Consider the following 272,426-nt stretch of genomic DNA (forward strand, 5'->3'; position numbering starts at 1 on the left):
AGAGGCATTCTAGTCTCCAGATTAAGTCGCAGTGTTCAGTGGGCCTGTGACCTTTCCCAGTGGTATAGCTTTCACCTGTGCTCCTTCCTCCCTTCCCTGGCTGCAGCATTCCCAATGTTTCCTTGAAGTCTTGACCCCTGTTAACTATGTTTTTTTTTTCCCTTAGGTGATATAGGAAGGCTAGAGGGGCCAGTACAGAAAAATGCCCCTCCCACAATGGGGATAAGGCTCTGGCAGTCTTATCCTGGAGCACAGTCCTTTGTAATAAAGAAGGTTCTGGTATTTCACACTGATTGTAATTATCTCCTCTCCCTGCCATAGAGGATCTTTCTTGATCTTCACTGTGGGAATCTGGAGGAGTCTCCGGAGGTAAAGCCCAGGAACATGTGGGGACCTCTCTAAGACTGTGGTCTCCAGGAGTTTCTCACTGTCATGCTAGGCCACACTCAACCTCCAGCAATTCATTATCAATATTACCATATATGTGTTCCTACCAGTTTACAGCTCCAGCAATTTTTGCTCTGGGTAAACAGATTTTGACAGTGGCTGTCTAGATGAGTTTGTCTCTACAGACTTTGGGGGTGGTGATTTGCTCTGCAACCTCAATTCGCTGATAGTGGGTCCAAGAAGAGTCAATTGATTTTCAGTTTGTCCAGCTTTTCTATGCTGTGAGGACATGGGTGCCAACTTTCAAGCTCTTTATATGTTGGAGCTGAAACTGAAGTCCTTTTTATTTTGAATGGCTATTCCCTTCCCTCCATTTGAACTCGTGTCCCTTCTTGTCCTCACATTTGTCACGTATCCTGTTTGGCTGTACTATCAGTGAGCCTTTTCATGATGGAATCCTAACAAGACAGTTTCTTGAAAGAAGGGTCTTTGTTAACCTCTTGTCTATATTAACACTTTGCTCATATAAAATGCTTAGTGTTGCTGTTTAATTTTACTGAGTCTACTTTCATTTATAGCATTCATTTTAACAGTAAAAAGCATCTGTGGTGAGGTGTTTCCCAGCATCCTCTAAAATTCTTTTTGTGCTTTTAAATGAGTTTTCCTGGTCTCCAAATCAAGGTCTTATTTTCTTAGCAAGGTTGGAATAAGGCAAACTTCACTTACTGTAAATTAAGATTTACAAAAGTAAGTTCTCAAGATCTGGTTAAGTCCTGACTTTTTCTCAATTTTTCTGATTTCTTTTTGTAATGAGTTAAGTAGTCAAATTCTAGGAAATCAAAGGGCCCCCTATCTAAGTGCCCCAAACCTGGCTGTTTCAGAATTATAGGTAAAGGTTTAAAAAAACACAAAAAACAGAAAACCCTGAACTCAGTCTTAGAGAGTATTTGTGGTGGTGCCCAGCTAAGTTTAGGAGATTAAGATACTTCTTATCAGCTAGCTCTTTTTATACCACACTTAAAATCAAACTGAAAAACAAAACAAACTCAATCCATTAATTCACTCATGTTCAGGCTAGAGGACAATGGAAACATTACTGGAAATTTACCCGTTCATTCAATCAATAAATTCATTTAGCATTAAGTAAAGATTGGGCAGGTATCAAGTCACAGGCCTGGTACACAAGAAGGAAGTGCACCAAGGCATGACTTTTAGAGTCAGACATCCTTATATTCTAAATCCAGAGCTATCACATCCTGGGTAATCTTGGGCATGTTACTTAAGCTTGCACAGTCAATCTTCTCATCTGTAAAGAGTATTACTTCATAGGGAAGTTCTGTGACAGAGATCACAGAGGAACTATCAAGACGACATACTCCATCCACCTAACAGTTTCTAACTTGCTTCCCAGTCCAAACACTTGCACATTGTAAAAATCATAGCTAGCACTCACGGAGCAGTTAGCCTGTAAACCAGGCAGTATGCTATACTCTGAATCTGTCCATCAGTACCTCATATTTTATCTGTAAAGGCTTAGGGGCCAGCAGCCGCCTCCTCTCATTGGCTATTTTCACCGAAAACGGGCAAAGCAAGCTGAAGAGGAGTGGCCCTTAACAAGAAGGCTGAGTTGAAAAGACCCAGGATGTAATAAAAAGGACATGCTCCCCTGTACTGAGCCCAGAGGTCATCATCACTGAGGGTCATGATGGCAGAACTGCCCAGCAGGAAACCAAATACCAGTTAAACCTATCTAGGAACTGCCATGGACTTCGTGGTACCATTTGCTGCTGCTCCTACCATATCTGTGATTCCCACTGCCATTGGATAACAATCATTAAGTCTTCACATGTCTCAGGCACTGCTGTTTGGTGGATTTTACATTTAGTCAACAAACTTTAATTTACTAAAGGCTCCACTGTGGTTGATTCTTTACAGCTGGCAGGAGTTGAGACAAGGCGATTACTTACTGAGATGACATGGAGCCTGTGACTCTTGCTGCATAACTCACTTCCAATTTAACTCCTGTCCTTTTAAGAAGACTCTTAAGGGCTTTGTGAACCTCCTCCTATATTGCTAGAGTTAATAGCACCTCTATTTTTACTTCACAGGGTTAAAGGTTTCATTTTAGTACAGACCGTTTTAGGTCTCAAAGTGACAACACTGAGAAGTACCATCCTACGTTAAGTAAAAACATGTTACCCGGAATAAACAACCTTTTGTCTAACTTAAAATCATCAACTTTTTAAGAGCATGCCTGCCTTTAGGAAATTGTAGAGGTTAAAGATAAGCAGGCCAGTATAACCTATCCTAAGCCACATTATCCCCTTGTCTACAAATGATCAAAATCAAAAGAAATCCACAGTTGAGTGGAAATCTTAGCATTGTTCACACTTGTCTGTTGTAGGAGGGTGTCCTGTGTAGCAGTAGGAGGTTTAGCAGCATCTTTAACCTTCTGCCCATTAGATTCCAGTAGCATTCCCCAGTTGTGACAACTGAAAATGTCTTGCAATATTGTCAAATGTACCCTCCCGGGGGAGGCAAAATCATCCCTGCGTTAGAGGAATTACTGAGTTGAAGCACAGTTACCATTACTCCGCTATGTGTATCAAGAACTGACAGCCTTTGATTTTACCTCTCTAGCTCACTGAAACACAATTCACAAGTTGTTTAGCTCTGTACCTTCTTAATTTACAGTAATCGAGATGTGCAGTATTACAGAACTGTGACATATTTAAGCAACAAAAGAGCAGCTCTGACTTCTTCCTATGATTTCCATCTGTTTGGTGGACATCCTAGTTTGGCCAAAGCCTAAATCGGTTTCCTTTCAAGTGGACTGACCTGTCTCTAGAGGTGATGTGTCTGGAGTGGGAGGGCAAGCTTTTCTTACCTTGGAATTTAACTCTAGGTCACAACGGGGCCACAAACCACCAGAAGTTGTACAGAATCAAATTAGAGACTACATTCTGGCTGCAAAAGTCTGGCTACAACACAAGTTAGGCAGCAAGGAGTCATGCATTTGCTCGTTGCTTATCAACTATACAAGTCAGACTAGAACACTGTGCCCTTCTCCCTTAGTTAAAGAGGAGAAAGTGTGCCACTAACCCAAACCAAATTAAAGAGAAAGCATGAATCTGCTGACTAAGAAAAGGGTTATTACACCCTTGCTAAGTTTGTTTAAACAAGTCACTCAGATGGGCTAGAAAAAAAATCTTCTGATAAATAGGAGGCATGCTATTGACTTATCTTAAAAGGCTTTTTGAAAAGAATGACTTGAGATTATAAAGCATTTTCCAGATACACAAAGTGCTTCATAACAACTCAGTAAGCTTTAAGGAATGCTTTTTTTTTTAGTACATCACTTTTTTGTTGTGTAAAAGAAAATACCCCCTCTTTCAAAGGGTAATAGCACATTTGATATCACCACTGTTGAAAGTGGAATGGAGTTACAGGAATGAGAAGTATATAATTAGTAAATAATCCCTCTCAACAAATGAGTTAAGTAGGAAAGCCTTCTGAAGGGAGAAAAGAAAAGCCAGAGGTAACACAATCAGTGCATATCAGAAATGCATTTTTATTTTTATTTGAAAACAACTTAAATTTTTAGACAAATGATTTTAGTATATAAATTTGATTTTGTTTTTATACAGAATATAAAGATTTCCCTCATTGATCTTCCATGTGAAGGGTATTACAAGCTTGAAGGGAGATACTTTCTGCACACAAGTGTGTATCTTATATGTAAGGTACTGGAAACCAATGTGTAGTGCTTCCACACATAAATTAGGTCAAGTGACACCACATACTAAAAAGGGGATAAGAGAAATATTCTAGTTAATCAGATTCAAGAAGCAAACATGACACAAAAACTGTAGGTAAGACCAAGTCAGGAATTTTACTTAGGACAGTGCAGATTATACTGGAGTAACAGGTTTGTGAAGCTAGAGTGTATATCACATTAAAACAGCAAGGAAGAGCTCTATATAGAAAGGCTGGAATGAGGGGATTCATCACTAAAGCAAATTAACTTCTTGTCAACTGCCAAAACAAAACAAAACTGAGCATATGAGGGTTAGTATACTGAAGGCATGTTATACCAGTTTTTGTGCAGCATGCTAAAGTTAGTTAGAACTTCTTCACTGGTGCATATGAATCATTAATAGTCACGGAAAGTTTTTTTTGCCCCCTTCTTGCCAGATTTCAGGCATGTCTTATTTTAGATGGAGTATAGCTTTTATCTATAATTTCATCCTGTAAAAACATGTGAAGACAACGTTCATTCTGTGCCAGAGGATGACCAGCGACCCTAGGAATCAAAAATACAAATTTAGTCTAGTAGTTTATAAAAATGAGGAAGGGGGCCAAACACACATTTTAAGGTTAAGAAGCATAACAATTTAGTAATAGTAAGTGTTATTCTCGACTGCCCATAAAGCTATGGTCTATCAACTGACAGTACATTTTCTTTCCTTTGATTCATAAGGATAATTTAGAAAACATTTAACCACCAGCCTTGCACTGCTTCTGGTGTATGTAGCCAATTAGCTTCTTTACATATTATTATATTCATAGGAAACTTACATAAATTTTAAATGTTACAAGTGAAACAATGCCATTGATTCTAAGAATCCACTTTAAAGAAGGAAAAGATATAATCTTCTTGGATTAGAAATATAATGAAGTTCAATAAAAGCCCAAATACTAAGAAAAAGGAACAAATAAATATCCAGGGTTTTTTTTTTTTAATTTTGGTTTGGGTTTTTTTGGCTTGCTTTTTTTTAAAGGTTTCCATCAGACTAAACACTAGATCAGACTGGGCAACAAGATTTCTACTTCAGAATTAAAAAACATCCAAGCTAGCCTTCTCCAAAAGGAAAGTTATATTCATAAGAAGAATGAAGGTTGTGTGCTATAGCAGAAAATTAAAAGTTAAGGGCTTTATATAACTTTCCCTGTTTTTCACTCATACATCTTCAAATTACTATATAAAAATTAAAGTGTTGCTAATAAGTAAGTTCACACAACCGTATTCTCTAGGATTTGATTTTATTTGGTCATATTTAAGACCAATACACAATTATAGTGAGCCCTTTCTTGGCAAAATTCTTCCTATCACTTTGGCCTTTAAAAAATGGCTATGTTTCAAATAGGAATAAAATTAAAAGCTAGAGTTTGAGTGTATTAAAAGTTTCTAAAGTAAAAGATAAACACCACCAAGTCTTCTAACATTTTCAAAAGAATACATTTTGCCATGAAAATTTTAAATGTACACCTCTAAGCAAGACATGTGGCAAAAAAAAAGATGTGACAATGAATATATGTATGTTCATGTATGAAAAATTGTGCTCTACACTGGAATTTGACACAACATTGTAAAATGACTATAACTCAATAGAAAATGTTAAAAAAAAAAGACATGCTGATAATACCTCCATCTGCAATCAAACAAAATGACTGCAGGGGTATTGTACATTTTATTGTTCATGCTAGACATACTATAAATCAGAAAAAAATCATAAGTAAAACTGTATTTTTTAAAATGCAGTAATATGAAATGTAATTTGCATAAATTAGCCAAGAAAAACAAATACAAAACTTAGGTCAACACAAAGATATCAATCACTCTAGTGTGTTAACATTTATCATATGATATTTAACTTGTTATATATTTTTACTTTGTTTAATGATACAAAAAGTAAGTTAGGAAATGACCAAAAGGAAAGGCTGTATTATAGTTCAGTCTTCTATCTAAATTACTAGCAGTCATGTAAAGTCATCTCAGAACACTATTCACTGTTACACCTCAAGTAACAAAACACTTACTTATTTATAAACTGCTCCAGCCCTTGCTTCCTTTCTTCGATAAAATTGTCATCAAATATTCCATCATCTCCTCTAAAAGGAAGCTGACGCAGAAATGCTTTCCCCGGGAGTGGGGGAACTACAACCTAAAACAAGATAAGAAAATTGTTGAACATGTTGGCTGAATTGGGAACATTAATAGAGCATAACATGAAGACAAAATATATCTTCACTATGAAAGCCATTCCACTGTTAAACTAGTTTAAGCATAAAAGGGAATCAATAAAAAATACATTGAAAAAAGATTTGACATTTTGGAAAGATAAACAAAACGCAGAAAAGCCCATCAGACCAAAGCTCCTCACAGCAGGACCCATAGCTTAATTTTCATTTTCCCTGGACTTATCAAAGCACAAGTATACAAAGAGAATAAGCAATACTGAAATAAAGGCTACCATGCCCCTCAGACAGTTCTGATACCACCTGGGGAAGACAATGCTTTATTACAATAGTAACTGCAGAGATCAAAATCAATTAAATGAAGAAGTAAAATATTAACAATGCTCTCTCTAGCACGGGCAGGTAAGAATTCTGTGGTCAATTTTTTCCACCTCATACCATCTGCATACAGTCATTCCTACTTGTGTTTGACGTGGTAACAAAAACTAATCAACAACTCTACTTGTCGCCTCTCTTCCATTTCCAGAGCTAAGAAATATGTCAATTTTGTCCCAAGCCCACTATCCTATCTTTCCACCAAAACCTGTCATTTCTTCTTTTCCACACTAAAGGAACATCTCAAATTTTCCCTGTAAAAGCCTAACTATCTTCTAGAGACAACTTATAACTGATCTCCTTCTTCTGATAATTATCTGGAGCTCAAATTTTTGTTTGAATTAAATAGCACCTAGCTATTTATTTCGGAAGTTAGTTGGGTTATCTATCCCAGGGTTTCTCAGCCCTATTATAGCACTATTAACATTTTGATCTAGGTAGTTCTGTATGTTGTGGGGAGGGGTTTCTTATATACAGTAGGAGACGTATTTAACAGCATCCCAGGCCTCTACCCACTATATGCTGTCAGTAGGCACCCCACAGTTGTGACAGTAACAACCATCTCTAGACATTGTGAAATGTTTCCTGGGGGACAAAACAGCCTGTGGTAGAGACCAAGCAATCCATCCTATTAATGCCTTCAACTCAAGGACCCCTGTCTCAGGCTTCTTATAGTTATTTTAAGAAAAGCTGGGCATTCAACAGAAGCTCAAAAATCTGTTAAATGACTAACCACTTAGTTGAATCCTTGTCTTACATCAAAACGGAAAAGGTATGGGCAAACAATTCAAATAAGGAGAAATATCAATAATAAACATCAGTAATAAAATTCTATATATTTTAAGAGGTAAAACCTAAAACCCTTGATGCAGAGTTTCTATTCTAAAATAATTCAACAAGTTAAAAAAAAAGAAAGAACAACACAACTTCATACAACTCAGCAAAAAAAAAAAAAAAAAGCAAAAAAGAAACACAAAACCAAATGCCCAACATAAACTTTATAATTCCTTCCCAGATCTATCCTTCTCAGATGACCAATGATTAAGACATCTAAAGACTTTTTCTTCATTAATTTGCTTTGTCATTCTTGAATCTTTCCCCTATATTAGCATTTGTCAAATTGAGAGTTAAAACCTGCAGGGAACTTGCTACTGAAAAGTAGGGATCATGACCACTAACTGAGCTCCAGTAGAATGGCTATATGATGGGTAGGGAAAAACATCTGTATCTATAAAGCTATTATGAAAAAAGGAATCTAGAATCAGTACATTAAATAAATGACCACCATTAATTAAGGCTTTAGCATGAAATTTAAGATTAAAGATTACTATTATCATCTGTAGAGATACATTCCTATTAATATTCAAAATAGTCATTGAAATGGATGGTGAGGTTGTAGGCAACAGGATTAATCACCTACAAAAATCATGAGTGGTTTGTCCAGCTAAGATCCCAAAGATCTTCAACAAATTATTTTTGCTTAAGCAGTCTGAAAAGATCTAGTCAGAATTCTTATACCAATTTAAATGTCATGAGTCTGATGATATGTGTGTATGTGTGGCAAGGAGACATGAGGATATCTGGCCAGCATAATAGTGAAAGCACCCTGTGCGGAAGGTAACAGCTGAATGAATGGTAAGGCGCGCAAGGTCCTGGGTTCAATCCTCAGTACCTCAATTTAAAAAAAAAAAAAACAGTGAAAGCATACTGAAATAAAAGCTAAAAGATTTAACCATAATGACCAGCAAACACAATAAATGTCCCCTAGTTCTAGTATAATAGATTTTAATTAAAAGTCCTAATATATAAATAAAACAAATGATTAATTGTTCTTAGCAATACTCTACAACTTTTACATAGGTTAAATGTTCCAAATAATTAACTGGTCTAATGTTAAAAGTGAAGTATTGTGCTTCAAAGGACACCATCAAGTAAAAACAATCTACAGAATGGAAGATTTTTGCAAACTGTAAATCTGATAAGGATTTGTAAGAGTTTTTAAAAGTATTCTAGATACAACTCAATAATAAAAAGAAACTCAATTAAATAGGCAAAGGATCTGAAAAAATATTTTTCCACAGAAGATATATAAATGGCTGATATATACATAAAAAGATGGTCATCATCTTTAGGAATCAGGAAAATGAAAACCACAATGAGATACCACTTCATACACACTAAGCTGTAATAAAGCAATCAGGTAACAGTAAGTGTTGGTGAAGATCTGGAGAAAAGTGGGACTCTCATACATTGTTGGTGGGAATGTAAAAATAGTACAGCTGCTTTGGAAAACACTCTGAGAGTTTCCTCAAAAGGTTAAACAGAGATATCATATGATCCAGTAAATCCTAGGTATATAACCAAGAGATGCAAACACGTTATGTCCAGAGAAAAACCTATACATGAATGTTCACAGCGGCATTATTCACAAGTCAAAAAGCAAGAACAACCCAAATGTCTGCCAATGATAAATGGATAAATAAAATGTAGTGTAGCAACACAAGAGTATTTTCTGGCAATAAAAAGAAAAGAGGCAGTGATTTAATCATACAACAGGATAAACCTTGAAAACATGATCAGTGAAAGAAGCCAGATGCGAAAGACTACATATTCTATGCTTCTATTTATATGAAATGTTCAGAATAGGCAAGTCCATAAAGTAGATTAGTAGTTGTTTAAGACTAGGTAAGGAGGGGTTGGAAGATAAATTGGTAGTGATTACTAATGAGTGTGGGATTTCTCATATGGAGTGATTACAATATTCTAAAATTGTAGTGATGGTTGCACAACTTTGTGAATATGTGAAGAACCACTGAACTGTGCACTTTAAATGAGTGAACTATATGGCATGTGAATTATATGCCAATAAAGCAGTCATAAAAAAGTGATGTATACATTCACAAAATGCTTATTAAACACTCCAGTGTGCCAAATGTTATCTCAAGCAAAGCCAAAAGCCTATCATGACACTTCTTCTCCTAAGTCAGACAGAAAAAGACAAATACTATATGACCTCACTTACACGTGGAATCTAAAAAAGTCAAACTCAGAGAAAAGAGAGTAGTAGAATAGTGGTTTCCAGGTTGAGGGGTAGGGGAAATGGGGAGATACTGGTCAAAGATGAGTTGTAAGATGAGTAAGATCTGGGGATCCAATGTACAGCATAGTGACTACAGTTAACAAGATTGTATTGTACTCTTAAAAGATGCTAAGAGAACAGATCTTAAATGTTACCACTCCCACCACCACCACCACCAAAAAAAAAAAAAAACAACTATGTGAAGTTATACATGTATTGACTAACCTTGTTATGGTAACCATTTATACACACACACACACACACACACATAAAATCATTGTGTAACATAACTTAAACTTACACAAGGAGCTCTCAAATGTTGATACAGTAGATGAATCTTCAAAAGTAAATATTCCAAACAAGGAATACAGTATTTCTGTTTATTAAGGTCTTCTTTTTGTCTTTTTATGAAGTTTTAAAGTTTTCTTTGTCTTATATTTCCAATTTTACTCCTAAGTATTTTATACTTGGATATTCTTTTGAGTAAAATTGTTTTTCCATTTTTGATGGAATGCTATGATTTGTGTATGTTGCTCTTGTATCCAGCCACATTTATCTGGTTAAGGAACTCTTCTTTTCATTTCTAGCTTACTATGCTTCAGAAGTGAGCCCAACCTAGCCTTAACCTACTTCAGGGCTCCTACCACACCCACTTCTTATTCGACTACACTCTAGTCACAAAATAACTTTTCATAATTCTGTGTGTACTATGCCCTTCCATGATGCCACTGATGTCATTCTGATGGAGGGCTGGATTGAGGGACATTAGAATGAGACCTTGTTCTATTTTGCACCCACAGCCACCAAATTTTCTTCTAAGAGAAGACAGTTCTTACCCAGATACATTAAAATTGCAGGTAGCAATCCATTAGCCATGATATAAAAAGCTAGTCTGAAGAATATTGACACCCCACAGAGTAAAGTAAGGACTGGTTTATGTTATATGTAAATGTGTGATGATAAAAAATGTATTATGAGTCAGTAAAAAAAGTGGAAATACACTGACATGGGAGAAGTACTGAGGAAGAGGTACTTGGCAAGGAGGGAAAGGGGAAGGTGGAATAATAAGATGAGGGAAAGGAAGGAAGCAACAGCGAGAAAGTTCTAAGAAGTGTTACCCACATGTGAGTCAGCAAAGGCCTCAACTGGGCCACTGAAGTAGACATAAGAAGAGAGAGTACGAAGGAAAAATTATACACTTCCCCCACCTCCTATGAACTAAAATGAAATTAAGTATTTGAAAAAAAAATACTTGCTTTTACCCACTTTATTCAAGATAATTTTCCTGAGAGATCTTAAACATTAAAATTTGGAATGTTTTACTGCAAAGTCATATTACAAATAATTCTTACCTTGCTTTCTCTTTCTAATTCACTTCGCAGCCATTCAAAGTCACTGTATCTTCTTCTAACGGTAGATTCTTTCAGCTTGAAAATAGGCAGATTTGTCTGAAACGAGAAATCACTCCTAAGTTGAAACATGTTACAGGGACTTCAAAAAAGCTGGGGGTTGGGGGTGGATCGTTTGTCAAATTGTTAATATGGCAAGCCCAGTTACCTCAAAACAAGAAAATCATAAAGTTATTAAGATGAGGTTTTACTTCTAATAAAATCAAACTTGGCCATTAAAAGTATATTGTTTATACAAGAATACAATTTCTAGTTTGCATGTTTGTGCATATGCTCTTGGATATCATCCTGCATGAAGTTAGTTACATAAATATGGGTCGTTTTTTTCTATTTCAGTGAGCTGTAAAAATTTAACTGAACAGGAGTGAGATGAAACTAGCTCTTTTTGTTATCCAATTTAGATACAGTTTAGCATACAATGCTCAACCTCAGGAAAAAGAGGCCTTAACTACTTTGGAATGAAATATAAAATATTTTGTTATTATGATTGGATCAGATGTTTCATAATGAAAGAAATGAATAAAAGATTCTTCTTAATGGTCTTCTTAAAAAATGCCAGAACATAGCAGGGTAAGAGTACAATGTATGCACTCTTTCACCAGTAGGAAATTAGCAATCATATACATTAGATCACGTCACTGATCCAGAGCTTTACAGGCTGAGGGCAAGTTTAGGAACTGAAAACATAATGCCCAGTACCTTGAGGTAAGACTATTCCTTATAAGACTGCAAAGACCACTTCTGTCAAATTCTAAACTTAAAAGTATCAGAAAAGATTTCTATTATCTTTTACTGGTCCCTAGAAAGAGAAAATATACTACCAAATACAATTTTAAATGGCTTATGATTAAGGACTATTAGCAGAACCTGTATACCACCACAATTTTATAATTAAGAATAGAGCTTAAAATGCACATAATATAACAAAGTTGGTAGGGGACAGAAATGACCTAACACAATTAATGCCTTACCATACTGAAAATGCTATTTAATACTATATACACTCAGATTATATTTTGTCCTTAATTCAATCTTTGTACTTACAGAACTGCAAACCATTTTAAAGCTGAAAAGAAAAAACTTAAGTGCCACTGGAAGGAAAGACTGTCCCTACAGGGACATCATCATGTAAAATTCACCCCTAAGAAAATTCCAATCATTTGTTAAACTTAATGCCACTAGTAAGTGTCATTTAGCAAAAGAAAAGCTTTTTATTCAGGATCTTAAATCTATTCTGTAGTGGTTTCAACTTTTTCTAACGTGTATTAACTTCTCCATGTTGTACACCTTATAGCTTGGAATCTTTACAGATGCTATTGGGCATAACACTGTATAGGTTTCAGGCATGAAACCAAATCTCACAAGAGGTTTAAAAGCACTTGAATTTTCTTTCCCAGGTAACCACAACATTTGTTCATTGTATTAATGACTAAGAGCAAAACTGCACCTAACAAGACTCTTATTATACTAAAAGTCAAGCTTATATTTAGAGACGCTGGCTTGCTGTACAGAGGGGTATTCTCATTCCCCACAGGGAATAAAATTAGGTCCCCTGGAGAGCAGGATGGTAATTCCCAGAAAGAAAGCACTGGATTATTTCTCTCTAATTTCACCCATTGGCTTTTTAACCAGGTTCACCCTTCCGCATTAAAATATTAAGTCTTTGTAAGTGTCTAAAGATAGATAGGCCTTTACAGAATTAAGTGTTTTCTGCAGGTGAGATTTTACATTTTAAATTCCCTCCTCTCAAATTACTTTACAAAAGGGATTAGCTGCTCTCTTTATTCAATATGTTAAGATCAAGCTTGTGAAAAAGAGTTCCCTAAGAATTTTCATACTTCTGGGTACGGAAGTCTATAAAGTTAATCTCTGAAACAACATATCAAGCTTACAGGTACAATGTTGAGGGAAGAGTGCCAATTCAGCTCATTTTACCTCCATTTTCCCTTTTGAACTTTTGACACAATCACGATTATATCTGATTCATTTTAACAGAAGGGTAGTGGGAGAAAGAAAAAGTCCATTCCGTTCTATGATTAGCTAATAGTGTGATAGATTATATATATTTTAAAAAGGATCTTGGTTATTAGCTTAAGAAAATTTAATAGTTTTCTCAGCTGGCTATGATTTCTCTTTATATGAGGACGCTTTAGAGTTTTGACAGTCACATCGAGTAATTCTTATTTGCCCATTACATTTACAGTGGTTTAAGTGTGCCTGTTAATGTCTCCCTGATTATCAAAAGGACTTTCAATTCAACTTGATTAAAATACAAATGAAAGATGCTGAGGTTTTTTGTTTATGCCACTGAACTATCACCGTTAATTACAAACTCTTATGATTGGTCACTTTCAACTTATTTAACCCTTGTAAAATATTCTAATTTGGTTTTCTAAAGAGGAAAGAGTAAGGTTAATTTTTTTTCTTACAGCCTTGGGAGAATTCAACTAATATTACAATTTGGGAGCCTCTATAAAAGGGCATAATGCTACATAAGATGTGGAATATAATGATGAGTAAGATACAGTCCTAGTCCTTATGAAGCTTATAGTATGTTAGAAGCTAAGCATATAAAAACTTAAATTTACATGGTTAACAATACCATACACCATAAATAAAAACAAAGTTGAAAGACCACAAACTGTAGACAAATACCTGTAGTATAAAACAAAGGAATAATTTCATTAAAATGTAAAGAACGTAAAAACTAATGAAAGATAAAACTGAGTAACCTGAAAAACAGAAAAGGCAGCACACAGAAAAATGACATCAGTAATGTTCAACTTCACTCACAAAAGAAATGCCAGTCAAAACATTAAGATCCCATTTTCAATTATCAGGCAAGCAGGTATTAAATTTTAATACCCATGATCATGATGGTGAAAGTAGAGAAAGAGGCATCTAAAAAACTTGCCAATGACAGTGAAAATTGGTACAACCTTTAAGGAGGGAGTTTTGGTGACTCACTCTTTTAAACGCATTTATCTTTTGAGCCAACAATTCCACCACATATTAATCCTACAAATATTTCCACATATACAAAAAGATGCTGGTGCACAGATGTTTATTAGTATTGTTTATATAGTAGCAAAAAAATTTCAAAAGCCCAGAGAACTAAAAATTTATAAATCTGTTACAAATATAAAATGAAGTATTATACAGCTTCTACAAAATATAACCAGCCACAGACTGATCAGGAAGCCTGCCTAAGATGTGTTAAGTATAAGAAGTTTCAGATTATAAATCAATTAAAGATGTTAAAAAAAAGTGTAAGAAGTTTCTGAACAGTATCTATAGTAGGATACCATTTGTATAATAAAGAAAAGAACACAAGAATTAACAATTGATTTAGTCAGTATTATTTTAACACATAGAGGTATCTCCCTGTGAGCACCAGGAGTTAATAAGCATCTCTAAACAGGAAAGAATCTTTGAAACAAAAAAACAGAACAGAGAGGTAACCATGAATTCAACAGATTAGCTACATGTACTAGAAAGAGGAAACATGAAAACAGTTGGTTCTATCTTTATCACAAGAAAAAAAAATTCTTTTGGTAACTATGTACTATGATAGATGTTAACTAGATATATTGTGGTGATCATTTCACAATGAATACAAATATCAAATCATTATGTTATACACCTGAAACTAATATAATGTTATATGTCAATTATACCTGAAAAAATAAAAGGTGGTTCTAGCTGGTTTTCAGTTTTATCTACTTGAAGAATATGGAAAAGCGACTCCTGAGGCAAATTATGGCAAAAAGATGTTTAAATGCTTTACTTCAGATACCATTTAAAATGCTTTAAATCCCACCCCTGGGCATATATCTGGGGAAAACTATAATTCAAGAAGACACATGCACCCCAATGTTCACAGAAACACTTATTTAAAATAGCCAAGACATGGAAACAACCTAAATGCCCACTAACAGATGACTGGATAAAGATGATCTGGTGTATATGTGTACACACACACACACACACACACACACACACACACACACACACACAGGAATATTACTCAGCCATAAAAATGAAGTAATGCCATTTGCAGCAACATGGAGAGATCTAGAGATTATCAACCTAGAGATTATCATATTAAATGAAATCAGACAGAGAAAGACAAATGTCCTATCACTTACATGTGGAATGTAAAAAAAAGATACAAATTTTGTTTACAAACCCAAAACAGACTCACGGACAAAGAAAACAAACTATGGTTATCAAAGGGGAAAGGGCAGGGGAGGAATTAGGGGTGGGATTAACAGATACACATTTCTATATATAAAATAGATAAACAACAAGGACCTACTGTATAGCACAGGGAACTATATTCAAGTTCCTGTAATAAGAATGGGATATATTATAATATAATGGAAAAAATCTGAAAAAAAAGTATGTACATGTATAACTGAATCACTTTGCTGTAGACCTGAAACTAACACTGTAAATCAACTACACTTCAATAAAAAACAAAGGTAAAGAAAAAGCTTATTCAGAGAGAACTAAAGTGCTGAATTCTGAAATTAAATGTAAATCAGAATTAATTATGATTCATTTACTTTAAGATGACTAAACTTTTGAAACTTAAAAGGCAGGATTTAGTATTTTCTCATCCTTACATTCATATTTTCCCTCTAATTTTTTTTAAGGTCAAAACAAAATATTTTAATTCTTCATGAATATTAGTATGGCTTTTAAGATCTCCTTTAAAGAAAAACCAGCAGTCAAGCCAAAAAATTATACAAGATTAATACTGAATTTCCTTATTTAATGGGGGAGAAATTAACATCCTTCTGATTTTAAGGAAAGTCGCTCTAGTTGTTCAAGCTGAGCATAAACGAGAAACCACTATTTTCCTCTAGTTTCAGTTCATTTTACCTAATAGGAGAAAGTGTCCAACTCAATTATTTGTATGAAATAACATTATTTGTAGGAACAGTGACCAGAGGCAGGCAAGATCAAAGACAAGGCAAATGAACAAGTCCATCATTAGGCAAAAACCATAAACCAAGCCACAGCATTTAGCTATCTGTATAGGTGTGTGTTACCAGTAAATGCTGAAGATGAGTTTGAATAACCTTAGTCTATTTTAGACTTTTCAATTTTGTTCATGGAGTTATGGAAGTTCTTCAAAGTAAAGACAGAGGCTACTTATAAACATTTACATCAACAACTCTCACAGGACCTATAAGAAACCACAAATTATTAAAAATTTAAAGCTATGCCAGGGCTATGGCCCAAACTAACATTTTAAAGGCAGAAGATTATAATTATCTGCTGAAAAAGTTAAGTTGTTGTCTGTATTCCATAAAGTCTATAAAAACTATTTTATTCCACATTCAAAATATGCTTTTATTAATCATTTTAAGCCAAATAAGTTAAATGTCACCACTACTTAACATTTCTTTGGAAAACTATAAAACAGATTACCTACATTAAAAAGGGAGACAGAAAAAACAAAAATATTCAGATCTGGCACAGAAAACTTCTAAAATCCTATCTAAATATGGAACAAAATACTAAAAAGAACAAAAAAAATCAAAATCTCTACTCCATGGGAGGTGAGTATAGCTCAATGGTAGAGTGCACACTTAGCATGCACAAGGTCCTGGGTTCAATCCCCAGTACTTTAATTAAAAATAATAATTTAAAAAATGTAACCTTAAAAAAAAGGAATCAAAATCTCTACATCATATCCTATTCCTACTACTGAAATCAAAGATGTTTTCTTTAACCTGGTTATGCTTCAGAATTACCAGGGTAGCTTTAAACAATTTCTTAAATGTAGTATAACAAAAATATAGAGAAGTGCACAAATACATTGAGGGTACAACTCAATGAGTTTTCCAGTGGTAGCAATCTAGGTAGTCTCTTAAAAAAAAATCAAACCAAAAACAAAACAAAACAAAACACAACACAGAAACAAATCCAGTCCTGAAGCTTACCTCAGATCAACTAAATCAGATCCTAAGGGAATGAGCCTTTTAAAATAGTTCCCTAGACGATTAATACACAAAAGTTTAAAAACCATTACTATACCACACCTGATTGGCTCAAAGGATCATACAACAGGCAGCTAAAGCAGTGCTAAGAGGGAAATTTATAGCTATAAATGTCCACATTAAAAAAGAAGAAGTATCTCAAATGAATAACCCTAACTTCCACTTTAGGAAACTAAAAAAAGAACTAAATACGCAAGTAGAAGGAAAGAAATAATAAAGATCACAGTGGAAATAAATTAAACAGAGAAAGGAACAACAATAGAAAGGATAAATGCAAGACAGTCAATGCAATGAAAGAAATGGGAGATTTTAATCTAATTTGAGATTATTTGTAATATCTTGCTTTATAAAACTTTGATACGTAGTCATACTACTCCTTCCATGGGAGAAGAAAATCATAGTAACCCTTTTTCACTCTTAAACTTTAAAATCTAAGAGGTCCATTCAGTATAAAAATACACACTTTCTAACATTTTATATTATGATAGTGATTAAGAGCTCAGTCTGTGTCTAGGTTCCAATTACAGTAAGGCTACTTAGCTATGGACATGGGCAAATTAATCTGTTTCTCAATTTGCTCATTTATAAACTGGGGATAATAGTGTGAAAGTATATTTAAATAGATGCTTTAGAAGTTGAACTAAACCTAGATAATTTCTTTTCTACTACTTAGGAAATCATATAAAATAAATTATTTTGAAATTAATTTGTAACACTGGAAGACCATGTTCTTGTAACCCTATCTCAGTTTTTGTAGTAATTAAATGAAGTAGTACATATAAATATGCTTAGAACCGTACCTAGCACACAATAATTGCACAGTAAGTTTATTTTTTTCTTGTTACTCCCTTTGTGTCTTTTTAAAACTTAACAAAAAGTTCTAATATTATAATTCTCCCCTATGTCTTTAATCAGTGTTATTGTTACAATTGCTTTGTAAATATTCTACACATGGTTCTTTTTGCTGAACCACTTAGAGTAAATTGCAGACATAACCCTTTACCACTTAGAGTGTATTTCCTAAGACATTCTCATATATAACCAAAGAACAAGGACCGAATACAGGACATTTCACAGTGACATAAAGTCCATATCAAACTTTACCACTTGTCCTAATAGCATCTTTTATAACTTAAAGAAAACCAAAATCCAGTTAAGAATCAAGCATCGCCTCATTATTTTTTTTTAACATTTAACATTTTTACTGATTTGACACAAAATGAAGATACTATAAAATTCTTTACAAGATTCACATTGGTGACAGATTGGTTAAGGAGTATCATTAGTTCAGAGTATTTAAGTTGAGCCCTGCACAAAGAAAACACAAAATGCCCATAAATATGACAATTAAGCTTGATAGAGACATCCCTAAATTTGACGAGCCTCAGAATGTACATGGCATTACAAATAATAATATACAACACTAACTTTTTTTTCTAGATTATCATTAGTAAAGAACAAATATTTTTCCTCCACATTGGAGGAAGGCAACATCTTTTTACTTTTTCTATAAAAAATGATATTATAAAATTGCTGTCATATGTAGAAGTTATCAATGAGTATGCAGCAAAAAACCCTCAAAAATATAGAATAGTCTAATATATATAGAATATATAGAATAGTTTAATAAAATTATGTTAATTTTTGGATTTTGTGATGTCAGTGATATTCTGCAGTTTTCTTTTTTCTTGAAGTACAGCTGATTTACAATATTACATTAGTTGCAAGTATACAACATAGTAATTCAAAATTTTTAAAGATTATACTCCATTTAAAGTTATTATAAAATACTGGCTATATTCCGTGTGCTGTACAATATATCCTTGTAGCTTATTTATTTTATATGTGCCTCAATATCATTTTAGTCTTCAACCTAGAGCAGTTCCTGCCTTTCTGCCATTCAAGACATTGACAATTTCAAAGAATGCAGGCCAGATAATTTGAGATACATTATACATTTGAGTTTGTCCTTTTCCTCATGACCAGTTTCGTGTCGTTCATTTTTGGCAGGAATGTTCCTAACGGCAGGGATGTTGAATCATTCTCAGTACATCACATCAGAAAGCACGTGATGTCAGCTTGTCCTATTATTTGATCACTTGGTTAAGGTGAGGGCAGTCAGATTTCTCCCATGTAAAATGATCTTTTTCCTCTTTAAGTTTTTTTTTTTATTCTTACTCTTACCCTTCATAATAGAATTTAGTGCCATTTGGCATTTAGCCAGCTAACTTTAAAACTTACAGAACTGCCAGAGCAAAGAATGAATTTTGCTTCTTGGAGAATTCACATTTTTAGGTAAAGTTATCAGGAGAGAGACTGGCTTACTGCAGAAAAGTTCTACTCTCTGCCAAATAGAGTGTGATCATGCAGATGTGTAAGTACATGATGTTCAGAATTTGTTGATTTAGAAAAATTAAGAAGACAACTTACAGTCTTCTGGGTTAGAATGACGGCATGGTTATTTGTTCCTGCACTATGCAAAATTCAGGGCAATTCTCAAGCAATTCTCAAGCTCATGAAAAGGTGATGGACTATCACTGTATAAGAAACCTAGGCTATTCAAAAAACTAGGAAAGAACAGGACTAGCCACCTGAAGAGAGCTGTTCAATATTATTTTATTGCTCTTTATTTTTCCTAATAATATATCAGAAGCAAAACTCCAAAGGGATGAAATATTCTAAGAGATGCCTGCATACCTGATACTCTTAAAATGCTATTTATATAAAAGAGAAACCAGCCATTTCCCACAAGGTATTACTAATCACATAGGGTAAAACCATCAGGAATCCAAATGGACACTATATACTAAAGAACAGATTTTAAAACCATGGTATACGGCTCTAAAACAAGTGCTCCCTTCAAATCCAAGCAGAGGAAACTGACACATTACTGGTCTCCAAAAAGCTAGGTCTTACACACTTACACAGGCTGACCTATTAAAGTCAGCAGCTCACAGATACCCTATATGTAACCTGATTATCACAGATAGCGGAGGAGAAAACTAAGCCTCAAAATGTAATCACCTGAATATAGCTTAACAATAGATATTAGAAAAATGTTTATTAGGTGTTTCTAGTATTTCTTCAGATAGTGTCATGTGTACATTTGAAAAGAGACTGGCAACGACATCAAAAGTATACTCAATAGACCATACTCTATTCAACCAATCCTAAGAGATGTAAATGGATGCCTCACTACAGTTCTCATTAAACGGTTGCATTTCTCCAGATATCTACATCTAGAGATAAAGGATAAGCTGAGAAATGCTTAAGCTATTACCTCGCCCTTCAGTACTTTTGATACTTGTTTTACCTAACCTGGAACAGCATGAATAACTGGAGATATGGTTTATAACCTAGATGAACTCTAAATATGGCTGGGGAGAAGTCATTTAAGTGAAGAATAAGCTTTCAGTCTGGTGAACCTTTGAAATGTAGATTGTCACTAAGCCAAGGTATTTAGTTTAGTTTCTCTCTTTCTGTTTTAAAAAAAAATAAGGACATGGCCTTCTAGTGATACAACTTCCCATTACTTAAAAAGAAGTATCCTTTATGGTATAATTTCCAAAACAGTAGAGAAGAAATTATCTAGCCTGGTTTAATGCATAAACCAAGTAATTCCATATACTTTTCCTACTTTGTCCGTATTTTTCATTTGTGAATGACAACAAGATTCATTTGAATTCATACGAGGTTTTTAATGAGGAACCTTTAATGAGGAAGGAATTGTGCAGTAATAACTCTATTGTAAAGGAAAATTCATTGTTTTTTTAAGAAGTTTTTTTTAAGAGAGATTCATTCTTAATAGTTAATGAACACTTACATAATCCTACAGGCTTCTGCTGAAGCAAAACTGCCTATTAATAGTATAAGATGTTTTCTGAACAATTTTTAAAGTGTGAAAGTCTTTTCTCTTTCCAACTTGCCTAATTCTAAGAACTGCCTCTAGAGTTTTTAAACACACTCCCATTCGCACAAACTCCAAGTACCCCCATCTAGAGAATCTCATTCAAATTAGTATGGGTTGAAATCCAAACATCAGTATTTTAGGTGATTCTAAGATGCATCCAGGGTTGAGAACCACTGTCCTAGACTTATTAAATGTGAAACACAGTATGGGAGACTCAGGAATCTGTATGATCTAGTGATTCTAGTTCAGCCAGGACAGATATGGACAATAATATTTTACCTCTTCAAGGAAAGTGATTTGGAACTAACACTATGAGAATACCGAACTGGAAATGGGATGCAAAGTCATTATAAGTAAAACTATGATATAGAAACCAATGAAAGACTATTAGTTAAGAAGCTTTACTCAGTAAATGTATTCTAAACTTCTATACGTGCATTAGCAGGCATATATGGACTACAGGGATCTAAAAAAGACATCTACCTTAAGAAATATTTACAGCACAATATGAGGGGGTGGAGGAGGGGAGCAAAGAAGTTTCTAAGATTTATTACCTTCATAGACTTTTGCTGTTTAGACAAAATGGTGGAAACCTATACTAGAGTACAAGGTAGAAATGAAATTGACACAAAACATATATACACATGCATACATTAGATTAACATTGTATGGTAGGCTCATAAAAAGTATCCTGACAATAAAAAAAAAAGGACAATGTGGTACATGCTCATTTGCAGATATTACATTCTGACATATAGTTGATCCTTGAACAATGCCAGGGTTAGGGGCGCTGACCCTCTCCAGAGTCCAAAATCCAAGTAAAATTTACAGTTGGCCCTCTGAATACACACAGTTCCTCCATATTCGTGGTTCCACATCCACAGATTTAATCAACCAAAGAGTATGATATACTGTAGTATTTAATACAGAAAAGAATCTATGTATAAGTGGGCTTGTGCAGTTCAAATCTATGTTGTTTAAGGATCAACTGTATATTCTTTCAGACTTCTATATATACACATTTTATTTTTATTAAATATATTATTAGCTTCTCATTTGATATCGTTAACATGACTGTATATAGACATCGCCTATGTGAGAGGTAATACAGTACAATGGTTAAAGCACACAGCTCTGAAACCAGACAATCTGGTTTTGATCCCAACTCTGGCATTAACCAACTATCTGATCCTGGGCAAAATGCTATGGATGAGAGCTAGATGAAGCTTTAGATCCAGGGAATTTATATCCTTTCCTTAGATCAAACCCCGAAAGGCAAAATTACTGGGTCCAAAGCTATAAAGGTTAAGACTTCAAATGTCCTCCAGAGAGGCTACCTTGCTGTAGATTAAGGAGGTACACAACTGTAGTAGGCTATTACTTCAGTGGCTTACAATAAACCATGCCTCTTGGTATCTTTTTTTCTGTATTCTCTCCCATTATTTGCTTGGCCATGTGACTACTGCCTTTCATCAATGGTATATTAGCAAATATTTGTGAATTACAATAGGGCTTGTTCTCTTGGAACATTTGTTCATGAAGAAATTCTCTCTTGGAGCCCAGCCACCATTACTCTGTTAGAAGTCTAACCATCCAAATGAAGGCAAACTCAGGACCTCATCAACAGCTCCAGCTTATCTCCCAGATGGTAGCTAGTACCAAACTGCCAGCCAGCCATATGACTGGGGTCATCTTAGAAATAAACCCTCCAGCCCCAGTCAAGCTGCTCCAGCAGATATCAAGGAGAACAGAGATAAACTGTCCCTTCTAAGATTTGATCAAACTGTAGAACTATGATAGTGAATGTTAATTGTTGTTTTAAGCCACCAACTTTTGAGGATCTTTGTTACACAGCGATAGATAACTGAATCAGTGACCTGACTTTGGTAGAGTAATGCTAAATAAGAAGAAACTGAGAGGATAGTATTTCAAATATAAAAACTTGACCTAAAAAGCGTATATACTTTCAACATTTTTAAACTCTTTGCTATTTACTTTTACTTCCTGATTAGCTCTTGACTATTTTCTGAGTAACTGAAGTTTCCAGAAAATCCAAAAGAGTTAATTGATTCTGGATTATTTAGAGGAAGTATTCCTCCGTAACTTAAGAAGCTGATCAAATGAGCTCAACCTGAAGATTTTCTACTCTAAACAAAGGCAAAGTTCTAAAATAAAAGTTATAATTTAAGACTGAGGTGCTTTCTCTAGAATAACTTGACAAACCTCTAGTTTATCTGTCTAGAACAGATAGTATGAAATAGTTTGCCACCTATATTATAAAAGAATGAAGCTGAGGTATTTCTTTGAAGAATTACCTGGAAAACTATAAAAAACGTAAAAAATGGTATTTATTTAGTCTTAATTCTCTAAAACATAAGTGATCCCTGTATTAACACATTCCTTTCTCTTCTAGTCAGAGTGATTAGCTATAATAAGAGCAACTAGACAACGATATTAAACACTATATGCATGCATGCTTTAAATTTACAAATTGACAGCAGTACCATTATGATACTTCACTCCTTTCATAAAGCCCCAGAATGATTATTGTTCTAATAATCTGAAAGTACTCAAATCACTAATACAAAATCTTTTTATTAGAAATAGTAAGTAACTCTCTAAGAATCTTCATAATAAACCATGGTTAACAGCACAGGTCACAAGAGGAGTCATAACTTGTCATCCACGTTTCAGTACGTTAATAATTAGGTCAGTATAATTTTAAAAAATTATGGCCAGCAGACCCTCTTTAATTGTTAAGTGTAATCAGTGTTTGAGGTAGGGCTGGAGAGCAGAGCATTCTGGTCTTTTCTCAAAATTTAAGTTCATTTCAGAGTACTCTGTCTCACCTCTTTTCATATGTCTCCTTCCTTGCCCTCTCTTCCAAGTTGTGTTGTGAAGTCTGTAAGAAAAGGAAATCATCCCAGATCCTTTCACCTCTAGCCCCTAAGCCCTACCTGGAAGTATGGTGAATAAGTTATTTTAAATCATGACATTTATAAGTATTAATTATGAAGTCTCATAAGCCATTAAACTGATGTTACTTAGAATGCTAATAAGTATACAGAAAAGGCATTTATTGAGAATCTACCATGAATGCTGGACTAAGTATATAGACATTGTCTCTGACGTAGAAGATCTTATAATGACAAGGATAGGTTAGGGTAAGGAGGTACACATTAAGGAGAGTGGAATATCGTGCAGAAGTGTCTGTAAGATAGTATACAATGTGGGGAGTATACTATTATGATAAGGACATGTATGCACATCCTGTTAGGCTTAGAGACCTTAAAGCCAACAGAAAATTTTTCTAAGTATACTTTCATAGCTGCTTACATCATCATGTATCAAAAGTTTTCAAGTTTAGTTATGGATGAAAAGTTCAGAGTCTGTTTTTTCCATTTACTTAAGATATTCAAGGTTATAGTCATTAAGGTTGTATCTCAGAGAGACACTTAAGGTTCAAATAATTGTTACATCCCTTTTAGTGGTTGAAGTTCCTGACATGATATACATTGTTGGGGGGAAAAATGCAAGCAAATATACATGAATATACATACATTCATTATTTCCTTTGTATGATTGTAGACTTAGCATAACAGAAGCTAATCACAAGTTTGTGACACAATTTCTGATTCCTGGAAGCAGGAAAAAAAAAAACCAGACAAGTTAATCAAGCAGACCTGGGTTCAAGCCCTCCTCTGGAACTCATTAATAGTATGACCATATCAAGTTCTATCCTCTAAATCTGAGCGGCAGCATCTTTAAAATTAAGATACTGCCACTTAGCTCAATTAAATAGGAACTACTATTACTTCATACATATTAACACTTATTGGATACTTAGCATAGTGCAAATACTATGCCACATGTCACATTTAATCCTCTGAAGTATCATTTTATGGCTGAAGAAGCTCAGAAAGAGGAGTTATATGAAACTTGTTCAGGGTCACATGTCTACTAATAGGCAAGAGATAGAGAGGATTCTTACCTATGTTCAAAGTTCATGCTCTTAAGGAACACTATGGTCAGAGTACCTGACCCAAAAGAGATATTAAATAAAAAAGGTTAAAACCTCTACTAAATATTAAATATTGCAACAACTACTATGTGCAAAGAGCTAAGTAGCACTTGGTTAAGAGGCTTTTAAAGATATTTGAACACTGCATAAAAAGTGCTTCTGAGTTCTCATAAATTAACATTAAAAGCATAATAATATGAGTAAGACCTCTTCTGTGCAAAATATGGAGCCTAAAAGAAAGGTGTAACTTGTGGACTAAAAATGTCTCTTCCCACATCAGTAAACAAAGGATGTTGTGGCCTCAAGCCATTAGCCACTATAGGAGTGCCCAACTGTGCACCCTGAGGGGATTCAGGGTGGAAAAAAACAGGATATTGGCCCTAGATAGTTAAGATGCATCTCCAAGGAATGATTTCAGTAAGCCCAGATTCTTGCATCTTCCTATACACAGAAAAGTGCTAAATTCATTAACCTGATGTGTATTTTTCTTTAATTAACAGTAATTTTTTGATGTTCTGACTACCTGGCTTTTGTTGCAAAAACTCCTATATATCCTGGCTCTTCCTGAGCCTTACATGAGAGCACAACCCTGGATTGTAGGCCTCTTGAGACCTGAGCAAAGGGCCCAGCTAAGCCATGCAGACCTCTGACTTATAGAAAGTGGTAAGGTAATATTTTAAGGAGCTACATTTATGATAATTTTTAACACAGCATTAGAAAACTAGTGCATCCAGCAAAACTGTCATTCAAAAATAAAGATTAAATGACATTCTCAGATGAACAAAGACTGTAAGAATTCATAGCAAGCACATCTACCTTACAAGAAATACTAAAGAAAGCCCTTCAGGCTGAAAAGAAATGGCATCAGACGTTAACTGGGATCCACATGAAGACATAAAGAGCAGCAATAAAGGTAATTACTTATGTAAATATATAAGATAGTATAAATTTTTCTCTCTTAGCTGATTAAAAAGATAACTGCATAAAACAGAAAACTATACTATTGCCCTTATAGCATATAAAGCTGTAATAAACATGACAATAATAGCAAAAAGGAAGAGGGACTATACTGGAGCAAAGTTTCTATTTCACTAGAATTAGTTAGTATTAATCTGAAGTACACTGAAAAGCTGAGGTATATTGTGACTCCTAGATCAAACATTAATAATAATTTTTAGAAGAAGTTAAAAGGGGAGGAGGGTGTAGCTCAGTGACAGAGTGCGTGCTTGGCATGCACAAGGTCCTGGGTTCAATCCCAGTACCTCCATTAAAAACAAACAAATAAATAAATAAACCTAATTACCTCCTCCACACACACACACACAAAGGTAAAAAGGTCTCAAGAATTTAAATGGTACAACAGAAAATATCTATTTAACACAAAAGGAATAAAGGAAACAGAGAGAAAAATAAGAGACATACAGAAAACAAGTACTAAAATGGCAGAAATAAACCCATCATACCAATAATTTCATTAAACATAAATGATTAAGGGAGAAAATATTTGCAAATGAAATGACCAGTAAGGGGTTAATATCCAAAATATATAAACAGCTTACAACTCAACAACAAAAAACAAACCCAATTAAAAAATGGGCAGAAAGTGGAATAGACATTTTTCCAAAGACATGCAGATGGCCAATAGGCACAGGAAAAGATGCTCAATGTCGTTAATCATCAGAGTAATGCAAATTAAAACCAGAGTGAGGTATCACTTCTATACCTGTCAGAATGGCTATCCTGAAAGAGACCATAAATAACTAATGTAGGTGAGGATGTGGAGAAAAGGGAACCCTTGTACATTGTTGGTGGGAATGTTAAACTGGTGCAGCCACTATGGAAACAGTATGGAGGTTTCTCAAAAAACTAAAAATATAAGTACCATAAGACCTAGCAATTTCACTGCTAGGTATATATCTGAAAAAAAAACCAAAACATTAATTTACAAAAGATATGTGCACCTCAAAGTTCACAGCAGCATTATTTACAATTGCCAAGATATGGAAAGCAACCTAAGTGTCCATCAACAGATGAATGGATAAACATAAACATAAACACACACACACACACACACACACACACACACAATGGACTACTACTCAGCCATAAAAAAGAGCAAAATTTTGCCATTTGCAGTAACATGGATGGACTTGGAGGCTATTATGCTAAGTGAAATAAGTCAGACAGAGAAAGATGAAGACTGTGTGATACCTCTTATATATGGAATACAAAAAATTAAAAGAAACTAATGAACAAAAAAGAAACAGACTCATAGATATGGAGAACAAAGTACTGGTTAGCAGTGGGGAAAGGGAAGGGGGAGGGGCAAAATGGGTGGGGATTAAGAGTTGGAAACTACTATGTATAAACTAAGCTACAAGGATATATTACATAATACAGGGAACACAGCCAATATTTTATAACTATAAATGGAATATAACCTTTAAACATTGTGAATCACTATGTGGTACACCTGACACTTATATAATAATACTGTACATTAACTATACCTCAATTTTTAAAAATTGTAAAAAAAAAACAATAGAACAAAACAAAACATAAATGAATTAAATACTCCAATCAAAAGGCAGAAAATGTCAGACTGAATAAAAAACTTATATCCTATCAGAGACATACTTAAGATTCAAAAACAAAAAATAGATTAAGAGTAGAAAGATGGGAAATGATACAGCTTAAAATAACCCTAAGAAAGCTGCAGTGGCTATATTAGTATCAGATAAAATAGATTTTAAGACAGAGTAAGGACTGAGATTCTTAGCAAAAGGTCTTGAAGAAATGCTTTGGTAACTTGGAGGCCTCCTTCTGCCATTATTTGTTTCCATGTTTTTTATTATGGTAATAATACATTTATTATTTGTTCTGCTGTAACCTCCTTTTCCCCCACAACACACATAATACTCAAATCTGTCTCCAGTTCTTTTCTACCATCCTTGGGTAAGGAAAGACTATCTCAGATGTTTAGATCAACTGGAAAAGAAGTCTAGTTTTCTTGACAGGAAAACTTAAGCAATATGATAGAAGTATCAGTGAAACCCCAAAAAGAAAATGAGATACAGGTCAGGTCTTCTGTTAGTTGGGTAGGAGTAGGGAGCCCTATACAGGGACTGATGGTGAATGGGAGAAAATGTAATGTCAGGGCAAGTGTAGGAATCAACAATAGTAAATAACAGCTACTATGAATTAAAAGAACAAAATTCCTCTGTAGATTCTGGCATAGAATATAGAATTTCTAGCAATGCAGACATCAAAAAACTGCCAAGATATCTGTGAACCCACATGATGCTCAATTTCCTTATGTAATAAGATGATCCTATCAAGAAAATAAGGCTCTAACCTTTGGTTGGTTAGATTAAGAAATTTTCTCAGGGGGAGGGTATAGCTCAAGTGGTAGAGCGCATGCTTATTAGCATATACAAGATCATGGGTTCAATCCCCAGTACCTTCTCTAAAAATAAATAAATAAGTTAACTACCTACCTCCTGCCCCCAAAAAATTTAAAAAATAATAAAATAAATTTAAAAAAAAGAAAATTTCCCTATCTTAGTAAAGAATGGAATGTGTGTGAAATAAGTGTATACCTGGAGTTTGCCACAGTGGGTAACAGTAAGCAGTGAGTGGCCACTGATCAAAAACAGTGAGATAGGGCAAAAAGGATTAAAAAAACAAAAAGAAGAAAGAAAGAAAAGAAAAGAAAGGAAAAACCAAAAACTCTCAGGAGAAAAAGTCCTGTGTGCAATGGTTTCTTCATATATGAGGCACCCTGAATATTCCAGGCCAATATCACTTAAAATCAACTTTAAAAAAAGTCACACAAAGTCAACCTCAAATCCAAGGAAACTGCACAGATGTCTGGTAGTTGAGTCTAAAACTTTACTTTAAATAGCCCCATATGGCTAATGGATACTATATTAGAGCAGTTTTAGACAAAGGCAGATCAAAAGTCCTAGAGAAAAGCAGACCAAAGAACACATTCCTTCTAAATAATCCATGGAACTATATTCATAAGTGACAGTCTACTTCAACCTATCAAGCTTTTCTTAACTTTATGAAAGTTTGATCAGATTCTATATAATTACAACCCTACACTGCTCCTTTAGTTCTGATGTTCTTGAGCTTTCTTCATAAAGAAGCTCTGGGTGCCATACATATTTTTTAAATGCTTCACAACCTTTTCTCAAGTTGGATTTTTAAAATCTATTCTGTCACAAATGGATGTGGCGTTTTAAAAAGAAGACTGTTTTTGCTTGTTTTAAATGATTGCCTGAAGTTAGGGTGCAGGTTTCTTCTCAAAACAGAAACAAAAAAATCATGTGACATCAGATGAAATTGTGTAGTTATACACTGACTGCCTAAAATACTTAAATATATTTTAGACTTGGAGACCTAGAATCACAAGTTGCAAAAGTCAAAGTACTTTTTTCCTAATGTGTGCAGTGAATGGAAGATACTATTGCTTTAAGAATTTGCTCAGACTTATGGAGGGTCAAAGGCCTGACAATAAATGGTATCTTTCCTAAGTTAAATTTTAATCAAGAGCCAATAATCTAAAGTATCCATCAACTAGAACTCATAATTTTGCACTTATCTAGTCTCAGAAGTTAGCCCTCTCTCATACAAAGGTACTAAAAAATACACTGGTCATTTAGCATTGTTAATCTTGACCTATACTTGGATAGCCAAAGTGAAAGTCTTTTAGTAATTTTCTCCGTAGCTTGGAAAATAAACCTCTAAGGCTTAAGTAGCACACTCAACTTTTTCCATGAAAAAAAAAATTTTCTATGCCTTTGGTAAAACATCTTGGCTTACTAGAAAGCAAGGAATAATGAGAGCTGATGGTGCTAGATTTTAATGGGGAGGAAGAAAGATAAGGCTGTGTGGCCTAAGACCAAGGCTCAAAGTCAGGCTAAGCCCCAGTCCTTACCAACTGTTTCTCTTGTAGTTAAGTCTAGAGTCTCTCCTGTTGGAAATAATCTTTAGGACAAAGGCAAGTCATTCTTACTAGTTTCCTATTGCTGCTATAACAAATTACCACAAACTTAGTAGCTTAAAGCAACACAAATTTATTATCTTATAGAAGTCCGAAATGAGTCTTGCTGAGCTAAATCAAGATGTCACCAGGGCTGTATTCCTTCTGCAGGATCTAGGGGAGAATTCATTTCCTTATCTTACCTAGCTTCCAGAGGATGCCTGCATTCTCTGGCTCATGGTCCTTTTTTCCATCTTCAAAGTCAGCAATCAGATCACTACAACCTCTGCTTCCATTGTCACATCTATGACTGACTCTTCTGCCTGTTCCACTTATAAGGACCCTTGTGATGATACTGGACTTACCCAGATAATCCAGGACAACCTCTCCATCTCAACAGCCTTAATTTAATCACATCTGCAAAGGTATTATATGTAAGGTAACATATTCACAGGCTCTAGGTATTAGGAAGTAGAAATCTTTGGGGAGTTACTATTCTGCCTACCACAGTCACCCAAGCCACAGGTGCCACCACCAAATACGGCATTTGGCGATTCCTAACAAGTAATGTGTGATATAGATAAATGTTGCCACAAATTGTCTGAAGGTCCTTTCATCTAAGAGGCGGAGTCTGTTTCCCTACCCGTTCAATCTAGACTGGTCTTATGACTTGCTTTCACCAACATAATGTGGTAGAAGTGAAAAACAAGTTTCAGAGCCGAAAACTCAAGAGGTCTTACAACTTCCATCTTCATTCTTTTTGAGTGCTATTCTAAAATTGTCACATAAGGAAGCCAGACAAGCCTACTGGAGAATGAGAGGCCATGTGGATGAGAATGAGACACCCCAGGGGATAGCCAGATAGGCCAGCTCTCAAGCTGAAAGCAGCTACATAAATGAGCACAGGCAAAAGCCAGCAGAGAAACCATCCAGCCAGCCCACAGGACGGTAGGAACAAATCACTGCTTTACATCATTGTATTCTGTGGTGGTTTGTTACGCATAGCTAACTGTGACACAATATTGGTTAGTGAGAAAAATAGCCTATACAATATATACAATTTGGATGAGCTTTTGGCAGGTCATTAGGAAGGTCACTAGGATTAAATTTGGGAGAACAGCAGGTAGACTTGGCTATATCACAAAGCACGATCACGCTGAAACAGGAAATGACTGTTGTTAAGTAAGAATGATCTTGGTGTATTTCTATGATCTGTTCTAACTGGAAATAGGAGCCATTACAGTTTGTAAGAGGCAGTCAGATAACTAAAACTATATCAAACAAAACACAAAAGAAGGTACCCATGATACCACCCAAGACACAGCGACTGCCCAAGAGACGGCTAAAACAAACCAAACTATAAATAAAGAGGTAGAGAAAGATGTCTGAGCCAGATAGTAAAAAGGGGTCCCGGCATAAAGTGGTCAGAATCCAGTATTAGTACTGTGTGACTTCGGCAGGTCAGTGACAACATTACCTGTTGGCAGTGAAGGACAGAAAAAGACAGCTACTCTCTCTGCTTAGAACACTACTGACCCATTCTGCCCTTACACTCCTAGTCCCTCATGCAGGCTTGGGGTCCCACTGCACACTATGACTATTTTCACCAAGTACTACTATCAAATTGAACTCAATTCAATTAAATTGAATTAAATTGAATTGGCCTATCTCCCTACTTCCAGCCTGTAAGCTTCATGCCTTTAAGGGCAAGGCATATGTTACTCTCATCTCCTAGCCAAGCATCTAGCACAGTGTCTGGCATATAGTAGCAGTTCATAAATGTTCATTTATAGGACAGTTTTAGGAGAAATTGATCAGAGAAAACATCTAATCCTGTTTCAGGTTAGGGTGTACTTGCTGTATTATCATATTAAACTTAGCATTCCAAGTAGTCAAAACAATTGGCCCACAGGAGCTACTCAAATGTTAAGTTAAATCTAAAAGAAATTTAGTTAGAGAAGAATTGATTATACTCTTGAGAGAACAAAACTGGGCAAATACACAGATTATAGGTAAGTATCACATCCTAATATCTAAGTGAAAAGCTCTACAGTTTATTTCAACTGAAGTATATCAACATCATCTACCCTTTTAAACTAAGAATTCTATCAACTTACTATATTGTGCCACTTTGAGAGCTAACATCATAGTTTCTCAATATTCAACTTAACTCCCTCCCTACAACCCAGACATTAAATTTACCCAAGCCAATAGCTCAACCAATACCAATTTAATCATTTAATAACGGTATACTGACATATAATGTAGAGGGTTACCATGTAAGAACACAAAACATTAAATGATGATATGATAAAAAAAAATCCTGAGCTGGAAAATACCTAAACCCTGATCTTGGCGAGAAATGACTACAGTTTTGTCAGGCATCATCTTCAGTTTTGCCACCGGTTTATTGACTGGACCTAAACCACCACGAACAGGCTATTTTATCAGCACCAACTTTCTCTCTTTAAATAGTTATTCAAAGGAGTTTATAAAAGGCTTAAAGTGAGAAAATTAGTTCTCTAAACTGAAAATTCTTGTGGTTGAACTTAATACGAATAACAGATATAATCTAATAACTCACAAGGTTAGATTTTTGTCTTTGTAAAAACTGGACCTTTAGAAAAAAAAGAATGATGTCTAATATTTCATTCAGCACCTAGGAACAGGGGCTATGCTTTTAAGAGTCTATTGGCATGTGATGAATGTCTAAGAAAAAAAACCTAACTGGCAATTTTATATTTAACTATCATTTCCTCCATCATTTACTATCAGCATCCTAAGCTGAATGTTTTTTCATAGTTCTGTATTTTGAAAATAAGATTCTCCAAGTGCTTCTGATTTCCATTACCTCAGTGCTATGTAAAATTTAGACAAAGGATTGGCAAACCTTTTTCTCAAAGGGCAAGACAGTAAATATTTCAGGCTGTTGCAAATAGTTAATTCTGCTCTTTCAGTGCATAAGTGGTCATAAATAATATGTAAACATTCATTGGCAAACTAGAGAAAAAAATATGTAAGCAAAACATAAACAGATGTGCTGAGTTCTAATAAAACCACAAAAACTGGGAAGCCCACAGCTTGCTAAGCCCTGCTCTCAAGCCATTATAGTATCTTAAGAATGTTCTCATTTATGTAGTACGGGGGCATCTTCGTGTGTAAATTTAAACAAAGATCTGGTGATACACAGACAAGTATGCCTAGCCAACAAGATTTTTACCTGCTTCTATTTCCACCTGATGACCCATAATGTCACGGCAAGAGAGGAGATACTGAGAACTAGACACGAGGGAAGCTTTGAGGGTCCTTTGTTCCTCTATATGGATTAGAATTTCCAAACTTACTATAGAACAGAGATGCTCATCCCACAAGGACAGAAATGGAAAAAACAGAAAGCAAACAAGCTACAGGTGGCAGGTGTGGGAATAATTTTAGGGCAAGCAAACAGAGATGCTACATCATTGATAAAATCAAAGTCTAGAGAGCAAAGAATTAGAAAATGACCATTCTAATACTATTAGATACAAAGTAACTTTGTAAAAACTATTTTAGGTCTTGTGATTCTCTAGTGAGAGACACTGAGCTCACTTATTTTGGTGGCTCAAACAATATACTCCATCTTTCAATGTCATCAACTAAAATGCTGGTCCTCTAGCATATATGCCATGTCTTCATGCTTGCCTCCTTTCTCTACTCACAAAAATTAATTCTCAGGAAGGGATCATAACTTATTTACATTTAAGAATGTCAAAACTAATGAGAACTCAGTTTTCTTTCTTACAAATGAAATGAACTTTCTCTAAACTTTGAAATTTCAGGCATCAGCAAAGGAAAGAATTAAGAGACATGATCAGAATGTTGCTAGGACCACACCCTAGAAGGGTTATCCCAATCACTTACTACTGTATCCGTTCCTCCTTTCTTCACATGGCTGTCCAGCTAGACTAAATCTCCCAGCTTCTTTTGTAGCCAAATGTGGCAATGGGGCCACACCCATGGCTAGAATGTGGATGTGATATTAGCAGCTCATAGTCAAGTCACAATACCAGTCCTGGACTGCCCAAGACCTTTTCATGTGAAAAAAATAAACTCCATTTTTGAGGTCTCTGTGAGAATAGTCCAAACGGTATCTTAATTGATACAAGCTTTTGGGTAAGGTACAGCGTATGTCACATTTTACTACCCTGTCCAATTTCCTAGTTTCTAAGTTAAATATTTCTTTAAAGAAGTATAACTTTGGCTGAAAGCTGTAAGTCATTTAACTAAAGAATCAGTAAACAGCAGTACCAAGATTATAGTATTGCTTTTCTTGGACTTTTCTTGGACATCTTATTTGATATTCAAAAAAATTACTGATTCTGCTACATGGAAGCAGCATAATATGGCACAAAGTATTTAAAATCAAAGAACCTAAAAACAACAATTCAATCCTTTTTTTTGGTAAGCATTAATTATGAAGGTGAGGAGATGGAAAATCTCTTATGGAATCACAAAAATAGCTAAAAATTAAAACACTTGAAGACTTCCTACTTAAAAGGTGTAGAGTGGCAATATTAATAAAACACAAAGGTTTCTTTCTTAAATGGATATATATTTTGTCTTTTATAATTTCTGGCTTACTTTCATTATTATTACACAGGGATATAGACATGGGTGGTGCAAGACAGGGGCAAAAAGAGCTGGCTTGGCTGAATATAGTCAATGCCTTCACTTCTTCCCGAAAAGCTAAGCTGTTGGCATGTTTTCAGCTAGTATCTAAATTGTCTCCCCTCTAAAAATAGTTTTCATCTTTGGCAAATTATCACTGGTTTTCCTCTCTCCTGTAAGGATCTGCTTTAAAAACATTTTTTTTTAATTTTGTTTTAGAATTTGCCTTTTTAAAATCCCATCAAGCTTACCAACCATTGCAGCTCCATTTATTTTTCTCATACTCCTCTGCTGCTGTCGTTTCTCAGAGACCTCTGAGAGCATGATGCCACCAGGGATAACCCTTGCTGTATATCTCAAGTGCCCTCGCTGGGGTGCTTTTTAAACTACTTCCCAAATCCCACTCCAACCTAATTAAAACAGAATCTCAAGGGTTTCAAAAGCTGATCTGAATGTTCAGTGAGAGTGAAAGAAAAAGTATGGGCTCTGAAGGTCACGAAATCTAGATTCAAATCTGTTTTGCCATTTAATAGCTGTGACTTTGGGCAAGTTACTTAACCTTCCTAAATTTCACTTATTCCACTACTTGCCAAGAACAATGCCAGATGTTGTGTAAGGGTGATCATGACAATCCTGTCCTCTAGGAGGTTACAGTAGAAGAAACAGGAACTAAAGGAAGCTGCAGACAGGCAAACAAACTTAATCCTAAAAGGGCTACAAGGACACACAGGAAGGAAATCCAGTCTACATTCCAGGGATCAGGAAAATCTCTCAAAAGGTAATATTAAGGCTGAGTCCTGCAGGACAAGTGATGATAGTTAGATGAGGCTGCTAAAGGAAGAAAGACTGTTTTTATCAAAGGAGGAAGTGTGTGCAAAGGCCTGGATACAAGCAGTCCAGCAGGACTGAAATAAGAATAAGAGGGAGGGACAAAAGCTGAAGATCAACAGTGACCTCAGCTTCTTTTTTTTTTTATTTATTAAACTTTTTATTTTGAAATCATTGTCGATTCCCTTAGTTATCAAACATAAAAGAGACAGATCCTGTGTAACTTTTACCCAAATTCCCATAAATTTAACAGCTTGCAAAACTGTATCATAATGAGGATGTTGACATTGATGTAACACACCAAGGAACTTGCATGGGGGGGAGGGTTGTTTATTTATCTCTGGACATTTTGTCACATCTGTAGGTTTATGTATTTACCAACACAGTTAAGCTACAGAGCTATTTCATCATTACTATGATTTTTATTTTGCTCTTTTATAACACATCCATTTCCCTCCTCCCCAAGCCCCCATCCTTAATCCCTGATAACTACTAATATGTTCTCTATTTCTAAAATTTTGCTATTTCAAAAATGCTGTGTAAATGGGGTCATACAACACATATCCCTTTGGTACTGACTTTTTTGGGTACCATAATTGCCTTGATTTTCACTCAAGTTGTTACATGTGTCAATGTGTTCCCTTACATTTCTTTTTTTTTTTTTTTAACATTTTTTATTGATTTATAATCATTTTACAATGTTGTGTCAAATTCCAGTGTTCAGCACAATTTTTCAGTCATACATGGACATATACACACTCATTGTCACATTTTTTTTCTAACAGTGACCTCAGCTTCTACATTTGCAAAACAAGAATATTATCTGCTCTACTTGGTTACTTCAAAGATCAGATTGTATATATAGCAAAGTACCTTGAACACACAGGTACTCATGTGATAAATGCCCTCATTTTTCAGCTTTAAGAAAAGCTGAAAAAAAGCTCACCTCTTATAAGCACCACTAGCCAATCAACAACACACTTTTTCTTCAAGTCGTATCATCACAGCACAGAATTTAACAGTAAGCTCTTTCCAAATGTTTATTTTTCCTGGGTGCATCTTACCTACTGTGGATTATTGAAGAGTCAACTCTTGGGTCTCAAGGGTGCTAACACTGACATTTCCTTCAAAAGGTTCAGACACTTGAGGGTGCCCCAATACGAGGCTGTAGATAACAAAGGTTTTAACGCACTATTTTAAATTAAATGAACTGCAGCTGTGAAGCAGTTCTGACTCAGGACCAGAATACTTCAAATCTAGCCCTGGCTTGGACACCAGTTAGATAATTTACTTTGGGTGAGGGACAACTTTCTGTGCCTTGGTTCCCATATCTGTCAAAATGAACAATATAGAACTGAGTCCCTAATAACAATATAACAGGGCTATTTTTTAATTGTGTCTCCCCTACCTCATCCTAAGGGATTGGTTAGGCAAGAACAGACTCTTCAAAGCTAACAACATGCCTTTCCTCGATAGAGATCCTGGAGGTCAGAGGTAGCTGGCAGCAAAGATGTTTATCAGACAACATATCATGGCCAACTGATATAGAGTCTGCAAATGTCCTTTGACTCCAAAATGTCTTGATTCTTTAAAATACTATTTTGACCCTTTAATAACACATTCTCATAAATCCTAAAAACAAGTCTAAAAATTAGTTTCTCAGTTTCCAATCAGGATACTAATGACTGTCAATTTAAAATTACAGGACTCATCCAGAGAAGTATCACCAATATAGATTTAGAATGGTCAAGATGCTACTTTCACTATCTTTCTTGTCACAACGTTTATTAACAGACTTTACTACTCACCCTTATGTTTTAATATACCTCAACTACAAAAACCTACTTTTGGAGCTATGTGAGGTGATAAATGTTAACTAAACTTATTGTGGTAATCATTTTTATATATGTATAAGGCAAATCATTACGTTGTATATCTTAAATACAATTTTATATGTCAATTATATCTCAAACTGGAAAAAAAGTACTAGTACAATTTTGGAAACATACTACCTTAAAATACGGGGTATTCTATATTTTTGGTCTTAAACACGAAATTTACCATGTTCTTAAATGGCATCACAACTTCAAATATGGAATCACAAAATGTAACAAAAATGTAAAACATTAAAAAAAAAACTACCTGGCAAATTGCCTTCCTTTTATACCACAGTTGCCTCAGTGAAAGTATACTTGCATGCCAAGCAGGTTTCTTGATAAGAAAATCTAACCATTTTAGTAACTCATTTGCACATTAACACAGAAAATGCAGTTAGCTGATCAATGACTTTTAATTTGAAAGATAGGTGAATTTAGAAAGAGGTAACTGTTGAGTGCTTGTTATGTACCAGTCACTGTGCTAAAAAGATTTATGTGCATTGTGTCCTATGAGGTAGGTACAGTCATCCCTCCATATCTGCGGGTGATTTAATTCTAGGACACACACGCCTCCATATCAAAATCTGCAGATGCTCAAGTCTCTTGTACTTTAAATGGTATAGTATTTGCATATAACCTACGCACATCCTCCCTTATACTTTAAATCTACCTAATATACAATGTAAATGTTATATGAATAGTTGCTGGTATGCAGCAAATTCAAGTTTTGCTTTTTGGAACTTTCTGGGGAAGTGGAGCTTAGATTCTGTACCTTATTCTGCTAATAAATGATGAATCTTTTCTTTGAACTCAGAGCTCAAGAAAGATCCTTAACTTATTCCTGTTCAAAACAGTTGTCTCCAGGTACAATAGACCTCCAGGTTAAATTATACTTTCCAGAAGACTGAAGTTACATTATAGCACAAACTTCATAAACAGTGATGGAATTTCCCCTTTAGCCTTCTCTTTAATATGTCAAAATAATTCTAGACCATAAGCTTTCTAAAACCTTTAATCATTTATGGTGCTCTCTGCTATACCTATCCATTAGAACAATTTTAAAAAACATCAACACTGTACCAATTATTTTCAAAAGCCCAGATACTAATCAACTGATCCTAATAGTCTTAAACACTAACCTCGAACGAAAAGATAAATGGAGATTGGAAGAATTGCATTCTAAAGTGCCACCATCTATATAAAATTACTCTGTGAATTAGGGTAATTTCAATCATATCCTACAAAATGGGACATTTTCCTCAAGACTAGAATTAGAGCTTAAGGGCCCAAACTCTGGAACATAATATGGTTTGCTACATGTCAAATTCAACAGCAAAATGCAGGCAGTAGGGGCCTAGGGAGAGCAGGAACAGTTTAGAAAAGTAGTAATAAATAAAATGACAAAATGATTTACCTGTTCATCTCACTGGCCTTAATACAAGACTGCAAAGACTCTGAAAAATCACATGCTGCTAAAATAAATCCAAGTATCTTACTGTATGGTGTCCTGAGTTTTAAGTTAACATGTTAAATTATTAAGAGAAACCCCAATAGCATTTCATAAGCATTAGAAAACTCAGTTACATTTTCTTAGAGGGCACATGCATTTACGACTTGCAGTCATGAACGCTTAACAAACTGGTTTATATAATTTAACAAACCAGCATAGGTTACACTTTGTTAATTCCATAACTCATTAATCACTCTTAAAAAGGATTATTTTCTTTAAAATACAAATAAACCATATACCATAAAACAAATTTAAGTCTCACATCAGCTACTTGGTAATAAAGAATCAGATGAATTTTTAAAAATAATTAAGTTATCATACTAGAGTCTATTTAATATAACACACTCAGCAAGATAAATACAAAGTTATTAAATGGAGGAAGTGTAGGCAGGAGATTCCACTTCAATTGTGTGACAGGAAGTGCTAGCTCTGGAAGTTTAGAAACAGGAATACCAAGTTTCGTTTTAGCACAAGAAATAAAGGAAAATGTGCTGGTGAATAAAAGAGGAAGTTTTTTTTACAGAACAGTCTGCCATATATTTAAGACAATCCAAAATCATTCCAAAAGTTAAAAAAAAATGCCTCATTTTTTTATCAGGCCTACGTGATAATGTACTTCCCTAGGTACACTGGAGTCCCAATTTTACAGTTTCACTGTAACAAGACTGCTTGTGGTTCACATTTTATACACGTTGGAAGACAAAGGTGGCTTGTAACATTAGCCTGTTAGTTTCATATGTTAGTTTGATGGTTAAGTTTTTAAGCAAAACTACACGGTAAGTAAATCATGTTTTAAAGTGTGTAAGTTTCACAGCAGTGTGAATAAACTGAACACTACTGAACTGTACGGTTAAAAATAGTTAAGACGGTAAATTCTGTTGTATTTTACCACACCAAAAAAATGTGGAAAAATGAGAAATTACTCCACTTAAATATTAACAGTAACTCGTTACGTAAAATTTGATTACTCTAAGGCCCAATTCTTATGCTTAATTTTTAAGAAAATAATTTGTTGTTGTTGTTGTCATTAACAGCTGGATTCGTTTTCTGTAATTTTTAAAGATACTTCCATACATGAGTAAATTCTTTAATCCTAGAAAGTGAAAGTGAAGCATTATTCTCAATTAGCATCTTTGAAATCATTTGAATTACTTACTGCCAACAAATACTAGTTATGAAATTATAAATGTGTTTCTACTTCAGCTGATTCCTTCACTCAGTGAAGTGCAAACCTCGAAATTAAGAGAGCAAGACCCCTAAATGAATAGGCTTTTCTTAAAACAGTTGTAGTTTTGGTTGTGAGGTAGGTAACACTCTCCACTCCTCAGCCTTAGCACGAAGGTGGCCAGAATGCTGAGGTCAATCATTTCCAATCAACGTTCTCGCCTGGCTCAGCCCTCTCAAATTCCTCAGGCTTTTGTAAACTCCCATGAGGTTCTGTTCAGAAAAGCGTGTAACCTAGGTGAGTTTGGTAGCTCGGGAAGAGCCTGGAGCAATCAGCTTGGCTTGGCCCCCTCGGGTAAAAGTCTCCAGGAAAAGAAAACTGGTACGCCTTCAACTTTGAGCAACCCCCCTTTCCCAGTCACATCTAGCTCCCCTCCGAAGAAGGGGTTGTGTTCTCGAAAGATCTACTCCTTCCCAACTCAAATGTCATTCCCAGATCAGCTGTTTGAGGGGCAAGCGGCGCTCAACCCACGCCCTCTTTTTTTCGAGCACCTTCTTCAAGTGCCAGCACTGGATTCAGCTCACTGTGCAGCCCCTAGCCAAGCCTACGACGAAGAGGGATCCTGGCCCACGACCCCGCCGGTGGACAAGACTGCCCCACCGGGTCAACCGGAGGCCGGGCCTGAGCGGCCGTGGCCGCTGGAGCGGATGCTCCAGGGTCGGCTGGGGGCACCAGGGACCACAGGAGGGATCTCTCTGTAGGGTGTAAGAACGGCCTCACCTTGACCCTGATTTCGTAGGTGGTGAAGCGGCCCCGGCCGACCCCCACCGTCTGCGGGTTGCTCACATCTATCTCGAGGAAGTTGCTGGGCGGCCCGTAGGCGTCATTCAGGTTCTGCGGCTTGGTGATCAGCCGCCGGGTGTCCGCCACGGTCTCCGCCATTTCGCTGCTGCAGCCGCCGCCGCCGCGGGCTCCCTCCGCCCACTCCGCGTTCTGCCGCTGCTGCCCGCCACCGGGACACCGGGCTCGCGCGCAGCGGTCGTAAGGCGAACGAGCACGTAGGGCGGGCGTTCACCCCGCGCGGGAAGCTCCTCCCCGCGCCCCTCTAGCTTCCGCTTTTTGTGCCCAGGAGGGGAAACAGATGACCCACCCGAACGCCGCGTCCGGAGCCAGGGAGACCCAGCGGAGGCCGCGGAGGGGAACTGCGGCCTAGGCGGCGACGAAGAAGCGCATTCACTGGACTTGTAGGCGCGAACAGGTTCCGGCCAGACTACAGTGCCCACAATGCACCGGGCGAGCGCGCGCCGCGGGGCTGCGGCCAAGGTGTTGTGGGGCCCGGGGTGCGGGGGCAGGCGCTTCCTGTCTTTCAGTGTCCTCCTCGGCCTGGAGCGGTGGGAACGAGGCCGGAAATGGTCTTCGCGGCCTTGGGCACTGCGGGGACAGAAGTTAAATGGTTAGAAAGGAGAGATTGCCCACAGTCCGAACAAAACTGTTTTCCTAACTTTATGCCATCCTGTCCACCGTATCACCGTGAACCACTGAAAATGCTTTCCTAAATAACCTGGAACAAATGCCTCAAATGATAATTTTGACACCAACTTGAGAGTTTCACTGTACACGTGTCTGGGTTGGTACATTGAAGGTGTAAACTGGGAGAGTGGAATAAAAACAGCCTCACGAGATCATAGCCTACCGCAAACTTTTTGGGGAGACTGGTGGGCCCTCTAAAACAAAAGAACATTAATATATGGGCTGAAACCTGCCTTGAATTTCTGATTCTTTAATGATCTGCAAAATTTCGCCTTCAGTTCCCATAAAGTTCCAGTAAGTTAAAATATATATATATATCTCGCTACAGTTTTTGAAGTGAAACTCAGACAAGCCTCTATCAGAACTTTTTTTAGAAAGACAAAACAATTAAGTAGATCATAGTTAAATCTCCAACAAATGCAGACCTTGAGCATTGAGGTAGAAAGATGAATGTCTATCCCTGTCTGGAGAGTTATCTCACTAGATAGTCCCATATTTTCTGAGTTTTTTTGTATGTTGAGTATCATAAACTCCATTCACTTTAAATCTGATCTGTCTAAGCTGAAAAATTATCTGGATCATTAGCAACCATTCCTAATAACACTAAGAATAGTTGGAATAAAAAGAAATTACTTTAACATGTAGATTATTTTCGAGAAAACTCGGCATTCATTCAACAAACATTTATTGAAGATCTAGGAGGTATTTTCAACTCTAGATACTAGAGATAAAAGGCTGAAGAAAACACTAAGAAAACACACGAAATTCCCGGGGTGCGGGGGCAGGCGTTTCCTGTCTTTCAGTGTCCTCCTCGACCGGGAGCGGTGGGAAATTCCCTGATCTCATCAGGTTAATTATCTAGTATATTCTATATCTTGAGGAGCCAGATAATAAACAAACCAATAATTAATGTATCTGTCAATATGATTGGTGCTATAAAGAAAATAAAACTGGATAATGTGAAAAATAAAAAAAATTTTTTAAAAAAGAACCTCAAAAAACCAAACCAAAACAAAAAAACTGGATAATGTGATAGTGACCCAGACAAGCTCGTTACGGTGGTCAGAGAAATCCTCTCGGAATATCTCTCTTTCAAAGAGTAAGAGGAATATTAGGATAAGTTCGCCCAGGCAGCACTCACTGCTGGGCTTGCGGCCTGTTGCTAGACACCAGATGGAAACTTGGCTGATATGATTACAGTAGTGAGCTCAAGAAATGTGTATAAATGACTCTAAATTGAAATATATGGCAGCTAAGAGACCAGGAACCACTGTATTATGTTGTCATCTGTGACATCTGAACAAGGCAATCATGGGATATTCTTATAGAAAGCATCTGTCTCATTCCTTGCAGGTCACTCAGAGCAGCCTTTGGCAGCAGCCACAATTGCCTGCAGTGGGGAAGCAGCTACAGAGGATAGCGGCACAGTCATGCAGCTGAAGAAGAATTTCCTGGGAGAAACATCAGAAAAAAAATTTACTTTTCAGGAGATATGATTGTATTCCTGGAAAAATCCATGAATAAGCTGCTAGAATTAATAAGAGAACTTTGCAGATGAATGAAAGTAAAGAAGTTAATTTATCATTTTCCTCTGTCTAGGCAATGTCTAGTTAGACTGGCGATGGAAAAAAGTAGCCTATTCGTAACAGCAACCAAAACTAAAATCAAAGAAACAAATAAAACAAAAAACAGGGAGGCAGGCACAGGATCCATAGGAACAAAATTATGAAATTTTGTTAAAGGACATAAACCAAAATCTTGGTAAAAAAAGACTCCATGTTCCTGGATAGGAGGACTTGATACAGAAAATTATCACTTCTTCTAAAATTAATAATGCAAATATAATCAGAATCCCACTGTGGTTGGTTTTACCCTCCTCTCTGCCTTGGATGTATGGGTAGTACTGGACAAGACTTTTTAAGAGTTCATTTGTTGGAAAATAACCAAGAAGATTATGAAAGTGAAAAAAATTAAAGTGAGATTTGCTTTACCAAATGTTAAAACTCACTATAAAGCTACTGTAAACAAGAATATGCTTTTGGCTCTCTATTAAGCAAAGGGCAAAAACAGAAACAGACCCCAATAAAGAGCATGATATATAACAAGAAGAGCATTTCGGTTCATTGGGGAAACGGTGCCAACACAGTTGAGTGTCCAGGGAATAGGGGAACTGTGTAGCTAGTCCCCTGCATTAATGCAGGGGAAAAAATTCTAGGCAGAATTTAAATGTAAAAAGTAAACATGTTTAGAGAAAGATTAGAATAAAAGTTGTATAACTTTGAGAAAAAAATGCTTCCTAAGCAATATGGGAAACAAGCTACAAAGAAAAAAATAGTCATTTAAGTACATACATTTTTAAATAAAAATTATATAACAAAAGGCATTTTAATTAAAAAAATAGGGAAAGTATACATGTAATACTTAAGATAGTAAAAGCCTAATATTCCTGATATAAAAAGAACTTCCACAAATTGATAAGAAAAAGACAATCCCATAGAAAAATGGGCAAAAAATATAGTTACTAGTCTACATGTTTTTCAGATAATGATCAAACTCTCATAACAGTCCTATGAGAGGGTACCATTATTGTCCTCATTTTACAAATGGGGAAACTGAGGCACAAAGGTGAAATAACTTGAGTATAAAATGGCAAAACCAGCTCTAGAATTTATAAACTTAACCACTATTTCATGCTGCCTCTAAGGAAAAGAAACTCAAATGAACAATAAGTGGAAAAATAGGCTCAACCTCCCTAATCAAATAAATGTACATTAAGGCAAATATGAAATACTGTTTTCATATTGGCAAAGAACAAAAAGAACAGAAACATACAGTGTTAGGGAGAATGTAAGGAAACAGGCAATTTGATCATGTTTAACAAAATTAAAAATATTTGTCACACTCTGTTCCCAAAATCCAACTTTTGCTGCAGGAGACCACGATACTTAAGGATATAACAGCAGGGATAGTTATTGCGGCTTTATTTAAAGTGGCAAAATCTAGAAACAGCCTGAATTGGGAATGCTTGAATTATAGTATATTCTAACTATGGGAAATTATGTAATATTTTATGCAATTTATATGTAATACATAAATTACATAATTATAGGGCAAATGAAATAGTTCTATTTTTATTTCTTAGGAATATTGGAATATATCTATTTTTAGTTATTAGAATTAGGAAAGGAATATCCATGATATATTGGTAAGTGAGGATCAAACAATAATCTGTGCCGTGGCAGCATGTTCCCATTTGGGTAAACAAAATCCTTTTGGTGTATTATATGTACTTCAGTATGAGCATATGTATGGAAGGATTTATACCAGACTGTTAACACTGGTAACTCAAGAAAGGGTGGCAGTTGAATTGGGGGTGGGGACGGGAGGACACAAACATATTATAACCATGAGCTAAGATGATAGAAAACTATAACCAATTTTATGTTTTCCTAATGGCCCAAATCTAGAAAATAATTTGTCAGTGTGCCTGTGTTACTGTGGGCACCTTGAGAGTTGTGTTCTTTGAGTACTGTATTAAATTATCAAAGTTTGATAGCTGTGGTCTTTAAGAGTATCCATTCCTCTTTATTTAGAGAGCACTGCACAGTCAGTTAATAGTATTTTATTTCCTATGAGGCCTTTCTTATAGGCAAAAAGACGTGCTGCCTTGTGGCAGCAGTTTAGATTTTCAGTTTAAATTTGTAAATTGAGGTTCTGTCTTATAAACTAGTCTCTTGTGAACTTGATTAATGAATCACTCCCCCTTTAAGACACCTCAGCAATCCCTTATTTTATCCTCTTTCATATTTCACACCCATTTTTTTTTTACTCTCAGCAGGTAGCCTCACTTCATGCAGCACAAAGAAAAGTAAAAGCCACAAAGTTCAGTATCCTTCCTCACCACCTAAGACTATTTACAATATGAGTCCTCCTCAGAACTCCTGAGAGCAGGAGGCACATCTGGGCCACTTCTAGCTTTTGAAGTTTTGGGCATCTTCAAATCTGGTAATGAGGAAATTATTTATAAACACTATGGTTTGTTTGTTAATTTTAAATAGAGCATTTACATGATTAAAAGTCACAATGCATTTAAGAGTATCCATTGAAAAATCTGCCTCCAATACCTATCTGCAGCCACCTAGTTCCCCTTTCTATTGACAGCTGCTGTGACCAGTGGCTGTGTATCTGTGTATCCTTCCTGAAATATTCCAGCATGTAAAGGTGTGTTTACTTATATATAAAACAGAAATGGCATCATAGGATACACATGCTTTTGCACCTTATTTTCCTTAAGATATCTTGAGGACAGACCCACATTTGTACAGCAGCAAAATATTTTATTACATGATGCACCATAATTTACTTCACTTGTCCCTGAAGGGGAGCAGAATTGTGTGTCCCCAAAATATGCTACTTTGGCATGTGGATTGTCTTGAGCTAAGGGCAATCAAGATGCCACAAAACTCAAGAAAAACTTGTAACTCTCCCTTCATTATCTAAAAAAATGTAGATGGGGGCCTGGCCCAGAGAGAGCTATTACCAGAGAAAACTTTTGTCTCAGCGACCTTTCTCTACGACAGGGGAAACATCTAATTACCAAACATCTGCTCCTCTTATTGGCCTATGAATTACTGTCCTTACCCTTTGAAGCCCTAAGCCTGCATCCCATTCCTTAAACTTAAGTTGAGACATACAAGCCTCAGCTATCCAAGCTTGCTCTTTGGTCTCATGCTTTTATGGGACTCATGTAGATACAAAATTAAATTTGCTTTTCTCCTGTTACTCTGTCTTATATCAATTTTATTTGACCAGCCAAAACAACCTAGAAGGGTAGAGGAGAAAATTTTCCTCCACTACATCCCCTTTTTGATCTGAACCTTTCACTGTCACAGTGTTGCAGTGAATAACCTCGAACATATCATCATTACACACACTTAATTCCAAATACGAAATTATACCTGTAGGATAAATTCCTGTACAGGCATACTTCAGAGAGGTTGTGGGTTCAGTTCCTGACCACCGCAGTAAAGCAAATAGCTCAATAAAGCCAGTTCCCAAATGTTTTGGTCTCCCAATGCATACAAAAGTTATGTTTACACTATATTGTTGTCTGTTAAGTGTGCAATAGCGTTAAGTGTAGAAAAACAACATACACATCTTAATCTAGAAAAATGCCATTGGAAAAATGGTGCTGATAGACTTGGTCCACAGAGTTGCCACAAACCTTCAATTTGTAAAAAAAAAAAAAAAAAAAAAAAAAGCAATTATCTGCAAAGTGCAGTAAAACAAAGTATAATAAAACTTCCAGCCCCGCCCCCTGGCTCCTGGGAGTGTGGCAGACTGGAGAGGGCAAGAAAGAGCCTTGCGCCCCTCCCCCATACTCTGCCCTGTGCATCTCTTTCGTTTGGCTATTCTTGAGTTGTAATCCTTTATAATAAACTGTGAAACGTATGTGTTTTTCTGAGCTCTGAGTCAAATTATCAAACCCGAGGGGGAAGGGTTCATGAGAATCCCCAAATTTGTAGCCTGCTGGTCAGGAGTAGGTAGCTTAAGCACCCCATTTAAGGCTGGTGTCTAAAGTCAGGGCAGCCTCGTGGGACTGAGTCTTTAACCTGTGGGGTCTATGCTAACTCCAGGTAATTAGTGTCAGAATTGAATTGAATCGTTGGACCCCCAGCTGGGGTTGTAGAATCAGAGGCTTTGGAGATGATGTTAAGCCATTCTAGTAGCACATTGGATAGTCCCTCTCCTTCTCTCAAAGGTAAAAAGTTCTATTTCCACCATCAGTGAGGGCTCCATGTATGATTGCTCCCCGGACCATCTAAGAGTTTGGAGTCTCAGGGAGATTAATACGTCAGCTGAACACATCTTCACACTGATTTTCTTTGTATATTTGTTCACAGTTTTATTTAAAGAGGAGATGAGACCTGGAGCAAGCCAGGTTCTGCTTGCACGCCTCAGTCAGCAAAACAAGCCTGCTGGCATCGTGGCTCACTCTCAGAAGGCAGGTTAGTGGGCATCTGTTGTGTTTTAGGCATGCCTATGAGGGGTCTTAAACCCGACCCGGAGATCCTTCACAAAGTATCTCTTCCAGCAAACACACAATTCTACTTTTTTTTTTTTTTTGTAATTTAGTGTCTCTTTTATTTTGGTAAATCAGACAGGGCTCAGCTGGTTGTAGCAACATCAGAACCCCCCTCTCTTGCTTTTTACAATTCTCCATCAATGTTGCCTTTCCCCTATATCTTCTTACCATTTGTGGTAGCCATGAGAATTTGCCTCTCAGATCTCCAGCCTCAGGAAACATAATTAACCTATGGCTTCAGCTGCTGTGTGCTGAAATTCATTACTGCATTTGCTCTGAGGCCACATTTCCCATGGTTTCTCCCAACCAAGTGCTGGGCACAACAGCCAGTGGCTGGGAACTGCTCAGATACCAGGAATATGAGGCCCATTCCTGGGTGAGGAGGAACTCTCCTCTGAAAGAAGACACTGGATCCGGTGTCTGGAGGAGTCAAAAGCAGCCATGACAATGAGTAATTGCTGTCCCTAGTCAAGTGGTTGACTTATGAAAGGGGGAAAAAAAAAGGGGGCCCAGGATTCCTTTGAGATTGAAGGGCCCCTGACATCACGCAGTGACTGATTTCAACCATGTAGGGCCAGGGAAGGAAGTGTAAATCTGAATCGGAGAGAAAACAAACAAGTCCTCATCTGCAGGAACAATGGGAACCAGGCATTTGTATTCTCCCAAGAAAATGGATTGAAACTTTCTGAGTAAATATCCACCAGTGTTATCTAGAGCGGTGTTTCTCAAACATATTTAATATGCATACAGATCACCTGGGGATTTTGCAAAACTACAGATTCTGATCCAGGAGTTCTAGGATGAGGCCTGAGATTTTGCATTTCTAGCAAGTTCCAGAAAATGCCAATGCTGCTGGTCTCCAGACCACACTAAATAGCAAATATTTAGAGAATCTCAAGAATGCCATATACATTGATTAACTGGTGGGGCTGGGAGAGGGTCATTCCAGAACCAAGGCCATCATGTGGTGTCCTTAGCTAAACAGATATGTCTCCCTTAGGACTCTTAGACCTTTCTGACCATGTGACAAATATGTACTGAGCAGCTACAATAAACCAGGTGCTATACTAGGTACTGGGGGATGAGGGAGCACAGAGAAGAGGAAAAGTGGTAAACGTGGTTTTTCCTTCCAGGATCTTTCAGTCTGGTCATAGGGGCATGACAGCAGAGTCTGATGAGAGCCACATAGCCCAGTCTTGAGGGCAATAGGTGAAGAATTCCAGAAGGAAGCAAAAACAAAACTGAGACATTAAGTTGGTGTTTGGCATGCACATTGCCTGTGATTTGGGTATGCCTGTGTGTGGGAGGCACATTCCGAAGATAGAGATAAACATATGCAGAGGCCCAGAGGAAAGCACAGCTGGGGAACTGCACATAGTTTAGTACTACTGGAATGAAAGGGGAAAATGACAAGGGCTAAGGCCAGAGGGACAAGGCCATAGGGTATTACAATCCATGTTTATGGTTCAGGACATTATCTAAAGACATTCTAAAGGAAACCACTGAATGGGAGTGACTTGATTTTTAGTTTAGAAAGATCACTCTGACAGAACTAAGATAGTAACAGTGGGAATGTGGAGAAGAGAATGGACTTGAGAAATATTTTCCCGTTTCTTTGGTTTGCCCCAAAGAAGGTACTGCATTAAGCAACTGAGGACTGCCCAGACTGGAAATCTGAGATGTCAGGTTGGAGGAGGATGTCCGGATGCAAACAGCACCACAACTCCTATTGGGAGGTGAAAGGCCTGGCAAATCTCTGGATTAGTGTCAGAATTCTAGTGAAAAGACTTAGCCACCAGGATATACACTCCCAGGCATACCAGGTTTGATTCCTAATAGCGTTTGCAAAGGAAGTAAACTCTCCTAACTACTCATTTGGGAACACATCCTCATAAGAGGTTCATTTGGCCAGAAACTGTGGGTTGGTTTTGGTAGAGAGATTGACTGGGCCTATTGGACCAATGCTTGATCCACTAAGCTGTTTAATGCTCTCAAATGTATAATTACTTCAACTTGGAGTATGGGCATATCACTACAATGTTGGCCACCCATCACACCACACACTCACACAGGCATCCCCATGTTATTTCTGTTTGTTGCTCTGTTGACTGATTCAAATTCAACATGTCTAAAAGTCAGTCTGATCCCATTTACTCTAAAGCACTACCCCCAATATTTACGTCCCTTTTGCTGTAAATGTTATTTTTTGAATCACTTGGGCTTATGACTGTGAGTCATCTTTTTTTCTCTTCTTTCTCATCTACCCTTCAGCCCACTGCCATAGCCTAGTCTTGGTTAATGTTAGACTGGAGATCTCTATACTGCCTTGCTTTCCCTAATCCCTTCTATCCATTATGCACAATACTAACATGATTTACATACTATCATTCTGATATGTTTTTATATTATAATATTTCTTGGCTAGAAATTTATATTTTACATAAATGTGCCTGACTTGGAGATGAAACTACTAGCAAACCAATTCTATTTAAACAGGGTTTGGTAGAAGAAATAGGTAAAATCCTTAGTAGCTGTGTAACCCTAGAAAAATTACTTTGCCTGACTATGCCTCCATTTCTTCATGTATAAAATGGGGACAGTAATAGTACCTCCCTCACAGGGTGGTTATGAGCATCAAAAGATTTAATATTTGTAATGCATTTAAAACAGTGCCAGGCACATGGTATGCCCTGAAATGCCTAGAATCTGTGAAGGCATCAATAAGGAAATGGCCTTATCCAGAAAGAAAGAAAGAATGTGGTTGGAAAAATCACAGGACGAGGACTTGAAGCTATGATTAGAAGTGACTAGTGGTATGTGGCTAGGTTTGTGAACAGAAGCTATTCAATCAATGCTGTAACTAAATGAATCTAGTAGTGGAAAGCTTGATGAACCTCTGAACCAGAGACCTGAGCTTAAATCTATTGACAGAATGTTTCAAAGCTTTGATTTATTTACTGTCATTTTAGATTCAAAACATTGGTTTTCACAGGCATTTCAGTCTAAGGTAATGGCAATTAATTAGGCCCCAAGTAAAAAGCTGCCACATGAAGTTTACATTACCATAGCTTGAATTTGAGGTCAAAAATTTCAAAATATGGTTGGTTCCAAAGTATATTTTTGATAAACCAGCTTGAATACTGCATTGTGGATAACAAGGTTAAATAAAGGTTCTAATAAGACAAACAGTGACAATTTAAATAAATCAGATGTTTTTGTCGAAGATTACTCTGTGATTTTCTCCAATTATTCATGACATTTCACCCATTCATATTGTGATCTGCTTTAATAGTGGAAGGAAAAAAACCTTGTCTCCTTGTTTATTCTTTGTTCTCAAGGAGATAAGCTGTTTATAAAGATACGTTATTTGTTATTTAAATCACTTTTTACTGAGGTTGTTTATTTCCTTGTTTCAGTTTCTAAAAATATTGCAACAATTGTAATGCTTCTTAGAGATGTCTATTCAATTCAGAGTGATTTGTACCGAAATTCTTTGCTAAATGGGCACAGGTGCTGATGTGTATAACATGCTAGAGTTGAGTCAAAACTAATAAATGCTAAAAAAAAAAAAAAGATAATGGGGATATACTTGTGTCAACTTTTGGAATCTGTGATTAAAAACATTTTAGACCTAAAGTCTCAGATATTTATAAATGTCTAACTCTATACTTGCCATTTCTTAACTATTTAATAATAGTAGTAGTAATAATAATAATAAATTAGATAACACCAAAACTATAAGCAGTAAAATTGCATAATTTAAATCCAGAAATCTATTTCTTAGAAATTGCCCTTTAATCACTTTGCAGACTTTCAAGATCATAATTATTATATAAAGTAATTACATTAAAAGATAATTTACCTTGTATTAAAGTATCAAATTAAAGCTGAAAACTGTACCTGTAAACAGAATTATATTTTTTTCAAAATTGTTGAACAGTAAACACAGGAAATTATCTCTTGCTTCTCTCTTTGCTATGCATAAAATCACCTCCAGAATAAATTTTAATAACTTAATACTATAAAGCTACATAGTATAGCATGCAGCTCTATAATATGCATTTTGCATTTCAATTTATAAACCTAAACTAGGTAGTGAACAGGATTAATATATGAAATAAAGCCAAGTGAGTTTGATATTTTAAAGGACAGTTGATTATCTTCAAGAACAAAAGCTTCAAAATCCAGCTGAGTTAATTTGGACTAAAGAAATGAAGCCTGGTACCATAAATTATAGTATGTATTCCTGCTGAGTAAGCTGTGGATACTGCAAACTCAGATCTGTGGATGCACATCTCTCCCTTTGAAGTTGATGAGAATTGCTTGGCCTAACTGAGATACATGCTGGGAAAATTGGGCCCTTACAATTGGTGTGTATAGACATTAGAGGTCTCATGACTCTTCCCTTATCTATTCCCTTAGTTTTCTCCAGGCTTGGTTTTGGCAGAAGACAATGTTCTTGAACTAGATATGTCCTATAACTAAAAGGTACTCAAGTTTTATCATCTAGAGAGTCTGGATTGAGAACTCCTCTCTTATCAGTAAAGTTGGATAATTACTTATCCAAGTAATCTCCCCAAGAATGTCCATTTGAAAACAAAACAAAACAAAACAAAACAAAACACCCAGCTGATTCCTCTGAAGTCTAGGCCAACTCATGGATGATTCTGAGTGTAGCCACCTGGAGCAAGTACTAATACTAGTAAACAAAAGAGTTTGTTTAGTTTTGTGATTGCCCCTTTGAGTTTTGGTGATTGGCTGCATTTTAGTTACTCTGAATAAGCAGTCTATAGAACTGAAAAACAGTGAGTCTGATTGCCTGGAAGCATTGCATCAAATCCAACTAACCAACTAACGAAACTAGATTGGTTATGACCATCACTGAGTGGCAATCAAAATTCTATGTAGCATGGTGTGCTTTTTGTCTATATATAGATCTGATTTAAGGGCCATTTGAAGAACTGTCTCATTGAAGAGATAAGTTTCAGTCCCTCTCGCTATTCAGTTAACTTCAAGAAGGAGTAGTGCCTGTGTTATCTTGGGTGAGTCACTTATTTATCTCTCAGGATCATTGATTCTCAATATGCAAAATGGCTGGGTTAAAATCAGAAGATCTGTAAGGTCACTTGGGGATTTAAAAATAATTTTTCTTATGTCTGGATATCCATACACATGAGGGTTTTTTTATTTTTGTTTTTTGTAATGATGAATACTGAATACATATGCAATATTAAACCTGGAACATTCTTGGAGTTGCTCTGGAAATATTAAAATCCAATTACTAGTTTTTGTAATTTTTTTCCTAATTAAAAAAAGTATCAGAATACACTTAAGAAATATAGGTAGGGATAGAGAGTGGGAGAATGAAATCAGTTTCCCAGTCTTTTGGAAAAAAAAATGGAGCTTCATGAAAACAAATCAGACGCTTGGTAAATCATTGGATTTAAGTCATCCAATATGAGGAGATAGATGGTAAGGTAAGTAGAAGCCAGATTTTGATTTTCTAAAGGTCCATAATAAATTGTATTTCATTCTGTAGATAGCAGGGAGGCATTCTAAGTTGAGACTCTGATGGGATGTGGTCAGATATGTCACATTTTTGGAAACAAATCTGATAGCTGGATGGATCAGAGGAGAAAGAGACAGAGCCAGTTAGGAGATGACTGCATTAGCCTCAGAAAGACAGGAGGAAGAACCAATGGTATTGGCTGGATTTATGACATATTATGATGATAGATTGAATCATATCTCGTATCTCGTGAAAGACTGCATTATGAGGGATGAAGAAAAGAAATTAATTGAAGGTAGCGCCAGATTACAAATTTGCACGTGGAGTTGGAGGACGTTAGAAATGATTGGGGGTTGTTTCTATTTTAAAAAGAAAGATGGCAGAGGGAGCACGTGCAGAAATTACATAAGAAAAGCCTCCTCCTGAACCTCAAGAAAATGGGCAGACCCTCCTAAATTCCTCCATAACACCACCAAGTTCTTATCAGATGAAAAGAATGTAATACCCTGTAAAATGCCCTGATTGTTATCACCTTTTCTGTTCCATCCGGTTTTTTCTATAAATCATCAAAACCCCAACTCCAGGATGAGCTCACAGTCTTTAAGGCATTAGCCTGCTTTGACTCCCTTTGCCTGGCAAAGCAATAAAGCTGTTCTTTTCTATCCTACCTAAACCCTGCCTCCAACTCTCAATTTGGCTATCGGGGTACAAAGGCCAGTTTTTTGGCAATAGTAATAAGATTACTTATTCAGTCATCTAACACACATTTATTGAGTGTCTACCAACTCAGGCACTATTCTAGGCCCTGGGATACACTAGGGAACAAAACAAACATTAATCCCTGTCCAGATGGAGCTTAAACTCTAGGAAGAGCAGGAAGCGCAGATGCTAAACAAATAAATTAGTAAAGTAAGTATGGTGATTTTTGTACGTGGTTGGAGAAAATAAAACTGGGGAGGAGGAAGTTAGGGAGTTAGGTACTCAAGCAAGGCCTTAACTGACAGAAGTCATAAGGAAGTAAGGACACAAGGAAGTGAACAGATAGGTATCTTGGAGGCGAGCATTCCAGGCAGAAGGCACAGGAAATGCAAAAGCTTTGTGGTGGGAAACAGACTTCTGAGTTCCAGGAACTCACTATATGTTTTCTATTGACCAGTTTCTTTCCCATTTTCTTCATTATTTTATTTATCCTTCTATGGATACTTTTGGTCTAGTTTTTTCCTTGAGATTAGATGTCAGAACTACTTGGCACTTCTCCAGGAAGATTTTTTAGTAAGGAAAAGATAATGCTTTTTTATTTTCTAATTTACTTCTATTAATTTTTCTGATAATGTTCAAAATTCCTTTTAGAGTTATTTCTGCTTTTCTATTTTAGCAACTGCAGGAACAGCAGGGGCACGGGATTGATGTTTTAATAAAATAGTTTACAGTGGCTACTTAATTAGTCTTCTGGTCATGAATAATTCTCTTGAATACAACAAATGTAATCTAAGTTATTTCCAAGTTACCTCATACTTGTACACAGCAAAATTTATTGCCACATTTCTGTAGACTAGCACAGTCATATGAAAATTTCCTGTAGAGCTCCCAGACAATTTGGCATTAAACTGTCCATGAGTGCTTATTTCACTCCCATAATTATTAAGCTGTTGGAATCTCTAATAAAAGGTGATTTAATTGACCAAAGCAAGCAGTTGTTTTCCCAGAGGAAACAAACTGATACCTAGACACTCTCTGAAAGTCTTGAGTGTGATAATCATGTAAGCCAAGGAAGAAATAGTCTGATTTTTTTCCAAAAGGTCTTACACAGTGTCATACCAAAAATTACAAACATTACATGAAACAGACAAAATTCACTATAACATGGAGGAATAGTTTGTCATGTCAGACAGTGGAATTAAAGATAGAAAAAAACATAAGTGTGAGTTGACATTTTTTGGAAGATACAATCAAAACAATTTTTCTATAAATGATTTGATAGAATTAGTAGAGAAGCCTCCAAATTATTATACCATGCTATGCTCTCTTTTTTCTGTTTCTTCTTCTATTGTGGCCCAAGGACCTAACTTCCTGGAACTCTTTCTAGTGTAGTTTTTAAAATTTAGTTTTCACACAACTGAAACTTGGCATTCTCCTTCTTGTATTCCAGACCTTCTTGTCTGCCTGTCTGAGCTCATTCTATTCCCTGTTCTTGGAAGGTCTTCATTTCCTGTTAACAGTAAAGCTTCTAGAAGGCCTTCCGGACTTCCCACACAACATGCTCTTCTTTCATTGATTCCACAACACTTAGTAGAATGTGTTATCGCTTTCTTCATCCCTCCAATTTGGTTGCCTACCTCTTTTGGACAGGTTTTTATACCCGATACCCTTATCATAGTGACTCAACATTTTTTGCTTAATCAAATTAGGGCAGATCACTTACAAATTCCTCTTTGGATACATTGTCCCTTGGCCATTCACTCCACCCATGGTCCATTTTAGGCTGTTGGCTTTCCCATGTCACATAAATTCTTTCAAAACATTTGAGTGTATGTCACGTTGAAAATAATTTATCCTATTCAAATACGGAAAGCAAAAGTGGTAGGAGCACCTGTGCTCTGCCAAAGATAAGTTGGATGCTGGAGGCAAATTGGGGCCACCATTTAGGGAGGTGACATCAACATTTCATTAAAATATGAGGGCCTATTGGATCACCTACATTTTATTTAGATTTCGGAATCTCGGTCAGGTTCGCTAACCAAAGCGGCTGAGGAGTGGTTACTTGACTACAAGTCGTAATCACCTTCCAATTCCTTGAAACTGTTTTGCGATCCTCTGCAGCAGCGGCAAGGACCACCCCTCCCCCACTCCTTGCCTAGAGCTGCCGGCCCAGTCCCTCCGCACTGCATGCTGGGAGTAGTAGTCCCGGCTGGTAGCGTCCGGAAGGACCGAAGGGCGTCGGAGTCCAGCCCGCCCTCTCGCTACTAGAACTCGCCTTCTTCCGCTGCTCCTTTCGTACTCTCGGGCAGAGTCCTCCGTGAGCACCGGGGGAATTTGTGTTACCGTCTGTCTTCTGGGTCTCAGTAAAGTTTTCCTCTTCCTCCACCTGTACGGGGCTCAAGATGGCGGCCTCCTGGTCGCCCTTGGTTACCCTGCGCTTAGCGCACAGCCGGCTGAGAGGGAGATGTGGTGGGTGCCGGGCTTGGGCCGCTGCTCTCGGCCCTTCGGCCCCCGCCCCCGGAAGCCCTCTTTGTAAAGGTCAGTGACTGTGCCTTGAGTAGGCCGAGCCGACTGCATTCGACCGGGGAAGACTCCGGTCAGTCACCCTCCCTCCTCGAGCTCCCCTAACTGCCTACTGGTTCACGGTTATCGTTTTCGAGATACTTTCTCCGGAGGAGTTTCACCCTCTCTTACTGCCTGCTCATGAAGGAGCTCTGAGCATTGAGGGAGGTGGCTCAGAGTGACTTAAATTTTGAGGTTCTGAGGTCGACTTAGCGTTTGTTCCCTCTAGGCTGTTAGAATTGAGATCTTGTAAGCCTAGGTCGGAGTACCTGCCTCGAAGGGATGCAAGTACGGGGTTGGGGTCTGGGGACTCTTCCAACCTGCGCTTTCCCAAGTTCTCCATGCAGGTGACCCGGCACTGTGTCTTTTTAAAAGCCCAGCCTCTGAAGCCTGCAGGCCCTGCGGGGCTCTAGGATTCTGGGAGTGCATGTGTACAAGCATTCTCAGATTAAGGGAGCGATTCTTTGTGTTCTTTTCAGGTCACTAGAGGCTTCAGTGAGGTGTATTTTGTCACCGATCTTGCTTCATGCATTCATTCATTCAAATTGTTACGTGTTCATGAAAGAACTAACCTATATTTTGAGTAACCAAGCCCACAGAAGTGCTAATTTTACTCTGTGTTTATACGCTCCCATTAAACTGCGGGCTGCTTTAAGGCAAGGACCAGGTGTCATTGTTTCCTCAGCACTTCATAAGAGTGGCGCCTTTCGGGCAGATAGGTTTTTTGAACGAATGAATGATGTTATTCTTATTGTCTCCCTCATTCACATATTTAATGCTTTCTTTCTTTTTTTGAAAAGAAAATCCAGGCACCCCCCCCTTTATACATTTTAATAAATCGATTTTCATTGGCTAATTTAGCTAAAACCCTATCAGTCTTTGATTATTATCATCAAAAGAGTTGAAATTAATACTAGAACTATGATTACATCACCTTAGGTTTTTTTTTCCCCAAAGTTAAACATAATCCACCTACTGTAGTAATGGAACATTTTGGCAGCATGAAATTTGGAACATAATATAAGCTATTTTTTAATGTTTAGATTAGGCAATACAAGCAAATGACACAAAATTCAAAAGGGACAATAAGGAATATGGTAAAATACTGACTTTCTTCCATGCCTATCTCATAACCTCTTTTCCTTCCCAGAGGCAACTTCTAATACTTGTTTCTTATGTATTCTTAAGAGACATTCTGTGTATGTACAAACATACATGTTTATAATGTCTGTATTAAGAACATAGAGGTGGTAACGTATACACACTGTTCTGGTCCTTTTTTTTCATTTAGTGCATCTTGGAGATCATTCCATATTAATTTGTGTAGACCTGGTTCATGATTTAAATGGTTAAAACAGAATTACATTCTAGGCATGTATCGTAATTTATGAAAATTAAGGCTTAAGGAACATCATCATGATAACATGAGATTTACTGAATGTTTATTCTGTGTCATGCAGTATGCTAAGTGCTTTCTACATACATTATCTTGTTTAATTCTCATTATCCTCATTTCAGGGATGATGACTCCAAGGTTGCAGAAGTTGTATGGCTAGTTAAGTGGCAGAACTTGTGGGTTTAAGTAAAGGCTACCCTAGGACTTACATCTGATCCTAAGGTTTATATTGTTCACCTGTACTCATACTGCCTCCTATACTCAAAATTTAGCCAGTTTTGGAAGTGGACATTTGATACCGTGCAATTAGGTCACAGGTCGATGTGATTGTAACTAAAGTTGCTCCCTCCCCTCCTTGAAATAAATGGAAAATTTAAGTTGAAGTGTTACTCAGTATTTAGAGTCTGATTTAAAAATTTGTTTTCTATCTATTTCTTGATTTTTTGGGTTTTTACATTTATATTTTATCTCCATTTTTTCACCTTTTCATGTCTTCTGTTTACTACAGTATAATGTGAGGAAAACATTGATTTAATGTAAAATGAAAGAAGGAAATAGATAAAGGAATGAGGGGTAAGGAAGAGCATGTTCTTTGTTTTTATGTTTCATCTAAGCTTTAATGCCAGCCCTGGCTCTAAAACATTTTGAAAACTGAAACTATGAAAACTTCAGGGGTCCTAAAATGCTGTTCATTCAAATCACCTACCCGATTGCCTAACTTTAAATTCCTTAGGAAATACAACTTAGAAATTCCATTTTGGGATGTCTGTATTTCTGTTAGGTTATTAAACAGTTGATAGTGAAATTTGGTATCTTATGTAATTTAAGTATATATGCTCAATTTTGATTTCATTGCTTGTTTTCCTTTAGGTCTAAGTGTATCTTCATTTAATGTAACAGTTATTCAACCTCCAGGTAGTTACGAGGAAGCATTTTATTAGAAATTAGAGTGGCTGTGATGTGGGTTGAAAATGCCTCAAAATCGCTGATTTAGTTAAAGCCTTGTATTAAGGGTGTGTTGAGGGGAAGTGAATGAGATTGGTTCCAGCCCTTGAAAAGCTGGCAGTCTTGGAAGGGAGATGAAGTAGCAATACGTAACGTTTTTGGAGCCCTTTCTATGTTCAGGCAGTCCGCTAGCAGTTTCTCTCATAATTTCATCTTCATAAAAACTCTATAAAGTTATTGTTACCTGTTTTGTAGATGAACAAATATGAAAGGCATGGCCACTCAAATGGAATTTGAACCCAGGCATTTTTGCTCCAGAAGCACATAGTTAACCACTATGTTCTACTAAGTCCTTACCGTGACAATGAGCATTAAAACATCATGATCTAGGCCTGTCTGAAGTGTTGTGGGACTACAGAGGAGAAGGCAGCTCTGCTTGGAGAGAGGAGGGCTTTTTAGCAGAAGTGTAGAAGTGAGCTGCACCTGGACCTTACTGGTGTATGGTCCTCCAGGGAGAGCAGCTAGCGATGAAGCTTGGAAGGTGGGCTGGTTTCTGGTTAAAAGAGTCCTGTATAGTATGTGAAGATGGCTTGGAGGGATGCTGTTGGAGGTTTCTTAAGAAGAGAAATGATCAGATCCATTTTAGCATGATCATCCTTGTGGCCGCCTGAAAATCAAATCTGGAATGCCTGCATGGGGGTATATTGGAAGCTTGGTGATTACTTAGGAGGAAGTTGCAGTCTGGGGAATGATTGGGCCTGAATTACTGCTGTGTTAAAGATGGAGAGCAGGGCAGCAAGAGAGGGAATTCAGAGACTCTGCTTTGGTAAAACTGACAGGCTCTGGGGGAGACAAGGAAAGAGAGGGGTTAAGGTCAATTTAGGTTTCCTACTTTGGGTAATTTAATGGGATCACATTCCCTCTATTAAAGGAATCAAAAACAAAAAGTGAAGTTAGAGGCATTTTATGGGGGGAGTCCATTTTGAATGTGTTAAATTTGAGGTGTTAATGACATATCTAGGTAAATAAGTCTAATTAGTTGTAGGAAATAAGGATCTGAGTCTAAGAGAGGAAACATGAGGTGTTGAGAGCCATGAGAATGGAAGAACTAGCCTCGGAATACTTGTAGAGTGAAAAGGAGAAAAGGCTGGGAATAAGTCCTTGAGGAAGACTGGTATTTTATGAGCAGGACATGACCTCATCAGAGAACAGAGAGGTCATAGGAGAACTAGGAGACAAGCTAAAAGAAGGTTTCTAAGTTTTCTAAAATTTAAAATGAGCACATATGAGTTTCTGTTTTATTTAAGCTAGACTTAGAAATTAAGTTTATTTCATAGAGGCAAGGTAATAAGAGAGTCACATCTTGTGATTTCTTATTATTATAATGTCCTTCTGTATCTCAATGTTACAGTTTTAGATCTCTCTGTTAACTGATGGTTTATATTTACCTTTAGCTCGTGTACATTGGAGATCTTGATTAGGTATTAATGTGACTATAACTACCCACTTCAGCCAAATGAATTGGTATTATTTATTGGTTGTATAGAGTAGTGGTTAAGAAAATGGGCTTTGGACTTTTATTACCCAATTTGATGAATACCCTGTGTGAAACTTCATGTTTCTTGGGTTTCCACTAACATTTATTATTATATTAGAAAAGAATGTTCCTGTCTGCTTCTGAGAGTGATTAACTTCATGATGATGGTTTCTGTCTTCCAATTAATTTTTTTTTTTAAGCACAGCACAGATTATTGCATAGGTGTAGCTAGTGCCCACATGTAGTTCTGGGGTGTAGGGTGGGCAGATGAAATAGGGTGGGTCTCAAGAGTAGAACCACAGAAAGGAACTTTAGAGGGTCAGAACTGGATTATTGATCACTTGTAGATTAGCACTGCTTTATTCCTCAAGAGCTTTGTTCTCTTCATTTAAGTAAATGAAGAATATTTAAATAGGTATAACTATTTTGGATTTGTCTTTTCACAGAAAGTATCACAGAAATACTAGATGTGAAGAGTTTAGAAACTGGTAGTTCAGCCTTGGGCCCAGTACAATAATATGCTCTATAAATTATGACAGAAGGTCATTAGCCTCAGCTTGAATATACCTAATACTGTTTTCCCAGGCCACTCACATTTTTCTCTGAACTTTGACTGAGATTTGTTCTAATTTCTCTCTTAAGAGCCTTTTGAATATGTCTGCTCTTCCTGCTATGCTTTTCTTCCTTGCCTAAGGTTCTCATTGAGGTCCCATTTCCATACATACCCTCCTGGAGGTACCTGAATACTTTAATCTCCAGAATCTTTTTTATGATGTTTCACTGTCCTGTTTGTCCCTTTTTATTTCTTCTCTCAATTCAGCTCATCCTAGAAGATACCTTTACAACACATTATCTATCCATATTCTTAACCAGATGTGCCAGTTTTCAAGTTTTTAAGGCCTGAACGTATACTTTTTAGACTAGTTCCTTCAAAGCTTCATAATGCAATTTATATCTTAAATGTAATTCTTATAGGTTCCATTAAATTCTCATTTATATATGTGTGTGAATATAAAATTTAAAATAAATGAACATAACAAATAGATGTTATTTTTCTTTATCATTTGATAGAAGATAGATCCAATAGATCTCATATTAAATAGTGTTTGAATGGACTGAATATTAAGGAGTTAACTCAGTATGCTAGGCCATGCTTATAATTACTTCAGAATAGCTTTATTCAGATTTTTAGGCAGTGTTTTACTGATTTGTTATGAGATTTAAAGTACTGTTTTTTTTTTTCTTTTTGTAAACTTATACATGTTGATACATTAGAGATTAACTAGTCTCTAAAGGAGAAGAATGGTAACCAGCAAGCACTTAGTTTTAATTTTCATAATTTTTCTACTTAAATGAACAGCACCCTTTTAAAACCGCAAAATCAGACTTTTATAAATAAAATAAATCATCTTGTGATGCCTTCCTCAATGATGGCTTATGTTGTTTTTCTAAAGAGTTTAATTAAGGTTTGATTTTCTTCTGTTCTGCACTTTGTTTATTCATCACTGAATCAAACATAGGTCTTTAATGTCCCTAGTAAATCTGACTTTTTGAGTCATTGATGACCATTGCAGTTTTTCAAAAAGCAGCTGAATGTTTATCTTTTGGATATGATTAGAACATAATAGAGTGTCAGTGGGTTGCCTGTGACCTTAGCATGGGCTTCTGTCATTGTAGGAGAACATTTCTGGTCAGTGGCCACTGTTTACAGTTTGTTAAAATCAACACAAATGTACAAAAACTCATGAATAGTTATGAACACAGTATTTGGATGTTTAATAAATATGCATTAAAAATCTAATTACAGTAATGAAGTTTACAGCTGAAATTTTAATCCAGCCCCTTTAGAAATATTAAACGTGCTTTTCCTGATTGTGCATTTTTCTCACGGCAGTTGGATAAACATTTTAAACTGGAAATCTAAATTCCTTATATAGTTTTGATTTCATTTAACTAAGCGTGTGTTCTTTTTGGCAACAGTCTTCTTTCTTTTTGTAAATAAGTGAAGCTCTTTTTATTCCATAACTGTTACTTAGAAGAATTTTGATCAGTTCTGTCTTAGGACTAATGAACATATGAAATACCAGATTAATAATAAAATGTGACCTGGAAAGACTAGGTTGTGATTTTGGTTTCATCTTATAGTACTGGATCATTTAATTTGGTATTTCCATTTTCTTATCTGTAGAATGCGATTAATCATCCTAACCCTTCCTTTCACGTCATTTATGAGGCTCAAATACATTATTATATAATATGAGAAAGTCCTCTGAAAAATGTAATACATGTTATATAAATGTGGGACTATGCTAGGAGTAATTGAAATAGTAATACTGAAATGCTAGAGGTGGTGGACTCCAGTCATTGAATAGAAATGGAATGAACTCAACTCTATGTACAATTACTAAAACCATTTTAATTTTAGGGGAAGATTCATTATATTAACAATGGTACGGGAGGAGAGTGTAGCTCAGTGACAGAGTGCATGCTTAGCATGCATGAGGTCCTGGGTTCAATCCCCAGGACCTCCATAAATAAACAAACAAACAAACAAACAAACCTAATTACTCCCCCTACCCCCCCCAAAAGGCAACAGATTCAGTCTGATTTCAGTGCTTTGAATTCTAGAAAATGTGGTTTTGATTTTTCTAAGATTGTGCAGAGTGCCTCTGCAGATAACCAGGGATGGTTTTTGTTATCCTGGACTTAACTACCTTTTCTCTGGATATTCTAAACATCTAGAACATCTTAGAAAATATGAGCTACTGCTTTCATCATGATGTTTAAAAGAAAGCTGTTGAAATTTGATTTATAGTATGCAGTAAGTCATTAAGGTAAAATATCTTCATTTATAAGATACTGCCTATGAATACTGTTTTCAAAGGAACTCAAGTTGTGAATTATTTGCTGTGCAATAAGTTATGAAGATAACATTTCATAGAATCATAGAATAATAGAGCTGAAGAAGATCTCTGAGTTATGTAGTCAAATGTCAGATGGGAATGTAGTTTCTGCCTTATCATTTCTTTTTGAGGAGTCCTATTCATTTTTGGATATCCCTAATTGCTGAAAAATTCTTTAAGCGGGCTGAAGTAAAAGCTTTTCTGTAACTTCTCCCCATTCATCTCGACTCTCTCCCCAGGCACAACATATATAACTCTAGTCCTTATTGCACTTATTGCAGTTCTTTAAACATATCGAGACTGATAATATCTTGTTCATTTGTTTAGTCCTTCTTCTTTTATCATATTATTGGTCGTCTTCTTGTCCCACCTATATATGACAGCCTTTAAAACACTAAAGGCATATATTTCTCCATTCATCCATTTGTTCATTCGTTCCCAAAATATTTCTTGGTGCTGAATAATGCAAGACACAGAGTGCTGGGATGTTGTCACTCTCTCATTAATGTCAGCTGTCTCTTGTCTTATCAATCAAATCTTATGACATGGTTTCTAGATCCTTGAACTACTTCCCTTCTTGAGATTACAATCTGCTTTCTGAATGTTACTCTGAAAATGTGGCCCCCATATCTCAATATATTCCTTCAGACATGTCTGGCCAGAGCAGTATTGTAGGTTACCTTTTCTGTGTCCTGTGGCCAGGTCATATCCATATGTCACCTTGACTTGTAGGGCTATTAGACAGGCTTCTCCAGTTTGTATTTGATTAGTTATTTTTTCTGTTAAAAATAAATTATTTTTAGTTATAAAAATACTACATGTGCATAATAGAAAATACAGAAAAGATCATTACTGTTAACTTCATTTTTCAGTATACTTATTGAAATGTAAGATTTCATTTAGAAAAGTGCACAAATGATGAGTGTAAAGCCTACTGAATTTTCATAAAGAGAATAAATTTGTGTAAATACAACCTAAATTGAGAAATGAAACATTTGTAGTACCCAGAGGCTTCCACTGTGCACCCTCCAAGTTACTAGGTTTTTACTCACAGTGGCAATCAACATCCTGATTTATGTTACTGTTGATTTATCCTTTTATCTGTTGATGGACACTTAGGTTGTTTTCATGTCTTGTCTATTTAAATAATGCTGCAGTGAACATGGGGGTGCAGATTTTTTTTGAGATAGGAATTTTGTTTCCTTCAGATAAATACCCAGAGGTGGAATTGCTGGATTCTGTTTCTTAATGAATTATGTCAGATACATAGATTGCAAATATTTTCTCCCATTCTGTGGATTGTACTTTCATTTTCTTGATAATATTCTTTAATACACAGTTTTAATTTTGATGAAGTCCAGTATATTTTTTCTTTGGTTGCTTTTTTTTTTGGGTGTTATATCTGTCATGAAGATTTACAAATTTGTTTTCTTTTAAGTATTTTATAGTTTAGCGCTTACATTTATGTTTTTGAGCCATTCCTGCAGGGATTTAATTGGGATTCATTAAGTCTGAGTTTCACAGGTGATTGTGATGTCCGGACAGGATTGGATTTAGAAAGTCCATACCTGTTAAGAAAGTAGACAGGTATTGACTGGCTTTTTCTGTAAAGGGTCAGATAATATTTTTTCTTTGCCTGCCCTCCATATTTGTGAGTTTGGCATCCATGGATAGAGAATACATGAATCCATGTATTCATTGTACTGTGCCATTTTATATAAGGGACTTGAGCATTTGTGCATTTTGGTATATGCACGACTCCTGGAACCAATACCACACAGATACAGAGGGACACTTGTACTCAACTCTGGTATTGTAGTGTGAAAACAGCCAGAGACAATAGACTAATGGGCATGACAAATTTGGCCTGCAGGCCATAGTTTGCCGACCTCTGGATTAGGTAAATATTAATATATACTTAATTTTTTTGAAATTTTAAATATATTTACATTTTAAAACCATCTGGAAAGTATTTTGGTATTTAGTATGAGGAGATAATCTAATTTTTTCTATTGTCTTCCAGTTGTCCAGATGTCACTTGTTGAATGATCTCTTAGCTCCCATTGTTTAATTCATTTGTTCAATAAATATTTACTGTGTGCCTATCATATGCCAGGCATTGTAAGTACTAGGTATACAGTGAATTAAACAGGTATGATACCTTCCCTCTTGTAGCTTGCAGTCAGGTTGAGAGGGAGAGGCATAAAATAAATAATGAATACATAATTATAAATTGAGTGATAAAAGAGAAGAACCGTGATAAGATTTGATATGCTTCTCTCTTTTATTATATATTAAGTTATTCCATAAAGATTTCTTTTTTGGAATATATGTTCTATTCATTGATCTTTTGATCTAGTGTTTTATATTTATTTTCCCATCTGGTAGGCAATATCTCCTTCATTACTTTCCTTTTTCATGATTTTCTAAGGATTTTGGATTATGATTTTGATGAAACTATATTTAATCTGTGAATTAATTTGTGAAGAATTGACAATGTTACAATGTTGTGCCTTTCTTTCCAATAATATTATGTCTAGTTTACCAAATTTTTTATGCCTTTGAGAAAGATTTTAGTTTTTTAAAATTAAAAAAATATTTTCCTGTACATAGTTGCAATATATAGACTTTTAAAAGAAATTTTATTTTCCTTCTTTGAGGGGGGAGGGTAATTAGTTTTATTTATTTATTTTTTTTAGTGGAGGTACTGGGGATTGAACTCAGGACCTCCTGCATGCTAGGCATGAATTCTACCACTGAGCTATACTCTCCCCCTCAGTTTTTTATATAGATCTTACAAATTGATTCTTAATATGATTCTTTATTCTAGATTTTTTATCATAATTGTAAGTGGGAATTAAAAAAAATTGTGTTTCCAGCAGGTCATTGCTAATATGTCAGAAAGATAAAGCTGTTAAATTGGTTTCCAGTATCCTTCTTTGCTTAAGAGGGGGCTTAATCAAACCACTGAGTTCTTTAAAACTCAAAAGTGACTCCCTGGTACCTTCAGGATTAAATTCAAACTGATTATCATTGTAAGGCCCTGTGTCATCTGGTTCCTTTTTATTTCTCTAGTAGCCCAACTCTTGCCCCCTCTGCCTTCCACTTTATATGTCAGCTATATTGAACTTGTTTAATTTTCTTTAGTGCACTATTCTCTCATATTTCAGAGCTTTCTCCCAGCCTAATGCACTTCCCTTTCTTCCATCTTCCCCTGCTTAACTCCTGTTTGTCCTTTTGCTCTCAATGGAAACATCATTTCCTAGGAGTACCTTTCATTACCTCCCTAACCTAGATTCCTAGCTTTGACTCTGTGATCTCATAACATCCTCCTCTTCCCTTTACTATGTATCACACTTTATTAAAGTTATTTATCCATTTGTTTGTGTCTCCTAGTGCCCTGTTGGTATTTTGAGTGCAGTTACAGTGTCTGTCTAACTGGTTGTGTTTGAAGTTTTTAGTACAGATTATTCATTGAATTAGTTGTTGCTTATTGAATTCTTCTGTTTAATAGGTTTTCAGTTGATTCTTTTCAGTATAAGTTTTTGAACCTAATTGCACCTGTTGATACTTTCATTCCCATTTTTGTAGCATGTCTACATCATCTTGAATCCTGAATGTGACCCAGCATGATTTGTCTCCTAACTTTGTGTCATCTTTGAATTTGAGGGCTAGGTCATTATATCTTCATTTGGTGTCAAATATATTAACATTTTGTTCTCAAAGCTTAAAAAGGTGTGCATAAATCTAATTAGTTAAAATTCTTAAAAGCCAGCTCTGTGAAATGTAAAGGGTTTTAGATTTATATAGAAAGGAATTTCTTTCCTCTGACACTTCAACTTTGGGCCTTTTGTAAGAAAGCTGCTGCTGCTGGTAGGTTTTGGAAGAGTGCTATTTATTAGCAGAGGCAGGTTGACCCCAGAGTGCAGGCAGGGCAGAGCTCTAGCTGGGCCTGAGGAGGTTGGAGACCCAGGAGGAGCAGGTTGTTGGTTGCTCCAGGAGGCTTGAGTACTTCAAATTAGAGAGAGATTTGTGTTTTGATTTTCTGTTGCCTGGCTGCGATAAATGGGAGCACAGCTTTCACTTGTCTATAGTGTTATGGTGGTTTTAATGAGGGTGACATCCTGGTGGTTTGGGGTCACTTAGCTTCAGATCCTGTCTTGTCCATTCACGTAAGTTTTCTAACATTTTAAAGTATTTTAGTTTCCTCATTTGTAAGAAATAACAGTATCTACCTTAGGTTTTTTTGAGAAGTAAGATAGTATATAGAATGTGCTGTCTGTACACTGGGCATATGCTAGGCATTTGTTAGTGTTTTCTTTTTCTTTACCTTTTAGAATTCTGTCATGCATAAATTTTCAAATGAATCCAAGTTTTGCAGAGAAAAACCTTAAGTTGTTAAAATGAACATAAAGCATATAGCTTTTCTGGATTGCATAAATACCTCTTGTGTTCTCTTGATTTTATATAACATCCTTAATTCTACTGAAGTAAACATACATAATGCCTTGAAGTTTTCAGAGTCATCACAAATTGTATTGAATATATTTGAATGTACAACTGTTTAGGAAGGTATAATGGGAAAAGGTGGCTTTCTTTACCTTGGAAACTCTGTAAGTTTTTATGGTCATGTGTTATCTTGCATGTCTTCAGTTCTTTCCTTTAATCATAGGATGTTTTTGAGCTGAGAAATCTTTACAGAATGTTTTTGAGCTGAACCCCATTTAACTGACAAGTTGTATGTGAAATTTCTGCACATTAAACCACATCTTTACTGATTTTAAGTATGAAGTTGGAGATGGGTTCTCAAAAAATATTTAACTTCAAGTATTAAAACAAAAAACCTTAAGGTTGAAGCAAACTTTTAAAATAACATTTTTGAAAGGGAAAATGCTTACTTTCTATTGAAACAGTCTGGTCCATCATTTTGCTTAACTCTCTAAAGTATGTCTTCAAGATATTTTTAACTACTTTTATGTAGAGTCAGAAATCCATTCCAATTTAATGCACCAAAGAACGCAAAGGCAACACATCCCCTTTGTTACTATCACTCCAGCTCTATGGAAATAGTATCAACACAGTTAAGCTTGATGAGATATGTATTAGGAATCTCCAGAGAAATGGAACTAATAGAATATATATACACTTAGAAAGAGATTTATTATAAGGAATTGGCTCATGCAGTTTTGGAGGTTGGCAGGTCCCAAGATCTGTACTCAGCAAGCTGGAGACCCAGAGACCTAGGATAGTTGGTGGTATTGTTCCAGTCTGAGTCCAAAGCCCTCAGAACCAGGAGAGCCAATGTTGTAGTTCTAGTCCAAATACTGGTAGACTTAAGACCCAGGAAGAACTGATGTTTCGGTTTGAGTACAAAGACAGGAGAAAATCAACATTCTGGCTTAAAGGCAGGAGGCGTTCCTTCTTACCCACAGGAAGGTCAGCCTTTTGTTCTATTGAGGCCTTCAACTGATTGAGCGAGGCCCACTCACATAAGAGAGAATAGTCTTCTTTACTCAGTTCACTGCCTCAGATGTTAATCTCATCCAGAAATAACCTCACAGACACATCCAGAATAATGTTTGACCAAGTGCAGAGGTACTCCATGGCTCAGTCAAGTTGATAACGTAAAATTAACCATTAGAGCATGTGTTAAGAGTATTGTTTTCCTCTGTTAAGTGATCCAGTACTAAGCTTCTTTTGTTTTACTATGAAGACAATACAATCTTGAGATTATGTTGACTTAAAAAAAAAAGGAGGGGAGATTGGCATAATGAGAGATACAGTCAAAGTCTGGGGAAACTCATTTTTCCTGGGGGAAAAAATAGAAGTAATTGTTAAAGGACTATCCAGAAGGTTATAAAAGATTATTCAGATGCTAGACATCATGATATTGACTAAATCTTAAAGCAAGTGGGCTGTGGAGTATAGTGGAATCATCCTAAAACTTAGTTTAGGAGAAAGTAGTGAAATAAGGTACAAAATGGAAATACTAGAACAGCGCAGACTTTGTGCTTCTAAAATCTTCCATTTATGTTTGTAGTTTAGTGTGTGAATCTTCAGAATGGCATTTTCCCACTGTCCATTTGGAGTACAATAAGACAAATTAATACAAATCAAAATAATATGGCAGCAGCATCACATAATTTGTATACACTGATGTGGTAACAGATTTAATTTAGTGCAGCTTTTGAGAAGTCTTTTGTGTTTCAATTTATACAGCTGCTCTCCAGGCCTAAGCTGGCCAATCTTTCAGCCTTGAGCATCTTGCCTGACTGATTCTTTTTCTCTTTTTTAAAAAGAGACTATTATTATTTTTTAGAGGAGTTTTGGGGTTACAGCAAAATTGGAAGGAAGGTATAGAGATTTCCCATATACCTTTTACCGTCATACATGCCCAGTTACCAATATCCCTTACCAGAGTGGTACAGTAATTACAGTTGGTGAGTATACAATTACAGTATGCTGCATTGACACAGCATAATCAGGATGTCTTGGTGGCTTCCAAGTTTTGGCCATTGTGAATAAAACTGCTATAAATATGTATGTGCAGGTTTTTGTGTGGCCATTAAGTTTTTAGCTCCTCTGGGTAGATACCAAGGAGCATGATTGTTGGATTGTATGATAAGAATGTGTTTAGTTTTGTAAGAAACTCCCAAATTGTCTTCCAAAGTGGCTGTGCCATTTTGCATTCCCACCAGGAATGAGAGGTCCTATTGCTCCACATACTGGCCAACATTTGTCAGTGTTCTGGATTTTGGCCATTCTGATAGGTGTGTGGTGGTATTTCACTGTTCTTTTAATTTGCATTTTCCCGATGACATATGATATGGAGATCTTTTCATATGCTTCTTCGCTATCTGTGTATCTCCATTGGTGAGGTATCTGTTAAAGTCTTTGGCCCAGTTTTTAATCAGATTGTTTTCTTGTTGTGAGTTTTGTGTATTTTGAAAGAGTTCTTTGTAAATTTTGGATAACAGTCCTTTATCAGATGGATCTTTTTCAAATATTTTCTCCCAATATGTAGCTTATCTTCTGATTAGACCATGGCATTGTCTTTTGCCGAACTAAAGTTTTAAATTTTAATGAAGTCTAGTTTATCAATGATTTCTTTCATAGATTGTGCCTTTGGTGTTATATCTAAAAAGTCATCATTACTTTGTGGTTGCCAGGTGGGGAGGGGGATGGGAAGGGACAGACTGGGAGATTGAAATTTGTAGATACTGACAGGTATATATAGAATAGATAAACAAGATTATACTGTATAGCACAGGGAAATATATACAAGACCTTGTGGTAGCTCACGGTGAGAAGATATGTGACGAATATATGTATGTCCATGTATAACTGAAAAATTTTGCTCTACACTGGAAATTGACACAACATTGTAAACTGACTATAACTCAATAAAATAAAATTAAAAATAAATAAATAAATAAATAAAAATGAGGAAAAAAAACTCATCATTATACCCAAGATTGTCTAGGTTTCTCCTATGTTATCTTCTAGGAGTTTTATAGTTTTGTGTTTTTATAATTAGGCCTATGATCCATTGAGTTAATTTTTGTGAAGGTTTTAAGGTCTGTGTCTAGATTGATTTTTTTGCATGTGAATGTCCAGTTGTTCCAGCACCATTTGTTGGAAAGACTATCTTTGCTCCATTGTATTGCCTTTACTCCTTTGTCCAAATTCAGTTGACTATATTTATGTAGGTCTGTTTCTGGATTCTCTATTATGTTCTGTTGATCTATCTATCTATTCTTTTGGCAATAGCACACTGTCTTGATCATTGTAACTTTACAGTAGATCTTGCAGTTGGGTAGTGTCAGTCCTCCAATTTTGTTCTCCTTCAGTATTGTGTTGGTTTTTTGGGGTCTTTTGCTTCTTCATTAAACTTTAGAATTATTTTGTCAATATCCACAAAAGAACTTGCTAAGATTTTGATTGGGATTCTGTTGAATCTATAGCTCAAGTTGGGAAGAACTTATATTTTGACAATATTGAGTCTTCCTATCCATGAACATGGAATATCTCTTCATTTTAAAGTTTTCCTTTGATTTTGTTATCAGAGTTTTGTAACTTCCTTCATATAGATCTTGTACATATTTTGTTAGATTTATACCTAAATGTTTCATTTTTGGAGAGATGCTAATATAAGTGGTATTATGCTTTTAACTTCACATTCCAGTTGTTCGTTGCAGGCAGATATAAAAGTGATTGACTTTCGTGTATTTACCTTGTATCCTGCAACCTTAATAATTGCTTATTAGTCCCAGGAGTTATTTTGTGGATTATTTTGGATTTTCTATATAGATGATCATTTGATTTGCTAACATAGACAGTTTTATTTCTTACTTACCAATCTGTGTACCTTTTATTTCCTTTTTGTGTCTTATGGCGTTAGCTAGTACTAATGTTGACAAGGAGTGAGGAGAGGGGACATCCTCACCGTGTTCTTGATCTTAGTGGAAAACTTCTAGTTTCTTACCATTAAGTATGATGTTAGCTGTAAGTTTTTTGTAGATATTCTTTATCAAGATGAGAATGTTTACTCTATCCCTAGTTTACTGAGAGTTTTTGTGATGAATGGGTGTTAGATTTTGTCAAATGTTTTTTCTACATTTATTGATATGATCATGTGATTTTTTTTTCTTTAGTCTGTTAATACGATGGATTACATTAACTGATTTTTAAATGTTGAACCAGCTTTGCATTCCTGGGATAAACCTCACTTGTTTATAGTGTATAATTATTTTTATAAATTATTAGATTTGATTTGCTGGAATTTTGTTGGTGATTTTTGCATCCATATTCATGAGAGATATTGATATAGTTTTCTTTTTTTGTAATGTCTCTTTATTTTGGTACTAGGGTTATGCTGGCCTCATAAAATGAGTTGGGAAGTATTCCTTCTGCTTCTAATCCTCTGAAAGAGATTGTAGAGAATTAGTATAATTTCTTTTTCAAATGTTTGGTAGAATTCACTAGTAAACCTATCTCTGCCTGATGCTTTCTGTTTTGGAGATTATTAATTATTGATTCACTTTCTTTAATAGACATAGGTCTATTCAGATTGTCTGTTTCTTCTTGCATGAATTTTAGCAAATTATGTCTTTCAGGGAATTTGTCCATTTTTTCTAGGTTATCAAATTTGTGGGTTGAGTCATTCATAATATTCCTTTATTATACTTATTATGTCCATGAGATCACTTTAGTGATATTCCTCTTTCATTTCTGATATTAGTTATTTGCATCCTCTATCTTTTTTTCCCTAGTTAGCTTGGCTAGAGGCTTATTGATTTCATTGATTTTTTTCAAAGAGCGAGTGTTTGGTTTCATTGATTTTCTCTGTTGATTTCCTGCTTTCAATTCCATTTATTTCTGCTCTAATTCTTATTTCTTTTCTTATGCTTACTTTTATTTATTTATTTTTAAATTTCTTTTTATATTTTGAAGTGACTTTATTTAGGTTTTTTTTTTTTTTGAGGGAGGAGGTAATTAGGTTTATTTGTTTCTTTATTTTTAGAGGAGATCCTGGGGGTTGAACCCAAAACCTCCTGCATGCTAAGCATGCGCTCTACCACTGCACTGTAACCTCCCCCCTCTTGTGCTTACTTTTAATATGCTCTTTTTTTTACTAAGGTTTCCTAAGGTGGAAACTTAGATGATTGATTTTAGATCTTTCTTCTTTTCTAATATATGCATTCATTGCTATAAATTTCCTTTTAAGCACTGCTCTTGCACTCCGCAAATTTTCATAAATTGTGTTTCCATTTTCATTTAGTTCAAAATATTTTTACACTTATCTTGAAGTTTCTTCTTTGACCCATATGTTATTTAGGGGTGTATTGTTTAATCTCTGCATATTTTAGAATGTTCTACTTATCTTTCTGTTATTGACTTTTAGTTTAATTCCATTGTGGTCTGATTGTATGATTTCGCTTTTAACTTTGTTAATATGTTTTAGGCACACAATGTGGTCTATCTTGGTGAATGTCTTATGTGAGCTTGAGAAGAATGTGTGATCTGCTGTTGTTGGTTGAAGTATTCCATAGGTGTCAATTATGGCTAGTTGACTGATGGTGTTATTGAGTTCAACTGAGTCCTTACTGCCTGCTGGATCTGTCCATTTCTGCTAGAGGAGCATTGAAATCTCCAACTATGATAGTGGATTCCTCTGTTTTTCCTTACAGTTCTATCAGTTTTTGCCCCATGTAGTTTAGTTTGATGGTCTGTTGTAGGTGCATATGCATTAAGGATTATTATGTCTTCTTAGAGAATTGACTCTTACCAGTATGTAATGCCTTTCTGTGTATCTGATAACTTTCCTTTCTTTGAAGTCTGGTCTGTCTGAAATGACTACAGCTACTCTTGCATTTTCTTGATTAATGTTAGCATGGTATATATTTCTCCATCCATTTACTTTTAATAAATATGTTTCTTTGTATTTAAAGTAGGTTTCTTTTAGTTGACATATTGTTGAGTCTTGTGTTTTGATCCATTCTGACAATCTGTCTTTTAATTGATTCATTTATACCATTGACTAAATGATTATTGATATATTTGGATTCATATCTACCATATTTGTAACTGTTTTCTGTTTCATATTTTTTGTGTGTGTTTGGTGGGGAGTGTAATTAGGTTTATTTATTTATGGGGCTTGAACCCAGGACCTTGTGCATGCTAGTAGCATGCACTCTTCCACTGAGCTGTACCTTCCCCCTCTTCTGTTTCATATTTTTGTCCTTCATTCTTTTTCTGTGTTCTGTGGTTTTAATTAAGTATTTTATTTTACTCCATTTTCTATCCTTTCTTAGCATAGGAGTTATACTTTTCTCCCCACTTTTTTCAGTTGTTGCCCTAGAGTTTGCGATATACATTTCAGCTGATCCAAGTTCACTTTCAAATAACACTACACTACTTCATGGATAGTGTAAGTACTTTATAATAACAAAATAACCATAACCCCTTCCTCCTGTCCCTTATATGATTGCTGTCAATCATTTCACATAAATATAAGCATGCATAAACATATATATTTACATATGTATATATATTTGAATACATTATTACTATTATCATTTTGAATAAACTGTCATTCATTAGATCAGTCAAGAATAAGAAAAAGAAAAGTTTTTCTTTTAACCTTCACTTATTCCTCTTCAAACTTTCTTCTTTTATGGAGATCTGAGTTTCTGATCTACATTATTTTCATTCTCTCTAAAGAACTTCTTTTAACATTTCTTGCAAGGCAGATCTACTGGCAAACATTCCTTCAGTTTTTGTTTGCCTGAGAAATCTTTATTTCTCTTTTACTTTTGAAGGATAGTTTTGCAGGGTTCAGATTTCTAGATTGGTAGGTTTTTTCTCTCTTAACATTTCAAATATTTTACTCTACTTTCTTATTGCTAGCATGGTTTCTGAGAAGTTGGATATATTTCTACCTTTTTTCTCTATAGCTAAGGCATTTTTCCTCTCTGGCTTCTTTCAGAATTTTTTCTTTATCTTTGATTTTGTGTTTTGAAAATGATATACCTTAGTTTAATTTTCTTCACATTTATCCTATTTGGTGTTCTCTGATCTTCCTGGATCTGTGGTTTGTTGTCTGTCATTAGTTCGGGGAAATCCTGTCATTATTATTTACAATATTTATTCTATTTCTTTCTGTCTTTATTCTCCTTCTGGTATGCCGATGATATGTATGCTATATCCTTTGTAGTTGTCCCACAGTCCTTGGATATTCTGTTCTTTTTTATTTTTCTTCAGTCTTTGTTTCTTTGCCTTATGGTTCTGGAGGTTTCTGTTGATACATCCTCAAGCTCAGAGATTTCTTCTTCAGTTTTGCCCAGTCTGCTAATGAGCCCATCAAAGGCATTCCTCATTTCTGTTACAGAATTTTGATCTCCAGCATTTCTTTGGTTCTTTCTTAGAATTTCCATTTCTCTGCTTACATTGCCCATATGTTCTTGCATGCTGTCCTCTTTGTATGTTAGAGCCCTTAACATATTAATCATAGTTGTTTTAAATTTCCAGTCTAATAATTGCAACATTCGTGCTATGTCTGGTTCTGATGCTTGTTCTATCTATTCAAATTGTGATTTTTGCCTTTTAGTTTACCTCATAATTTTTTTCTTGATGTCCAGACATGATGTACTGAGTAAGGAAACTGCTGTAAATAGGACTATTGTGATGTGGTTGTGAGGTATGTGGGAAGAGGGAGCATTCTATAGTCTTATGGTTAGGTTTTGGTCTTTTAGGGAGCTGATGTCTCTGGACTGTGAACTTCACAAATGTTTGTCAGTTTTTTTCTCCCCTCTGTGGTGGGGGAGGGTGGCTAGAGTGGGCTGGAGTTGCGTCTTTCCTTTTTCCCACATGCAAGGCTAGAGTTGAGTAGAGTTGGGTGTTTCCCTTTCCCCAGGTCAGTTAGGCACTGATAATACCCCAGCAGGTTATGTTCTGGTTCGCTAGTTTCCCTTGAGGGAAGGCCTTGTTAGGAAGAGCAGAGTACTCTGGCATATTTTAAAATGGTTCCTTTTTCCCACCCCATGCCAAAGGCACAAGCGTTTCCCTGTGTTTACAATGAGAACTTGGTCAAGCTCCTGGAGGTAAAACTCATAAGAAGTGTAGGGGCCCCTGTTATGGTTGGGTCCCTCTGGAATTTTTAACTCTCAGAGTTGTCCCCATTGAGTCTCCAACATTTCATCAATTACAGTTCAGGTTTTCCTACACTGGCACTGTGATGGTTTCCACTTTTGAGCCTCTGCCTCTGTAAGCTGTCACTCCCTATATTTGCCTGTCTTTCTCTTCAATCTTGGGGGCAGCAGTTTGCCCTGTGTCCTTCCTTCTTTAATGGGTCTGAGAAGAGACGTTAATTTTTCAGTCTGTTCAGTTTTTACTCGTTGTTAGGATAGCGTGACAACTTACAAGCTCCTTACATGTGGTACTGGATAAACCACAATTCTCTTTATATGTCTCCTGACTACCTGAAGTGATTCCTCATCTTCAGTGTGCCTTGGTTTTCTTTTTTGAGAAATGTGAATGAAGTGTATACTACTAAATAAAGATATAGGTTAATAAAAATAAAAGTGGAAGCAGAGGCTTTTAAGCCCCTCCAAAGGCAGATGCCAACAGAAACAACATAATCTGCCCACAGTTGTGATGTTTCCCATGAATAACTTTTAAAAATTAGGTATTTCACCATTGTAAACAGGAGTATGAAGACTGAGTAGTAGCTGCTGGATATGGCAACAACAGGCCTTGGGTGAACTTGGCAGAAGCCATCTCAGTGGACGCTTGATCACAGTGGTTGATAATTACTTTTTTTTACTGAGGTATAGTCAGTTTACAATGTTGTGTCAATTTCTGGTGCACAGCACAATGCTTCAGTCATACATAGATATACATATATTCATTTTCATATTCTTTTTCACCATAAGCTACTACAAGATACTGAATATGTTTCCCTGTGCTATACAGTATAAACTTGTTTATCTATTTGATATATACCAGTCAGTACCTGCAAATCTTGAACTCCCAGTCTATTCCTTCCCACCCCACTCCCTGCTGGCAACCACAAGTCTGTATTCTATGTTTGTGAGTCTTTCTGTTTTATATATAAGTTCATTTGTCTTTTTTTTTTTTAGATTCCACATATGAGTGATATCATATGGTATTTTTCTTTCTCTTTCTGGCTTACTTCACCTAGAATGACATTCTTCAGGGCCATCCATATTGCTGCAAATGGCATTATTTTATCATTTTTATGGCTGAGTAGTATTCCATTGTATAAATATACCACAACTTCTTTATCCAGTCATCTGTTGATGGACGTTTAGATTGTTTCTATGTCTTGACTATTGTAAATAGTACTGCTATGAACATTGGAGTGCAGGTGTCTTTTTGAATTAAGGTTCCCTCTGGATATATGCTCAGGAATGGGAATGCTGGGTCATATGGTAAGTCTTATTTTAGTTTTCTGAGGAATCTCCATACTGTTTTCCACAATGGCTGCACTGATGACAGTGGGTTGAGAAGTAAGCAGGATGTTACAGAGTGGCCAGAAAAAGTAAAGGCAAGTCTCAAGTGTTTTGGCTGTGAAGGGAAGGAGGAAGAGCAGGTGTCTTATGGCTGTAGGATCAAGGAGTTTTTGTTGTTATGTTTTTAAGATAGGAGAGTGTTGAGCTGATATGAAAAACTAGTAGAGAGGGGAAGGGAGATGATATAGTATGGAGGTGGTAAATGAAGGGAATGACACCTCTGAAAAGGTAGGGGTTGGTTCAAGAAATATTTGATAAGCACCAATGCCATCAGGCACTGCTCCTGGGGAATACAGCATTGAATAAAACGGACAAAAATCCCTATCCTCAAAGAGCATCTATTTTGATGGGGACAGACAGAAAACAAAAATGTTTAAAAGTGTGATATATGACATTTAGTATAACTAAAACTAGTTCTTTATATAGATAGGTAGATAGATAAACACATAGATATAGTGAAAAATATGTGTGTATAAAATACAAGAGAACATCATGCATGGAACAATCCTTTTTTTCTTACTATCTCATACTTTTGCTAAATCTCTTATTATTTTATGAAACTTGTTTTTCATTTATATATATTTGTGTGTATATTGGGTCATGATGTAAAAAGAGGGTCCAAAAACGAAAGTCACTGATTAGAGTACAAGTGAAGGCATTAATAGTCTTTGAAGGAATGAGAAATACCTTTTTAGCTGTAAATTAAGGAAAGAGAAAGAGATGGGGGGTAAATACAGGTGAGTCTGAAAATCTGGTGGTAGGGAGCTGAGGGACCTTAAACATTGGGTGAGATTTTTTGGAAGAGAAATTAGGCTGGCAGAGGGTTGGAGGATGAGACTGTCCAGTAGAGAACCTGTGTGAACAAAGGCATGACTATGAAAGAATGGAAAATGAGACAGGGTAAGTAATCCAACTTGACTAAGGGCAGCCCACATTATTGAGTCTACCGTTGCATTTTCCATTCTACCCAGCTTCCTAACATTTCTGTGTTTGCCATCCTAACTAGGGTCTTTATTATTCCCACTTAGAATAGTTTCATAACCAGTTTCTCTGTACCCAAATTAATTTTACTTGCTATTGCCAATTAATACTGATATGTTACTGCTGTGTTTTTTTCCCTTCACTCCCACTTAAATCAACTTTGATACTTCTTATTATCCATTACATGTGGTAGGTACTCAGTCATTTCTTATATCAAGAAATGCATTTTGGAGAGTAGAGGGAGGGTAGTCTGAAAATGCAGGCTGGGGTCCTATTATGGATTTCTTGAACCCCAGAGTGAGGACACTGTCTGTGTTGGTGATCCCTAAGAGTAAGTTTCATGATTTGCTCAGAAGACTCGGAGGACTCAGCATATAGTTGTACTCACCACTATGGTTTATTACAGCAAAAGAATACAAAGCACAATCACTAAAGAGAAAAGGTGGGTGGGACAAAATCCAAAGGAAATTAGGCACAAGCTTATAAGCATCTTCTCCCAGTGGAGTCACACAGAACATGCTTAATTCCTTCAGCAACTAACTGTGACAACAGGTGTGAAATGTTGTCTATTAGGAAAGCTTGTTAGAATCCCACTGCCTAAGGTTGAGGGGTGGTCACTTGGGCATCCCCTGCCTAGCATGTGCCAAAATTCCAGACTTGCAGAAGGAAACTAGGTTTCAGGATAAACCACGTTGCTTGTATGTGATACAAACATTTAGGCACAGTGAGTCATTCTTATAATTTCTGGGAACTATAGGAATCTTCTTGGAATACAAGTTCCCAGCCAAGGGCCCACTTTTGCAAGCAGGCATTTCTAAGGACAGTAGTCCCAGGCCTGCTATGTTAACTCTTTTTTGCACCCTATTCTTACTTAATGTAGTCCTGTAAGGCGGGGAAGCGGCATTAGGGACTGCTTTGGAAATGGGGTGGAATGGAGGTGGGAATGAGGGAGATATGAAGAGGACGGGACTTTGTTTCCCCCTCTTCCCACTTGTCTCTAAAATAAATTTAGGATCCCATGGATAGTCTTGTATGTGAAAAAGGTGCTGCTGTTAAAATTGTGTTTGAAAACCACTTGTTTAAACAGTGAGATGAATTTCAAGCAAAATATTGATAAAATCACATTTGGATTTTAGAAAGATCTTCCCTGTTGTTGATGGAAAATATTTTAGGGATTGTGGCAGTGGTAAGTTTGAGGTAGGAGGTGATCAGAGGCAGGAAGGCCAAGCCAGAGATAATGAGAGCCCCAGCTGGAGTGGTAGTATGAGGAAGGGGAGGAGAGAGTAGATTAGAGAGAATTTAGGATGTAAAATTGAGTAGCATTGATGATTGATTGGCTGCAGACTGGTTGAGGGCTGGGGAAAGTGTTTGTGGGATGGAGCGAAAAGAAATTAGTATTATCTTAGATTTCTTACTTGGTTGACTCCAAACAGGTAAAGGAGAGGCGGGAAAAGACTATTTTCCCAGACTGTGAGTCTCACATCCTCCAACACAATGGATAATTAATAATTCTATTTAATTCTGACACTGTCTTCCTGGTGGTAGCATCAGATCCCACAAGTTAAAGGGCTCAATCCCACAAAACTGGCCCCACTTCAGATTCCAGCTGCATATGAGCTGCCCAGCTACCCAGATTTCTGTATGACTGACTAGAAAATTCAAGGGCTCCCACAATCCCCACCCTCAGGTTTGATAATTTGCTAAGTTTGATAATTTACTAGAAATGTCTTGTAGAACTCAGGAAAATATTTATGTTTATCAGTTTATTTTAGAGAGTACAACTCAGAAACAGACATGGAAAAGACTCACCGGGCAAGGGATGGGAGCAGGGGTGTGGAGCTTCCATGCCCTCTCTGGGTATGTCACCTTGATTTGTTCACCATCCTGGAAGCTCTCCAAATCTCATTGTTCAGAAGTGTTTATAGAATTTAATCGCCAGCCTCCCCTGCCCTCCCAGGTTGTGGGGTGGAGCTGAAAGTCCCAACTCTCTCAACACCTGGTCTTTCTGTGGACCAGCTCTGTCCTGAGGGTATCTTGGGGCCCCACTCTAAGTTCATTAGCATTAATGTGTGGTGGAAAGAGGCTCATTATGACTAACAAAAGACACTGTCACTCAGGAAATTCCAGGAGTTTTATGAGCTCTGTGCCAGGGACTGTGGACAAAGGCCAAATATATTTCTTCTTGTACCACCCTGGTAAACATCTCAAATTGCTGGAAACCTTTACAGAACTCTGAACCTATGCCTCCAGCTTTAGCACTGAGCCCAAGCCTTGTCTTTGGTCTTATGAGGCCTAGGCTTCCAGGAGACCCTTAGTCCCGTTCTCTTTTGCAGGCTGTAAGCCCCCTGTATTAGTTAGGGTACAATTTAGGCTTCTGTAACAAAGAGACCCCAAAATACACTGCTTGAAAAACAAGATAGACGTTTATTTTACATAAAAATCAGGCAGGTGGTCCAGAGCTGGTTTGGCAGCTCAGCATTGTTGGGGAACTTTGCTCTGCTTTGCTCAGCATTCTGTGTGCTTCTCCTTGCCAGGTTGGCTCCTCCAGCTGCAGTCATGGCACTTTCTTCCCAGTCAGAGGGAGGGGAGGAAAAGGGAGGAGGGGGATTTGCCCTTTCCCTTTAAGAGCTCCGTAGCAGAGTTGTACACATTTCAGCTTGTATCCCATTGGTCATAGAGCCATCCTGGCTGCCAGAGAGGCCAGGATATGGAATATTTCCCTGGGCAGCCTTGTATGCAGCTAAAACCTCTATTCAGAAAGGGAGAGCAGCTGCTAGAGGACATCCCTGCCTTATCCTTAACAGTCATGGTATATTTAAGGATTTCTTCCTCTTAGAAAAAGATGGAAATAATGTCGTGACTGTTAATTATTTTTTTCTAAAGTAAGTGATTTTCATATTATTGAAACAAAGGAAACATGATATTCAATGAGACAAGAGAAACAATGGCAAAGTACCCTTGCAAAATCTGTGTCTAAAAATGTGCCAGTTTGCTGCTCATTGAACCCAGGTAAGGAATGGAGTTATGCTTGAACCTTATCATGGCCTGTTTTCTTCCTGGAGAGGCTAAAAAAAGAGTTAGAACATCTTCCTCCTTTGAAACAGACACTCTTTGTGTCCCAACTCTTTATGTTCAGTGTAAAGGTGATGGAAAACGAATCTCATAAGCAGAGGGTGAAGTCAATGTGGTAACATCTGAATGCTGTGTTGTTTTGGATAGCAAGTAAGGAAGTAATAGAAAACCCTTTGAGACTAGTCTGTAAGTCCCTGCCTTGGTACTGAAGAGCCAGAGTTAGGCCTAATGCAGAGACAGGCACCACCCCTGCTGTGGGGAAGGATCTGATGAACCAGGTGGCTCATTCAGTGGAGTTCAGTGGAGCAGAGACTCTGGAGGGGGTTAGGCTTCCTAGAAGAGTAGTTATAGTGATAGCTTATGAGTTTGTTGTAAGTATTTTTATTGTATAAAATGTGTTTTATATTTTTATTTTTCTCAAAATGACATTGACAGTAACTGCTCAAATATATACAATTGTAACTGATTGAAAGTTCCAATGTGACCATTAAGAAACAAATATAGAGCACTATGAAATATCTTCATTTCAGAAAATCTAATATTTTATATATTTTTTTGTTTATAGCCTATATAGTTCAGACCCCCGAGAATATGTCTCCAACTGCTGCTACAGAGGCTTATTCAAAAGCTTTGGCTGTTTGCCATGGACCATTGGACCACTATGACTTTCTGATCAGAGCTCATGAGCTAAATGATGATGAACATCAAAGAAGAGTCATACAGTGTTTGCAGAAATTACATGAGGACCTTAAAGGATACAGTATAGAGGCAGAAGGCCTTTTTTCAAAGGTGAGGTTTGCATGACATTAAAGATTGAACAGTTAAAAGTATTATTTTTTCTAAAGTAGGTATTATTGTTTTTATTTACTATTGTCTATACTTTTGTCTATACTTACTAAAGTAAGTATATTGTCTTTTTTGAAATGGACTAAATGCAGTACAGTCATGAAACAGTTTGAAAGTTTCCTGCCAGTTCCTTTAAACAAGCTCTGTTGGATCCCCATTCTTGACCTCTTGATGTTCCATAGCTTTCTTTTACCATCATGGGAATTCAAATAGCTTCATATTGAGGTATTTAAAAAATACCTAAATACCAGTCAAAGTAAAAACTTGTTCAGTTCAAACCACCCCCTCCCCAGCTCAGGCCTGGCCCAGGATCAGCAGTGGAAAAGGGGGAGTGACTTGTTCTTCTCTCCCCCTCCTTCTCCTTTCTCTGCTAGCCTGGCTTCTCTAGGGTCAGAATGAGAGGGATAGAAGATTAGAGTGAAACAACAGAGTCTTAAATGACAGGTGTTAAGGGCCTTTTGTGTGGTGGATGCTGACATGCTAGCTCTTTGTGAGGGGCATTTGATGGTTTCCTCAGGACTCCCACAAAGACCTCCACTCTGTGACTGACCTTCTATGGAGCACCTTGAACCATCGCATGCTGCTGGGATGCCCTTTCCCTTAGCCTTCTTCGGTGGGGTCCTTTCAGGACAGCTCTAGCCAGGTCACCTTTATGATGTCTGCTTAGGCCACAGGAAGTATGACATCTCCTTTCTCCAACGTCTGTTGCGTGGGCAGCTTCATTCAGCCTCCTGCCCTTGGGCTTCTGCAGATATAAGAAACAGGCATCAGTCTTTGTCCTGTACACCTCCATACTCCTGAGGACACACGTCAAGTTCTTCCATGAACTCTTCCACACCCTGCTATGGTAGCTAATAGTAGATTTTCTCACATAAACAAGCATCCCCCTTGGTGAGGGGGATGCCCATTTTGCCTTAATTCTAATCTCTTTGGATGCTTCTCTTGGGGAACCCCTGCACTTGGCATGAGGTTCATTTGAGGGAACTGCCACAGCATTCTTTACCCAGCTAACAACTTTCTACTTTAATTACTTTGGTTTTAGGGCTTTTTTTTTCCTCCTCTTTTTAAGTAATTCTTCCATGGATACAACTAGTGCCTCTCTTTAGTGTGTAGAGGAACCTGTCTCCCCTTGTCCTCAGCTTTGAGTTTTTGTTGAAATTATAGTACAACAGGAAAGCTCCCCTTCCTTATCCTGCTATAGAAGCCATTGTCATTAGAAACTAGTTTTCCTTTAATTGATTGGCCAAACCACTTCTCCCCTGCCCCCGCACACAAATATTCTTTTATTATAAGGTCTTTAGAAGAAAGGTACTGTGTAACATATGTTAGTATTACTTTACTTAAAAACTAATGAAAGTAATATTACTTTTTAAAAAGCATTTGAGAGTGTAATGAAATAGTTTTATTTTTATATAAGGAAAAAGGCTGTCATTGTATTAACATCTTTTCGTTAAAAGGAACAGAGAATCAGTTAGGTTTGAGAAGGAGATGGAGATACAGAATAAGATTACATAAGAAAATAGCAATGAAGGGCATCTCCATCACTCAGCCAGGCCTCACAGAGCCTGTGCCAGCTTTCAGCAACGTCAGTGACTCTGAAAGCTTTGATGACTTATAGTAGGAGGTACATGTTGATTCTCCAGTGCTCTGCCATTCACATAATCTGCTTACTGTTTGCTCCTTTTCCCTCATGTCTGTTTCCACTTCTGTTCGTTCTATAGTTTCTCAATTCTCTTCCTGTATCTGTGGTTTCAGTTCCTGGGTAAGAATCTGACAGGCCACCCAGTCACTTCATCCCTGTTTGGACAGAGCTTTCACACCAGTTTTCGAGAGGCTGCTAGTCAGCACAAAGATTGGATCTCTCTGTAAGGTGCCACCTAGGGCTCCTGTGGGCAGGGTGATTTCCCTCAGAAGTGGATTGTGAGTGTGGGAGCCACTGTGATTGGCCAGTTCAGCACAATGGCAATAAGAAATAATTATGAGTTATCCCTTTTGATAGCCAGTTTTTTCTCTTCTTCCCATATTTCCAAAAGTTTATAGGTGAGTCAAGAACTAAAAAGTTTGGAAAATATAGATTGCTTAGGTTACTGCATACCTAATTATAGTCTGCATCTCAGGTGGTCTTCCAAATAAAATAAGTTTGGTTATGTGTCAGAGCCAGGAAACAGGATTTTTTTACTTAACCAGATTGTTGTTGTTGTTGTTGTTGTTATCTGAAAGTTTAATTGCTCTCATGAATTTTGCATCTTGTTCCTGGTCTAGCCCTCTCCCTTTTGGAAATACAGTCCTTTTTTTTTTTCCCTCCTCTAAGCTCTGTATCATCCATAGGGCTCATCTTACCGGGGTGATGAACTTCCACCCAGTCAAAAGTATTCCATAATCATTAACTTATCTGATGACTAATTCAACAATGTGGTTTTTTCCTTTAAAATTATTAGTTTAATTCCCACACATCCACCTTTGATTTATGAATTGGCTATGCTGGGTCTGCCTAGTAAATAGGCAGCTATTTAGCAGTTAGTAAATGAGATACTTATTATGTAGAGGACCTGGTTTTATTGTGTAATTGTAATCTTATGTAAGGAGGAGATTTGAAAAGTCAGGTAGTTTCAAATGTGTCTAATGAAAGCTTATGTTTGTTAAGTCCTAATGTATATGGTACATACGTGAACGAATATAGAGTAGATAGATCAGCCTCTCTTTTGTAGTATTTGAGTTTCTTAGTTTCTTAAGTTTCTTAGTTTCCTGTAGCTTCTTAAGCCCACCAGATCTTTTGTGTGTGTGTGTGTGTGGATTTATTCATTTGCTATAGACTTCACTAATAAGTTGACAATAGAGTCTGAACTGCTAAAATAAGAATTTTAGAAGGTAGGAGAAAACTGATTAAATTTTTAGGCAACTTACTTAGGAAAAGAAAATTTAAAATATGTATATGCATACAAATTATGGGACTTTGAGAAAAGAATATTGACATTAGGCCAGCTATTCACCCTGCAGTGGCCTCTAGGTGTTCAAGTGAAAGGAAGAGTCATACGTATCTCACTTAAAATCAAAGGCCTTTAAAAATGATTAAGTTTCCTGAGAAGGCATTTTTTAAAAAAATTAACTGTACTTCAATTGAAAACCAAACAAATAAGCAACCCATTTAAAATATGGGCAGAAGAACTGAACAGACATTTTTCCAAAAAAAGGAAATGTAGATGGCCAACAGGAACATGAAAAGCTGCTCAACATCACCAATATCAGGGAAATGCAAATCAAAATCACAGTGAGACACCAGCTCACACCTGTCAGAATGACCATCATTAAAAAGAACACAAATAATAAATGCTGACAAAGACGTGGAGAAAAGGGAACCCTTGTGCACTATTGGTGGGAATGTAAATTGGCGCAGCCATGTGGAAAACAATATGGAGGTTTCTCAAAAACCCCAAAACAACCACCACATGGCCCAGCAGTTCCACTCCTGGGCACATACCTGAGAAAAACAAAAACATTAATTCAAAAAGGTACATACACTCTGCTGTTAACAGCAGCACTATTTACAATTGCCAAGATATAGAAGCATCCTAAATGCATATCAATAGATGAATGGATAAAGAAGATGTAGCACATATATGCAGTGGAATACAACTCACCCATAAAAGGAAGGATATTTTGCCATTTGTAGCCCTTCATTAACTTTTTTTTTTCTTTTTTGCCCTTCAAAACCCAGAATTTTATAACTGGCATAAACATTTGCATTGCATTAAAAACAACAAAATACCTAGAAATAAACTTAACCAAGGAGGTTAGCTATACTCTGAAACTGTAAAACATTGATGAAGGAAATTGAATATGATGCAAAGAAATGGAAAGATATCTTGTGCTCATGGATTGGAAGGATCAACATTATCAAAATAAGCCCACCAAATCTTTAACATTAAAAAAACCCCAAACATCTAGTGTAATTTGAATAAAACATATGTAAAAAGCTTTAATTTTGAAAAAGGAAAATTCGGACTGTTAGGTTTTCCAACAATAGAAGAACTTTATTAATATGTAGAGTTCTTGATTATAGCATATGTAAGTTTAAGGTATACAGTGTTATGATTTGATACTTGTATACATTGCAAAATGATTACCATAATAAAGTTAGCTAACATCTATATCCCCTCACATAATTACTATTTCTTTTTGTGGTGAAAACATTAAAGATCTACTTTTTCAACAACTTTCAAATATATAATATTGTATTGTTAATTATAGTCTTTATGCTGTACATTAGATCCCTAGAACTTATTCATCTTATAGCTGGGAGTTTGTATTCTTTGACCAATACTTTGCCATTTCCCCTACCCCTATAGCCCCTGGTAACCGCCATTCTATGAGTTAGGCTGTTTTAAAATTCTGCGTATAAGTGAGAATATACAGTATTTTCTTTCTCTGTCTGACTTATTTCAGTTAGCATATATGGGCATTTGATTTTGTTTTTGATGTAGATGTTTAAATACTCATTATAGTGGACTTCAGAAAAAAATTGTACTCCTAAGAAACTTTCTCTAAGGGTAAGCCATAATGTTAGAATAAAATACTAGCATTATTAATCAATGAGAAGAAATTGTAGAAGACTTTTAGGCTGTTTCACCTACGTATGTAACAATGTTTTCTCTAATAAAAATTTGAAAAAGTTATGAGCAGATGACCATCCTATATGAGCAACAAACTGTGAAGAATGAGCATCTACAACTACTTCACTTTTGTTATCAAATAAAACTTACAGCCAGGTTAATCTGAGACATTTAATGTATGCATAATTGTTACTGTACTATGAGGTAATTAGGCATAAATGGTAAGTGGTTCATGTAAATCACTATAATTAGAATTACTTTTACACAGCCAAATCAAGCATTTCTAGAGCCATGGAAGGAGAGAATTAAACAGAGTGTGGAGCTATTCTGAAAATCTCTGTTTCCATTAATCAGGGGGTTGACAGCAGCCAGGTTTTTTCATCTCTTGGGAGGAGACATCATAGCCAAAGAGACCTGGGAGTTAGGGAAGGGGAGAAGGGACAAAATTCCTTTTCTTTTTCTCCTGCTCTCCACAAAATAATTGTTTTCCCCTAATGAGAAATTATTATTTCCAACTTTCTCTTACAACCTACCATCTTTTATTTGGATACCTCTCCTCACCCTCCCAAGAACAATGTACATAGCAGGTAGAAGACCTACGCTGCCTTAAATCCAGGTGCTCCTAGCACCTGGAGGCCGTGAGCAGGCTACCTGGAGTGCTGGGCTGTGGACTTTTCTCTCAGGAGATGCAGGAGACCTAGTTGTCTGGATCCCTTCAGTTATTTACCCAAGACTAGGCAGTTTGCTGTTTTCTCTCAGTTCCTCCCTTCTCCTCCAGCTAAGGGAGTCAACACTTACTCTCTCTCTTCCTCTTAGAACTGGAATTTCCTATAGGTGAAGTAGGTTGAACCATGTGATTTAGGTAAAGCTTCCCTGATTCCTGGAACTTTATCCTTTAGAACATCATAAGCAACATTGAATACAAAATAGATGCAAAAAAGATGAGAAATATTTTTAAATGAATATTTTCTTCTACAAAATTTTTATGAAAACTGAAGCATTATGTCCTGGCTCAATGATGGCATTATCTGTAAGGAAGTGAGATTGGGAGTCAGACTACATTGTTTTTTTGAGAACTAACACATGCCAAAGACTCATTTAAAGTCTGAAATTTGAGAAGCAGAGTGTAATGGGCCTGTTTCAGTCTCCAGAATAATTAACCAATATATTCAATTACATTTTAAGTTTCATCATGGTTCTAAGAGGTAAAATTATGCCATCAACATAGACGATAATTTTTTTTTTTACTTTTTTCTTCCAGTTTTAATGAGATATATTTGATATAGAGCAGTCTTGAAGGGTCAGATTCCAAATGTGGGTATATACATCAAAATTAACAACATAAAACTCACAAAAAAATTAAAATATGTATCTATTAACTATTTGCTCCTGAAAAGGATCAATATCACTATGTTTAAAATCCTTTTTTCACATGTTAAAAAAATCGATTAAAAATATATTTAAGTGTGATCAGTATCACTTTGTTTAAAATCCTTTTTTCACATGTTAAAAAAAATCGATTAAAAATATATTTAAGTTACTTTCACATATGTCTTATAATTAAGATACTACTCTTGACATATAAAATGGCTTTGTTATTTCAAATGCGTCCAGTTTCCGAATTGGTCATATAACAGTTTCAGTATTACAGAAATTCAGTATTATTCATATAATAATGGACTGTTAATCAAATTAAATGCAATGTTTACTATCTAGAGAGAATAATAAAATATAAACAATGCACTCAAGATTAACATTTGAATAAACTTTGTGAAATACTTCTGAGAATTATTATCCTATAAAACTTCCATTAGTGGAAAAGTATATCACTTAAGTAACAGCAATTTTTGAAATTAAAGTTGAGAACTTAAAATTACATATGAAGAGAGACAAAAAAAAAATTCAAGTTTCTTCTCAGATTCAGAATGTTCAGTGGTAGATTTGTGTGAAGATTGAATCAACCCTAAAGGTAATTCTTTATACTTTTCAGGATGTGGGAATGATGGGGGAAATTCCAGCACATAGGAGAGGAAAATCAGATTAAATTAGATAGTAGGCTAGAAAAATCCCTTGGCAGAAAGTATTTATGGAGAAGGAAAACAGAAGTCTCCATTTTAAGACTTGTTCACTTGGATCCACTGGCAACAAGGACTTGGAGTAGAAGTAGGGAGGAAAGTGTGGTAGCAAGTGTGAGAATCTGAGTAGAGGGCAGTGGAAAGATCTCTTTTTAGATATGGCTGACCATTTGGTTGAAGGGCATTGCTCTGTTTGGAAAAACCACATGATATGGTAAATTTTGACATGTATTCTAGTAATTTCATTCTTCTTGTAAAGTTACCAGTCAACTTATCTAGTTATGAGTTGTTTAGATTATTTTTCAGTAAAATCTATTTTAGCCTGAAGTTCAGAGTTCTTCACCAGTTGCCTCCACATTTGCTATTCCTAAAGATTCTCTATGAAGGTGGCTTCTTTTAAGGGTAACTAAAAGAAATTATATTCTCTTTTAATAATGTTAAACTTTTCAAGAGTTAGATATTTGCCCTCAGTTAGTTTCTTAAGTTGAATAGTAATTCTGATTTTGCTTTATATAATTGATTTTTAACTGAGTGAAAACCTCTGTTTGGAAATGAGAGAACTATAAGAAAAACTGAGCAATTCCATGCCATCATCTCCTATGGAGATATGTAGATTTTAGGACCTGAACACACATTTCAGGCTACATTGCCACAGCCATGTGCTTCAGGACAAGCCTGAGGCACAGCTCCAAGGCTATCCATAGCTCCTTCACGGCAATGAAGACCACCACAGAGCTGCCTTCAGTTGCCTTTGCCCCAGTGAACCACAGAAAGCCCCCACAAGTATTTCTCCCTGTAGCATACTCCCACCTGGCAAGGGTGGCTTGTTAGCAGAGCAGATACAGGTGGTGCTGTCTTGCCTCCAGTTACCTCCCATTCAGTGCACTCTCTACAATATATCAAGAATGATATTTCTAACAGATAGGGCCATTGTTCTGCTTAACGCTTCTCGGTGCCCTCCAGAGAAAGTGCAAACTCTTTAGCGTATTCTACAAGGTCCTTGAGAGCCTGGTTCCTGCCTCTTGCCAGCCTCATCTGTCTTTGTTCTCTGCTGGCAATAAAAGCACCAGCTATGAAAAGCTACTTGAACATCCTTGGACACAACTGGAATCTACAGCCTCTGGGTGTTTGCCAAGGCTATCCCTCACCCCTCCGACCCTTTTACTATGACCCATCTCATTTTGCCTACCTGTTGACCACATGCTTCTTTAGTAAATACTGTGCCACTGTTTTCTGGCCCTCTAAGTTTGCAGAACCTATCTCACTGCCTGGTACAAAGTAAGTGCTCAATGCCCAATCCATGTTTCTGTAATAAATGAAAAAAATATGAAGATTTGAATGAATAACAAAGTCATCATTGAAGATTCATGAAATAATCTGCTGACTCTAAAGGCAGTTTGTCTTGGTGGCTATTAGCCTGTCCATGTGTCTGTGTGAGAGTAAGATGTCTCTGTGAGTTCCTAACTTCACTTGTTTCTCTGTGGATGTGTTGGTGTTCTCATTTCCTCCATAATGTCAATTCTTTGAAAATCCTGGAGAAGCCTGGAAGGCCACTTTAATCCCTTAAATTCAGAATCTCTGCTGGGTTCAGACTGAGGGATATTTTCCACATCCTTCTTTTGATTAACTCCAGGTCAGTCTGAGAATTATGCTTATGTCCTGGACATCCCTCTGGACAAGCAGTGAGCTGGAGTAGATCACACCTAGCATAGCTTCAATCAAGCTGGTTCAGAAATCAAATATCATTCAAGAGTGAGTGAATGTGGAAAGATTTGCTGAAGAACCTACTGCCTGTCGTTTGTTTCCCACTAACAGATACAGACACTCAGAAATGCTTGTTGCTTGAATGCATACAGCATTAAAAAGTCATTTACATCTTCAAACGCTTATAATCAGAAATTGAGCCATTTCTTATGCTAGTTGTTTTAGAGGCTTAAACTCCCCTCCCCCCACTTGCTAGTTATTTAGATACTTAAAAGGCTTAATTATACTAGTAAACTAAGCAAATTGGTGTACTTTAGGTTACACAGGTTCTTTTGCAAATCAGCTGAAGGCGTTTAAAAAAAGATTTTCATTTAAAGAGAATTTATGGGTGCCAACATATAGTTCAGTTCTTTAGTTTTTAAAGAACTTCTTAGAAACCTGAAGTGATCTACTTTTATCAAAAAGTGGTCTATGTTGAGAATGATATAATGCTAGTTTTTAAAAGATGTAATTATACTCAGCATTCCAGCTGGAATCATTGTCTCTGATTCTATCATTTTGGGAGACAATAATGGAATGGTGAGGCGAGTGGGGGGAAACAGGAAGTATTACTGCATTTTAAACACATTGAAAACAACATTTTTTATTTTAAAACTCCACCCTTATTATCTAATTGTCCTAATGGAAATTATGCTGGACTAGCAGGTGGATACACTAGAAAGATGAAGAACATGCTATTTTAACTATAACTTTGATGAGAATCACCTTGGATTATTGTTTAATGCTAGAATTTTAATACCATAAGGAATAAAGGATAAAGTTAGAGTGATTAAATCAAAATATTTGGAATGATGGATGACCAGTGTTTATTTTGCAGATGTTAAAGGAATAGTTTGGAAAGCAACTGTCTAAAATGCAAATATGCAGATACTTTTGGAATAATTTTAGACTTAGTTCAAAAGTAAAAGTAATACAGTAATTAGTTGTCTTACCAAATTTTGGTTTTTGTTTTTCCCAACTTTTTATTTTGAAAAATTTCAACCATATGCTTAAAACCACTAGTGGGTAACATTTGCCACATATGTTTTCTCTCTCACTCTCAATAGTTTTTGTTTTTTGGGGGTTGGAGGGAGTAATTAGGTTATTTATTTACTTTTCTATCTATCTATTTGTTTATTTATTTTTAATGGAGGTACTGGAGATTTAACCCAGGACCTCATGCATGCTAGGCATGCACTCTTATCACTGGGCTATACCCTCCTCTCCTCGATAGTTTTTCTTTAATCATCTGAAGGTAAGTTGTAACATCGTAACCCTTGACCTCTAAAAACATCATTATGTATCTCCTAATAAGGACCTTCTCCTACATAACAGTATTACCATTATTACATCCAAGAAATTTGACATTGATGTAATGATATCTAAAATAGGGTCACCCAGTTTAGCAAATACAAATACAGAATTTCCAATTAAGCTTGAATTTCAGGTAAATAATGAATAGGTTTTTTAGTATATGTATGTCCCATGCAATATTTGGGGAAAAAATTACTTAATGTCAATCTGAAATTCAAATTTAACTGGGCATCCTATATTTTACATGGCAATCCTAATAACTTCAGATTTCTTAATCCCACTTCAAATTTCTTCAGTTATCCCTCAACTGTTCTTTTAACTGAGTGTGTGTGTGTATACATTTGGTTCCAGGATTCATGCTTTACATTTGATTTTGTCTAATAAAATTTTGGTAGAATAATTATCAGGTATTTAAAAAATATAAACCACATGTTCAAAGATTCTTTGTGTAGAAATGGGCTTTTATGTATATAAAAGTTAAAACATAAATTTTTACTAAGCTTAGTGATTTGGAGTGCATCACCAAATGTATAACAACCAGGACCCCAAACACTTGTCACATAAGCACATTTCCTTATTGGACAATTGGTAATATAGTTACATTGTTTAAAAATTTTTAAATCATTTTTCTGACATCTGTTTTTCTCATTATCCTCCCTTTTGATTTAGGTTATTACAGTAAGTCTCATAAACTTGAGATGCTCTCTTGATTAGGTATATATGAGTTCAATTTTGTTAAGACTCCACATATAAGTCAGTTAATAAGATATTTGTCTTTCTCTGTCTGATTTCTCTTAGCATAATGCCCTCCATGTTGTCATAAATGGCAGGATTTCCTTTTTTTTTTAAATGGTTGAATAATATTTTTGTGTGTGTGTGTGTTTATACACATATATATACATATATTTACACACACAAATAAACATATAACATTTTCATCATACATTCATCGTTCATCCATCATTGGACACTTGGGTTGTTTCCATGTCTTGGCTATTTATGAGCATTGGGGTACAGATATCTTTAAAAATTTTTACTTATTTTTTATTTTAAGTTTTTGGGAGGAATTAGGTTTTTAAGTTTATTTTATTAAGATAATTAGATTTATTTATTTATTTATTTAATGGAGGTACTGGAGATTGAACCCAGGACCTTGTGCATGGTAAGCACACACTCTACCACTGAGCTATACCCTCCCTGCTCCTTTACTCTTCTTGTGTTGTGGCTAGTGAGTCCTCTGGTGGAAGCACATCTGCTCCTCTCTAAATCAAACTTCTTCTTCTTCTTCTTTTTTTTTTTTAACATTTTTTATTGATTTATAATCATTTTACAATGCTGTGTCAAATTCCAGTGTAGAGCACAATTTTTCAGTTATCAAACTTCTTAATAAAAAGGAAAAACCCCATATCTATTTGGTAACAAATTAAAACATTATAAGGGAGTGCACAATTAAGTCCCTCTTATCACCACTGTTCCCTTTCCATAGGCATTCAGTCTTGTGGAGCCCTCCAGAAATTTTCTAAGCCTATACAAACAATTGGGTATGTGAATGGATGCCCACACATTCTTTCTTCTTTTTTATATAGTGGGACCATAGCATACACACTGGTCTGTACTTTTTATTTTTTAACTTTAACACTATATCCAGGAGACAATCCCACATCAGACTTTCCTTCTTCTTATAAAAGCTACCTAATTCTTTAAAATTCCTTCATATAAATGTTCTACAATTCAATAGCTTTTATTAGTGTTACAGTTTTCTATCACATGAATATACTGATATCCTATCCTATTAATGGACTCATAACATATCTTGTTAATGAACTGTACATGCATCTTTGTGTATATGCAGGGGTACTCCTGTAGGATAAATTTATACAAATGGAATTGTTAAAGGGTATGTGTACTTTACATTCTGATAAATAATGCCAAGTTGCCTTAAAGAGATTATAGCAATTAATATTTTTACCAGTTTCTGAGCCTTCCTGTCTCCCTGTATCTTTGATAATACAGTATCCTCTCAGACTTTAGATTTTTGTCATGGTGATATTTCTTTATTATTTTAAGTCACACTTCTCTTATTTTGAATGAGATTAAGTATTATTTCAAATATTTAAGCCATTTGTATTTGTTTTTCTTATTGATTTAAAAATCTCTTTGTTTACTAAGGAAATAAATTCTCGTCTGTAATAAATATTGTCATTTTTTTTGCAATATATTATTTGCCTTTTTACTTTTCTTAGCTTTCTTCCCCCCAAACAGAAATATTTAATTTCACTGCTTTTAATGTGTCTCTCTTTCCCTTGTGGTTTTTGGTTTATGTCTTGCTTTTAAGACATTACACTTTAAAGCTGTAAAAATAAGTTCATAGGAAGACATTTACAAAGATGTTGATGAGAAGGATTGCAAGAAAAGTGAAAAATTTAATTTGATGGGCTGTGGTTCTTAAGAAGGTGGTAGAGGAGGTAGGAACTAAGATCCAGAAATAAATAGAAGGTTGCGTTGGAAGAGGAATCATCTTCCTTTGTCATAGGAAGGAGAGAGGGAAGGATGGGTACAGCTATGGGAGGTCGGGATTGCAATTTCATATGGAAAGTTGAAGGAGTTCCAACCCAAAGCGTTCGGTTTTCTCTTTATGAAGAAGTAGGCATCTACTGAAAGTAATGGGGGAAGTGTAGTTTAGTTTGAAGGGAGCTGAGAAGGTTCTAGAGAATCATTGCAGAGCCTGAGAGTGAACTAACCAGTGAAACAGACTTGTTGACTAAATGGAGGGACACTCCTCAGAGCTTTCAGACTATTCTTAGCAGTCTTCAAAAGTCCAGGTATACGTGAGGGAAGGTCAGTATCTTAGTATGAGATTTTTTACATTTTTAGCTATCCTTCCATCATTTGTTTCTAATTTTATTCCATTATGGTTGCAGTACTGTGATTCTTTGGAATTTACTGAGGCTTCCTTTATGGCTTAGAATAAGGACTATATTTGAAATTGTGTTCTACATTCTTGAATGTATTCTTGATTTGTTTGGTAGAGTTTTATAGATATAAAATAGTGTACATTAGTGTTGTTCAGATCTTTGAGAGGATTGTGTCAAAGGTGTGGTGTTTCTTTTTTCATGGTCCACAGGTTTGGATGGAAGCAGGTATCAGTATGTGAAGTTTGCAGTCTTCAGCGTGAGTGAGTGGGCCCTATGATTAGGCATGCAGAGGTAGGCAGTCAATGGGAACTCCCTTGTGCCCTGCCCTGTACCCAGCAGATAAGGAAACCGCAGGTTATACAGTTGATGTGGCTTACCCAGAGTCATACATCTAATAAGTAGCAGAACCGGAATTTGTACCCAGATCTTTTGGGATCAACTCTAATACTCTTCTGCTATATCTCTTATGCTTAGTGGTGGTAGGTGATAGTTTTCCTCTGTCTTCCAACATCATCCTTAAGGTTATTTACCATGTGCACAATCTATAATACAGTATCACTGGATCCTTAAAAAACCCATTAGAGAAAGTGTCATCATCCTACTTCACAAGTTCCCTCAGATATAAGTATCATGACAAATCTTACAGCTGGTCACTAGAGAAACTTATTCATGTTCAGATTTTTAAGTCTTTGTCTAGTGTTAAGTGTGTGTATTTTTGGGGTTGGGCGTGTATCAGAGTCCTGGCAGAAAACTGTTCAGAGTAGATGTTTCAAATAAAGACTGAATCAAGAGATGACTTAGAGAGTCATGGATGGGCAGGGCAGGCCTCAGGCAGCAAGTAAGGGATGGAGAAGTGGAGGAGGCTGACAAGAGCTAGAGCTGTGCTGTGAGGACCTAATTGTTCCTGAGGGATGCAGCTCTGCCAGTGACACAGCCCCAAAGTAGGGAGGAAACAGAGAATGACCCGGATTTCTCTCTACCCCCTCCCTCCTATCCCCTGAAAGTAGTGCCTCCCAGGGGCTGAGCCCCGCCAGGAACCAGCCAGCAAGGTTAGCCCCCTGAGGTAGAGAGCAGGTGGAGGAGGCATGTGGGAATGGAAGGACATTTGGGATGGAGAATCCCAGCACTGAGGAACTGTGCCAGGATGGAGTGCTCTGAGACATAAAAACACATTACAGGAAATTAAAACATTGAGAAAGGAAATTTAATGGACTTGAAAAATAGGGTAAACTGTGAGAAAGTGTAAACTAGGAGCATGTAAATGATGTGGGTTTCTGTGTGAGAGTTATTTTCAAGAAAACTGTGTGAACCTAACTTTCCTTGAATTCACTGCTATGAATAATTTTAAAACTTCTTTAGGACCCATTTTATAGCCTTCTAAATAGTCTTACTGTTCTCCGTTAAACCCCTGATTTTCTCCTTCAAATACAGATTTTTAAACCCCTGAAACAATTTCAGTAATTTTTGTGAGACTGAAATTTTATTAGGAGAAAATTAGCTTGCTCTCCAGGTGAAAATTCTTGGAGTATATGTAGTATAGTCTGTCATTAGAGGAGCGTCCATTTTGTTTATCAGTTTATTTAGAGTAAAATCTGCATCTTAAACAGTATGCCATACTAGATATTTGTAATCTGAGATGTTTGACGATCTTTTCCTTCGGTACTCTACAACCATATCTCAATATCATCTTCTAAATATTGCCATAAATATAATATAGTATAATATAAATTATATATGTAATATAATATTTGCCAAAGTGCTCTTTCAAAAATACATTGAATAAAACAGAAAATGGAACCAAGTGAGATATATATATTTTGCAGCATTGAGTTCTTCCCATGTCATATTTTCCCCCATCTTTGTTAAAATTTTGCCTTGAACTTCATTTATTCAGTATATTATTGATTATATCATGAGTAGGCCCAGGACTATTCCTGTGAAATGTGTTGTGAAGAATTCTCAATTGACACTTCCAGTTACTTAATATAGAAAGTTGCTTTCAAAAGATTTCTAATACATAGAATATACTTAGAGAGTATTAGTTTCTATGTTTTCCAGTTTGAAGCTGTTTAAAATTATTGAGGAGGATAATGCTTTTTTTTTTTTTGGCAAGTTGAAAATGGAATAACCAGTGTACAAGAATAGTTCATATGAGATATTAGAACAAGACAAATTAAGAGGTTTTAGCAGGAGTAGAATTTGTTTTCAATCGAGATTTAAGAATAGTTGGAGAATTAATGTACAGAGGAACACAGAGAAGGCATCCACCTGGTAGAATCAAAGCAAAGAAGATCCTTTTGCTGAAACCGTGGTAAGGTTCTTCTGGAAGGGGCATGCTGGAGTCAGAGGCTGAATTTATAGAGAAAGCTGAGGGACAGCAAAGTGAGAGAGGTTTCTGAGGCATGTTGGAGTGACTGGACAGATTATAAAACAAAAGCATTATGTAGTAGATCCTGAAATTCAGCTTTTGAGGCTGTTTTCTGTCAAGATATTGACTGCTCTAGTTGGTGCTAAGTGGTAACCTTTGTCTGTTCTTACTCTCTGTGAGTTCTCTTGGCTCTGGCTTGCCTTGGTTTTTGCACAGGTGTCAAGGAGTTGTCATAGAGTTTGAAGGTTACTCTTCCAAGTGGGGCAAAATTCAGCATGTAATTTGGGTTGAAAATAGTATCAGGCAAAGAGAAGTTCCATTTTGTTTCTTCCTTAGAGGCCTTCATTCTCCTGTTTTGGTCTGGACTTGATTGCTTTCTTGACCTGCCTGTGCCACTGTGGTTCTGGAGCAACCCTCCATCTTACCAGATCTTTCCTCCCAGGATCCTCTGTGTTTCCAGGAGCATAGGTGTTCCTATTTCTCTTGGGGAGATTTTTTGAGACTATGCATGGAATGTCAGTTTCCCATTTTTATGGGAAAAATGATTGAGTCAGTTAGATTGGAAATGTTGTCCCTCAAATTTTATTCAAGTTTTTATTGGTTCTTTATGACCTATTCCCCTACCCACCTCTCACCTTCCACTGCCACCTTGGACATTTGTAGGATTTTCTTAATATTTCTGGCAGCTGAAATTTCAGGATTGTGACTTGTTATGGGTCTTATTTCTCTCAGTGTGCTGGATGCTTACTCTTTCCTTCCAATCTTGAAATCTGGTCCTTCAGATCTGAGAAAAATCTTAGATAATTTCATCCCCTCTTTTTTCTCTCTTTTCTCTTTCTGGAATTCCTTTTGGTCAGATATTAGACCCCCTCAATTAATTCTGTAATTTATTTTCCATCTTTTATTGTTATTGTCTATTTATATTTAATTAATTTTTTTTTAGCATTTCCTCAAGCTTATCTTCTTATCTGTTTTATGGAATTTTATTTCTTTTTGGGGGTGGGTGGAGATAATTAGGTTTACTTGCTTATTTTTTAATGGAGATATTGAGGATTGAACCCAGGACCTCATGCATGTTAAGCACATACTCTACACTGAGCCATACCCTCCCTGCCTTGGAATTTTATTTGTGCTACCATATTTTAAAATCTGAAGTAGTACTCTGTTTTGTTCTTAATATTCCTTTAAAAAATTGCATGTTGTTCCTGCTTTGTAGTTTTAATAGCTTCTTTTATTTTCCCCAGCATATTAATTACTATTGATTACAGTTTTATTTTGAAGTTCCTTTTTGCCTTCTGTGTAGTCTGTTTCCTCTGATTTTTTTACTTCCTGTATATTTGCTCTGGTCTCCAATTGTCATAATGGAAGGGTTTTTTCCCCACAAATTTCTGTCGATTCTTGGCTGTCAGTTCATTTTAGAGTCTTTTCAGATACTAACAAGCTGATTGAAGGCTCCCCCTTAAGAGGTTTGTTGACTAGTGTGCTTTAGTATGTGGTGATCTGATAGGAACCCAGTTCTTTCTCTGGAAGAAACCCACACGTAAGTGCCTGTGAGCCTTTTTTTCTGGAGACAGTTCAGTTTCTCCAGAAAAACGTCTTCTGATCCCTTGCTTGCCAGGGATAAGCTCAGCTGTCATTGTTTGGGGAGCCCATTTTGGAAAGAGAAGGAAGATTACAGGGTTAGTAAATGGTGAAAGGGATGTAAACTGCAGTCATGTGGCTTCAGAGCCTTTATCTGAGCTACTTTGATTCTAACCTCCTATTTTAAAACCTAAGTGGGGCTTCATGTCCTTTTACATCAATTTTTTTGTACTTGCGTGCAATAACTCGTTTCAGTCCTGTGCATAGCATGGTTAGGAACACTATCTATATGATGATATTCAATGATTTCTGTATTAGAGATTTATAATTTGTTCTTAATTTGCAGCTTTTTTCAAGGAGAAAACCTCCAAGGGGCCTGTATGTTTATGGAGATGTTGGTAAGTGTGTTAAAATAAGTTTTAAGTGACGGGTCCAAATAGAAATTTTCCCAGCTTTCACTCAGGGATAATTTCCATTTCTATCCCTCAATCCACTACCAGTAAGGGAGTAGGATGAGGCAAGGTAAAATAGGAGAAGAGGAGAGAGGAGTGCAGTTCCCTTAGTTTTTACTTTTATTTCTCATAGGGTGTGATTACAGTGGAAGGCAGGATTAGCTAGCATGTTAGCATGCAAACATTATTTAATGTATAAAGTGAGTTGATCTCAGGGAAGGAAATCATTTCTAGATAGGTTATTAGATAAATCAGAATTTCATTGCTCAGTGCTGTTTGACTCAGCTTAATACTTAAAAATACTGTTCATTTTTACTTTCAATTTTCACTAATATTTCTACTCATAACCTAAGCACTTGTCCTCAATTTAGTTATCTTTAGTTTAATGATGAGTGGACATTCTTAATGCATGAGTGGTAATATTTCCTTGGTCTCCCACTTCCATGCATTGGGTACAAAGACTCACATTTTCTTGGAAACCTTATGAACTGTCACTTACTTTCTAGATTTTCCTAATCAGTTAATGTCTTGCTTCTTCCCCAACTTAATTCTTACTGGAGTTGTCTGTTTTCTGGTTTTTATTTCCTTCAAACAATTCCTTTTCTCTTAGTACTAAACCTCTCCCTGGTTACCACCTTCACTGATGTCATGAAAGTGGCTCTTCCTTCATCTGGACTTAAGGCTTTTCAGTCACTTCTTTATTGGCATACTCAAAATGCACATTTAACGTCACAAGATCTGTTTTGGTCCTCAGCTAATAAATAAGCTTCAAGCTCCCCTTTAGCCATAAGAGATTTGCATTGTGAGGAAGTGGTGGCAGAAGTAGATTATCTTAGTAAGATTTTTAGGATAAGAAAAATAATAGGAGCTGAATAAGTAATTATACTGTCTTAAATATTAAGCTATTCTTTTCTGGGCCCTCCCTCTTCTGATTTGTTTATTAATGCCTCTAAATGCCTGTTTTACATTTACAGGATTAGCAAATCTAGAAAAAAAAAAAGAATTGTTTAGTTCACAGAAGTGATTGCTAGAGATTCTTCAAGTTGTTGAAGCCTGTAGATTTAAAAAATGTGAAAGAAGCTTAAACTATTCTTCTTCTTGGGTCATTGGCTAATTAGTATTTTTGAGACCAATACTTCTTATTTAGAATGTAATTTATACCAGGTATTCAATCGGTTTTATGTGTCTGTACCTTTGGGTACCACTAACAGATCTCATTCTGTTGTCATCTCTCATTTTCTGCCTCTTTGGAGAACATTTACTTCCTATACCTTCACTTTCATGTTCAGTCATTGCTAAAATCAGAATCTTTGTTTTTCTTGCTACCTTAACCACTTAACCATAAATGGAGATGGTTAGTAAAGCACGACGGTTTCCACTTCTGCAAAAGGACTTTAAAAAAAAAAACAACTATGAAAGTTGTTAAATTTTGGTTTGAAAAATACAACCATATTCTAACAAATTGAAGGGAGTATAATAAATGTAATTCATCTGAATGTTTGAAAGAATTAGAAAAGATATGATAACATGGGATATTCACATAAATTGGGTGTGTGACAATTTTGGGCTAAGAACATCTTCACAATGTAGAGAGGAGATGAGAAAGGAATTCTGAAACAGGAAATAAGGTGAACAGTTTGGTGGCCATACTCAGTTTAGCTTAGAATACTTACAAAATAGGTGATAAAAAAATAGGTCAAATTCTTATTTTGGGAGGAGCTCTCTGGCTGGGAGAATGGCCTCAGAATGCCTTCGCTAACGCTTATTCTTTATTATTTTTCTTTTTTAGACTTGGGAAATAGTTATTAAGAGACTTGATGGAAAAGAAATGTCTGTTGCTTATCATCCCCTTCCCTCTCCTTATTCTTGCCCTTGGCTTGGGCTCTGTCATGCCCACTTCCTGCTACTCTTTCTTCATAGGTGTGCTGAGATGATTGACTCAGATAGATCCTCATTCCAGGGAACCCCAGGAGCATTGATATCATCATGGTTCAATCTTGAAATGAAATGTTTTCATTAATAAAAGCCTTAGCATACCTTATGCAAAAGCCAAAAGCTGCAGTAGTAGTGTTTGGCTTCATTCTTACCCTACAATTGGCTTTCTTATAACAAGATTTCAGCTGTTAACTAGCAGACTGAATGGTTAATGATTTCTCCCATATATCAGAAAAGAATAAAAGTACATTTTTGTTTATCAGCCCCTTTTCTGTGGCCTCCTGGTTTAACCTCACCTGTTTCACATTGATAATTTCACCAGTGGAAAGGTAGGCTGGTTTTAAGGTTAGGAGTTGGAAAGCAAAATTCTGGAGTGGGAGGCAGTGATGAAGAACACTGCTTCCAGCTCTTTCTGCAGGAGGTCAGCTGTGAAAAGGGCACGACTGGAGTAGTCCTTTTTGGCTTCCTAACTATAGGCTTAAATGTTAGAATTTAAGAGTTTTAGGTTTTACAAATTACTCTCCTGGTAAGAATCTTTTGTGGAGAAAATTGCAGGGTTTTATTTTGGACTTTTTGGGATCAAAGCAAAACTGTGGAGTAGGTGAAATTTAGTGTTGGTTTCTTCCCTTCTTTTTTTTTTTGCAGCATCTCCTGTCCTCATTCTTCTAGTCACTCAACAAATGTTTGTTGAGCACCTGCCTTGTGCCAGGCAGTGTATTGTTTCTGGAAATGTAATGGTGAATAAAAGCAGACACAGCCTTTGCTCACCCTAAGTTTACAAACTGTTGCAATGGCTTTGAAATATTTTTGAACATGACTCACAAAGTGAGAAGTATATTTTATATCCTGAATTAGTATATGCTTGGGTGTATACACACTGTATATGTGTGTGTGTATGTATATGTATGTGTATATATGTATGTGTATATATATGTGTGTATGTGTATATATGTGTGTGTGTATATATATATATACATATTTATATGTGTGTGTATATATATATATATATATATATATATATATATATATATATATATGTAAAAACTTATTTGTTTTGTAGGATTTCCTACAACCTGGATTTTGCTGATGCATCTCTGTGGTGTGATATGAGTCTTCCAACTTAGTCTTTTTCAGGGTTGTTTTGGCCATTCCATGGCCTTTGCATTTCCATGTGCCTTTTAGAACTCCTTGTCAATTTCTTTTTTTAAAAAAAATCCTGGGCTTTTGATTGAGATAATGTTGAATCTATAGATCAGTCTCTACAAAGCATTGGTAACTTAAAATATTGAGTCTTCCAATCTATGAGCATGGTATATTTCTTCATTTTTAAATATCTTCTTTAATTTCTTTCAGTGGCGTTTTATAGTTTGTAGTACAGAGATCTGATGTGGTTTTTGAGTAAGTTTATTCCTATATATTTTATGTTTTCTAATGCTGCTGCAAATAGTATTGTATTTTAAAATTTTAATTTCTAGTTGATCACTGCTAGTGTATAGAATCAATTGATTTTTTTGATGACCTTGCTAAATTCAATGATTAACTCTAGTGGTTATTTGGTAGCTTCTTCAGGATTTTTTGTGTACACAATCACATCTGTGAATAAAGACAGTTTTACTTTTTGCTTTACAATTTTTATGCCTTCTAATTCTTTTTCTTGACTCACTGCACTAGCTAGGAGCTCCAGTAGAGTGTTGAATAGAAGTAGTGAGAGTGGATGTCCTTGCCTTGTGTCAAATTTTAGAGGAGAATGTTTAGCCTTCACTAGTGAGTATGAACCATTGTTAAGTATACAGTTCAGTGGCATTAATTACATTGACGTTGTTATGCAAACATCACCACTATTCATCTTCTGAACATTTTCATCATCCCTAAGTGAAACTCTGTTCCTTATTAAATAATAGCTCCCCATTCTATAACCCACTCTCTGCTAGTCCCTGGCAACCACCATTCTACTTTCTGTCTCTATGAATTTGATTATTCTAAGTATCTCATGTAAGTGGAATCATGTAATATATATCCTTTTGTTTCTTGCTAATTTCACCTAGCATAGTGTCTTCAAGATTCAATCATGTTGCAGCATGTATCAGAATTCTATTCTTTTTTAAGGCTAAGTAACATTCCATTATTGTATATGCTAATTTTGTTTATCTGTTCATCTATTGATGAATGTTTGGGTTGTTTCCATCTTCCGACTATTTTGAATAATGCAGCTGTAAACATTGATGTACAAATATCTATTTGAATCCTAGCTTTCAGTTCTTTTGTGTGTATCCAGAAGTGGAATTGCTGAATCATATGGTCATTCTGTGTTTAATTTTTTGACGAATTGCTATTTTTCATAGCAATTTGCTATTCCATAGCAAAATACTATTTTCCATAGCAGCTGCCCCATTTTACATTCTCACTAGCAATGTAGAAGGGTCCCCACTTTTCCACATCTTTATCAACCTGTTATTTTTCTGTTTGTTTGTTGTTTTCATAATAGCTATCCTAATGGATGAGAAGTATCTCATTGTAGTTTTGATTTGCATTTTTCAAAGGATTAGTGATATTGAGTATCTTTTCATTGTAAGGTTTTTGCTTTTGCCCTTTGTGAGGTTGAGGAAGTCTTTACCTAGTTTATGGGAATTTTTATCATGAATGTGGGTTGAATTTTGTCAAACATTTTTTCAGTTGTTAGTATTGTGTGATTTATATATGTTGAATTTTATTTTGGCAAGGAGTTTAATAAGTTACTTGCATACCAGCTGATTCATTTGAAGTATTTTCTTAATTGAACATTTTATTGAGATAATTATAGATTCACATGCAATTGTAAGAAGTAATACAGAGAGATTTGTGGTCATTTTACTCATGTCTGCCATAAGGCATTTTGCGAAATTATGGTCAACCAGGATATTGTCATTGGTACAATTCACTGATCCTATTCGGATATCTCCAGTTTTACTTGTACAGTCATACCTCGGTATCCGTGGGGGATTAGTTCCCGGAGTCTCCCAGGATACCAAAATCTGGTGATACTCAAGTCTTTTATATAAAATGGCATAGTACAATGAATACAATCGGCCCTCTGTATCCATAAGTTTCACATTGGCTGTGCTGTACTCTTTTATGTGTATTTAGTTCTATGTAATTTATCACCTACGTAGGTCCATCTGTCCACCACCACAGTCAAGATAATGAACAATTCTGTCATCACAAGAATCCCTTGTGTTGCCTATAATTTTATAACCATACCTACTCACTCTTCATTTTTACATCCTGGCAACCACTAATGTGTTCTCCATTTCTAAAATCCTGTCATTTCAAAAATGTTATATAATTTGAAAAGTACATACCTTTTTAAGACTGGCTTTTTCTCTGCTCAGCATAATTCATTGGAGAGTCATTCAAGTTGTTGTATGTAGAGTATCTCTGGAAATTGTTCATCTTACAGCTTCCTGGTGCCTATTCTTTGCCTAACATCATGGAGTATCACCCTACACATGAGCAGCTAATATTCAGCAAAGACTCAAGAGTGCCCTTTCATCATGTGGCTTCCACCTCTCTGGCACTTTGCCTTGCAAATTTTACCTGCGTTTTGGACTCGTATAATTCTGATCTCTCTTAACCCAACTCAATCAGACCTGGGTGTTTTACTTGGTTTCACCTATTCTGTGCAGCAATCTGGAAGGTGCCTCCAAGCCAAAAGCTGGAGTGATATAGGGCTACTCTCGCCTTTTCCTTTATCTTGGGGATCAGAGCCTTGTTTTTTTTTTCCCCCCAGAGTCTAAAACATCAGTTTCATATATTTTATCCAGTTTTGTAGATGTTTATGTTGGGAAGGCAAGTCCAGACCTAGTTACTCTCCCATGGTCTCTCAAAAGTTTCCATTTTCCCATGTATTTCTAAACCTTTCTTCCTCCAAGGTTATACAAATGTTGACACATATTGTCTTCTAGATCTTTCATATTTTTTATCATCTTGGATTCATCTGGAATTAATGTTGGTGTGAAATGTGAGGTAGGGATATAGTTTTATTTCTTTTGCAAATGGTAATTTGTCTTTAGCAATTATTTTTCACATATACTGTTATTATATATACTTATGTCTACTCAATTGGTTTAGTTGATTTTTAAAAAATCAACTGAAATTTAATAATACATTTTTATAGGGATGTTATAAATTTTATTAGAATTTCAATTTTTTAAAATTGAAGTATAGTTGATTTACAATATTATGTTAGTTTCAGGTGTACAGCATAGCGATTCAGTATTTTTGCATGCTGTATTCTATTATAGGTTATTAAATGATAATCAGTATAATTCCCTGTGGTATACAGTAAATCCTTGTTCTTTATCTGTTTTATATATGGTAGTTTGTATCTGTTAATCCCATACCCCAAATTTGTGCCTCCCCTTTTCTCTGTCACCTTTGGTAACTACAAGTTTGTTTTCTTTATCTGTGAGTCTGTTTCTGTTTTGTATATGCATTCATTTGTGTTGTTTTTTAGGCTCCACATGTAAGTGGTATCACACATTATCTTTCCTCTGTGTGACTTATTTCACTAAGCATCCATGTTGCTGCAAATGGCAATATTTCATTCTTTTTTATGGCTGAGTAATATTCCATTGTATAGGTAGACCACATCTTCTTAATCCAGTCTTCTGCTGATGGGCACTTATGTTGTTTCCATGTCTTGGCTATTGTGAATAGTGCTGCTATGAACTTTGGGATGCGTGTATCTTTTCAAATTGGCATTTTCATTCTTTCTGGATGTATATCCAGGAGTGGAATTGCTGGATCATATGGTAGTTCTACTTTTAGTTTTTAAAGGAATTTCCATACTGTTTTCCATAGTGGCTGCACCAATTTACATTTCCACCAACAATGTACGAGGGTTCCCTTTTCTCCACATCCTCTCCACCATTTGTTATGTGTAGACTTTTTGGTAATGGCCATACTTTGACAGATGTGAAGTGATACCTCATTGTGGTTTTGATTTGCATTTCTCTAATAATTAGCGATATTGAACACCTTTTCATGTGCCTGTTAGCCATCTGTATGTCTCCTTTGGAAAAATGACTATTCAAGCCTTCTGCCCATTTTTTGATTGGGTGGTTTTTTTTTTTTTGATATTGAGTTGTATAAGCTGTTTGTAGATTTTGGATATTAACCCTTTGTTGGTCACATCATTTGCAAATATTTTCTTCCATTCCATAAGTTGTCTTTTCCTTTTGTTTATGGTTTCCTTTGCTGTGCAAAAGCTTTTAAGTTTAATTAGGTCCCATTTTTAAATTTTTGCTTTTATTTCTTTGCCATAGGAGACTGATCCAAGAAAATATTGCTATGCTTTATGTCAAAGAGTGTTCTATGTTTTCTTCTAAGAGTTTTATGGTTTCTGGTCTTACATTCAGACCTTTAAACCATTTTGAGTTTATATTTGTGTATGGTGTTAGGTAATATTCAATTTCATTCTTTTACATGTAGCTGTTCAGTTTTTGTAGCACCACTGGTTGAAGAGACTGTCTTTTCTCCATTGTTTATTTTTGCCTCCTTTGTTATAGATTGATGATAGGTGTGTGGGTTTACTTCTGGGCTCACTAAAAATAGGCACATTGATCTGTGTCTATTTTTTATGCCAATACCATGCTGTTTTGATTATTGTTGCTTTGTAGTATAGTTTGAAGTCTGGGAGGGTTATTCCTCAAGCTTCATTCTTTTTCTTCAGTAATGCATTGGCAATTTGAGGTCTTTTGTGGTTCCATATAAATTTTAAGATTTTTGTTCTAGTTCTGTGAAAAATGTCCTAGGTATTTTGATAGCAATTGTGTTAAATCTGTAGATTTCTTTGGGTAATATGACTATTTTAATAATATTAATTTCTTCAATCCAAGAGACAGGCTATCTTTCCATTTCTTTGAATCATCTTTAGTTTCCTTCATCAGTGTTTTATAGTTTTCAGTGTATATGTCTTTCTCCTCCTTAGTTAAGTTTATTCCTAGGTATTGTTTTTTTTTAATGTCACTTTAAGCAGGAATTTTTTTTTTTTTACTTTTTCTTTCTGGTATTTCATTATTAGTACATAGAAATGCAAAAATTTCTGTATTTTGTATCTTGTATACTGCAACCTTGTTGAATTCATGTTTTTACTTCTAATAGATTTGGGGTGGAGGTTTTAGGTTTTAAGTTTCTCTGTATAGAATATCATGTCATCTACAAATAGTGACAGTTTTACCTCTTCCCTTCCAATCTGGATATCTTTGTTTTTCTTGTCTGATTGCTGTGGCTGGGACTTCTAATACTATGTTAAATAGAAGAGGCAATAGTGAGTGTCCTCGTCTTGTTCCTGAATTTAGTGGGAAGACTTTCAGCTGTTCACCATTGAGTATTATGTTTGCTATGGGTTTGTTGTAAATAGCTTTTATTATGTTGAGATGATACATTTTTATTATGTAGTGTCTCTCCCTTTCCTCCTTGCTTCTCCCAATGTTTTTTACTTGCTACTTATTTTTTTGGGGTGGAGGGAATATTTTTGACATTTCTTTTGGTATTATCTACTCACATAATATTTTTTCAGGTTAATTTTTTAAAGAGTGGTTGTTTATTTTATTTTACTCAAATGTTAAGTACCTTTCCTTTTTCAGGTAATTGTAGGTCCTAGATATTATGCCATACAGTACATGTTAATCCATGTCATTCATGTTACTGATGTGACTTCTACAATTCACTTAACCAGTTACACATTGATAGTCATTTATTATTTCATTTTATTTTTTACCGGGAGCTAGACTTTCAAATTATGTTATCAACTTATTCCTAAATTAATTTTGATTGTGATTCCACTGAACTTTGAAATAATTTAGAAAGCATAAATATCCTTACAGTATTAATTTTGGTTCTGAGTATTTTTAAACCTTTTGATAGACAATGCCAAATTGGCTTCCAGAAGTACTTATCTTCCCACATCCTTGCCAGCATAAAATGATATATCATTGGTGTTTTAATTCGTAGTCCTTTTATTTCTGGTGGAGTTAAACTTTTAAAACATATGTTTAAGGATATTTATATTTTTTGTGTCATTTGAGGGCTTATGTTCTTTGCACATTGTTCATTCTTTCCCCCCTACCCCTGTTAATTCTATATTGTTCGGTAATCTTTCAGTTGCAGTGAAAAAAAAAAAGCCAGTTGAATTAGCTAAATTCCAGGGGTGGAATTTAATGGTTGTTTTAATGGTTAAGTCAAGTAATGATCTTATTTAGTTCTGGGTAGATCTGTGAGCTTAAATAACAATTTAGGATTCTTTCTCTCCTTCCTTCTTTTTCTCTTTTCCTTCATCTTTTGCTTCTGCTTTCCTTATTGTTGGCTTCATTCTTGGTCAGAATTTTTTGATGTTATAGGAAAAGTGGCCCCTAGGATCTTTTGGTTGCTCTCTTTAAAGGAGAAGGAGCCATTCTCATTATCAGAATGCATATTAACTCCCCCTCGGGAATCCTGACATAATTGGGTCACATGCCCACTGCAGGACCAACCACATTGTAGAGGGTAATGGGATATTTTCATTGGCCCACCCTGTAATTGATACCCTCATAGAATCATACTCAGTAGAGAAGTTTTCAAAAAGAAGAGATTTAAGACAGAAAAGCAAAAAAAGGCGCCCATTTTAGTTTCCAAGAGCTCTTTATATCTTAAAGATATGTAAGGTTAGACTCCCAAGTTCCATGAGGACAGGAAGTTTTGTCAGTTTTGTTCACTGGCATATCCTAAGCACCTAGAAAAGGGCCTTACACATGTTGGTCATTAAATAAAAATATGTTGATTAAATAAATAAGAATATTAATTTTGTTTGTGGTGATTTTGATATTCAGAAGGCTGAATTTCATGTAGTCTATCAGTTTTTCCTTTATGATTTCTTCATTTTGCTTTTATCTTCAGAAACTTTTAAAATAGTAGTTTTGTTATATTTTAAGCCCATTTTTCAAGATGAGTTAGCACAAATATTATGTTCAAATACATGTTCACATTTTTGGTTAGATAATTCATGACTTTTTCTGAACCTGTAAGTATACTATGCTTCATGCAGCAGAATTGGAAACTTTATTAATTTACTTCTTTGTGTAAATGTAATTATATAAAATTTGCTGCCACTCACTATATCAAGAGATTTGTACTGAATATTTTTGCAAAAAATTACTTTTCAATCTAAATGGTCTCCTCATTAAAAATCTGGCAAACTGTATTATTGTCGTATACAAAAACCTTTCTGACAATTCAAATGGCATGGGCCCAAAGTCATCTTATGGAATGGAGGGAAGCTCAACAGATTTAAGACTCAAACCTTGTTTCCTGAGCTGACTTTGATGTTAATAATTGCAGCTCCTCAAGAGCACTGTGGTGAGGTGCTGGTGGAAGAAGCAGCTGGAATAAGAGACAGGACCAGCATCCTCTGGCCTGTCTGCCTGGGAATGCTAAGTATGAACCGAACTTGACCACTGCCGGTGTCCCCAAAGCTCTGGGCTTTCTGTGAGGAAATAGGCCTCCTGTGTGTGCCTTGTTAAATGCCCAGGCTGTTGACTCTTCGATTACTTTTTTTTTTTGACTCTTTGATTACTAATGCAATCGTAGTGATTAAAATTTTCAGAGTGCTGAAAATTAGATAATTTAATTATAAGGGTTAACTGTGTCTGGATTTCTGCATGTAGGCCTCATTTTGAAAGCCTATTCTCAGCTCTTTAAAATGTGTGATGATTGACAGTTCTCCAGCTCTGATCTACATCCGTTATTTATTTTCAGTATTTATGTTAGATGCTATTCTGTATTTTTTTATTTATCATTTTTGAATTTTCCCATAGTGCCTACGACAGCTCCTCATGCTTCATAATGGCCCAATAAATATTTATTTAATTATTTTATTTATACTGGTGCCTTTTGTAAGAGAAATGGAAAAATGAATAATCTGTAATCTTGGCAGTTAATGAATATAGTTCTCTGCAGGAAATAGTCCCTGTAATGTTAAATAAATGCTGTATTTCCTCAAAACAGGATTTTAACAGAAAAGAGTATTTGTTAGTTAGCTTAACAAAAAATAAACACTCCTTTTTAAAAAAGTAACATGGCTTTAAGTTTTCCAGTAGAAAAGTGTGGTTTCATTATCCCAAAGTTAATGAACAATCATTAGAGCAATCAGTACATACTGTTTAATAATAATCCTTTTTTTTTTTTAGGTACAGGGAAAACAATGGTGATGGACATGTTTTATGCTTATGTGGAAATAAAGAGGAAAAAACGGGTTCATTTTCATGGTTTCATGCTAGATGTTCACGAAAGTAAGTTAATGATCTAAAAGAAGTGATTTATAAACACTACAAAATAATTTTCTTCATCTTATAAAGTTCTTAATCTTCCAATCTTTTTAAAAATTAGATTTTTGCTAAGAGTAAGATTTTATTTTGTTTCATTTTGTGCTGTATTAAAACAATTAGTATTGTGTCCAGAGTTGGTCCTAGAGACAAATTCAGTACTTCCAAATAAGAAAACAGAGGTAACTCTACGAAGGTCAGGCATTTTCTCTTTCTAGTAAGGGTCAGTGAGAAATGTTAAAGCCTCACTTTTTCACGAAGCTCTTCTTAATTATGTCCTTTCTTCTGTGCCACCTTGCATGGAGCCATTCAGTTTGTCTTTGTATGTATGCTTTATTGCTTTGTCAGTGCTCCTATGTTATTTTGTGTTTGCATTATTTGTTTACCACCTTTACTGTAAACTCTTCAAGGCAAGAAAATTGTGTTTTTCTTCAAATACTTTAAGCATTTAGTACACATATAATGAATGAAGTAGGACTGGCTAGAAAGAAGGGAATATTCTGATTAGACATGCTAGACACAGGGCAGAATCATCTCCTGTGCCCACATCCCTGAAATCCTCAGGCCTAAGATTGATTTGTCAAGCCATCTAGTCACCATCTAGTCAGCTGTCTATTACTTTGTCATCTCTGAAGTGACTGAAGAGTGGAAATGGAATGACCACAAAGTGTCCTTACACCGTGGGAGTATAATCATATGTGAACAACTTATTTTGAGGTAAAGAAAATGCAACCAACTTCAATAATCATATTTGATTGTATGTGGAATTTAAACTTCACTTTTATGTTACATTAATGTTTCATTTAGAGATTTTAAAATGTGTTATGGTTTTCTAAAATGTACTATTAATACAATATTTGATTTGTGTTTAATTTCATCCACTTAAGGAATACACCGCCTTAAACAGAGTTTGCCAAGAAGGAAACCAGGATTCATGGTTAAATCATACGATCCAGTAGCTCCCATAGCTGAAGAAATCAGTGAAGAAGCTTGTCTCTTATGTTTCGATGAATTTCAGGTAGAGATGTTATATAGATGTAAAATAGTATACTGAATGAAGTATGAAGATGTAAATTCTGTTCCTGATTTTATCATTGTTTTATAAATTGATTTGACACATTATCTCTTATGTCTTTAATTTTATTTTCCAGTCTAGGCAAACCTGCTTGCACAGGATAAATCTGGCCCATCTGCTTTTGTATGGCCAGTGAGAAAAGAAAGATTTTTGTATTTTTAAAGGTTAAAGAGAAAGAAAAGGCAACAAATACCATATGTGGCTTGCAAAGGCTAAAACATTAACCATTTAGCCTTTTATAGGAAAGGTTTTCTTATTCCTATATTCTAGTCAGTGGATTCACATTTCCTTTACACCATGATGGAGATAATATAATGATTATAAAATAATGTCTTTAAAGATGTTTGAGGGTTTTTTAAGTGTTACTAAAGAACCAGTGATTCACACATCTCTGATGCTTCACAACTTACCTGTGATAAAGGGAGAGAATTGCTCTAGTTGAACTTTTAAAGTTTCTTCTAGTTTTAGGATTCTCTGAAATTGTGCATTTATATTGGTACTCTGTCTGTCTGTCTGTCTTTCTTTTTTTTTTTAACATTTTTTAATTGAGTTATGGTCATTTTACAATGTGTCAAATTCCAGTGTAGAGCACAATTTTTCAGTTATACATGAACATACATATATTCATTGGTAGTATTTATTTCTTATGAGAGCAAATAGGGAATCAAGGTAAATACCATGTCTTATGCTTCTTCTGTATCCTATGTAATGCCCAGTGTTATAATAAAAATAATAGTAATAATAATGATGATGATAGAAGATACTCTAGGTTAAGAATTACTTCCTCTTTATTTGACTGCTTTTTTTGGTAGCTCTGAAATGTAATAGTTGGTTTTTCTTTAATGCTTATCATAAGTACAATTGATTATTAGAATGAAAATAGAAAAATCAACAAGTACTGAATGTAAGCTTAAAAATAGAACTTCACACCTAAAACTTTTGAAAAATATTTCTGGAGCTGAGTGCAGAAACTCCTGTGTCTGATTGCCTAGAATAAAAACCCAGAGCACTATTAAGAGGAGACTAAGGTAGGCCCTGGGTGAGTCGCATATCTCATTTAAGCCTCACAACATATTTGTTATGAAGTGAGGAAATTGCCCTAATTGAATTTTAAAGTTTCTTCCAGTTGTAAGATTCTCTGAAATTATACATTTAAATTGGTAGTGAGTTATTTCTTGTTCTTCTGTACCTAAAAACCTGGGTTAGTGAAAAGATGATGTGCCTTTGTTCTAAATGAGGCATGGTAGGTCTCCTCTAGCAACTCAATACATATAGCTGACAAGTCTCAGTTTATGATACAGGAGAAAGGAGACTTTTCACGAAGAATGGTGTTACAGTGAACCACCTGGGGAAGAGGAATTTTTACTTCCTGTTCAGATAGTGTGGCATTCACCATTTGTATTGTAGAACTACAAAGGTCTTCACAAGAAAGGCTTATGGAAAAGAGATGTTCCTCTGCTGCTCTAAAGAGGTATGCTAAGCACACCAATGTATTGCAGAAAGAGAAGGGCCTCATTTAGTTCTAAAAATAGTACTGAGTTAACAGTTATGTGGCTTTCAACGACAAGTCAGTGATGAATCAGTAAAGACTATCTCTCTCGGTTTCTCATTATGATTCTCTTAACCAAAATATCTCTAAATAAAATTGAGTTGACAGTTAAATTTTTGATTAAGATATTGAAATTAAAATTGTTAGAAATATATTAATACCTAACCTTTGTAAAATAATTTATGATTTAAAAAGTGTTTTTATATCCTTACTTCATTTAATTCTGTAAGATGGTTATTATATCTCCATAATATATATGAGGAATATAAAGGCATCAGAATTTCCTAGGTACCATGTAAAAATCATTACCTGTAACTTAAAAAATGTAAATTTTAAAACATTCAGCGAAATGATTGGCATGTTTTTATGACATAAGGATCATTGGCAAGATTGTTTAAGAAGGTTAGTAAAAGATAAAAATCTGGTTGTGCAAAGGAGGTCCTGAGAATATTTATGACAAATAGGGCCAAATTAGGCTTGACAGGCACAATACTGAGGGTCAATGATACTTTTTGGGTCCCATGAAAATAATTTACTTTCTTTTAAAATTTGAAGAAATAAATGAATATGTAAGTAATGAATCCAGCCTGTATCTGTCTGCCTCTGTACTATATTTGACTTATACCAACAGTTATAAAATGTAATTTTTATATATATGTATATTTATGTACATATATATTTAAATACACTTATTTTTAATTGAGGAAAGGGCTCATGAAAGTAAAAGGGCCCATGAAAGTCATAATGCCTCCCTGATAGGTCCTAACAGGAACCTGTCTGGTTGCTCTGGGCACTCTCCACTGAGTTCAGATTTCAGAAGATCAAATACATGGTTGGGAAGAAGGAAACAAAAGCAACCATCTATCAGGATACTCATGTTCCAGATGAGTGAAGTCTTGCAAAAGAAATGCAGGCAACAAAAAGGATTTTTCACAGTACATATTAAAGATGTATAAGGGAGATCAAAAGGGAGGCAGGCCACTTACTTATAAAACGTTGCTTGCTAATGAAGAGAAAGTGGATGTGATGGAGCTGTCATTGCCTGCCTTATCCAGAGTTGGTTTGATGTTCATTCATCCATTTACTCATTTATCCCAGTAGTCTTAAAGAGCCTTATTCCATACCCCAGGACCCTATCTGTCCCACAGTCAAATGGACCATGTCTAGACATCTGATCTGTGAGTAGCTTGTTTACAAGCTTGTCAACAACCTTAGCCTTGTGTGGTGTGGCCTGGGGATTGAGCCAATCATATACTCTTTATCATGTATTTGAACTTAAAGGTATGGAGAGAAGTTCCCACTTAGTAATGAGACAGGAACAGACAGACATAGGAAGTAGCTGATTCACATTAAGGGGAGGGGTACTAGGGTGCTCCCTAGGCAGCTACTGAGCTAACCCTGGAGCTACCTGTAATCCCAGGCCAATTTCCAGCTCCAGTTCCCAGGAGGTGCTCTCAGTGCCCTTCCCAAGCTAAAGTCTCAAGTATAAACCCCTTTTCTTTAGCTAAATCTTTTGTACCTGCTTCTTGCAAACAGTGTTGATGAGAATGGAACTATTCAATTCATGTTTTGCTTCTGTCTTCTGTGGCAAGAGGATTTCCCTATCATATAGAAAAGATAGCACCAACAGAAATAAATACTGTGAGGAAATGTTACCTTCCTTAATAAAAATCTGTTACCACCAATGGAAGGAGAATTATGTGATTGTTGAACCAAAGTCCAAGAAAAGCAAAGAGATGAGGTATTTACTAGAATGCTTTTGGCTGCAGATAACAGAAAACTCAACTTAAAAGGGCTTAAACTCTAAGGTAGGAAATATTATGCTATATAGATGGTGTCATTCCTCTTGCTCAAGCCCCCGCCACCCCCCTCCCCCATTTTCTCTCTGACCTTATCTCCTATACTTTCAGATTCACTCAATGCTCCCTACTGTTTCCAATCCTATTTTCTTCATAGATTAGGGAACCATAGTAAATAGTGAGTGTTATACAAAATGCTTCTCACCAGGGCTCTGAAGGAAATATGCACAGAGACAACAAAACAAAGACTGAAAACCAAATTGATTGCTCTTATTTGACTGCAAATTTCAGTACAGCATTCTAGTATGTTAAATTTGACAACACTGGAGACCCTTTTCCCTTGAGCAAAGTTGACCTGAATGTCCTAGAATGAAAAATGTTAATAGTCTTGCTCTTTGTTTCCTTGGCATTTCCAAACTTGAACCTTGGAGCTTACTACTGCATACAAGAAAAAGCCAATATTTGCATATACCCCTTGTTGAGAAGAGCCAGGGAGCTTAAGAATATGTCAACAGTGTGTCCCTTAACAGAGATGATCACTGAGCAGAGCTTGGATTTCCTAGTTTCACTATCCTAGACTATCTTCTACTGGTCTTGGAGAAGTTCCTCCAGCACACCAAAACTGGATTATTGAAAATCCAGATATCTGCTTGTCTCCCTTTTTCTAAAATTCAAGAGGGTAGAAAGATACCCCTGAATATTGCTGCACCAGCACTCTGACCCCTAACATCCATACAATTTAGAACAAACAAGCTGAGGCTCTGCACTGGGATGCTCTTTGTGCATGGATTAGCCTCCCCGACATACCAATCAGAATAACCCTCTCACTTCTTCAGATCTTTGCTCAGTTACCTCCCTAACAAGGCCTATCCCTATACCCTGTTTAAAATTGCAATTTGCCATGACCCCTACACTTCTAATGACCCTACCCTCCTTTTTTCATAACATATATTACCCTCATAAATATTTACTTATTATGCTTATTATTATATATATATATATATATATATATATATATATATATATATATGTATATTTATTCCTCTACAGAGATGTAAACTTGAAGGCAGGAATCTTTGTTTTGCTAATTGATGTATCTCAAATGTCTAGAACAGTGCTTGAGAATGAATGAATGAACAATAATAGTGAATGAAGGAGTGAATGAATAAATCCTTGTACCAAATAATAGCTATTGAAGTAGCCCCAAACTAAGTCCCATTTCCCTGTGTGTAATACAACCTATGTTTTTCCCATCAACATTCTGAGTTATCTTAACATTTTTGTCTAACTTAATAGATGAAAAATGGTATCTATTGTTTTAATATATATTCCTTTAAGTAGTAATATGGTTTAATTATTTCCATGTATGTTTACTTACTGTTAAAATCCATCTTTTATGAGCTGTTTGAGTCAATGCCCATTTATTTGTTGGAATGCTTGTATTCTGTCTATTAGTATATTCTGTAATAATATTACCTACTATTTACTGAGTGCTATTTATGTGCCTGTGTTCTTAACTACTGTACTGTGCTATGTATCATTCCATCTACAGCTAAAATTCTGTACAGCTATACATAAGTAATGGAATTATACTAACTACGTATATAGGTAACAGTCATAATTAACATTTCTAGAGGCTTTACTACATGTATCATAACAATTTTGTAAGGTAGATATTATTACTGCCTTCATTAGATTGATGAGGAAATTAAGGGTCCGAGAGGTTAAGTAACTTGTCCAAGGTCACCCAACTGGTAACAGTTTGAATCCATCATCAGTGCTCTTATTTGCTAGTAGGAACAGCTATGTTATATGTTATCCTTGATATATATCTTTTATTATGTGTTTAAATATACAGATCTCGTTGGGCTTTTAGTAGATGTTTTAATGATAGAACCTAAAAATTATCCTTAAGCCTTTTAAGCCTAGTACAATACATTGCTGATTTACTAGAAAAGAATTTTTTAGGCATTTTAATCTTAACAACAGTATAACTACAATCATTACACTTTTAAAATTGACTCCTATTAGTGGTCTTGATTTTTAAGTAATTATTGGCTTTTAGATGGTGTTAATATAATATTTATTTCACTAGGGAGATGAATGAGAATTATTGCTGCTTAAAAATGAGAATACATTCTTTTTTGTGCTCTTGAGTTTAGGACATTTTGAAGATTATGTTTTGGTAGCATTCAGAATACATTTGCAGAATATATTCCTCGTTAGCTTGGCCATCATTACTAAGTGTAGCATTCCAGTTTTACCTGCGGTATCAGATACACAATTCTTATCTCATTTGAGAAATTTGTCTAAATAGGATGTTTTTATGTGTTTTAATTGCTTAAGTAAAAGAGTAGGTTTTCCTTAAAATTTTCTTTAGAGTCTTCATTATATTCTCCTTGAATATTTGTATTATTATTAAACCGTTTATGATTCTGAAGATACCAGAATACTGAAGGAAACTGAATTTTTTTAAAGTGTTATTTCTTCCTGTCCTTTTTTAGGGACACTGGATAGATGTTTCACTAATACAGTTCAAAAAAAAAAAAATACGGTTCAAAAAACAAAAAGTCTGATGAGCAGGATATCATGCAAAATTCTTCTCTATAAGCTATCAATATCATTTAAAAAATAGTTTTGACCGTTTTTATAAAACAAGAAACCTATTAAAAACTGCTAATAAAAACTAGATGCTTATTTTTGTGCTAATACTAATTACTGATAATGCATGCTTATGTTTGTCACTCATTACATGGCACTGTACCAATCAGTGGATGACTGAGACTCAAGCACTTATAGATGTAAATTAACCATTAGATTTTTTTTTCTTTTCTTACTTAAGTGAGTCACAATGGAAAGCAACTCTAGGTCATAAAAAATCTTGTCTCTTTAATGCTAATGTAATGTCTCCGCTCTCTGTATTAGCAGACTACCCTTGGTAGTAATCTGTAGCCTTCTCCTTTGTTCCTAGTGGTAATGAAATGCTGGGTGCTGAAAAAGCTCGCTCTTCAAGAATGTGTGGCCAATTGTCTTCTGTTCACTTATACTGTAAAATTGCTGTTCCCCTGCAAAGCCGAACAAGTGCAGGGGCAAGATCAAAAGAGTATACATTGGCACCCAGCTACACCAAATGACTCCTGCTTTATTAATTAGCCATAGCTTCTCCAAGTTAATTTACTCCGCCAGGGCAAAAACATTCCGTAATACAAAAACAACAAATTATAATTCAATCACAAGTCTTTATTTTTTTGCTTTCTTCAACTTTCTGTTTAAACCTTTGCACTGTGTTACAGGCTAAATGTCCCTTCAGTTTTCTGAGTCTCAGGGCACAGAAGCTATTTTTATTTTTTTCAAGAACATCAGTGAGATAAGTTAGATGATTATTTTTATTCTCTAAAATTGGGTAATTTTAATTGATATCATTCTTTTTAAAGGCCAGTGTATGGGAATCCAATTTAAAAATGCTGTTGCTTACTAAATTTACAAGCTTGTTCTGTCCTCTCATCAGAAATGCCACTGGCGTTTAAGCATTTGAAAAGGGCCTTTTCTGTGAATGTTTTGGCGGAAGCAAAATTTGACAATGATCCTAAGCTCCAAATTAAATAATATCAGTACTACTTTCCTTTTCATTTTAATTGCCACTTTGTAAATTTGAAGCCTTTTTAATTTATGAAATCTTAAGTAGTTTTTTAGTTAATGTTTTGAAGATATAGCCTGAAACAGCAAAAAAAAGATCTGTACGTCCCCATATCCTGATTTGGTTTGGTTTGGTTCATATGGGAAGGAAATAAGTAAACTTTTGAGTAAGATATTAGCTGAACGAGAAAAGTGATTTAGACTTGTGTGTCACCGAGGTTATTGTTGTTAGTTGTGTTATAACACTTTAGTTGGTAACTTTTAATATTTTGATCTAATTTGAAAAAATTCCACTAGTTTCTATCTACTTTAACATGATTTAAAAATAACAATGTGATATATATTATGTGATACATTTTGTAAGTATAAAATAAGCTTTTTTGAAATGGTTGAAAATGTGCTATTAAACAAAAATCAAAACATTCTTACATTGGGAGCATCCCAAATCCATGTTGTTATATTCATAGGGGAAGGTGCAGTGATTTCTATCAGCCTTCACTATTTTTTTTGAAGTCAACTTCCTTCCCTCCTTAATTTTTGTATTTCTTTGTGTTTTTTAAAAGCTTTTTTTTTTTTTTTAAATAAGTTAACATTAAGCTTGCTTGTCAGTTGTGGATTTTTAAAAATAATTTTAAAAAAGATTAACAGTTATATGTATTTTTGTAAATTATATGGAATAATTTTATCTGTATTATGCATTTCTGGTTTTGTCAGAAGTGATTTTTTAAAAATCACTGTGTTAACCATTCTTGTAAGGTTTTTTCTCTTCTTTTTGGTAGAAGGAATATTTGTGTTTGCGAAGGTTAGCAGAGGCTGGCTGTGCTGGAAGTGACTGCAGTGCCTTTTGATTATTCATGGACAGTAATAGAAGGCACTTAAAAAGAACAATGAAATTGCTTATTTTTGTGATGGGCCATCTGTTGAATTGTTTTGTGCAACAATTGCACAATAGTATCTATGTCATATCATTCTATTTTCAACAGCAGCTGATTATGTCTCACTGGCTACTTGTCCTTATTTCTAAAGTCCCATTACAATTTAAAGTCACCTTTTCAGAGACCTTTGCCAAAAAGGTATTAAAAATCTCAAACAGCCTGTGTATGTGTTTTTTACTCTTTTTTTCTCTTGCTCCTCTTTTTGGGGGGGAGGGTGGCTGTGATAGAAGTAGGAGGGGGGAGTTGATCATGTTCTAATTAATTAGACATCCTAAATGTTTAGGACAATTATCTATGCTTTCCACCTGTAGTTCTATAAAAGAAGTTAACATAGAATCATTTGATAATTTGTGTAGAAATGATAGGCTTGAGAAAAAGAAGAGTCAAATTTAAAAGACTACTATACAGTCTTTCATGCATTTAATTATCTACTCTTTTCTTCATTATGATAATTAGAATTTTTCTCTTGGAATTCACTTCCATCTTTTTTTTTTTTAAAAAAATGAGCCATTAGCAAATTTGTTAGAGCAGAAGTGAAATTAAAATAAAACAAATGTGTTGCTGTCCATAGGTCACTGACATTGCTGATGCCATGATTCTGAAACAGCTTTTTGAAAATCTGTTCAAAAATGGGGTCGTCGTTGTGGCAACATCCAACAGGCCACCGGAAGGTAAAAACAAACATTGTGCTAGTCACATCCAATTAGGTGGAAACTAACAAGCTTTTAAAAGTCCACAATTTTGTACTCATTTTATTGTGCTAATAAATATGATGACTTTGCTTATCATTAGTTTTATAACTAACTTAATCTGAAAACTCAGTATTTGAAAAATGTTTGTATCCTTAGCAAGCTCAATCCAGGTGATCCTTCCGTGTTCGATGCACTTGCTGTTTTTGTCTGAGTATTTGATATGTCATATGTACATATCAAAAAATACAGGCCTTTCTAACAGCTTTTTATGAGCCTTAAAAAAAACTCAGTGAAAAGAAAGACAAAACTCCTAATTGAATCTTGGAAAAAGACTTAAAGCTTGCCTGCATAAGTAGTTGCTGATACTTCATTTAACTTATCATTTCTAAAAAAGCACTTGTGGCTTATGAGAGCATTATTTAAGAATTAAAATACAAGATTATATAATGGGGAGGATATAGCTCAATGGTAGAGTGCATGCGAACATGCATAAGGTCCTGGGTTCAATCCCCAGTACCTCCATCAAAGATAAATAAAACCTAATTACCTCCCCCCAAAAAAACCAAAAATTAAAAAAAACCCATAAGATTATATAGATAAAAAAAGTTTAAAATCTTGTACCTTTCAGCCCGTCATATGGTCAATTGAAGGTTGAAGGAACCAAAAATATTTTATGCATTCTTAATGTTAATGTCTTTGTGCCTGGAATGCTGTTCCACCAGATATCTACATGGCTAAGTCCTTACCTTTTTCAGGTCTTTGCTCAAGTGTTACTTTGCCAATGAAGCCTAGACTTACCTCCCTATTTGAATCTATAACCCAAATCTTTCTTTTTTTCTGGCACTGCTTCTCCTTACCTGGTCTATTTTTTTTCCCATAGCACTTATGGACCCACATTATAATTTACTTATTTACTGTATTTATAGTTTCTTGTCAGTCCTCTTTCAGAATGCAAAAGATTACTGTATTTATAGTTTCTTGTCAGTCCTCTTTCAGAATGCAAAAGCTTCACGGGGGCAGCAACTTTTGCCTCTTCTGTTCACAGATACATGTATTTTAAGCACCTAGAACAGTACCTTGCATATGGATGGATCTCAGTGAATAGCCTTGGAATGAATGTTGAATGAATGCATGTTTTTAAAGGATCTCTCTGGTTGCAGTACTGAGAATAGGTTGTGGGGATGAGGTTTCAAGATTGGAAGTAGAGATAACATTTAGGAGATGATTGTAACAATCCTCAGGGGAGATGCTGGAACACCGAGGGTAGTGAGAATAGTCAGATTTTGTAGGCAGAGTCAAAAGGATTTACTGATGGAATGAATATGGGGTATGAAAAAAAAAGAGGTATCAAAGACTCAAAGGTTTTGATCTTAGCAATTGAAAGGATAAAATTACTGTTTACTGAGATGGGGAAGATGACAGGAAAAGCTAATTTGGGTAGGAAGGTGGAAGTAGGGGTTTCTACAATTATGAGGCAGATGCATATAAGAGTTTGGATTTCATTTGAAAGGTTTGTACTAGAGATATAAATTTGAGAATCATCAGTCCTAAAGGAAGCTGAAAGAGCAGTCAGTGAGTAGGAGGAGAGCCAAGAGAGTATCAAGCAAGGAAAAGGAAAGTGATACAAAAAAGATGGATGATCACCTTTGTTAAGTGCTGCTAGGAGGTGAAAAATGAGGTAGAAAATTGATCATTGGAATTGGTAACATGGAGTTCATTATTGAACCTGAAAAGGGCAATGTAATATTGTGAGCTGCTTTGTCATCGAATTTGTACCCAGTTATTACTATGTGAGCTGCTGTCAAACTAGATCTCTCTTTTTCTATATTTGTGTAGTTGATTTTTTCTTCCTGTTACATTCAGCTTATTAGTTTGTCTATGTTATTCCATATTATTGATCTATGCTGATTTTTTTGAAGTATGATGCTAACAAATTATTTTTAGCTACTCCTACTATGACATTTATAAACTTAGTAATCGTGCTTCTATATCTTGAGCCATTCATTAATTAAATATGTAAACAAAATGGGGCCAAGTTTAGACCCCTATACTATACCATTGGAGGCATTATTTTAGGGAGACATCTATTAGTTAATTAATACTTTTAGATCCAGTTATTCAAACAATTATAGTTATTCCTAATCTGGTATACTATAAGAGAATTAGAAATAATTTTGTCAGATGCATTTATTAAAATCCTTATAATGTTACGTACAGCATTCTGGTGATTTACTAGTGTAACCACCCTATGAGACAAGGCAGTGAGTTTCTTCATATTAGATCATTGAGAGGGACATAAGGTTTGACTCTACTCCAGCTGACTTATTGACTTAGTGGCATCCTCACTGTTGCCTCTAGACATTCAGTGATAAGCTGTGTTCATAAAGAGCAAGATGCTAGAACAAGCTTAGAATGCCCTCCTAGGAAAGACTGCAGAAAAGAAAATTGCAGTTGGCTGCTCAAGCTACTGCAGTATGGTGAACTGGGGAAGGACAACTGCAAACAGAGGTTAAGGAACATTTTGGAGCTCATAGCTTTGTAGGAATGAGAAGAGTTATAGGTGCACTAAGGTAGCACATAGCAATTCGAGGTGGAACCACCCTTCTGGAGAGGACTGAACATCCAAGATACAGAATTCCAAGAATTTGGCATTGGCCTCAAATTTAAAGAAAGCTTTTTCTAAATGTGAACCTAGACAGGATGCTTATCATACACCAGGTTTCTTAGCAATAGCCAACAACTAATCATCATAAGTAGCTTAATATTTTAATATAAAGAAGATGGTATGTATATATGCCATCTCCTAATGTTGTGTATGTGTGTAACACACACATGTATATATAATTTTTTGTATATAATTTCATGGATGAAGAAATAAGACTTAGAGAGATTAAGTATGAAGAGGTAAACATATAGGACAAAGAATGGGTCAGTGGTTGCCGGGGCTGGAGTAGGGAGGTATTTGACTACAAAGGGCCAACATGAGAGAGTTTTAAGGGGAGGTTTGAAACTGTTTTGTATCCTGATTCCAGTGGTGGTTACATGTGTTAAAACCCATAGAACTGGACAACAAAAAAGTTAATTTTCCTGCGTATAAATTAAAAACAAGTCACATGGATAGTGAGTGGCAGAACAGGGGCTGTGACATAGGTTTTTGTGACTATTTTCACAGATTATCCTTTATCTTTTCTCCTTGTTGGTCATCACTGATCTTTGTCTACCCTGTCCCAGATATACTGTATCCTCTTTCCCTGTCATCAAGATGCATTCAGCTTTTTCTTCAGGTACAGCTTTAAATCTACAGCCCCCAGGTAGTTATTATCATTTTAAAAATAGCATATACTTATTCTCAGAGTATTACAAGAAGTGAGAGAAGAACCTTCCTGGCAGAAGTCCAGTGGTTGGAGAGAGTGGCCCATTTTAGGAATTGAAAGGTAGCCAGTGTGGCTGGAGTGCAGTGAATGAGGGGAAGTAGAATGCAGTGAGGTATAAGGTGAATCTGAAGAAGTGAGATCTGGGACCTTATAAAGCAGTATGATTTTATTCTGAGAGAGATGGGAAGCCATTGTAGTGCTTTAAGCAGAGACTAACAAGGTTGGATTCGGAATATCACTGTGGTTATAGTATAGAGAGTGGGTTATGGGATGGGGTGCAGTAATATGGCAGATTTAGGGAGACATATTAGGAGGCTATTGCAATATACTGGGCAAGGAATAACGATAGCTTGGTATAAGGCAGTGATTCTCAACTAGGTGGCTGTTATGCAAACCAGTGGATATTTGGCAATGTTCAAGACGTCTTTGGTTGTCACAACTAGGCAGGATGGGGTGTGGGTGCTGCTACTGGTATCTAGTAGGTAGAAGCCAGGAATTTTACCAAAACATCCTGTAGTGTACAGGGATATCCCCTACAGCAAAGAATTATATAGCCCAGAATATCTATGGTTTCAAGGTTGAGAAAACCTGGTATAGGGTGATGCCAATGGAAATGGAGAGGATAGATCTGAAAGATATTTAACAAGTAAGACAGAAAGTACCTAGTTATACGTTGGATATTGAGGGAAAAGGAAAGGACAATTTCTGAATTTCTGGCTTGTACAACTAACTAGGTGAGTGGTGGTGCCTTTATTCAATACAGTCAGAATAATCTGGAGGTTAGAGGTCTAGAAGATATTGCCCAGTGGAGAACAATGCATATTCCACCCCCACCCCCAACTCTTTAGCCTCTCTGTTTAATTTTCTTCCACATCATTCTTCTCATCCCCTCTATTTCTAGCTATAGTGCATTAATTTCCTGGGCAAGAATGAGTGTTGTTGTTGGAGATTACAGTCTCATACCCTCATCTTTTATTTGTCAATAGCTTAATTGTAAATTTATAGATAAATTATTAATTTTAATAGAAAATGATAAGAAACATTTAATAAATAATTAATCATTTTAATAGAAAGTAATTTATAGTCAAGTAAAAGCAACACCAGAATTTAGGAACTTAGGAGAGAAAATAGCAATGGAGGGGAGTGGTCTGGGAAAGTCCAGAAGAAAAGAAAGGGAAGCAATACTTCAGGGGGTAAAGGAAATAAGTTATTGAAGAGTGACTGCCTGTATGTCACTGTTTTTTCTCGTCCTCACTTTTAAGTCCTACCTTGCTTGGGTCCAGGCCTCATTCTATGTATACCATGTGGTTGTTAAAACTCAAAACCAGTGTCAGCTCATGATTACTACTTTAGCTTTTAGCTTCCTGTTTGTTTACTGGCCTGCAGGGATTTTCCTACTTTCTTGCAAGCTCAAAATATATTTGCTATATTTTAAACATGTGTAGCATAACATTTGTAGTACTATTATTTTATATTTTTTAGTGTAATCTGGTTAAGGTTCTTGAACTTGAAGCAGAGAAGATCCATAGGAATAAGAAATTACTGGGAAATTTTTAGATAAAAATATATCTAGTTGATATTCAATTTCTCATTTTTATAAAATCTCAAGTAAATGATTTATTTAGCATTTTTGTCATTTAGGTAAATAACTGTATATGGCCCATATGAAAATAGACATATTTTTACTTTTCAAGGACTATACTGTCAGGTCATTAGAAAAACCAGAAACAAAAATCAACAATTAAAATAGCATATATATGCTAGTCACTTTCTAGGTTCTGAAATAAAATTTTGTTAATTCCATGATATTCTGGTAGGGAAAATAATATTTTAGATTTAAATGCTTGGAGACCTAACAACAAATTAATAATAGACTGGTAGATTAAATTAATTAAAATAAAAATTAATAATTAAACTTAAGAACTTATCCAATCAAAAATAAGAGTATATTTTTATGGGGAAAAAGAATATGTAAGTTGAAATGACTGCTTCTTTGACAGTAAAACACAAAGTGCTAAAAAGAAAAAGGTCCTCTTGATTGGTGAATTCTGGACCTTCTAATTTTTAATTCACTATTTATTATAATCAGAATGCTACAGATAGCATTAGAATGTCTGAGAATAATCCTGTCTTACTTAGGTTATCAGCCTACAACACTGTGTGATTCTTACTCAAGCTAACATGTCTGTAGTAAAAAGACTGGGTATCACTAGAAAGTTGGCACATACACACATGCTCGTGTAATTTATCATATTAATACTTCTAGGGAGAAAAAAAATCCATTAATTTTCACTATAAAAGCTTGAAAAGCATTTGGCAAAATTCAACATCTTGATAGAATCACTTCATGAAATATAAATAGATGGAGAATTTCTTAATATGATACCAAATATATGTTTATCAGTTCAAAAGTCAGAATTATGCTAACTAGGGACACTGTGGTATTTCTACTACAAGTATGAACAAGGCAAGGATGCCAACTATCACTTTTTAACATTGAACTACATTACAGACAGAAAGAGTATAAGAACAACTAGGTGGATAGGGAGGCGAATCACCACATATCTTGACTACAAGTGTTCCCAAGATTAGTCATACAACTCTTTTTTCAAGATTATGTAAACAAAAAATACCTTAATATGGGACAATAAGTAGGAAGGAGAAATAAGTATTAGAAAATTTCTGTTTTGTATTCTCTAAAAATCAGGAAAGTATAGACCCTGTGATAAAGAAGATCTAAACTGAGAGACACATCAACAAGAGAAAGGACAAAAACCACATGATCATCTCAATAGATGCAGAAAAAGCATTTGATAAAATTCAACACCCATTTATGATAAAAACTCTCACCAAAGTGGGTATAGAGGGAACATATCTCAACATAATAAAAGCTATATATGACAAACCTACAGCCAGCATAGTACTCAATGGTGAAAAACTCAAAAGCTTCCCACTAAAATCTGGGACAAGACAAGGATGCCCACTATCACCACTCCTGTTCAACATAGTCTTGGAAGTCCTAACCACAGCAATCAGACAAGAGAGAGAAATAACAGGGATCCAAATTGGAAAAGAAGAGGTAAAAGTGTCACTATATGCTGATGACATGTTACTATATATAGAAAACCCTAAAAGGTCCACACAAAAACTGCTAGTGCTGATCGATGAATTCAGCAAGGTAGCAGGTTACAAGATTAACGTTCAAAAATCAGTTGCATTTCTTTACACTAACAATGAATCAACAGAAAAAAAAAGTAAAGAAACAATCCCCTTTAAAATAGCACCCAAAGTAATCAGATACCTAGGAATAAATCTAACCAAGGAGGTGAAAGACTTATACATGGAAAACTATAAAACACTGATTAAGGAAATTAAAGAAGACTTTAAAAAATGGAAAGATATCCCATGCTCTTGGATTGGAAGAATCAATATTGTTAAAATGGTCATACTGCCCAAGGCAATCTACAGATTTAATGCAATCCCTATCCAATTACCCAGGACATAGTTCACAGAACTAGAACAAATCATAATAAAATTTATATGGAACCATCAAAGACCTAGAATTGCTAAAGCATTACTGAAGAGATAGAAAGAGGCTGGAGGAATAACTCTCCCAGACTTCAGACAATACTATAGAGCTACAGTCATCAAGACAGCATGGTATTGGTACAAAAACAGACATATAGACCAACAGAACGGAATGGAGAACCCAGAAATGAACCCACAAACTTTTGGTCAACTAATCTTCGATAAAGAATGCAAGAATATACAGTGGAATAAAGACAGTCTCTTCAGCAAATTGTGTTGGGAAAACTGGACAGCAGCATGTAAAACAATGAAGCTAGAACACTCCCTTACACCATACACAAAGATCAATTCAAAATGGATCAAAGATTTAAACATAAGACAAGATACAATAAACCTCCTAGAGGAAAATATAGGCAAAACATTATCTGACATACATCTCAGAAATGTTCTCCTAGGACAGTCTACCCAAGCAATAGAAACAAAAGCAAGAATAAATAAATGGGACCTAATGAAACTTATAAGCTTCTGCACAGCAAAGGCAACCATAAGTAAAACAAAAAGACAACCTACAGAATGGGAAAAAATTTTGCAAATGAAACCAACAAAGGCTTGATCTCCAGAATACATAAGCAGCTCATACGACTTAATAAGAAAAAAAATAAACAACTCAATCCAAAAATGGGCAGAAGACCTAAACAAGCAATTCTCCAAGGAAGACATACAAATGATCAATAGGCACATGAAAAATGCTCAGTATCAGTAATTATCAGAGAAATGCAAATCAAACTACAATGAGGTATCACCTCACACTAGTCAGAATGGCCATCATTCAAAAACCCACAAATGACAAATGCTGGAGAGGCTGTGGAGAAAAGGGAACCCTCCTACACTGCTGGTGGGAATGCAGTTTGGTGCAGCCACTGTGGAAAACAGTATGGAGAGTCCTCAAAAGACCAGGAATAGACTTACCGTATGACCCAGGAATCCCACTCCTGGGCTTGTATCCAGAAGGAAATCTACTTCAAAATGACACCTGCACCCCAATGTTCATAGCAGCACAATTTACAATAGCCAAGATGTGGAAACAGCCTAAATGCCCATCAACAGATGACTGGATAAAGAAGTGGTATATTTATACAATGGAATACTACTCAGCCATAAAAGCCGGCAACATAACGCCATTTGCAGCAACATGGATGTTCCTGGAGAATGTCATTCTAAGTGAAGTAAGCCAGAAAGAGAAAGAAAAATACCATATGAGATAGCTCATATGTGGGATCTAAAAAAAAAAAAAAGCATAAATATAAAACAGAAATAGACTCATAGACATAGAATACAAACTTGTGGTTGCCAAGGGGGCAGGGGGGTGGGAAGAGATAGACTGGGATTTCAAAATTGTAGAATAGGTAAACAAGATTATACTGTATAGCACAGGGAAATATATACAAGATCTTATGGTAGCTCACAGAGAAAAAGATGTGACAATGAATGTATGTTATGTTCATGTGTAACTGAAAAATTCTGCTCTACACTGGAATTTGACACAACATTGTAAAATGATTATAAATCAATAAAAAATGTTAACAAAATTATTTAAGAAAATAAAAATAAACTGAGAGACAGATTGAGTTGAAAACCGTTTTACCAAGAAGTCACCCGAAATAAAAGAATGCTAGGTGAAATAAGAGAATTTAAGTAAGTCAGTTAAAATCAGCATTAGAAGCACTGAAATAAAAGAATGCTAGGTGAAATAAGAGAATTTAAGTAAGTCAGTTAAAATCATCATTAGAAGCACTGAAATAAAAGAATGCTAGGTGAAATAAAAGAATTTAAATATATCAGTTCAAATCAGCATTAGAAGCACTGAAGTGTTAGAACTGAAGCTATAGACAGTGAAATCAGTGATGTAGGGAAACAACCTAAGAAGCTCTGCCAGTGTGTAGAAACAATAAAAAGTAAAATGATTAAAAAAAGTAAATAAGAACCCTGAAGAAAAGAGGTCTTAATGTGAACTTATTAGAAAGAAGGGTTTGAAATAAGAAAATTGATCATAATAATGAACTAAGTATAAGTGAATATTTGCAGTTATTGATTGCTTATATATTTGTAAATTTTGTTCCCCGTGGAGAGAGAGTTTATAGATCCTGAGTGATTGTGTCATTTGTGGAACTGGTAACTAGGGAAATAGTCAAATATTTTAGGATTTAAGATACACCTTCTACTTTTTTAAATTACTAGAAAAAACAATAGATCAAAGTAGAAATATTTCTTAGAGCAAAAGCTAGAAAGAAGAAACAACAAGAAAAAGGAACAAAAACCATGAAACAAGATCACATATAATCGATGACAGGAAATATAAATGGGTTGTGTTTATTAATTAAAACCTCTTCTGATGTGGCTGATTAAGCTCCTAGCCAAATGACCTTCTTACAAAGACAATAATACATTTCACAGTAATACATTTTGAACAAAATTTATAACAAGACTCTCTGTAGGTCCTAGAGAGTGAAAAAAGTCATAAAGATTATAGAGGGGAGACAAAACTTGGAAGAGGGTCCAAAATGGAAAGAATTTCCCATTTTTTTCTTTTTTCTCTTTTTAAAAATGGCTATCACCTTTAGGGCCGTGTTGGGTGACTAAAATTCTGAGAGAAAACCCACAGTCTTTCTGGCCAGAAGAACCAGATGGCAGAGTTTGCGGCAAGCATTACTGCTGGAAGATGAAAAATGAATCCCAGAGAGAATTAGATTGATATAGCCCCAAGTTCTATGTATAAATCCTGTCCAAATCTCTTGACTGACCTCTGAACTGTACATTTGCAGGGTAAACCACAAGCTTTCTAAGGATAAGGTACTGAACTGAGATATAAGTTTATAGTTTGAGTCCAACCAGGTAATTTCCTGCTAAAACAAAAATGTCAACACTTTTCAGAAAACGAAACAGAATCTGTAAGGTCCAGGATCCCATCCCAAAGTGAAGAATAAGGAAAATATGACCTATCCTCAAGAGAAAAAAACATCAACAGAGACCAACCCCAATATGACCCAGATATTGGAATTAGCAGACAAGGGCTTTAAAGCAACAACTATAACTATAATTTGGGGGGAAATGAGGTAAAGAAAATATATTCATAATGAATGAAAAGATAGGAAATCTCAGCAGAGAAATAGAAACCATAAAAATGTTCCAAATTTAAATTCTAGAACTAGAAAAGACAGTATCTTAAATAGAAATTCACTTCATGAGCTTAATAGCAGAATGGAGGACAGATTAGAGAACTTGAAATTATCCAATGTGAAGAATAGAAAATGATAGAAGACAGTTTCTTCCTCAGTATAAATCTTTGACAGGAAGTCCCATCTAATTTTGTAGTTGACATTGCAGAAAATAAGTGTAATATCATTGCAAAAGGGAAGTTGTGGAGAGAGATGGCTAAGGTCTGCGCTGACTCATCTGTGCAATTTTTGTAGAGATCAGTGTATGAACCACAATGAACTAAAACCACTCTAAAGAAGTTAGTCAAAGAACTCCATTCTCTCTCACCAACACCCCATCTTGTAGTTAGGGCTTCAGACTCTGAAGACAACATTTCGAGTCATAGTGAAAGCTGTTGTTGGCTGAGCCTTAGCTTCTCACACTTGATAATGAAATAAATGGTTTTAAATGTTAACAGGAGAGTCAGAGATCCTGCCGCTAGTTTTTGCCTGGCTGGTTTTGGGTCTTCTTCACACACAAGGGATTCCCGGATATGCCCAAGGTCTGTTTCCTCATTGTTTCCTCATTGAAGATTCTAGTCATGATATTTACACTCATTGAATTCTGTTATAAAAGGGAGCTCTGGTGTGAAAAACATCTTCATTGGTACTTCACTGAAAATAAATATGTAAGTGTATGGATACGTAGTATTTTTGTAGTCAAGATTTTATGTAATGTTTTATTAAGTTTCTCTTTCATAGTTCCTTTTTAAAAAAGACCCCGTGGAGCCTATAATTTCCTTGGATTCCAGTTATCCCTGTTACAGGGGATTGCACCATTTAAGATGTTATAGGATATCTAAAGTGGAGGCTGGCTATTTTTTGAATAAAAAATGTATTCATTTGATAGGACTATTTGTTGGATTGATGGAAAGGATTTAACCTTCCTGTTATCTTTAAAGCAATTTTCATTCAAAACATTATTAATCAAGGATACATGTGGTAAATTAACATCAGCAACAATAAATGTGTATATCATCCTAACTTTCTTACTTTTAAATGTGTGTGTCATCACACATTATTGACACTCAGCAATAAAAAAGAAAGAGCACATAACAACATGGATGTATTTTAGAACCATTAGGCTGAGTTGAAGAAGCTTTATTCAAAAGCTTTCCTTTTTCTGAAGTTTTAGATAAGGCTTTACGGTTTCCTTTGGTAATTTCAGTTTATATTTTTCACCTATAGGAGTCTGTCTTCAAGTGATTGTATACTGTTTCAGGTATAGAATAAGAACTTATCACCGTATATATCTTTTTCTCCCAGACTTTGTGCTATTGTTATCATACATTTTACTTCCACATGTGTTATAAATGTGACAATACACTATTATTTTTGCTTTAAATAGTTATCTTTTAAAAGCATTTAGATAATTTAAAAAGGCTCATATTTACCCACAGTTACCATTTCTGGTACTCCTTACTCCTTTGTGTAATCCAAGGTTCCATCCAGTATTATTTTTCTGCCTAAAGACTTCTTTTAAAGATTTCTTGTGGTTCTGGTGATGAATTCTTTCAGCTTTTGTATATCACAAAAAGTCTGTATTTTAAAATATATTTTTGCTTAGGATAGAATTCTATATTGACAGTTTCGTTTTTTCTCTTTTGACCTTTAAAGATGTTGCTCTACCATGTTCTGGCTTGCATTGTTTCCAATAAGAAGTTGCTGTCATTCTTATCATGTTCCTCTGTATGTAGTGTATCTTTTTTTCCTCTGGCTGCTTTTAAGGTTTTCTATAATCACCAGTTTTAAGCATATAGATTATAATAGGTCTCGATTTAGTTTTCTTCATGTTTCTTGTGCTTGGACTTTAATGAGCAACTTAGATCTATGGGTTTATAGTTTTCATCAAGTTTGAAAATAATTTGGCCATTATTTCTTCAAATATTTTTCCTATCTCCTCTTCTCTCCTTTGAGTACTACAATTGCACATATATTAGGTTGCTTAAAGTTGCCCTAGAAGTCACTTATTTTCTGTGCATTTTTCTTAGTTTTTTAATTCTCTCTGAGCTTCATTTTGGCTAGTTTTTAACTGATATGATTTAAAGTTCACTAATACTTTCTTCTGCAATGTTTAACCTGCTATTATTCCCATCCAGCATATTTTTCATCTCACATATTGTAGTTTGCATCTTGAAAAGTTCATCTTGGGTCTTTTTAATATTTTCCCATATCTTTATTTGATATGCTCACTCTTCTAGCTACTTGAACACATGGAATACAGCAATAACTGTTTTAATGTTCTTGTCTTCTAAATTTATTATCTATGTCATTCCTAGCTCCGTTTCTGTTGATTGATTTTACTCCTTGTTCTGGGTCATTTTTTCCTGTTTCTTTGCATACTGGTAGTTTTTCATCAGATGCCAGACAATATGAATTTTACTTTTACTTTGTTGAGTGCTAGGTATTTTTATATCCTTATAAATATTCTTGGGCTTTATTCTCTTTTTTAGAGGCAGTTTGATTCTTTTGGGTATTGCTTTTAAGTTTTCTATGGCAGGACTAGAGTGCATTTAGTCTAGGACTAATTTTCATCACTACTGAGATAAATTCCTTCTCAGTATTCTGCCCAATACCCCATAAATTAAGAGGTTTTCCAATCTGACTGGTGGAGAAAGGTACTATTCCCAGCCTGTGTGAGCCCCAGTCATGGTTTCTTTGAGTACTTTCGGATGATTCTTTCCCTGGCTTCTGGTAGCTTCCTCATACACATATGCTGATCAGTACTGAGCTGGGGACTCAACTGGGACCCTCAGCATATCCTTAGAGCTCTCTTTTCTCCAGTACACTTTGATACACTGACCTTTAAATTCTAGCTGCTTTTTCCTCCCTGAACTCTCACCCTTTTCCTCAGTCAGGGAGACTGCCAGGCACTGCTTGGGTTCTCCATCCCTGTGCAGAATGCTATAAACTTTACCCAGGCACTAAGCTAGGGCAGTTGTAGAACTCAGTGTATTTGTTTCCTATTCTTGGGACAACTGTCCCTTGTTCCTGGTCTAGTGTTTATACAAAGCTGTGAACACCAGGTCTGGAGATTATGGAAGGCCACTGTAAAAGTCTGTCCACAATAGTGGATTCAAGGAAAGCTTGGTAGAGAATGTGGCAGTAGAATTTGAGCAGTAGATTGTATAGTATTAGAAAAGAAGGTAGAGGTAAAGTCATGAACTCATGCTGACTACTCGGCCTAGGATACCCTTCCTTCCTTTCTGCTTGGTGGCACACTGCTCATTTTTCCAAGGTAATCTGGTCCCATTGTTACCTGTAAAGCTGCCTTTGAACCCAGATAAAATGAGTAGCTTCTTACGTTGTGTCTTATGTTTATACCTTGTATCCCTTTTTACTTTGTATCATGGTTATGATCTGGCTGTGTCTGGCTGTGTCCGTTAGCTGTGGCTAGTCTAACTTGTCACAATGTGGTTCTGAAAAGGTCTACAAGTTTTAGACTTTGCCTCTAAAATTCTAGCTATACCAATTACTGGCTGGGAATTTAGAAAATTATTTTTAAAACTCTGAGTATTAGTTTATTTGTAAAATAGAGGTAGAAATATTTACTTTGTAGCATTATGATTTCTATACAGTGTCTAGCAAGCTTCCTGGTTCCTGGTAGGTGTTCTGTAAATCCTAGTTTCTCCCTTTATTGATCTTTTGTGCTCATTTCAGTGCACATAGTAGGAATTTATGAATGTATGTTGAATTGAATATAAAACTGTAATATACCATCAAATGGGAACATTTAATTAGCTGTATTATCTACACATTTAGTAAAATACTGTTTGGACTCCAATTTGTGTTTTAAAAAGAAGCTAAGTAGCTCTTCCTGCTTATCTGGTCTAAAGGTGCCATTGTCTTTTAATCTATGCTTAAATAAGAATCTCCTGGAAGGATAAATAGGATTGGTTCCATAAAGCCATAGAATTTTTTTGTGTTAATGTATAGGAAAACTAACTCCTTTTAATTACCTATCTTAAAAGTTTTCTTAGTCTAAACCCATGTGTGCTTATATAAATAAGCATTAATTATTCATCCTGTTGGTTTTGACATGTGGATTTTTAAGGAAAAGATCTGCATATCCATGTGCATCTCCAAAGTATTTATGTAGATCCTTGTAATTACTTTAAAAATCCTCTTTGCATGTATTTCATCTGTAAGTATTATTACAGTTATTCACAGTGGAGAATGTAGAGGTCCTTATACCATTCTCAAAAAAATGAATGTCCCATAATTCCAGTACTCTGTCTTATATGACCAAGTGCTCGTTTAGCTCTGTTCAGAGATCATTAAAAAGTCGTAGAAAGAACTTCTACTGAATTTTAAAATAGTATTTAGTAAATAATGACAAATGTTGATATAAATGTATTATAAAATCTTTATGTCTAAGAAAAATAATATTAAACAACTAGTATTAAAAATTTGGTAGCTAAATAACATTTTAGGAGATAGATCTGTTGTATTGATAATTAACATAATATCTGAATTGCAAAAAACTCTTCAATTTAATGAGCATAGTCCTTTTTCACTTAAGTATCCTATAAAAACCTAAAGGTTTTCAAGCCAAATGAATTCTGTTTAGAATTTTGTTTAGAAAATACTTCCCAGAACATGAAGTTTAAATTATATATCCTTGTAAAGGCTGATTTTTAAAAAACAACCCTTTAAAAATTAAATCTCAAAGACTTAAAGGCATTGTTATTTTGCTTTGACTTTGCTGAGTGGAAATCTTTTAATCAAGAATATCACAAGTGGGCCTTTACATCTCTCATTGCGATTAACCTACTGAACAGTAAATGCCTGTTAAATTATGTCTCAGGTCCTGTCTTATATGTCCATAAAAAAAGAGAACAGTAAGACCAAAAGTTTACCTTAACATAGGTACCTTATCATAGCTAAACTTGTGTGCTATGTTTTAGTTTTAATTCTGTAACTTTGTGTTCTTTGATATTCACTAATGTGTATGTTTTTTTCTCCAATAAATTTTGAAAGGGCATGTTGAGCATAATTGACATATAATAATAAATGTCATATATTTAAAGGATACAATATTTAAAATATTAATGTATGTATACGCATATGAAATCACCACCACAATCTCACACCCCACATTTTCCTCCTCCTCCTTTTCAGCTCTCCTAGCCATCTCTGCTCCAATACCTTCCTTCCCTAGGCAACCGCTGATTTGTGTTCTATTACTATAGATCAGTTGGTTTTTTCTAGAGTTTTATATAAAAGGAATCACACAATATGGTACTATTTTTTGAGGAAAGGTGGGGGGGGTCTTGCTTCTTTTACCCTGCATAATTATTTTGAGATTCATCTTTTTTTGTGTATGAATCATTTATATTTTTACTGCTGAGTAGTATTTCATTATACAGATATGCCATAGTTTATCCATTTACCTGATGATGAACATTTGGATTGCTTCCAGGTTTTGGCTGTTACAAATAAAGGCTCATTTTTAGCTGTAATGAATAAAGCTTCTATGAACATTGAGTGTGTTTTAAAAATTATTTCATTTTTGAATTTTACCACTTACTGGCAATCATGGCTGTCAACTCTTATACAGCAACGTTTTTATACACCTTCTGCAGCAGGCTTAGTAATTAGGAAAGACTATGAAAATTCCTAACTTTAAACCCATTTCCTACATTTTATTCATTTGAGGTATTGATTGTAGGAAACAAAAGATCTCATTTTGAATTTTGAAATCCTCACAGTCTGGCTAGCATTATCTGACCTTTTATAATATCCCTAAATAAAAATTTTAAATATAACTGAATTTAAAGCCTGTAGTCCTTAATTAACCAAAGAGCTTATGCAAATACTTTCTTCTCCATAATGATGTTATGATGAATATTTTTCTAAAGAGAATAAATGTTTCCTAATGACCATATTTTATTTCCATAAGTAAATGTGGCAGTTGAAATCTTAGTGATCAAATTTTCTCTAAACAAGTAAATATAGAAAGATTCCATAACACAATACTTAAAAAGAAAAATTGAGACAAAAGCTAACATGTATTTTTATAATTGAGAAAACTTTTTACTGTTCACATTTTTATACTTTTTCATTTTTTAAATCTCATTACTTTATTATAGAGTGGACTTTTAAAAAGAATGTTTTAAATGCAATAAAATTTTAACTTCTTGAGAAATATTCTGTCTCCATTTTTAAAGAAAAATGTGTAAAACTTAAAATTTATTTCCCCTTTCCCCTTGTTTGTTCTTAACTATATGTGTATTTATGTGTATATATGAACATATATACACCATGGCATGCATATATATATATATATATATGTAAAACCAGTCTAAGGCAATAAAAACTATCTGTTTATGATGTATAGTTGCATTAAATTTATAATCTATTGAGAATAGAGTTCTAAGTTTTAGGGTGTTTCTTTAAAATAAAGTGACCTTAATGCCACATATATAAATACATGCACAGTTTTGTGTATTGCTGTGTCTTCTTAAAAGGCTTAATTTTACTACAAAATTTTCTAAACTAAGAACTTTTATTATACATTGAGACAAGGGGCATATAATTTGTTTCCCAGTAGAATCTATACATTCTAATATTAAGTGCTTTTAAATATATCATCTTCTTATGTTGAGTTACTGGTTTAGGCCCATTTGTGATATCTTCCAAATTCTTTTCTTGCTTTTTGTTATGGTTTAAAGTTAGTTTGATTGAGTACCTTTTGATATTCTTTCTGTGATTATTAATTTTTTCTCTTATTAAGAATATAATAAGTTTTGTGTGGTACCAGAATAGATACCAGTTTTGACTGTTTTTCTTCTCTTCTGCTTCTTTATCTTTTTCATGAGTAGAAAGCATTATTTGCTGGGCTAAAATAGAAGCTAACATTATAATTTAGGTTAAATAAAAAGCTAATACTAATTTTTTCTTTCAGATCTCTATAAAAATGGACTCCAAAGAGCTAACTTTGTACCATTCATAGCTGTCCTGAAGGTAAGGAAAATTACTTGCTTATGTTCACTGAGTAATATCGTATTGATTGATAATCAAGGGCTTTTATAGGATTGCCATGGTCTTGAATTCGAGTAGAATTTATGTTGGTATTCGATAATAATAGTCAGAGACACTAAAGGAGAAAAGAATCTTTTTTATATAGTATTCATCAATGTGTACACAGAAAAAAATTACAAAACATAGTTTAAATTATTATCTGGCTGAAACATTTGATAGTTTGCATTTTATAAATTTTAATTTGAGGTTTGCTCATAAATATTATAGTGGAATGTTTAAACTTATACATTGATTTCTGAAAAAATGTTTAATGTTCCCTGTTTCCTTCAGGTTAATGGCCATTAACATGTTTTCCCAGCTATTAAAGTTGCTATTCTGGAGTAGCATTATTACAAAAATATTCTAATATATTTAAATGTGATTGCCATCAAGTTATCATGAAATTATGTCAAGTTGGGGCACATAAATAGTTTAAATATTTGTGTGTATCATCACTGCATAGAGTTTAAAATAGTCTTCATTACAATATGATTAAGAATAAAGTAGCCTCCTTTTTCACTGTTAATTTTAGTAATTTTTTTTTACATGATTATTCAATAATTCTACATTCTACTAGTATTTATTGGGAACCTACTATGTGCAAAGTGCTATATTAGGCATAATGGAAAATATAGTTATAAATATGCCATGTTTCTTGTAAGTCATTTATAATCTGGTTGGGCATATAGTATGTACACAAACACCTATAACACGAAGCAAAATGTAATAAAGTACCAAAAAGGAACATATGTGCCAAAATATAAAATTCCTGTTACTTTAAGGTACATAATTTTTCCCTGTTCATAGCAATGTATCTGAAGGATAAAGTTGTATTTTTTTAAAAAAGACCTTAAACCTCAAAAATTCTTCCCAGGAAGGAGAGTAAAAACAGTTTCTCTTCAGATAGTCTAAAGATATAGTCAGACAACCTTTTTGAAATATACTTCAGTTGGAATAATTGTTGGTGCCAAACTTTATTCCCTGTGCTATACTTAGGAGAATCCAAACATCTGTCTCCTTGACCAATTTTAGGTTCTTGGAGGATTTTAATTTCTCTGAGATATTTATAGATTTAGGAAAAAGTATTTTTTGAAGATTTATGCTGTTAGTAATTTTTTCCCCTTTGTATTCATGTTTTGCATTTGAGGAGAAGGTGGACTTGCAGTGTTTTCTCCATGCCTGGAATCCAAAGTGATGTGGTCTATGTAGATACCAAAATACAAACAGGGAAGCTAAGAAAAATAGGTGCTAAAAATAGTATCTTTATATAGCATAAAATACACAGAATGTAAAGAGAGAAGGCTCACAGAATGAAACAAGTTAAAAGGTTCTCAGGGAACTTTGTAGCTGTACTTTATTTTAATCCCAAACCTTCTTTTTTGGTCAGTACTTAGTCATACTTTAACATATAATAGCATTACTAATAGGCAACTAAATTGGCCAGATTGAATTTAATTTCTTTTCGCTTTCCCACCCTTAAGGTTTTTTTTTTTTTTTTTAAGGAAGGAAAACCAAAGAGATAAATAATCTGAATTTGAAAATTTAACAAGAACTGAGATAAATAACACACAATCTGAAATTAAACATGAACTGAAATTTGCAGGATACTAAATACCAGACTGGATGAGAAAAGGTCTGAAATGTCTCATTTATTCAAAAGACTTTTCACATATTACAAAACATCCTAGTGAAATGTTCACTAGAGCTGGTTTCCCTGGAGCTTTTTTGGTGAGCATATCAAGTTTCCCTTGTAAGGCAAAGTTATTTCATATTAATTTAAATGCCATTTTGCCTGTTCATACATGCTAGCATTGCTTTTTCATTTTGGCCCAGATGAGAGACATGTATAGTAGAAGTCAGTCTTAAAACAAATAGACGGGGGAGGTTATAGCTCAGTGGTAGAGCACATGTTTAGCATGCATGACGTTCTAGGTTCCATCTCTAGTACTTCCATTAAAAACAAACAAATACACTTAATCTCTGCCCCTCCCCCCAAAACCAATAAAACAAATAGAGACTCTTAGTTTAATAAAAAGTGATTATAAATAAGATAGAAACTTATTTTGGGGAAAAGTACAGTGTAAAATCTATTTTCTCCTTTATGTTTTCTTTTATAAACCATGTGATAACAAGTTTGTAATTCACCCCAAGAATTTGTGATTTGTTGCTTGAAGTCTTTCAAAAAAAGCTATTAGTAAATAGTATTTTCATAAGATAGTAGGAATGATGAGGAGGATTAATATGCTGTTAAATGTCAAAGGTCCATCAACAGATGAATAACCAAAATGTGACATATTTATATAATGAAATATTGTTCTGCCATAAAAAGAAATGAAATTCTGACATGATACATTATGAATGAACCTTGAAAGCATGTTAGGTGAGATGAGCCAGACACAAAAGGACAAATATTATATGATTCCACTTATATGTGGTACCTAGGAAAGGTAAATTCATAGAGATAGAAAGTAAATAGAGGTTACCAGGGCCTGGGAGGAGAGAGGAGTGGGGAGTTATAGTTTCATGGGTGTGGAGTCTCTGTTTAGGATGATGAAGAGTTCTGGAATGGTGATGGTTGCATAACTTTGTGAATGTACTTAATGCCATTGAGTTGTACGCTTACAAATGGTTAAAATGATAGATTTTTTGTTATGTATATTTTACCACAATTTATTTAAAAAGGAAGGGTTAAAAAAGCCACAGAACCAGAAAGGATATACAAAATGATCAGGTACATTTCCTCCAGGAACTCTTTGTAAAAAGCAAAGGAAAACAAAACAAAAAACCCAAACTCTTACATATAAATTTTTACTGCCATTATAAGTAGGGAGGTTCCTATTTTGCTCTCATATGTTATTTCTGAGTTTATTTTGCTATTCTTTTTAAATTTTTCTGAAATTAATTTTTATCTCATTTTAACCTTCTTTCCTAAATGCATTTAAGGCTATTTATTTCCCTCTAAATAACTGTATCCATTGAAGTTTTGATACTTAGTATTTTCACTCTTAAGTTCAAAGTATTTTCTAATTTCCATTGTGATTTCTTCTTTAACCCATGAATCATCTAGAAGTATGTTTCTTAATTTCCAAACACATGAGAATTTTCTAGTTATCCTTTTGTTACTGTTTTCTTAATAAATGTTTAATTGCATTGTGATGAGAGAAATGTGCTCTTTGTGACTTAAGTTTTTTCAGATTTGTTGAAACTTGCTTTATGGTCCAATATGTGGATAATTTTTGTAAATATTCACAGCATTCTTAAAAGTAATGAGTACTCTCCAGTTATTGTGTGATATGTATAACACTCATTAAGTTAGGTTAGTTAATTATGCTGTTCAAATCTTTATTCTTATGTATTTTTCCTATCAGTTATTGGAAAGCCTATGGAAAACATCTCCCATTATGATTGTCAATTTGTCCATTTCTCTTATAATTCTGTCATTGATCTTACATTTTTGGAGGCTATGTTATACATTGCATACAGATTTAAAATGACTAAATATTGCTTGTAAACGGAATTTTTTTAAGTATTTTTTTATCATGAGGTAGTGATACTCCTTTGTTTCAAGCATAGCTGTAATTTCCTGTTGAAGCATTTTTGTCACATCTGCTTTCAAATCTTTATCAGATAATTTTAACATCTCTGTCATTTATTGATTGTTGGCATGTATTGATTGTCTTTTTACATTCAGTTTGAGGTCTTTGTGGTTTTTGGTATGAGGGATTTTCAACTGAAACTTCAGTATTTTCATAATTCATCACAAGACTTTGGATCTTATTTTTTTAACCAGTAGTTTACTGTGGTAAAATATATGTAACATATAATTTATCATTTTAACTAGTTTAAATATACAGTTCAGTGGCCTTAAGTACATCCACTTTGTTGTGCAACCATCACCACCATCCATCTCCAGAGCTTTTTCATCTTCCCAAACTGAAATTCTGTACTCTTTAAATAATCACTTCCCTATTCTTCCCCTCTCCCAGATCCTGGTAACCGCCATTCTACTTTCTGTCCTTATGAATTTGTCATCTCTAGAAGCCTTAAGTAAATAGAATTATGTAATATTTGTCCTTTTCTGTCTGGCCTGTTTCATTTACCGTAGTGACTTCAAGGTTCACCCATGCTGTAGCAAATGTTTGAATTCCATTCCTCTTTAAGGCTAATATCCCATTATATGTATATACCAATTTTGTTTATCCATTCATCAGTTGATGGACATTTTGGTTGTTTCTACCTTTTGGCTATTGTAAGTAATGCTGCTGTGAACCTTTGTGTACAAATATCTGAGTCCCTGCTTTCAGTTCTTTGTGTATATACCCAGGAATGGAATTGCTGGATCACATGGTAATTATATGTTTAATTTTTTGAGGAACTGCCATACTGTTTTCCATAATAGCTTTACCACTTTGCATTCCCACTAGTAATGCACAAGGGTTCCAGTGTCTCTATAACCTCTCCAACACTTACTATTTTCTGCTTAAAAAAAAATCATAGTCATCCTAATGGGTGTGAGGTGGTATCTCATTGTGTTTTGATTTGCATTTCTCAAACGATTAGTGATATTGAGCATCTTTTCCTGTGCTTCTTGGCCACATGTATATCTTCTTTGTGGATCTTATTTAAACTTTCTGTTTTAACTGGACATTTTTGACACTGTTCTGGTAGGAGCAGAGACACTGCCTTATGGTAGTACTTGCGGTAGTAACCAGATGTAGTGACCAGATGTAGGTGAAAGTCTAGGTTCCCTGTTGAGCCTATTGACACCTGAGGCAAGGGTTCTCTAGGTTACTGCTGGTGGAGGGGTTCCCATTTCCACTGACATCATGGGGGTAGGGAGGATTGGCATTATTGGCTGCAAGGGAGGAAAGTTCCAGCTCCCTACTTGGCCATCTTTAACGTTAATCTGTCAGGAGTGTTGAGTTGCCTCATCACATTCTTCTGAGAGTGTAATTCTAGGCTCTCTTCGTTCTTTTCTAGAATGAGAGGAGGTGGTACCACAGTTTTGTGTAGTGTTTGCTGCAGTAGAACGGTTATTGTCTTAAAGTTTTCTCTCTTGTTATCCTGCCATTTTCCTAGTCCTTTGGCTGAAGAGAGCAGGCTTTTGTTGTCCATTGGGATTCCTGACTTGCTGGCTTCTTCAGCTCCCTGTTTGAAATATATGCATCAAAAAGAAAACCAGAGAACTCACTATTCTTTGCTCTTTAGGTCTTGAGGTTTCTTGCTGTTTTTCTTTCTCTCTCCCTCCCTCCCTCCCTCCTTTTCTTTCCTTTCCTTTCCTTTCCTTTCCTTTCCTTTCCTTTCCTTTCCTTTCCTTTCCTTTTCCTTTCCTTTCCTTTCCTTTCCTTTCCTTTCCTTTTCTTTCCCTTTCCTTTTCTTTTCTTTTCTTTTCTTTCCTTTTCTTTTCTTTTCTTTTCTTTTCTTTCTTTCTTTCTTTCTTTCTTTCTTTCTTTCTTTCTTTCTTTCTTTCTTTCTTTCTTTCCTTCTTTCTTTCCTTCTTTCCTTCTCTTTCCTTCTTTCTTTCGTTCCTTCCTTCCTTTCTTTCCTTCTTTCTTTTCTTTCTTTCTTTCTTTCTTTCTTTCTTTCTTTCTTTCTTTCTTTCTTTCTTTCTTTCTTTCTTTCTTTCTTCCTTCCTTCCTTCCTTCCTTCCTTCCTTCCTTCCTTCCTTCCTTCCTTCCTTCCTTTCCTTTCCTTTCCTTTCCTTTCTTTCTTTCTTCCTTTCTTTCTTCCTTTCCTTTCTTTTCTTTCTTTCCACTTTTTAGTGTTTTCTTATGTTTGTTTTATATCAGATGTCCAGGATTTTAAATTTTATATAGCAAGGGGAAAAAGGAAAAGTACATCTACTCTGTCTTCCTAGAAGCAGAAGTCAATTTATTAAAAGTTCTTATCTGCTTATTCCATCATCTCTGTCATTTCTGGTTTTGTTTCTGTGGTCTGATTTTCTTCCCCCTGGTTGTGGGTCCTATTTTCCTGCTTCTTTGCAAGTTTAGTAATTTGTGATGGGGTGCTGGAGGTTGTGATTATTATACTGTGTTTCTGTTACTTCCTTTAAGGCTACTGACTTATTTCTGCAAATGGTTAAGTTTCTTGCAGATCAGCTTGATCCTTCTGAGGCTTGTTTTTAAACTTTGTTAGTGTGTCTAGCATAACCTTTAGGATTATTTTGGCTCTTCTTCTACATGTGACTCTGCTAAGTTCTCTACTGAATCCTCCCTTAGTGCTCACTGAAGTCTCTCTACTCTGGCTGTTCAAAATGCTTATATCTCCCAGCTTTGTGTGGATTGTTCTTTGCCCAGTCTTGTCAAGTTTCACCATATGCACCTGCAATTTAATATTTAGCTAAAGGTTACAGACATTTCCTGTGTAGATTATCTGGAACTCTTTCTCTGCATACCGTTCTCCTGTATTGAAGTCCACATACAAATTCTAACTGCTTCACCTTCCCAAAACCCTGATCATTGTCTCCTCAACTCGTTTAGACTGCTGTGCTGAAGTCTAGAAATTGCCTTAGATAGAAATTCAGGGGAAATGTAATGCTTGCTTGCCTGATTGATTTCCTACAACTCAGAAATTGCTGTCCTTTGCTACCCATTTTGTTGTGTCTGCCATCAGATGCTTCACATGATTTGTCCAGTGTTTTAGTGACTTTCGGCAGGAGGGTAAAATTGATTTTCAACTGCTCTGCCTTGGTCAAAAACATTAGTCTCTTTCTTAGTTTTTAATTGTAAAAAAGAATAATGCAGGATTTTTTTTTATAGTTTAGGAACTCAGAGCCATATTTCACCATAGATACAAAAATACAAATTAGATAACTGTAGAAAAAAGCAGTGATGGGCACATCTTTCTCTCTCATGTTTAAAGGATTTGTTAAGTAAATGACAGTACAGTCACATGAAGGCGTATAGTATAGTTATTTAGAATGAGATTTTCAAAAAGCTTTTGATAATGTAGAATAATGCTCACAGATAATGGGAATTAAAAAAATATGATGCAAGAGTATATCTTATTATTTTCTCAACCATGGAAGTAATATTCATGCATGGAAAATACTGGAAATAAATGTCCCAGGATGTAAATAGAACTTATTTCTGAATAATAAGATTATAGATTATTTAAATTATCTCTTCTAGACCTTTCAAAGATTTCTGGAATGATCTTGTATTACTTTTATAATAAAAACCGTTTTTAGCAGGTAAATTTTTGCCCACCCTTCTTAGAAAACCAGCAGACCTGGATAAAACCACCCATATTCAAAACTGATATATCAGCAAAAAGCAAAATAGACTGAACATGGGTCCTACGTATAGAGACTATTACTGAAAAAAATGGAATGGCAGACACTAGACAGAAGCAGCAGGAGCAGACGGGAGAGATAGATATGAACTGACAAGTCAAAGCATGTGAAGAATATGTTTTGGAAGAAGAATTACCTCAGGACACGGGACACTTTTTCAGTTAAAACTTTGCTGTATTTTAAAAGAAAGAAGTTATTGTACCAATGAAATAAGAGAGCAGAGATTAAAAAACTTTAAGATTAGATGAAAAATGAGCTTGCAGAGCTAAAAAAAACAGCCTGAGGGCGGACCCATTAAAACAGTGAAAAGCATTGTAGAAAAAGTAAATGAAAAAATAAACACTGCTGAAAATAAAATCAGCGATGAAGATACCAGACTTAGAAAAAAAATCACAGAAACTGAAGCTAGAACAATCATAGATAAAAACTATTACAGAGAAGGTGCTGGGTATGGAAAGTAGACAACAGAGATGAAATGTTCACATAATTCATATTTGTAAAAACAGAACATAAAGGTAAAATAGAAGAATAATGTGTTGTTTTGGTGCATAACTAAACTTCAAGGGTAAAAAGAGAATCCTACAATTACATAGAAGAATCAATGGGGAAAAAAAAATCAAGCTGGAATGAGACTTGTCCAGCACAAGTAGATACTAGAATAGAATAGTTTTTATTATATTAAAAAAAGAAAGATATTCCCTCTTATCAGCAGGCTGTTACAAAAATCTAAACCCACATATACACATTTTTGCATATATATTAACTTAGGAATTATAGTCCTCATGAAGCTTCCTGAACAAACTACTTTAAGATTTGCATTACCAGTCAAAATTAATAATTTATTAATGGAGATACTATGTTAAGAAAACTTTGGTGGTAGTCATTGAATCTGATTAAATAGTGTCTTATTCTGGTCTGTAAATCAGAAAATAAATTTTTTTTTTGTATCACGTGTTGTACACTTCTGTGATTGAGATAACTACAGAATGCAAAAGTATAGAAAAGGGGCCCCAACCCACATTGGCAGTTTGAATAGAGGAGATGGCACATGTCTGGAGTATTTCCAAAGAGCAGATTATGCTTAAATTAAGACCTAAATGACAAATGAAAGTTACCAGGCAATGTGAAAAAGGGCATTCATCATGGAGAGAAAAGCATAGTGGAAAGACAGAAACATTGGAATTATAGACTAAAAATTTTGTGATTAGTACTTAGCCCATTGAGATTTTCATAAAATAATAACTATTACTAGTCTGTTTACTCGAGGCTTAGAGATTTATTTAAAACTCAGATCTCCCCCCCCCAAATAAAAGCAGAATATGTTTTGTATTGTATGTAAATAAACATTTTTTTGATAGTTAACATTCCCTTATTTATATAAAAAGATGATTAGTTATTATGGTTATTGTGCCTAATTTAAACTTGAAACTTCATATGACATAATGTCCTGATTTTGCTGATTTATTCTTGAAGAATCTTTATTGTGATTTTAGTAAAACTTAGGTAATTCTTGGAAAGCACATGAAAAGATAGAGTTGTGAAAGCATTTGTTGGTATCTACATAGCACCAATTTATAAAATTAACTACATTTGTTTCACTCTCTGCACTGCAGTGTTTTAAGGTAGACTGTGATCATGTATACCAGGGGTTAATAAACTACAGTCAGTGGCCAAATCTGGCCTGTCAGATCTGTTTTTGTAAATAAAATTTTATTGAAAAACTTCATGTTCATTTGTTTATGTATTGTCTGTGTCTATTTTCACACTACAGTTGCAGAATTGAGTAGCTGTGGCAGAGAATATGGTTTTTAGAGCCTGAAATATTTACTGACTCTTTACAGAAAAAGTTTTCTTATCCCTAATCTATACAACATACAGAGAGACAAACAACTGTTTAAAATAACATGTAAATATCACTTGTTTTCTGTAAACTATGACGTGTTTTATGTGATGGAAATCATGTGTCAGTATAGATTCATTAGTAGGTCTTGGAGAAAGTAACGTTTGAAGAGCTTGCTGGGTAAATGGTTGATTGTAGGGAGAGACATTGGTGAACTAAAGGCAAGAGGGTGGTCCTGTATCAATTTCAGATAATTTGGTAACTTGAAAAATATTAGCTTTATTAGGATCAACCTTCTTAGAATGTCTTCAGTTGTATACGTTTAAAAAGAATAACTTCTTAAATGTTCATGCGTTGACTAATACTTGTGAACATAATCTCACTGCATTATTTAAACATTCAAAATTGTTGTACTTAATAGGAAAAGAAGATCAATTGATATTTTGATCAGGATAGATTGTTAGGTTAATTTAAACTGCAGTGCTATTATTGGTCTTCTTAATAAATGGATTACTCTACTCATTTGGTTAAATCTAGTAATTCGTGATATTATGGAGGGTGTTTTATATTTGGGTAAAAATCTGTTCACTCCTTCCCTTACAGCTCCATCAACCATTTTGTTTGATTCATTCTGTAATGAGCCCTGAAAGAGATAAATTCTATTCATAATTTTTAGGGTTAAAAAAAAACCCTCCATGTGAATTTCATTAGCTTTCTTTTTATGATTTTCTTATTCAGTTTATCAGTATGAACAAATCTGAAATTATACCCCAGTGGGAAATTTTCCTGTGCAATATTGTATGCAGTGTTTTTGCCACGATAGGTTCTATTATTAGTAATGTAACATTTTCACTCTCACTGACACTAACATTACAGCAAATTTAATTCTTTCTTAAATTTTTTATTTCTGCTTAACATTGAGTTAGATAGATTACTAATAGATAGATAATAGATAATAGACAGACAATTAATAGATTACTGAAATGATAGCTGTCAGACTGGTCAAAAATAACCAACAATGCATTCTATAGTATAATTTTCTCTTTGATGCATGTCAGTTGATGAAATTAGAGAAAAATAATATATTAGCATTAACACTTATAAATATGAATTTTTTTTATCCTGGTTGAGAGTCGCCCATTTGGAAAGCATCATAATCTGATTTGGCTTAACATTTGTTTGGTTTAAATATGCAGTAAAAATACTTTGTAATCTAAGGCAGTAATAGTTTTGTTATTATTACTATTTTTTATACTAATTTGTTTAATGTTCAAGTTATAGCTTCCTTTCTTCTACTTGGTTGTTAATGTTTCTCAGTTGTTTTGCATCCTTTATCTAAAACTTAAAAAAATAAATTAAGCTATTATTAGCCTCTGTGTTTTTGTTTCCTAAGGAATTTTTTTCCGAGAAATCTTTTACCTATATTGAACTCTTGAGAATATTCCCGTGGTATGATCTCTAGTTATAAATTTTAGCAAAATTGTATAACCCTTATATAAAATGCTTCAATGTTCATCCTTTGTCCAGCTTCCTGCATTAGGATTTAAAAGTACATTTGCCATTTCTCCCTGCCACAATTTTCATTTCATTGGTGAAGTTAACTTTCAGTTTGTTCATTATAACTTTGAATACTAGAGTTTTCACAGGGCTAAATAATCAGAATCAGCCTTTGAGGTCAGTGTCAGCTCCACTGACCTCTACTATGTTGTCACCTGAGTAAGCCTAGCAAGGATTAACCCTTTGTTAGTGTGATACTGTCTTTACTTATGAGTTGGTTTTTTAATACTTAAGATTGAAAGAAACAAAAGAACAAAAATAGTAAGCTGAACTCCTGAATTGAAAAGAGTTTTGATTTTCCTCACAGACCGCTAAACTGTTCATTTGAATTTTAGTATTTAGTATTTTAAGATATAATAATTATTATTTGACTTGCAGAGCATTCCTATAGTTATCAAGTATTAGGGTAGATTTAAGTAAATCTACCTATTTAATTATAACCTATTTTGTATATGTTTGAGAAAATACAGTTTAAAAATTTGGCCAAAGTACAGGCATTAAACTTTATTTGTGATAGTTTTGTGATGTGTCCTCAAAATTAATAAACATCTAGAATAAAAATTGTGATGTGGATTTAAAATGTAATTTTGTTCATCTTCATAGCAGAATGTACACCTTCTTTTAGTCATGGCCTGCCTATGGAAAAGTAATTTGGGGTATATGCCTTTTTAAATAATATTTTCTATAAATATATATGAAATGAGAATAAAGATTTCCCATGAAATATATAAATTATATAGTTGTATTTATATAGTTATATATAAAATATGCAACTACATTTTTACATCAAACTGAAATACAGCAAGCTATTTATTGCTTATATGTAAGACATGTACTGTTTAGGCCTGGAATTCTCTTCTCTTAGAATAATAAATAGTTATTTCTGGTTAGATTACAAGAAATGGTTTAAGGGAAGTGTCTTAAATATGAATTGTTTCTTTGACTCATGAGATAAATTAGTTTAATTACAAGTGGCGATTTTCTTGGCTAGTGATGTAATGTGAAATAAAATTCTCCCTTTCCCTTCCCTGAAAACTCAAGCCAATTAATAGAACTTTTAAGCTCTTTTTCATAGGCCACCATGGAGGTCTGCAGAGAACTTTAATCCAATAAACATTTCATTTAGATCATGAAAAGAAAGCATGAGGAGAAGCTTCTCTAAGAGAGGATGTTACTATAATTCCAACCATGAAGAGATGTGAGGAATTTGCCAAATTAACCAAGAAGTCCTCATATTTAACGCATAAATGTGTCAAAACTAACAGAATAATTATTTAATTTGCTTGAACTTTATATTGAGAAAACTCTAAAAAGCCACAACTGTTTTCTTCAAAGCCTTCACTGTTGGGCTGGATGGACAGGGCAAGGGGAGGTTGTGAGAAATCCAGATAGCAAATAACACTGGCCGGAGCTGGTCAGAAAAGGGAATAGATAATTAGATGTAATTAGCGTGTATGAATTGTTGTCTCTCTGCCCTTAGCTTGAATAAATTTTGAAGAAAAAACCCTAGTGGTGAAAATCCTTTGATGTAGGAAGAGTCATTGTGGCTTGGCAGCATAAAGGCAGTGTTTTATACTTCTTACATAATGGTTGTGATACAGAAAGAGTGAATGGACTCTGCACCCCCCTGTCTGCTTTATAGCAAGGACTTTTGGATTCTCTTGAAACAAAATGCATCACAAGTTTTCAGTTGTTAGTAATGAGGTAGCAGACCTCATCAGTGCTCAGAGGAAGCCATCTTTAGCTTTTGTTTAACTCTTAATCACAGTTTTTTTTTTTTTTCTGGGAAATCTGTTTTCTTAAATCAACACTTCTTTTCCCTTTTTTTGCTTGCACCTCCAATAACAGAAAGGAATAATGATCAAGAAAGCTAAATAGAAGAGTTAAACAAAAATTATCGTATGAAAGACATATACATTTTTGTTTTTAATCCCATGTGAAAAAGATGCTTGCTGTATTCCTTTTTGCCTCGGATTGGTAACATTCCAGTAATGTTGTTTATGCTAAAATGTATACGAAAACTTATAGAGAAGGATTTTAGATTGGTTTTCAAAAGGACTTATTTTTCAAATTGAAATTACACAAAATAAGATGGTAACTATGTTCCTGTTTCACTGTGGTTAAGTTTTTAAATTGACAACACTTGGGTAAAAAATATTACTAAGTAGATTTACCATAAACTTTACTTACTTGAGGGACTTAGTGGAAATACAAGTTTGGGAACCTAGCTCTGTATGGATATTCTTTATCTACTACTGGGAACACAAGAAATATTCCTGAGAAAGCATTGCATTTATTTTGAAACTTTCTAAGACCTGAAACAATGAATCATCTAAAGTGAAGTATCAGTTTATCCTAGTTGAATTATGTTCACTTTGAATATCTAAAATATTTAAAAAAATTAGTCCTGAGCAAAAAGAGAAATTAGCTATTTTAAAACTCTAAATCATATATTTAGTGGTGATGGCTAAAACAGTTTACAAATTATCTGCAATATCAGAATAGTATCTCTAAGTAAGTTTGTATTTGTGATAAATTTTCACCGTCTCCCATCAGCTATTTTGGAATTACATTAAAAAAAAAAACTACCCTTCAGATAATTAAGTATTCAGAGTTACTTCTAATTAATATTCTTCTTTTAACATATTTTATTTATAAGATTTTCTGCAGTAGTCATCAGTGATCCATTCCTTAATGTGTAATCTATGAGTCTATTTTTATAAGTGCTGCTTTGCTTTAGTGTATTTTTATTCTGACGTTTTGATTCTGGATAGACTTCTTTCAAGCCACAATGCTCTGAGATGCTTTGGCTACTTAACCCATTTTGCATATTGTGCCATTTGGAGAATAAAGTAGCCTTTTATACTTGAAGTTGATTTGAACTCTGAAAGGCAACACCTGAACATCTCACAAAACTGGATAATTATGGCTGATTGTGTTTTTCAGGTATAGGTCACAGGAAATTCATTTGGGGTAAAGTATGTACAAAGCTAAGAAATATGCAGATTTTCTGTTGTAGGATTGTGTAAAAATTATTTACAGTTAATACTTGCATAAAGGTTAGAAAGGTTGATGAAGTGATATTTAGTTTTGCTTTACTATTCACTGCATGTCAGAATGTAATTATGACTGATTCATGAAACTGTCTTAGAAACGAACCATCTTTATTAAAATGCTGATCAAGATAAGAGCTGACAGTAATAAAGAATAGAACATTTTAGTCTTGTTGCTTTTGAATGATTGCTAATTACCCCAGAGGTCATGTATAGTGCTTGGTAGGATTCATTGACATTATTTCTTTTAAGTCTGCTGTTTCAACAACATCTGAGCATGAAGACACAAACTGTGTGCACATTGAACAATAGTTTGGCCAAGTTTTTGAGGCATCAAGATATCTAAGAAATCTTTTCCTGCCATTGTGAATTTAGATTTCTTCTCTCAAAATTATAGTGTATTAGGTGTGCTTGGTTACAAAATATTTTGTATATTAATTTACTATAGACTGTATCTACATTTCACATTTTTAAGTTGGTGTTAAATAATAGTGTACATAGGTTACTGAGACAGTGTCCGCTCTAACTATACACACAAACATAAAATTAATAAAAATGAGGTGTAGTTTGACTCCATAGAAAAGGCTTCTTAATGTATAATCAGAATGTAGTCTTACTACAGTGTTCAATGTTCAACTTTTTTTTGTTTTTATTAAATGTGAACTTTATAATTTGTCTCTAAAGACTTGTAGAAGTCCTTTTAGTGTATTCTTCAGCCAATGATGAATAATGTTTTCTAGGATTCATAGATTACCAAAATATAGTTCATTAACTGAATAAACCCTGACATAATGTCTGAAATAACTTAAATCTTTAAAATTCTTAACAATTGAAAGTAGAAGAAACCATACTGTCATGTCACACATATTTATGTGGTTTCCATGATACGCAGAAACAGCAGTGGATTAAGAAGGCAATCCTTTGTGACCCTGGCTCTGTCACTGAATTTGGGCAAGTCTCTTGAATTGGCTTAATTTTTTTTTTAATCTATAAATGATGGGATTGGACTTCAAGATTGCTAAGGCCCTTATCATGCTACAAATTTTCAAAAAGATTGTTTCAGAAGTTTACTTGTAAATTCTTTCTTTTGAACTATAATAGATTTCTCCCCTAAACATTGCTCTAAATGTGGCGTTAAAATTCTAGGCTAACTGGTCTACAAAATCCTAATTGCCCAAGAGGCTCAAATAGTATAACTTTGTAAGATAAAATAGAAGAAAATAATATTCAGATTTCAACATGCATTTATTAAGTGCTTAGTTACTGGGATTACAATGATGAATATTGTTCAGAGGTGAATTCGGAGGTGACAAGGTAGTCATAATGTTCTAGTCGAGAAATTAGACACACCAACAAATAATTATAATGTAGTATAGGAATAACATTATGCTACAATATAGAATGAGTGAGGAATGACTAACTGTATGTTGGGAGATTACAATGCTAACAGTTATATAAAAAAGCAATGTATTAAAGTAAAACCACAGATTTTAAATAAGTTTTCTACCTTCTATAATGCTGATAATTATAGAGGATGAATGAATGAAATGGAAATTTGTGTGAATTTTGAATGGACTCCTGTGTGCGTCTACAGATTTCAGAGGTTGATGAAACTGGAGGTTTGTTTTGCCTTTTATTTTCTTTATTTGGATATATCACTGCCTTTATTCTTAGTGTAATAGTTGTTCGTATGATTTTGTTTTGTTCTAATTGGAATGAAATAGAGATTTTTCTGAGAAAACTGGATAAGGCTTAGAAGGGAGAAGGTGAAGGCAGAGGAAGAAAGCTGCAGATAGTTTCAGTGTATGTGGGAGAAGTTACCTATCATGGAACTAAATAAGTTATGAATAGTGAGAGCTGAGAAATACAGAACAAGGAATGTATAGGAACTCTTTATGAGAGGGAAAAAAGATAGTGGAAAAGGGACTGTATTCTAAATTATAATTGGAGGTTAAAAGAGCTTATTTAACTTTTGGAATGTGCTCATTGTGTGTGGAAGGCAGACTGCAAACACATGTTAGACATTTTGTCATTTGGTGGGTGCCTGTAAGTAGGATAATCGAACTGTTTAACAACTGGTACAACACTGACAGACCAGCCAGAGCAGGTGCTGGGCTGTGAACAGTCCATCATGCCATACTAGTACGTGCTAGTGAGTACCAGCCCTGCCTGTAAATAAAAGTACGTGTGTATGTATGTGCACGTGCACATGCACATGTGTAAGTACAGAGTGGCAGACTTTGAAGAAGCCTTAGAAACATTTATCCTACCCAGTGTTGTGCAGTGGAGGCAACTGAGGCTCATGCCTAAGATTGCCCAGCTAGTGGTAGAGCAAGGTCTAGAAGAACCCAGATTTCCTGCTTTTTATTGAGAGTTCTTTCTTCCAAACCATGTTGCACAGTGTGTATGTGTGTGTCTGTATGTGTGTATGTGTTAACATTATATACTCATTATATACATAGTATAATCTTACAGTCTTTGGGTAAAATTAATTATATTCTCAATTTCTTTTATCAATAAGGAACTCTTTATCTTTTATAAAAATATAATCTGTCTTTAGTCATATGCAGTGATAAGTTAAATATATAGTCATATCCAAATCTTGTTTTAGCAAATAGCTTAAAATTTACTCTTCTGATCTTTTATCAGAGATAAGAATAAGCTGAAAGATTGACTGAATTCGGTGTCTCTCTCTTCCTCTTTTCATCTTCAGATAAAAGTGTTAATGAAGAGTGAAGTGACAAAAAGTTGGGCAAATACAATGAAGAGAGCAGAACCAGAGTTTAGAATATTTATAAATGCTATCCTGGGTACTAAAAAGTCTTAATAATGCAGTCTCTGAAAATAGACAGGGGTTATGTTTTAAGCAAAATATTTTATTGAGACTTAGTTTTTCTTATTATTCAGAAGTTTGATTATAGTGCAAATGAATCATGCATTATGGATTTGTATATTTATAATATTGTTATATATTTTTAGATAAAAAAGTTATTGTTTACCTCATTATTTGTATAGAAGAAGGAAACATCTTGTGGATAAATTTACTAGATTTTGAAAAAATAGAGTTTGCAAAACTACATATATGGTGGGAAGTTCCTATTTGCGTGGAGATGTGTTGTACAGTTCCTTTTTGTGGGGAAGATGAAAGCTTATAGGAGCTGCAGTTATGTGTTTAGTAGCATGGTTATAAAAAAGATTTTCAAAAGGTACATGCATCAACTTATTGTCAGTCTGTGATATGTCATTTTTATGTTTTTCTTTTTTTTACCTCTGAAATGAAAACTCTGGTTTTCTTGGATAAAGTAAACAGTGGGAGAAGAATGGATTATTAATTAAAATTCTGTTTGTTATGACAGAGCTGGAAATGATAATGGCTGTGATTTCGATAAAATAGCTATCATCTTTTTCTGAGCACCACTATTTAGGGACAATCCGTGGAGTTCTCTAAGATCTGTCCTTTTATTAAATTTCATGAGTGATTAATGAATGCATGCTAGGTTAAATCCAAACATCACATAAGTGTGTGTGTGTGTGTGTGTGTATTCATGTTGAAAGCTCCTCCTTCACTACTCTTCTCTTTCCTCATTTCCTCCACCCCAGTCTCATTCCTACTTTGCTCCTCAGGAGTAACCACTGTTAAAAATTGAATGTGGAGGAGTGACATCAGCATTGTGGCTGAATAAGACATCTCTTGTTCATGTTCCCCTGCTCTACCACCAACAGTTTGGCTTCCATCCACAGACAAAAGTGCCTTTGTGAGAGCTGTTGGATTCAGCATCATACACCAAGGGAGCCGAGAGGAGGCTTACCCACTCATGTGTCAGGTAACAAGCATACAGAATTCGGTCCTTGCTGTGGACCCTGCAGTGGCCAGTGAACCAGCTCCAGCAATCCCAGACATAGTCTGGGAGCCCTTGGAAACACTATCGTAAACAGTCACCCAAAGATGAGGGAGAGGCTTTGTGGATGTCCAGATTTCTAGTAGAGAGGTTCCAGCACACTATTAGAGCAAAAAACAAATAGGAATTTGGATGTGTTGGAGAGGATAAGAGGAATATTCTAACTTTACTTGCATCATTCTCCCCCAACGCAGCACAGCCTGGGGCCTAGAGAGATCTTTTTGGCCAGTGAGTTCTCCCACAGGGGAAAGTAAGAGCACATGAGTGATCACCTGGCTTCCGCAGTTATGTGGATACTGCCAAAGAGACTCCTTTATCTTTTGCCTCATTCACAGTACTGAATTGTGAGCTGCATGATTGGAAGTTGGGAAGAGGGTGGGAGAGCACCCAATAAGACTCTTGGAGGGCATTAAAAGTAGGTGGATCCTACTAACTGCTTCATGGATGCTGTCAAAAAACCTGCCTGCCAGCCTCTGGGGCACTTTGCCCACAGATCCCTTCATCCCTAGTTCTCTGTGCACCTCACCCCCATGCATACCCACTCTTGGGCTGGTGCTCTGTGTGTGCTCCTGATGGCGGTGTTGACAGTGAGCTTTGGCAGATGGCTAGTGAGCATGTTCAGAAAGCCAGCCTGAAGCTATGGGCCAGGGAGAGACCACAAGCTTGAGCTTTAGTGCCATTTTTGGGAAAACAAAAGGGAGGCTGTCAGCACTTGGCTTGATGTGTTGCAAGATCCAGGGAAGGCATAAAGCTTAAGAGTTCTTCCACAAGAGGGAGCAAGAATCATCAAGCAGGTGTATCCTTAGAAGGTGTGAGAAAGCTTCAAATTCCCTAGACGGGCTGGTGGAAGGTATTTCTCTCCTGAAAGCAATTAGTAAAGACTAGAGGAGGTGACTGCTATTTGAAATATGAAGATAGCAACACAAAACATGAAGGATCAATGAAAAATCAAGGAAACATGGCATGACCAAAAGATCACAATAATCTTCCAATAACTGATCCCAAACACTTGGAGATATGAGATTTACCCAATAAAGAATTCAAAATGGCTGTTTTAAGGAAACTCAATGGCTACCAAAAGAAAAGGAAAGAAGAAAAAGACAGACAGACAGACAGACAGACAGACCACATAAAGACACTTCAGCAAATTCAGGAAAACAATACACGAACTGAGAAGTTTAACAAAAAGGTAGAAATCCTAAAGAAGAACCAAACTGCAATAGTGAGCATCCAATATCAGACCTGATCAAGGAGAAGAAAGAATCAGCGAGACTGAAGGCAGGAACTTAAAAATTATCCAGTCAGAAGAGGACAAAGAATGAAGAAGAGTGCATAATCTATCAGATACCATTAAAAAAAAGCCCTCTGTGAATTATAGGGGTTCCAGAAGGAGGAGAGAGGGAAAGGGAGCAGAAAGTTTACTTTCCAAATCTAGGGAGAGATTTGGATGTTCAAGTTCATGAAGCTTATAAGTCATCAAACAAACTCAACTTACAGAATCTTCTCCAGGACAGAGACACATTATAATAAAACTGTCAAAAATCAAAGACAGAGAGTATCTTAAAAGCAGCAAGAGAAAAAGAAACCTGTAACTTATAAGGGAACTTCTGTGAGATTACCAACAGATTTCTTAGCAGAAACCTTACAGCCCAGGGGAGAGTGAGATATGTTTTATTTCAAAGTACTGAAATTAAAAAAAAGAAAAAGAAAAAACTGCCAACCAAGAATATTCTATGCAGAAAAGTTGCCCTTTTGAAATAAAGTAGAAATAAAGTCTTTCCCAGACAATCAGAAGCTGGGGGAGTTCATTACCGCTAGACCTGACTGACAAGAAATGCTGAAAGGAATTCTTCAAACTGAAATGAAAGGATAGTAATTAGTAACATGAAAACATGAAAGTATGCAACACACTGGTAAAGGTAAGTACATAGTCAAATTCAGAATACTCTAATAATGTAATATGTTGGTGTGCTAACTTTAGTATAAAGGTTAAAGGGCAAGAGTATTAAAAACAACTACAATGATTTGTTAGTGAGTATGCAATATAACAAGAGGCAAATTGTGACATCCGAAATGGAAAAGTCAGGTAGTTAAAAAGGTAGTTTTTGTAAGTGATTACAGTTAAGTTATCAGTGTAAAATAGACTGGTATATCTGTAATATGTTTTATGTAGCCTCATGGTAACCACAAAGCAAAACCAACAGTAGATCCATAGAAGATAAAGAGAGGGAGTCACAGCATACCATTAAGGAAAATTGTCTGTTCACAAAGGAAGGCAGCTAGAGGAAGAAAAGAATAAGGGAACTACAAAACAGCCATAGAACAATTAAGATAGAATTACTAAGTCCTTAACTGTCAATAATTACTCTAAATGTAAATGGATTAAGTTCTCCAATCAAAAGACACAGAGAAAATATGCTTCCTGAAAGATACTCACCTCAGTTTTAAGAACATATAGGCTCAAAGTGAAGGAATGGAAAAAGATATTCCATGCAAGAGGAAACCAAAAGAGAGCAGGGATAGCTATACTTAGACAAAATAGACTCTAAGCCAAAAACTGCAATAAGAGGCAAAGAACATCATATGATGATAAAGGGATCAATTCATCAAGAAAGTATAGCAATCATAAATACATATGCACCCAATATCAGAGCACCTAAATATATTAGGCAAATATTAACAAATCTGAAGGAAGATAGACAATACAATGATAGTGGGATACTTTAAAAAATGGGCAGAGGAACTGAGTAGACATTTTTCCAAAGAAGACATATAAATGGCAATAGGTATATGAAAAGATGCTCAACATCAACAATCATCAGGGAAGTGCAAATCAAAACCACAATGAGCTATCTATCACCTCACATCTGTTAGAATGTCTACTCTCAAAAAGTCAGATCAGTGTTGGGGAGAATGTGGAGAAATGGAAACCCTCGTACACTGTTTATGGGACTATAAATTGGTGCAGCCACTATGGAAAACAGTATGGAAGTTCCTCAGAAAATTAAAAATAGAAGTAACATGATCCAGCCATCTCTTTTCTGGGTATTTATTCAAAGGAGGTGAAATCACTCTCTTGAAGAGATATGCACTCCCATGTTCTTTGCAGCATTATTTACAGTAGCCAGCATGTGGAGACAACCTAAGTGTCAATCAATGGGTGAATGGCGAAAGAGGATGTGGTATATATATTTATGCACACACACTGGAATATATATACATATACATACACACACAATGGAATATTTTTCAGCTGTGAGAAAAAAGGAAATCCTGCCATTTGTGACAAAATAAATGAGCTTTGAAGGCATTATGCTTAGTGAAATAAGTCAGACAAGAGAAAGACAAATACCGGATGATATCACTTGTATGTGAAAACTAAAAAAGCTGAATTGATAGAAACAGAGAGTAGATTGGTGGTTACCAGGGGGCTCAGGAGTGGGGGAAAGGGAGAAATGTTGGTTAAAGGGTACAAACTTTCAGTTATAAGATGACTAATGTGTATATATAGCATGGCGATTATGGTTAACAGTACTGTATCATGTACTTGAAAGTTGCTAAGGGAATAGATTTTAAAATATTCTCACCACAAAAAAAGAAATGGTAATTATGTAAGATGATGGAGGTGTTAACCAACACTACTGTGGTAATCATTTTGCAATATACTAAGTGTATCAGTTTTATACCTTAAGTTTACCCAATGTTGTACATCAATTATATCTCAGTAAAGCTGGGAAAAAGTCACTGTCTTTTTAAGGATTTATATGCATACGTATCTCTCTATATACCTAAGCATTCAGTTTTGTTTTGCTGTAAATCAGTGGAGTAGTAGCTATATCTTAATCTAACTTGTGCTTTTATCCCCTGGAGATATCCTGGAGGTCTTTTGATCTCAGATATAACTCTATCTCATTCTTTTAAATGGCTGCTCTATTGTTTTTAAAACTACTCTGCTATTTCTATATACTTGGGTTCATTCTAGCTTTTAACTTATCAAATAATGCTTTAAAAAAAACCTGTTTACAAATGTATTTTTAGTCACATGAGTCAAAGTTTATATAGATTAGATTCCTAGAAATGGAGTTTCTAAATCAAATGTTCTGTGCATTTGAAGCTTTGTGAGGTTTTGTCAAATTATTCTTCACTTGTGTGTTAGCTAACACTGAAAATTAAATGGTGAAATTGAATTACAAATGGTAAGATGATACTTTTTAAAGAAGCCACATTAACCCTTCTAGAACACAATGGGGTATATAAATAAATAAATGACAAAAAGTCACGTGGAGATGAGGTATGATGCTCTGGGAATTTTATTGGATGTTGCTTGTACATATTGAGTCAGCAAACAAGTTACTGCAAAATGATAATTACCGGAATATTTAAGGGTGGTAGAATTTTTGAGCTTTTGTTCTATGTCTTGTTCTGAACATAGGAAGCATGTGTAGTGGTGGTGAACACATGGTCTGCAGAGCTGAGTTCATTCAGTTCTTCTGCTCCCTATGAGCTAAATAACTACAGAGAAATAGAGATTAGAATATTCGATCTTCTTCAACCTCAAGTACTGCATTGGTAAATTGAGGCCAATAATTGTCTTTATAGGTTGTTGTAAAATTAACTACCAATGAATGGTAGCTGTTGTTGTTTTTATTCTTCTGTAACAGTGTTATGAAGATAACCATGATTAAATATTTATCTTCTGGATTAAATGGCGGTAGGGCATCCTCTGTATAACAACCAGAAAAAATGTAAACTCTCTGTAGCATCCCATAGCTCAAAGGTTACTACTTTTTTGATGAACAGAAACAGTCTCTTATAAACATTAGGATTTTTTGTTTTGTTTTCAACTTCTATGCCAAAACAATTTGATGGTATAAGCACACAACTTCATCATTTCTGACTTGTTCACCATCCTGCCACAAAGCTATTTGGAATGCATACTGATATCTTAGATCATCCAAATTAATTAAGTCTTATCAGGAAACTGATATGCTAATGGAATCCAAGGTCTTGACCAAGTTGACGAAGTCAATACAGATTTTTGCTCTCCACAATTTCCTACTTCATAATAGTTTAAAGATGATAAATTCTATGTTACTAGAGTCCAAATATTTTCTAGAAATCAGTATGTCTAAGATAAGGCATATGAAGAGAAAGAAAGTCATTGACATTCTGAACAAGACCTCTCATTACACAACAGTAGTTGCTACAGACAGATGTTTCACCTTTCCTTTTGGAGGTGGTGAGAGTGGTGGTGTGATTGAAGGACGATGATTCCATCTCAGAGTTTCAAACACTGACAGGGAGACCATACAACTGTTGTGCTGGCCTTTTAGAGCTGCTTGCTGAGTTTGATCAGGTATGCCTTTAGATGTTGGTGCTTTGCTTCCTTTTTAAAAATTTTTTTTGTAATATAATTACTTTGAAAATATTTTTAGTGACATATTCAGAAACTCATTATTTCAAAGAAGTATTGGGATGTTCTAAATCATAGAGGTGTTCAAAAAGACAGAGATGTAACCTCATTTACAATGAGAGATGTGAATTGAGAACCTAACTCTGTAAACTTAATGATCCTCTTATTTGAGATGTTATTATCCTTTGCTGGGCTGATCTGTAGTATTTTATCACCTGGATCATCTTCTGTCCTTTCTGTACATTCCTGTAGTTTTTTTTCCCCCTCTAGGCAGATTTGTTTCAAACTTTTTTCATGTAGTCAGACTACTCCAGTTTTAGAACATGTCTCCAGCCCACATTAAGTTTGATCAATCCTTTGTTTCCTTGATATTCTATTTTTTTCCTTTGTTCATTCAAATGGTGCTTGACAACTCATGTACTTTTATGTCCTTTACCTGCATTGCAGAGTAATGCTGATTTCCTTTTCATCTCAGTTCATCCAAACCTAAGCAAGAAGGAAATCAATGCTACCAGTCTCTGGCTCTGTGATTCTAGGATCATAAACACCAACTCTGAGTTATCTTATGGCTTTAGTTACTACCTGTGGTGGATATTGTGGTTATTTCCCACAAATCCCTTTCATATTTCTGCTATTGTGTAGTAGCCATTTGATTTGGATGGAACTGATCAGAGGTGGGGCCTGATTAGACTAAGCCATTGATTCTCAACTTTGGCTGCCCATCAGAATCATTTAAGGAGCTTAAAACAAGAGAGACAAATTCAGTCAACCAAATTGTCCCCTGCAGAAATGTCTGGGAGTAGAGCCTGGGCATTGGACACTTTCTAAATTCCCAGCTGAAGCCAACATGCAGCCAGTGTTGAGAACTGGTCTACCCACCAGGGTATTTCCATCTTCTCTGCTACTTACATTGATTTAAGAAACTCAAACCTAGACCAGTCAGCTTGTGCCATTCCCCAAGCTACATGAATTGGTTGTGATGGATATAATCAGCCCAATCAACTTAACCCGGGACTTTAGTTTTATGGATATGGAAGTGTTCTCTGTTTTATCTCTTTGTTGTGAGGAAACTTTGCCTTGGGATGAAATTCTTAACTTACGGGAGTACAGAACTCCTTGAATGAGTTTCTAGTCTCAGCCGGGTTCTCAAGACTCTCTCCTGGACCATATTTTAGTAAGCCTCTGAGCTGTCTTCTCTACTAGGCCTTGACTTTGGCCTACCATGTCTGTGTCTATCTATGCTGAGTCCAGTTTTAGCAAGAATCTTGCTAAGTCAGTTCCCATGGAAGTTCCATGAGAAAAGTCTGTACTGGCTGACTTCTTTCTATAGTTCCTATCATGGTGACTTGCACCTAAGCTTTACACATAGATGAGTTTGCTTAAGATCTGTTCAGTTGATCAGTATTTACTGAGCATTCACTATGTACTAGATGCTGTGCTAGGTGCTGGGGATACAATAATGAACAAAAGAGAGATGATCCTTGTCTTTTGAAGGCTTGAAACCCAAATCTGTTTCTATTATATCAATCATTGTAGGAAAACTTCTAGTTTGTTATGTGCATATAATATAGCTGGATAGATTCTCTAAAAATCTGTCCCATATCATTTTTGTATGCAGTTAAGTTGTACATAAGTAAGCAAATCTATTCATTGCAACATAGCTGCTGCTTAAGATAACCGTTGAGGCTAGAGGCCTTACTTGGTTAGCATATGAGCAGCAAGCAGCAGAGGTAGATCTTTCTGCAGGAGGCTGACAGAGTACTGCAAGAACTTCCCAGTAAACCCACATGAATTTTGCATTGCTTTGTATATCCAAGGAAGAGCCTTGGTTGCTTGAACATATCCTGTGGTGGCAATATGGCAAAGTAGTTAAGAATGTGAACACTGGAGCTAGAATGCTTGAGTTTGAATCCTGGTTCTACCACTTTGTGCTCTTTGGCAACGGAGAAGTTGCATAACTTCTCTGTGTTTTATATCCTTATTTATCTAAAAAATGGGAATAATAATAATGCTTATCTTTTAGAGTGGTTAAGAGGAATATAAAAACTTTAGAATGGTTGCTGGCACAAGGTAAGCCCTTATATCACTGTTTGCTATTTGATGATGTTGATGACATCAAACAAAAGATAGACCCATTTATTTACATCTCAAATTCTCTGAGTTTATGGCCGTCTTATTATGCAATCTTTTAAAATATGAGAATCTTTGTGTGTATTTTGAAGAAGAGAGTAATCTTGGAGATTAACTTGTACTTTCCTTTTTCCACCCATGAGAGAGGGGAGATTATCATCATCATTGGGCTCCCACCCTGCTTTGTAGGGCCTGTGAGCATACGGTGCTGTGCAGTTAGTTAAGTAGGCATTCCCTGCTCTCATGGAGTTTACTTTCCAAGGTGGACAGTATCAGTTTAGATGATTAAGTAAAGGTCATAAAAACAGTGGACTATGTCCAGACTCTTTAAACATAGAAAATGTCCTATATAATGGAAATTTACAGTAATACAACCCATTAATATGTAGAATTTCATATAGGGTGCATATATCTCATTCACAGGTTTGTAATAAATACCTAAAGGAAATCACAATAGAATCATATAGTATGGACCTCTAGAAGAGCAATTGGCATATTTATACTGGGCAGAGGTAATTACTTTCAGACAGGGATAGAGGAGTTGGAGAGTAAAAGTTAATCCTGTAAATTGTATAAGGTGAAAGAAAAATGATCCTGTGGCTAATGCTTAATGAGGCAGTGTGACACCATGGGAAGACCATGGATTTGGGGGTGAGAATGACCTGGGCAGATCATGGCTCAGCTACCTACAAACTGTGTGTCCTCTTTGGCGTTCTGTGAATTCTAAGGAGAACTGTGTTCCCTTCCAACTGTAGCTGCAGAAAGAGTCAGATTTGTGGCTCACCTTACAAGCAAGTGTATTTAGTTGTACTTTTTAGCTTCAGTCCTGGCTTTTTTTTTTTTAAATCTCACAATTGTTTTTGCCTTTTTTTTTTTTTCCTACTTTTTAAAAATGCCTTCCTGTATGCTTATAAATGGAACAAGATTGTATTGGTTTACTAGGGCTACCATAACAAAATAGCACAGCTTGGGTGGCTTAAACAACAGAAATGTATTTTCTCACAGTTCTGGAGGCTGGAAGTCCAAGATTGAGGTGTTGACAGGGTTGATTTCCTCTGAGGCCTCTCTCCTTGACTTGCAAATGGCTGTCTTCTCCCCCGTCTTCACATGGTCCTTCCTTTGTGCACACACACATCTCTGTCCTAATTTCCTCCTCTTATAAGGACACCAGTCATATTGGATTAGGACCCACCAAAAACACCTTGTTTTAATGTAATCACCTTTCAAGACTCAAATGTGTCTCCAAATACAGTCACATTCTGAGGTACTGGGGTTAGAACTTGAACATATGAATTTGCAGAGGACACAATTCAGCCCATGGCAGTGATTAAAACAATAATAACCTCTCTCATAAATTTCCTTAACTATAAAATGAGGATATAAAAACGATTACCTTGTTCTGTGTATAATTATTGTGATGATTATAATGAGATAGATTCAAGTCACTTGCCTAGCACAATTGAGTAATATAATAGGTAATTTTGCAATTGTTGAATATCTTCCTTTCCTACTTTTTGGCAGGGGAGAGAAAGTATGAAATTGCTTGATAGAAAGAAGGGATATAGACCTTATCTGTTTAAGTGATGGGGTGTGAGTGTTTCAAGTGTGAGAGACAACTGGGGTAGCCAGAGTAGGAGTGGGGAAGTGGAGAAAAAAGTTTTTATTTACTTTGGAGTATGAGATGATCGAGAAAGTAAAGGAGCTGAGGTGCCTTGAGGTAGGCTTTGAGGTTGGGTCTACTCCAAAACCCAAAATGTCCAAAGAAGAACTTAGCCCTGAAGCAAGAGAACATCAGCAATAGTGTTAAGAATTGTAGACTGAAAGGGATCATAATTCAATTTCCTTTATTTTATGGAAGAGAAAACTGGAATCTAGAGAACTTAACTAATGGGCTAAAATCACACAGCTAGGCAACTGGTGGAAGACTTACCAACTTGGAAAAATTGTGTCCATGACTGGGAGGAGAAGAAAATGATAAGTTGATGAAAATGTCTGAATTCTACCAGAATGTTAGAGCTGAAGCTGTATCTTATTTATTATGTATCTCCAGTAACCAAGGATGTGTCCAACATATAATATTCAATGATGTTTGCTAGGTTGATTCAAAATGAATACTGAATTTACAGGAGACTTGTTAAACCATAGGTGTACATTTTTGTGAATAAAATAATGTAGCATATTTATGAAATATGAAATGTCTTTCATGTCATCATGAAAATCAATATTCCAAAAAAATACATTAATAAGTGAATGTCTTAAGACTGCTGGATATAAGGGTAATACTCAAAAATCAATTATATTTCTTTATACCAGTAGCAAACACATACTTAGGAATGACTGGTGGGAGTGTAGGTTGTGCAGTCACCTTGGAAAACTGGCAATATTCATTAAAGTGAGTATACTCTTACCTTATGGCCAAGTAGTTACTCTTCTAAGTAGTGTATATGTCCAAAAAGAGCATGTGCATGTATGCATCAAAAATCATGTGCAGGAAACTTTGTGGCTGCGTTGTTTGAAAGAGCTAATAAGTAGAAACAACACAAATGTCCATCAGCAGTAGAATGAGTCAGTAAATTGTGTCATATTCACATAATGAATATGATACAACAATCAATATACTACAGCTAAAGAAAACATGTGGATGGATGAATCTTGTAAACCATGAAGGAGCCCAATCACAAAAGAATATATACTTTATAATGCCACTTATATAAGGCTCCAGAAACAGGCAAGGATTCTATGATGCTAGAATCAGAATACTGGCTACTTTTGGAAAGGTAAAAGAGGATACTCTTTCTTTTTCTTTTTTTTTTTTTTAACATTTTTTATTGATTTATAATCATTTTACAATGTTGTGTCAAATTCCAGTGTTCAGCACAATTTTTCAGTCATTCATGGACATATCCACACTCATTGTCACATTTTTTTCTCTGTGATTTATCATAACATTTTGTCTATATTTCCCTGTGCTATACAGTGTAATCTTGTTTATCTATTCTACAATTTTGAAATCCCAGTCTATCCCTTCCCACCCTCTACCCCGACCCCCCCCCCCCCCGGTAACCACAAGTCTGGAGGATACTCTTTCTTGATTGAGGTGGACACTTATTTGTATCCTTTTCTGTATTTGTTATAATTAAATTATAAAAGGCTTAAAAGTATATAGAAGTTTCTGTGTTAAATATTTATATATTATTGCTTAAAGCTTAAAAATAGTAGCACATGATTATTTTAAATGAGACTGAAGCAGCTATAATAAAATGTATAGCTGCTTCAGTAAGTATATTTAAATGTATAGCTGCCTCAAAAAATAAACAAAATTAAAACAGACATCTCCACCCAGTCTGCTACCCTTTTTTTGGTTCAGTATCTTTTTTGTACTTTTACTTGTCATTTATTTATGGAATTGTATTCTTAGCAAACAAAACAGTACAGTATGCAGTGTAGCTTTTCAATATTTAAATATATAGTTATTTCTCTCATAGAACTTTTAAGTTATCAAAAAAGAATTAAGCTCAGAACTGTGTGTATAATATCCCAATTTCTCTATCTTTCTGTCTGTCATCATCTCTGTATGTAAAGTAAAAACTGGAAGAATATAAGCTATAAGCAAACTTTCTTCTAAGAAGGGAATAGACTTTTATTCCTACTTTTATACATTTGATATTTGAATTTTTTACAATAAGCATGGATCACTTTTTTAGTTTAAAAAAGGTACATTTTTAGAGAATTAAGCAAAAAGATCTTAGTTATTAAAATATTTTATACCCTAGAACTAGAAAAAGTCTCAACCTTTTTTCCTTTTATGCTTATTAAAAATGTATAAAACCTATTAATTGAATGCTGTCAAGAGAAATGCCAATAATTTTGATCTTTAAATTCTTACTTAATATAATTGCTTATCTAAGATATAAAACTTTGATTTATGTGGTTGTGTTTCTCCTCTTTTTTGAAATTTCTACAGTAAGCAATATTCCCTTTGTAATAAAAGCATATTTAAGTGGGTATAGAAGAAACATATCTCAACATAACAAAAGCTATTTATGACAAACCCACAGCAAACATAATAGTCAATGGTGAAAAGTTGAAAGCCTCCCCACTAAAATTGGAACAAGTCAAAGATGTCCACTCTCACTACTTCTTTTCAACATAGTATTGGAAGTCCTAGCCATAGCAATCAGAAATGAAAAAGAAAAAGGAATCCAAATTGGAAGAGAAGAGGTTAAATTGTCACTATATGTGGAAGACATGCATAGAAAACCCTAAAGGCTCCACACAGAAACTACTAGAGCTGATAAAATAATTTGGTAAGGTAGCAGGATACAAGATTAACATACAGAAATCAGTTGCATTTCTTTACACTAATAATGAAATGTCAGAAAAAGAAAATAAAGAAATAATCCCTTTTAAAATTTCATCTGAAAAAATAAAATACTTAGGAATAAATCTGACCAAGGAAGTGAAAGACTTATATGTGGAGAACTACAGAACACTCATTAAGGAAATTAAAGATGACTTAAAGAAATGGAAAGATATCCCATGTTCTTGGATTGGAAGAATTAATATTTTTAAAATGGCCATACTACCCAAAGCAATCTACAGATTTAATATGATCCCTATCAAATTACCCAGGACATTTTTCACAGAATTAGAACAAATAATCCTAAAATTTGTATGGAATCACAAAAGACCCAGAATTGCCATAGTATCACTAAAGAAAAAGAATGAAGCTGGAGGAATAACCCTCCCAGACTTCAGACAATACTACAAAGCTATAGTAATCAAAGCAATGTGGTATTGGCACAAAAAACAGACATATGAATCAATGGAACAGAATAGAGAGCCCAGAAATAAACCCCCACACTTATGTTCACTTAATCTTCAACAAAGGAGGTAAGAATATACAATGGAGAAAAGACAGTCTCATCAACAAGTGGTGCTGGGAAAGCTGGACAGCCGCATATAAATCAGTGAAATTAGAACACTCCCTTACACCATATGCAAAAATAAACTCAAAATGGCTCAAAGACTTAAACATAAGACAAGACACTATAAACTTCATAGAAGAAAACACAGACAAAACACTTTCTGATGTAAATCTTAGCAGTGTTCTCCTAGGGCAGTCTACCTACGCAATAGAAATAAAAGCAAAAATAAACAAATGTGACCTAGGTAAACTTACATGCTTTTGCACAGTGAAGGAAACCATAAGCAAAACAAAAAGACAGCCTACAGAATGGGAGAGAATATTTGCAAATAATGTGACTGACAAGGGCTTAATTATAACAGCTTATGTATATAAGCAGCTCATACAGCTTAATAACAACATCAGCAAAACCCAATCCAAAAATGCAAAAGATCTAAACAAGCAGTTCTTTAGTGAAGATACACAAATGGCCAATAGGCACGTGATAAAATGCTCAATATCACTAATTATCAGAGAAATGCAAATTAAAACTATAATGTATCACCTTACATCAGTCAGAATGGCCATCATTAAAAAGTCCACAAACAATAAATGCTGGAGAGGGTAAGGAGGAAAAGGAGCCCTCCTACACTGTTGGTAGGAATGTATTTTGGTGCAGCCATTTTGGAAAAAACAGGTTTCTCAAAAAACTAAAAATAGACTCACCATATGATCTAGCAATCCCACTCCTGGGCATGTATCTGGAGGGAGTTCTAATTTGAAAAGATACCTGCACCCCAAAGTTCATAGCAGCACTATTTACAATAGCCAAGACATGGAGACACCCTAAATGTCCATCAACAGATGACTGGATAAAGAAGTTGTGGTATATTTATATAATGGAATACTAACCAATGATAAAAAAGAGTAAAATAATGCCATTTGCAGCAACATGGGTGGACCTGGAGATTATCATTCTAAGTGAAGTAAGCCAGAAAGAGAAGAAAAAAATACTATATGATATCACTTATATGTGGAATCTAAGGAAGAAAAAAAAAGGCAAAGGAACTTATTTACAAGACAGAAACAGTCTCACAGACATAGAAAACAAATTCATGTTTACCAAAGGAGGAGAAGGCTGTGGGAAGGGATAAACTGGCAGTTCAAGATTTGCAGATACTAGCTACAATATATAAAATACATAAACAACAATTTTCTACTGTATAGCGTAGGAAACTATATTCAATTATCTTGTAGCCTATAATGAAAAAGAATATATATGTATGTGTATGACTGAAACATTATGCTCTACACCAGAAATTGACACAACATTGTAAACTGGCTATACTTCAATTTAAAAAAATATTTAGGTGAGGAAAATCTTTATTATTTCAATCTTTGCTTATGAGGTTAATATGTTGTACTTGTAAAGGATTTTTCTCCACACTATTTATTGTTCTTTTGTTCCAACTAGGAAGGGAAAAGCCAGACTGGACACTATAATAAGTTATTTTGTGAGGTGCTATTATTCTAATGGTATTATTCAGAATAGCTAAAAATATACACAATAGATCTTGAGGAAAATGTAAACTACTGGAATACGGTTCTCTTAGCGGTATATTTTTCTTTCCAAAGTCAAAGGCCTTTGACTTATGAGTATGCTCCCAAGGGTGTGTTAGTCTCCCTCCTTTTCCTCCTCAAATTTCCTAATTGCGTTTTTAGCTTGTGTAATTGTATTTGTCCTTTGTATACATAAATATACAAACTATTTTAGAATAAATTCCATTTGGTGGCTGATTAGTTTTATGCATTTGAATTGGATGGTGATAAGAGGTCACAGGTCTTGTAAATATCCTTGGAAATTAGGAAATTACTTAGAGATCATGCCCTTTTGACTAGATTCATTCTCAACTTGGAAATAGCTTAGCTTTCACCCTCCTCCACCCTTCTGCAAAGTGGTTTGAATTATCTAGCTTAAGTGAATAAAATCAGAAATTTTGAGGTTTATTTTTCTTTAAAAATATAAACTGAGTGTTAGTGTTTTTCAGACAATTAAGAGCTAACATCTAAGGGCTTTGGTTATAGTTCTTATGCTGCTGATTAGGTATTCCTCAGTGGTGATTAGTGAATGTACAAATGCAATCATTTGGTAGGGCTTAATCATTCATATGAGAGAAGTTAGTTACCCAGAAGGAGAAATTGAAGCTTGTATAACTTCCATTAGCCTTATTTTTTTAATAGCAAAAAAAAAAGAAGAATTTTTGACTAAATTAGAAATATTGAGTCATATAAGATAAATTGTAGTTTAAAAGAAATAGAGAACCTGGGGAGATATACTTATATGAATATGTTGCTCTACTGTGTAGTATATTGTCTGTAGTATATTGTCAGTAGCTTATGAATAATTGGCCCTTACCAAACCAGGACAGATTTCCCTCAGAGAAGGAGAGTAGAAAGTACTACCTCAACAAGTGCATCTCCTTTTTCTTTGTACTGGGTGACTGAGCCCCACAATTACAGCAGGGGCAACAGGGAGGAAATATCTCTTTTCCCAGGTTTACTACATTACTCAAAGTTGAGAAGAAGAGAGAGATGTGGCTATTCCTTTTTAAAAATAGGTGATCTGAGGCAAGGGGAGAGTGGAATGCCTTATTTGGGCAATGCTGTATTCCTCTCTGGTGAGATGGGTTACAGGGCCTGAGTCCTGAGGGCGAGGCCTGGAGATGGGGTTTGAGTGCCTTGGAATGATGAGCTAGGGGTGCCTGGGTGGGAGACCACTGACTGCTTATGTTCAGCACTGTACGGTGGTGTGACTGTTAGATTCAAGGGTGGTTCTTCAAATGTGTTGTTCAAAAGCTTAGGTTTGTAGGCTTCCCCAGAGGACCAGCTTCTTCTTGGGGATTGTTTTATTCTAACCTAATTCACAATTGCTGATACATAAATTAGAAGGCTATATAGCTCTTCCAGCTTTCTAGCCCAGAGTTCTGGGTCTTTACTCCTAGGGTGACCAGTTATCCCAGTGTGCCCAGAACTCTTGTGGTATTAGCACTGAAAGTGCTGCTTCCAGAAAAACCTCTCAGTCCCAGAGGGATGGTTGATCACCCTGTGTTACTTCCCTTCGCCTCTTAGCAGCTGTAGCATGGGAGGAGGGGAAATACATTCTCACAGCCACTGTGTACAATCTGTTCCTTGTAGTACAGGTAACAGAACAGCCTTTGCATAGCAGTGCAACCTAGGATGCAGTTTCAGGAAGGAAGAATGTTGCTACATCTCAGGTGTGCCCAGTTATTGCTTGTCTGATCATCAGTTGCTATGGAACAAATGACTGCAACATTTGGAGGCTTAAAAGAACATTATTTCATTATCCCTTTTGGTTTCTGTGGTTCTGGGATTTGAGAAAAGCTCAGCTGGCAGTCTGGCTCCCTCACTATGATAATGGCCACAACTGGAATAGCTGGGAACTGGTCAGACACCTCTGTCTTCATGTCATCTCAAGCCCATCTGTATGGGCTACTTTAAGCTCTCCTGTGGCTTGATTATCTCTGTGTAGGTGATGCTTACCTGGGTTCCAGAGCGAGTATTCCAGCCAACAAACTGACTCAGGTGGCATATCAGATATTATTGCATAGCATCATTTTCACCATAGTCACAAGATTCAAGGGGGGAGCAGAGACCCCACTTCTTGATGGTTGGAAGGTCAACATCACAATGTGTTGGGATGGAGAGCTTATTGCTGTCTTTGGAAAATATAATCTGCCGTAATTACCTTAGCCTCTAAATGCAGTTTTTCATTAGTGAAAGTAGTTAAGTTATTAAAATACAATTTTTTTCTTCATGGATTTTCATAGTGCAATTTTTATTTCAAATGAAATGAAACACCAGCCTATAAATGTTTCTTGAATTGTTCTGAAAACTGCTCACCATTATTCTACTGGAGTAAGTATGTTTATATGTGTGTGTGTGTGCGCACGTGCGTGCATGTGTATCCCCAAAAAGCCAACTGACCAAGATAGGTGTAACAAAAATTCATTTGTTTTCATAGTAAGAGTTTTAAGGTGTGTGTGTGTGTGTGTGTGTGTGTGTGTGAGTTTCCATGCACACATGCACCCAGGAGGATGGAAAGGAAAGAGTAATTAGGAGGAGAAAAGGACAGCAGTGGTACAGGATAATTCAGATTGAAGCCAGGCATCCACAACTGGAAAGAACTCTGAAGCCATTGAAGTCTGGAGAGGGAACTAAGGGGCAAGGGCAGTGGCAGTCATTTAGATGTGAAGGGCAGGAATACCTATAGCATCACTTTAGTATGATCATTTGGTTTAAAATGTGGATGATAATGTTCTTATGCAGCTTTCCTAGACTGTCTGTCTCCCGTTGTGATGCTTAAGACCCATGAGTTATTCTTTTTGGTAGCCTCCAGCTTCTTACTTCAGAGTAATGGAAATTGGGATTGAAAAAAAAAATCTACTGTGGTTATTTAGGGAATTTGCTGACAACACTGTTTTAACAGCTTCAGGAGGGCATGCTGCAAATCTTAATTTTATGAAACTGATATTTCTTGGCTTGTTACATGTTTAATATTGCAAAGGTTGTGATTCTTACATGAGTTCTGTTGTTTTGTCCTAAACTCATTATTTTATTCAGGAAAATTTCAAAAATTAAAAAAAAAGGATAGCAGAAAAATTATAATTTTAAGCCATCATTTGTTTTAAAATATATTTTATGTGTTTGGATTGTAGGAATACTGTAATACAGTCCAGCTAGATTCTGGGATAGATTATCGGAAGAGAGAACTTCCTGCTGCAGGAAAGCTCTACTACCTGTAAGTTTTTTAAAATTTTAATTTTGTAAGTTTAATATGTAATAACCAACTAGGAAAAGATAAGAAAAATAAGCAGGGGAATTATTAGAACATGAAAGGCTAGTTCTGAAGCCTGTGATTTTTAAACTATAAAATGTTATAATGTTAACTTCTTTAAACTGTGTTTTTTTGCCATCCACATTTGCATGATTTATAACGTGTGATTGGAGGAAACCCTAATTAGTTTTTGGGGGAGTAATGATGACAGATGGTTAGAAAGTAATGACTATCCTCTTGTAAGAAACTCTGGTATTAAGAGAATATCTTATTGTGCTAAAGTAATTAATTATTTGTGGACATCTTCTGACAAATGTGTCATTTCTGTTCCCTGAAAATTGTTTTATTTTGTTAGACAATCTGTTTGTATTTATCATTGTTGATTGACTTCCTTACATAACTATGTAAAATATATGTGCACAAATACAACTGGATATATTTTGTCTTTTAAAACTCAGTCTCCTGAGTAGGAGCAATTTATAATAAGGGATGTATTTAGCATGTGCAGTTAATGCTGAAAGACAAATATAGTTCGTTTTAAAATGTCATTTGTGAGAACTTGAAAGGAAAAAGTGCTTTACAAATGCAAACTGTTGTTTAGCATATGCTGCCAGTGTTGGGCACATAGTGGATTCTCAGTAAATAGGTCTGTCTAGGGGCTAATTGTGATTTAACTCAAAGGCATGTTTCTGCTAATTTAAATTTTGATGACAACGTGCATATGAGAGGTTCAGAAAAGTTCTCGTCTCTGCCACCTTGTAAGCAGAAGTACTTTACTGTTTTTGAAGCAGAAATTAGCTAGAAAAATCACATAATTAAAATTGCATATTTTACAGTGTACCAAGGGGATTATTTCAGTTTATTATTCAGATTCTCATGATTATTATAGGAGGTTCTTCATCTGCCCTTAAGTACTTTGTCTTTAAAGTACTTTATAATTTTGAAAAATTCTTAGAGCACTTTTTTTTCTGCTTTAACTCGGACTTTTTCTCCTCAGCTCCTTTTATGTGTATGTTTTCTGGTCTTTTAATTTTTCTGTTATTCTCAAGCTTTCCCTGATTCTTTGCTACCTATTTCTTGATATGCCTAGTGTATGGTACTTAGAAAATAATTTATTATTTTTCCTTTATTATTTTTCAGTAAAGGTAATCCTTGTTCCCTATTTTCCCACAAAATGTATTCTTATGTGAAAGAATGAAAACATTTTCCTAAAGGGAAGTTCCTTAAACTAAGATGGTTGTCTGGGTCTAAATCATGAAATTTGTTTCTCAGTGTTAGGGAGGTCTCAGTGGAATTTACAGGAGGTGGAAATTCTGCTTTTGCTTGGAGCAGAGCCACTTTCTCTCTGACCTACCCTGTGTTGCTTCTTCCTCTTCCTGATAAACGTACTAAAAACACAGTGAAATTCAGGTTTGTGCTTTAAACATAGACTGGAGGAAATCAGAATCTAACAATGTCCCAGAGTCCAGGAAACTAGAATCTACAAAAGATGCCATGAAACTCTGGAACAGCTTCCTTAAAAATATATGAATTCTTTAACCCTCAAAGAAACTAGATTTTTTTCATGGATTTTACATCAAAAGAGCTTTACCTAGTCTGATAACCAAGAATAGAGAGCCTGGAGGATATGTGTTCATAGAGCTAAGACAGATACATGTCCCTGAAGAGAACTGGGAATTAAAGTCATCTTAGAAGTGGGAGAATAAATATCAGGTACCAAAATGGGATGCTAGAGATGTCTTTTATAGTGTTTCACATTGGCCCTTGTATAGAACTTCTTTCATGAAAGAGTAAAAGAAAAGTTTCATTTTAGCTTGTCCTTACAGGAAAACTTATTAATTTGCCCTGTAAAATGGATTTCAATGTGCCATGCTATATATTGCCCTATTAAAGCATGTGTTTCTCTTTTTTACCCTTTGCCTAAACATCTGGAGTTGATTTCTGAGTATGCAAGTCCAGACTACCCCCTTGTCAATCTCACTGACACCCCAACTACCTGAAAAGAAAAACAAAATTCTCACTTCCCTCCAGGGGAACACCAAGCACTATCTCAGAATTTTATATGAACAGAATCCCACAGTCATTAATTCAATATTTTATTAGTCTAACTTTCCAAAAGCCAATTGAAAATATACCAAAACTCAATCCAAATAATCTCGAGAGTTACCAGAGATGTTAAAAACTGCTCCAAAAGTTAACATGGAACAATTTCTATAACCGATAATATTGTCTACATTACACAAGAAATAATTCATACAAGCCATTGTATGTTTGTATGTAATCTATTTCAGTTGTAGTTTTATATCATATTAAATTTAGAAATCCTAGAGTACTTTTATAAATAAGTTCCAGATGTTTTTGGCTCATTCCAAGAAATTTTTGATCTCGTATAAAACAAACTTAAGAGAGAATTTAAATTTATTATGTTACAAGCTTGAGCTTGAAGCCAAATGTCCAAACTTTTGCAAAGATCAAAATACCCCATGGTTGTCTATTTTTTCATTCTGTGATCTCCCCAGAGGTGAGCCCAAAGTCACTTTCTTCCTGGTTTATTGGTGGATTGGACTCAGTAAGATTTCTATGAGGGGACTATGTTTTGCCAAAATCCATACAGGTCAACCAAGCATTGGGCTTCCTGTTTACACTTGGGTGGAGGTGTGGACAGTAGTTTATTTTGAACTACCTGATGTTTGCCAAGGTAGGCCCCATTTCATGCTTTCCAAAAAATTTAACTGCTTCAGATTTGCTCTCTGCTATGGGGCCACTAGAGATTATCATTTTATATATGCAACAATGAGCATCTCCTTTCCAACAGGAAATACCACTGCTGAGGGGTCCATGGGATGCTACTCCAGACCATTTTACTGTCAATTCGGCGAAGGGTTATGTTTTCCTGGAGAGAGGAGATCAGGCCAACTTGGACTTCCCCTCACTCTCTGTCTGTTTTCCTTTTTCATTCAGGAGCTGAGTTGTATAGGTTCTTTTTTCTACTAAATCTGTTGAAGGAACTTGAAGATGGTTCCTATTCAAACACTGTAACTCATTGTACTCACATTCAAACACCTTACCCCCAGCATAGAAGCCATGGTCTCAATGGAAGATTTTAAACTGAACCAGAAAGGGTTCAGGGGCCTTGGATTTGATTTTACTCTATTTATGAAGTAATGGGTTTACCTGTATTATTTCACGGATGCTGGCAGAAGACTCAAGAAACCCAGGTCTGAGACAAGTGTTTATAACTCTTGGCACAGATAGCATGTTGAATCCATTCCCTCCTTGCTGCCTGGTCCCACTGAGGAGTTCTGCAGAAGGCCCAGATGGATACCTGCACAGACATGAGTTGTGTTACAGAAGAGGAGCTCTGAGTTTAGGGAATGTAACATCTTACAGCCAGAAGTAAGCAAGCCTGCTTTTTGTCTCAAGAGAAACATTGCCTCATCCCTCAGGGTGTCTTGCTGCAAACAACCTTAAGGAATGGTTACGTCCTTGCATTCTTGGCATACTCAGCAAGATGTGTAGGTGAATGAGAGACCCAGGGAGGACTGTGTCTCCTAACAGGGGACATTAACCCAACTTTTAACCTTAAATAAGCCAGGCTTTCTCCCTTTATTTCATTCACCAAAGTCATCCACCACTTCAACAAAATTATATCTGAATATGTTATTCAGTTATTTAATACTTCAGTTAAATTGTCTCATGACCATTTCAGCTTCATGTATATAGGGACCGTGGATCATACTGAAATGATGAAAAATATGTTACAACTTTTCAGACACAGCCCAAATATTCACATATTTTTACCTGGCCAGTATATATATAGTACATATTTTCATCCATCTTTTGAACAGTTTTCAAAAAGGAGTTTCTTCTTGTATACTTTTACCAGTGGAAACTTCATGTCTCAAGTACTCTTTAATTTTCCACTTGGGAAACATCTGTTCCAAATGGGAAATTATTTCTAAGGATATATCTTTCAACACCATTAAAATAAAGTTTACTGGCTAAAAACACACAGTTTCAAGGTTATAGCTCTGTTTTAGAAGAAAAGTCTGTGAAAACAGACTGGAACTCACTCATGTTAAAACTTACTTCCCCACAATTAAAAACTTCTTGATTCTTGTCTGTGATATTCCTACACACACTAACTGGAATAACCATCAATGACAATTTAAAACATTTCTTAGCTCAATTTTCACATCTTCTCATACTTGAAACATTGGCCGAGATCTGTCTTCTGCCTGGAAAGTCAGCAGACTTTCTAGGACATCTTGGGACCTTCTCCTCATCCCCCACCACTACTATTCCACATGTTTCTGTCACAGATATTGGAATCTATAGTTTTAGTCTTAGTTTTTCTTACCAGTTAGAGTACCACCCAGTCATTTCCTATTTCACTATTTCAGTTCCCACTGAAGAACCTCTGAAACATCTGCCAGTAGAAGCAACTTGAAAATTGTTAAGTCTAGCCCCCTTCGTAGTAGACTGATTTGTTTCAGTTCCATGTACTAGATGGCCCAGAGTCCTCACAGCAGGCTGTGTGCATATCCTATTGAAACAATCAATCTCGTCATCTGCAACAAAGCTTTTTGGACTGATGCCAAACATGGGCCTACTCTAATTTTCCTTCAGTTCCCTGAATTCTCTCATGTATCTTACAGAGTCTTCTACATTCACATCATCCCAACTTCTCACACTAGTTTGCATGGCATTGCAATGGAGCAGTGATGATATTGAAGGGAAAATACCACAGTGAAAGAATATGAAATTTATTTAGCAGCAAACATACCCGTACGGAGACAGTTCCGCAAAACAGAAGACAATATAGCATATTTTCATTGGAAGTTTGTTTCCTGGCTCATGCATGTCCGTTAGCTGATAAAGATAGCATCTGATCTGGATGAGGGTCCCTTGAGGTCACGTTTGCCATTCTTGGATGAATGGCTTGGGGAGACTCTGGCTTATGTGCCTGCTTGTTCACCAGGTACAGTTACCAGGTACATACCTTAGGACATGCCTGAGTATTCACTGTCAGTCTGTGAATCAAAGGTCAGTTTCCCATCTTTCATCAAGACTAGACACTAGGCCTTCCTAAAGTTGACTCCTCAGAGGGTAGGGGACAGCATTTCTGCTTCTGGCAATTAGAGAAACTGTCTAGTTTCATGGGGTTCACATTGTTGATCTGGCCAATTCTTTGGTATAGGGAAGGGAAAAAGACTGTTGGGGACATTTTTGATGTTTATAAAATAAATGTTATTCCTTCTTGGCATCATAATGCAGAAGATGTAGGTTTATCTACTTAAGACATATGCATATTCATAAACTAAATATTTACAGATAAAATAATATAATGCCTGGGATGTGCTTTAAAGTAATCCAGGATGGGGGAATGGAAGGGAGGTGTAGATGAAACAAAATTGGCTGTGTATTGAGTGGGTGATTGTTTTGTCAGGTTTATTATACTATTGCCTTTACATACACATGTGTGAAATTTTCCAGAATAAAAAGGTTTTTTTGAAAAGACACAAATGTCTGTTTTTTTTATTTTGCTAAAGAGAGCTTTATTAATGCTATTCATCTTCTCAAAGAAACAGTTTTTGTGTTTTTTATTTTCTCTTTTGCTTTTTGTTATATTTCATCGATTTTTGTACTTCTCTTTATAATTTATTCTGCTTAGTTTGAATTTAATTTGCTCTTCTTTTTCTAGTTTTTAAAGATAGAAACCTAAGTCCTTGATTTTAAACCTTTCTGCTCTTCTTACATAAGCATTTAAAAAAAATTCCTTGAAATATTTTTATTTCTTTGAACTGTTGCTTGCTATGGATCATGATGCTTTTTTTATTTTTTATTGAAGTGTAGTCAATTTACAGAGTTAGTTTCAGATGTATAGCAGTGGTTCAGTTACACATACACATACATACATATATTTTTTTTCAGTTTATTTTCCATTACAGCTCATTATAAGAAATTGAATATAGTTCTCTGTGCTATACAGTAGATCCTTGTTTATCTATTTTATATATAGTAAGTGTATCTATTAATTCCAAACTCCTATCCCTTCTCCCCTACACCCCGGTAACCAGTTTGTTTTGCATGTCTGTGAGTCTGTAAATAAAATGTATTATCTTTTCTCTTCCTTCCTTCCTTCCTTCCTTCCTTCCTTCCTTCCTTCCTTCCTTCCTTCCTTCCTTCCTTCCTTCCTTCCTTCTTTCCTTCCTTTCTTTCTTTCTTTCTTTCTTTCTTTCTTTCTTTCTTTCTTTCTTTCTTTCTTTCTTTCTTTCTTTCTTTCTCTTTCTCTTTCCTCTCTTTCTCTCTCTCTCCTTCTCCCTCTCCTTGCCTGCCTCCCTCTCCCTCACTCTCTCTCTTTCTTTCCTTTAGATCCCACATATAAGCAATATTATATATTTGTCTTTCTCTATCTGACTTACTTCACTTAATATGATAATCTTTAGGCATTTTAATGCTGTAAATTTTATTCTCAGTACTACTTTACATGCATGTCATACATTTTAATATGTCAATGCTTTCTCTTGTGATTTATTCTTTGACCTATGGGTTATTTAGAAGTGTATTGTTCAGCTTCCAAACGTGATTTTTCTATCCATCTTTTGGTTACTGATTCCCAAATTCATAATGATCAGAGAACCTATGTTGTATGGTTTGAATCTTTTAAATTTATTGAGACTTGTTTTATGGCCCAGAAAATGATGTTTCTTTTGCACTTAAAAAGAATGTGTATTCTACTGTTGTTGGTGGAGTGTTCTTTAAATGTCATTTGGGTCAAGTTGGTTGATAGTGTTATTCAAGTCTCCTATACCCTTACTGATTTTTCCCCCCTACTTTTTCTATCAATTATTGAGATAGAAGTGTTAAAATTTACAACTACAATTAGGGATTTGTCCATCTCCTTATAGTTCTATTTTTGTTTCAAGTATTTTGAAGTTCTGTTATTACTAAAGGCAAAAGATTTTTTCAATCTGAAGAGAAACCAGAGCATGAAGTTCTGTTATTAGGTGAATAAATATTTAGAATTGATATGTCTTTTTGGTGAATTGATTCCTTCATCAGTATGAAGTGAACCTCATTATTCTTGGCAATATTCCTTGCTCCAAAATCTACTATGGTTAGTATTAATGTAGCCACTTCAGCTTTTTTTTTTTTCAATTAGTGTTTGCATGACATATCTTTTCCCATCCTTTTACTTTCAAGCTATCTGTGTCTTTATACTTAAAATGGACTTCTTGTAAGCAACACATAGTTGGAAATTTATTTTTTGTGCAATCTGACAATCTCTTTCAATTGGGGCATTTAAACCATTTACATTTAGTGTGATTATTGATATGATTGGGTTTAAATATACTATCTTGCTATTTTTGTTGTTGTTCCTTGTTACCATTTTCTGATTTTTCCCACTTTTATATTAATTTTTAAGATTCCATTTTATCTCTCATATCCATTTATTTGCCAAAGCTCCTTAATTTTTTTTTTAGTGGTTGCTTTAGAGTTTAGAATAAGTATCTTTAACTTATCATAGCCTGCCTTTAAATAACATTATACCTCTTCTTATACCTCTTGATACTTCTTGATAATATAAAAACCTTACAACAGTATGCTTTCATTTACACTTTTCTGGCTTTTGTGCTATTGTGGTCATATATTTTGTTTTGTTATGGTATTTTATTATATAATTATGTATTTTATTATGTAATATTATTATATGTGTTTATTATTTTATGTTAAAAACCTCACAATACGTTGTTATTTTTGCTTAAACAGTCAATAATCTTTTAAAGAGATTTTTAAATAAGAAAGAATATTTTATATTTACCTACATATTTACCATTTCTGTGCTACTCATTCTGCTGTATAGATTGAAATTTCCATCTAATATCATTTTCCTTCCTTTTGAAGGACTTTGTTTAACATTTCTTGCAGTGGTATTCTGTCAGTGATGATTTTTCTGACCTTTTATGTATCTGTTATGTCTCATAAAGTCTTTCTTTTGCTTTTATTTCTGAAAGTATTTTTGCTAACTAGTTATTTTCTTGGTTGACAGCTTTATGTTTGTGTTTGTTTTTCTTTTCAGTACTTCAGTGATGTTGCTTATCTTCTGACTCATTATTTCTGTTGAGAAATCTGCTGTCATTCTTATCTTTGTCCTTCTCTATATTGAGTGTATTTTCACTGGCTGTTTCTACAATTTTCTTTTTATCATTGATTTTTAAACAATTTGTTTATGATATGTCATGATATAGTTTTCTTCATGTTTTTTTTTCTTATGGTTGATTGTGCTTCTTGGATCTGTGCATTTGTGGTTTTCATCAAATTTGGAGAATTTTTATCCCCTTTTTATCTTCACATATTTATTTCTGTCCTATCTCCTTGTCTCCAGTTTCTGGGACTCCAGTTACAACTATATGAGACCCCCCCCAAAAATCCCAAAAAACAAAAAAGAAACCAACTATATGAGATCCCTTTATGTTGTCTCACAGCTCACCAATGCTCTATTAATTTTTTTTCCAAAATTTTTTCCAATCTAGTTTCATTTTGGATGGTTTCCTTTGCACTGCCTAATCTGCGATTAATCCAGCCAATGTATTTCATCTCCGACGTATTTTTTTTCCTAGAAGTTCAACTTCTTGATTATTCTTCTTTGTTTTAGGTTATTTTTTGGCTATTTCTCCTTTTTAATTGAGTTATAATTGATGTATAACATGATACTAGTTTCAGGTGTACAACATAATGATTTTTTTTTTTGGCATGCAGATATTTTGTTCTCTATTTAAAAGAACTCACCATTGCATAGCACAACCATTATAGTGGGGCATTTACATCAATCAAGAGCCTATGGAGTCCAATTTCCAATCAAATGCCCAGCCACTTCTTAAACATCAGGTGGATAGTGTCTTTTTCTCTGGCTTTTGGTTCCTCCTTTGTCTCTTCTTTTTTTTTTTTTATTGACATATAATTGATTTACAATATTATATTTATTTCAGGTATACAACATAGTGATTCACAATTTTTATAGATTATACTCAGTTTAAAGTTATTATAAAATGTTGGCTATATTCCTGTTCTGTACAATATATTCTTGTAGCTTATTTATTTTATATGTAGGGGGCTATCTTGCTCCTCTCCCCACTGTTAACTACTAGTTTGTTCTCTGTATCTGTAAGTCTGTTTCTGTTTTGTTATATTCATTTGTTTGTTTTATTTTTTATATTCCACATATAAGTGATTACAAACTGTATTTGTCTTTCTCTGTCTGACTTATTCTGTTAAGCATCATATGGCACATTTTGAGTTACTGAGGGTTAGGACTTCTACATATTTTTGGAGAGAGATACAGTTCAACCAAAACACAATCCTAGTGAGTGTGAAATGACATCTCATTATGGTTTTTATTTGCATTTCTGTGATAGTTAATGATCTTGAACATCTTTTTATGTGCTTTTTGACCTTTTGTATATCTTCTTAGGCGAAAGATCTATTTATGTATGTCTAAACTGGGTCATTTGTCTTTTTATTGTTGAATCTTAAGTGTTCTTTATGTATTCTAGATACAACTCACTTGTCGGATATATGATTTGCAAAAATGTTCTCACATTCTGTGATTCTTTATTTTCTTGATGGTGTCCTTTGAAGGACAAAATTGTTAAATTTTAATGCAGTCCAGTTTATTTTTTCTTTTGTTGCTTATGCTTTTATTGTCATATTTAAGAAACCATTGCCTAATCCAAAGTCATATGATTAATGCCTGTTTTCTTCAAAGAGCTTTATAGTTTTAGCTCTTGTATTAGGTATTTGATTAATTCTGAGTTATTTTTATATGGGATGTGAAGTAGTGATATGTCTTCATTCTCTTGCATGTGAATATCTAGTTGCCCCAGCACCATTTGTTGAAAAGACTATTCTTGCCTTATTGAATTGTGTTGACCCCCTTTTTGAAAATCAACTGACTGTAATTGGTCTCTCAATTATATCCTATTGGTCTATTTATCTATCTTTATGTCAAAACCACACTGTCTTGATTGCTATAGCTTTGTTCTAAGTTTTGAAATTAAGAAGTGTGAGTCCTCCAATTTTGTTTTGCTTTGTTGTGTTGTGTTTTGGCTATTCTGGATCCCTTGAATTTCCATATGAATTTTAGGATCAGCTTGTCAAGTTCTACAAAGAAGCCAGCTGGAATTTTGATAGGGATTGTGTTGAATCTGTAGGTCACATTGGGGAATAGGATATTAAGTCTTCTGATCCATGAGCATATAATGTTTTATTAGTTTCCTAAGGCTGCCATAGAAAGTACCACTAACCAAGTGTTTTAGAAGAGCAGGGATTTATTCTCTTGTTCTGGAGGCTATAAATTTGACATCAAAGTATTAGTAGTTTGGGTCTTTCTGAGCAGTATGAAGGAGAATCTGCTCCATGCCTCTCTCCTAGCTTCTGGTGGAGTTCCTTGACTTACAGGTGCATTACTCTGATCATTGACTTTAGCTTCATATGGTATTTTCCCTGTTTGTATCTGTTTCCAAATGTCCTCTTCATATAAGGACACCAGTTATCACATTAGGGACTACCCTAATCCAGTATGACCTCATCTTAACTCGATTACATCTGCAAAGACCCTATTTCAAAATAAGGCCACATTCACAGGTATTGGGGAATAGTATTTCAATATCTTTTTGGAGGACACAATTCAACCCAAAACAGATGTCTTTTCATCTATTTTGGTCTTCTTTTAATTCCTTTCAACAATGTTTCCCAGTTTTCAATGTATAAAGTTTACAATTCTTTTTTTCTTTTTGAAGCTGGCATAAATAGAGCTGTCTTCCTAATTTCATTTTTGGCTCCTTCATTGCTACTGTGTAGAAATGCAATTGATTTTTTTTTTTTTTTGCATATTGATCTTGTAGCCTGAAGCCATGCTGTACTTGTTCATTTGTTCTAATAGTTTCATAGTAGATTCCTTAGGGTTTTCTAAATACAAGACCATGTCATCAGGAAATAGAGATAATTTTCTTCTCCTTTTCTAATCTGGATGCCTTTTACTTGTTTTTCTTGTCTAATTACCCTGCCTAGAACCTTCAGTGAAATGTATAGAAGTGGTATATTCTATCATAGAGAGTGAACACACCCTTGTCTTATTCCTGAGCCTAGGGGAAAGACTTCAGTCTTTCACCATTATGATGCTAGCTGTGGGCTTTTCATAGATGCCCTTTATTAGATTGAGGACATTCCTTCTGTTTCTAGTTATTGAATATTTTTATCATGAAGGGGTGTTGGATTTTTTCAAATGCATTTTTGTGTCTATTGAGATGATTATGTGGTTTTTCTCCATTATCCTATTGCTACGGTGTATTTTATTAATTGATTTTTTGGATTTTAAATCAATCACATTTCTGGGATGAATCTCACTTGGTCATGGTGTATAATCCTTTTTTATATGTCACTGGATTTAGTATTACTAGTATTTCATTGAGGATTTTTGGGTTTATATTCATGAGATATATTGATCAGTAGTTTTCTTTTTTGGTGATGTCTTTGTCTGATTTTGCTATCAGGGCAAGACTGGCTTCCTAGAATGAATTTTGAAGGGCTCCCTCCTCTTCTATTCAGATTTTATCTTTTTTTCTTGAGTCAGTTTCAGTAGTTTGTGTCTTTCTATGAATTTGGCCATTTCATGCAAGTTATCTAATTTGTTGGTATACAGTTGTTAATAGTATTCCCTTATAATTCTTTTTATTTCTATAAAGTCAGGAGTAATGTCTTCCCTTTCATCTCTGATTTTAGTAATTTTAGTTTTCTCTCTTTTTCTCAGTCCATTTACCTAAGGTTAGTCCATTTTATGCACCTTTTCAAAGAATTAACTTTTGGTTTTATTGATTTGCTCTATTGTTTTTCTGTTCTTTATTTCATGAATTTCCACTCTAATCTTTATTATTTCCTTCTTTCCACTTGTTTTAGGTTTAGTTTTCTCTTCTTTGTCCAGGGTCTTATGGTAGAAAGTCAAGCTGTTGGTCTGAAATTTTTCTTCTTTTTTAATGTAAGCATTTATAGCTATAAATTTCTCTGTAAGCACTACTTTTGCTGCATCTCAGAGTTTTGGTATGTTATGTCTTCGTTTTCATTGTCTCAAATAATTTTCTAATGTTCCTTTTGATTTCTTTCTTTTTGGCCCATTTGGTATATAGGACTGCACTATTTAATTTCCACATATTTGTGAATTTCCCAAATAACTCTTCTGTTACCAATTTCTAATTCCACTCCATAGTGACTGGAGAATACTCTTTGTATAATTTCAATTATTTTTAATTTATTAAGGCTTGTTTTATGGCCTAGGATATGATCTTTCTTTCAGAATGTTTCATGTGCATTTGAGAAAATGTATATTTTGTGGGTATTGAGTGGAGTGTTTATATAGATATCTGTTAGTCTAGTTTGTATATAGTGCAGTTAAAGACTTATTGTTTCCTGTTGATCTTCTCCCTAGTTGTTTTATCACTTATTGAAAGTTAGATATTGAAGTCTCCAACTATTATTGTTGTGTTGTCCGTTTGTCCCTTCAGTTATGTCAGTTTTTGCTTCATGTATTTTGATGGTCCTTTCTAAGTGCAGATATGTTTGTAATTGTTATATCATACTGTTGGATTGATCTTTTTATCATTACAAAGTGTTCCTTTTAGTCTCTAATCATTTTTTTGTTATTGTTGTTTTAAAGTCTATTGTATCTGATATTAGTAGCAATTGCTGTTTTCATGATGTATCAGTTTTTCACTCTTACTTTTAGCCTATTAGTGTCTTTGAATCTAAAGCATATCTCATGTAGACAGCATATAGTTGGAACTTGCTTTTTTATCCAGCCTAACAATCTCTGCCTTTTGATTAAATTGTTTAATTCATTCACAAATTATGTTATTATTTATAAAATGGAATTTATATCTGCTTTTCTACTTTTCATTTTCTTTCTGTTTCATGACTTACTTGTTTCTCCTTTCTTTACTCTTTTCTTTAACGTAAATATTTTTAGTGTTACTTTTTTTTCTTTTAATACTTTTTTCTTTTATATATATTTTAGTGAAGAACTATTTATCTCTTATAAGGTATAAAGTTTCATTCAAAGTGAAATGTTGCCTAAAATTCAAAATGAAGCATTGTATGTTGCTGTAAGTATTGATAATTAAAATATCAGTAATGATAATGAATCTTTATTCTAAGGCCACCTGTAGGGAAAAGGCCTCTATGGTGGGAAAATATAATTGATTCTCAAAACTAGATACACAGTAGATCTTTGTCATAAGAACTTTTATTGATATTTTATGAATGAGTAAGGCTCTATAACATTGCAAACTTACAACTGTATATTAGTAAAATACAACAATAACAGTTTTCTGCTTTGTATCCTTTTGGGCATAATCAGATAGGCCATTTATTAATGATGTATTTTAAAATCACAAAATTGTCCTCTTTGACATAATTTAGATATACATTTAAATATTCATTAATTAGTCTTATATTAACTCAAGGACTACTGAGTCAAATTAATTTCAAATGTTTGAAACTATTTGAAATACCACCTTAAAAGTGGTATAGCAACAAAAGAGGTTCATCTTGTATAGACTTCAATATCAGGTTCCATCAGTCAGCTCATCACACCTTTTATCTTCTATTCCTTTATTGAACTGTAGTTTGACAATAAAATATCACAATGTTTGTTTTCCAGCAGGTCAGACAGGACCAGAATAGAGCTGGACCACCATTTCCAGCTAAATAACATTGATGAAAGTATTCAGTTGTATAACTGTACCCATATAGAAAGATATACATAAGCTATATATACAATGTGTACATGACTAGATAATATATATACTTATGTATATTAAAGTACAGAGGAAATTTGTTAAATTTCCTTAGAATTCTTATCTTGTTATTTCACCTTCAAATAGGTCACATTTATAACTAAAAATCTTCAATGTAAGAGTAGCTGATCTGGCAAAAGTCCTATATCTTTAGTTTCTTGCTGTGTATCTTTTTTTTACCTATTAAAACTCCCTGGTCTCTCTTTCTGAGGTGGATGTGACTATTTTCTTCTCCTAAAGAGGAGTTAGAGATTCCTACTCTCCAGCTTCTTCTTCACTTTTATTGTTGTTGTTTTTTTTAAATTTTCAGTCATTTTAGCCTTTCTGAAATTTTATAAAAAATATTTATTTTTGGATCTACCAAGTTGCAATTTTACATGTTACATCACTGATTTATGTAGGGGGCGGAATGCAATATATAGATTTGTTAGAAATTTTATATGGAGTTTGGTGCAGAGAAGAGGGGGTGAAGGTCGGGAATTTGAGAACTAAAGGTGCTAGATCCCACTTCCTGCATTATACATAGGTCAAGATTAATGAAACCAGTTAAGTTACTCTCCAGGTGATTGAGAAGGGTGGGAAATTTAGAGGCTGAAATGGATCTCTGAACAGTCAATTAAGCCTTTGAGTGATTGAGAAGAAGATAAATACCAGGACAAAATCCGTCCTAACAACTGATTCTGTTATGTAAAACAAACCTACAGGATTTGAAATGCACTCAAGTCTGTTGCCTAAAATTCAAAATGAAGCATTGTATGTTTTATATTAAGGCAAGTATAAACCAACTTAATCTTAGACCTGCCTCCAGCCCCAGATTATGTTTGGTATGAGCACAAAGAGCTGTACAGCATGAATGCACAAGGAATCAGTAGAGTGGGAAGGCTCACTGCCAGGGAAGTTTGGCACAAGAACTCTAAGAGGAAGGGGAAATTTCTCCCTCGTTGAATCGACTTTGGCTCTCTGGAATAGAGAACATGGAGAGAGAGGGACCAAGGAAAGCCAACCCTATTCTACTTGTTGATACCTTAACAAGCTGTTGATTTTTAAAAGGGGATAAAGGGGCAAAGTGTGGGTAGCATTCTGTTCCTCTGAGTCAATCCTAATGAAGTAGGAGGTTCTTGAAGAAATTAATTTCCATTTAAATTCATGTGTGACCCTCTTCTAGAAACCTCCACTTTTTTTGGAATTTTTGTTAAGAATTTCAAATGATCCAGCAATAATAAGGTCTTTTTTGACATATTCTATTCTTGAGTGTAAGTTTTCTGTTGAATGCCTGATTTCAGCCATAGAAATTTTCTTAAAATGGAAATGACTGATTACTTTCCTCTCTGTTTACTAGTTTAATATGGAAAAATAAATCAGGATTCTCATACTTCCGAAGTAATCAGGCTTTTAATCCAGGGTACTGTACTCCAGGATTCCTATAGTTGTTGGTGCCGAATTTCCTGGCAACGAAATAGTGGTCGATTCCAAGGCTTTTCTGACTTAAAGACACAGTAGTACTACTCAACAGAAAATAGAAATCTGCCCCTCCACTGCAGTTTCTGAGCCTAACAAAAGGTGACAGAAGCAATGAAATGGGTGGATTTTACCAGGGCATTATAGAACAAAGGAAAAAGGGTCTTGCTCTGCTTGGACCCCCCACCCTCTGCCCCCCAACAAAAAGCACTTGAAAAGAGTGACTCTGCTTCTTCAGAAATGAGTATATAATCTTTTACCATGGTCAACTTTTGGTTATGTGTGAGCTAATTTTCTGTTTTGCATCTTATCTGCTTTACAGTAGCATCCCGCTGATGGGGCCATTACCCAGAATTAGTCTCTTAAATTCTTTATTCTTACTCACTTGTAGGAGCTTATGTTTCTGCTTCCCTTCGTGAGAGGAAACGGGATACGATTCAAAGCATCTGAGCCTAATTCCTATATTTTCTCCTGATCATTTTGATGCTACTCAAGTCACTCTTCCTTAAGATATGCCTCTTTGTTGTTAAAATCAAACTACACAGAGCTGAGCAGAACATTTTCTTCCATCCAAGTGGCATGATATTCTTGTAGCCCCAGAAGAAAACTCTGAATTTAGCTCCCCTTTTACACTGAAAAAATCAGGTTTAATTTAGTGCCATCTTTAGGCTGTAGGTTTTCCATACAACTGTTTTTGACTACCAGGCATCATCCCGCCTCAGGTTTGCTGGTTAGGCTAGAGTATTTTTCAAGAATGTTTGTAATTTGAGTCTAATTTTAATCACTACTTGTATTTTTATATAACCTATATCTTTGTGTGGGTTTTGTACATTTGTTTTCTGAATATACCTGTTGCCAACCTTAGGTTGTATGTTCTAAGCAGTTGATTTTTTTTTTTTTTGAAACTTAGCTGTCCCTCATCTTTCTTCAGAGCTTTACAGACATGATTGTATTTCTGAGTATAGATTTTTAATGTAAGGTAATGTTGCTATCTTTTTAAATAGTTTCACTGGAAAACTGAGAAGAGGGCACTGGATTTACAGACTCATTTCTATTACTCTAGTTTTTCTCCAGTATAAATGACATCCCCCACCCCCCCAGTTTCAAAGTCAAAGACATTTTCTCTGGCTGAAACTTTTGCAATAAAGTTGTGTTCTTGAAATTTCCTACCTAAAGAAGTCAAATCAAAAGTCAAAATCTAAGGTGATTTTAAGAACAGATTTACAAAGTTTTATCTATATTATAATGATATTTTACTAAGAAAATGGTTCTGAATTATTGCATTAATTAAATTATATTTGCATTTTTGTTTCATTTCCAAAAATAATTTGAGACAACTTTAAATTATTTATCTTACATCCACTGTAATCACTAAAATGGAAGAGATGGAAAAAACCAAGTGTTGACAAGGAAGTGGAACAAGTAGAACTTTCTGTACACTGCAATTGAGAGAGTAAATTTCCCCTTTGGAAAACTGCTTGGCAGTATTTACTAAGCTGAATATAGATATACCCCGTGAACAGCAATTCTGTTCCTACGTATACATGCAGCAAACATAAGTTTACCAAAAGGTGTGTACTAGAATGTTCACAGTAGTACTATTCATAGTATCTCCAAACTGTAAAGTGTACGAATACTCGTTGTTACAGACTGAATTGTGTCCCCCCAAAGTTCATAGGTGAAGCTTTAGCCCTCAATGTGACTATTTGGGGATAGGGTCTTTAAGGGGGTAATTAATTAAATGAGGTTTTATGGGTGGAACCCTAATCCCATAGGGCTGGTGCCCTCATAAGAAGAGGAAGAGACACCAGGGATGCATGCACACAGAGGAAAGGTCATGTGAGGACACAGCAAGAAGATGGCCATCTGTAAGCCAAGGAGATAAACTTTAGAAGAAATCAAACCTGCTGATACCTTGATCTTGGACTTCCAGCCTCTAGAACTATGATAAAACAAATTTCTATTGGTTAAGCCACCAGTTTGTGGTATTCTTTTATGGCTGCCCTAGCAGACTAATACAGTCATCAGCAGTAGAATGATAATAAATTGTGGTATTTTCATGCAATAAAATACTACTGTACAGAAACAAAAATAAACTACTTCCACATGCATTGCTATGTATGAATCTCACATAATATTGAGTAAACAAAGCCAGACACTTGCTAATAAAATAAATGAGCTTATCTGAAGCAATATATACCCTAGTTCCTAGCTTGAAAGTGATTTAAGACTCTTAATGATTTGGTCAATGTCAGTACAAAATGAAAGACCCTTTTTATGTCTAGAATGTTTGTTAACCAGGAAGGTCAGGACTACCAGATATGGTAATTAAGGCTTTATGTTTTAAAAATCTTTTTAAAAAGTAATAAAAAAAGTTTAAATGATAACTTTTACATATTAAGTTTCTGAGGTATTTAAATTTTAAAATAATTTTATGTTAATATTTCCTTCTAATGTTTTCTACTATCAAAAGTCTGCCTGGTAGAGATCATTTTTACGTTATTGAAGGATATAATCTTGTCATGGTATATTGATTTATAATAGTGATAAGCTACAAATTTATGATAATTATGGGTTTTTTTAACAGAAAACTGCTGAAAATTTTAGTATAACCCTATGATAGAAAAATGATTTACTGTTTATTATTATGGACATTCATTATTTGAGGACATATAAAGTATTGTGATAAATACAGAATTACTTAGCATGTCAGGAGTTTTCCAGATTAGTGTCTTTTTGGGAATTCGGAAACATTTTTTCTGGGATTCCTCCTGATTTTCCAGCTGGTAGTTACCCCCAGCTCTCTTCTGATTCTTCATACCATGAAAACTGTATGTTTTCTTTTTCTTTTTTTTTTAATTGAAGTATAATTGATTTATAATGTTAATTTCTGGTGTACAGCATAATGATTCAGTTATACATAGACAAATACATTCTTTTTCATTATAGTCTATTACGAGGTATTGAATATAGTTCCCTGTGCTATACAGTAGGACCTTGTTATTTATCTAATATATGTATATTAGTTAGTATCTGCAAATCCTGATCTCCAAATTTATCCCTCCTCTGTTCCCCTCCACCCCCCATCAATAGCCATAAGTTTGTTTTGTGTGTCTGTGAGTCTGAAGGACTGTAGGTTTTCTGTTGGAGTTTTAGTTGCCCTGAGTAGTACTGATTTTATTGTCTTTAGTCTGAAAGATGTAAAAATGAGTAACATGCCTTTTTTCCCCTTCTTCCAAGTGTTAGGTACTTCTAGAAACTGACTGCTTCTGTTCACTTGTACAATGCCTTCAGGTCCCCAGTTTTTGTATTTTGTCCAGAATTTATAGCTCCTATCAGCAGGAGAGTCAGCTTGGTGGAGCTTAGCTGACCCTACTGAAAGTATAATTCTTCCCCCTGTTCTCATAGAACACACCCTCTAGTATCTTCCTGAGAGGCTGCATGGGAAATATGTTTTTTGAGGGCTCACCTGTCTGAAAATGTCCTTATTTTGCTTGACTAATAGCTTGACTGGGCATGGACAGTTTGAAATAATGTTACCTTAGAAACTTTTAGAAACTATACCATCATCTTCACATTCCATTACTGCTGTTATGAAGTTTGATGTGAATGTTTCTTGACTTTTTTATATTTGACCTGTTTTTCTCTTTTGAAGATTTTAGGATATTCTTTCTTTATTCCTAGTTTCCTGAAATTTCATGATAATGTGCCTTAGAATGGAGCTTCCCCATTCTTTGTACTGGGTATTCATTGGATTTTTTCAGTTTAGAAAATCGTGTCTTTCAGTTCTAGGAAATTTTTCTTTTTTCTTTGACTCTTTGATTTTTTTTTCCCCTTTATAGTCTTAGAGCTCCTTCTGGTTAGCTATTGAACCTTCTGGATTTATCTTCTAATTCTTTTATCTTCTATTTTCCATCCTTTTGTCTTTCTGCTCTGTCTTCTGAAAGATTGCTTCAACCTTTTTTCCTTAATTTTTTCTTTAGGAGTCATATTTAGAGCTCTTTCTTATGCTCAAATTGTCCTTTTGGTTTACAGCATTTATGCAGTGCAATATGCGACATATTAGAGTGGGTTTTTTTTCCTTTTTTGTTCTCTGTATTTTTCTTTTTCCTTCCTCTGAGATCCTATCCTCTTTATTGTGGTCTTTATCTCTTATCATAGAGGATATCCTTAAATGCCTAGATATACTTGTTGTCCATTCACAGTTAAGAATGAAGTATTAAAAAGCTGATTAGAAGTTCTATGTAAATAGATAGGGTTTTATTGTTTGGTGGGCTTCGCTGGAGGGTGATAAAGTGGCAGGTCAGGTTTTCTATTGAAGAACCCCCAAATGTGAGTATCTGCAAGTCTTTTTTTTTTTTTTTTGGCTATTCAGTTTCCTCCAATCTTTCAGTCTACTTCCTGGAATGGAAACTTCCTGGACTGCTAGGACTATGGATGCTAAAGAGGTAAAGACTGTTGGTTTCACTGTTGACTTTGTAGAATTGTGGTATGGTGTCTCTCACCCTTTCTTCACTGTTCAAACTGTCCCATACAGTAAACAGCAGTTTCAGCTGGAGCAGAAGAGTTACAGGAATCTGGCTGTCCAGGTAAAGGGAGGGAATCTAAGGAACTGCCTTTGTCTTATTTTCAAGCAATGCCCCTGTTTCCAACCTGACCCCTCACTTGTATCTTTGAGTATATCTAGTAGGACCAAACCTTTGGAGAGTTTTTGGTGAGAATCGGCTTGCTTCATCTTGGCTCAGCACCCTACCTCCCACCTTCTGATTTCTTAATCTACTAAGGCCCTGCTCATCCAGCTAAGGAAACCAATGCCAGTCTTTTCTTATTCCAGGCTTCCCTAATCTTTCCAAGTGATTCTCTTAGAGATCTCTTTCCCCCATCACTTGTTTGGTGGGGAGGGTAAATCACTCTCTTCTTTCCTGAAAGAAAGGGAGGGAAGAGGCTCTTACCACAAATACTGGACACAAAAGCCAGTGACTCCTGATCCCCCTTTCCCCCTTATAAAGACACTGTGGTGTGAGGAATAGGAGGGGATGGTGAAGGAAGGGTGGCATTTGAAGTAGGGCCAGTCCTCCTCATTATTTAAGCACAGGGGCAGGAGTCTGGATCCAGTTTATTGGTGGCTCATTGGTGGTTCTCTTTAGAAACTTGGGGATACTTAGCAGTTCTGGTCATCAACCTTGAGCCTTAATTACAATTCCAGGACAAGAAGAAAAAATTGCACACAAAAACTGCATAATATTCCATTGTTTGGATGTATCTAGATGTACTTCAAATTCCCCATTGTTGGACATTTAGGTTCTTTTTCATTGTTCTTGTGTAAGCAGTGTCAACAGTGAACATCCTTGTAGTTGTTACCATTATTTCCATAGGTGAAATCCCTGAGTGGAATAGCTAGGTGATATGCATGTTTTTAATGCTTTTATTACATATTATCTGGTTTCCCTGAAATCTTGAACCAGTTTTATATTCCTCCCAATAGTGCTTAAGAGGAACCTTTTCCTCCTTACCAAGGCTTACTCCAGGTATTTTATCTTTTTTCTTACCTTTGCCCATTGAGTTAAAAAAAATGGCCTCTCATGATTTTACTTTGCATTTTTATCACTAGTAGGAATGAATCACTACATATACGTCTTATGCATTGAGCAATTTTTTTAATGCAATTTGCCTGTTAGATCCTTTGACAGTTTTTCAGTTGGGATGCTCAATTTTTTTATCTGCTGGAGTTTGTAATACATTGATAATATTAATTATATACCATAAATATTGCCACGATGTTTTCCAGTTTGAGATGCCTGTATAATTTATTTATAATACTTTGTTATACAGAAAATTTACATTTTTATGTATTCAGATCCTAGATAAATGACTTAATTCTTTAAGTTTTCTCTTCAGTAAAAATGTGATAACATACACTACATGGTAAGATGGGGTGGTATAGGTAAATTAACTGCTGCATAATAGTTATGCAACAAATGTAGCTTTTTAAATTGAAGTATAGTTGATTTAGAATATTGTGTTAGTTTCATGTGTACAGCAAAGTGATTCAGTTTTATATATACACATTTTTTTCAGATTATTTTCCATTATAGATTATTACAAAGTATTGAATATAGTTCCCTGTGCTATACAGTAAATCCTTATTTCTTATCTATTTTATGTTTAGTGGTTTGTATCTGTTAATCCCATACTCCTAATTTATCCCTCCTCCCTTTTCCCCTTTGTTAACCATAAATTTATTTTCTGTGAGTCATTTTTGTTTTGTATATAAATTCATTTGTATTATTTTTTTTAGATTCCACATATAAGTGATATATAATATCTGTCTATCTCTATCTGACTTACTTCAATTAGTATGATATTCTCTTGGTCCATCCATGTTGCTACAAATGACAATATCTCATTCTTTTTTTGTGGCTGAGTAATATTCCATTATATGTACACCACATCTTAAACCCATTGTCTGATGATGGGCACTTGGGTTGTTTCCATGTCTTTGCTCAAATGATAGCTTTTGTTATTTCCTGTATGACACACTGAAAAAGTTCAGAATCATCAAGATTTTTTATCAGAATTATAAAACATACTCTAAAATATTTAAACCAGATATGAACCAGAATCATAAGTAAAATTCTGAATTTTTCAGGCTAATATAGACAGGTAAGTTTTAACTTCTCTTTTTACTTTTCTAATTCTTACCCTAAAAAAAATTAATGAGCTCTGATTGGTGTGTCCTTTTAAGTAGGGAAATCTAAAGTCTGAGTCGAATGTGAGAAGACTAGTGTTCTCTTGTAAGTTATTTGTTAAGGGATTATAATATATTCATTTTTCATAAGGATTACTTTCATATCATCCTTATTTATTTTATATAAATATAGATACATCTGATACAATCAAAACCACACACTAGCCCCTCCTGCTTTTAAGACAATATGAAGAAAAGTTTCCTGTCCCCCAGCAGGTCATTAGAACTTACTCCCTGAGGCCAAGTGCAAGTTGGCTTAGATGGATAATAGTCTATTCAGTTTGAGTTACATAAGCTGCTTTTATGAATATTTATTTTTAGGCCACTTTACACCAATAATTTTTTTTATTTTGCATGTTGTAACTTCTGAATAACTTTTTATGATAATGTACTAGAATTCTTATAAGATATAATTGTAATAAAAATAGTTGTATAATTCTACCCATAATTTTACTATAAGTGAAATCACACATAGTAATTTCATAGATGGCATAATGTGGCCTGACTAAAGTCTAGTGAGCCATATTTTAGTATTATAGTATATTTGAGCACAGAATAAAACAGAAATCACCACTGAGGAAGTTTGTAAGCAATTGTTTTTTTTTTTTTTCCCAAGGTAGGCAGGTAAATTCTATGCAGTTAAGATTCTGTGACACAACATTGTAAAATGATTATAAATCAATAAAAAATGTTAAAAAAAAAAAAGATTCTGGATACAGATCCCCTTAAGGTAAACCAAGTCACAAACTTGTATTAAAGCCCTCATGTCCTCCATCAGGGGTATACACACTTCAGTCTAAGTCACTTCCTGATGAGCTCCTCACTCAAAAACACTCCTTACCTTGATAGTCCCCCCCCCACACACACTTTTAAGACACTAACTTAACCCACTTCCCAGGCATAATTAACCTAACATTAGCAAGTGCTTTAATCCACTTCCCTCCAACATAGCTATGCAGATCAGTGAGGCCAAAGACAGAAATACAAAAGAAAACCAAGATAAGGTTTAACTTACATGAATAAGCTTTCTCTGGCATGTAAAAAGACTATGTGGCAGTCCACGCTTGGTAAAAGTGATTACAGTTCCCATGGCATACACAACCCTCACTCTATCTAGCAACATACACTCAACATGCTATATAAAGTATAATTTCCATTTTATTGAGGCTTTTCTTTTCCAAAGAACAGTATTTCTTCAGTCATTAAGGACTTAGTTTCTTACATGAGCTTTGGTGGAGGTCGTGGGGCAGCACCTGCAGGTCTAAATATGGGCGGAGGTGTTCGGTCCTTCCGGGCTTCGCGAGAACGGTTCCTGACTACCTTGCTGTGAATGGCACAACTCACGCAGTAATGTAGTTTCACATACAGCTTGGTAAGCACATAGGCGTCGAAAACGCTTGCTTCGGAAATATCTCTGACGGCTGCGGCTTCTACTATGTTTCGAATAACGAACTTCTTAATGGCCTTGTCCTTGGGCACGCATCTGGCACAGCTGGTGCAGCGAATAGGCTGCACATGGCCACGGCCCTTTTTGGCGCGACCATTGTTCCTTCTTTTCTTGGTCATTTTGGAAGCGAGGACGCGAGAGAGCGTAAGCAATTGTTTTTTCACTAAATATGCTTTTAGAAACTTGACTGTCTTGTAAATTGGTTATTTTTCAGAATTCTCCCCCTCTATTTGGTCACATACCTAACCTAAGGATAGGTTGACTTTCTGAAAGCCAGCAGATGCCCTGGGTGGCTGACATTGCTCTCTTTTTTCTGTATCTCTTAAAAAGTAGCTCACTTCTCCATCAGTTGGGCGTGTTTACCTTGCTGTTGCAAGTAGGAGATGGTTCCAAATGAATTCCTAAGAATAATGTTGACAAAGCCATCTAAACATACATGTGCTTGGCGTGGGCATTGGCTTATGTGATTTCTTTGTACTTTTAAAATTGTTTATTGTCTCTATAATCACTTTCTGTTGTGTCATTTTATTGTTTTAATATGGCTCTATACAAATATCATACAAGGCTTTATATAAGTCAAATAGCATTCTCCCTCAAAGTTAACCCATTGCAAAATGATGTTTTTAAGATCCTTGAGGTAGATCCTTGGAATGTGACAATTCTAAATCCTTCCTAATGACTGTGTGTTTTGTTGCATTTTAAAAGTATTTGCTGTAGAATAGTTGAAGAATTAGGTGCTTATGTGTTAAATGCCTGCCACCTGATAATTATCTCAAGGGAGATATTATTTTGGTTTACTCTAAGCTTAATCTAAAGAAAAATAATTTGTTGTATTAGTTTTCAATAAGACTTTATTAAGATGGATGTCCAGAATTGAGTTTAATTGCTTCCACACCTAGATAAGAGTGATCTGTGTGTCAAAATTAAGCATATTGGCAGGTCATCCTTTATAAGTTTTGTATGTAGAGTTGAAGTAAACTTGTATTTTCACTTGAAGGTTTTTTTTTTAAACAGCATTTATTTCTTCTGCCAGTTATTTTATTTTATTGACTGTTAATTTATCAACCCTTCTTAAAAAAAAAGTGAGAAGAAAAAAGGCCATAGTATTATCACATTTATATATGTGGGTTTCCTAAACCATATGGTGTTTTCTAATTAGAATACAAAGGATTCTTTAACTAACTTTGTAGCAGCTGCAGTAGTGGGCATCAGAGAAGGAGGGAGTTTTCTTGGATTTCCTACAAGGATACTTTTGAGAGAAACTGTGTGGTCTGTAATTGTCCTTATACTAGAAGTCTGATAAAGTTATTGATGTGCAGATCAAGTTGGTATTTCGAAGCTGGTAATTTAATTCTGGATGTTTGATCCTCTCAGTCAGTGGCTTGACTTGATTTTTTTAAAAAGCAGCTTCAATATTTAATTTCACATGTACCCTCTCAGTAGAGATTTCAAAGGATACTTTGCGGGATGGGTTGACTGCTTTGTCTATTTGTTCTTGTTTTGTATTGCAAGAGAGAGCCAGAAGCCTTTCTTCTCATTGTGTACACATAGTATTAATGGATTTACTCTGCCTGTATCGGCTCATTACTGGAAACAGCCAGAAGCACAGAAGTCTTTCAGTGTATGCAAATAAGGCAGAATCATCTACCTGAGAGTTAATATTCTCTGCTTTTAAGTGTATTCTAAATCTAATGTTTGTATTTAGAGCATAACATCCTGTTCTTTTTTTTTTATGGGCAAAAAGCTAAGCAGGCTCAGGCAGCTGTTTGATGTTGGCTTCAAGTGTTATTAATTTCATATTCTATTATTCTTTTCACTGTAGCACAAGTGAAGCTGATGTGGAGGCTGTCATGGATAAGTTGTTTGATGAGCTGGCTCAGAAACAAAATGATTGTACGTAAGTTAATTTCTCTTGAAAGAGAATACATTTAGAACACAATGCCCAATCTCCACTGACCAATTAATAAGTTCCATTGCTGTATATGGGTTGATGCCACGCTCAAGTGGCAGTCATTGTATCAGCATTTTGTCTAATTTATGTGTTGAATCATGTGCTATTATTCATCAAGCTATGCATTTCCTATCTGTAAGAGATGAATTTTATAGTAATTATCCAGACAAGATTGAGTCTTTGTTCATGTTCCCATAGTAACTAGACCAAGGATTCTAAAAGTGCAAGGCAGAGAGCTGCGGCTGAATAAAGCCTGTGGAACCATTGCCGACTGCACATTTGAAGAGCTATGTGAGAGAGTAAGTATCCAGACACATCCAGACTCATTGGCCTTTTCACATGTTAAAATACTTCACATTTTCCTCTGTGCCTATTTCAGATCTTAAAATACTATTCATAGAGTCAGAACTGATTTAAAGAACTCATTAAGATAAATGCTCATCTGTATATGCCATGTGCTTTTTATAGATATTGGCACAAAATTTACACTTTGAAGGGTTCTAAGGCAAAATTAGAAATACAGAGAGCACTGTCAACTATTGCTGGAAGCAAAACTAAAATCCACTTTTGGGATTATTTTGTAAAAGTCAAACATAAGAAAATTTTTAAAAAAAATTGAAGTGAGCTTAGTATGTGGGGAAGGGAAGGTGAAGTATTACTACCATGATCCAAGGAAGTATGACATAAAAGAATTTCCACTCCTTATTCTCATGGCCCATCTGTTATTGCTGTGATATCTGATGTATATGAGCCAGAGTCAAAGAAAGTAAATTTCTATAACTGTTACGTCTGTATTATATAATAAATATATTCAACAGAGGAAAAAAATATACACACATGTTTATATAAATGAGAAAGACCTTGATTACAGCTTCATTAAAGATACGAATTTTATCTTTTAAAAGCTCTGGGAATTTCTCAGTATTCATGGGGTATTCAGTTGACGATAAATCTTGAGAAAAACAAATCCAAATTACATATAACTTTAAGTATAATTCCTCAATTGTCATGTATAAATTATCATTCCAACTGGTCTCTCTGATTTATCTTGACTTTTAGGTAGCTAAAAAAGAATTGTTTTTCAGTAAGGAGGAAGAGAAAAGTATTTTTAACTGCCAGCCATTTTATGAGTACTTTTCTTAAAATCTAGTGACTTCATTACTTCTAAATTTGTAATTTTTAAAGCACATGGCATACCAGAGGGATGAATCCAATCTACAATTGTTATCATAGAAATAAAGCAGTTCTAGACCAAGAAGAATTAGAATGAATTAGAATCCTGTGACAAAGTGATGATATCAGTCTCTGGTTGTAAAAGTCATTCTGTGTGATGTGGACCCTTCACGCTTCTATGGATCAATCTCATCTAAGTCCTACTAACTTAATTATCTTCAGGTGTAATTTTATTAAGGCTTCCGTTAAGTTTTGCTTGCTTTGCCAGAGAAATAAGCTTGAGAAAAATCTATATATCTGAGAAGCTCCTCCCCCTTCCACAGAAGAGAGCCTAGTGAGGAAAGGGAAGAGACAGGCCTGTTGTGTCTTGGGGTAGTAAGGCAAAGATGGTCTCTTGGAGTAGCTACTGAGTATTTTTCTGTTTATCTCTATTTTTTATGTGCTCATTATTTTAGGAGACTTAGTACCAGGAAAAAACTGCTAATCAGGGACCAAGTCTTCATGGTCTATATGGGGGTGGTAAGGAAAAAGACTGATTGAGACTTTATCTTGAAAAATGAAGATAACACATAAAAATAAGGCATTTTATCTAATTTGACAAAAATATGGATTATGATAGCAACTAGGAACTAAGTTCCTAAAATAAACAATGAACAATTACTATTTATTTTTGGCATAACTTTCTTGACAAAATTTTAGGGTGGTAAAATAGTACATCTTGTTACTTCATGATTTCGTTGTTTAGTTACGTGAAAAATCGTATAAAATATTTTATAAAAATATTTGAAGATATCATTTGTTCTTTTCAAAGTCCTCTTTTAATTTATTAGTATTTCAATTACTTTCTTTTAAAGTTTTTCTGGTGTCATTTCCTTGTTGATTTTGCTCTTCTTCAAGTTGCCAGATCCTCATTTGTCAGTGGCTTTGCATAGATGGGTTTGCTTTTTATCCATATTGTAATTGTAGGTTGTTTACTACATCAGATGAGCATTGGATGATGGGCATTTAAACATTGACATGTTGGGTTGGATTAAGTCTTAGTCTTAAACTGTGACAGATGTTTGAGGAAGGGTTACTTTTTTAAAATTGAAGTATAATTGGCCTATAACATTATATTAGTTAGAAGTATACAACATAATGATTCAATATTTGTATACATCACAAAATGATCACCACAATAAATCTGGTTAATATGTCACCTTATATAGTTAAAAAAATTTTTTTCGTGGATGTCAGCAATTTTCAAATAGTCAGTACAGTATTATTTATTATATCTACCATGATATACATTACATCCTCATGACATTTATTTTACAACTGAAAGTTTGTACCTTTTGACCCCTTTGACCCGTTTCTCCCACTCCCTACTCCAACTTCTGGTAACCACGAATCTGCTCTCTGTATGTATGAACTTAGTTTTTTTGTTTTTAGTTTTTTTTAGATTCCACATATAAGTGAGATCATACAGTATTTGTCTTTCTGTCTTTGACTTATTTCACTTAGCATAATGCCTTCAAGGTCCATCCATGTTGTTGCAAATGGCAAGATTTCATTCTTTTTTATGACTGAATAATATTCCAGTGTATAGATACGCCACATTTTCTTTCATTCATTGATGGACACTTAGGTTGTTTCCGTATTTTGGCTATTATAAATAATGCTGCAGTGAACATGTGGTACATATGTCTTTTCAAGTCAGTGTTTTTGTTTTTTTCAGATGAATACTCAGTAATGGAATTGCTTGATCATGTGGTAGTTCTAATTTTAATTTTTTGAGGAACCGCTGTACTGTTTTCCATAGTGTCTGTACCGGATTACATTCCTACCAGCAGTGCGCAAGGGTTCCATTTTCTCCACATCCCCACCAGCACTTGTTATTTCTTATCTTTGAGAACAGTCATTCCCACTGACGTGATGTGGTATCTCATTGTGGATTTGAATGACATTTCCCTGAGGATTAGTGATGTTGAACATCTCTTCATGTACCTGTTGGCTATCTGTATGTTTTCTTTGGAAGAATATCTATTCAGATCATCTGACCATTTTAAAATTGATATTTTTTGCTGTTAAATTGTAAGAATTATTCATATATTTTGGATATTAACCTCTTATCAGATATATGATTTGGAAATATTTTCTCCCATTAAGTAGGTTGCCTTTAAATTTTGTTTATGGTTTCCTTTGCTGTACAAAAGCTTTTTAGTCTAATGTAGTCCCACTTTATTTTTGCTTTTGTTGCTTTTGCTTATGGTGTCAGATTTAACAAATCATCACCAAGGCCTAGGTCAAGGAGCTTCCTGCCCATGTTTTCTTTTGAAGAGTTTTGTGGTTTTATTTCTTACATTCAATTTTTTAGTGCATTTTGAGTTAATTTTTGTGTATGGTGTAAGATAGTGATCAAGTTTCATTCTTTTGCATGACTGTCTAGTTTTCACAACACCACTTATTGAGGAGATTGTCTTTTCCCCATTGTATATTCTTGGCTCATTGTTCTAAATTACCATATATGTATGGGTCTGTTTTTATGCCAGTACCATACTATTTTGGTTGCCATAGCTCTGTAGAAACACAACAGATTTTTGTATATTGGTTTTATATTCTGCGACTTTACTGAATTCTTTTGATTACTTCTGACAGTTTTTTGGTGGAGTCTTTATGGTATCCCATATATAATATCATGTCATCTGCAAACAGTGACAGTTTTACTTCTTCCCTTTGAATTTGTATGCCTTTTTTAAAAACATTTTTTATTGATTTATAATCATTTTACAATGTTGTGTCAAATTCCAGTGTACAGCACAATTTTTCAATTATACATGAACATATATATATTCATTGTCACTTTTTTTCTCTGTGAGCTACCATAAGATCTTGTATATACTTCCCTGTGCTATACAGTATAATCTTGTTTATCTATTCTACAGTTTTGAAATCCCAGTCTGTCTCTTCCCACCCCCTGCCCCTTTGGCAACCACAAGTTTGTATTCTATGTCTATGAGTCTATTTCTGTTTTGTATTTATGCTTTGTTTGTTTGTTTTGTTTGTTTGTTTTTTTAGATTCCACATATGAGCAATCTCATATGGTATTTTTCTCATATGGTATTTTTTAATTTCTTTTTCTTGCCTAATTACTCTGGCTAGAACTGCCAATACTATATTGAATGAAAGTGGTGATAGTGGGTATCTTTTTCTTGTTCTTGGTCTGAGAGGAAAAGCTTTCAGGTTTTCACCATTGAGTATAATATTAGCTATAGCTTGTTATGTATGGCCTGTATTATGTTGAGGTATATTACCTCTGTATCCACTTTGTTGAACATTTTTATCATAAATGAATGTTGAATTTTGTCAAATGCTTTTTCTTCATCTATTGAGATGATCAAATGGTTTTTATCCTTCATTTTGTTAATGTGTGTATCACATTGATTTATTTGTGTATGTTGAAACATCCTTGAATCTCTGAAATAAATCTTTTAATATTATGTGTGATCTTTTAATGTATTATTTAACTCATTTTGCTGATATTTTGTTGGGGATTTTTGCATCTGTGTTCATCTGGGATATTGACCTATAATTTTCTTTTGTGGCATCCTTGTCTGGTTTTAGTATCAGGGTAATGCTGGCCTCATAAAATGAATGTGAAAGCATTCCCTCTTCTGTTTTTTGGAAGAGTTTTGAGACATATTGGTATTAATTCTTTGAATGTTTGGTGAAATTCACCAGTGAAGCTATCTGGTCCTGGACTTTTGTTTGTTTTTGATTATTGATTCAATTTCACTGCTAGATTTTCTGTTTCTTTATAATACAACTTTGATAGGTGTATGTTTCTAGGAATTTATCCATATCTTCTAGGTATCAAATTTGTTAGTGTATAATTGTTCATAATAGTCTCTTATGATCCTTTGTATTTCTGTGATGTCAGTTGTAATGTCACCTCTTTAGTTTCTGATTTTATTTATTTGAATTCTCTTTCTCTTGGTGAGTCTAGCTAAAGGTTCTTAAATTTTGTTTATGTGTTTTGAGAACCAGTTCCTAGTTTTATTGATCTTTTCTATTGTCTTTTTAGACTCTATTTATTTCCAGTGTGATCTTTGTTACTTCAGGAAGGGCTACATTTTTAAGTGGTCAGTTTATTTGTAACTATTTTTTTGTTATGATGATTTTGTATTTTTGCAGTCTTCTAACTGTGGCAATTCAGTTACTGAATACTTTGCATGAAGAAGACTCTTGAAATCATTCTGTTTCAAATGTAGCCTAAAACTCTCAATTAGTTATAATGATGTTATGAGCCAGGCTAAATAGTTATCACAAACCATTCAGTAAAGAAAAAAACACATCTAACTCAAGGTAAAGAAGCAGGCATCTGGTGTGTCTGAAACAGTCCCAGCTTTGGATCACCTATTCTAGTTTTCTGGGGGGCTCTTGAAGCCTGAGACTCACCCAACCCCTCCTCCTGATACTATCATAAAAAAATAACCTTTGGCAAGGAGTGGATGGGTTGATAGTCTATAACCACTAGTTTTGAGCCATGGCCCTTTCCAAGGAAAAAATTATATGTATATATTAGGTAGAAACTTATGTATTAGTATCTTAACAGGTAAAAGAAGGTTTCAACTCTAAGCCCTTCATGTATACCATAAATGAAATTATTAAAAAGGCCTGGGGCATTACCCTCTTCTCACACCTGCCCCCCTCCCAGCTCCAAGTACAGTTCCTCAGATCTAGAGTCCTCCAGGTTAACATCTAGTCTTTTGATATCTCTGGGATTATCTTTCTCCGAAAGTCTACAATCTAACACTGTCATGCTTAGAGAAGCAGACTCAATTAGGTGACCCTGTAGCATCTACATGATAATAATAGCAGAGATTACCATGTGTCAGGCGTTGTTCTAATTACTTTATATGTATTAACTCATTTAATAGCTAAAATAGATAGGTACTGTTATTGTCCACATTTTATATTTGGTGAAATTGAGGCATTGAGACGTTAAGTTACTTAAGTTGACACATCTAGTAAGTGGCAGAACCAGCACTTGAGCTCCTTGGTAGTCTGGGAATCAGATTCTGTGCTCTTAATCACTACACTCTATCTGAAAATGTTCTGGGAAAGTTCCACATCAAATCTTTAGTGTAATTCTGGTTCTACCATGATGTTCAATCAGATACTTTGTGAATTCCTATATCTGAGCTAAGCTTTGAGCCTTTTATAAGACATAAAGCTGGCTGGGGAACAGACATTCTCGAGTCTGAGGGCCCCTCTCTCTGCTAGAACCTTAGTGCAGAACTGTCCAGTTCATGTGCCTTGGCATACCCAGTGGGAATGGGCCCAGCTACTAACCCCTCCATCCTCCTAAAGGCTATGTAAGTTCTGTATCTCCAGGATAGGGACCTCAAGCCATAGGCAGCCTCATACCTTTACTCCTTAATGAAAATATCATTTTCTTTCTCAATCATGATATGAAAAAGGTTGGGAAGCTCCACTTTGAGAAACTATAGAAGAGTAAAGGAGAATATGTTTGGGTGGTCTTTGTTCCTTGTCACATCCTCTATATCAGAGCTGTGGTAAAGAACAGTAAAACAGATTCATTTCTTTGGACATGACATGAACTTTAAGATTTCCTTACCTTACCTTGACATAGTTACTTGGCTTAATCAGAGGATAATGAAGAAGTCATAAATATTGTTACTTAAGTCAATGGTTTTCCAAGTGGCAGAACGAGCACTTGAGCTCCTTGGTAGTCTGGGAATCAGATTCTGTGCTCTGAGACCATTTCAGAGGTCCCAGAGGTCAAAAACTGTCTATAATAATACTAGGGTAATGTTTGCCTTTTTCACTGAGGTGACATTTGCAGCAATGGTGGACAAAACTGCTGGTGCTTTAGCATGAATCAAGGCAATAGCACCAAATTATGTTGTCTTCCTCATTGCCCATGCATTAACAGTTCCACTTAAAAATGTCTTTGAAGAAGCAGTAAAAATTAATATTATTAAATGTCTACCCTTGAGAACATTCTTTTTTAATATTCTTTGTGATAAAGGAAGCACACATAAAACTCTTCTGTTTTATATACATACAGTAGTTCCCAAATACAAACACAGTGGTTGTCTTGAGGAAAAGCACTTGTACAATTGGTTGAGTTGCTAGCTAAACTAACAGCTTTTTTCATGGAACACCATTTTCACTTGAAAAAAATGAGTGATAGACAGAGTGTGTATTCAGATATGGCAATGTCTGACAGACATTTTCTTGAAAATGAACAAAGAAAAACTGTCACTTTAAGAAAACTACCAACAGTTTCGTTGCCAATGATAAAATTTGAGCAAACAAGTACAAAATAGAATTTTGTAAAATTTGTTTCTGCTACCATGAGCTTCACACCTTCCCAATTCTTTTTTTTAAACTGCCTATGCTTTTTTTCTTTTTTAATTGAAATATAGTGTCAATTTCTGGTGTACAGCATTATGTTCCAGTCATGCATGTGTGTGTATATATATATATACATACACACACATATATTCATTTCCCTATACCTTCCCAAGTCTTAAGTATTTTTTTCTGATGAGATTGATGGTGGTATTAATAAATGTAAAGTTTTGGTATTATAACTAAATGTGTCAACATTTGGAAGATCTACATAACTCTTTCAAAGAATATTTTCCAATAACCAATGCATTTGCTTACAAAACCATGCATGACAAAGGTCCATTTAAAATGCAAGAAAGACTAATAGACTTTAATATAATAGTATTTTTAAAATATACTAGTATTGTTTCAGATTCTATGTTGCAACTATTATTTTAAAAATTACTTCTTGTCAAGTTTTTAAAAAGTTTTGAAAAGACTCTTTTAGAACAGTGTTAAGCTTATGGAAAAACTGAAAAGATAGTACAGAGAGTTTCCATATACTTCCAAATTCAGTTTCCTTTATTATTAACATCTTACATTACTATGGTATATTTGTTGCAATTAATGAACCAATATTGATATTATTAACTAAAGTCCATATTTTATTCAGATTTTCTTAGTTTATACCTAATATCCTTTTTCTATTCCAGGATCCCATCCAAGACACCACATTACCTTTAGTCATCATGCCTCCTTAGATTCCACTTGGTTGTGATGGTTTCTCAGACTTTCCTTGTTTTTAATGACAGTTTTGAGGAATAATGGTCAGTTATTTTGTAGAATGTCCCTCAGTTGGGATTTGTCTAATGTTTTTCTCATGATTAGACTGGAATTGTGGGCTTTGGGATGAAGACCACAGAGGTCAAGTGCTATTTTTATCAGATTATCACAAGGGTACATACTATTAATGACTTACCACTATTGATGTTAACCTTGATCACGGTAGTCTAAGGTAGTGAGTATCAGGTTCCTCCACTGTAATGTTACTCTTCCCACCTCTTTCCATAGTAAGCTCTTTGTAAGGAAGTTCTTATTGAGTTTTCATGTAGCATCAGAGAAGAAACTCCACAATTATCTAATAAAGCTGTTAAATACTTTTCCCTTATCCAACTACATAATTGTGTGAGGCTAGATTTTTTTTTATAAGATTCAACCAAAGCAGCATATCACAATAGTTTGACTGTAGAAGCAGATATGAGAATCCCACTTATGCCAGACATTAAAGAGATTTGCAAAAAGTATAAAACAATGCTACTCTTTTTACTAAATTATTTTCATTTTAGAAAATATAATTGTTTTCATAAAAATGTTATTTCTGTTAATTTTATGGATTGAATATAATGACTTTATCATTGTTATTTTAAATAAGTTAACAAATATTTTAAAATTTTCTCATTTTTAATTTCTAATACAGTAAATATTAGGAGAGATAACTCATGTAAGTGAAAGCTCTTGGGTTCCTCAATAATTTTTAAGTGTTAAGGGGTCCTGAAACCAAATGAGAACTACTTTTTTTAGGGTTAAATTTCTGTTAGACTGAAAACGAAAGAACCCTATTCAAAGAAAGCAGGCCAAAACTGAATTCTAAAGGCTTAATGAGTGAACTGACTATACCTAAATTTTCCTTATTGAGAAATGTAATTTTTACACCTGCAGAAAATTGTTTCCTCAGCTGATAACTGTGCTCACAAGTAACTGTTTGCAGGAGTAGTAGTTTGTTATTTGTGTCTTAAAATAATGACAGGTGGCCAGGTGTGTTTGTAAAAAAAAAAAGTCTGAGCAGAAAAATGTATCAGTTGATGCATATGCATAGATGTACACGTTGTTTACTGTCAACTTTTTGCTCATTAGCTTTCTTCTTTGGTTCTTAGTATTCAAGGAATGGAGATCCATCAGATTTGTGTTTTGGCCTTCATCTGTTAGTCTTGATTACATCACATTAGTTTATATATCAGACTTAACAAACTGTATGGAACAGTATCTCTTGGGGAATTGTTAAGCGACTTTCCCCTTCTCTTGCTCTGTTTTGTCTCTATTTCATTTCATGTGTTCCAGATGAAACCATTGGTTGAGAACTACTTCTGGTTTGTGTGCTTTGTACACTCTCAGTAAATACTAAAGAATGAATAGCTTTTATCTCTACGGTTTGGCAAAGAGTCAAGGCTGATGGTGTTTGGATGCCAACAGTGGTGATTAGCATCAGGGAATAAGGGCATTAATCATCATTGCTAAGGCAGCCTAGGAATCTTTTTGGCCCTTTACCTTCTGAGCAACAAAATCATTCTGGTAGCATTGCTGATGTCTGTGTTCCTGTTTCCCAAATATGCTGACTTCTGGCAATACCACGTCCAGATAAGGCAGGCTGTCAGCCTGGCTACAACATAGAGGACAGGTAGGGCAGAAGTGAGATTGCAGAGAGCTTAGTAGAGAATGGATCAGGTTCTTGTAGGGAGGAATGTGAATCCAATATCAAAATGAATCCTAAGTCTTTCTGTCCCTTTGTCTTTTCTTGCCCTCATTCCTAGTCAACCCTTAAGCTAAAGAGTCACATTCTTAGTCTTGAAAGGCACCTTTTCTGACCATTCAACCAACCCTGAATCCTCTGTACAAACCCTGGTTCTCCATTTGCCCTGCCATGCCAGTTTGTGGGGTGCAATTAAATGTGTGAGAAGGAATATAGGACATATGCAGTAAGATGTCAAATTTCAACATACATACCTGGACCTAGCTATCTCATATTGGCCCTCCAAATTTTAAAGAATGTTTTTGAAATAAAGTCTCATAATTGACCTATCCCATAACTTGATTTAAAATTGAGATGTATACAAGTAACTTTTTACCTGAGTTTATATAATTATCCTGAAATTTTGTAACTGAAAAGAAAAGAATTCTCTGTAAGATTGGAAGTTAGACTGACGATCGATTTTTACTAATTGTTGATGATGATTTGTCTCTTTCAGGGAAATAACTATATATTGGGTTAAAAGTTATGGGGTTTTGTGTTTTATTATTTTAAAGGAAAAAAGAAAAATGTCTTTTAGAGAATTGTCCATAAAACTGGCATGGAATTAAACATGTGAAAACTGTGGCCGCTTAGAGTAATTGTGGTCATTTCCATGATAAAAAAAGGAGGTAAAGGAGAATCAGAAAGAATGGAGAAAAACTGGATGGAGAGAGGACCTTCCTAGTTTCTTCACCTGAGAAGTTTTGTGTTATAAGACGCACTGTGAGGCTGAACAGTCTTGCTCAGCTTCTGTTCCCACATTGGGGCAAAAACAGGTATTTAGGTGATACAGCATATATGGCAGTCGATTTTCAGCTCTGCAGGCCAGAAACTTCTCAAACTGAGCTGCCTGAAGCTTCTCTGAGGGAGAAAATTTGCTTTCATTTTCTTGAATATATTTATGTTGTGCTGCTAACTGAAACAATTTAAAAACGTGTCCAATCCTTGAAATGGAGAGAAATTTTCTCAGGATTCCCAGGGGGTCTCAAGGGAGAGTAAGTGTGCTAAGAACTGTACACCTTCAACATGTCCCCTTTCTTAGGAATAAAATTATTTTGAGGATCAGTTGTAGTAGACGTAACTCCTCATATTACTTTCAAGATCACTTCTATTCTAGGAAAACATAACAAACTAATATTTAAGATTTGCCTTGGCCTTGGGAAGAATGTGTCCACTTGCTCAGATGATAAAAAAGTAGAATTAAAACTTTAAACGTTAAAGTGGTTGTTAACTTTGTAAAATGAGAATTTAAAAAAATTTAAAGTAAATGATCTCACTTGGCTATTAATAATAAAGTATCACAGCCCTAAATGACAATTGGGAATAGTTCTCTAAACAGAAGAACTATACAATGATTGGTAAAGTGCTGAGAAAAATCTATGCCAACCAATTAACATGAGTATAAAACACTTTAAAAGTACTTATTTGATTTTTTTTTTTTGAGATTTTTGAATTAACTTTTTTTTTTTAGTTTGGTAAGAAAAAACTAACAAGCTTATCAGTGAATTTGTAAAACACATCAAGAAGCAGAAAAAAATCATCCATAATTTTACTAAAAGATTACAATTGTGAATTGTTTGATTTTTTTTTAAAGGGCTTTAACACTGATGGCTTTTTTAATGCTTATCTCCAACTGGTTTGGGTTTTTTTAAACAGGAAGAATTTTTAACGAAGTAATTTTTTGATTTGTAATTTTTTCCCATCATAAAGTACATGATTTGATATACTCCGTAGTACCTTCCTCCTAGATTAGATCAGTTGACTCAAAATTAGTAATTACTTAGTACATTGCTAATTAGAATATTCAATAAGCTACATCCCATTAAATGTATTGTTACTTTGAGATATATTTTATGGAAAAAACTTTTAGAATTATTGGAATATACTGGTTTCTTAAAATAACTTATAAAGATACCAGGTCAAGCAAAATATTTTGAGAAAAGAAATGAGCTATAATATCAGGAAATTATAAGATTTCCAAGTATTTTAGGGTGTTGACTGAAGAAGAAAATACATGACTTGAAAGCTGTGAGTTCAATTTTATTTGGGGGAACTTACTGAGCACTGTAGCCTGGGAGACAGCCTTTCAGATAGCTCTCAGGAACTGGAGTAGATGCCTCCATTCATGATTTTAGTGCTTTTCTAAGTATGAGAAGATGCAAGAAATTGGATTCGAAAAATTTTCTCCTGAAATACTTATCTGAATGCCTGTTTGCCAGTTTTCCCAGTGCATTTAGTGCCTCATCCCTGCCCTCCACCCCGAACTCCTTTCAGGGCGTGTTAAAGGCCAGCAATGACAGTGGCTAGTGACTTCATTCTTAGAGAACCAGATGGTGAGCAACATTCTTTGTTTTCAAGAGTCAAGTATTATTTAACTCTTTTATCTTGTATTGTTAATCAAGAAATGTATATATATAAGATTTCCCTCTCAAGATTCTTGCAATGATTCATTGGTCAGCAACTATTTCTTAAGTGCTTCTGTATCTGTATGCCACTATGTTGTGAGGAATATTAAAAAAGTGGAAAAAGTTTCTTTCAAAGAGTTTACAGTTTCTAAAGGAAATAACAGGAACCAAATACCAAACAATGCAGTAGAGTGAAAGGGGGTCCAACTGAATGAAGAAATATGAATTCCAATCCTTACTCAGGTAACTGTGTAGCTGAGTGGCCTTAGGCAGGTCACTTGACCTCTCTAGGTCCAGGTACCTCATCTGTAAATGCATGATGTGATCAACTAATTTCTGTTATTCCTTTCAGCTGTAAAGACTATTTTAAAGAGCTGTGCTCACTAGTTAAGTACATATTATGAGTGCATCAGGAGTCAAAAGTACAATGGTAAAGATTGGCATGAGATTTAAGAAGGAAAGTGATCTTGACCTTGAGAGGTGAGTAGAATTTAGATGAGCATAGTGAAGCTATCTCAACCATGATCTGAAGCCAAACACCAAATGTTTCAAGAGGAAGAGAAGATAGTTGTCTAATAAGAGCAGAGTGCATGTTGGAGAGAAAAGGGAAATAAGAATGAAAATCTCAGACAGATCCACTGTAAAATCAGACAGAGAAGTATAGTCTTCTTACCCTGATCCACAGAGAGTCATCCACAGAGATTTTAATCAGGAACATGGTATATAAAGTAATATTTTAGAAAAATGAATAGGGCAGTAATTAATTTTAAGGCAAATTTAAGGCAGTAATTAATTTAGTAAAGGTTGTAACTTTCACCACAATATTCCAGTGGGTCAACCAATATTATCTCCTCTTGGCAATGTCCTTCTTTCAGGAAAGAAACTTGCTAAATAAACCAATATGCTAGGTATTTTTTAAAATAAACTTTAAAGCAGGGTAACAGAGTGAGCTCCACCCACTTTATATTTTATGGCCTCTTTCCCCAGTCATTCAGTAGGTATTTACTGAGTACAGTAGCCTGTTCATTCCAAGACCCCCAGTGGAAGCCTGAAGCCACAGATAGTATCAAACCCTATGTATGCTATTGTTTTTCCTATACATACATACCTATGATAAAGTTTAATTTATAAATTAGGCACAGGAAGAGATTAACAATAATAACTAATAATAAAATAAGTTAACTGTAACAATATACTGTAATAAAAGTTATGTGACTGTGGCCTCATCTTACTATACAAATTTAATGCCTGTTCCATCTTAACTAAGCACTTGTTGTACACTGTGGCTGTAACTTTTGCAGTTTGAGATGCAGTTTATTCACAATTTCATGGATAGAAGATTCATTCTTACTAGAGATCTTAGCAACCTCAGCATATGATTTTTTTTTCTTTCCTTATTAAGTCAAGAACTTTTACCTTTTTGCTTAAAGGAAGCACTTTACGATTCCTCTTTGGCATATCCAAATTGCCAGCATCACTACTTTTGCACTTTGAGGCCATTATTAAGTAAAATAAGGGTTACTTGAACATGAGCATTGGGATACCAAGGGAGTCGGATACCTGAGATAGCTACTAAGTGGCTAATGGGTGAGATACCCTGGACAAAGGAATGATTCATGTTCTGAGCCTGATGTTACAAGATTTCATCACGCTACTCAGAACAGAGTGCAATTTAAAACTTACAAATTATTTATTTCTCAAGTTTTCCACTTAATATTTTCCAGCCATGGTTGATCACAAGTGAAACTGCAGAAAGTGAAATCTACTGTACTTAAAGCTGCCTAGGTGCTGTGGGGGTACCAAGATGAATAAGAGTCAGTCATCACACTTAAAAAAAGAGATAATGTGATCAAGTACATAGATCACTAGAATGTGAGGCAGATTACAGTTAGTACCACTGGATCCATATGACCCGAATGCTGAGGGCAATCAAAGAGGAACTGAACCTTGAAGACTGCAGAGTTGGAGACCCTGCTGATGCAGGGGAGGAAGGGGAGAGAGTGAGGAGTGGCTCTTTGGCTGTTCCCAAGAATAAGGGATCATGAGGGCAACTTCTGTGATCTCTTCCTCCTCTAAGGTTTTATGTTCCTATGAAAAACACAGAGTTAGGAAGTCACAGAGTCTACTTGGGAAATAAAGACTCGGGAGAGTCCTACTTCCATTAATAACAGAGTAGCTGCTATTTGACCAACCCACATGTAGATCATAACTGTATCTCTGGGCAAAGTCTGAAAAATAATTATCTGGAGGGCACTACTGAGCAACTAGAAGCAGGAAGAAAGTGGACCATCATCAACACATGGAAGAAAAGATTGATACTGGTGAATTTCTTATTTTAATAGTTTTTTGCTTGAGAGCACAACACAGTTGCCTTCTTATGGGACATCTAAAAATCGATGGAAACCTGCAGTATTCCTGGCCTGAGGAACCAGAGGAGAGTATCCATAGCAGCTGGAAGATAAGAGAAGAAATCATGGGAAGGACGGAACCACAGAGGATGAGCCCAAAATTCTTCATATAAACTCTGCCCAAATCTTGGGCTGATCTGTGAACTACACAGCTAAGGCTAAAAAAAAAATTGAACAGAGATTTCAGTCACTGCCTATCACAGAGGAGACAGAGTTTGGAGTTTGAGACTAGCCAGGTTAATTACCTCCTAAAATAGCAACAACAAAAATCAATATACTTTGGTGAAATATAAAAGAATCCTAAGTCTCTATAATATATCATTCAAAATATCCAGAATACAATCCAAAATTACTAAATGTGCAGACACAAGAAAATCTGACCCATTTTAAAAGAGGGAAAGGTAATCAACAGAAACTAACCATGAAATGACACAGATGTTGGAATTAGAGGCAAAGATTTTAAAGTAGTTTTTATATCTTTACTCAGGAATGTGAAGGAAATATACACTGGTAATGAGTGAACACATAGGAAATCTCAACAGGGAAATTGAAACTATAAAAAAGAACCAAATGGAAATTCTAAAGTTAAAAATTATAAATTCTAGGCTTAAAAAATTTTAATTTCACTTGTATGTACTGAACACTAGACTATAGATGATGAGAGAGTTAGTGAACTTAAAGATATATGAACAGAAATTATGCCATCTGAAAAACAGGAAGAGATTGAAAAAAAACAAAATAAACAAAACCTCATGACTTAAACTATATCAAAAGGTTTAACACTTGTGTCGTTGGAGTTCCAGAAGGAAAGGGGATAGAGTGTGGGGCAGAAAAAAATTTTTTGAAGAAATAATGTTTGAAGTTTAGTAAAAGATACAATTTTACAGATTCTAGAAGCTCAGAAAACTTCTAGCAGATACAAAGAAAATCACTCCTAGGCACACCATAGTCAAACTGTTGAAAATCAAAGATAAAGACAATTTCAGAGCAGCTAGAGGAACAACAATACGATTAAGAACTGACTTCTTATCAGACTCAGTGGAGACCTGAAAACAGTATGACAACATCTTTAAAGTGCTGAAACGAAAAAAGTGACAATCCTGAATTCTCTTGCTAGAGAATGTAAGAGTCATGGCTGTAACTTAGATTATGTGTGGGAGAGTGGTGCGCCCTCAGGCAGGATAGATGGGTTGTAATCAGTGTGAAAGGGCCTGCGTATCAGGTGGTAGAGTTTGGTTTAGAACCTTCATCAGCATAAAACAAACTGGTTACTTTTTTTTTTTAACGTCTGTATTGGATAATCTGGCAAAGATGCATGAGACTGGCATCACTGCTACCACACGTGGAGTCTTGTATGCATTAGATAAAGCTGCTCTTCAAGATGGGCAGAGACCTAGGTGAGCAAATCATGACTTTATGTGGAAAAAAGTGTGCCCCTTCCTCTAGGCAGACACTGCCCCTCACCAAGGTGCATGGCTTGGCAAACAGAGTGTGGACTGGATTTCACCTCCTAATTGCCCCTTGACTGGGGACATAAACCAGATTTACATGATAGATTGGAAAGAATAGATGAATATGAGAGAAATCTGTAGAATTGGATGTAGAGGGTCTCAGGTCCAAGGACAAGCCACAGAGCTCTGACGTATTCAGTTTGGATGACCAGAGGAACAGCAGGAACCTTAACAGGAGAACCAGAATTAAGAGACAGGCTCTTACAGATAATTGGAAATCCAGTACTGAAGGTATAGACCTGGAAGTTACTTACAGAGATGTGTTAGTGAAATCACCTGAACTGAAACAGAAAGGAAGAGATGATGGGTAGGGGTGGGGTTGGAAGGTGTGTTATCACAAGTCAGTAGAAGGAAACAGAGCCAAGGTACTGGTGCAGATGAATTAAAGGTACAATAGGAACAATAAAAATTGAATTTTTTAAATGGAGGTAATTTACTAGATTGGTAATGTTTTGGGATTTGGTTGTTACTTTGTAGAAAGTCTTAATAGAAGTATATAACAAGCCACTTAACCTAATTTTACTACTTTCAGCCTTAATGTATGTGAAAAACTCTGTAAACAACAAATTAATATACACACTTACATGGAGATATAAAAATTATCTTGCATACTTTGGTACTGTCAACTTTCTGCATTTCCCTATCATGTCCTAATACAAATCCAGGTTGTTAAATATTCCAATCATTCTGGACTGCTGCAGCCTTAGCAATGCATTTCCTAATCTCTCCTTTCACTGCTTTACTAAAGCCAATGATGGTTTCTTTTTCTCAGGCTGCTTCTTCCTTCACCAAATTCCATTTAATTCCTTGTTTATGGAATAGATTTCTATTTTCCTGCACTGGGCAAATTCCCTCTCCTTGAAAACCCACCTACTCTAAGAATACTGCTCTCCACAGTTAGTACTATGTAACTGATGGAAGCTCAGTATGTATCTGTTAACTAGCAAAATTAAGAGTCACTGCTACTTATTATCTGAAGTTCTTACTGACTTTTTATTTCCCTGATTCTCATTTACCTCCTGTTTAAAAGCAAACTAAATAACAAAATAAGCTTTAAAAAGAAATAGGAAAAGAATTAATTTTAGCAGGTATTTATTTATACCTTAACTTGATTCCCAGAAGGATTATATATGTGGGTGTGTGCCCATGTAGACACCCACATACACAAACAAATAGAATAAATAGATCTTTTTAAAATTATAGCAAAAGGAAAATAAGAATAGTTAAGTTGAAAGACAGGAAAAGTTAGTTTACATAAATCCATGTCATAAACTTCTACAGAGTTCTTAAAATTGAGGAATTAAATCAGCACTCAGCCTCCTTTCAGCCAAAGAGGGGAGAAGACATTTATAAGTTAGAAGATAAGAAGCAAGCTAATTACTCAGAAGAAGTGAAGATTTTGGGGGTGACTGGGACCTTTCATAAAGGGACTTCTGAAACTTCCCAGCGGACAATTTTCTCAGCACCATTCCTGCTGCTAATTCAAGTTTGTGTTGTGCAGATTCTTATATACAAGCTGGAGGCATAATGACAAAGGGCAATTAAATGAAACTAGTGCTATAGAAGTCAAAGAAGTACTTTACAACTAAGCTTTTTTCTTTTTTTCTTCTCTTTTTTTCTACATTTTTTATTGAGTAAATAATCATTTTAATATGTTGTGTCAAATTCCAGTATAGAGCAGTTTTTCAGTTATACATGAACATACATATATTCATTGTCACATTTTTTTTTTGCTATGAGCTACCACAAAATCTTGTATATATTTCCCTGTGCTATACAGTATAATCTTGTTTATCTATACTGCATTTAAAATCCCAGTCTGTCCCTTCCCACCCCCTACCCCCTTGGCAACCACAAGTTTGTATTCTATGTCTATGAGTCTGTTTCTGTTTTGTATTTATGTTCTTTTTTTTTTTTTTTTAGATTCCTCATATGAGCAATCTCATATGGTATTTTTCTGTCTCTTTCTGGCTTGCTTCACTTAGAATGACATTCTCCAGGAACATCCATGTTGCTGCAAATGGTGTTATGTTGTCGGGGTTTGTGGCTGAATAGTATTCCATCGTATAAATATACCACCACTTCTTTATCCAGTCATCTGTTGATGGACATTTAGGCTGTTTCCATGTCTTGGCTATTGTAAATAGTGCTGCTATGAACATTGGGGTGCAGGTGTCATTTTGAAGTAGGGTTCCTTCTGGATATATGCCCAGGAGTGGGATTCCTGGGTCCTATGGTAAGTCTATTCCTAGTCTTTTGAGGAATCTCCACTCTGTTTTCCACAGTGGCTTTCCTTGCTTCCCTCTGCCGCTCTTAATGATTTAGATGTCTTCTTTTACAATTTTGTGTTTATTCTTTTTGTAAGTCATGGCAGTTATCTCCTTTCCAGTTATGAGTTTCTCATTTTTGTAGCATCCTGCTTCTTTTCTGTTTAGAGTAGACCTGTCAATATTTCTTTTAGCATGGGTTTAGTGTTTTAAACTCTTTTAGTTTTTCCTTGTCTGTGAAGTTCTTTATCTCTCCTTCTATTCTAAAGGATAGCCTTGCGGGATAGAGTATCCTAGGCTGCATCTTTTTTTTCATTCAGGACTTTGAATATATCTTGCCACTCCCTTCTGGCCTGTAGTGTTTGTGTAGAGAAATCAGCTGAGAGCCTTATGGGGGTTCCCTTGTAACTCGCTCTTTGTTTTTCTCTTGTTGCCTTTAGGATCATTTCTTTATCCTTGACTCTGGCCATCTTGGTTATGTTGTGTCTTGGTGTGGGTCTGTTTGGGTTCTTCCTGTTTGGGACCCTCTGAGCCTCCTGTACTTGGGTATCTGATTCCTTCTTTAGGTTTGGGAAGTTTTCAGTCATGATTTCTTCAAATACCTTTTCAATCCCCTTTGTTCTTTCTTCCCCTTCTGGAACTACTATTATGCGAAGATTGGCATACTTTATATTATCCCATAGGTCCCGTATATTGTTTTCATTTTTTTTAATTTGTTTTTCTCTCAGCTGTTCTGATTGGGTGCTTTCTGTTGTCCTGTCTTCTAGGTCACTTATTCGTTCCTCTGCATTATCTAGCCTGCTTTGTACAGCCTTTAGGTCAGCTCTCATCTCAGCAAATTAGTTTCCTAATTCTACTTGGCTCTTCTTTATAGCTTCAATTTCATTTTTGATGTATTTTATATCTCTAAACACTATTTCTTTTAGTTCCTTCAGTCCTTTGATCACTCCTTTTTTGAAATCTTGATCTAGTAGGCCATCATTGTCTATTTCATTGATCGTGCTTTCAGGGGATATCTCTTGATCTTTTAATTGGGAGTTGTTCCTCTGCTTCTTCATATTGCTCATATCTCTGGCACTGTGGCTTAAGGAGTATCAGTTATCTAGTTCTCCTGGAGACAGTGTGCTCGTAATGATTTTTATCAAGAGGTCTTTGTTTCTTCGCCCTGTTTCGCAAACTCAGCTTGCTGTTTCCAGAAGCCCTCTGTTGGCGCCCTCATCTGTGCTGCTCCCAGTGGCTGTCAGCTAGCAGATCGTGCCCCCTCCCAACACTGGGTCAGGTGCTGAGCTCTTACCCGGTGGGCAGGTGGGTCACTCCCCCTCCCAATGCCACAGTCAGATGCTGCGCTCGGGTGAGGCAGGTGGGCTGATTGTGCCCCCTCCCAGCACCATGTTTAGGTGCTGCGTTCCTGCCAGGAAGTCAGGTGGCCGCCTGCCCTCTCCCAGTGCTGGTCGCTCCGCTGCTCTGTGCAGCTGCCCACTCCACCTCGGGTCAGCACTCCAAAGGCAGGCTTGGGGAAGACCACAGAACGACCCTGCCTCTGCTTCTGGCCAAATCTCAGCTCCTTGTTGTCTTGGTGGTGCAAGTTCTCTGAGATGCCAGGGCAGAAGGATCCTATCTGCCTTGGGCTGTAAACAAGTCTCAGTCCTGCCCAGGAGGTTGTGGACCCCCTGTGTGTGGATTCAGGTCTCGGCCCCACCCCCGCCCGGGCGCTGTGCACAGGAGAAGATGGCAGCTGTGACTGCACCCTGCCTCTCTTCTTGTGAGAAGCACCAGTAACGGCGGCACAAGTCTGAGGAGACAAAGGCTATGGCGCCCCTCCCCACAGGGCACACCAGCCGTGTTGCTTTGCTTTTTTTGCAATTTATGGGGGACCCATTGTTCTGCTCCATATCCCCTCCCAGCCACTGCGCGCAGCACCCTGCAGTCCCCAGGGGCTGCCTCAGTGCAGCCGCCCCAGTCCTCCGCCTGGCTCAGGTGGCCTGTCCCGGCCCCAGCTGCTGGCTCGCCTACTTGGGCTGGGTGTCATGAGGACCCTTTGTGCCCATTTAACTCAGTTCTGTCGGTCAAGGCGTGCTGAGCCTCAGAGGCTCCCCCTCCATCCTGCTGGCCTCTCCATTGGAGAGGGGAGACCCAGCGAACGAGCGCCAGTCCTCCTTTGCCGCTCCCTCCCCGCGGGACCCGTCCCGCGCTGCTTTGCCTTTTGTTCTTTCTTTTTTCCTTTTTTCCTACTAGATTTTTGGCATCTTTGTCTTTTGAAGAGGGCGATGTTCTGTCAGAGTTCAGCAGGTGCTCTGGTTGGCTGAGTAGGTCCGTAGATGAGAGTTTTGGTGTATTTGTGGGAGAGGGTAAGCTACAAGTGTCCTTCTACTGCACCATCTTGCTTCTCTCTCCCCAAGCTTTTTTCTTTATTATTTGACTTTATCCAGAGAAATAGTTTTAAATGTTTAAAGATTGATTAGACTCATTTTCAAGCCTTTCACAAATGTTGTGTCCTTGAATAAAATCTGGGCAGCAGATAATTCAAGGTTGTCTTTTGGCAAGAAGAGAGAAAGAAGAATTCTGTTGGTCTTAATCAGTTTGAAAGGCTTGGCCCTTTGTGTATCCAGCAGAACAGAGAGGCATTCATCCTTGCTCTGATTCACTTTTTAATATCATTAGAATATGAATTTAGCATTTTCCACCTAGTATTTTTATGATTTGGACAGCAGAAGAATGTGAGGAAGAATAATAACTCTAATATCCACTTCTTCTCCAACTCTGCTTGGGCTTTTCAAATATCCACCTGAAAGAAGGTTCAGTTTCTTCCCAATGAATACTCACAGAGAAAAGCAAAACAAATCTAACAGAATTTCTGCATTTGTAAGACTTGTTCAGAAGTCATCATTCTCAAATTTAAAATAATTTCTTTGCTATTCTAAAGGCTTCTCTCACTTCACTTTTTAGTGTCCTAAATGGCACTTTTCATGCCTCTTGGCTCTGAAATCCAAAGGAAAAGTTAGCATTGGTTGACCTTTCATTTCATATGCACATGTAGGACCAGTAGCAAAGGGTGTAGAGCTTTATCTTGTACTACATGGGGCTAGTCTTTCAAATTTCTTCTGGGTAGATCTCAAAGCCAGCCAAATTTGTAACACTGCCTTTCCTCTTACAGAAATGTAGCAAATACTGCCCTCTACTGAGGGGATGCTCAGGATGGCTTAGTTATATTAGTGATCAAGTGCTAGTCTTCTATCAGTTACTGATTTCAGTAATTTTGGTAGAATCATATTGTTACTAATGACTTCATCATTATTGTATTTATTCTTACTAAAATAATTATATTAAAAAATAGAAAGTGAAAAGGGTGCAAACATCTCAGCCTTGGTCATATACATTTATTACCTTCTGTAGTCTGTACAATCAAATATCATAATGTTTGGGGCATTAGTAATAATATTTAAATTTCCATTTGTTTTGAACCAGCTAAGAATATTTCCCCCTTTTCCAGTGGGAAATTAGGAGGATGTTATACATTATTTTAATAAATGACTTTGTGAAATAATTCTAGCAACTGTTGGACTATTTTTCTTCCCCTGCCAGTGTTTTTTTCAATGTCTGCTGGATTGCTAATATCTAGGTTAATAATTGCAAAGAACTAGCTGTTTATAGCTAAAATAAAATTTTCTCATTCTTTGTGATTTTAAAGGATTAATTACACATGGTTACTTAACAGTAGAGGACCACATTAGACTAAATACCTTCCAACCAAAAACTCCTTAAAGAAACTAACTAATGAAATACTTATATATACACATACATTCGTATATGGCATGTTTTTGAAAAATGTCATGCTATCTGTGTTTCTAGACATGGAGAATATGGGTTCTCTCATTAGGCTAAATACTCAGTGTAATGAATTGTTTGGATCACTTGTTCCCGTTTTTCCAGAATCTGGTTAGAATTGGCTTGAAACTGGACAAATTGTGGGAGTCATTAGAAACAAAACCTAGTAATTCAAAGTGTCCCCATGGCTTCTTATAAAATCTAAAGTATAAACCTCTCTTTAGCTTAATTCAGAAACTTTAGATACCTTGAGAACTAGCAAGAGTCTAGTCAGGCTGAATAACCTCATGGCAAGGGAGGACATGGTTAGCCAGGGTCTGTGAAGGAGGCTGTGAAGGCTCATTTCCTTTAGACTTAAAAACCAAAGAAGCAGTCCTGTTTTCGTAGGCTCTAGATTTCTGACTATCCCTTATGCTATAGTTAAATTGAAAACTTAAACTGAATAAAGTATCTAGGCAGGATGTTCTAATTCCAGAAGTATTTAGGGTCTTTCTGTGTAGAGGGTTCTAAGCTACACTAACTCATTCACTGTTGTTAATATTGGCATGGTCAAACCCCATCTATCTCATTTCCTAAAGGGTCAACTCTTGATGCCCCTCAAATTTTAGATGTCTATTAAACAATTGGAAGCTCCATCCTGGTCAGAGACCAGCTAATTGCTTAACAAATCATTGTCTCATTTACTCAACCCCAGGTTATGGTTAGTGTAATCCATTCCAATAATTCTTACCATCTCTTGGAGATTGTTTTGCAGTTTTAATGTATTGCCTTGGAGTGGTATTGATGCTTACATTCGGTGGTACTTAATAACAATGATGATGCCAATGATAATGATTTCCTACTTCTTTATATTCTTCTAATGTTGTGTTTTTAACCTATCTCCATATTTTTCTTTTTGGTTTTGTATGCTGCAGGCTGTCAGTCAAATGTTTTTATTCTAGTTGTTAGGGGGTTCCCAAATGAACTGGAAATATTCCTAGGAATAAACCTGGCACAGTGTTTTTCACATAGTTAGACACTCAGTAGATCTGATATGATGTGGTTTGTGTTTTGAGAAAGTTGTCAGTTCCAGAATCTCCGGAATTAGATATCTCCAGAATTTGGAGATACACAAAACTAGTCAAGTCAGGGTGGGGAAAGGGTGCAATAGCCTCTAGTTTGCCAACTTGATTTTTTTGATTTTGAGTCATTGTTTCTACAAACTCTGTTAAAATAAAAATATGACACCATCCCCCCACAAAAAGAGTACTATATTAACCATTATTATTTGGCCATAGAGGAGTTAGAGAGTTTAGCAAAGATCTGGCAGATCTAGGTGGAACTAGCCTCCTACCATCAAGACTATATAAGTCAAGTAGTAAAGCTTTTACTCAACACAGAAAGAACATCTTCTAAAGTAAAATGCGTAAGTTGGTAGTTTTTTTTGGAGTGGTGAGATGTTTCCTGGCTGGATGCTGTGGTCTTCCCATTAATGAGATTTCTCATATTAAGGTGCCATATGATCAGCCTTGGGAAATTATTTACTCTACAAATAATACACATTTCAGTGCTCTGTTTTTCTAATTATTATCTTTATTAGCTTGGTGCACATAGTTGTTTTAACATCCGTTCTTTTGATGTTTTTTAGCTTGTTTTGAAAAGAACACATTCATCTGAACTTCATTCAAGCATTTTTTTTTTGCTTATTAAAAGGTACTTCTCTTTAAGCTATGAGATATTATCATTTCTGTGTAAACAAAACAACTTGTTTAATGAGGAGCTATCAGGATATTACTACAAGGAATTTATAAAGAGGAGTCTATACAGATAAAGAGTAAGCCTTAGGACAGTATAATCTAGACAGCGCTTAAAATAATAATCGTCCTACTTGAGCTGAAATAATGGCAGCAGACAAGCATTAGCCAGGCAGAGAAAAAAAGAAACTCAAGCTGACAGCTCATTCCTGTCACTGAAGTGGATCAACCACTCACTCATTGTAGGGCAGAAGGCAGCCTGTTGGTAACGCTCGAGCATTTCACATTGGTGTGACATTGAGAAAATCTTCACTCCTGGCACCAGGGTCAAACCCAAGCAGACAGCGGTGCCATTTCTCATACAGGAGAAAGAAGACAGCAGGCAAGCTCTCTATTCCTAAAAGTTTGTTAGAGAAACTGTGCTACATATAATCCAGCTGTATATTCTTGGTAATTAAGGAAAACAAATGCTCTTTGCAAACTCATTATAGATTTAAAGTTCTTTAAGTTTTCATCAGGTTTCCACAGAAACAGAGTTTGAAACAATAGTGGAGAATGCATAAACCATCGAATAAGTGGATTTTAATTGTTCCTGTTTAGGAAATTATTGAGATAACCAGCCACATCAAAGACTATTAAACTTTTTAATTGCTCAGGTAGAAAGATGGAGCTTGTCATCATTATCTGTCATAAGATGAATCTGCTTTTGGTAATACTACTTGAATTTTGAGCTAGAATAACATACTCAAGGATGCTACTAACTGAAGTGCCATTTAGTGCTCAAAAATAATCATATGCTTTAGTTATTCATAGGATACAATGCATGAATTTATAATACTAATTATGATTTCAAACAGTGTCTTATTGCTATGGTTCACTTACATAGGCAGATCAATGAATGCAGAACGTAACTATAAATATTTGCAACTGCCATAGGCATCATGTGCATGAAATTTAGTGGTACGTTAGTGAAGTCAAAAGAGTGTCTTCTCTCCTACAAAGTCCTTGTAGGATTTAGTAACGCCTTGTATTTATTAAGCATTCAGTAAATATAATTGATTTTGAATAAGACTTAGTGACAACAACAGTGACATTTATTCACCAATTCTGTATTATGCAAGACCTTGTTCCCTGGTCTGTGCAAGGCGCTAGGGACACTGAGGTGAATAAATAGTAGTTGATCCTTGAACAGTGCGGGATTAGGGGCACTGTCCTCCACGCAGTTGAAGATACATATATAATTTATAGTTGGCCCTCTGTATACTCGGTTCCTCCACATCTGAGGTTCCTCAGATTCAACCAATTGTGTAGCATTGCAGTATTTACTACCAAAAAATCTGCATGTAAGTGGATGTACACAGTTCAAACTGTATTTTTCAAGGGTCAGCTGTATTGACAATTCTGGGACTACCAGTCTTCTATAGTGGAGTAAGTGAGAGTTGCAGCTGCAAATCTGAATAGATTTGTGAGTCCTCAAGATTTGTGAGTATATGCATTTATATTGAATATTTTACACATTCACTCTTCATTATTTTAAGGGAAGATGCGGGGACTAAATAGCTGAAAAACAAAAACAAAGTGTACACTTTGGAATCAGTAAATATCTCAAACATTGTTTTACAACAACAGAATTTTGTTTTTACCCTTTTTTTGTCATAATATATTTTGTCTCTCACCTTTGGAAAATACAGGAAAAAATCTTAAAAATAAAGATAATAAAAATACTTCTAAGTCTGACTCAGACCATTTAGAGTTAACAATTGTTAATATTTTCAGTGTTTTCTTAGCCTTTGTTCTACACAGATATTTTGAGCAAAACAGATGCTTTAATACAATTTTAATTTTGCATTATGTTTTCACTTAGCTTTTGTGTGTTTCCATATCATAAAATATTTTTCATAAACACCATTATTTGTTAGCAACTTACTATTCTATTATATCAGTGTGCCGTATCAAGCCATTCCTCTATTTGTCATACTTTAAAATTGCTTTTTGGTTGACATGGTCATAAGTAATTCTCATGTATAGCCTTTGGTTGAATTTCTGATTTTTTTTCCTATAGATTGATTTCTAGAAACAGAATGATTGGGTCAAATTTGTGACTTCTTTTGGGCTCTTAATACAATCCAGTAGTTTTTTTCTGGAATAAAACTGACTTATTTTTCCAGCAGCAGTGGATGTCTTATTACATGCTTTCTAGCATTAAATAGTGTAATTTACTTTTCTTTGCAAAATTGCTGTATGAAAAGTGATATATCATTCTTATTTTGTCTTTCTTTGGTTAATACTGAGCTTGACTATATTTTCTGTTTGTTTATTAGCCTATTATACTGTTTATGTTTTTGGTTCCAGGAATTGTCTATTCAAATTGTGTCTTTATTTTTCTGCTGGAATGTTCTTACAATTTGAGTTTTAGTTCAGTCAGTCCTAGTCTCCCCTAATTCCTTTCTTATGTCAACTTGCTTTCTCTCTGTTTTTATTCATTTGGGTCCATGTCGTCTTGCATTCTATAATGATGCCACATAATTTTCTGGCTTTTTTTTTTCTTCTAGTTCTTGTATACAGTAAATCCTAAGTTTTATTTTTGAAAATAAATTTTATACTGTACCATAAAAATTCCAAAATTGATTACAAAAATAAATGAACATAAAATAAATGATACTTATATGTTTATATATACTTATCAATTATGTAAAATCAATCTTTTGCTGTAAAAGCTAGATCATATTTTTCTACATGTGCTAGACTTGTAATGACTTTGAATCTCTCTGTAACAAGTGAAATGTTTCAGCAAATCACCCCACCCCCCAATTCAGTGACTTAAAAAAAATAAGCATTGACTATTGCTCTCTGTTTGGCTAGGAAGCTGGGAAGTCAGCTAGGAAGTTGTTTAGTTCTATTCTGGACTCACTCACGCATCTGCGGTCAGCCTTGCTGATCTTGGTTGCACTCTCTTGTCCGTTTGGGGGCCAGCTAGATGTAGGTGGCCTAGGGTGCTTTCTCAGCTTAGACTTGGAAATTTGTCACTTTTGCCACATTCTATTGGCTGTGGTAAATTACAAGCCCAGCCCAGATTGCAGAGTTGTGCAGATAGATTCCATGTCTTAATCCAAGAGCTGGAAAGTCACAATCCAAAGGGTGTGGACAAGAGGCAAAGAACAGTCAGAGCCATAGCTGTAATCAGACTGCCCCACAAAAGCATTCTTCATTTCTCCAAAAAAAATTTTAAATGGGTTTAAAAGTATCTAATTTTCTAGAGAGTTTGATAGTTAATGCATTTGAATGCCCCAAACACCTTTAAATACTGAATGCTTGGGAAAGAGAGAGAATGAGTAGCCCTGTGGCAACATTAGTATCAGTTTATCAGTCATAGCGATCAGGATGTCACACATCAAAAAGGATAACAATTGTGTGGCATGCTGGGCTACATAAGATGATTTGGCAGTATCTATATGTGGTTTGGTGAAAATATTTAGTATATTTTTGTATATTATATAATCATGAGAAGAAAAATAAATTTACAAAGATGTTTTAAATATATCAAATACTGAATTTGAACAAAACTTTCAAATAAAATCTTTCCAAATTTGTAATGTGAAAAATTACCTCCACAAATATAACTTTTAAGAATCAGATTTGATGCTAGAAATGGCTAAATGCAGTTCCTGATTTTAAAAATTTTAATGATAATTTGAGGAAAATTTGAAGAGAAATTTTTGATAGTTACCATCTTATATGAATAAGAATCTTGGTTCACACAAGAAGTATTAGAAAGTCTTCCACTTCCAATAATGGTGGACTCTTTGTCAGTAATTTGCACCAAACTTGTAGTTAGGACAACGGAAGAAGCTGGATGAATTAACTATTAGGACAGGCTAACTGCTGAAACAAACAACCCCCAAATCTTAAAGGCTTAACAAATAAACCTGCATTTCTTACTCATATCACAATCCAGTGCAGTCAGGAAACTCTGCTCCATGTGGTCCCTCATGGATCCAGGTTTTACCCCTGTTGTTCCTTCACCCTCCTTTAAGTCCTCAGAGCCCTCTCTCTTCAGCCAGCAGTTGAGAAAAGGAAGTGAGGAGTCGGTGTGGGAGGTTTTTATGGACCAGATCTAGAAGCAATGTTTCTGTTGCATTCCACTGGCCTGAACTTGATCACATGGCCACACCTAAATGCAAGAGAGGCTGGGGAATATAATCTAGCTGTGTGCCCTGAAAAAGGAGGAAAACAGATATTGGTGAGCAGTAGAAATTTTCTTCTTAAAAAATGAGCCGAGCTGAATTGAGCTTGCTTTGGCAGCCTTACTGGGTTAGTGGGACAAAAAGGCAGAGACTAGGGCCAGCCAAGAATGGGGTCTTAGTAAACTGTTCCCCACTTTGGATAGAGCCCTGAAGGACTGCACTCTAAGAATAAGTATGAGCCCAAAGTAAAGCAGCTCTCTCTCGGACTTAGGCAAACTGTGTGTGAGCCAAGTAGCTCAGAATACTTTAAGCCTTGTACTTGAAATTTTTTCTCCAAATATTTTTTTCAAAAATAAAATCTAATACACAAAGATAACCAAACATCTGAGGAGACAAGACAATAAAATTAACACTCCATATATTGGAATTATGAATTCATAGTTTAAACAAGGAATGTTACATATTCAAAGAGATTCAGAAAGGAAGCTAAGCTTGGAAGTTTAAGTGTAGGGATCTAGAAACTATAAAAAGAGATATATCAGCTTTGAAAAAGAACCAGTAGAATTTCTTTTTCTTTTTTTTAATATTTTTTAATTGAGTTATAGTCATTTTACAATGTGTGTCAAATTCCAGTATAAAGCAGTTTTTCAGTTATACATGAACATACATATATTCATTGTCACTTTTTTAATTCGTTGTTAACTACCACAAGATTTTGTATATATTTCCCTGTGCTATACAGTATAATCTTGTTTATCTATTCTACACATGCCTGTCAGTATCTACAGATTTTGAAATCCCATTCTGTCCCTTCTTACCCCTCGCCCCCTTGGCAACCACAAGTTTGTATTCTATGTCTATGAGTCTGTTTCTGTTTTGTATTTATTTATTTATTTATTTTTTTGATTCCACATATGAGCGATCTGATATGGTATTTTTCTGTCTCTTTCTGGCTTGCTTCACTTAGAATGACATTCTCCAGGAACATCCATGTTGCTGCAAATGGCGTTATGTTGTCGGGGTTTGTGGCTGAATAGTATTCCATCGTATAAATATACCACCACTTCTTTATCCAGTCATCTGTTGATGGACATTTAGGCTGTTTCCATGTCTTGGCTATTGTAAATAGTGCTGCTATGAACATTGGGGTGCAGGTGTCATTTTGAAGTAGGGTTCCTTCTGGATATATGCCCAGGAGTGGGATTCCTGGGTCCTATGGTAAGTCTATTCCTAGTCTTTTGAGGAATCTCCACTCTGTTTTCCACAGTGGCTTTCCTTGCTTCCCTCTGCCGCTCTTAATGATTTAGATGTCTTCTTTTACAATTTTGTGTTTATTCTTTTTGTAAGTCATGGCAGTTATCTCCTTTCCAGTTATGAGTTTCTCATTTTTGTAGCATCCTGCTTCTTTTCTGTTTAGAGTAGACCTGTCAATATTTCTTTTAGCATGGGTTTAGTGTTTTAAACTCTTTTAGTTTTTCCTTGTCTGTGAAGTTCTTTATCTCTCCTTCTATTCTAAAGGATAGCCTTGCGGGATAGAGTATCCTAGGCTGCATCTTTTTTTTCATTCAGGACTTTGAATATATCTTGCCACTCCCTTCTGGCCTGTAGTGTTTGTGTAGAGAAATCAGCTGAGAGCCTTATGGGGGTTCCCTTGTAACTCGCTCTTTGTTTTTCTCTTGTTGCCTTTAGGATCATTTCTTTATCCTTGACTCTGGCCATCTTGGTTATGTTGTGTCTTGGTGTGGGTCTGTTTGGGTTCTTCCTGTTTGGGACCCTCTGAGCCTCCTGTACTTGGGTATCTGATTCCTTCTTTAGGTTTGGGAAGTTTTCAGTCATGATTTCTTCAAATACCTTTTCAATCCCCTTTGTTCTTTCTTCCCCTTCTGGAACTACTATTATGCGAAGATTGGCATACTTTATATTATCCCATAGGTCCCGTATATTGTTTTCATTTTTTTTAATTTGTTTTTCTCTCAGCTGTTCTGATTGGGTGCTTTCTGTTGTCCTGTCTTCTAGGTCACTTATTCGTTCCTCTGCATTATCTAGCCTGCTTTGTACAGCCTTTAGGTCAGCTCTCATCTCAGCAAATTAGTTTCCTAATTCTACTTGGCTCTTCTTTATAGCTTCAATTTCATTTTTGATGTATTTTATATCTCTAAACACTATTTCTTTTAGTTCCTTCAGTCCTTTGATCACTCCTTTTTTGAAATCTTGATCTAGTAGGCCATCATTGTCTATTTCATTGATCGTGCTTTCAGGGGATATCTCTTGATCTTTTAATTGGGAGTTGTTCCTCTGCTTCTTCATATTGCTCATATCTCTCTGGCACTGTGGCTTATATAGTATCAGTTATCTATTGTGGTCCTTAAGGAGTTTATTTATTTGTCTATCTAAAGCCTATGCAGGAATAAAACTTGAAAAAAAGAGAGAGAATTTTAAAAGAAGGGAGAAAAAAAGGTTTGAAAACAGTGTATAATCAATAATAGAAGAGCAAGTTGAAGCAGAATAGCAATTGAGTTAAGACATCTTTTAAAAACCTTTAAAAAAAGGAAAAAAAAATCAAAAAACTGTATTTGAAACCTGTGTATAATCAATAACAGGAGATCAAAACCAAGAGAAATAAAAATGAAATGATGTGGATTTTTAAAAATAATAATAATGAAAAGATTTTAAAAGAAAAACTTAAAAGGGATTAAAACTGTAGACATATACAATTGTTTAAAAAGTAAAGATTAAAAAGGTAACAGAAAATAGAACTGATAAAAAAAAAAAGAGATGTGTTCTCGTGGAGACTGTGCACTTTTGATGATTTTATCGAGAGGTCTTTCTGTCTTCGCCCTGTTTCGGAAACTCAGCTTGCATTTTCCAGAGGCCCTCTGTTGGTGCCCTCCTCTGTGCTGCTCCCAGTGCCTGTCGGCAAGCAGATCGCACCCCCTCCCAATACTGGGTCAGATGCTACAGTCTTACATGGTGGGTTGGCAGGTCACTCCCTATCCTGATGCCGCAATCAGATGCTGCACTTGGGTGAGGTAGGTGGGCAAATCGTGTCCCGTCCTAGCACTGGGTCAGGTGCTGAGCTCTTACCCGGTGGGCAGGCAGGTCACTTCCCCTCCCGATGCCACAGTCAGATGCTGCTCTTGGGTGAGGCAGGTAGGTGGATTGCGCCCCCTCCCATTACTTTGGTCAGGTGCCGCACTTCTGCCAGGAAGGTGGGTGGCCATCCGCCCTCTCCTGGCATCAATTGCTCCCTTGCTCTGTGCAGCTGCCCTCTCCACCTTGGGTCGGCACTCCATAGGCATGCTTGGGGAAGACCATGGAACAGTCCTGCCCCTGCTCTGTACCAAAACTCAGCTCCTTGTTTGTCTTGGCGGCACAAATTCTCTGAGGTACCAGGGCAGAAAAATCCTATCTGCCTTGGGCTGTAAACAAATCTCAGTCCTGCCTAGGAGGTTGCAGAGCCCCCATGTGTGGATTCAGGTCTCGGCCCCACCCCAGCCTAGGCACTGCGCACAGGAGGATATGGCGGTTGTGGCTGCGCCCCGCCTCTCTTCTCCCGAAAAGTGCCAGTAATGGCACCACAGGTCTGAGGAGACAAAGGCTATGGTGCCCTTACCCCCAGGGCACACCAGCAGTGTTTCTTTGCTTTTTTTTTTTTTTGTAACTTATGGGGGACCCAGGCTGTTCTGCTCTGTATCTCCTCCCAGCCACGGCATGCAGCACCCTGCAGTCCCCCAGGGTTGCCTCAGTGCAGCTTCCCCAGACCTCCACTGGGCTCGGGCAGCCTGTTCCGGTCCCAGCTGCCAGTTCGCGTCTCGGGCTGGGTGTCATGGGGACCCTTTGTGCCCGTTTAACTTAGTTCTATTGGTCAAGGGGTGCTCCGTACAGATCTCGGCCTTGGAGGCTCCCCTTCCATCCCATTGGCCTCTCCGTTGGAGAGGGGAAAGTCAGCGAATGAGCGCTATTCCTCCTTTGCCACTCCCTCCCCGTGGGACTGGTCCTGCACTGTTTTGCTTTTCCTTCTTTCTTTTTTCCTTTTCTCCTACCAGATTTGTGGTGTCTTTGTGTTTTGAAGAGGGCAGTGTTCTGTCGGAGTCAGCAGATGCTATGGTTGGCTGGGTGGGTCCGTAGATGTGAGTTTTGGTGTATTTGTGGGAGAGGGTGAGCTACGAGCATCCTTCTACTCCACCATCTTGGCTCCTAGTCTAGAATTTCTATAACTGTAAAGTATAATAACCAAAATTAAGAACTCAGTAGATAAGTTTGAGAGCAGATAGAACACAGCTAAGGAGCAACATAGTGGACTAGAATATAGGTCAGAGGAAACTATCCAAAATGAATCAAGAAGAAGTGGAAAAAGGAAAATACAAAAGAAAGGATAAAAGAAATGGAGACAATGGAGTTTAACTTAGTTCACTTAGAGTACCAGAAAGAGGAAAGAGAGGGAGATAGAGAGGATGGAGCAGAGGTAGAATACACATCATATGGACATACAGATGGACTGGATATTGTCTGACAGTTATGGGAAAAAGAAACAGTGACAACACGCCAGGAGAAAAATTGCTCAAATTAAGACATGATATGATTAGGAGCATATCACCCTGGGCTGTGATGTGGATTTTGACATTTCTAGGCCTTTGATCTAGGGACTCTGGTGCTCGGCCGTGAAGGCTGAATGTGAACTATTTGGGACTGCTGCCATTTATCCCATCCTCTCCCTCCCTCTTGTTGCCCTGGGGTAAAGAACTGTTAGCTGAAAGTAGCTATACAACCGAAGTCAGATTTCACCCCAAATATCAAATCATTTTTCTATTTGTCAAACTTTAAAGGAGAAAAACACATTCAGTTTATGATTTTTTTTTATATGTCCCTGAAAAATTATTACTTCTATAGATTAAGGAAAGTTAGGGAAAAACATAGAAATATCCATGACAAAACTGATATGATCTCACACAGATGAATCATAAGTGATAAGATGCCCATTATAAAGATAATCTCTAAGAAAATGTTGTTTTTGCTTTTCAAAAACAAAACAAGTTCACTGAGGGGAAAATCCAAAAAGTATAACAATGAAACAAAATTAATCTTTTATTCCACTATCTGAAGATAACCAGTGTTAACAGTATAGTCTGTATCTTTCCTAGACTTTTCCTACATATATATTCCAGGGTATACAATAAAGACTTGCCTTGGGAGTGAGGATTTGGGCAACTAGGAAGGAGTAGGATTTTTGAGTTGGTGTTTCAATTACTTTGGAAACAAATGAATATAAGAGTAAGACTGCTCCCCAGGCTGTGTTGTTTTATTCACACATTCACTCACTAATTCATTCAATAAATATTAAGTACTTTCTGTGTGGCATGTACTGGGTTAGGAGCTGTTCATTATGTGGGCCTAGGGCTTTCCCCCACATGGGTGCTCATGTGTTATCACAAGACATGTGGGACGGAGAGGGCCTGAGGCAGACACTATCTTTGTCATCTGCATATGATTTTATGGAGGGCTAGGGTGCCAGGAGGGCAGGTATTTTGGTGGACCAGAGACAGCTGGAAGGAACAGAGGGAGTGGTTTAGCTAACCAGAGGCAGGCCAGACTGTTGAAATTTTTGATCTGTTCACCTTGTTTAGGCTGCCTGACTTTGTGAGCTGAGGAGAAGGTTATTGATAGTTAATAAAATAGCTACTCTTTATAAAGTGTTTATTGTGTGCCAAACAGCATAACATACATAAATCATTTCATTTACTTCTCACATGAACTCTGTGAATTAGTAACTGACATTTATTGACCACTTACTATATAACTGCCACTACTGTAAGATTTTACATGCAGTCAATACATTGAACCCTTGGGACAAACCTATGAGACAGGTTTTGTTATGATCCCCCTTTTATGGATAAGGAAATGGAAGTTCAGGAACACTTGCTCAAGGTCACATGACCAGACATGACAGACCATAATTCCAAAGCCTTTACGGTATTTTTGCTCACAACTATGTAACTTATTTAATTAATGAAAAATAGTGTTTCTGGTTAATAAGAAACCCTCATCTCTCACCAAATTCAATCCTGAAAGTTTACTGAGTGTCACTTCTTAGATCACCATAGAAGCCAGGATTAGAAAACACACTCTTTAAATATCTATTTTCTTAATTTTATATTTTAAATTAATCTTAATCTTTTTGAAGCTGAACTCTCTTAGGAAAAGACTTCCTTCTTTAATACATTTCATTCTTCTTTCTCACATTTTTAAAGAGAAAAGAAATACTACTGTTTCTCCATGGCCTAAATTGTGATTTATTTGGCAACTATTAAGCTCTCTTTTATTTAATGACTATTTTTTATTGTAGTAAAGTAATACACAACATAAAATTTACCACTTTAATAATTTTTTAAGTGTACAGTTCAGTGGCATTAAGTATACTCATATGTTGTGCAACCATCACAATTATCCATCTCTAGAACTTTTCATATCCCCAAACTGAAATTCTATACCCATTAAACAATAGCTTCCCCCAATAACTATTATTCTTAAAAGAGATAAATAACTGTATTAAGCTTAATTTTCTTTACATGAATGAGCACATAATTGTCTTTGGGATATGAAGGAAAGGGATATTTGCCAGTATAATGGCAAATGCAGAGCCTACTGACAAAGGTGTATAATTTGTAAAAATAGCTGAGTGGGCAAAATTCTGATTTTCAGCTGCCCTAGGCACTTCAGTGTACTTCTGATAATGATTTTCCTTGGGCATGTAGTTAAAGAGTGAGCTTAATTATACATAACTACATACCTAAGATGAGGTTTTACATTTTTTTACATATACTTTCTGATTTACCAAAGATAAGACACTAAATTCTAACTGATCTCAAAAAAATAGTGTGTCACCCTCAGAGCATGAGTATCTTATTGTATGAGTTATCCTTTTTACAGGACAACGCTGTATCTTACCTTCCCCCTCCTTCTTTCTGGAACTGTTTTCATTACATGGGGATTCCACCATCTTATCTGGTCCCTACTATGACTCTGAGCTCAGGCAAATGCACAAAGGCTGATTTAGGGTTTTGGATGTAGTCAGTGGTAGAAACGATCCTATTGAGAATGACACTTCTCTACACCTTCAACTCATCAGTTGAGCTCCAGATAAGAATAAAAAACAGCCAAAATGGGATGAATGGTAATGTATGTGCCAGACACTGTGCTGAATGCTTTATGTGTATTATTTTTGTAATCCTCACAGTCCTGTGAGATCCAAATCAATTTCCATTTTACAGATGGGAAGACTCAGGAACAGAAAGATTATGTAACTTGCCGGAGACACACTGTTAATAAGTTACAGACTGAGGACTCAAACCCAAGCATTCTAGAGTCTTTGTTCCAATCTACTCTGTTAATACAGCCTACTGGTCCACATCAGGCTCGACAGAGTCAAGGTTAGACCAAAATAAACCACACGCACATTCGAGTCCCTGTGTGGCTGAGGTGAGCAGGGAGCCTTCGCTAAGGTCAGGCACTGGGTCTGGAGGTAAAGGCGTTCCAGCCAGGGAAGGGAAATGGGAAAGGCAAGGTCATCTCCTCTGGCCCCATGTGTTATCTGGTTGGTGAGAGGAGAGAGGAGAAAGGAGAAAGGGCATCTCTCAGCAGATTTCCGAAGGCATCAGTGCTCTCTCTCTGGTGTGGTGTCCCTCTGCCCTAGGCTCGTAGTTGCTGCATCCTTAAAACTGCTGTCTTTTGAGGGAACCACCTCTCCAGAGCTTTTCGCCCTAATTCACTCTTACTGCCCACACCTCTGTGAGTTTTCTGTGTAACTGATCTCAGCTGGTCATTAGGGTAGTGGTGGATTTAAATGGATGGACTCTAAGGTGAGAATGATTCTCCCTCTCCTCATAGTTCCTTAATTCCCCCAGGAACGTAGCCATATCTACATTTCTGAAAGCAGAAGCTTTAATGCAGATGATTCCCTAAGTGAGGGGAACATTTTTGAACAGAGAGGGGTATAGATAGATTCTGCCAGAAGCTGAGGAGGCTCAGCCATCCGTGTCACGGGGATCTGCTGTGGCTTTCAGAGGGACCTCAGAGTAGCTCCTGGCCTTCCTAGTCTCCAGTCTCCTCTGCACCCTGACGGGGCCAGACACACTCTTCTCTCCACTGCTCACAGGTACAGTCATCCACGCACAACTTCAGACGAGCAGAGGTGACTCTCCTGGGAGTGAGTGTTCCTAACCCCTAAAAAGTGTGTTTGCATATTGTTGTCATAATTTTCATGAGTTAAATTCATGTTTCAGGAACAAGTGCTCTACATCTGTAGGTGGCACCTTTGTGAGCGATTTCTTGGGCCCTGAATGCTGCCTTCTCATATCAAGAAGTAGAGTGCTGTGCAGTTATGCCTGAGGTCTCAGTCTGCTTCTGGTCATGAAGACCCTCTGATGTTTCCCGCAGCTGTTAGCAGTCTTTGCTGCATTGTACTTGGGTACCCCAAATTAAATGAAAAACATTTTCTGATGCTTTTCTTACTGAAACATAGTCTTTATTTCAAAATAGTGACATAATATTCAGCATACCATTATAAGATAGCTCCATTTAACAGTAGTGACAGTTTGCATTTGAGTCATAGGAAGGCTTTGTTAGGACATGTTTAAAGTTATGTCATATAAATAGAGACAGTGAAGATGAGATTTAGGACAGGGGCCTACAGGATACCAGCTGAAGTCGCTAGAATACTCTTTCCCTTCCTGCCAAGTTCTTCTCTCTTACCTTCTTTGTACATCACTATTACAACACAGTGTACACTGGCCTCGGCCCACTCTGAAAACACTGCCCCATTTGGTCAAGTTACTCCCAAACTACCGCCTAGATCACAGCATGACAAGAAGAAGAGATGTTTTCTACCAGAATTGGCTTATTTTAATTTCTGACTCTTTATTTTACTTTCATTATAGCCACTTGGAGCCAGTGACTATTTGGAACTGTCAAAGAATTTTGATACAGTATTTTTACGAAACATTCCACAGTTTACCCTGGCGAAGAGGACTCAAGCCCGGAGATTCATAACTCTCATTGATAACTTTTATGATTTCAAGGTAAGGATGTAGTACATTTTCTCAAAACTAAACATTTTGGACTGTGAAGTGAGGTTGCCTGGGCTGGAATCCTGGTCTGCTACTCACTTCACTTTTCTGTGCCTCTGTTTCCTCATCTGCAAATTGGAGATAATAGTAGTATTTGCTTCATAGAATTGTTGTGAGGACAAAAGAGACTAATCCGTGTAAACCACTTACAACAACACTCAGCACAAGCTGGACTACTGGTGGTAGCAGTAATAGCAGTAGTAGAATAGTAAAAGTCCCGTCATAAGGCACTGCCATGTTAGCGATTCCATCATTCAGTTAGACGTATCATGTGCTGTCTGTGAGGATGTGCAACACAGTGCCTTACCTAGACTGAGCATTCAATAAATACTTGTTGCATGAATAAATTATTAGACTCGTAAAATAATGAGAAAAATGAATGAATGACCAAAGGGCCAGCCCTCCTAGTATTGCAGTTTTTCTCCCTTTGACCCAGAAACTCCAGTAACTATCATTGTCCCTTTTTTAAAAAAAATTTCATGTATTTTAGCATGAATTGCAGAGCCATTTTCCCTTCATCAGTAGCCTAGTGGTTGAGGAGTGGGCCCTGGTACCAGGCTGTTGACCTTGAAGACCAGCCTAACCTCTTGAACTTGAATTGCCTTCTGTAGAAAAAGTGAGTAATAATAGCAGTTACCTCATAACATGTTGTGAGGATTAAATAAGTGTGTGAAGTACTTAGAACATCTTGTGGCATACAGTAAGCTTTCAGTGAAGATGAGCCACTATTAATAGTATATACAGTAAAGTATAAACACCTTCAAACTAGAATTAATTTAAATATTATTTTACTGTTAGATATCATTTTTCTTCCCTGTTCCTTGCACAGAAATAGATAGAGCAGTGATTCTAAAATTGAAGGGACTTTGAGGGGAGGAGAAAGCACCAGAATGTGCTGGGAGGGAGAGGTGAGATTTTTAACGTTTCCTTTATTCATTTATTCCACAACCTTTATCATGCAAAGCACAGTGCTGATTCAATGACAAAGAAAGCCAGACACGGTGCCTGCCCTCATGGAGCTGGCAGTCTAGTGTTGAAGAAACACAAATCAAATGTGTACAGACTGAGAGTAAAGTCAGCACTGGGGGATGTTTTCTTGGAAAGAGAGGGGAGTTGGTGCTGTGAGAGTCCAGGGGGAGTGGATCTTTGTGCAGGTGAGGAGGGTGGAGGTAGGAAGTGCTGCTGAGGACCAGCTGTACCAGAATCATCATAGCTACTTAAGATCTGGATTCCAGAGCTCACTCCACCCCCACCAGCAAATGAGGACCAGGGATGTGGCCTGGAGCTTGCTGGTTCACCAGCTCCTCAAGTGCTTCTCATAAACACTGAGATGTGATGGCCCAACTCCATCAGGGTGAAAAGGGGTCAGCAGAGTGGGAAGTTTGCAGCAAAGGCTTTGTGATGGGCCTGAGCACAAAGAGCAGCCAGCAGACTCTGCCACCTGCTTTCAGGGGGCCAATAGGGGTGTGAGCAGAGCATCGGGAGAGGCAGGAAGCTGAGAACACTAGAGCTCGAGGTTCAAGTCCTATCACTTGTCTCCTTCTGGGTCACTCATCCAGAGACTCTGCTTTGAAATTATCACGTGGGGTCCAGAATAAATCTCCTGGAGATAACACTCTGTTTTTAGAGGGTAATGCTTCAAGAAGAAAGTGGTAGAGGGGCACTGGGAGGTGGTTCTTAGAGTGGAGGATTGATAAACTATTTTCTTTAATCTTTCAGCTAGAAATACCTTAAAGAAAGCTTATGTTCCCCATCCCTCAGTCCCACCCCCTCCCCCAATTTCTACGTCCCACTACTTCTTAATTAGAAGGAAAAAAGATTTATCTAGCAATATGATTCAATACCAGAACCATTCTCCTAACATTTGCTTTAACTAAATCACACAAATTCTTTTTTAAACATAGTTTAAATTATCTTATTTCAGAAATTGGGAGCATTAAATAGACATCATTCTAGAATGTATTCATGGAAATTTGTGAAATAAGGGCATTCCCATCTAAGTAATGAAAAAAGTGTCATTTGTGATTAAAAGAATTTATAAGAGCGGGTAGAAAGCCACTTGGATCTGGAAAGAATAGTCCCAAACATCAATACATTATTTTATAGTATTGGCATATTTACTTGAATAATGATTTTAAAAGGATAGTTGTGAATCCTGAAAACAAATTCAAGACTCCTTAAAATATCAAGAAGAGTATTTTTTGTATCTAAACTAGTGGACATAAAATTTATAAAGATACAAAAACTGTTTCTGATATATGATCACATATGCACACTCACTCAAACACTTACGTAACCAAGAAGTATTAATGTAAAGCTTAGACTTTTTGAAGACTAACTGGAAGCATGCTGATATAAATGTATGTTCTGGAAACTCAGGGTGTAATTGGAGTAGCGATGCACTGAACTTAGCAGTCACCTATGCAGCAAAGTGGTAACAGTGCATCTGGTGAGCAACTCTGATGCACACTGAGATGGGCTCCAGTCAGTCAGGTAAAAATGTCAACCTCAGATGTAATGGAAAAACCACTGGACTTAGAACTGGAAGTTTTGAGCTGGCCTCATGAGTTGAGACCTCTCCAGGCCCAAAGGCCAATAAAACCTTTTGTTCCCTACTTCACAGGATGATACAAGCTGTGTGGAAATATTTGGAAAGTACTTTGCAGTTTAAAAATATCACTTTAAAGAGACTCAAACTATTAGAAAAAATATGGACATGATCAAAAGGTTTTTTTTAAAAAAATACTTTGTTTAAAAAATACATTTGGAAACATCTGTGATCCCAGGCTATCTGAATATGGGTTATGTGGCCTATTTATGTTTCAGAGATATTCCAGAAGTAGAAAAGAGAGTTTCCCAAATATTGAAATCCACTTTAAAGAAATGCTGTATTCACTTATTACACAAGATTTTTATTATTAGTGATGAAGAAACAGCGTAGATGTGTCCTGCCAGTTTTGAAACTTTGACAGCCACATTTTGCTTAGCATTTTTGTGTGTGTGGACTTTTAAACATGGAGATTAATGAGATTTTAGAGTAACTTTAGGATAACTTTAGGATAATTAGCTTAAATCTCTAATTAGAAAAACAGATTAATGAAATAAGAAAAATACGTCATAAATTGAAGCTTTAAATATTTTTTCCCAAAATAGAGATAGAACTCGGAGAAAATATGTAAAAATAGAAATAGTTATTACTGTTACTTAGATTGAAAGAGAGGAGTTCAAGGAATTGTTCTTTTGTAAATACCCATTCTGTGAGTTCATAAAAGTGTATTTTCACCGAGTATCAATTTTGCTGCATGTATTTAGAACCATTAAAAAAAGTATCACTTTAAAGAGACTCAAATTTTTAGAACACATACAGACATTTTAAAAGCAAAAATCCAAGCTCCCTGTTATGACAAACAGGTTTTTATTTTGTGAGAAATTTGTTGTTACCTTCAACTTGTGAAAGGGAAGGAGTAACACCGTTTACTCGTTTTCCCCCCTTTCAGGTGCGCGTAATTTGCTCTGCATTGACTCCTATATCAAGCTTATTTTTGCATCAACATCATGACAGTGAGTTGGAGCAAAGCAGAATACTGATGGATGATTTGGGGCTGAGCCAGGTAGGCGATATTAACATAATCTTTTTTATTATAAAACAGCTTAATTGTTTTTGGTTTGATACATGGCTACGTTTTGAAGGACTATAGTATATATTTAACCACGGATTTGCTGCTTTCTTCTAAAGCCAGTGTAGCAGTCCTATTCTCAGTATCACTAAATGTGGAGAATTACTGCCCTAGAGGGGAAGAAATCTTCATGATCATTTTTGCATGTGATAAAGACAAAGTCCAGGGAGGTGGACTTATGGGCCCACGGTCACCGTGCTGACTGAAAGCAGGTCAGAGCTGGATGCCAGGGTGCCTTTGTCTAGTTCCGGCTCCTCCTGCTACACTGTGAGACCTCTGGGTCTCCTGCTTCCCTTCTGCTGGATTTGTAGTTTGCACCACACAGTGTCCGAGCACGTGGACTGTCTCTCCTAGGACCATGAAGTGCCTGGCCAGGCCCTTGGCTTAAAAAGAAATCCACAATTCACCTCCTAACCCCTATTCTGTAAGCATTTATGGAGCAACTGTGGGTGCCAGGCTCTGGGGACACCCTGTAGGGAATCAGCCAATGCTGGTCCAACTCTGAAGCATAAGGGCCTGGTGATTCACCCCAGGCCACAAAGTGACTTTTTTTCCTTCTTCTGGATGAATGTTACCGGATTATAGTTCTCAACTGTAGACAATTGAAATATTAGTCATAATTATATAAACACCCCCAGAATGAGGGGAGCCTCATTCTTTCAACCGCAGAGAGGTGAAAGGCCATTTGGAATGAGGAAACAGTTTCTTACTGAACTGACGTAAATAATGTATTCTTGGGAGTTTGGGGAAATGAAGCCAATAATTCTTTTAGAAGTGAGCTATCAAAATATGATTATTTAAATCTACATGTAGAAATAAATAGCTGCTTATAATCCCATTTCTCTAAGAGCAATAATTATATCCAAATAATATCTTTGACAATTTAGAAGAATACCCTTGAGGGGCTACATCATCTCAGTTTCTAAAATCGTTTAAATCATCGACTCTTAAATTGTTCTTCCTAGGATCAGGGTTCAGATAAAGGGCAAAGTAAGCCTAGCATTTGGGACTAATAACATTATGAGGAAATCAGTGCACGTGACTATGGGGTCATGCAGTTTTACAGTGGATCAGTAACTTGGACTTTGGAGTCCAGAACCTCTCCCTGAAAGAGTGTAACAGCAAACCCCTAAGGAAAGAGACAAAAATTCAACACCCACCTACTGGCCACAAGCCCATGTTGGAATCACCAGTGCCAGGCTGTTTACTGACCTCACAGAGAGCTCCCCGACTTGACCCTTGATGGGAGGATCAAGTGTCCCAGCAGCTCAAGACCACAAGCAGCTCTGGCCTTCCCAAAGTAAGCTCCCAAACACGATCTCCAGGCTCGCAGTCAGTCACTCAGTTTGGAAAAGGCTCTTCAAAGGTTTGTCCTCAGGCCGCCCCTCGGGAACGTGGCCCTGTCTGTTAAGCTTCAGGGAGGGTCAGCCTCTTCCTCACTTGCCAGAACTGCTGGGTTTTGCCATTACTTGTTTCTGGCATGCACTTTCTGAGAAAGAATTCCTTTTCTCTCTGGAATGTCCTTCCTTTAGGTTTGTAGGGGACTTCATCTGAGCAAAAATGTTCTTATTTGGATTTTGGAGTGTTGTTTCAGCTTTAATTTTTCTTCGAATGTTTTCCCTATTGTTTTCTCCTTGGTAATTTGTTCTGTTTATTGATTATTGGTTTAGATTAGTTGATTCTCTAGTCTAATTTAAGAGATTGTATGTGAAAAAAATTTATAGAATATTTTATAATCTAAACAAGTAACCTCCCTCCATTTTTTTTAAGCCTATGTTTAGTGTTTTAAATTTTAGGTCAGTGGTTTTAATTGGTGCTGGATTGTTGTTTTGTTTTGTGTTTTGGTATCCAGGACTCAGCGGAAGGACTCTCAATGTTTACTGGAGAAGAGGAAATCTTTGCATTTCAGCGCACAGTTTCCCGGCTCACAGAAATGCAGACTGAACAGTACTGGAATGAAGGAGACCGAAGCAAGAAGTAACCGACACTGTTGCATGAATAAAACTCTGGGCAAATGATTATCGCAGGGAGAACTTTTTATTATGGGACTTGCAGGAATCATTTTTCTCATCATTAATTATGCACTTTGTCCTTTGGACCATTTTTATCTGAAACTGCTGTTGAAGATGTAGTGGATTAGTAAGTTAAAGCTATTCTTAGGTGTACATTTTGCCTATTTATTTGGCCTTATTTCTGCACCACAAAATTAAAATCAGCACCCTGAAGGTGAATGTAGGACCAGATATTTTGGCTTCTTATTAAGCCACCTGAATGAACCTTGAATACACACACACTCGGTAAATGCAGGATGCCTGGACATCTCTGAGCTTTGGCTACATGGTAGCCCTACGATAGAAACATCTTTTATAAGACAGGAGAAAAGAAAACCCAAATTTCACTTCAAAATAAAGAAAGCCTTCTGGTCTTACTTTAAACTAAAGTCAGTAACATTTTAGAATGTGGACTTCTCCGTGTGATTGTAGGGGGCTATAAATCATACTGAATCTCCTAGGCCTTCAGACTTCCTTAGACAGGGAGTATGTTTTTCACCCTGAGTTCAAGCTTGGCAGGCGGGACCTGATCTCCAGTGGACACAGAGTTGCCTGAAAAAAATCAAGGATTATGACACCATAGAATAAGGAGCAAGGGTGTCAAATTCCAACTGACAGGCAGATTCCCCAACTCTGACAGCCAGAAGGACAGACACCAGGAATTGGGGACCAGTGAGAGAGTGTCAGGAGGGGCAGAGTCCTGGACACACCAGGCTACAAAGTGGACTCCTGCTCCCCTGAGGCTACAGGACCATGGGGACCTCGGCTCCTCCCCGCTGCTCATATGCATCTTCCTCTGGTCGCAGGATGCTGCTCCTACCCCTGCCTCTGCTGCTGTGGTGCAATGGGCCTGATAGTAAAAAGGAAAGACCACTTGACGAACCTACTTAAATAAAATCTGATTTGTCCTCCTTTGAGGTCATTCCTTGACTCATTCAAGTATAACCTAACTTTACTAACTATTGTCACAGAAAGAACCTTAGTTGAGGCTGTTACAAGAGTCTAAATCCCTCTTCAGGAAAAAGGAAAGAAAAAACTGAAATCCACGAAGTCTCATGAAAATCAAATATTTTGTGGGCACAGGCACAGGTGAGTCAGTTCAAATAAATGATTACAGTTGTCAAACTAAGTAAGCTCTTTGAACCTATTTAATTTATAAGTCATCTATCCATATTAGTCCATTTTGGACATTAACTGAAATCAGATGGGTGAATAGGGTACCCAAATGTGGAGAAACATTTAAGTCAAGGCTTCTGAAACTTAGATGTGATTTTGAAATATTTTTATTGAAGTGAAACAGGGAACTCAAAAAGAAGTTAAGAGGTTACAAGGCAGAAAGGATGGGAAATAACCATTGTATGCCAGATTTATTGCTGGACATTTGTAAATCTCAGATAAAAAAATTAATTCTAGAGAGTTAATAGAATCATAGATAAGAAAACCAAGGCCTGGAAAAGTAGTTTGGCCTGAGATCACAGCTAGCAACTACACAACTCATGTAGTATGTCTTATATCATGCCACCTCTATAAAAACAAGATCAATTTTAATAGTGATTCTTTTTGTTTAACTCAGTGAAGATGAATTTACAGCAGAACCATTGCTTTGAACTCAATAAATATAAAATGTTTAATTTTATTTTTTCATTCTTAGCTTTTTGTTTTCACATTTCTTTGGCAATTATGCTATTCCTTAATAAAGAGGAAGTGTGAATGGATAGACAGTCAGGTGGACAGCCTGATGGATAGAAACAGGAGCTGTCCCTGAGTGTGTGGGTCTATGTGACATAATCCCCTCATAACAAGTAGTTGTAAAAGTTCATTTGAGATCAGGTATTTGAAACAAGAATTTCATTTTTCCTTAGAAATAGTGATGTGATGTTAGTTAGGGCCCTGGCTCAATGCATAGAAGCTTATGGAATCCTCAGTGTAGCTGCCCTGTAATTTTGATATTAAAGAACTTAGAATCCTTTAAAAATCCAGTTTCTGTGGGATAAAACTGTAGTTCAGGTTCTACCTGAGTACCTAGATCACGTCCCCACATCTGTCCTGCTCTCTAGGTGCCCCCCTTCCTGGGCCTGGCGGGACAGGGACAGTAGAAGGGACTTGCAGAGCTAAGAGTGGGGTTTATGCAGGGTAGGGGGATGGTGAGGGGATGGGGTGGTCGATGTTTTGGCCTAGGGACCAGGGAGGCAGAGGAGGGATTATCAGGAGGTAGCTGGAAATGGTACAGCTTTATCCCATCTCTTCACCAAAGTCTGTTTCATGAAGCAGTCTGCAAGAAAAAGAAACAAAAGTCTTAAAAGCTGTTACCAGGAAACAATACGGTAGTTCTACTTAAAAGACAATTATGCCAAAGTGAGACATGAAAATGAGCCCTAGGTTGGACAGCAACATTTCAATTCATGTGTTTTTTCTTCTGAGTCCTGCCCGGATTACATGCTCAGCATTTGAGTCTTTCTCCCCAGGACTGCAGAAAATCTCTCAGAGCAAATGCTCTCTCTCCCCTCTTTCCCTTTCCCTTTCTCTCTCTCTCTTTCTCTCTTTCTCTTTCTCTCTCTAATGCTTTAAATTTATACTTGAAGATGGAGATTTGAGCTGAGTAATGCTGTGGAACACTCCCACTCACCCAAGAAGTGACCAGGGGTCAGATTGAGGGTCTTTATAGTTGGGAGAATGCCAAGGGCGCCCTCTGAAATGAACACTAATTCCCAAGTTTAGAAGAAATCACGTGGAGAAAAAGGAAAACTTTTCTAAAAAAAAAAGAAAAATCTGATCACTGCATTAATCTTGTATTTCTTTAGACAATGGATGGGCTTCTTTGCCAGCATCAATAATAATGACATGATAGACTTAAAGAATTTTTAACCTATTTCTGATATTTACAAGGTCCAAAGACTATATTACTGTTCTAATCAAATTTATGCATTTTCAGTGTGATTTCAAATTTTAGTCATAAGGCAATACTTTAATCTCCCTGGATATATTTCCTGTATTTACAAGTGTGCAAATAACATAATTTTAAAATTACTTGGAATTTTTTTAAAAATGAAAATTTTGCTTGTAAGGCAGGTAAATGGATATGCTCATATCCATTTATTTATTTAACATTAACTTAAGAAACACATCGGGCTTACTGTGTGCTGGGAATGGTTCCAAGTGCTTTATAAATAAACTATTTTGATCCTTGTAACAATCCTATGAGAGGTTCTATTGTACTATTTACAGACAGGGGAGCTGAGGCATACAACAACAGACTGAATTGCTAAGATGTACACTGGACTCAGTACAATGATCAAAATACTAATTAAATAAACCTCCATGTAACTGTTTCTGTACTGAAAATAGCCTTCCTCCTCCAAGTAACCTGAACCTTCACTTGCAGCTCCTTCATCTGGGATAAAAACACCCAGACGGGCTGTGGTCCTGGGGCTCTGACGTTTGCATTCTTGACCAGTTGTGGGAATCTGGCAGTAAGTCTGTAAGTGATCTGGTACATGACCTTCATAGGACCTACTAACCTCATAAGACATCACTTGCTGATAGCAAAGGATTTTCTCTGGAGATGAGTTTATAACTTTTTCTTAAGACAGATTTGTTTTTTTCCCATTGGCATAGCAGTTTGTTTTCCTGGAACAGAAAATTTTAAATAATACAATCTGTCCTCCTGTTGAGAGTCTGCTAATTCTAACAGTTTTGCACTAGAAACTTCACGTGTGTCACCTCAGCTGGTCAGTCAGCCCGGTCAGACGTGTCTGCTGACCTGTTTGTCACCCATGCTGATGTGAAACTCTAGGAGGGCATCTGTGCGTCTTCTGTGCTCGTTCAGGAATTCTTCCAGACGTTGTCCTGAAGTTTCCTCTCTCGGGGCTGTGCTTGTCGGGGCCCAGTGGTGGGGAGTTGATGTCTCTGATGCTCCCACTCTTCTCATCTGTGTACAGTGGGAAGAGCTTGGTTATCATTCTGCCAGTTTTTGCTTTGTGACCTTGAACTAGTGCTCTGAGCCTTTGCTTTCTCATTTATAGATGAGAACGGTAACACTCAATTCATAAAGTTATTCTGATAGTTGGTGAAAAGCACTTTGCAAATGGTAAAGGATTAAATGAATATTAGTTATTATTGATAGTCACGATTATGATTATAAAGCAACAATAAATGCCTACTCCACTTTGCATCATGGCCCCTTGAGGAATGCAACACAGGAGACGATATATCCTAACCCAGTGTGGTTTCTAGCAGAAGGGAAAAGATGCACATTACATGGCTAGACACCGCAGGCACAGAATTCTGGCTTAATGAGATGCTGTGCAGATTGTTAAATTCAGATCCATTCTTTCAGGATTAATAGAGAAAATGGATTGTTGTTTTTTGAACATCAAAGATTTCCCAGAAAGAGGGCACCATCTTGTGGTCAATGGGATGAACTGACAGAAGTCCAAGAATCACACGGAGTTGAAGAACAGTGGTTCTCAAAGTTGCAGTTCCCAGGCCAAGGTCCCAGTCCTAGAGGGTCCAATGTAATTGGTAAGACATGGGGCCCCAGGTTGGTACTTGTTAATGCTCCCCCATGGGATTCTAGCATGCAGCCGGATTGATAACCGCCAATCAGGAGCTTTTTTTTTTTTGCCTGTTGCCATACAACCAGTAAGCACACAGAGATGGGCCTGTGTGGATCTACTGACTGCAGGGCACTTCCCAGGGAGCAAAGGCTTCTCCGGCACCACTAACAACAACAGAATAGCTAACCCAGTTGTGCCTCCTAGTTTGCAAAGCATGTGTTCGTTTCAACCACAGCAATTATCTGAGGGAGATGTGATTATCCCTGCTTCCTATGAGGAAACGGAGACCCGAAGTAACACAACCAGGTAACACGTCTTCTAGACCCAGATCCTATGCTCCAGGGCCTTGTCTGCCATAGTAGTAATAATAGCAGCCCCCATTTATTGAGCCATTAGGACCTTGAAGCCTGAGATAGGAAAGGCGTGGGTTTAAGGGCATGTACGAGGGAGTGGTTGGCAAAGCCTTGAAGTATCAATAGGCACAATAATTATGTAAAAGGAGGTATTCCATGAATGACTGAAAAATTGTGCTGAACACTGGAATTTGACACAACACTGTAAAATGATTATGAATCAATAAAAGATGTAAAAAAAAAAGGAGGTATTATCACCACCAGTCTTTGTGTTTAATGAGAATACTGAGTGTCAAAGAGATGGACTGACTGGAAGTCACTGGGAGTCTGTTACTGGGGGAGTGGCTAAGGGAGGTGTGGACTCTGCCTGCCGGGGACTTGCCTGCAGCAGTCAGGAGCAGTGAACTGTACCTGCAGCATTGTGAACAAAGCTCAGATACCACGGTGAGGGAAGATTAGATTCAGTACTATTAATATAAATATGGAAACCCACTCATAAAATAACATTAAATGTTTTTCTGGGATGCACAAAATCTAAACATATTTACGGAAGACAGATCAGAGGAAAACAGCATACAATAGAGTGGACGCTTATGCAAGGAAGGAAATGAGATTGACTATGGTGAACGAGAAGAAAAATTAAAAGGCTGCCTCCCCTGGACAGATGATGTTAATGTGTGATAAACCGATGAGTATGATCAACACAATTTGATGCACCAGAGGTTCCTAAAAAGAGAAGAATGGAAAATATTTTTGGCAGAGTCACCAGACTTTCTCCAGCACACTGTTAATCCACAGAGATGCAAAGACAACAGACATTTTGGGGATTGGCAATGAAGGTTTGTAGAAAGTCTCTGCAGGGTTGGAACCTAGGGTGCTAGTGTGAGAGTGGTGAGGCATGAAAAGCTGGGCCATCAGAATACAGCAGAAGAGCTGGGGCAGGGACGCAAGGGACAGGGGGACTGACCCCACCACACAGTCAGAGCAGGGGAGTTAGGGACCTGAAGAAGGTAAGGAACTTGATAGCAGTTAACAAATGTCTCAGGACCACTTTCCACTCTTAAAATTATCGCAGGCTCCAAGGAGATTTTATATTTATGTGGGAGGTATGTTGTGTGTGTGTGTATTTAACCCCCTATTAGAAATTAAAATTGAGACATTGTTAAATATTTATTCGTTTAAAAATAATAAGCTCATGACGTATTATGTAACTATCATTATGAAAAATACATATATTTTCCAAAGAAAGACAATTTAGTAAGAAGAGTAGCACTTTTTAATTTTTTGCAATCTCTGGCTTAAGAGAATATAGCTATATTCTCAGATCTGCTTATGCACTCAATCTGTTGTGAAGTCACACAGATAGCTTCTGGAAAAGTCAGTTGTATACTTAATGAGAGAATGAGAGTGAAAGAGGTAAGTAATGTGTCAGTAGAAATGTGAAGAATGGTATTGGCTTCACAGACTCACTGAAGGAGTCTCTAGACCGCACCTTGACAAAGCTGAGTTTATTGCTAGTGAGATAAAGGGTTGCACTGAGCCCACAGGAGCCCAGGGGTAAAGCCGCATAGGAACTGGAATGTGGGCTTAGAGCATGGGGAAGGGGCGGGACTCAGCACGGGGTAGAGAGGGGACTCTTAATTCAGGAGAAGATGGCGGCCAGTCTGCCTGCCGAAATCCCTCTCTCTCTCTGCCAGCCCTGACCCTAATCATGGGCTGCAGAGCCCTCGCTTTAGTCCTCAGTATATCCTGCTGCCCTGAAGCTCAGAGCACTTTGCTTCCCTGGTCCCACCCTTATAGCTGCTTCCTGGTTCTCCTGCTTCTTTCCTCCTCCTCCTCTGGATGCTTCTGGCTCTTTTGCTTTTCTCATCCCCTAAGTTCTTTCTTGGACCTATTAAAAATGGTAATTATAAAAACACCCAGTATTATACAAAGCGCTTTCAGACATATCTTCTTCATATTCTTGATTTCCACAGTTACAAATACCACCTGATGCCGATAACCCCACAGCATGTATTCCCAGCCCTGACTCCCCTAGCCTCCTGTTCTGCAATCCCAACTGCCTATTGGATCTCTCCTCTTGAATGTTCTTTAGGCTCAGTATGTCTAAAATGGCACTGATCTCAACCCAGTCTTCCAAGCCTGCAATATCGTCTTGAAATGATACTGCCCCAGCCACTCATGTAGCTGCAAGACTCTATGAATTGACAAGGGCTAGTGATGTTGGGAACAGAAGAGAATGGACAGACATCAGAATCATGATGATGCATGATTGAGAAGCAGTTCGAATAAGTGTTAGTGCAGGACAAGACCTGGTGGGTGATTGGTTATTGGAATGAGCAGCAAATCCAACAATTGGAAGACAGGAGCAGTTTAAGCAAACATGATCTCAGCACTGTAGGCCTGAGTGTTTCTACAGTAACTGGATCAAGTCTGGAGTCTCCCCAGTCCTCATTATCCATCCTGGGCTGAAGACAGACTCTGGAATCTTACAGAACGAGGCTGGTCTTCAGGAGTGTGTAGATAGTTGATAGTTCTCATTCCTCTTGTTCATTCTTTATTTTATTGAACAAACATTGTTTAAGAGCATCTTATGTTGAGGCAGTCTGCTAGATGTCATGTGTGGTATAATAATGTAAATGCTTGAAGTAGTGATTTTTTTTTCCTGGCCTACTCTTGCTCCATTCTCTCTCTCTTCTTTCTCTCTCTCTTCTTCCTTCCTTCCTTTCTTTCTTCCTTCCTTCCTTCCTTCCTTTCTTTCTTTCTCCCTTCCTTCCTTCCTTCCTTCCTTCCTTCCTTCCTTCCTTTCTTTCTTTCTTTCTTTCTTTCTTTCTTTCTTTCTTTCTTTCTTTCTTTCTTTCTTTCTTTCTTTCTTTCTTTCTTTTTCTTTCTTTCTTTCTTTCTTTCTTTTCTTTCTTTCCTTCTTCCATTCACATTTTTTAATTGAGTAATATTCATTTTATAATGTTGTCTCAAATTCCAGTGTAGAGCACAATTTTTCAGTTATACATGAACATAACATACATTCATTGTCACATTTTTTTCGTTGTGAGCTACCACAAGATCTTGTATATATTTCCCTGTGCTATACAGTATATTCTTGTTTATCTAGTCTACATTTTGAAATCCCATTCTGTCCCTTCCCACCCCCCACCCCCTTGGCAATCACAAGTTTGTATTCTATGTCTGTGAGTCTGTTTCTGTTTTGTATTTATGTTTGTTTGTTTTGTTTTTGTTTTTGTTTTTTAGATTCCACATATGAGCGATCTTGTATGGTATTTTTCTTTCTCTTTCTGGCTTGCTTCACTTAGAATGACATTCTCCAGGAACATCCATGTTGCTGCAAATGGTGCTATGTTGTTGGTTTTATGGCTGAATAGTATTCCATTGTATAAATATACCACTTCTTCTTTATCCAGTCATCTATTGATGGGCATTTAGGCTATTTCCACGTCTTGACTATTGTAAAGAGTGCTGCTATGAACATTGGGGTGCAGGTGTCATTTTGAAGTAGGGTTCCTTCTGGATATATGCCCAGGAGCGGGATTCCTGGTCATATGGTAAGTCTATTCCTAGTCTTTTGAGGAATCTCCATACTGTTTTCCACAGTGGCTGCACCAAACTGCATTCCCACCAGCAATGTAGGAGGGTTCCCATTTCTCCACAGCCTCTCCAGCATTTGTCATTTGTGGACTTTTGAATGATGGCCATTCTGTAGTTTTTATTTGCATTTCTCTGATAATTAGTGATATTGAGCCCTTTTTTCATATGCTTATTGATCATTTGTATTTCTTCCTTGGAGAATTGCTTGTTTAGGTCTTCTGCCCATTTTTGGATTGGGTTGTTTGATTTTTTCTTATTAAGTCGTATGAGCTGCTTATGTATTCTGGAGATCAATCCTTTGTCGGTTTCATTTGCAAAAATTTTCTCCCATTCCGTAGGTTGTTATTTTGTTTACGGTTTCCTTTGCTGTGCACAACCTTGTAAGTTTAATTAGGTCCCATTTGTTTCTTGCTTTTGTTTCTATTGCTTGGGTAGACTGTCCTAGGAGAACATTTTTGAGATGTATGTCAGATAATGTTTTGCCTATATTTTCTTCTAGGAGGTTTATTGTATCTTGTCTTATGTTTAAGTCTTTGATCCATTTTGAGTTTATTTTTGTGTATGGTGTAAGGGAGTGATTATTTTGATAGGAGAAGCTATGTGTTAATTATATTGTTTCTTAAGGAAATTTCACCAATTTAAGTCAAAATGAAAACTAGAATCTCCAAGACTGATGTAAGAATGAGACTCTGCTGACTGGAAGCATCAGCCTTGTCTGACATATGCAGCCCTCCCTGCCCCTAAAATCAGCTTCTCCATAGTCTGGCTCAGACAAGGATAAGTCATACTTATTGAGTTACCCTAAATCTGAGCTAAGACAAAGACTTCATTCATGTTTGGGGGGTACAGATAGTAAAGTCAGAAAATACTTGGAGTCTAGATGATTTGGCTAATAACATTTAATTCAATCATCTTCACTGTGCATGTCCCCTTTGTTTCAGCTCCACCTGCACATTCCAGATGCCTTCTCTATCCCCTACCACATAGGGATGCTCTCATAGACACAGAGATGGCTCTAAGAGCTTCCCTGGGAAGAGCAAAAAGAACCCCCTTCTCCAACTGGGATAGACATGATGAGAGCTTGTCCATACTCAATTCTCCTCTCCTTCCAAACTTACAAAAGGATCATGCTCTCTGGCTTCTGGCAGTTAGGCAAGGACATGTGTCACTTCCAAGGTGAAGCCCTTATTAGCTGGCTTGAGGTCTTCTAGATCTCTCTTCTCTTGCCATGGAAAACTGGAAATATGTTGAAGCAGATACACCCAAGAGGCAAGTAGCCAAATGGTGAGCCACCACATGGAAATCCATGGATGTTGCATGAGCAAGAAATAAAATTACATTCTGATAAGATGTGGAGATTTTTGGTGGTGTTCGCTATTGCAGCATAATCTAGCCTATCTTGACTGTCTCAGGACCTGACTCTTCCCTGAGGATTGACACTAAGAAGGCTTCTCTCTCCAGCTTTCTGTGCAGGTCCATGTGGTGTGAGGCTGGCAGGACTGAGCAATGTCAGCACATCTCCCAAGCCCAGCATTCATGCTTCTGCTATAAACCATCCCCATCAGCCCCACTGCATTCCTTAATTTTAAATGCTTTCTTGCTTCATCTTTGTGTTCTTGGTTGCAGGGAAACTATTAGGTGGACAGGTTTATATTTATCCCATGACCTTAAACTCATCCTCAGTAGCACTCAGGTGGCCAAGAACACTGTTTCAGATTATTTAATGCTTGGAGTTCAGCCACCAGATGTTTAAAATGTTAAGTAGTTGCAAGTTATAAAACTCATCTGCTCAAATATAAAGTTTTCACTCAGAGAAAACCATTTTCAGAGATGAAATCAATCTAACCAAAGAAGAAAAGGGCATAAAATCAAGCAGCAGAGCTTGTCCTGACTCATAAGGAATCCAATCACTTCAATCATCCAGTTGGGTAGGGACCTAGACAACCTGACAGAAGGGCCAGTGGCGGGGGGTGTGGGGTGGGGTGGGCAAGAGCAGAGCCCTGTTAGGAGTCAGGAGTGTATCTGAGACCCTGTACTGCTACTAACCTTACATAACCTTGGGCAAGTCACTTAGTGTTACTCTTTGAGCCTCATTTATAAAGTTTTTTCAGTGAAGCTCTGATATTTATAATTTGATTAAATGGTGTACAGATATAAGTGCCCAATAAACACATGACAAAATGTTCCATATATTGAGCAAAAATGTTCAATAATGCATTAAGGAAATGCAAATCAAAAACCACAGTGAGCTACCACTTCACATCACTAAGATGGCTAGAATCACAGAGACAGATAAAACAAGTGTTGGCAAGGATGGAGAGAAATTGGAACCCTCATCCATTGCTGTTGAAAATGTAAAATGGTGCAGCTTTGGAAAACAGTTTGGCGATTCCACAAAATGTTAAACATTTAAAGTTACTGTATAACTCAGCAATCCTACTCCTAGATATATATCCAAGAGAAATAAAAAATATATGTCCCCACAAAAACTTGCACATGAATGTTCATAGACAGCATTATCTATACTAGCCAGAAAGTGAAACAACCCAAATACCTACTGACTGATAAACATACCCACAGTGTGGTCTGTCCATACAATGGGCTATTATTCAGCATTTTAAAAATGAAGTACCGATACATGCTATAACATCGATGAATCCTGGACACACGATGCTAAATGAAGGAAGCCAATCACGAAGGCCTCATAATGTATGATTCCATGTATGTAAAATATTCAGAACAGGCAAATCCATAGAGAACGAAGTAGGGCCTAAGGGTCGTGGCAAGAATGAGGAGTAATTGCTGATGGTGATACAGGGTTTTTCTAGGAGTTATATCAGGAGGTCTAAAAATTAGATTGTGGTCATGATTGCACAATTCTGAGAATGTACTAAAAACTACTAAACTGTAAACTTTGGTTGAATTTTATAGCATGTCAATTACATCTCAATAAAACTGTTAAAAATCAGATATCGATATCCACTAATCATTTGTTCATCCTTTACTTATTGTCTCCCCTCTGCCAGGAGCTGGGCACACCGAGGTGAATGAGACAAAATCCCTAGCCATTATGGGCTCCTGATCCCTGGGGATGACACACGGACACAATGTAGTAAGTGCCGAGAAGACAGCTTGCCCAGGTGACCTGGGAACACCGAGGCCACTTAAGTCAATCAGGAAGTCTAGTAAAAGGCTGAGAAAAGGACAGGGAGACAGACATTGTGTGCTGGAGGTGAGGTGGAGAGTAACAGGACCCATCCCTCCTCTCCAGGAGATAACTGAGTGTAGAGAAAGTGCAGATACACAGGGCAGAGTGTGATAAGTACCATGAAAAATTACTAAGTGCCCTGGAAATTCAGAAGAGGGCAATATAATGACTTGAATATCATTCCTGAATGTTCAGAGAGAAATGGGATATAATTTGGTCCTCTGAGACTTAACAATTCATCTTTAGAACCCAAAATTTAGGGCACACAGTGTGAAAACTGCTGCTATCATCAAAACGTGCCCTTTGTTTTGCACTAATAACCTATCATATTTTTAACCAAATTCTGTAACATGAAGAATATTAAATTCAGTTGCTAAAGAAGTATTAGTTGATTTCTGTTGATCAGAGTAACATGGTCTGTGGAATTAAAAATAATTGCTTGTACCTTTGTGGTGCCAACATGATCAGATTCAACCACACAAAAATAATTCTCAAAACAGGATACGTTTGGGGCAGAATACACACCCAGCATACGGATGAGCTACACCCTGACACTGGGACCCCTGCAATGTGACCTGTGCTGTGAGAAGGAAGAGGGGAAGCTGCTGTGAGTCCCTCAGGGACACGGACGAGGGGGCAGGACACTGACGCCCCCAGCTGTTGTCAGAACACCAGTCAGGGTTCCAGGTGACCTTCTCATGCCAGCTGAGAGCAGGTCCTTTTTCCTGCTGGAACCAGTGTGACATCTAGGGAGGCCCAGGGCACAGCTCCTAATATATTGGGAGCTGAACCAGGTCTGCAGCCTATGCGTGGTCTCTAGACCCACCTTGACACCTGGCTCAGGAAGAGTTTCTGGGCTGTCCCTAGACGGTGCCACTGAGTTTCAGCCCTACTGGAAATTGTGCCCCTGACTGCAGGGGTGGGGAGAAGATGTCCTCACACCTGTTGGCTGCGGGCATTCACAGCCTGCCTTGGCCCCATTGGTCCTCCACAGAATGCAGCCTCCATTTCCTGCTTTCCTCAGCCCTCTTGCCATGTTCCACCAGACCAGGACCAGGAAGCACCAGCTTGGGCCCCAGCTCCGTGACTGTGCAAAGCCCAGGGCCTGCGGACCTTGGTTTTCTTACTCATTCAAGAGGGCTAGCTTGCTGTTTGGAGTCAGACAGACCCGGGATTAATGCCTGCTCTGCCCATCGACAGCCTCATGACCCTAACTGGGAAGGGACAACTACATCGCTGGGTGTTCAGGAGCTGAGCACATGGCACAGCCGGCATCCGTCCAATAGTCATTGTCACCCATGATGAGCTTCCTCAGAGACATGCTGGTCCCAGGGATGCCCATTCCTCCCTACTTTTCAGGCTGACACTTCAGTTCCCTCTGAAAGATGAAAGAGGCGACCTGAGGAACCTGCTCATGACAGATGGTGGCCGCTGTCACCCCTGATCTCCTGACCCTGGCTGGGACAGCCTGGTTCTCACCTTCAGATTTCTTCCAGGAACCCTGCTCCTCACGTTTGTGTTTGTGCTGCTTCTGCAGCAGCGGGATAGGGGCCCTAAATCCTGCCCCGGAACAAACCCTGTACCCCATGAGATGCAGCTGCTGTGGAGCGTGGCCCCTTGGCGCCGTGCTGCTCTGAAGAAACCATCTCATTCACTAAGCCAACTCGTGGGCTCCACCTAGGATGAACGCTCAGAAACCTCTTCTCCAGGGAACAGAAACACCCCCAAGTTCTGCAGGCGGACCCCCTGAGGCCTTTGCGTGGATTCTTGGGGGGTCACAGACCCCACATTGAGAACCCCTCAGTGAGGACACTCCCTGTCTGTGTGCAGCAGCCTCTCCCAGGAAGCAGGGCTCCGAGTACTTGCCTGCTCTCCGGAAGGTAACATATTCAGGGTGCCTGGGCCCAGGCACGGCTGCTGAAAATGAGGAGGACCTGCACCCCTCCTCCCAGGGAGACCAAGGGCCCTGAGTGACCCAAGAGGCCCCCCAAGATGTCCACATGTTCAGGGAGAATCTGGCCCAGTGTCAACATTATAATCTGCAAATTGTAAGTAAAAATCTTAAATTTCTTTAATATCATTTTCCTCACAGTAACAAGCTTTCAAGCAGTAGAATGGACCACTGATGTTGTTTGCTGGATGATGGTAAAGGGTAATTTATATATTGTTCCCCAGACGTAAGAACCAGCAGAATCACCTGGGAAGTTTAACACAGATGATTGGACCCCACCAGAAATGTTTTGAATTTGCATCTTCAGTGGAGGGGCCTAGCAGTCTGTATTTTAACAAGTGCTCTCAGAGAAACTGTGATTAACTAAGACTGAGACACAAAGACAATATGTTTAATGTTTGTAAAGAAACTTGTGGAGAAATCAAATACTTTAAAGTTACATACCCCAAATATGTTAAATGTATTTATGAGTTCTACCACATTTTTCTATAACCTAAGGCATGTACATAAAACACAGTAAGATTATTTAACTGAAGTAAGAGAAATGAAATTAGTTAGATTTTAATAGGAGTTAAATTAATGCTGCTTGGTAACCTCATACTTCAGATTCCACAGAGCAATTCCCACTCTCTTATCTCCTCCCCGCCACAGCCTCCCTTTATTCCCATAAGTGGATTCAGGGTAATCTCAAGCTGGACCATCTCCTCAAACTGTGAGTCCACATCTAGTGACTTTTTTACCCATTAGGCAAAAGATTTTTATTAAAAATCCAGTGTATCTGAAATACTGAGGGCATGCTCCTGGAACATTCCAGCCTATCTATGGGATTTTTCAGTCTGTCCTTGAGAGTGGCATGGTGAGCTCTCCCTCCTCTGTCTATAGTTTCCCCTACAGGCCCCCTCCTTGACAACATCTCCTAAAGGCCACTTCATCCTCCTCTCTCCATCCTTCCTTGTTTCAGTGGTACAAAAACCTATACCACAGAACAGAATGCCACCTCCTCCAGGAAGCCTTTCTCAGTCCTTCTAGGGAGAATGAATGAGAACCAAGAGTCTTTGGCTGCATTCTCCCACACCTTTTCTTGAATTTCTCCAGCAGCTCCTACTTCATTCTGCCCTGCTTTGCATGCCATCCCATGTTTACACATCCCACACTCCCATACATGAGGAAGGCTCAAAAATGGGGCCAGGACTTTATTCATCCTGTGAGCCCTGCCCCAGCTGGGGCTGCATGGGTATCTGCATGTCCCAGGGCTCCTGGCTGGCAGAATGCAGTCATCCATTAATCCAGTGTCATGGAGCAGCTGAGCTTTGCTCTCCTGTGTTGGGTTCTTGGGAGAGATGAAAAGGCCCCCAGCACAGCCGCTCCTCCTAAAAAGCTTAGAAATCCATGGTAGGGGTAGGGCAGGCAAGACTAGCATCCTGCAAGTGCTAAGGGCAGTGGTCTCCAACCTGGGGGGAGTGCACACTGCAGGAACACATGACGAGCCCTGGGATGTAGGAAGAAAGGCCCAGAAATTCTGTTCTGTTGTACTGCTTATTTGAAATTTAGAAAAAAAATCTAAAAACTTAGAAGTACATATTGTTTTATTCATTCTTGCAGTCTGGCTTTTCCTTAGCACTTTCTAGGTCCCCAGCCAGACAGCCAGAGTCACGTGATTGGTCCTCAGGGCTAGGTGGCCTGGTCTTTTGCCAGCAGTGAATCACCTCTCACTATAGTTTAGTGTTACAGGTTGTCCTCATCATGGGTACTTTTATAAAGATGAGACCTTTCAATTGTAGGATTTTTATAGTATTTTGTAAATGAAATGATGGAGGATAGATGTGGCCACGAAAATCTTTTGAACCACATACAGGTTTTTGGATTGCTCATGGCAAAGTATTTAAAGGAATGGCTGGACTTAAAGATGAGTTATGCATTTTTCTTTAACAAACAAATAAAAGAAAAAAAACCTTAATTGTTCTAAATTTGATGGCCTTTCCTGTGATAAGTGGTTTAGTAGTACGCTACTAACGAGTATTTTTTAAATCAGGACCTTCAAGGAATGGGTAAGATCTTTTTAATAAGAGTGAGAAGAAAGCAGCTTCACAACAGTGGTAACTGCTGCCATAAAGAGTACATTTTGAACATGTCTGGAAATATTGCATCAAGATGTAATTTGTGGCCAAAAATGATGTCATTTATAAAAGTTCCCACATCTGCACACTTAGAAAACATAAAGTTTTATATTCTTCCAAATTAAGGGTTCATCTGTTTAAAAAAAAACAAACAAAATACCTTCTGGTGTCAAGGAGATGGGAGAAAAAACTTTGTGTAACTGGTGGACAGAACTGAAAAACTAGTTCCAGGAATTAGTAAGTGCAGCAATTAACATAATTTTTTGAATTTGAATCCAAATGTCAGTATCTTCTGCTATTAACAGCCATTAAAAAGCCAAGCGTAGATATAAACTTCTAGGCCTTTGAATCATAAAGTATTAAGCTACGATTTTAAAAAGGGAATAAAGTATTTCCAATCACAATCTTGAGAGCAAAAAGCTTTTGCTTTTGCTGTGCATAAATAAGTAATGTAAAAACTTAACCGTTTACAGAGGGAAGAGGGTATAGCTCAGTGGTAGAGCATGTGCTTAGCATGCACAAAAGTCCTGGGTTCAATCCCTAGTACTTCCATTTAAAAAATGAATAAATAAACCTAATTACCTCTCCCCCTCAAAAAAACTTAACTGTTTACAATTTTTCTTTTATTCACCTTTAAAATATATTTTTGTGCTATAGTGTACACATACATCACTACATTAGTAGTAGCTACATTGGTAGCAAAATATGTGTTATGCTTATTGATTGAGGTATATGATGAAAAATGTTTGGCGACTACACATTAGTGTGCTACAGTGATATGGGCTATACCTTCTGACATCTACTCTTTTCTTCCATCAAAATTCAGGGTCCCATTTTCCTTGGCGATGTCCCACCTTGCTTTGTGGCAATGACATGTGCTGCATGAAGCTGATCCCACCTCAGCTCCAAGTGTGGCCCCTGTTTGGTTTACACCAGTCAGAGGATCCCATCCCCCTCAGGCATTGTGATTGGCTCAGGGATGAGCACAGGATCCAACCTGGTCCTCACAGAGAAGGGGAAATACCTATCAAGGGCTTCTGACCAAGAAGCTTCCTAGACCTTCCGGGCACTGCTAGAAGAGATTTCTGTCTTTCTCTGGACCATGTGGCCTGCATCTACGAGGCTCTGCCCGGCACTGCTGCAGTGAGTTCTGCAGCCCAGGGATGAGGCCAACATTCAGAGGAGGTCAGAGTAGAAAGAATCACAGAGACATGGATCCAGAACCCTAAGATAACATGAACTGCTGGATCAATCCAAGCCTGAAATTTTCCCCACCTTTGTGTTTTTTTTTTTTTCAGTTATCGGAGCCAAGAAATTCCTTTTATTTTGTTGGTATTTGATGTTACTCAAAGTCCTCATTGAAACAATTTGAGAATAGTCAATTTAGCTGAACCAGAGAACAGAAGCCTCATAAGTGTTCTGGAATATGACTAATGGGCAGCTGCACTGCTGGTCTGGAGCAATGCCCAAACTGAAGGCCTGAAGCACAGTTAGCGCTGCACTTCAGAACAAAGTTGAGTTGCTGGGAGGGCCCGATTCTCAGGGCACCTCATCTACCCAGTTCCAGCGGAAGTTCAACTTGCTAAAAGTCAGCATCTGATGTTTTCTGCCTCCCTTTTGGTAACTTTACCCTGCTCTCAGACAATGTTCTTTTCACCTGTTTCATTCTAAGGGGTAAATAAATTATGACTCCAATGGATTCTCCCTCCTAGAGTGTGGTTTGCAAGAGACAGAAACTGATAATTCGGAGAGCTCAGGAGACGATCGGAACTTGCATGTATGCTCAGTTCCCGGCCACAAGGTGGCAGGAGGAGCTCAGTAAACACAGGCAAAGCCCTGCCTCTTCTGGGCTATGCAGAAAATGGCCCTGGGGAAGCCTGCTCCACCTTGACGAAACCACAACCTGCCAGTGCCTGGCCAGCTTCTCCTTCCGGGTAAGTTTATAAGGAGAAAAATGATTTTCTTGTTTTCTAGAGTCCCCCATAAAACAAGAGGTGCTGGCCCAACCAAGTAGAAGCCGCGAGGTTTGATAGCGAAGGTAACCATTAGGGAGGATACGTGTTTCTGCTTCTTCCTCCTGCCCTCTGCCTTTCTTTCTCCCTCTGCAAAATGGGGGTTCTGGTTGTGGCTTATCTCACTGTGATAAAGCAGATAAGAGATGAGATGAGTGAAGTGCCCTGAGTGCTGCAGGTGAAAGATGTTTGTCTGGGAAGATTGGTTTCAGGACGCCATGTGTGTCCAACCCTCCTGGAACCTTCCAGGGACTATGCGAGCTGCCCTGGGATTCCATTGGCTGGGGTACGTGGGGTGATCTTTACATGCTGATGTCAGCTACTTAAGTAAGACAGGGACACCAGCTGAGTTACAAGCACTCGCCAGAAAGCCTCACCTCTTGACGAGTGTGGGAGGCAGTGGAGAGAGACCTTTTCTTTGTCAGGGAGGATTCTGGGGAGGACGGATTTGGAGCCAGGTGCTGGGGTTGAGACCTTAGCCTTGTTCTGATCACCCTGACTGTCTCAGCCTTGACTCCCCCACCTGGAAATGCAGGCAAAGCCTGTCTCATAAACCCTCGCAGGCTCAGCAGAGTTGAGAAATGTTCATTCTGATCTGAGCAAACTTTGTACATAATTGTGTGGGGCAATTAGAGTAGACTGCCTCTTTGTGTTTGATTTCTCCCTTTTCTCGGGGTATCTGGTTGTCCTCCCTGGGGAAACGTGGTCTCTGTGTTGAGAGGAGCCTCGTGGCATGAGAGGTGTGGTGGGATGCCACTGGTCAGCTCGCTTTGGCTTCTTTCTCCTTCTTGTGAGTGACTTCATTCTGTCTTATACACATCACTGTTGTTTCTTGGCATCTTAGGTTGTGAGAGAAGCCTGTGTGTTTTCATTTTAATCAGGAAATTCTTCTCGAGACTTCACCAAAGTTCTTTCTGTTCCCCTCCTGACCCTCCAAATGTCTTACATGCGGCGGCTGCGAGGTGAAAATTAAGATGAATTGAAGACTCGAGTTATTAGGAGGAAGGCACTAGAGGAGGTGGCAGGTGCTTAGGTCTTGGTATGGAGGGTCTCCCTAGGCGGCTGGTTTTCTCCAAGTGCAGCCATGGAGCAGCCCCCGACTGGGATCTGGGGAACCTGGGAAACCTGGCCGAAGAGCAAACCCTTCCTTGGTTGGGTTTTCTGGATTGGGCCACAGGGAAAAGACTGGTGGTTCCAATGAAAGGAACTTCAGAGATAGAATTAAAGTGGAGACATGTCATTGGTACATTGGTCAGATTTCGGTAGTGGGGAGGTGGCAAGTCTGTCCCTCCCCCACTATTCCCGCCCTTCCCCCCAGGTCTGGAAGTCTGTAGGTCTCTTTTTCTGAGGGCCAGGAGTTGTCATCTGAGTGCAGGAGGGCACCCTGGCTACGCACGGGAGAACATGGTTGAGCAAACAAGAATTTTGTATTTTACACTTGAGTTAGGGACATGGTGGCAACTTTGGGAAGGAAATGTGATTGGGGCATATTCATAATAAATCATGGGCCACCAAGAAGTTGGCAGAGCCCAGAGATGGACCAGGTAAAGAAAATTAGACCTTCCTAAAGAGCATCTCTGAAACACACTAACACAGATGAACAAAAAGCAGGTTGCCTTACAGTCATGCCCATTCAGCAGAAAAAGGGATCCTCCAGGGCAGATTTTCTATGGTTAGGAGCCAGATGAGCCTGGCAACTTTATTATAATATTTTCCTCTTCTCCTTTGCACTCAGGAACACTTGGCATCCTTTGTCAAGGGCATGATTACATTAGTGACCTGCAAAAGGCTTTGATAAAAATAATGTAATTTTATCTAGCTCTGATGATTTGCTGACTCAGTAATAGGTCAGAGCCTGCTACCAATGGCACCCACATGAGCAGGACTGTAGTTTAAGTATCTTTGTGTTCAGTGGTATCCCAGGTATGGAGAATTCCAAAGGTCAGTCCTCCCTTCCTTCTACCTGTCTTTCCTTCCTTCTGTCCTTCTGCCTTTGTTGAGTGCCTCCTATGTGCCGGACATATGAAGACAAGCTAGACACAATCTCTGGCCTCGTCAAGCTTCCAGTCAGTTGGGGAAACAGTGAAGACAGCCCTTGCGAAAAAAAGAACTAAATCTAATGGTTATAAGTAGGTAAACCGGGAAGAAATAACAAATACCCTCAAACATGAAACCAGAGAAAATAAAACAGCTCCACGGCATTATACCCAGGTATCAATGACATGGGCCTGAAGTTTTGTTTATAAAGGGGTGCAAACAGAAGGTGTTTGATAAGTGCTTGTTGAAGAAATTAACACAGTCAGATGTAAGTGCTAGAAAGTGCCCCTGAGATTCTCCATTCAGCCCTTTTGTTTTATAGGAGAGGAAACTGAGGCTCAGGAAGGTCAAAAGGCCTGAGTGAGCCAAGGATGGAGCCGAGAATGGCAGCCATGTCTCCTGGTCCCCGTGTTCTTTCCTCCACGTACATGGCCTGGGCTTTCAACTTATGATTTGTTTATTTTATTTTAACCACTAATTGAGGTATGACCAAAAAACTATACATACTTTACATAGATAACTTGATGAGTTAGAAGATGAGAATACACCCATCACCTCTGAAAGTTTATTTCTACCCTATTTCTTTCTTTCTTTCTGCTTTTTTTTTCATTAAAATTTTTTTCTTTTGTAGTAGAGCACTTAAAATCTACCCTGTTAGCAACATTCTGTGTATACAATATAGTACTATTAACTCTAGGCCCCATATTGTACAGACCTCCAGAATTTATTCATGTCATGTAACTGAAACTTTGTACTTCTGACTGATGCCTCCCCAAACATACAATTTTTTACAAAGAGATCAAGACACTGTCTTTGCCCTCAAGTATCTCTGAGCCTGGGAGGGAAGATCTCACTGCAAAAGGACTAAGGCTGAAGCTGAAAGTTTCTGGGCATTAAACAAAACACAATAAGCCAGTGAAAAGAGGAATCCTTTAATTTTAGGGGGGTGGGGTGGGAATTAGGTTTGTTTATTTATCTATTTATTTATTTATTTTAAATTTAATTTTAATTTAATAATTTTTTAATGGCAATACTGGTGGGGATTGAAGCCAGGACCTCATGCATGTTGAGCCTGCACTCTACCACTGAGCTATACCTACCCTCCGAAGAGGAATCCTTTAGAAAGAGAAAAATTTGGTTCTGCCGTGTTAGTGCAGTGAGGCCTCTTGTGATGTCTCCTTCAGGGGTGAACACTGTCAGCTGGAGCCGGGTGTATGAGGTCAGAGCCAGGGCCCAGCCCCCAGCGAAGGCTGCAGTGGTCCATGGGCAGCATCCCTCCAACCCAGCCGGCTGTCTTCCAGGTGACAAGGAGCAGAGACAGAGACTGGGGCGGAGACGGCATGGCAATGTGGAGGGACTGCGGTCTTTGCAGTGAACCAGACCTGGGTTCACGTCTCAACTGTGACCTCAATGTCCTCATTTCTGAAATGGGGAGAACATCAGCTCCTTTACATCACTGTTGTGATTAATCATAATTAATAGAAGCTCCTGGTACAGGCACTGCTTCTTAGCAGTTGCTCAGTAAATCTTAATTAAACCTAAATTGTTTAAATCCATCATCACTAAAAGAAGAATATAAAAAAATTAAGCAGTCCAACTATCCCAAGTGCTAGTGAGAATGTGGATAAGGAGCTCACTTGTGCGGTGTTGGTGAGAATGTAAACTGTACAACCACTCTGGAGAGCTGTCCGGCATTCACTGACGTGGAAGATGTACATGATTGTGACTTAGAAACTCCTCTATTAAGTACATGCTAAACTCATGCACACATGCCTAGGAACATTTAGAACAACAATGATTGTGGTTGCCCTGAACTGGAAGCAACCCAATTAGCCATCAACAGTACAATAGGTATATATAGATATCTGTACATGGATTATAGACAGATAATTCTTCATGCAATGGATGACCTTGTGAATATGAACAGGAATGAAGTGCAGCAGCACACAGCAACATGGGTTGCTCACAAACAGAACCTCACAAACAGAATATCAAGAGGGAGAAGCAAGACATGAAAGAACATGCAGTGTGATTCTATTCATGTGATGATCAAAACCAGGCAAAACTAAATGGTAGTGTTTAGGGATGCAGACATAGGTGGAAAGCTCTGAGGAAAAGCAAAAAAAAATCACCACAGAAGTTAGGAGTGATTACTTTTAGGGAGAGAGAGGAGGGTTTTGATGGGGAAGGTACCCCAGGAATTTGTAGGATGCTAGTAACTTTCTATTTCTTGATGTCGGTGTTAGTTATATGGTGGTTCTCACTCTCTCTCTTTCTTTTAACATGGTGTCCTCTTGATACCATTCATCAAACTGTGTACTGTTACATAGACTGTACACTGTTCTGTGATTTTCTGTGAGTGGGTTATATTTCTCAACAAAAAGTGAAAAAAAAGTACATGCTGAAGAAGGAGGTGGGAGAACCACCTTCATAGATATAGGACAAATAAAAATTATAGGTGTCTTTTAAAACATTTTAAGTGCCTGGGTTTCATATTGGATAAATTAAGACATTAAAGGTTAATAAACTTTTATATCTGAAGGAAAGAAGTAGCATTAGTGGGAGCACATTAAGGACTTCTAGAAGGAATTTTTCAAGCCATCTAACATTCTCATCTTCTGAGTATTTCTTGAATTCAGAAGTTAAGCAACAATGATAGGTGAATTTCCATCTGGCCTAATTTCAGTATTGTTGTACAGCAACTGTGAAAAAGTGGAGGGGACTAACTTAAAACCTATAAGACAAACAAGTCTTATACTTTTGAGAAAGGAATGCAATTCTGGTTGTTCACTTGGGGATCAATTAGTTTCAGAAGAACAATTTATTGGTAATATTGAGTCTGTAGAGGGAAAAGAGGTCCAGATGGCCACCTCTTTTAGATTGGGCCTCACGGAATTCTTTTGCCTGTGGTTTCCCCAGGGTAGGCCTGATTCTCTACTCAGCAGGTAAACCTGTCTTTGCCACTTACCGCAGAGAGTTACCAGGTCTGGGGAGAGGGGAGCTGCTGACACTGGTTTCTGAGGCTCCTGACTGTCGGGCCCTCCTCCCCGCCGCCCATCCACTGGAGAAAGGCCGCTGTGCAGTGCATAGTCCCTCCCATTTTTAGGCTCCAGGTCAGTCACAACCCTTCCAGTCATTGTCACGACAGCCCGTTAACTCTCCAACAACACATTTTTATGGCACAAAAACTTTAAAAAAGGCCCAGCTCAGACCTCATCTTTTTATCAGTTGGCAAAATCCCTACAAACTCCAAAAGGCATTTAACTCTCCATAGAGAATAGGAAAGCCTGACCCAAAGTGTCTGGGCTTGGGCAGTTCCCTACACAGAACAGATACCTCAGGGTTTGTATTCTTTTTTTTTTAATTGAAATGTTGTTGATGCATAATGGCATGTTAGTTTCAGATGTACTACATAGTGACTTGATATTTGCATACATTATGAAATGAGGGATTGTGGGTTGTTTTTTTTAATGGAATTACTCACTTGGCTTGGTTATTTGTTTCCCAAATACAGATTTTATAAAAGTCATTTTAAGTGTAAAAAAAAGCCTTCAAGTTATACATTTGAGAATTGAAATCATGAAAGGACTCTAAATGTGCAAATGTGTGTGGTTCAAATGTGATGCTTTCACAAAATAACCCATGTTTGGAGGCCTGGATGCTTCCCCCATCACATATGTCTCACTTGTGATTTTGTCACCTACTTTGGTGGCATCAGCTGTCCTTCCAGAAGTGAGCACAAGCAGCCCCTCAGAGGGCACAGAAATGTGGTACTAAAGGAGTGTGAACTGCTCAGGAGAGCTGGGAGGGAGTGAAGGTGAGCCCTTTCCAACCTGAGGAGAAGAGCAACCTCCTGAGAAGAGGAGGCTGAACCACTGACCAGAATCTCTTCTCTGGTGGGAAGCTGGGGGCTCTCAGGCCAGACGCCTTGAACGCCATCCCCTGGTGTGGGCTAGGTGGGCTCACAAAGCGTGTTCCACGAGGACCTGTACTCTGATAGGTCACCAAGAAGGGTTCTACCAGGAGTTAAATTCAGAGAAGAGTCCTTCCAACGAAGGAAAAACGTTCTTCTGAGATGTCTGAACCATCTTAGATGAATAGCTTTCAAGCTCAAATATACCATCCTCACAGCAACGCTGGGAGCTTTCGGTGGTATTTTTCCCGATCAGGGTTTGCTATCACATAGGCACAGTCCTCATACCTTGCTAGCTTGAGAGTTTTAAACTGTTTACATCATACTTGCAAACTTTGCCAAACTGTAAAAACTGTCATCTTCCCGTTTCACAGGTTTATTGCACTTCCAGGTGTGGATTTGAGAGAGGCAAACATCAGATTCAATGTCTCTTATCACACCCTGTGGAGGCTTTAGTATCAGACTATTCCAGGAAACTTTACACATTAGGGGACCTGCCAAATTGCACCAGGGAGATCCATACATTCTGAAAAGTAACGAGTGGTTCCGAATGGCTTTGATTTCATTTAAGGACCACATCAATGTTTTAAAGTAATTTGTATTTAAGATTCCAATCTCTTAAGCATTTTAAAATAGACTTTCTACCAAGTGGACATGGACACATGCTCACTTCACAAGTTTTCCCAAGATGAGAAGTGGAGTAGATGGACCACTTTATCAATGATAGCCCAGTGCCATCTGCTGCAGGCCAGTCAGCAGGCAGCACTGCATTCAGTCTGCCTTCATGTCTTCCTTTCCCTTAGATGTGATTTATTGGATTTTACAATAGAATATATAAAAAGTAATCACAAACTCAGTTCTGACTGCTGACTTTCTAAAGAGGAGTTGAGTACTTCTTTCCTTCATCTGGCAAACAATAACTTATGAGGTGCTCAGCCTGGTCCCTGTGCTTTCAAGGGGCCTGCATCCCAAAATCTAGTTGGGTGAAGAAAATTAAAAACAAGAAAGAAGTGCTGTAATTTCAAATCAACTCAATTTTTTTGTTTGTTTTGTTGGGGATTTTTTTGTGTGTGTATGATTTTTTTGAATTGTTTTTTTTATAGACTCTTCTTCCTTGCTTATACTTTCAAACTTCTCTTTTACTTTTTGAAATATATTAAGCCCACTTACTTTCTACATCTGCTTATCCCAGTACCCCAAATCTTCGTATATCTGAGCTTACTTTTTGTTTCCCTCTGCTCTTACTTATGCAGTCCTTCTTTCTTGTGTGTTTTGTGTTTTCTGATCGTGAGCTTCTGTTCCTGCAGCTTTATCTGTGGGCATCCTTTGGGGCCTAGGTTCAAGACATTCCTTTGAAGAGGTGTTGTATGTGCTTTTGCCAGCTGATTGGAGGACTTCAAACTTGGAATTGCTAAGATTTTTAAATTCTGTTGTATCATGAACTTGGGTCACAATCTTACATGCAGACCTCACCATAGTTATGAACTCTCAAGGAAGACTTAGATATCTTTTTTATTCCTCCATCCAGCCCCAGGATCAAGACAGGCACATTTTTCAGGGTCCTCTTCTGCCTAGCAGATCAACTTCACATTCATCTTCACATTGACTCTTTGGACTCCTGGTTTTATGGGAGAGGTTTTTTTTTTTTTTTTAAATATATAAACATTTTATTTTGAATGAACTTATTTTTTCCTGGTTTTATTGAGATATAACTGACATACATCATTGTGTAAGTATAAGGTGTACATGATTTGTTATACATATATATTGTGAAATGGTTACCACAATAAGGTTAGTTAACACATGTCACCTCACATAGTTACTTTGTTTTTTGGTGTGGTGAGAATATTTAAGATCTACTCTTTTAGCAATTTTCAAGCATACAATACAGTATTGTTAACTGTAGTCACCATGTCATACCTTAGATCCCCAAAACATATTCATCTGATAACTGAAAGTTTACACCCTTTGATCAGCATCTCCCCATTTCCTCCATGCCCCAGCTCCTGGCAACCACCAATCTACTTTCAGTTTCTATGAGTTTGACTCTTTTAGTTCACACATATAAACAAGGTAATGAGATCATACAGTCTTTCTCTGTCTGACCTATTTCACTTAGCATAATGCCCTCAAGATTCATCCATGTCACAAATGGCAGGAGTTCCTTCCTTTTTATGGCTGAGTAATATTCCATTGTATAAATACACCCTACAACTTCTTTTCCCATGCATCTGTTGACAGATACTTAGGTTGTTTCAGTGTCTTGGTAATTATGAATGAGTGGGGGGGGCACAGATATCTTTTTGATTTAGTGATTTCATGTCCTTTGGATATGTACCAGAAGTGAGATTGCTGGATCACATGGTAGTTCTATTTTTAATGTTTTGAGGAACCTCCATACTGCTTTCCATAGTGGTTGTATCAGTTTGCATTCGGAGAGATTCTTATTTTGCTCATGATTTTGTGCAGGCCTAAGGCTTTATCTGCTGTCTCTCAGCCCCTGCACACCTTAAATTGTGGAAACTCAAGACACTGTTGTTTGACACATTTTCTAGGAGCTTGCTTACTTCCCAGGGGTCCCACTTTAACTTTGTTTTTGGTTTCTGTGGTTTTCTGCCCAGCTCAATGGTTCATTAAATTTTTTTAAAAAATATTATCCAGCTTTAGTTTTTATCAGGAGGTTTGTTCTGGGAATCTACCAATCATATTAAATGGACATACTTTAGAAACAAGGTTAGATAATGTATAACCAGTTGCTAAGCAGAGCTGAGGTACAGCTTCTCATGTGCTTCTGTTCCCTTTTTCTTCAGAACCAATCTTTGTCCTCAGGACAGCAGACAGTGGCTGAGGGGAGTAGGGGTAATGGTGTGCTGGCAAACTGGCTCTCAGAAAGAAGAACAGAAGACTTGATTGTTAGCATTTGCCATGTCTATGGGCTAAATACTCCCACAGCAGTCCACTTCAAGCTACCAATCTGATTCACTGAACAAGGAGTCTGGAAGAGACATGTACAGTTATTTTGCCTGCATGGGAAGGGACCAGCTCTAGCATGCCTCTGCAGAGGCAGAAGGTGTAAGGTAGGGTGTCTGAGTCAAGTGTCTGGAGACCAGTCAGGACACATAAATGAGGGAAGACGGCCTGAGGAGGAGGAGGTGAACTGGAGAGCATGTACCGGCTCACTGTTGCCTTGTGGGGATGGTGCCAGATCTGGTTCTTTTCAAGAAGGGTCAGAAATCTGATATTGAGGTGAAATCTCCTTTTTAAATGTTGGCAATTGACTCAAAAACTTTAAAAATGTACACGACAGCTGAAATACAACCTGAGCGAGGCAGATTTGGCCAGATCACCACCAGCTGTGGACTAATTGGGTTAGTGCTTGGGGTTCTGTTTGCCTATCTAGTTCTAGCCTGTTTCTTTAGGCCAGCCTATATAAAGCAGTGCTGTTGGAGAGGCAGTGCAGGGTTGGAGGAGGGACACATGCCATGGATTCAAGCAGACCTGAGTTCAAATCCTGGCCCTGCCACTTACTGTGTAACCTTGGGCAAAATCCTGTAAAAATGACAGGGACGATTATTCTAGAGGTAAACTGAGATATACTGTGTCAGGAACCTGTGTATAGTGAGTTAATGGCTCTGTCCTCATTCTTAAGCAGAAGCCAATTTGTCATAGCTGAGGGCAAACCGTGGAGTGTGCAGAAGAAAGACTTCCTCACCCTTCACTGCCTTGGATTCACCTGGCAAATATTTAAAAAAATATCACTGCCAGACCCTACTCTTAAAGATTCTAACTCAGTCGGTCCAAGAATTAGCCTGGGCACCATTATTTTTTAAAGTGCCCCTCCTACACATATTCTAATCCTAAATGCTTTAGATTCATAATCTCATTTAACCCAACCATTCCCAGCAATCTTAGAAGGTATTCTCCTCATCTTATGAATGAGGACCTGAGGCTCAATGGTTAAATAACAGCCCAAGGTCATATAGCTGGTAGGTGAGAGGATTAGACTCAACCTCAGAACCTGAATTCTTAACCCCCCTGCCATTTATTCATTTATTTTTAAAAATTTTCCCAAATAAAAAAATTGAAGTATACTTGATTTACAATGTATTAGTTTCTGGAGTACAGCATAGTGATTCAGTTATACATATATATATACACCTATTCTTTTTCATATTCTTTTTCATTACAGGTTACTACAAGCCACTGAATATAGTTCCCTTGCTGTACAGTAGGACCTCGTTGTTTATCTATTCTGTACGTGGTAGACTGTATCTGACAATCCCCAACTCCCAATTCATTTCTCCCTCTCCCTTCCCCTCATTGTGACCATAAGTTTGTTTTCTGTCTGTGAGTCTCTGTTTTGTAAATAAGTTCATTTGTGTCATTTTTTAAGATTCCACATATAAATGATATCATATATTTGTCTTTCTCTGACTGACTTCACTTAGTATGATAATCTCTAGGCCCATCCATGCTGCTGTCATGATATTATTTGATTATTTTCAATGGCTGAGTCATATTCCATTGTGTGTGTATATATATGTATGTATATACATATATACCATTTCCTTTATCCATTCATCTGTCAATGGACATTTAGGTTGCTTCCATGTCTTGGCTATTGTAAAAAGTGCTGCTGTGAACATTGGGGTGCATGTATCTTTTTGAATTAGTTTTCTCCAAATATGTGCCCAGGAGTGGGATTGCTGGATCATATGGTAACTCTTATTTTTAATTTTTTAGGGAACCTCCATACTGTTCTCCAAAGTGGCTGCACTGATTTGCATTCTTACCAACAGTGTAGAAGGGTTCCTTTTACTCCACACCCTCTCCAGCATTTATTTTTAGACTTTTTGATGATGGCTGTTCTGACCCCAGTGTGAGGTGACACCTCATTGTAGTTTTGATTTGCATCTCTCAAATAATTAGTGATGTTGAGCACCTTTTCATGCGCCTGTTGGTCATCTGGATGTCTTCTTCCCCATGCCATTTAGCACTACTCTACCTATCACATTTGGTCTTTGTGAGGCTTAAAGTGCTTAGTTCAGGGCCTGGAACATACTAAGTTTCACAGGTTAGCTATCATCATTACCTCATAACACCCAAACAAAGAATCCTTCCCACTTTCTCTTGTCTATGCAATTCCATCTCAGGTACATCTTCACCCTTTTTTGGGCCTTTTGTATTTTCCCCCCTGAAAACACACATACTTGCCCTTCAACTGAACCACAGGACAGTCACTATAATGACTCAGGAGAGGCTCTGCCAGGGTATGTCAAGCCTGAAAGAGGTAAAGGGGAGGAGGTAGGACAGGAGCTCCAGAGCCTTGGAGAGGGTGATGATGAAACCTGCCTGGATTGATGCCCCAGAGAATAAGCCAAAGCTCAAGATCTTTGGTAATAATGTTCAATAAGTGTGTTTTTCATTGGAGTAGTTTGCTGAGGAACAGGGAGGCAGAGGAAGGGACTAATGAGGGTGTCAGACAAAGGATGGGGAGCAGGTATAGACCTGAATACTGGGGATCCTTCTTTCCTTCCAGCTGGATCACGTATTTGCCGGGAGGCTATATTATATTTGTGTTTCCTGTCTTCCTTGTTGAGATGGACACAGAAGCCAATCCAAGAGGGAAATGAGCACTGTGCTCAGTCCTTATTGTTTGGGCTCTGTGGTCAGAGGGAGTATCCAGCTAACACAGGTGCAAGGACCCAGGTGCTAGTGGTGGTCCCCTCAGAGGGAGATCACTGGCATCTACCACCAGTCTCCCATAATTAGATACTTGAGGTGGTGAGTTTACTTAGCTTATTTAGGTAAATTAAAAAAAAAGTTTGCTCCTCCAGTGAATGAATTTATAAAATAGAGTGGACAGTTACCACCTTAAATCATTTGTAAGTGGGGGAAGTTTCGACCAAAAATTCTAGTGCATCGGGAATGCTGGCATACCTTCCTGATTAACTAACCATAACTTACTCAGCTTTCCTATACTAAACACCTCGGGGGAGAAAGGAAGGACCAAGGAAGACTTCAAGGCGAAGCCAAAGGTCAAAGCAATTTCAGGCTAAAAGAGAACAATCACTGGGATTCAATCTGAGTTTTCAAAGGTTTGCCCACAGGGACACATTACAGATGTTAATTTTTTGGGTAAGATTCACATTTACCAAGCTGAATGTTTGTAGTCACTGCCATTTGAAGTTTTGATCCTCAACTCATTTGACACTTACCCAACACTGTACATACAACCTCTTGTATTTGTCTTGTACTGCTTTTAAACTCTTGAAATACTGAACTTCTAAACATCTCATCACTCCACTAAGACTGTAAAGCTTTTTGAGGGAAATAACTGTATTTGTCCCCACCCCCTGATAGTTGCTAAGAGGGTCACAATGAGTTCAGTTAATCTACTGAATCTTTAACTGTTCCATTTTGGGGGAATGCCCTTGGGATATACATTCTGTAAATGGACACTCAACATGTTTATAGAGAAAAGCTTACGGCCAACAGCCTGGCCAGTGTAAACATATTCTTTCACCGTCTGTGCTTAATGACAAAGGACTGCTTAGATTTAGAGAAGGGGCGATTTGTCTTACAGTGTGTTAAAGTATTAAAAATGAGCAACTGAAAATCCTTTGGATTTTATGCTGTACCACAGTGCAAAGCCCTGGATGAACTGGTCTCCTGGTTATTCCTGAAAAGCAGAAAATCAGACTGATGGTGTGATGTATTTTACCCGGCTTTGGGCAGTTGAAGCTGAGTTCTGATTGTGCATCACAGTCGACACTACCAGATTATGAACCAAATGCAAACTCAGGCCTTCTCAGCGGGACAGGTCCACAAGGAGAGTAGAGGTTCCTCCCACAGAGGAGTAAGCCCAGGAAGCGGTCAGAGCTCTTTACTCCAAACTTGCCCCCTCCAAGAACAACCCGAAATAGATGCGCATTTGTGTGTGAGCAGAGGTGTACGTCTAAGAGACGAGCACACATGGACTCAGGACATTCAAGCAAGGGAGCGAAGGGACAAAACCAGCAAAGGTGACGAGAATCCACCTCAGGTCCAAGGTATTGTATGCCAGTCAGTAAGTGAACGTGTGAAATCTGCTCCGGAACCAGTGACTGCGGAGCCTGGCCATGGCGCGCCCATTAGCACTTAAAGAAATAGGTGGCTTTGTTCCCGGAATATGAATAAGGGAGCCAAGCAGGGGCTTTAAAAAGGCAGCATTCTGAGGCGGGAGCATGTCCTCTGCGTGAGGCTAGGGCAGTGCGGGAAACTGCAATCAGGCTCTCCAGCCACAGCTGTCGGCTGTACAGGAAGCCCGCACTGAGGACAGTCTTGCTAGCCGGTGAGCAGCGCTAGGAGAGGCCGTGGCGCGGCCCCGCCGCGTCCCCTAGCCCGCACAAGCGGCCCTACTCGCCCGCCACTCCGCTGCGCGGGCAGCACAACATTCCATTTAAAAATAACACCCACGTGCGCTGGTAAACAAGCGCGCGCGGCTACCCGTGCCGCGCGCCCCGGGCGAGCCTGTGCGGCGCGCGTCCGCCCTC

General features: G+C 36.4%; 2 protein-coding genes, 2 long non-coding RNA genes, 1 other non-coding gene and 1 pseudogene across 7 annotated transcripts; 2 read left to right on the top strand and 4 right to left on the bottom strand.

Moving 5' to 3' along the window:
* Positions 1-3,938: 3,938 nt before the first annotated feature.
* Positions 3,939-41,443, bottom strand: SNX3 (sorting nexin 3). Its single transcript, XM_006205631.4, has 4 exons — positions 40,966-41,443; positions 11,173-11,268; positions 6,208-6,332; positions 3,939-4,690 (listed from the first exon to the last, which is right to left on the bottom strand). Exons 1-4 carry the CDS (start codon positions 41,125-41,127, stop codon positions 4,585-4,587), a joined length of 489 nt encoding a protein of 162 aa, XP_006205693.1. The 5' UTR covers positions 41,128-41,443; the 3' UTR covers positions 3,939-4,584.
* On the top strand, positions 41,377-43,823 carry LOC140697688 (uncharacterized). The gene is made up of 2 exons (XR_012074904.1): positions 41,377-41,508; positions 43,069-43,823. It is a non-coding gene; the product is annotated as an uncharacterized lncRNA (long non-coding RNA).
* Positions 43,824-56,193: 12,370 nt separating this feature from the next.
* Positions 56,194-242,052, top strand: AFG1L (AFG1 like ATPase). Of its 3 annotated transcripts, none has more exons than XR_012074903.1 (13): positions 56,194-56,546; positions 82,003-82,226; positions 99,236-99,287; positions 110,480-110,581; positions 111,502-111,632; positions 120,180-120,279; positions 137,364-137,422; positions 172,308-172,390; positions 197,752-197,822; positions 198,079-198,179; positions 235,225-235,365; positions 235,904-236,029; positions 238,911-239,000. XR_012074903.1 is itself a non-coding variant. In XM_006205633.4 (13 exons), exons 1-13 carry the CDS (start codon positions 56,411-56,413, stop codon positions 241,069-241,071), a joined length of 1,443 nt encoding a protein of 480 aa, XP_006205695.1. In that variant the 5' UTR covers positions 56,201-56,410; the 3' UTR covers positions 241,072-242,052. The 3 variants fall into 3 exon arrangements, 2 of the variants coding, with proteins under 2 accessions (XP_006205695.1, XP_015095907.1); XM_006205633.4 differs by lacking the exon at positions 235,904-236,029 and adding an exon at positions 240,943-242,052 and having other exon boundaries at positions 56,201-56,546; positions 238,911-239,024; XM_015240421.3 differs by lacking the exon at positions 235,904-236,029 and adding an exon at positions 240,943-242,052 and having other exon boundaries at positions 56,221-56,325; positions 238,911-239,024.
* Positions 80,852-84,091, bottom strand: LOC140697689 (uncharacterized). The gene is made up of 3 exons (XR_012074905.1): positions 83,955-84,091; positions 82,834-83,028; positions 80,852-80,931 (listed from the first exon to the last, which is right to left on the bottom strand). It is a non-coding gene; the product is annotated as an uncharacterized lncRNA (long non-coding RNA).
* TRNAG-ACC (transfer RNA glycine (anticodon ACC)) lies at positions 93,150-93,222 on the bottom strand. Its single transcript has one exon. It is a non-coding gene; the product is annotated as a tRNA-Gly (tRNA).
* LOC102527477 (small ribosomal subunit protein eS26 pseudogene) lies at positions 195,623-196,068 on the bottom strand (annotated as a pseudogene).
* Positions 242,053-272,426: the final 30,374 nt, after the last annotated feature.

Source organism: Vicugna pacos, chromosome 8, assembly GCF_048564905.1.
Source record: "Vicugna pacos chromosome 8, VicPac4, whole genome shotgun sequence".
In the NCBI taxonomy this organism is placed as follows: Eukaryota; Metazoa; Chordata; class Mammalia; order Artiodactyla; family Camelidae; genus Vicugna; species Vicugna pacos.

What these genes read in the sequence shown, in the direction of transcription:
- AFG1L (XM_006205633.4), top strand. Translation starts at nt 56,411, where the DNA reads ATGGCGGCCTCCTGGTCGCCCTTGGTTACCCTGCGCTTAGCGCACAGC. An exon ending in TATGTTTCGATGAATTTCAG is followed by an intron (nt 111,633 to 120,179) that starts GTAGAGATGTTA and finishes TGCTGTCCATAG; the next exon opens with GTCACTGACATTGCTGATGC. An exon ending in GGCTCAGAAACAAAATGATT is followed by an intron (nt 197,823 to 198,078) that starts GTACGTAAGTTA and finishes ATGTTCCCATAG; the next exon opens with TAACTAGACCAAGGATTCTA.
- SNX3 (XM_006205631.4), bottom strand. Translation starts at nt 41,127, where the DNA reads ATGGCGGAGACCGTGGCGGACACCCGGCGGCTGATCACCAAGCCGCAG. An exon ending in CCTACGAAATCAGGGTCAAG is followed by an intron (nt 11,269 to 40,965) that starts GTGAGGCCGTTC and finishes TTCTCGTTTCAG; the next exon opens with ACAAATCTGCCTATTTTCAA. An exon ending in AATTAGAAAGAGAAAGCAAG is followed by an intron (nt 6,333 to 11,172) that starts GTAAGAATTATT and finishes ATCTTGTTTTAG; the next exon opens with GTTGTAGTTCCCCCACTCCC.